This window comes from Dromiciops gliroides, chromosome 3 (genome assembly GCF_019393635.1).
Source record: "Dromiciops gliroides isolate mDroGli1 chromosome 3, mDroGli1.pri, whole genome shotgun sequence".
In the NCBI taxonomy this organism is placed as follows: Eukaryota; Metazoa; Chordata; class Mammalia; order Microbiotheria; family Microbiotheriidae; genus Dromiciops; species Dromiciops gliroides.
In genome coordinates, this window is record NC_057863.1 from 217,376,580 (window position 1) to 217,664,937 (window position 288,358).

The window sequence follows — 288,358 nt, forward strand, 5'->3', positions numbered from 1 at the left end:
AATATTCCTTTGGGATTGTCTTGGATCACTGTATTGCTGAGAATAGTTAAGTCATTCACAATTCTTCATAGGACAATATTGCTGTCTCTGTGCACAACATTCTCCTGGTTCTTCTCACTTCCCTATACATCAGTTCATACAAGTCTTTCTAGCCCTTTCTGTAGTTATCCTGCTTGCCATTTCTTTTTTTTTTTTTTGCGGGGCAATGGGGGTTAAGTGACTTGCCCAGGGTCACACAGCTAGTAAGTGTCAAGTGTCTGAGGCCGGATTTGAACTCAGGTACTCCTGAATCCAGGGCCAGTGCTTTATCCACTGCGCCACCTAGCCACCCCCCCTGCTTGCCATTTCTTATAGCACAATAATATTCCATCACCATCATATACCACCTTGTTTAGCCATTCCCCAACTGATGGGCATTCCTTTGATTTTCAATTCTTAGCCACCACAAAAAGAGCTGCTATACATATTAAAAACTTTGATTTTAAAAATAAGTTTTATTGATAGCATTTGTTTTTTTTTCCTATCACCAGCTTCCCCTGGTATCCCTCTTCCTGACTCTTCCAGAGAGCCATCTGAGATGATAAATAGTATTTTAAAAGAAATATTGTTTAATCTGTCAAGATCCATATTCTCACTCTTTCCCCATCCCCCTCATAATTGAGAAAACAAGAAAATCAATTATAAACATCTAGAGTGAATCAAAACAAATCTCCACATTGACCCTGTCCAAAAAAAAAAAAGCTGATTCAGCATTCTTCGCTCTTCATCTCTTTATCAAGAGGTGGGTAGCATGTTTCATTATTTATCCTCTGAAATCGTGGTTAGTTATTATGCTGATAAGAATTCAGCACAATAATATTCTATCACATATATAGTTCAGCCATTCTCCATTTTGGGAGGACTCCTTCAGATTACCATCCTTTGCCACCTCAAAAAGAGCTCTATTTTTGTATACCCTTGTTTGTTTTGCTTAGGATTCATGTTTCCCTTAACCCCCTCCCCCCCATTTTCCTTTTGTTTTTTGTTTGTTTTTTTGCTGGGGCAATGAGGGTTAAGTGACTTGCCCAGAGTCATACAACTAGTAAGTGTCAAGTGTCTGAGGCCAAATTTGAACTCAGGTCCTCCTGAATCCATACGCTACCTAGCTGCCCCCCCATTTTCCTTTTGAGTGAAATAGGTTTTTGTATTCAATTGTGTGAATGTGTAACTTCTTTTGATGAGTCCAGATGTTAGATTCAAGCATCAGTCAAATCTCCCCCACCCTCTCATTGTTTAAGCATACACTCTATGTAACATAATCTTCCCTAACCTCCTATAATGCATTCTTCTCTTTTCTTTCCATTCTTTTTTTTTTTTTTATTTAGGCAATTGGGGTTAAGTGACTCGCCCAAGGTCATACAGCTAGTAAGTGTTAAGTGTCTGAGGTCGGATTTGTACTCCTGACTCCAGGGTTGGTGCTCTATCCACTGAGCCACCTAGCTGCCCCTCTTTCCATTCTTTTAAGACCATCCAGACATAAGAGACTACACCCAGGCCTTGTCTAATTGGATCCCTGATGATAGGATCCAGAGGGGATACATGTATCATCTCATATTTGAATGTGAGTTTATCTCTCTGTTCAGTCCTTTACAGTTGTTCATTTATGTTTACCATATGCTTCTCTCCACTCTTGTATTTGGACTTTGGAACCTATCTCATCTCAATGCCCCAGTATAGGTCTGGGACCTCCCTTTGTGCTGATGTGCAGCTTCTCCCTAAGCATTGGAAGTACTCTGCCCACGGGGTGTTCTTGCTGTAACCGTCCCCAGTTTGAGAAATGAGGGAGAAACACCTAGGAATTGGCAGGTAACCACCACTTAGTATCTGGAAAGACCGAATATCAAAAGAAAGGATGCAGTGATAGCAACAGGGAGGAGGTCTGGAAATGACAGTGGGGAGCAGGGAATGCAATTATTCTTCCAGTCTCAGCATGATGAGAGAAGGTGGAAAAAAAGATGCATTCTGTAGTGGATGGGGAGTTAATATACTTTGCCTAAGAGTCAGGTTTTCTTGATTATAAGATGGAAGGGGTGTAAAAGGAAGAAATCTAGTAAGAACAGCAGCTTGTTAACAAAAGGATGGAGGATTCCATAGGGCATAAGGGAAAGGATGGGCAGAACAGTTTAGGGACTAAGGGACAGTGTGACCAGTTTAGATGCTTTAGTAGTTTCCAAGGAAACACCAAGTGTTAATAATAAATTGTCTAGTTAGTTCAATCCACTAAAACATGACCAAGTAATTGCAGGTCATAGGTTTAATCTCTCAGTGGACCATTATAGTTAGCTTTTCTTAGGTCTCTAAGTCACAGACAACTACCTTGCAAGTGAGTGGCCACTGTTCACAAGCTAAGTGTGTATGGGAAGGCATAAAATGATTACCACTAATGAGAGGGGGCAGCTAGGTAGAGCAGTGGATAGAGCACCGGCCCTGGAGTCAGGAGTACCTGGGTTCAAATCTGGCCTTAGACACTTAATACTTGCTAGCTGTGTGACCCTGGGCAAGTCACTTAACCCCAATTGCCTCACTTAAAAACAAAACAAAAAAATAAAATCACTAATGAGAGGAAGAAAACTCAAAAGCAAACAGCCTGCAAACATCAGAATATTCATATACTCATTATGGGTCAATAATATCACCTTTGTATGGAGAAAATTGTTAAGATGTAACTCACTGAGACCAGCATGGTTTAATACTTTGTACTGGTATCCCCAGCACCTAGCACAGCGTCTTACACATAATCAGGGCTTGTTGATAAATTACACGTTAATGACATACTTCATTTTACTGACGATTACAATTTAAATTGTTTTGTCTCAAGTCAGAATCTTCCATTTTTGTGAATCTACATATTTCATAACTTTGAAATATTTAGGACATTAGTTTGGAAAAAGGGCACTTAGAAACCAAAGAAAACACAACTCATCTTCCCACTAAAATCAGGATTTATTCAGGATAAAGTGCATCAAAAATTTGCAATTAGGTAAGTCACCTGGATGTACTGAATGATCGCTATGCTGAGTAAATTTTTTAAAAGAAACATTACAAATAGCAATACTTGAATGAATCCCTGAGTCAGATCATTAATGATTTATAATGGTTTTATAAGAAATTGACAGATTTTAAAGTATATATAATACATGCTTTAAAAGCTTCCATTAATGATATATTTTATCTGCTGTCATTTATCTTGATCTTACAAGCTTTAGTAACAAATTATGGATTATCTATCATTTTAGGCTTTCCCTTGATTCAGGCTGTGAAACTATCTACTCATGAAGTAACTTACCTTATTCCTCATAATAAAATTATTGGCAATAATTAAATCTTTATTAATTTTTAAAATAACCCCCCCAAACCCTGCCAAAATGAAAATGTAATACCCAGTTATACTGTATCATTCCTTAATATTTTAAGGTTTCCTCTTATCAAAAGCAACCCCCCCAAAACAAAGACCCACCACAAATTCCATATCAATACTCATATCTAAAAATATAAGAGAAAATTGAAGCCAATTTTATAACTAAAAGTGGCTACACTAATTAGGTAAACAATTTTGAAAGTCATAGATAACTTGTAACTAATTTTTTTTTTACAAACTGCTTAGATTCCTTAAAACAATGCTTTAAATTTGAGAATTGGTGATCCTCAAAATATTCATTTCCAAAGAGCATAAGGAAAAACCCCAGTGAATAAAAATATAGTGACTGCAAGATAGCTTGATAAATGCTTCATTTTCATCTTAAAGTTATTGAGACTTTAAAAAAATCTCAAAAACCGTAATTTAGGGTTTCTATTTTTGGAATGAAGAGGGAAAACTTGACATTTAGGTCCAAATTTGCCAAGAGTACCAGCCCTATCTACAGATTTGTTCCATGCTGTGAGCACTTGTAACCCATAATACAAACAGCTACCGTCAATAGTTTAGTATTTAAATATACCTGCCAAAACCAGCTTAAATCATTTTATACTACTGAACACTAAATAGTTTCTGCCTTTGTTAATATTTTTTCTTGGTCATATGTATTCGTATTGCATCAAATGTTGTCACGCTAGCACTCAGATTTCAAACAATCTCTATCTGAATCACAGGAGGCAACTAGAAAAAAAGTGGGAAAAATGTTTCATGCCGCTGAAAAATAGCTAACCCCTTATTTCCATAAGTATGCTGCTACCCTTAAAACCTATTGACTTAGAATTGTGCAAAAAACAAAATTTACTGATTTAACAATTGATTATCTGTTCCTTTCTTTTTGAAATCTACAATTCTTTCTATATTATACTTGATGGACAAAGGTGCAGAGAAGCTATTGATAAAGACTAGAAGCAACAATATGACTTTTCCAAGTGAGAAAGAGACCACCAAAAAACCAAATAAGAAAAGCAGTGAAGCCTGAAGCTATTTGGGGACAGGGATATGAACAAATAGTCCCTATATCCACAACAGCTCTAACAAAGATGTTAAAAGTTTCAGTTGTCCAGCAAATTTACTTATCTACAAATGTTCATTTCCTGACAAGGCTAGAAAAATGAGGTACAGATGCACTGATAGACTGTTCTTTAAATTCATTTCTGATTTTTAATATTTATAAAGATTTTTACAGGACAATTCATAACCAAGTTATGTTTTTGAATTCAATAACCAACCATATCACACATAAAATATTTATTAAAATTGTGGCATGGTGGTTCTATTGCTATTTTAGGTCTCTTTCTTTTTCTCTTCAATCCAAGCTCACTGGCTCATTTTACCACCACCACCCCCTCACCCCCCAAATCCCTGTATCTTTGTTTTCTACATTGGAAACCAAACAGCTCTATCAATAGGCAGACATTTCTTACCTTTCTTTGCTTCTGTATTTACTACCCATCACCACCCCAAAGTCTCGCATCAATAAAAGGTCTTCAGGAAATTCCCTTTCTCTGAACCTTTGTGCCTTCAAAGGAATCCCATCATAGACTAAAAAGGTCTTGAAAACAGCATCAGTTGTTCCATGTGATTCATGCATACCTTTAGAAAATTTAGACCCAGAGGGGTTAGGTTTGGTCTTGACTGGTAATTTACAGCTTATCAGCACAGAGGCATCAGGATGACACACTAAGAATTTCTTTGAAAATACGGATGTGTTAAGGGACAAATGTCTGCCAGACCTGAGTTGTCTATGGAGCACTTCTCTTCTTATTAAAAAACTGTTACCTATTAGCACCACCCTCATCTTAGGAAATAAAGGCCTGCAATGAAATATAAAGGCTTCAGAACATACCAAATGTTCTGGCAGTTGTCTGTTACAGAAAATTAGAACTGTCCCTTTAAAAAATGTCTGCACTAGCTCTATTTAGCAGGATGCAGCTAGCAATGGTTAAGATTCTAGTATGTATCTATCAAATACATTTTATACATACAAAACTCTTTAATTAATATGCATGAAGCTAAAGTATTTATACATGTCAGCTCTGCTTAAACAAGAAAAAATAAACATAAATTTAAATATCTGAGTATCATTAATACAAAAAGGCTTGAAAGTCCACAAGATCTGAAATGATAGTGGCACTTTAACTTTAAAAAAAAATCATTTAAATTATGTGTCGTTAAAAAAAAGTGAACCTGTCCTCATTTAAAAAAAAAGAAGCCCATACTATAATAATGTTTTTCTAATTACAAACTACAAACAATGCCAGGGTTGAGCTATTAAAAATCAACATGAAGTAAAGTTTTTGGCTTCTAGGTAGGTTTTCTGAAAGTACTTACCAAAAGAAGCTACTCCCATACAGTAATTCTGAAATGTTTCCTCTAAGTTCTTTGGCATGATTTGGTCATTCAGGAGATAATAATTAAAGAGAATTAAGTATTTTAATGCATATGTACAGAGAACTTTCAGTGATAAAAGTACAAATATGAAGAAATTTTATAAAACTCTGCATAAAGAATAAATTAATGACGTCCCACTTTCAACCTCAGAGGATGTATTCAAAAATCTTACTTCATTTTCTGCTATATTTACATCAATATAGCCTATAAATGGGACTCCTAAAGTTATATATTCAAACAAGCCATTGTTATGTGAAACATACGTTTGTGATTGATTATTAGGAATAAACTACATTCAATTTTAGACGAAGAAATAATGCTGGTTGTTTCCCTATATATACACTGATCTTGAATATGCTGTTATATACTCTTGTTTCTCCATATTTGGGGGAGTCCAGATTGCTAATAGAATTCCATGTCAGTGTGTGGAACATTTAAAGATTATATTGTATTCCAAAAATTAGTTAATTTCCTTCTTGAAGCATTTCTTCAATTTCCTTATCCCAGTTTTCATCCCGCTTCTCTGATTCTGTCACCACTTCATATTCCTGAAGTTCCTGCTGTAGTTCTTTTTCCCAATCTGCAGATTCTTCTGTCAGAAACAAAATTAAGATCAAAGCATAGAAACAGAGAATTTTCAAATAAAGAAATACAAGCAGTCAATAGCCATATTTTTAAAAAAAGTTTCATATCACTAATAGTAAGAAAAATACATTAAAACAAATCTAAACTTCTACTTCATACTCATCATATTGGTAAAGACGACAAAAAGAAAACCAGAAATGGTTAGTGTGATTATGTGAGGACATGCACACCTTTTTTTTGGTAGTAAAGAACTGGAAACAAAATAAGTGCCATCTACCGAGTAATGCCTAATTACAGTACACAAGTCTGGAAGGGAAACTTGTCAAAGACCTCAGAGATCTGACCAAAGTAGCAAAGACTGATAATGAAGCACTCTCCCCATATACTGACAAAGAAGAGCTAGACTAGAGGTAGAAAAATGAGGCAACCATCCTTAGACGTGACCAATGAATTGATTTGTTTCCCTTAACACTCTGTGTGTGTGTGTGTGTGTGTGTGTGTGTGTGTGTGTGTGTGTGTGTGTGTGTGTGTATAAAAATTTGTTTTAAGGGTAGGCAGCTACTTAAAGATATTTTACAAAAGAACATTAATAGGGGCAGCTAGGTGGCGCAGTGGATAGAGCACCAGCCCTGGAGGCAGGAGGACCTGAGTTCAAATTTGACCTCAGACACTTAACACTTACTAGCTGTGTGACCCTGGGCAAATGACTTAACCCCAATTGCCTCATGAACACACACACACACACACACACACACACACACACACACACACACAGAACATTAATAGATAATTTTTAAAAGGCATAGAAGAAAACAAAAAGTAAAATTGAAACAAATACAGCAATTTTATTATTACCTGGTTAAATTATATATACAGATTTCTTATTGAATCCGTTTTCTTGTTCTTTGTGTGTTGATGAAATTTGTATATTGACAAACTCAGAATTAAAAGAAAAATAATATCCTATTGGAAATAACGCTGAATCAACCAGTAATTATTCATGCTCAGCTTTATATCTATGACCATTAAAAAAAAACAAACCCAAATTGTTCTCAGGAGACATCTATTATACTTTCCCACTTCATTACTATGGATATGTGTCAGGACAGATTAATTTTATTATTAAAATGTTTTTGTGAGCCTAACACTAAATAAAACAAGTATTTTTATATAAATAGTAAAAAAAAGATTGCACATTAAACTGCAAATCTCTTATGTGCAGCTTGTTTTCCTTTTAAAGAATAAATTCAATGCATAACCTTTTTTTTTTTTTTAAGTGAGGCAACTGGGGTTAAGTGACTGCCCAGGGTCACACAGCCAGTAAGCCTTAAGTCTCCGAGGCCAGATTTGAACTCAGGCACTCCTAACTCTAGGGCTGGTGCTCTATCCACTGAGCCACCTAGCTGCCCCTGCATAACTTCCAAAGTTGTCCTGCTTGAGTCTTTCTAGCTTTCCGAGCATTAAAAAAAAAAATGCTTTTATTACACTTTTTTGGGCTATCCCATCCCTAGCTCCCTCTCTTAGTCAACCCAGCTTCCAAATGAAAACAAAACCAAATAAATCCCTTATAACAAATATCCACATAGAAGACACAGGTGAAACCACAGAGGAGAAACACTAAGGAAATATGTATGCAGAGAGGAAAAAAATATAAAAACTTATAACCACATTTAAGGTTATAACATATCAAAATACAGAATCAAAATGTGTGCGGGGAGGAGTGCACATGCTGGGGCATGCTAAATTCATAAACAGACTTTTTACACTGCGCTTGGCTAATTTAGTTTAGTTTTTTTTAAAAGCGGATATAAAAAATAACGGAGGTTAATTAAATAGGACTCATGCTTCAAAACAATTAACTTCCTGAAACCCTGTAAGTGAGATGAAAGGGTTTGGATTCTCTAAGATCAATACTGACAATGGTAAAATATGCTGTATTTCAGTGGTAGGAGATATGAATTTTTATGTTCTTTTCATATGCCTCAATATTTTATTATTAATCACTATATTTTCCTTAAGTATGAAAAATAGAAAAATTTGTGGAACAAACTTTTTTGGAGAAAAAATGCAACTCTTTTACAAATTATTGTTTTAAGAGAATGGAATTTAGATCTCAAATGTCAACCAAACTGTGCTTTTAAAAACAATTATTTAGCTCCCTAAATAGAAATCTATGTATTTATTTATTTATTCCACAGCAATGGGGGTTAAGTGACTTGCTCAGGGTCACACAGCTAGTAAGTGCCAAAAGTCTGAGGCCAAATTTGAACTCAGGTCCTCCTGAATCCAGGATCAGTGCTCTATCCACTGTGCCACCTAGCTGCCTCCCCACAATCAATGCTTATTGGGCACCAACTATGTGCCAGGCACCATGAACACAAAGACAAAAACAAAACTATCTGTGCCCTCCTGGAAAAAAAAAAACCCAACAGTAGCACATGTGAGCAAATGCAACAGATACACAAAATACAAACAAAGTAATATTTTTGTGGGATTGGGAGGCCAGGCCTCACAAAGAGGCAGGGATACCATAAGGGGTTGAGGTGAGGAGGGACATCCGTTTTTTCGAACACCACCTCCTCCTGGTGTGGCAACAAATAAGCCTCTCTCTTCTCTTCTGTACTTTTTGAGGTAAAGAGAACTTTGCCATTTCCTGACTCAATGCTTTACCTATATTCCATGGCTAGGTTAAAAGGCACCAATAAGCTTTGTGTATAGTTTTTTTTTTTAGGTTATACATGTGCAATCATGTTGAACGTTTCTACACTAGTCACATTTGAAAGAACAGAACAAGAGGAAAAACTCAAACAAATACAATGAAAACAGTATGCTTCAATCTGCATTCAGATTCCATAGTTCTTTTTCTGGATGTGGAGAGCATTTTCCAACATGTGTCTTTATGTTTGTTTGGGGTTTTTTTTGCGGGGCAATGGGGGTTAAGTGACTTGCCCGAGGTCACACAGCTAGTAAGTGTCAAGTGTCTGAGACCAGATTTGAACTCAGGTCCTCCTGAATCCAGGGCTAGTGCTTTATCCACTGCGCCACCTAGCTGCCCCTCCGGATTGCTTCTTTCAGTAAGATGTAAGCTCCTGGACGGTACACACTGTCTTTCTTTTTGCTTCTATTCATACTCCCAGCACTTAGTGTAGTGTCTGGCACATACTAAGAACTTGATAAATGCTGTATCTACCTACCTTTTTACAATCCACCTTATAGCTCATGATGCAAAATCAGGCATTAATGTTATTTTTTAATCTTTCAAATGGTTATACAACTCATTTTAAAAAACTAATTCTTCTTACCTTCTAATACAGTTATTTCCTCTTCCTTTTTGTCAAGTACTAACTGTTCCATTTCCTTTCTCAGATCTTCCTGATTAAAGTTACAAGCATCAAAGGCATCACTAACAAATTCAGATACACCAGGGCTAGTTGATATCTCTTCCTCATCCTGAAATTCAATTGAGTTTTTATAAATTTTTCTGAAATTAACTGTAAACATTCTATGATTTTATTTAGTCAGTTAGCGATATATTTATTCTATTTTTTTCACCATTTGTTGCAAAGGAAAATGCTCATATTCTTTTTTCCTAGCACAAACCTTATCATTCTCACCCTTTGAACACTAAACATTTACACACACACACACACACACACACATTAAATCTAGAATTAGCAATAGCAGTAAACTGTCCTTTGCCTCAACTGCAATGTCTCTGATTACTCAAGCACTAAATTCCTCCACTTTTAACAGAGATATATGACCCAACATCATAACTACTTTTAAACAGTATTTGAGTTAAGTAGACAAGTTTATTTCAATTCCATACTTCAACTCCTAAGTACAATATAAAAATCACATTACCTCTTGAGGTTTAAGTTGAGGTTTAATTGCAACAGGTGGTGTTTTAGGTCGTACTGCTTCTATGAAGTGAGAATAAAAAAAGACAATAATTGCTGGATTAATTTTAAGTAATTCTAACTATAATTTCCACAAATGGATTGCTGCATCATAAAATTCTGTAACTTTACATTATTAGTGTAATTTTCTATTATTACATTTATCTGCCACTCAAAGAATGAATTGCTACTTAATAAGGCTAGGTTTCAGATGAACTCTTTTCCCTCTAGATAAATATAAGCTATTATTTTATTTCTCAAAATATAGTTATAAAGATTTTTAAGGCTGTTCAATCCTACTGTTCTTTATGTCCAAAGTCAAGTCAAATCCACAACGAAGAAAGACAAAAACAACGTCCCCATTCTCAAAGAGTTCCGGTTCCAATGGGGGAGAGAGTCCATAATTAACTAGGTACATATAAGATATAGAAAGAATAAAAAGAAGATAGCATGAGAAAGAAGGTACTAGCAGCTGGAAGGGCCGGGAACAACCTCCTGCAGAAGGTGGGATATGAGCTGAGCCTTAGAAGTACACCAGGGAAGCTAAGAGTCAGATGTGAGGCAGGACAGTGCTTCAGGTATGTGGGATAGGTGGCACAAAGGCAGAGAGAAAGAAGATGGAAGTGCAGTAAGCAAGATAAAAAAAAGCCAGATTTGCTAGATTACAGTATGCATAAGGAGGAGTCGATTAAGATGAATGGAAAGGGAGAAAATGAGCAGGTTATGAAGAGTTTTAAATACCAAACGGGAGTTTATTTTTGATCCTGAAGCTAACAGGGAGTCACTGGAGTTTCTGAAGGGGTAATGAAGGAGTGTGGACTGGTTTGGACCAATTAAAAGGCTACTGCAATATTCCTGGGGAGAGAGGGAGTGAGGGTGGTGGCTGTGTGAAGAGAGAAAGCATCATATTTATTCATCTATCTATCTATCTATCTATCTATCTATCTATCTATCTATCTATCTATCTGTCTGTCTGTCTGTCTGTCTGTCTGTCTGTCTGTCTGTCTGTCTGTCTGTCTGTCCATCTATTCATTCATTCATTTTTCAGGCAATGAGGGTTAAGTGACTTGCTCAGGGTCACACAGCTAGCAAGCGTCATGTGTCTGAGGCCAGATTTGAACTCAGGTCCTCCTGAATCCAGAGCTGGTGATTTACCCACTGAGCCACCTAGCTGCCCAAGAAAGTAACATACAATATGGCAAAGGATTGGATCAATGGAAGGACTGAGGTGAGGTTCAGGGGGAAAGACAAACTCTTGTGCTTGAGACACCCATTGGACATCCATTTCAAGATGTCCAAAAAGCAGATGAAAACATGAAATGCTGGTTCAGGAGAAAGATGAGGGGTTGGGTCTAGAGATCTGGGCACCATCTACATAGAAATGATAACAGATTCCATGGCATCTGATGAGATCCCCAAGAAAATAATCAATTCAATGTCCATAGTAAAACATAAACTTCAAAAGCTAATATGCAACTTAAAAAGGTATGACTGTAGTATAAATAAAATATCCATCACACAATAAGTACATACACACACACATCTCACTTGTTCATGAGGTCACTGTTCTGAACAATAACTGAGTAGTGTCATAATATGAAAGATTACATTGTTTAATTTCATCGTACCTAGAACAAATAAAATTGAAATTGAATCAAAACTAAATTTGTGTTAAAGAATAGACATCTATCTATATTTGGCAATATCCATAGCAAACTTGAAAAAAAAATTTGCTGTGGAAGTTAGGTATAAAGAAAAGGAGATAGTCATTGTGGAGGAGAGAAGGTATTCAAAAAGGGGAAGAATTAACATAAAGCAAATGGTGAGAGAACAGGAAGAAAAATGTAGGAAAAGGAAAGGAGGACTGGGGAAATAATGGAGCAGCTATGACCTAGAAGTGAAGAAACTGGGAAACTAAAGAAAAAAAATCCTAGAAATAAAAATTGCTTCTAGAAAACTTTTAAAAACACCCAACTTAAAAAAAAAACACCCAACTTAACATCTGATCTATATCAAGCTAACAGGTTAGAAGTCTCAAAGACTTGTGTAAGAAAATATAAAAAATTATTTTTACAGAGGGAAGTGCTCTTTTTTTACCTGTCAGCTGTGAATCGCCTTCTCTGCCACTGTTCTTCTCTTCCTTTCCCACGGCTTGCTGCTGGGCTGCCAGTGCAGTCAGCTGTGCAGACTGTTTAATCAGGGAGACACGATAAAAATAATTCCTCCAGAACACTTCTTCTTTTACACTGAAGACAAATATGAAAAGACATCCTTTTCATTTTTTGGAATTAAAAAAAGTAACAAATAGCAAAAGATGAACAGTGTCAGCAAATAAAAAGCAATCTCTTAATGTTAGCACCAGAACCACTCCCAAATTACAGCTGGACATTATCTTAGAAAACATAGGGGAGGGGCAGCTAGGTGGTGCAGTGGATAAAGCACCAGCCCTCAATTCAAATCCAGCCTCAGGCACTTGACAAGTACTAGCTGTGTGACCCTGGGCAAGTCACTTAACCCTCACAGCCTCACAAAAAATAAAGAAAAAGAGAAAAAAGAGAAAAAGAAAAGAAAATATAGGAGAGGGGCAGCTAGGTGGTGCAGTAGATAAAGCACCAGCCCTGGATTCAGGAGGATCTCAGTTCAAATCCAGCCTCAGGCACTTGACAAGTACTAGCTGTGTGACCCTGGGCAAGTCACTTAACCCTCAGTGCCCCACAAAAAAAGAAAGAAAAAGAAAAGGTTATGAGATCTTAATAATAATCTGAGCTCCACCTTTTAAGTCCTTGTACCACGAAAACTGTAAGCTCCTTGAGGGCAGGGCTGTCTTTGTTATTTGTATCCAGTGCTTAACACTGTGCCTGGGACACAGCAGGTGTTTACTGAATTGCATGAAGATACCAGAATTCAATAATTCAATAAATTCAGGTGTGTGTATCTATCTATCTATCTATCTATCTATCTATCTATCTATCTATCTATCTATCTATCTATCTATCTATCTATCCACTTGTAATTCACATAGTTCCACTATAGTAAGTTGAACATTCCAGGAATTCAATGTGTATTGGATATTTTTTTATTTACATCAAGTTTGCACAGAAACATTCAGCACTGAATCCCTACTGCCAAAGGACCATAGTTTACAAAGGGATGATGAGATAGGAATAAAGGGGATATTGTCCCGATTCTGTCATTGTTTTTGAGATCTTGAGAAATCAACTTTAGCCTTAAAAACAAAACATCATTTCCTATCTATAAAATGAGTTTAGTGATCATTTACTCATTTCCTCTTAAAAAAATTATTGTGAAAATTAACACAATAGGACAATCTGCTCACCTTGAAAGCAATGTAATTACCTACTTGTAGATATCATTACATTACAAAATGCAGTTATTCTCCAACTTATACAATAAGTTTGTTTCCAAGTCCAATTTTTGAAACTAGAAAAACAATCTCAAATAAATCAACAAACAAGCATTTAACTTCCTACTCTGTATCAGGTGCCTCAAGCAACAGGCTGAGGGTCAAAGCTGGACCTATGCCCAGTCAAACATCAAGACCCACTGGCAAGGGTGAGGTCTCTTTTTCTCATCCTCCTTCCAGATATTAGCCCTCACTGAACCTGGCTTTCCTCGGAGGACACCACACCCCCCATTCATCCTCATTAGTCCTGGCTAAACCTTTCACAGCTCAGGACACAATGGTATTCCTTTTTATTCCCACTGCCACTTTCAGACTTTCTCTTTTCCACTATAAAGTTCTTTTGAAGCCACAGCATGACTATGGTATATTGGCTCGTAGGTAATTTCCCCTCTTTTCTCTGGGACTATCTGGCTCACTGTCTTCCTCTCCTCTCCAACTTGTGACCTTTTACCAGGGCACTTCAACATTCATACTGATTTTCCCTTCCACTTCCTCAGTTTTCTTAAATCCTATAACCTGCTCCTTGACTCCACCTCAGCCATACAACGAGATGCTCATGCAGTCCATCTTTCCATTACCCACAAGTGCTCCGCTTTCTTAATGAGCAACTATGACACACACACCTGGCTATAATCACCCAGCATCACATCTCTCCTAGGCCTCCCCTCTCCTAAACCTATTCTTGGTCTTCAATGAGGACAACCCCTTCATGCTTCAGTGCTTTCTCAGGGTAGTAGTTCTACTCTGACTTCTCTCTTCACTTGACCCTGAAGTTGGCCATTTCAACTCTACACTGACCTCTGCTCTAAAATCCCCCATCCTCTTGCCAAATCTCTACCCTAGATTACTATCATGTCTTTTCTACCTCTACTCCTGAGTTATCTAAACAGAGCTGAAGGAAATCCTACAACTAACTGTACAGTGCTGAGTACATTAGAAATTCCTCTTAGCCAGCTTCAACTGGGCCTTTGGTACCCTAAACCTCTTTTCTCCTCAAGCATCTCATGTCTCTTCCTCCACAGTGTTCCTTAGCTGAGGATATCACTTCTTACTTTTTGGAAAGTACCAAGGCTATTCAAAGGCTATTCAATAAGAATTCCCTTTTCTCCTGTTCTCATTTCAAAAACCAGACAGCATCACCTACTCTCCTCCCTCCCTCCCCCCCAGGTCTCTGACAATTAAGTAAGCCCTACTCCTTAGCAAGGACAACTTCTCCTCCTGTACTTTTCCCATTCCCTCACATATTTTCTGAAGACTACAACTTCAATCATCTCCCCTCTCCCTAAACTTCAACTCTTCCCTATCTACTAATTCCTTACCTACTTCCTTCAAACATGCACAACTCTCCCCCACCCTTAACAAAACCTTTAATAGATTCTGTAATCCTTGTTATCGTCCTGTATCTCAGCCAAACTACTAGAAAAAGCTATCTTCATTTCTTGCAGCTATTCTGACTTCTTTCTACTTCATCACTCAACTGCTATCTTTAAAGTTACCCATGATCTCTCTTAATTGCCCGATCAAATGTTCTTTTCTCAATCCCCATCCTTCTCAATGTATCTGCTGTATTTGATACTGCTGACCACCTTGATCCTCCAGGATACTCTCTTCCCTGAATTTCATGACAATATTCTTTTTCCTGTTTCTTATCTTACCCAACTGATGGTTCCTTCTCCATCTCCTTTGCTGGCTTATCATTCAAGTCAGACACTGTAAGTGTGGGTGTTCAGCAAGGTTCTGTACTAGGCTTTCTCTAGGTTACCTCATCAGTTTCCAAGAGTTTAACTATCATCTCTATGCAGACAACTCACAAATGGATACATTCTGCCTTAGTCGTGTTCCTGAGTTTCAGTACCCCAATATTAATTGTCTACGGACATTTCAAACAGGATATCCCAGAGACATCTTGAATTTAACTCATTATCTTTTCCTCCATACCTTTCCCTGCTCCAAACTTCACTATTTTTGTCTAAAGCACCAAAATCCATCCAGTCTCTCAGCTTCATAACCTCCGTATTAATCCTGGACTCCGCACATCCCCATCTAACATATCCAAAGCAGTAGCCAAATTTTGCTGTTTCTGTCTCCACAATATCTTTCACATCTGATCCCTTACCTCTTCTCATATAGTGACCATATTAGTTCAGCCCTTCATTACCTCCACCCTAGACTATTCCAACAGTCTAATTGGGCTTCCTGACTCAGTCCATCCAACAAACTACTACCACAGTAATTCCCCTTCAGTGCAGATCTGACCATGTCACTGCTCTATCCAGTAAACTCCAATGGCTCCCTACTGCTTCTTTCCAGATTCACTGGACACTATTCTCCTCCTGCACTCTGCAATGTAATCAAACTGGCATCCTCACTGTCACTTATGTTACACACCCCATCTTCTATCTCTGAATCTTTGCACTTGCTGTTCCCCATACCTGGAATGGGCTCTGTCCTCACCTCACTTTCTTCAAGATGAAGTTCAACACCATCCTCTTCTTGCCCAAACTGTATTTGTCTACTTTTTCTATGTATTCCGTTTATGCTTACTATAGGTACTTACTGAATCCCTCATTTTAATGTAAGTTCCCCATGAAAATGAATTATTTTTTTGCCTTGTATATGTATCCCCAGCACTTAGCACAGTGCCTGGCATATGGTAGGCATATGATGTCTGACTGATAAAAAGTTAAATGATGTCTACCCACAAGAATTTTTCTTTTTTTCAGGGAAGACATCTACACATCAAGGTAAGTATGTGAGGTGGAAGTGCTTGGGGATAGGGGATTTTGTGCAAAGGCACAGAGACAGCAGAGGAAATGTCATGTGTGAAGGTTAGATTGGCTGGACTAAAGAGTGCATGAATGAGAGTCATAAACCTGGAAAGGTTAAGTTGGAGCTAGATGGTGAAGGGCTTTAAATGCCAAACAGAACAGTTTATAATTGATCTTAAAAGTTTCATAGTACATGCTATACATCTGTGACAAGAGGCAAAATATTAACTGTGAATGCAATTTTATATTGCATTAGTAGAAATACAATGTCTGTGTAACTCATAAATGTTTATTCCACAATTATTTGATAATTATGGCTGAAGAAGTGTGATAAACACTGGGCCAAAAATGAAACCCTTCACAATCTAGCTCCCATTTGCCTTCCTAGCCTCATTTTTTGTTACTCCCTTTCACATAATGTCAGTTCTAGCCAAACTGGGCAATGTGATGTTCCTCAGGCCCCAGCTTCTTAAACTGTGGGTCACAACCAATCCCTTATGGGGTATGGTAATCAAATGTAGGGGTTATGAAAAATTTGGCAACAGTAAAAGGTTATGTATACCTATTATATATGCCTATATACCTGGGGTTACATAAAAATTTCTTGGGCAAAAAGAGGTTGTGAGTGGAAAAAATTTAAGAAGCCCTGCCCCATGTGTATAACTTTTATCAAATTGCCTGCCTTCTCAATGAGGGGGCAGGGGAGCATTTGGAATTCAAAATTGTAAAAAAAATACCCCAAGGTTAAAATTGTTTTCATATGTAATTGTGGGAAAATAAAATATTAAAATGTTAAAAATAAAAAATATTCAAACACGCCTTTGCACCTGTGCCCCCCCTCCCCCAACGTGGAATATACTCCTCATTCCTCAACTCCAGCTCCTTTCAAAACATTCTGGGGCTATTTCAAAACAAAGCTCTTCCTGATCAACACAGCTGATATGTTCCTTTCCTTTTTTGGGGGGTGGGGCAGGCAATGAGGGTTAAGTGACTTGCCCAGGGTCACACAGTTGGTAAGTGTCAAGTGTCTGAGGTCACATTTGAACTCAGGTCCTCTTGAATCAGGGCTGGTGCTTCATCCACTGTGCCACCTAGCTGCCCCCACTCCTTTCCTTCTGAAACCACTCTTTATATACTTTGTTGTATTCCTTCCCATTAGAATCTAAACTTCTTTTAAAGCTTATCTTTGTATCTCCTATACCTAGCACAGTGCCTTCTATGGACAATTTAGATGTGGTCCCTGCCTGCATGGAGTTTCCAGTCACTGAGAGGTAATGACTTCTGCCATACTCTGTGTTTCCCAGACGACTTCTAGAATATTTCCTTCAGTTCTGGGCACCATATTTTAAGAGGGATACTAGCAAACAAGAACATCTCCGGGGAATAAACTCGAAAAACTTGATAACCACCATGTATGAGGCACATTTTATAATTCAATTCAATAAACACTATTAGGTACCAATTACAATGCACTGCAAAGCAATGAGAAACTAGGAGTGGTTTGCTTGAATACCTGATAAAAAAGGGGAAACAGTCTCACTTCTGCCATTAAGTAGTGACAGAATTCCAAACTATCTCCATAGGTCTCTGTTTTCTTATTTATAAAATGAAGACCTTGAACTAGGTAATCCCTAAAGGTCACCGTAGCACAAAAATTCGGATTGTCACATTCAAATGAATACATAAGTGCTCATTTGGCAATTCAAGGCAGTATTAAATAATAAGAGTCATTCGAGTATAATTTAAAAAACAGACAAGTTATGATGTTTAAGTAAGTACATATGCTGCTTACTGTTTAGGAACAAGGTCAAATCTCATTCTGTTCAGCAGTTCATCTTCTTGAAGCATTACCATAGCAACAGGATACATTTGATCAAAGTCAAAATTAAACTGAACACCTACTGGAGGATCTCGAAGGAAGTTTCTTTTGTCCTTTAATTAATAGAAAGACAATATGAAAGATAAAATTAATATAAAACAATATTTGACTAACACAAATATTTAATTTAGCCAGAATCTCAGCCTTTGCTTAAGCTAACTGTACAAAGGAAAAATTGACATAAAAAGCACCTAATCCTGTTAGAAAATTAATTCTTTTTTTTTTTTGAGAGGCAATGGGGGTTAAGTGACTTGCCCAGAGTCACACAGCTACTAAGTGTTAAGTGTCTGAGGCTGGCTTTGAACTTGGGTCCTCCAGAATCCAGGGCCGGTGCTTTATCCACTGAGCTACCTAGCTGCCCCTGAAAATTAATTCTTAATAAATGGGGGAAGCCTTCTTATGTTTTGTCAAATCTTTTCATGTTTCACAACTTATACAATATAAATGATTATTGTACCATCATTTAGTTTAAGAATGTTTCAAAAACAGTTCTATTGTATAAATGTTTAAGATGAAGCTACTTGCCTCAGTTTAGTTATACAAAGTCTTAGGACTGTTTTTTTGTTTTGTTTTTTGCTTTTTTTGTGCAGGGCAATGAGGGTTAAGTAACTTTCCCAGGGTCACACAGCTAGTAAGTGTCAAGCGTCTGAGGCTGGATTTGAACTCAGGTCCTCCTAAATCCAGGGCCGGTGTCTTATTCACTGCACCACCTAGCTGCCCCACTTAGGGCTGTTTTAAACAATTAAGCTATTAATGTTTCAAACTGCACTAAGACTTGTCAGGTACCTTATAGGAAAAAATGCAATGGATTTTCTCCTTAATAGTCTTCTTTCCCTCTTTTAAATTATTTGTGCACAGTAAAAAGCAGCCTAGGAGTGACATGGACAATCTTATACCATCTTACATTTATCATCACTGAACTCATCTACTATGAATCAGTCATACCAAAAAACCATGCAAACACTAACAATTTTATGAGAATTCTTTTTCATTTTTGTTGAAATTTGCTAAGCTATCTTGTGTAATTATATTTTTATGAAAAGATAGTTGATACTATATGTGTGTGTGTGTGTATTTATTTACAGCGCAATAAGGGTTAAGTGTCTTGCGCAGGGTCACACAGCTAGTTAAGTGTCAAGCGTCTCAGGCTGGATTTGAACTCAGGTCTTCCTGAATCCAGGGCTGGTGCTTTATCCACTGTACCACCTAGCTGCCCACCCCCAAAATACATATTAAGAGAACTCTACTCCCCAAATTAATAAAAGGGAATATAACCTTTAAAAAATGAAACATCAAATTCAACATACTTAAAATAAGGACTTATCAATGTCACCCTTTAGAAGCAAAGCCATTAAATGTGAACCTGTAAATTCTGTTAAATTCATGTTCATTTCAATTTCAACAAGCTTCAGTTTTGTGGGTTTTTTTTGTTTTTGTTTTTTGGGTGGGGGGGCAATGAGAGTTAAGTGACTTGCCCAGGGTCAGACAGCTAGTAAGTGTCAAGTGTCTGAGGCCAGATTTGAACTCAGGTCCTCCTGAATCCAGGGTATTTAATGCTTTATCCACTGCTCCACCTAGCTACCCCCTAAGCTTCAGTTTTGCAGAAGTTTAGTTAATGCAGAATCTAAGTTTCAATTTGGTTATAGCTATATCAAAGATCAGCCCTAACTGGGCAATCAGCATTGCACAGAAACTCTTTGGAGGAAGCTGGTGGAACAGCAGATAAACTGCTGAGTCTGGAGCTAGGAAGCCTGAGTTCAAATTCAGCCCCAGAAACTTACTAGCTATCTGACTGAGGGAAGTCCCATCACCTTGGTTTACAAGTTTCCTCAACTGTAAAATGGAGATAATAGCATCTAACTCTCAGAGCCGTTGAGAGGATCAAACTAGCTATTTGTAAAAAGTACCTAGAATGGTGCCTGACACATAGTAGGTGCTACATAAATGCTAAGTCCCTCCCTTTTATCTCCTATCCACTCTCTATTACATCTCCTAAAAAAGTTTGTTCTAACCTTCTCTGCAATGCCCCAACACCACCCTAATGCCCATCTCTGCATGCTGCAACAGGACTAGCCTCTTCCTTTACCAAGAAAGCTGAGACCATCTATCACAAGCTCTCTTATCAAGTCTTTCACACTTCAAAGCCTGTCTTCACCTTATCTCCTAGCCTGTTGTCTTAGAGTATAAGGTTTCCCTTCTATTTTATCAGCACTATCCCCCCTCTATCAGAGTCCTTATTCCCATCCCCTCCCATCTCTTTCTGGAGATTTCTCCATTGGGCATTCTTTTCTCCTGGAAGACTATTATATACTCCATCCTTCTGTTCTACTTATAAAAATGCTTAGGTCTTCACACTGCTTAGATATCATTCCCTTGGAATGCCCATCAATAGGGGAATGGCTAAACAAACTGTGGTATATGAATGTAATGGAATACTATTGTGCTGTGTAACAATTGGAGTGCCGCCACCTGCTGGAGAGTTACTGGAAGAAAGCTCCACCATGAGGAGAAGGCAAGCCACGTGGTCAGTTCCTTGGTGTCAGGAAGTGAGGTTACTCATGGGTACAGTCTATCAAAGCTACCAGCCAATCAACTTGAGGAGCCTCCCATTTCTGGGAGGAGAACACGAAGTAGGAAGCAGATGCTGGTAAAAGGGTTCTTCCTCTTTGGGTTCAAGACATTGGCTTAGTGGCAGGACTTCACGTGGGAGGTTAGGTAGGCTAGGATTTCCATGCTATAAGAAATCTGTTCTCAATTTTTCTCTCTCTTTACTATCTTATATCTTTTAATAAAACCTTAAAAGCCTAAACTCTTGGTGAATTTATCAGTGATTTTAGCCAGTTTCCCCCCAAAACTGGGGGTGGGACACATTAGAACCCACACTTAGATTTTTTTTTTTTTGGTGAGGCAGTTGGGGTTAAATGACTTGCCCAGAGTCACACAGCTAGTAAGTGTTAAGTGTCTGAGGCCAGATTTGAACTCAGGTTCTCCTGAATCCAGGGCCGGTGCTCTAACCACTGCGCCACCTAGTTGCCCCAACATTTAGATTTTTAAACAACACAGCTTTAAGAAACGATGAGCAGGAGGAGTTCAGAGAAACCTGGAAGGATTCATATGAATTGATGCTGACTGAGAGGAGCAGAACCAGGAGAACATTGTACACAGTAACAGCAACATTGTGTAATGAATGATGAGGATAGACTTGGCTCTTCTCAGCAGTGCAATGATCCAAAACAGTTTCAATGAACTTGTGTGTAACGATTGGAATGACGGCACCTGCTGGATACTTACTGTAGAAGAGTTCTGCCCATGAAGCGAAGGTCTTTGAGGGCAAGACCAGGAGTCTTTTCTTTGGGAGGAAGTGACGCGGACTAGTGGGAGGAGGAAGGAAGAGACTGGCGCTGACTCTGGGGCTCTTTTCCTCTGGACTCTGGCGGAGAAGGGAGCTAGAAATGTGCTCTCCCTTTAATAGATAGGAATCTAGGCCTTTCTCTCTCTCTTTACCAAATTCTTATTCTCCTTAATAAATGCTTAAAAGTCTAACTCTTGCTAAAGCTTATAATTTATTGGCAACCACTCATTGGATATTTTAGACAGACTAGCTAGAATTTTAGCCCTTAACAGATGGCTGACCACGAAGAGGAAAGCTGAACCTCACTTCTGATCTTCCGGTTGGGTAAGAAATTTCCCCCACCCTTTAAACTGCTAAGTACTGGCGCACTGGCTGTGTTTTCCCTTTAAATTTTTTCGAATGGACCTTTTAAACTCCCTAATTACCCTATTTTTGATTTTAGTCTGTTTAACCAGACAAATGGGAGATAAGATCATGTTAATGCTTTGTTTTTGTGGATTTTCTATTTTTCTTTTTATTTTTGTTAAAAGAGCCAGCAACTTACTCACACAAGGAAATATCTCTCCCTCTCCCAACCATGCTTTTTCAGAGAAACCTGAAGAGATTCCTGCAGCTTTTCCCAGTTCCAACACTAATTGTTGCTCTAATTTTGCATGCCTAGAGGCAATGACCCACCCTCTTGAAGCTTTTAATCCCCTAGCACTTGGAGGCAAAGTGGGGGAAGAGGAATCCAGGCCTGAGTTCAAAATCAAGTCTGATTCAAATTGCTCTGGTCCCTCCCCTCCTCTCCAGACCCCACCCTCTACTCCTCCTATGGCCAAGCCCATTGCTTCCCCTGCCTGGGAAGTCCAGAGATCTGATGCGCATGCTCAACTTTTTCTACCTGCATTTGCAGCTTCAGGCTCAGCCCTTCCCCGGCCTGGCTGTGCTTTTGAGACAATCTTAGAAAACTCTTTAAATTCCAGATATGCTCGTTTTGTTCATAATTTTGCTAACCTGCTTTTGTCTTTAATTAGTAATCTTATAAAGCATTTGTATGGTGAAAAGACTGACAGACAATATAGAGGGGTTAAAGAAGAAAAACTTAAGCTGAATAAGAATGACAATCAACATAGTTCAAGACTCTGCCTCTTTTGCCATGGAAGGGTATATATTTTACAGAAATGTAGAAGTAAGCAGCAAGGTATTGATATGAGTATTGGGGATTTTAGATATCGGAATCAAAGGTGTTCTGAATTCACTCAGAGTATTAATATCAGTTCAGAGGTTACATAGGATTTCTATGCTATTACATATACATTTTGAAATTAATGGTATGGGTTTATTTTCATAGAGATTTTCATGCTTTTGAGATTGTGTTTTATATTTAGTTTTTAAAACAAGGAGAATATTTGTAAAAGCTTTTTATAGTCATGTGATCAAGTTTATATTTTATAATACTCTTATTAATATTAAGTTCACATTCATTTAGACTTCCTTAGTTTGGATTTCACTGTCTTTTATTGTTCCACGTGTATTTTCTTCTATTCATTCATCTATCTAATTTTGAAACATGGTTTTGATTTCATAATACAATGTTAATTCTAGGAGTATTGTGCTCCCATATTCTGAGTTGTTTGTTTTTGTTATTTTTTCTCAACTGATTATTTGATCAAACTCTTTAAAGCATTTCCCTGGCAAATTGTTTGCCATGGCAAGTGTAAATTGATTCTAGAAGTATTATTTTTGATAAGCATATTCCAAAAAAAAAGAGAGGAACATTTGTAAAAGTTTTCTATTTTCAAAAAAAAAAAAAGTTCTTTGAGATTCTGTTGTGCTTTAACTTGTATTTAAGTATGTTCTGATTTTTCACAAAAGTAATTGTATACTAAGTAAAAAAAGGGTATTATTTGAAATTGTTGCATAATTATATATTATATTTTGAGTCAAGATGTATTCACATTTTTTGCAATCATTTATTATCCTCAATTTTAAATCCATATGAGACTTGGATTATGGGAACTTATCATTTAAGACATTAATTGCCTTTATTCTGAGTTATCAGATGCCAGTTGGCCAAGATGCCATCCAATCACAAGAGGAATACATGCAAGAGCAGACACTGAACTGTCACATGAGGGGAGACATGCATGAAGTCAAGGTATGGCCGAGGGAACGGCTTTTGACAAATGTTGAGGTTGGATTCTCTTGGTTTAATATTTTATTCTCTTTTTCCCCACAATATTGTACAGATGGCTGGAAGTATTCATCCCACCCATCTCACTTCTACACCTGGCTTCTATGCTCCCTCCTATATGCCTGATGCCATGGACATCTCAATCCCATGCATCTGATTAAGTCTGACTCAGTTTCTTCCAATATGTTCGGTGGCATGGACATATATTCCATCCACCTATTTTAAGCCTGGCATACTGTATGGGCAGTACATATTGCTCAAGTGTGGGAATGCTCATATCCCATCATTTCTCTGTTCTTTTATGGTAACCCCCATAATTATCTCAGGTGTCATGATAAATACAGTGTTGAATTTGGCCTTGACACCTGTTACCAATTATATTAGATTTTTAAATTTCTCATAATGGCATGAGGATAATTAGGCAGATGATGCAAAAAATGATGAAACAAAGATAAAAATTATTTTAAAAAATTAATATCACAGCAATTGTCTTCTCAATTACCCTCCATAAGGGGGGGACTATAGTAATATTATAATTTTAAAGAATGGTTCAATTTTTGTTTTATTATATGTTTCATGTGTAACAACTAAGATTCTGAATTCCCTTAGACATGTTTTTGAAAACTTTCATTGTTTGATTTGATTATTGACAAAGCTATTTTAAAGTTGTGTTAAGCTCAATTTTGTAGGAAATTTCCTGGCTGATTACCAGCATCCACACATCAACCCCTGAAAAGACTTCCATTCCACGACTACACCTAGAGGACATCTGAGAAAAGACTTTCAGAGACTTTAAATGAACAGTTTTGATTTGTTGTTTTTTTTCTCTTTCTGTTATAATATACACCATCTGTAACATGTATTCTCTGCAGAGGCCCTCCCTTTGCAAGACTAATGTCAAAGCGTCGGTTCATGAGGACAAAAAAAAAAATCGCCCCTCTGGACAAAACTTTCCTCTCTTCCTTTTCTATATTGTTGTTCACATATTATTAGTTAGCAATAGTTATTATATTGTTTTTACTGTTCCATCAAGGAAACATTTTGTTTCTTGAGGAACAACAGGGGGGACTGTAACGATTGGAATGACGGCACCTGCTGGATACTTACTGTAGAAGAGTTCTGCCCATGAAGCGAAGGTCTTTGAGGGCAAGACCAGGAGTCTTTTCTTTGGGAGGAAGTGACGCGGACTAGTGGGAGGAGGAAGGAAGAGACTGGCGCTGACTCTGGGGCTCTTTTCCTCTGGACTCTGGCGGAGAAGGGAGCTAGAAATGTGCTCTCCCTTTAATAGATAGGAATCTAGGCCTTTCTCTCTCTCTTTACCAAATTCTTATTCTCCTTAATAAATGCTTAAAAGTCTAACTCTTGCTAAAGCTTATAATTTATTGGCAACCACTCATTGGATATTTTAGACAGACTAGCTAGAATTTTAGCCCTTAACATGTGATAGAAAATATTCTCAACATCCAGAGAAAAGAACTGTCAATTATGAATGCAGATTGAATCATACTGCTTCTACTTTTGGACTGGATTTTTTTGTTTAAGGTTTTTCCTTTGTGCTCTGATTGTTCTTTCCCAAGATGACTAATGTAGAAATATGTTTGATATGACTATACATATACAACCTATATCAGACTGCTTTCTGTCTTGGGGAGGAGGGAGGGAATGGAGTGGGGGAGAAAAGAAAAATTTGGAACTAAAAATCCAGTGTAAACAAATGTTGAAAACTATCCTTATATGTAATATGTAACTGGAAAATAATAAAAGAAAATAAAAGAAATCATTCCCTTGGAGAATCTGAAAGCAATCTGGGGGAAATTAGACTTCAAATGACATCTCACATCACATACCACAATAAGTTCCAAATGGCTACATGACAGATATAAAATGTCATATCATAAACAAATTATAAGAGTAGAGAAGGCAATACTATTTTTCAAAATTACGGACAGGGAAAGAGTTCTTGATCAAACGAGGGATAGAGAGGATCACAGCATGTAAAATAGAGAATTTTAATTATATAAAACTGAAAAACTTTTGAATGAACAAGATTGATGAAGTCAAAATAAGAAGAGAGAGATAGTTAATGCAAATGATCAGATGCTTAAAACTTTTTTGTTTCTCCTCAAACCTTCCATAGTTCCCTCCCTCCCCATCCTCTTGGCTGAGAACCTTGCCTCATATTTACAGGGGAAAAAAAAATGAGGCCATTACTACTACTACTACTACTACTACTCTCCTATCACTCCTATCTATACCTTCTGCCACTATTTACTCCTTCACCCTTGTCTGACAAAAGAAGCTGGCCTTACTCCTCCCATTTCTTTCAACAGAATGCCTCCTGTCATCCTCTCTCACTTATTTTCAATCTCTCCCAGTCTACTGGTTCATTCTCACTTCCTATTAACATATGCTCACCTCCCTCAGCCTAAAAAACTCTCACTTGTTCCTACTATCCCTGCTATTGTCTCTACTACCTTTTGTGCGTACACTCCTTGAAAAAGCCATTTACAGTAAGTGCTTCCACTTTCTCGTCTCTCTCTTCTGAGCTTATCATTTTACCCAAACTGCTCTTCCCCACTTTTCTGGGAGTTCTTCCCTAATGTATAGGACCTCTGACTCACCAGCCTAACTCAATGCCTTCATTTCCCCTCAAAAGTAGGCAGTCATCTAAGGCTTTGCTCTAGGCTCTCCTCTTTTTCTCCACCTGAATATCTAAAGTCTTCATCCTTTCCCTAAAATCAGTCCCTTCTCCAAACTTCCCAATCATTAAGTACCACAATCCTCCCACTTATCTGGATTTGTACATTTGCAATTCTCTTTGTCTCTTCCCTTTCCTTCACCTCTTGTACCCAATCAGCGGTCCTGTTGATTCTACCTGGAAGACATTTCTTTTCTGTTACAAATATGGCCAACCCCGAAGTCCAGGCTAACACTATCTCATCTGCATTATCATATTACCATCTTAACTGGGTTCCCAGTGTCTTGTTTCTCATTAAGACAAAGTGGTCAAAAGAATCTTCCTAAAGAAGGCCACTGGTGTGATGTTGTTACTCCCCTTTTCGAAAACCTTTAATGATTCCCAGTCATCTCCAGGATAAAATAAAATTTCCTTAATCTGCGCTTGTGGCCCTCTACAACCTGGCTCCAACTTCCCTTTCTAGTATTTTGCCACTGAAGTTTGTTTTTTTTTTTTTTTGGTGAGGCAATTGGGGTTAAGTGACTTGCCCAGGGTCACACAGCTAGTAAGTGTTAAGTGTCTGAGGCCGGATTTGAACTCTGGTACTCCTGAATCCAGGGCCAGTGCTCTATCCACTGCGCCACCTAGCTGCCCCTGCTCCATTTTAAAAATGGAAATGTTCAAATCAATCAAAAACCTAATGGGTAAACAGTAGTAAAAATTAAATTGTAAAATCAAGATGTAGTTTTACACTTGAGTTATGATACTTGCTTTATATTATACTGCATCTTGAAAGATAAGGAATTCATTTAGAACTGGAGAAAAGTTTGTATCACTGAAGTTTTGTTACACTTTCTCATGTTACAGCTATATTTTGCCATCTTATACCTCTCTCCCCCTTGGATCCATTTTCTTTTAATACAATGGTGGTGTTGGTGTGGGGGGGTATATCAGGGAACTAGACTTGTGGTTTCATTGGTATAGAAAACTGGAGGTGAAGAAACTTTCCTCTATTAATGCATATTTGCACCTGCCTTTCAAATGATAGTTTTAAGAATTACTTGACTGATGAGCAGGCAGACTTCAGAAAAACCTGTACATGAACTGATACTGACTGAGTGAAGTGAGCAGAACCAAAGAGAACACTATACACAGTAATAGCAACACCGTATGATGATCAACTGTGATAGACTTAGCTCTTCTTAACAATATAATGATCCAAGACAATTCCAAAAGATTCATGGTAAAAAATGTTCTCCACATTTGGAAAAAGAATTATGGAGTCTAGATGCAGACTGAAGCATACTATCTTCACTTTATTTGTTGTTGTTTTTTTTTCCTTTTCGGTGGTTTTTCCTTTTTATTCTGATTCTTCTTTCACAACATGACTAACGTGGAAATATGTTTAACGTGATTGTACATATACAATCTATATCATATTTCTTGTTCTCATGGGGGAGAGGGAGGGAAGGGAAGGAGGGAGAAAAATCGGAACTCAAAATCTTAGAAAAACAAATGTTGAAGACTATCTTTACATGTATTTAGGGAAAAACATAAAATATTAAGTAAAAAAATAACTTGAGCCACTGATGGGTGAAGTAACCAGTCCAGGGATTATAGCCAGGTCAACTCCTAAGTGTCTGATGGAAGATGCCTGGACCTTCCTGACTACACAGCCAATATTTCCAACAACTATCCACTATACTGATGTCTCTCATTTCTTCAAATAATACCTAGGAGAAATCTTATATAACTTAAAAGTTGGAAGAAATTATTGTCTACACTTTGGATACCACAGAATGCTTAGTCAATACATGGAGAGAAAAAAGTTTGTTGAATTAGAACTGTATATGATCATACTTGTGGTAGGTGATCACTCATGTTTTTTTCAACAAGAAACTTACTGCAGATAAGGCCAATATTTGTTGCTGAATTGTTTCTTCTTCATTACTGTCAACCCATGGAGGCACTGCTGCTTCTACAAGGTAGAAAAAATGGTCATGAAGAGAAGTAAATTATATTGATTTAAAAAATAAAGAATTAAGAAAACGTCAATACACCCAGTAAAACATCAACCTATTACTGTTTTCTAATTGTAAACAACTTTAAATTTCATTAAATCCACTGTATGTGAATCTGAAGAGGACATACTACACTTGACTTACAGGAAAGAGCAGTGAAGATGCTGAAAGAGCAAGGACTGTGAGGAGTTTTGAGAAATGTGAACTAAACAAAGAAATAGCCAATGAGAAAAAACTGAACTGAGCAAAAAAAAATTAAAGATGCTTCTTTGGTTACATCTTTCCCTGGAATGTGTTTGTCAGCAGAACACCAGGCATTTTACTTGGACTACATGAGTACCAGAGCTCCCAGCTACCTGTGAGGCATACAGAGGGATCCCCAAAACACCCAATTTATGAATCATCCATCTTCCCCAATATGTACCCTTTAGAAGATGAGCTTTTCCTGCAAAATACAATGGTAGAGGGGCAGCTAGGTGGTGCAGTGGATAGAGCCCTGGATTCAGGAGTACCTGAGTTCAAATCTAGCCTTAGACACTTAACACTTACTGACTGTGTGACCCTGGGCAAGTCACTTAATCCCAAGTGCCTCACAAAAAAACCCAAAACAAAACACAATGGTAGATATCTTCATTCAGGACATCCAAGAAGAGGTAGAATTCAATCTATTTCAGTCTCATTGCAGCTAAAAATATGCCATTAGTGGCAACTGGTCAAAATATTAACTATAGGGTTGTTGTTCTAAAGTTTGCTATTGATAAATTGGCTATATTTTATACTGTCTTTCCTTGGTGCAAAAAATAAACTAGTTTTGATTTAGCACCACCAAGTGGTAAAATTCCATTGTCACTTTATAAAGGAATATAAGAATGTAAACTATATTTACTGTAGTATGGGGTTATAAAGGGACATTATCATCTAGCCAAAATAAAGCTATTTCTAGGCAGGAATGTGCCTTAAACTTTTGTTATTCAAATTATATATGCTGAGAGGCAAAAGAAAACTAGAATAAGTAACTTTTAAATAATCGTTCTTACCCAGAAAATGAGTTTTTAAAATAGAAAAATTAATATTCTATTAAGTAATATATAATATCATACCTGACTTTTTTGTTTGTTGCTCTTGCACAAATTTTTTTTGTTCCTTCTGAAAATCTCCTATAATGGTCTGTAAAAAAATTTAAAAGCATGTTATCTTTAAAATAGTCAAACTACACTTAACTAGATTAAAGCACACATAACATGATTTTTCAATCAAGAAAGTAGACGAAAAAATGAATCTTTTCCTTCCAAAATAGAATAAAAAGTATACAGTATTTTTTAAGCTTGAGAATACTATTTTGAGGATTTATCTTCCTCTGTGTATAAATGAAATTAGCTGAGTATTATCTATCTATATGTGACTTTTTTAAAGAGTTTAAAAAGCACTTTTCTTATATCTTTATGAAGTAAGCGGTACAAGTATTACTATTTTACAGATGAGGAAACTGGAACTCTAAGAAGTTGAGTGACTATACAATATATCTAGTAGGCAATGTTGCTCAAACTCAAACCTAGGTCTTCTGACTTCAAACACTGTGTGATTTCCACTATAACACATTGATTCACATATAGTATTGTGGGGGGTAAAAATCTCAGTATAAAACAAAATTCCTAAAACTTTAGACAATATCCTACTTGTTTCAAATAATGCGGAAAAATTTCCAATTTGGAATTGATTACACTGGACTATGACTTCAAGTACCAAAGAAACACGTTATCTGATTATGCACAGAGATGAATATATAGTTTGAAATCTTAAATAACATTAAACAACTAAATCATAAAATTTTAAATAAAAAAATAACCAAACTTTAAAATGATGGCTGGAATTATTTAGTGGTTAGTTTTTATTTTAAATAATTTTGTACAAATGAAACAAAAAAAACCCCCAAGGATCTCAGCATTAAACAAAAACAAAATCAGAATATGTGGACTATTTTATTCTGGATAAAAAAAACAAAACAAACAACAAAATGACATAGAATAATTCAGATACCGATAAATTTCATGGGGTTCTACTTTCAAAAAATATTTTAAAAGTACCTTATCAATGATATCATCTATTTTCCCTTCTTCTACTGACTTCTTTATTGTTTGTGCTGTTTCAGCAACTGATTCAGTTATCTTTTTTGTAGCAGCAGTGGCAAAATTAAACAGGTAATCTGCCAATAATAAAAAATAAATAAGCTTTAGTCTGTTCTCCATTCAAGTACAATACTTACTATATTAATAACAACATGACTTTTCCTCTCAAAAGAAAACTTGTAAGCATCTAAATTTCTGAGACATTATTGTTGATTAGGGAAGATATTTCTATAAGGTAAACAAACTATTATATTGCTACTATGTGCAAGGAACTACACTAGCCAATGGGAATACTGACAGAAACTGAAGTGCCTGCCCCCAAGAAACATATTCTCCAGGAAAGATACAAAATGTATATAAATAAACAAATGCAAACTATATGCATATTATTTTTTAAAGTATTTTATTAAACATATACAATCACATTAAACATATTTCTACATTAGTCATCTTGTGAAAGAAGAATTGGAAAAAAAGGGGGAAAAACAGTCCAAAAGTAGAAACAGTATGGTTCAATCTGCATTCATAATTCACAGTTCTTTTTTCTGGATATTGAGAACATTTTCTATCATGAGTTCTTTGAAACTGTTTTGGATCATTGCACTGCTGAGAAGAGCCAAGTCTGTCTCCATTGTTCATCACACAATGTTGCTGTTCCTCTCAGTGCATATTACTTTCAAGAAAAAGAGTGCTAATAACTACATTGGGACACATCTTATCTAGGAGGACAACTAAGTTGTGCTTTGAATAAAGGTAAGGCTTCGCAGAGACTGAGGGGAGAAGGGAGGAAATTTCATACAGAGGCTTTAGGGTTTTTTTTTGGAGGAGTGGGGCAATGAGGGTTAAGTGACTTTTCCAGGGTCACACAGCTAGGTAAGTGTCAAGTGTCTGAGGCCAGATTTGAATTCAGGTCCTCCTGAATTCATGGCTGGTGCTTTATCCACTGTGCCATTTAGCTGCCCCTATACAGAGGCTTTAAATGCAAGTTGAGGCATTTCTATCTTTACTCTTAATTTTTTTTTTTTTTAGTGAGGCAATTGGGGTTAAGTGACTTGCCCAGGGTCACACAGCTAGTAAGTGTTAAGTGTCTGAGGCCGGATTTGAACCCAGGTACTCCTGACTCCAGGGCCGGTGTTCTATCCACTGCGCCACCTAACTGCCCCTCTATCTTTACTCTTAAGGCCGCTAAAGATTTTTGAGCATGTCCTCAAGAAATTTCAATACCCAATGAGAAATGTCAGAGGTCAAGTAAGGTAAAAGGAACAGAATTGTTCCCTCCTTATCCTAATAAACAAAAGTCTTGAAACCTAAAAGCAAAAGACAGAATGGCCCCAAAGACAAAACTTGGAATCCAAGACCAGAGGAAAAGGAAAGTATGCTCAAAAGCTTATAAGTTATCAAAGCAGACAACCTATGTAATTTTTTTTTAAATCAAAAAAATTGCCTGTGAAAGTCAGAAAACTGACTGGTTAGAACAAAATTCAAAAGTAATTCTAACTAAAAGAAAGGGGATAAATGACAAAGCATGCAGCTGAAGCAACTCCAACCAGACTGGTGAAGACAACATGAAAATGAATATATACAAAGCAAGCTTTATACAGGAAAAATGGGAAGTAATAATTAAAAGAGGGAAGGCAGTAGAATTAAAGAGAGTTTGGGAAAGGGTTCCGGAAAAGGATGGGGCTTTAGTTAGGACTTAGCATTCTAGGGAAAGGGGACAATCAAAGAACATACCCAGAGGCAAGAAATGGAGTATATAGTTTGAGGATTAGCCAGGATTGAGGATTGTCCCTAAATCAGAGAATCTGGTGGGGAGAAATGTGTAAGACTGGAAAGGTAGGAGGGGCTAGGTTATGAAAAGCTTTGAATGGCAAGCAGAGCACTTTGTATTTAATCCTGAAGGCGATAGCGAGCACCAGAATTTATCCAATAGGGGAGTAACATGGTTAGACCTGTTTTAGGAAAATTCCTTTTAGTGAATGAATAGAGGATGGATTGTTGTGGGAAGAGACATGAGGGCGGCAGACGGGTCAGCGAGCTTTTGCAGTAGTCTAAGTATGTGGTGATGAGGGCCTGCGCCAGAGTGGTAGCAGTGTCAGAGAAGAGACTGTGGACATTTAGGAGAGATGCTGCAGAAGTGAAATTGACAGGCCTTGGCAACTGCTTGGATATTGGGGGGGGGGGGGAATGAGAAACAGTGAGCAGCCAAAGATAACTTAGAAACTGAGAGAATGGTGCTGGCCCTCTACTACTTAGTAATAGGGAAGGTGGGGAAGAGGGGGACGGTTTAGGGGAAAGATGAATTGTTTTAGACATGTTAAGCTTAAGATGTTACTGCACTTCATTTGAGATGTTTAAAAGGAAGTTGGAGATAGGAGATCAGCTGAGAGGTTGGAACAGGATAGGTAGATTTGAGAATCATTAGCATAGAGATGGTAATTAAATCCATGGGGTCTGATGAGATCACCAAATGAACAATAGAGAGAGAGAAGAGAAGAGGGCCCAGGACAGAACACTGAGGGACACCTATAGTTAGATGTGTCCCTGTAATCATCTCTATTATATTGCAGGTAGCATGATGTAATGAAAAGAACAGATTTGAAGGCCTTGGTTTGGAAACCCAATTCTGCCACTAAGTACACAGTTGTGACAAAAAGTGCTTTTTAAACTAAATACTCGTATATAAATGCAAGTTGTCATTGTCATCGTCATCATCATCACCATTACCACCACCATCATTTTAATGTCCTTGTGGGCAAAGACTGCATCTTATTTACATCTTTATTTCTTCTGGGATAGCACACTGTATATAAGTGCTTAAATTTTGCTGCTGAGGGGCAGCTAGATGGCGCAGTGGATAGAACACCGACCCTAGAGTCAGGAGATCCTGAGTTCAGGACCAGCCTCAGACACTTAACACTTACTAGCTGTGTGACCCTAGGCAAGTCACTTGGCCCCAATTGCCTCACAAAAAAAGAAAAAAAAAGTTGCTGCTGAAATACAAAATTTTCTAAAAGTGAAAATATTTTCCCCTTCTACAAGGGCTATCACGGAGTAGGAGCTCACTAGGAAGGAAGGTAAGGAGCAGATCAGCACAGGGTTTCTCTTTCTTACATCGAATTATTTTATAAGCTGGGGAATGTCTATATATTTATCTAATTCTATCACAAAATTAAAAAGAAAAACAAATTACCACATGTCATGAATTACATCACCAGCTCAATTATTACAGGAATATTATCGAAAACATGCAAAACAGTTTTAAAAGATCAAGGAAAATATCAATAGAAGTGACTGCTCAGTACATCTAAGAAAACTGGTTAAGCAAGGTGACACTTTGTTTCAGTTGCATAACCCTCTTTATCAGAGATAAAGTACTTCTTAAAAGTAGAAAATACAATCATTTACAAGCCTTTTTTCTATTTACTTTCTTTGGTTCCCATTCAAATATTCTAAATACTTCCGTTGGTTGAAATTAAAAGATATCTTTGTGAGTGATATAAAGAGAGATAAGAGCCAGGTTATCCTTGGTCTTTCTACAAGTTTATATAGACAGAGATAAATGCCTATTTTTCTAAAAGTGCAAAGAGTTCATTAGATCAACAGTATAATACATCTAGGAAAGGAAAATGATCCTGGGATAGGCGAGGGCGGGGACGGGGAAGAGACACACGAACAGAAACAACTGAGCAGTAAGTTTTTGAATGTCTGACATGAGATGAGCTGTGAGGAATACATACTGAGTTCATATTAAATATACATTTAAAAATGATTCTAAATATAAAACCAAAAGAATGTGTACTTTTATATAAAATTGATTAAACTAAGTTTGCTTACTATAAATTATGAAGCATGACACAGATAAAGGGGGTTTTAAAGTTTACTGTGGTATAACTACTTTCACTATCTCCCAGTGTAGCTAAAGAGCTGAATCTGTAATTTAGCAAATCTTGGAACTTCATAATCTCAGATTAATCAAAATTATTATGAGTGACCCAAAGGGCAATGCAGAAATGTATCCATGGTTGGGATTACATAGAATACAGCATATTCCTAATTTTATGCACATGAAGCACCATAAAAAAAAAGATCACTGAAAAAAAACAAAGAGTATAGCAGGAAATGAGATGGGTCAAGGATAAAAGATGAGCAGCCCAGGGCAGCTAGGTGGCACAGTGGATAGAGCACTGGCCCTGGAGTCAGGAGTACCTGAGTTCAAATCCAGCCTCAGACACTTAACACTTACTAGCTGTGTGACCCTGGGCAAGTCACTTAACCCCAATTGCCTCACAAAAAACAAAAAACAAACAAACAAAAAAGTATTAAAAAAAAAGATGAGCAGCCCAAAGTCTTTGTTCTTTGAAATGGGGGTGGGGTGGGAAAGTTTGAGGACCTACTTACTGTATCCAATGTACTGGAGAGCACCAATATCCTGGAGGATTAACGGGAATGTATAGAAATGAATGTACGAATAAGCACTTATCAAGCACTTACTAGGTGCAAAATTTTGCACTAAATAGTGGGGACAAATAAAAATAGAAAAGCAGACAACTCCTGATTTCAAGGAGCTTGAATTTTTTTTTTGTGGGGCAGTGGGGGTTAAGTGACTTGCCCAGGGTCACACAGCTAGTAAGTGTCAAGTGTCTGAGGCCGGATTTGAACTCAGGTACTACTGAATCCAGGGCCAGTGCTTTATCCACCGAGCCACCTAGCTGCCCCTCAAGGATCTTGAATTCTAATGGAAAGGTCCTATGGTCTTTAGGGTACAGACTGTAGGACCTATAGAGGGTAATGCAACTTCTTTAATGTCAACTGCATTGATAAGACCATGTCCATTTCTAACTATGACCACTTGCCAATGCCAAAGACTCTAGGGGGGGCGAAAACCTTCCTTTATGGTTCTTAGTAGTTTCTGAGTAGTAGTTCTTTAGTGGTTGTGGAGGAGGATAAAGCACCAGCCATGGATTCAGGAGGATCTGAGTTCAAATTTGACCTCAGACACTTGACACGTACTAGCTGTGTGACCCTGGGCAACTCACTTAACCCCCACTGCCCCCCCCATATGTATTCTATGCATTTTAGATTTGCACTTGTAGCTGTAGTCTATTCTATATAATTATGGAGTTGGACCTGAACTTCTCTAGAACAGTGATTTCATGGGTAGGGATCTCCTAGTAAGAAACTCTCTCCACCAATGCAGACTAGCAGTTCATGGAGCACCGAGATGTTGACTGATTTGTCCAGTGTCACACTGCCAGTGTTACTGGTCAATGACAAGATTTGAAAATGAGTATCCCTGGTTTCTACTCTGGGTCTCTATCCTCTATGGCGTAAGCTTCTTAAACTGTGGGTCTCGACCCCATATGGGGTTGGGAAAATTTGGCAACAGTAAAAGACTGGGCAAAAAGGGGTCAAGAGTGGAAAAAGTTTAAGAAGTCCTGCTCTATGCTATGCTGCACTCAATAAGTATTTTTTCAGTTTTTAATGAATTTTACAACAAATCAAGTCTCACAGTGTTTAACTCTCATATACATTTTCCTTCTGTCCACTTATACAGCCACAACTCCAGTTCAGCCCCTTATTTCCTTTCGGCTGCACTATTACAAGAGCCTTTTAATCTGCCTCGCTGGCCCGAGGCCCTTCCTGCTCCAAACCAACCTTCACCAGATGCCAACCTGATTTTACTAAAACATTGGTGTGACCACATCATCCTTCTGCTCAATGAGCTCTGAGATGAAATATAAAGCCCTCTCTCTGTTTGGCATTGAAAACTTTTAATAACCTGGCCCTTTTTGCCTTTCCAGTCTTCTTATGCTTTGGCCTACTCCATATATTCTGGGATACAGCTAGATGGACTACGTGTTCTTCTAACATGACACTCCACTCCCTGTCCTTCTGCCTTTGCCCTGGCTATCCCCATGGAAAGCTCTGCCTCCTCACCACTTCTCTAGTTTCCCTGGCCAGACTCAGTTCAAGCCCCACCTTTTGCAGGAAGCCTTTTCTGGTGTGCCAAGGTGTCAGTGCCTTCTGTCTCAGATTACCTTCCATCCATCTACTCTGGACATCTTGCATGTACTTAGTTGTCTGCATGTTGTATTCTGCATTAGACCCTGAGCTCCTTAATAGGGATTTTTTTTCTCCTTTCGTTGTATCATATACAGTGCCTGACATATAGTAAATGTTTATTGACTGAATCAAATCTTCAAATATTTGAAATAGAAATCAAAGGTAATACCTAATGAGGTAGTAGAATTGCGAAAGAATTTTTATTTAACTTTTAAGGAAAGCTTGTTAAGTCCCACATATACTAACTGTGACTTGACATGTCACTTCACCTCTAAGTACCATAGATACTCTCATAAGATTATAATTTGCAGAAAAAGTGTTAATTTGCATTGATAAAGTATAGATGTGAGTACTTCTTTCCTACTGCTAAGCATTGCTCATGAGACTGTCTGACAAAATAACAATTATGGGCAACCTATACCAATAAAATTACACATTTGGTATCTATCCCCATACTTACTACATATTAAAACACAAAGATTTAAAAAAACCTGAGGATCTAGTGGAGTGGACAAAAAAATTATGAGAGAAACCAATTTTTATTTCTCATATAAAACTATACTGTCTGAAATGTTATAAGTATTAATCTGACTGGCAGATATCTTGTTTCTCTAATTTGAGGTGCTCCCTGAGGGCAGAAACTCTATCTTTTACAAGCCTCCAGGCTACTTAAGGATCAGGTGCTTGAGAAACAATTTCTTAAAGAACCTTTGTAACACATAAAAAAATTAAAGGATTAAAACCTATTAGAGCTCATAATTAAAATATAAATATGTATGCAATAGGTTTTTTAATCTTTCTGTTGCAAGTTCTACTCATCTTAATCAATGAAGAAAAAGGACACTTTTCTCTCTCTCTCTCTTTTTTTTTTTTGTGGGGCAACGGGGGTTAAGTGACTTGCCCAGGGTCACACAGCTAGTAAGTGTCAAGTGTCTGAGGCTGGATTTGAATTCAGGTCCTCTGGAATCCAGGGCCGGTGCTTTATCCACTGCAACACCTAGCTGCCCCCGAAAAAGGCCACTTTTTCATTCTAGCATAACTTTGACAACTGAATCACCAAAATAAGGCAGCCAGGAACAAACAGGATATTGATGGCCAGCTACAGCACTGTCTTTTATTATCTTACCAGACATGAGCAATGCTTAGCTATAGAAAAGATAAGAAACTTCAAGATAATATTGTGAGAAAATGATTAACCGAAGCAAAACCCACCAATAAATATAACCAGAATCTGGCACTACTATCTACTCCACCAAGTTCTTGTTAACATGTCTCCTTCCAGAACTCCAAATGTGTAAATTATTGGGGAAAAATCCATTTAATTTCAGCGAAACAGAACCCAACCCTAATTTCCTGGCTCTCTCTAACTTAAAAAGATCTGTGCTTAAAAGAACATATAAAAGTCTAGAAAGTAGTTCGTCATCATCAAAACATATGGAGATATATTCACTGGTAACAAATGAAGGTCTTTTGATATTTTATAGAAATAAACACCAGACAGAAAGAGAACAGTGCACTTATGATGAAGATGGTTTTTAGAAATGGGTTTCGGGGGCGGCTCAGTGGCGCAGTGGATAAAGCACCGGCCCTGGATTCAGGAGTACCTGAGTTCAAATCCGGCCTCAGACACTTGACACTTACTAGCTGTGTGACCCTGGGCAAGTCACTTAACCCCCATTGCCCCGCAAAAAAAAACAAAAACAAACAAACAAACAAACAAAAAAAAGAAATGGGTTTCAAGGTCTTTTTAAAAGACTGTACAAGCCAGCCTACTTAAATAAAGCCTGCTTGGCTTTTTAAAAGGTCTTCTTTAATTTACTTCCACTCCCCTATCCAACTTCATATTCTACAGGTGAACAACCCAAACTCTGATCAAGTCAGAACCATTTCCTCCTGGTCTTCTGTATTTTACCTGTGTGGGGGCGGGGTTGAAGGGGGAAATCATCTAGGAATCACTCACCTGGAGTGTCTTTTCACCACCCTGCAAGCTAGGTGGGACCCCCACCCCCACCCCCCCGCGCCAAAGCCCCACCTGGAACGCTCTCTCTCCCCATCCTTTAAGGCTGTATTCGGGTCCTACACTTTCTCCCGCTGCTCCAAGTCACACGCCAACCTTTCCACTCTCCCACCTGCACTTAAGATACCGTACCGCAGTTTAGCCCATAACTGTTTCATAAATGTTCATATATCCGGTGCCTAGTCCAGGGTATTTGAGCAAACTTTAAATAACTTTTAAGCAAAATCCGCCCCAGTAGGGAAGAATTGGGGTGGGGGGGAAGGGCTGGGAGTTAGTGGGCTTCCCCTCCAGAGTCAGCAATTTCAAGTCCCGCCCCGCTTCAAGGGAACACACCCCCTCCCCTCCTCCACGCAGAGGATATAGTAGGTGCTTAATAAATGCTTTTCTTTCTCTTTTTTTCTTTCTTTGCTTCCTTTCGCTCTCGGTAGGGACGTAGCCTGGGATCGGGAAGGGGGGAGTGGCAGCGACGTATCTCACAGGGAGGTGACAGATAGGAGGTGGCCCTATCCCGCCCCTACGGCCCCGTGCCCCGTCCTCCCTCCTTCCCTCCCCCCGCCCCACTTTCCCGGCTCTGGGAGATGCGGGATACTCACTGCCGAGGCCTTTGGCCTGGTGGAGAAGAGGCTCCTCGTCCCCTTCCCGCAGCTCCTCCGGCGGCAGCTCGGGCTCACTCCCCGCCGCCGCCGCCTCTTCGGGGCTACCCCCGGCCGGAGGGTCGCCCCCTGCCGACGTCTGTTCCAAGCCAAACCAGCTGCCCAGACCCCGTAACATCCCGCCCGCCCGGCCTCAGCCGGCTGCTGTGAGCCGGGTCACCAGGGTCTGCTAGTAGTCGTCGTCGTCGCCGTCGCTGCCGCCTCCGGGTTCAACTCTCCAGTGTTTTTGAGTCCGCCGGAAGCCGTTCGGACTCAGATCACATGAGTGACTGCTCTTTCCAGCCCGACTCCTCTCTATGGTCACACCTTGCCACGCGTCATTTCCGGCGTGGCCGGCGTTGTGGGCGTTCACTTCGGGCTGGCTTGCGGATTGGTGGATGTCAATAAACTTTACTCTAGAATTTAGGCACATACGCAGGAATGACCTCCCGCGGCCCCGTCATTGGCCACTCCCTTGCTCTGGTCATCCCAGAGTTACGGACACCATAGTAAACAAAATATGCGTTGCCGTGGAGAAACTTAACTGTCGACAGGAGGGGAGACATGAAAAATGTACAAATAGATACATAGAGGTCCTATTATCAGGATAACATTTGAGAAAAATAAATAAATACGTACGTACGTACAAACATACGTACATACACAAATAAATAAATAAAGGCTCAATTAGGAGCAATCGCTAAGTGCTTCTGCAGGCTCTTCCCAGGAATGGTAATGATGATAAGAACAGTAAAATCATATTTATATAGCGCTACGCACTGTGTTAAGCGCTTTACAATTAATGATAGCTAACATTTTTGTAGCACTTACTATGTATCAGGCACTGTGCTAAGCACTTTATAATTATTATCTCATTTTCATCCTCAAAACAAGCCTGGGAGGTAGGTGCTATTGTTACCCCCATTTTACAGATGATGAAACAGGCAGACAGCGGTTGAAGTGATTTCCCCAGGGTCACATCACTAGTGAGTGAGGTCAAATTTGAATTGAAGACTTCTGACACCAAGCCCAATAACCGCTTCAGTACCTAGTTCCTTAAGCAGGAAGTAAAAGAGGCCAATCATGTAACACAACACATGGACAGTGGGTGTTCCATCAGAACACACAATGTCAAAAGACCTCCTTTGCAAGAATTAGGGAAGGACAAGTGTCTCAGGATGAGAAGAGGAAAGAGGAAAATGCTCTTAATCTTTTTGTGTGTCGATTTCTCCGGCAGTCTGATGAAGCCTATGCACCCTCTTTTTTGGAATGTCTTTAAAGGCATGAAACAAATACTTAGGAAATCATTTACATAAAAATAAAGGTGTAATTAATTTTCACCTGTTTAAATTTATGGACACCCTGAAATCAATGCACGGGCTCCTTAGAAATCCATGGACTACAGGTTCAGAACCCCTGTGATAGAGGGAGTACTCACATTGATAAAATCTAAGATCTATTAACCTGTAAATTAATGAAACAATCAATATAGGAGAAATAAGGTCTTAATCTGCACAGAGGAAGTATAGCTCGTGGTATTGCAAAGCAAGATGCTAAGAATATCCAAAGATGGGGGACTGAGGACAGGGTTTATATGGGGTAACAGAATAAGGGAACAATATAAATGAACCTTTAACAAAGGGAACTATAGAACTGCTCTTGAGTTAAGTATAGAAGCTACTTAACTCTAAATAGAAACTACTCCATGTAAATGGACTCTTTTACCTGATAACCTAAAGTCTAGGGAGTAAGGTGGGAAATCTTTTGGAGGGGATAGTTTGTTTGGGGGAGATGAGTAAATCAATCTAGAGTCTGGAATTGACAAACATTGGTCAGCCCCAGGCAATTCATTGGCCTGGGAATGGGGAGTAGGTGGGGATCAGTCAGTTCTCAGTAGATTGCAGTTATCAGATCCATCCTTTTTGTATAAGAGGTGGATTGGGGAAGTCCCAGACCAAATTGGGGAATTTTCAAAACAGACAAACAAAAGCCCCCAACAACAAGCATAACAGAATGTGAAGTTCTTAAGGTTATTTTTTTGCCTCTCATCAAACTAAATAAATTTCTCAATTCATCCCATTGGATTATAAAGTTAAAGCAATTGATGGGACACAAGGAATTTGATTGGCTAACAATATAGAAAACATCCCTTATAGTGTAGATAAAAAGTAAATTAACCTTACACTGAGACAGAATATTCAAGGGAGTCTTGCAGGGTGGAGAAAGAATTTCTTTCCTCTCCACATTCCATCAAAGGGGCTACTAGAGTAAGACTTTAAATCCAAATCTCTGGGGCTTTCCTTGAATGGGTAAAAATAAGCCTCAACCCAAGCATCTGTGGCTCATTGTTTACGTTTTGATGGTTTAAAATTAGTGTAAATAGAAACTGTTTCTGTTCTGGAAAGAAATTCTGAAAGTTCTTCCATTCCCAGATTGATATTTTTGTGATGGTAGATTGGGCATCTTTTGCCTTAATTCTTACCTAGCCCTTAGTCATTGGAGGGAGTGGCCTCAGGAAATATGAGATTTGGTTAAGACCTAATGTGAGGGGCAGCTAGGTGGCACAGTGGATAGAGCACCAGCCCTGGAGTCAGGAGAACCTGAGTTCTCCTGACTGAAAGCTCGAACTAAGGATTTCAGTTGTGGGAATTTATTTTGATTTGGGGACCCAGCCTTTGGGCTGAGATTAAAAAGCCTTAGGCCTTTAGGGGTTTTTTTCTGTGTAGAGGGGCTGGTGCCCCTCCCCCTCAGCTTCAGCTAAGCCAAAAAGCCCCAGCTCCCTCTGCCCTGAGGGGATCTACCCCAGAGATCAGGGGCTCAGGCAGGCCAGGCCCTAGTGCAGCTCCTGCGGAGGTCCCAGGCGCACAGCAGGGGGCATGGGCCCCTCGAGCCCCCGCCTGGCCACAGCCATAGCACGCAGGTGGATTAGCTTGGTGTGAACGGGGGTGCAGGGAGCCTGAGGTTTGAGGGGAGAAAAGGAACATATATACAGGGGAGAAGACGGTGAAGGGGGAGGCCAGAAGATTGGAAGAACAGAAGGGATACCGGAGGATAGAGAAAGGGAGAAAGATAGGTTGGAGAAATTGAGGAAGGGCTACGATACAGAGATGCTAGAGACGCCAGGGGGTTGGCAACAGAGGTGAGGACTCTAAGGGGCTTTTCAGGAGGGTCGACAAAGCGAAAGGGCTTGGAGTTTGAAGAAAGGAGTGGAGCAGTAAAAGAGAAGTAGGGGAGCTGGAGTGAAGGAGAAAAAGAGTGAAAGTTGGAGAAAGCTAGAGCATGCCCTAAGGCAAGAGGCTGCAAAAGCCCTTAAGCAGACAGGTAGTATAATTTATATTTTTTCCAATATTAGATTAGATATAGTTACAATTTTAATTTTAAACAGTTTAGCCAGAAGCTGGAGGCTGCAGGATTATGTCCAACCAACAATGAGCTCAGCAGAAAGCAGTTTTTGGCTTCAGAACAAGAAGCAAAGGAAGGACATCACAAAAGGCCATCAGGAGCTCTGGGGTTTTGGAGTTGAATTGCCTAATTTACACATATTCCTCATGTTTGGTTCCCTTTATACTTGATCTCTATATTTGCTGACTTCCCAATAAGTAAATATGTGCCCTGAGTTTTAGGGGAAATGCTCTAAAGGAAATCTTTTTCCTATGCTCCAATAATCCCCTTACTCTGAGCTGTGTCCTCTGGCTTCCTGTTCAATCGTAAACAGGTCAGTTGGGACTCATGAGTTATGTTTTAGGATTGCAGAACCAAAGAGTACCTTGAACCTGGAGTTGTCATCATCTAAGCGATAACTACAAATTTATGGAGAACTGACTGATCCCCACCTATTCCCCATTCCCAGACCAATGAATTGCCAGGGGCTAACCAATCTTTGTCAATTCCAGTCTCTTGATTGACTTGTGGATCTCCCCTAAGAAAATATCCCCTCCCAATGATTCCCCACCTTACTCCCCGGACTTTATGTTGTTATGTAAAAGGATCCACTTACATTAAGTAGTTTCTATTTAAAGTTAAGCAGCATCTATACTTAACTCAGGAACAACTCTACTGTTTCTTTTGCCAAAGGTTCATTAGTTCCCTTTTGTTCTGTTACCCCATAAAAACCGTGTTCTCGGTTCCCATCTTTGGGTATTTTTGGTATTTCTAGCTTTTTACTTTGTGATACCACTAGCCATAGTTCCTCTGCCCCGATTAGATTAAAGACCTTATTTTCTCCTATATTGATTGTTTCCTTAATTTACAGGTTAACATAAGGAAGTTAACCTGGGAGTTGGAATTGGGGATTAGCCCAAAGGGGTCTTACATATTTGAGAGTAGAAACTTGAAATCTCATTTTTTTGTCCTATGAGCATTTTAATGATTCTTCATATTGTTTAATAGGCGGAAGTGGATTCCATTCCTACGCATCTCCATTTGTTTTCTTTTTTTTTGTTTTTTGTTTTTTGCAGGGCAATGGGGTTAAATGATTTGCCCAGGGTCACACAGCAAGTCAAGTGTCTGAGGTCCGATTCAGGTCTTCCTGAATCCAGGGCCAGTGCTTTATCCACTGTGCCACCTAGCTGCCCCCTCCATTTGTTTTCTAAGAGAGACTCTACCCCATTTGGTGAGGGCTGTGCTTCCTAGACTCCCTTGCAGACTCTATACCACAAAAAAATATTAATGGTAAAGAGGAAAGCTTCTGAAAGAAGGATGGAGTCATTTAATGAGGGATTGATCTTTACATATCCTTTGAATACCTTTCAACCCAAGCACAGTTCTTAGATCTCATTAATATAATGAGCATTCAGTAAATACTTGTTTAATGAATCAATGAAAAAACATTCCCTAACTCCCACACCCTATAGCCAAAGTACTTCCTAGTATTTAATTTTGACTTCCTTTTTTGGGGGCTGGGCAGCTCCCTGCCAAAATGGATAGAGCTCCTGGCCTCTAGTTAGCCAGACTTCAGTTCAAAGAGGCCTCAGACACTTACTAGCTGTGTGACCCTAGGTGAGTCACTTAACCCTGTTTGCCTCAGTTTCCTCATCTGTAAAATTAGCTGGAAAAGGAACTGGCAAAACCACTAATCTTTGCCAAGAAAACCTCAAATGGAGTTGAAAAGAGTCAGGCACAATTGAACAACAACAAAAACCCCTTTTTTGCATGTCTTTTGATGAGGAAAATTACAATACTATTTGTGTGTGTGTGTGTGTGTTTAACCTCTTCCATTAAGCATTCTCTAGGCTTAAAGTGTTCTCTCATTCCTTAAGTTTTCTTAGAGCAATTTATATGTACCTCTACTTTGAACCTATTACATTTAACTTGGCATTAAACTTACTTTTGCATAAAAGTTATGTTTTATCTACTCCAGCTCTTCAAATTGATTATAAACTCTTTGAGGATAGGGTCTGTGTCTTTTTCATCTGTGTACTCCCAAACACCTGCTCCTAATACCTTGAAAAAAAAAATCCATCAATAAATGTTTGTTGAATAGACAAAATCCCTTCCATCTGATGATTTCAAATTACTTTCACAAGAATACAACTCAGCAGTTTCCACAGGAATACTCTTTTGGGCATCAAACTTCTCATCTGTAAGAGGAAGTTAGACTCCGTAACCTTCGAGATTCCTTCTAGCTCTCAACCTTTAATCCTATGGATGATTGGTTTTACTCTTATGGAGAAGGCTGAATGGTCAAAGAAAAATGGCAAACATGACAAGGAGAGGAATCACAAGGGCCATTCATTTAGGTTTATTGATAACATTTTGTTTTTACATCACATTAGATTCTGAAAATATTCTTCCCTCCTTCCTAATCAATCTGATCTGCCTGTGTAACAAAGATTAAGATAGAATAAAATATTAAAAGAATAACCAGTTCACCATAACTAATCAGCATTGGACAGGAAATGCAACATTCCATAATTTAGAATTCTCCACCTCTTCAAAGGAGGCCTCCTTTTTCAGTTTCAGAGTAGAGAGTTAAAAAAATGTTTTTAAAATTCTGAACTAAACAAAACAAAACAAAAAACAAAAACAAAAAGGGTAGCTAGGTAGCCCAGTGGATAGAGCACTGGCCCTGGGATTCAGGAGTACCTGAGTTCAAATCCAGCCTCAGACACTTGGCACTTACTAGCTGTGTGACCTTGGGCAAGTCACAACCCTAATTTTCCAAACCAAAACCAAAACCAAACCAAAACCAAAAAATTCTGAACTAAAAAAGGGCATTCCTATGCACACAGAACATAAAAAGAAGCTTCTAAATGAAATCTTAAACCTCTATTTCCTACTGCTTGCTTTTTTTTTTTTTTGGTGAGGCAATTGGGGTTAAGTGACTTGCCCAAGGTCACACAGCTAGTAAGTGTTAAGTGTCTGGGGCCAGATTTGAACTCAGGTCCTCCTGAATCCAGGGCCAGTGCCCCCTACTGCTTGCTTTTGCAATTAGAGGGACCAGGCTAGTAATTGACTGGGAAATTTGCTTGGTTCTTAGCAGAATTCTTTTTTGTTTTGTTTTGTTTTGTTTTTTTAATAAGGCAATTGGGGTTAAGTGACTTGACCAGGGTCACACAGCTAGTAAGTGTTAAGTGTCTGAGGTCGGATTTGAACTCAGGTCCTCCTGAATCCAGGGTCAGTGCTCTATCCACTGTGACATCTAGCTGCCCCCTTAGCAGAATTCTTAAATTCTGGCCTAGTAAAATACAGGATGTTCCAAACGTCTTGGTGCAGTTTTCATATTGGTTTTTTGTTTTTGCAGGGGAGTAGGGGTTAAGTGACTTGCCCAGGGTCACACAGCTAGTAAGCGTTAAGTATCTGAGGTCGGGTTTGAACTCAGGTACTCCTGAATCCAGGGCCAGTGCTCTATCTACTGTGCCACCTAGCTGCCCCTTGGTGCAGATTTAAACTATTTAAGCTTAGTGTAGTTTAAGCTATAAAGCTTAGAAATACACAAAGATTTTAGGGACATTATATACATATGTGTCTGTATATTGATACATAGTGTACATATTGTATATATTGATGTATAGTGTGTATATATTGAAATAGCTATCTATATCTACATATCAGTATATACACACATACAAATATATGTGTATTGTACACATATATCTTAATATTGGTATATATCTACATTATATGTGTATATGTTGATAAATAGCTTGTACATATTGCTATATATTGTGCATATGTCTATATATCAATATATCCAGATATATACAAATATGTATATGCCAGTCTATATAAATGTATTTGTTGTTATTCAGTCATGTCTGACTCTGTGACTGTTTTTATCTATATATATATTCATACACTATATATGTGTGTTTATATTAATATATAGTGCATCTATTGTATGTGCTGATATACAATATGTATACTATATCAACATATACTCATAGATATATCTACATTATATATAGTGTTATATTGATATTGTATGTTAATGTGCATATATTGATATAAATATATACATATGAACATATGTATATTATGTATATATCTATATATAGATACATCACATGTGTATTGATATAATAAGTATATATTGATATATCAATACATATTAATATACCAGTATAAACAACCATATATACAAATATGCATACATACACACTCTGCTGTGCAATCAACACCTTACTTTCAAAATTGTACTGCGGATAGGAGCTGACTACTGATTTTTCTTTTGTTCTCTTTGGTGAATCAAACCCAAAATGCTAGTGGTCCGTGTGTGTGTGTGTGTGTGTGTGTGTGTGTGTGTGTAGGGGGTGGCATCATTATTGCTAACTTCACATTAAGAGCTAGGAGAAAACTCTTGCAACCAGAATTATGTAAGCATAGTTGAGTAAAGGAATGCACACAGCGGTCATCCGTGGAGTTACTTTTTTTTTTTTTTGTAAACCACGAAAGCTTTATTAAAAACAAGGCACAGCACGGCGGATTCCTTGGGCTGCCGGATAAACAAGGGTCATCACAAAGCGGGCGGGGTGGAAAAGGACCGCGTAGTAGCAAATCCAGGAGATCCAAGCGGAGGAACCGGGGGTCTGGGTTAGCCGGGGCTCTGGATTCGGGGCGCCCTCTCGCGGGGTAACCGCATCACTACCCCTGCTAACCGTGGCCTCCCGGGCCAGAGCTCAGAGACTGCGCCACAGACAGGTGAGCTGATAAGATACTGGGGGGCGGGGCGGGCTGGGGGGGAGGAGCTTGCGGCTGCCGCCCCCGCCCTCGCTCCTCCACCTCCACGGCTCCCAGCTCAGGTAATGCCTTTCCTTGCATGTGCGGGTCCGGGGTCCTCCACTGCTGCCCGCGCCGGGCCCCGCGAACGCCCCAGGCTCCCCGTTCTCTTTCTCGGCTCCTGGGGACGGATGCGTGCCTTGGGGACTGGGCAGGACTCCCTCCTCCTCCCCCCTCCGCCCCCCACCCCTGGGCCTTTGCTTTAGATCTCCGCACACCTCCCCTCCTTGCTTCCTTCCTTCCTTCCCTCTCTCCCTCTTCTGCAGTGCAAGAGTGAAGCACTACGAAGAGGAGTAGAGGTCCCGAGCCCTGGAACAAGAGTTCATGCGTGGCCCAGCTGCGGGCCCCGAACTCCGGGACTGTGCGCTCCGAACCCTCCCTCGGGACGGCCTCCTTTGTCTTGGCCCCTTGGTGGTGGCTTCCTCTCCCCCCGCCAGATCTTCTAGCGCTTGACCTTTCTCCGCATTTTCCGGCAAGAGTTAAGTTCTCTAACGCTCGGGAACCACTGACCCGCAGCCCGGGAAGCATTTTGCAAGCTTCTCTCAAACATATTTTTTACAGTGGGGGTGGGGCAAGGAGGAGGGCAATGAGCTCAGGAAGGTGCAATCTGGGGTGGGGGGACCCGATAGATTGATGTCTTGTAAGGAAGCACATCAGCCTCCCCCCCCCCCCCCCCGCACCTGCTTCTTCTAAGTAAAGCTCTCTTCTGCTTGTCTTTCCCCAGGCTCCACCCGCTTGCATAATGGTAAAGAGAAAAAGGTTAATTACCTGCAACCGCTGCCTTTGCTCCCCCCCCCCAAACATCTACCCTCTTGGGGACTGCTTCCCCTATGGAGCAGTGAATGGAAGGGCTGGCTGTGGCCCTTCGCTTTAGTTCCTGCTGATTGATTAAGCTATCCCCTCAGCCTAGAGAAAAGTTTGATGGTTTGGTGTTTTGTGGTGTTTTTTTTAAACAGAGCCCATAAAGAATGAAAGATTTGGGTTCATTTTGTTCTTTTGGAATGTTTTAGAATGTCTAAAAGTCTTAAAATTACTCAAATAATAATGGTTGACAGACATCATGTCTGAAGCGTCTTGTTATGATCGGAGGGACTGAAGCCTCAGAAAATGAAGGGGAAGTCTTAGCCTCTCTTAAACGAGAACTGTTCTCCTGGTGAAGCTTAGCTACAGAAATTTTAGGATTGCTACACCACCGGCAAAACTTGCTTAAGGCAAGAGTATGAAGGACTTCGCGGGACTGTGCTGTGTGTTTGTTTGGACAAACAACTGGCCTTCAAGCATAGTTTTATATGGGATTAGATTTCATTTCAAAATTATCCTCTTTCCAATAATAACAAAGTTCATGGTAATAAAATGCTTTAATGTTTCAAAAATACTTGTCTCAGAGAGGAGCCTGTGAAATGGGTAGTGGGAAGAAGCTAGATTTGTATCTCTAACTGGCTTACACTTTAAAGGCAGACTTGTTCAAGTATGTATTTTTAAAGGCCAATTTTGATTTATTAGCCATTAACTATTTGTTGGGACAAGTCAGTTTGGGAATGAGATGAACTCAGAACTTGGTATCTTTTTTTTTTAATGATTGTGAGATTTAAAATTGGTCGTCTCCTCCCCAAAAGGGTGGTCCTTCAAAAACTGGCGTCTTTCAGTTATCCTAACCGACTGTTAAAAACTTTCATATTTTTTTTCCACATGATAAACATTTTTATTTATAGTTTTGGGTTCCAATTTTTATCCTTTCCCGTCCTCTCCTTCCCCCCCCCAGGTGGCAAACAATCATATATGGATTATACATGTATGATTATGTAAAACATTACCACATTTGTTATTTTGTACAAGAAAACTTGATTAAAAGAAAAAAAGTGAAAGAAAGTGAAAAATAGAATGCTGTTACATCAACATCAGTTCTTTCTTTGGAGGTGGATATTATGTTTCATCACCAGTCCTTTGGGATTGTCTTGAATCATTGTATTGTTGAGAATAGTCAAGTCATTCACAGTTCTTCATCAAACTATATTGCTGTCTCTGTGCACAATGTTCTCTTGGTTCTGCTCACTTTATACTACATCATTTCATACATGTCTTTCCAGGCCTTTCTGAAGTCATCCTGCTTGTCATTTCTTATAGCACAATAATATTCCAGCACCATCATATACCACAGTTTCTTTAGCCATTCCCCAACTGATGGGCATTCCTTTGATTTCCAATTCTTAGCCACCACAAAAAGAGCTGCTATAAATATTTTTGTACAAATAGTTCTTTTTCTCTTTTTGGGCATGTCTTTGGGATATAAACCTAGCAGTGGTATTGCTGGATCAAAGGGTATGCACAGTTCTGTAGCCCTTTGGACATAGTTCCAAATTGCTCTCCAGAATGGTTGGATCTTTTCACAGCTCCACCAACAATGGATTAGTGTCCCAGCTTTCCCTCATCCCCTCCAACATCCAATAAGAACTTGGTATCTCATTAACCAGTCCAGGAGTCTCTAAAATACAAAAGGACCATGTCTCTCCTAGGCTTAGAAGAGAGAGAGGAGACATTGACATTATCAAGAGGAGACATTGACATTCTCAAGAGAATAGATCCATGGTGAAATGGGCAAATGGGATGGGCAATGGATCCAGTAGTATGAAGAAACTGTGATCATGATGACCACCTCAAGCTTAAGATTCTAGAAATATTATCACAATAATAGCTTACATTCATAAAATGCTTTGTAAAGCACTTTCCTCACTGGGAAGTGGATTGCAAATATTATCTTCCCCCCCCCCCATGAGATTTGGAGAGATTAAATGATTTATCCTTTAAAAAATTAAATGTTGGGGCAGCTAGGTAGTGCAGTGGATAGAGTGAGGAGGACCTGAGTTGAAATCTGGCCTCAGACACTTAACACTTACTAGCTATGTGACCCTAGGCAAGCCACTTAACCCCAATTGCCTCACTAAAAAAAACCAAAAACCAAACCAAAACAAAAATGTTTTGTTGAAGCTTTAAAAAAAACATACCTCTCCAATGACTCCTCTTCTTCCCCACCCAGCCCCCCTCAAAAAAGTATAGTTAAAAAAGAGAAATACTTTGGACTCAAACTGGAAAATTACAAAGAATTTGCTATATCTGAATTTTAAAGGCACCCACTTCTACTATAGGAGTTACAAACATTTGAAAAATAATATTTACTGTCCTCTCCATCATGCATATATTACAAATGTGTAATAAAACGGCACCTTTGAGTTAAAGCTTGACTTGGAAAGCAAAAGAAGGAAACACATTGGATATGTTGATAGCCAAGTCTTACCAGATAGTTCCCAAAATGAAGGGAGGTGTGTGTGGAGGGGGGCAGGAAGAGAAGAGAGTACCTTTCCCACATTTACTATACCACAAAATCTTATGATTTCCCCCCCCCCTTTCTTACTGGCTACCTAAATATGACAGGCCAGAATCAAGTGTCCTGAATAAAAGAGGGCAGGTTCTTTAATTTTCTGGGATTTTTTGTTTTGTTTGTTTACAAAGCATGGTTATATTATGAGTGGGGATGAATAGAATTTCTCCAAGAAAATAGATAGGCATCCTTGCCTGTATAGAATCTTTATCACTTTCTGCTATTGAAAGCAAAAGTTAGTAGAAAGCCTGGAAAATAGGGTCTTTTCCAAATGTGTATAACTCGGACAATAGAAGGGGGTGTTTTTGAAATTTAGGTGTAGCTGTTTTTACTTCTTTAGTTTGACTCAAAGTATGAAAATATAAAACATTCTTCCTATGCTGTGGTAACTTCTTTTTTTTGGTCTTTCTTTCAGATTCCTGATCTGGGCACTGGCCTCTGGCCATTGGGTTGCCAATGAAGTATATACTGGTCACTGGCGGGGTCATCTCCGGTATTGGAAAAGGGATCATTGCGAGCAGCATTGGTACCATTCTAAAATCATGTGGCCTCCGGGTGACTGCTATCAAAATTGATCCCTATATTAACATTGATGCTGGAACCTTTTCGCCCTATGAACATGGTATAGTAGAGAATACAGTTTTGTTGCTGTTTAATATGCCACAAATCACCTTTTTTTTTTTTTAGGGATTTTGGTAAATTTTTTCTGGAGAAAATAAAAAATCTGAATGAGGGAGCTATATTAGGACAGCCTAGCACCCCTTCTTTTGGATTTGTTGTTGTTTAGTCATTTCAGTCCTGTCTGACTCTTTGTGACCTTATTTGGGGTTTTCTTGGCAAAGATACCAGAGTGGTTTGCCATTTCTTTCTCCACGTTATTTTACAGATGAGGAAACTGAGGCAATTGGGATTAAGTGACTTGCCTAAGGCACACAGCTAAGTGTCTGAAGCCCGATTTGAACTCAGGAAGATGAGTCTTCCTTACTCCAGGCCCAGCACTCCATCCACTGTCCCACCTGGCTGCCCCATTCTTTTAGGTTAGGCTTGCTCAGTTTACTGGCTTCTTATGTTGTGGCCTCAGCCAGTTATTTAAGAAAACAGAACTGACTGGTAGCCTGAAAATTTTGACTGAGCTCTTATTTGTTCTCAGAAAATGGCTCTTAACTTGGAAGCCATTAAAAAAAATGGACCTATGATTTTATTAGTATGGGACATTCCTTCTATCACTTGAAGATCAGCAGATGCCCTGTAAACAGTACAGTCTTAGAGTTACCTGGTATAATGAGAGGCTGAGCCCATGGTCAGAAGGAGGGTTGGAATTCAGATTTTCTTGGTTCAGGTTAATTCTCTAGTCTACAGCGTCTCTCAATATACCTCCTTGTGACTGGGGACTGCTTCATTTGTTGTATTTATATCTTTATCACCTAGCATAGTGCCTGAGGAGACTTAATAAATGATTGTAGATTTGATTTAAAATTTCCTAAATTGGTACCAAAAGTTGTTTGTAAAGAGGCTTTTAAACTGTTAGTTGAACTACTTCATGGGTTTCTCCTTGACCACCTTGTTGGGTCACTTGTCAGATGAGGTATTTTATTTTCCTCCTAATTACATGTAAATACAGTTTTCAACATACATTTAAAAAATTGCATTCCAAATTCTCTCCCTCCCCACTCCCCTCATTGAGAAGGTAAGCAATTTTTTTTTGTTTGTTTGTTTGATAAGATAAGCAATTTGATAGAGGTTATCCATGTGCAGTCGTGCAAAACATATTTCCATATTGGTCATGTTGTAAAAGAAAACATATACCAAAATAAAAACCCAAGAAAAATAAAGGAAGTAAGAAAGTAAGCTTTAATCTATGTTCCAACTCCATCAGTTCTCTCTCTGGAGATGGATAGCATTTTTCATTATAAGTTCCCTCAGAGTTGTCTTGGTTCATTGTATTGTTGAGAATAGCTAGGTCATTCACACTTGATCATCTTACAATATTGCTGTTACTGTACAGTGGTCTCCTGGTTCTACTCATTTTATTTTACATCAATTCATATAAGTCTTTCCAGGTTTTTCTGAGAGCATCTGGCTCATTATTTCCCTTTTTTTCAGGGCAATGAGGGTTAAGTGACTTGCCCACATAGCTAGTAAGTGTCAGGTGTCTGAGGTTGGATTTGAACTCAGGTCCTCCTGAATCTAGGGTCTGTGCTTTATCCACTGTGCCACCTAGCTGCCCCCTGGCTCATTATTTCTTTCTTTTTTTTTTTTTAGTGAGGCAATTGGGGTTAAGTGACTTGCCTAGGGTCACACAGCTAGTAAGTGTTAAGTGTCTGAGGCCGGATTTGAACTCAGGTACTCCTGACTCCAGGGCCGGTGCTCTATCCACTGTGCCATCTAGCTGCCCCTCATTATTTCTTATAACACAAATAGTATTCCATCACAATCACATACCACAACTTGTTCTGCCATTCCCCAATAGATTGTAATTCCCATAATTTTGAATTCTTTGCCACTAGAAAAGAGCTGCTATAAATATTTCTGTACATATAGGTCTTTTTCCTTTTTGTTTTTTTTCTTGAGGTAATTTCAAACCAATTTTACTAATAACCTATGTTTTAGGAAAATCACTTTGGCAGCTGTATGGAGGATAGATTGAAGTGGGGAGAGAATGGAGGCAAGGAGGCCAACAGACTATTACAATAATCCAGACAAGAGGGGATGAGGAGCTGAACCACATAGCGAGGTGGCTATCTAAGTGGTGAGGAGAGGATGTGTGTAAAAGATGTTATGGAGATAGAGATGACAAGATCTGGCAATTGATTGAATATGTGGGGTGAGTGAGAAGTAAATGATAAGATCTGGGTCACTAGAAAGTTGGTGGTGCTCTCAGTACTGGTAGGGAACTTTGGAAGAGGAGTGAGTTTTGAGGGAAAGATGATGAGTTCTACTTTAGACCTATTTGAAATATCTAATACGTATTTAGGAATATGGGATGAGACCACAAGGGAGAGTCTAAGGATAGAGATCTGGGAGTCATCTGTGTAGTGATGGACCTATGGACCCAATCCATGGGATGTGATGGGGCCATTGTAGAGAGAAAAGAAGAGCAGGCCACAGTTAGCAATGTTGATGATGAATGAGTCTCCAGCAAAGGAGACTGAGAAGATGATGTCAGCTAGGTAGGAGGAGAATATGGAGAGAGCATTGTTGTTGTTCAGACTTTCATTCTGACTCTTTGTGAGGCCACGGAGCAGAGCATGTTGGGCCCTTCTTTACTTCCTATCTCTCAAAATCTGTCCAATTTCACCGTTGTTGTTTCCATGATACTATTTCTCCATCCCATCCTCTGCCCTCCCCTTTGCCTTTTGCCTTCAATCTTTCCCAACATCAGGGTTTTTCTCAGTGAGTCCTGTCTTCTCATTATGTAGCCAAAGTACAGGAGAAAGTACAGTCACAAAAACTCAAAGAAGAGATAGTGTCTAGGAGAAGAGGGTGATCAATAGTGTTAAGTGCCATGAAGAAGTCAAGAAAAATGAGGATGGAGAAGAGACCATTACATTTAGCAGTTGAGAGAACATTGGTAAGAGAACCATTTAAATTCAGTGGTAAGGTTGGAAGCTAGATTTCTGAGTGCTTAAAAGAGTAAAAGGAGAATAAATGGAGGCGCAGAACATAGATAGCTTTTTTTTTCTTTTCTTTTTTTTTTTTTTACTGGGGGCAATGAAGGTTAAGTGACTTGCCCAGGGTCATACAGCTAGTAAGTGTCAAGTGTCTGAGGCCAGATTTGAACTCCGGTTCTCCTGAATCCAGGGCCACTGCTTTATAGATTGCACCACCTAGCTGCCCCCTCATAGACAGCTTTTTCAAAGATTTTGGCTGATAAAGGAGAAGAAATATAGGACATAACTAGTGAGGGTGGTGAGATTTAGTGAGGTTGTTTTTTTAGGGATTGGGGAGATGTAGGTATGTTTGTAGTTGGCAAAGAAGGAGCTGGTGATCAAGAAAAGATTAGAGAGAGGGAATGATATTGGGCACAATCTTGTAGAGATGACAGAATTTGTTCAGTACAGATTTTGAAAATAATTTCTCTTAACATGCTTTTAAAATAATGTTAACACTGGGGCAGCTGGGTGGCTCAGTGGATGGAGCACTGGCCCTGGAGTCAGGAGTACCTGAGTTCGGATCCGGCCTCGGACACTTGACACTTACTAGCTGTGTGACCCTGGGCAAGTCACTTAACTCCAATTGCCTCACTTAAAAAAAAATAATAATGTTAACACTAAGTCACAAAAGCAGTTGTTCCTATACTTTTTGGAGTTCCTTTCAAGGTCCCAACCACTTTCTTTAGATCCAGAAAAGTACTTTGTGTTTTGAAAATTCACCTCCCCCACACACCCCCTTTTTTGGAAGGCTATCAGGGTTAAGTGATTTGCCCAGGGTTACTAAGTATCTGAGGCCCGGATTTGAATTTAGATCCTTTGGTCCTCTATCCCCTGTGCTACATAGCTGCCCCTGAAAATTCGGTTATATAATGAGATGAGTTCAAAGAAAACCTAATTTCACTATATCCCTAAAATAATTGACACTGAGGTGTCACAAGATTAGGGCACATGGCTTATGCTGAGAACTTGGAGACACAAGAAAAATTGCTGCCAGAGGAAGTGTTCAAGATAGCAGGACTTTCACTTCTTTCTGCAATCCTGGGTTAATGGATTAAAATGAATTTTAAGCAGGAAGTAAATCAACTCTGTGTTAAGCACGGACAATTATAATCATGAGTTCTTTCAATTTGCCTCTTTTTTTCTTTCTTTCTTTCTTTTTTTTTTTTGCAGCTTCAGAATAAGGGAGGGCTACCAGACAGAAAGAATTCTTATGAAAATTATCGTGAGATATAAAAGAGAGACTGAATTGAATTCTCTAGGCAATTGGATATTTTTCACCATGATTTCTGGCATTGACAATCGAGGCTTCTTATTGAGTTTGGAATTGTCAGTGAGATGTTTAATTCTTCTAAAGCTTTAGAAATGCTGACCCATAATGAGGATGGCCCATGTTTAGCAAGTATAATGGAGACCCAGAGACATTTCTCCTCAATTAGTGGCATTGCTTCCAGTTATGCTAAAAGAACGTCTCTCTTTCCTATTATCTTTCTAAAAATTGAAGCTTTATTCAAGCTAGTCTAATTCAAAATTTGGTCCTGGCAATTTCAAAGCAGAGGAGACTGGTGCTCTGAAGCAAATTATTACCCTTTTTAAGTCTTTTGTGAAATGTGATGAGTTTGGAAGAGCAAAATCCTAAGGAGGAAGAATTTTAAATAAACAGATTCAAAAGATAATAGCAGCCTTCTTCAAGAGGACTATAATGCATTTCCCTTAAAAAAAAAACCCAAACTAACCTCTTTTATTAAAAAATAATTAATTTTATAAGCATTTATCTCTCCCTTCTACTGCCCCCAACATGAAGCAACTTTTTTTTTTTTTAAGTGAGGCAATTGGGGTTAAGTGACTTGCCCAGGGTCACACAGCTAGTAAGTGTTAAGTGTCTGAGGTCAGATTTGAACTCAGGTACTCCTGACTCCAGGGCCGGTGCTCTATCCACTGCGCCATCCAGCTGCCACCGCAACTTTTAAAAAAGAAAAAAACAACAACTTTATAACAAATAAGCAGCAAAACAAACTCACATACTAGTCATGTTTAAAAACATATGTCTTCTTCTACCTGTAAAGTCCCTCACCTCCCTGGCAGGGGGTAGGCTGCATGTTTCATCATCAGTCCTCTGGGGATGGTGGTTTATCATTGCATTGATCAACGTTCCAAAGTCTTTCTCTATACTGTTGATAATCTATACATTGTTCTTTTAGTTCTTCTCATTTCACTAGACATCAATTTCTTGAAGCCTTTCCTGTTTTCTCTGAAACTGTTCATTTTGTTATGGGGGAAATAGGTGGGGGTTTGGGATAAGAGTTAGGGTAGGGATTTGGGGTCCTTAGGAATTCCTCTTTAAAGAATCACACCATCTTGTACACAAATCCAACAGAATAAGATAATAGTTTATTTAGGGGCTAGGGAAGGGAAACCAAAAGAGAAATCCTTGGACTTCTCATGGGGGGGAGGTATAGCGCAGAGGCATAACTCTGAGATACCTATCTCCTCGAGCAGGAGACAGGCAGATACTTTTGTTTTTTTCAGGATAATAAGGGTTAAGTGACTTGCCCAGGGTTACACAGCTAGTAAGTGTCAAGTGTCTGAGGCTAGATTTGATTGAACTCAGGTACTCAGAATCCAGGGCCAGTGCTTTATCCACTACACCACCCAGCTGGGGGAGTTGGGTGAAGGGTGGCTGATGATCTCTCAAGCCATCTCTCTCCTCCTCAGGCCATAAAGGCAGCAGCCACACCTAGTCTTATCTCCCCAGGGGTGGGGGAGACTGGAATAAAGGGTGGTGGTCCTGGAACTAGCTCAGTCTGGATCTGGTGCCACTTATCTCTTTAGGTGTGTTTGTCCTTTGGTTTAGTATCTCAAGGAGAAGGTTCTTTGATGTACCCCAGAAAACTTCTGGGGTGCTAGGCCTATAACATTTTCTTGTTTTGCATAACTATGTATGTATAACCCTATGTCTAATCGCTTGCCTTCTCAATGGTGGGGGGAGGGGAGAGAAGAGAGAATTTGAAACTCAAAATATGAAAAAAGAATGTTAAAAATGGTTTTTATATGTAATTGGGAAAAAAACACCATTAAATGAAAAAAAAGAGAAACTGTTCATTTCTTAGGACACAGTAATATTCCATTCTTATGTCATTTGTCTAACTAGTTCCCAGTAAGAGAAGAGGGAGGACGCCCTCTTAGTTTCCATTTTTTTTTTTTTTTGCTATTATCAAAAGAGCCGGCATTTCTCCTTTTTACTAGAGATTTTTATTAAAATTAATTGATGATTAAAGAGAGATTCTTTAAAATGCTTTTTGGACTCTAGGTTGTTTTTAGTGAAATAAAATAGATATATGTACCTATACATGTATTAAGAAGGACATGCACACATGCACACACATATATATTCCATAAAAATATACATGAAAACTCTACTTTTATACTTCATTGTATAGCCTAGGGCTTCTTAAACTTTTTCCACTCATGAATCCTTTTTGCCTGAGAAATATTTATGTGACCCTGGGCATATAGGTATATAAAATAGGTATATATAACCTTTGACTGTTGCCAAATTTTTATTGACCCCCCCTTTAATTTCATGACCCCCAATGGGGTTGAGACCCACAGTTTAATAAGCTAGGATATAGTAGACATGACCCTCGGTCTTTGAACCTCTCAGCAAGACAAGGTTTGGCTGAAAAGTCTTTGAGAATGGACAGATGATGAACAGTAAGGTCCATAATCCCAAGACCAGACTAAGTTAAAAGGATCATCATCAGCTTAAATGAATTTTTTAGCTATAGCATCTCATTAGGGTGGGTAGCCAGGTGCCGTGCCAGGAGTTGGGAAGATTAATTTTCCTAAGTTTAAATCTAATCTCACTCAGACAATGACTAGCTGTGTGACCGTGGGCAAGTCACTTCACCCTGTTTGCCTCAGTTTCCTCATCTTCAAAATGAGCTGGAGAAGGAAATGGCAAGCCACCCCAGTATCTTGGAAACCAAAATGGGATCAGGAAGAGTTAGATGCAACTGAAACGATTGAACTCATTTCATTGGGTAGAAGAAGAATCCCATCTTCTACAAGAAGCTTTTCCTGATACTCTTTAATGTGATCGCTTTCCCTCTATTAATTACAACCATTTTAATCATATATATGTATATATATGTGTATATATCTGTCCAGATCTGTTTTTTCTATCTATCTTGTTTGCACATAGTTGTTTTCATGTTGTCTCTTCCATTAGACTGTAAGCTTTTTGAGAGCAGGTACTACTCTCATTTGACTGTAACAGTGCCTTGCACAAACGTAGGCACTTACTAAGTACTTAATGACTCATTGATAGAGTTCCCTATATCATTGAAATTGCAGGTCCAGTCTTTATCCTTATCCATATTGAAGTATGATAGAAAGTTTTCATATTTATTAGGATACTAAAACTATTTTTTTGTTGTTGTTGAATAATTTTTCTGTCATGTCTGATTCTTCATGACCCCATTTGTGGTTTTCTTGGCAAAGATACTGGGGTGGTTTGCCATTTCCTTCTCCAGCTCATTTTACAGATGAGGAAACTGAGGCAAACAGGGTTAAGTGACTTGCCCAGGGTCACACAGCTAGTAAGTGTCTGAGGCTAGATTTGAATTTAGGAATATGGGTTTTCATGACTTGTATCACCTATCTGGATGAAACTGTTTTTAAAAAACCTCAAACATTGTTTTGATCTTTTTTCTAGGTGAGGTGTTTGTATTAAATGATGGTGGAGAAGTTGATCTAGACTTGGGAAATTATGAAAGGTTCTTGGATATTAACCTTTATAAAGATAACAATATCACTACTGGAAAGATCTATCAACATGTAATCAATAAAGAGAGGCATGGAGATTACTTGGGGAAAACAGTACAAGGTATGCCCATGAATCTTTTAGAACTGTTTCAGTTTTAAAAAATGAAGACTCTGACTTTCTTTGGTCTGTATACATTTTTTTTTTTTGTGAGGCAATTGGGGTTAAGTGACTTGCCCAGGGTCACAAAGCTAGTAAGTGTCAAGTGTCTGAGTCCGGATTTGAACTCAAGTCCTCCTGAATCGAGGGCCAGTGCTCTATCCACTGTACCATCTAGCTGCCCCTGTATAAATTTTAAAAATATAAAATAGCATGTCCACAAATCATGAACATGTGAAAATAGGAAACAGCTGTTTTATTTTCCTCTTATTAAACTTTATCATTTCTACTTAAAAAAGCTTTGATGTCTTATTCTAATGTGCCCTGAATGTGAAAATTCAATATCTAAGTTATTTGTTGATGAATTTGAATTTTTAGAATTGGATCTAAGGTCTCTGGTGAGTATATTTAATTAGAAAAGAGGCATTGAAGGAAATAAATCATGATGAGCACATCTTAATTTCATTTATATGCAGTAAAGAAAAATTATAATGTTAATTTTAGCTATGAGGTTTTTTAAAAGTTACTATAATTAAACATCTAATTTGTTTTATATAAGAAAAAACATCCTGTCATCCTTCATTTAGTGAAGGGAAGTTCTAGCGTCAGAACTGTAACTAGGCTAACTTGTAAGTCCTCATATCCATGTTGTTTGGACAGCTAAAAAGACACTCAGTAGCAGTAATGAATAATTTTACATTTGTTTTTTCTAGTTGTTCCTCATATTACCGATGCTGTTCAGGAATGGGTGATGAATCAGGCCAAAATTCCTGTGGATGGTCATAAAGAAGAACCCCAAATATGTGTCATAGAGGCAAGTATGGCGTGTTTGTATCAGTCCTCATGATATGCTTTGCTCAGTGAGCAGCCTTCTGTTGTGTGTGTGTGTGTGTGTGTATGTGTGCGTGTGCATGCATGCATGCTCCTTGTCTAAATGTAGACTTTTAAATCAGCTGTAGCTCCTTATGTATAAGTGATGTCTAGTGGCTATAAGTGGTACCTAGAGTCAGGAAGACCTGAGTTCAAATTTGGCCTTGGGACACTTACTAGGTATATGATCCTGGGCAAGTCATTTAACATGTAGGCCTCAGTTTCCCTCTCTGTAAAATGTGGAGATAATAACAGCAGCTACCTCTCAGGGTTGTTGTGAGGATCAAATGAAATAATGTTTATAAAGTACTTTGCAAACCTTAAGCTCTGTGTAAATACTACCTATTCTTATTATTAATGAAATCATTTGGATGCTAGTGTTTACTCTTTCCATAAGTGTAATATCAGATATCTCAGTGGCTTTTAACTTTCAATAATCTTTCTTCCTTTCTATATAGTCTTGTGTACAGGCCTCTGTAACTCCAGTCCATGCTGAAGGAAGCTAACCTGAGCCATCCATTCACATTTATATGTATAGCAATTTCAGGAAGTATTGTAAAGAACAGAATCCCTGATTCACTAAGTATGTTAAAACCTAATGTTGGGAGCAGCTAGGTGGCACCATGGATAAAGCACCGGCCTTGGATACAGGAGGACCTGAGTTCAAATCTGGCTTCAGACACTTGACACTTACCTTGTGACCCTGGGCAAGTCACTTAACCCTTATTGCCCCGCAAAAACAAAACAAAACAAAACAAAACCCTAATGTAAATGCACTCTACAATAATAATAAGATCTAGCATTTATATAGTGCTTTTACAATTACTAAGTCACTTTATCATCACAACAATTCTAGGAGGCTATATTGATCTCCATTTTACAGATGAGGAAACTGAGACAAACTGAGGTTAAATGATTAACCCAGGGTCACATAGCTAGTAAGTATCTGAGCCTGAAGTTGAAGTCAGTTCTCCTTGACTCCAGGTCCAGTGCTCTATTTGATGAGCCACGTAGACGTCTTATATGCCATTTTGTATCTGCCTCTCTCCTGACACTTTCCTCTACCTTGCTCTCTCTCACTTGACAATGGGAGAAGGTTGATGGGTCCTGAACCTTTCCTTCCAGGGGATCTGATTACCAGTGTAGCAGCGATAGTATATTTAACATCAAGTGACTGAAATTCTATATTTGTTTTGTTGTTGTTTTGTGGGGTTTTTTGGGGGGCAGGGCAATGAGGGTTAAGTAACTTGCCCAGGTTCACACAACTAGTTAAGTGTCAAGTGTCTGAGGCTGGATTTGAACTCAGGTCCTCCTGAATCCAAGGCCAGTGCTTTATCCACTACACCACCTAGCGGCCCCCTGAAATTCTATATTTGTAATGGTTTTGTTGTTGTTGTTTCAGTTGTGTCCAATTTTTGTGACCGTATTTGGGGTTTTCTTGGAAAAGATACTGGAGTGGTTTGCCATTTCCTTCTCCAGCTCATATTACAGATGAGGAAACTGAGGCAAGCAGGGTGAAGTGACTTGCCCAGGGTCACATAGCTAGTAAATGTCTGAGGCTAGATTTGAACTTTTTAGAAAGATGAGTCTTTCTGACTTCAGGCCTGGCACTCTATCCACTGTACCACCTGCCTGACCCTGGAATGATTTACTAAAACTTAATCAGGGCAGCTAGGTGGTTCAGTGGATAGAGCACTGGCCCTGGGGTCAGGGGGACCTGAGTTCAAGTCCGGCCTTCGACACTTGACACTTAATAGCAGTGTGACCCTGGATGAGTCACTTAACCCCAATTGACTTGCAAAAAAACCAAAGCAAAACTTGCAAACAAACCAAAACTTAATCAGAGAAACTTGGTTGGGTGGAACATGGCAAGTGTCTGACATCTTTTTTGGCTATTGAGGTGGTATGGAATTTTCATGTTTATTACTATTTTCAACTCAGCCCTTCCTGACCTCTCCAAAGGAAACTAAAGTGACCAGAGTGTCTTCTCTAGAGACTAGTAAATGGCAAAATACTCATAATACATTCACCTACATACAACTTTGTTTTTACCTTCTCAAGGGAAATTCTCTATTGATCTGTGGCAAGTGAATGTATGCCCCTCTCCCAAGGTATGCAAAAATTATTGTTGGTTGGTCAGTTGTGATATTGTGACTCCTTCTCCCACAGGCCTTTGATGATGAACTGGCCTGTCTTTGGGAGGTAGCTATTATTGGCTTGGTCTTAGCACAGTCAAAGTGGGACAGGTCTTAAACACCCCTTCCCTCTATTACCATAATGCTTGCATTTAGGATCATGGGATTGATAGCTAGAAGGGAGGGTAGCACAAAGAGGACCAGACCTGGTGTCAAGGGACCTGGGTTCAAGTCTTAACTCTAGTACTTAACTTGCTATTAGAGTGTGGGCTTTAGTTTTCTGATCTGAAAAATGAAGATTTTGGACTTGGAGATTTCCAGGGTCCCTTTGGGTACCCTAAAACTATGGTCTCAAATGATCTAGTACAACTCTCTCATCTTACAGGTGGACAGACTGAGGTTTCGCTTCAAAGTGAAGTAACCTACCTGAGGTCACACCAGTAGAAAATATTTTGTTTGTTTGTTTTTGGTTTTTTGTGGGGCAGTGGGGGTTAAGTGACTTGCCCAGGGTCACACAGCTAGTAAGTGTCAAGTGTCTGAAGCCACATTTGAACTCAGGTCCTCCTGAATCCAGGGCCAGTGCTTTATCCACTGTGCCACCTAGCTGCTCCCTAAACAATTGCAAGATTACTTTTTTTTTTTTTTTGCTTTTTGCGGGGCAATGGAGGTTAAGTGACCTGCCCAGGGTCCCTGGGCAGGTCACTTAACCCTCATTGCCTTAAGAAAAAAAAAAAGAAAAAGAAAGTATGTTGAGCATCTATTTTCTTTTTGGAGAGCCAATGGTTAAGCATTTCCCAGCATGCTGCTGAGGTCCGGTGATCTTCCCATCAGATCACCTTAACTCCTTTACACTAACATGATGCATTCTATGAATATTTGAGTTGTGATTACACTTGAAATGCCATTTCTCAAAGACAGTGTGTTTGAGATATGTGTGTGTGTGTGTGTGTGTGTGTGTGTGTATACACACATACATATATATATACCATCTGTTTATTTAGATGGGGCTATTTAGATAAATAGCTGATGGTAGGAAGTAAATTATTATTCCCATTTTTCAGAGGAGGAAACTGAGGTACCAAGAGGTCACATGATTTGCCTATGATCACATAGATAGGAAGTGTCTCCTCCTGACTCCATGTCTAGGCCTCTACTTGGTATCCCACTGCAACCCTAGCTGATGAGGAGCGCTCTCTCTCTCTCTCCCTCTCTCTTTCTCAATGTATTTATATCTATTTCTCATTTATCTACCCATCAAGAGATCTCTATATCTATTGATAGATCTGCTATCAATTGATCTATCATTGATCTATCATCTCTCAGTCAATCCACCATCTATTTATCTTACCATCTATCTTTAGGTATCGATGAAAGATAGATAGTTATCTCCTCATCAGCTAGGGTAGCAGTGGGATAACAAGTAGAGGTCTAGACATGAAGTCATTAGATGAGCTTAAAAATCTGAATGCAGTTAAATAATTAGTACAGATTTTGTTTTCCTGACCTGTGGGGGTGGGTTGGGTTGAAGAATTGAGGATTTAGAAGTATACTATTAATAACACTGAAAGATTCTTGGTAGGAACACTAGACTTGACTTTATCCCCATGTTTACAATGAAAATTTTCTAGTTGGTTGACAGGATGTATGCAATTCCATTCTTGGCCACAGGAGTGCAGAAGCAGATAGGTTTTAAAAGTCTAGTTTCAGAATCTGATGCCTGAGATACCACTGTTAGCTATGTGGAGAATGTATCTGTTTTGATTTTTGAATTCAGGGAGTATCCCCCTGAAACATATTTTTTTTAATCCATTAGGTTTTTAATTGGGAATGTTGTGCTCCAATCAATTGATAGGGTATCTTTTTGTGGTTGAAAATTATGTTCCTAGGGATTTCCATGATGTAGTTTATATTAATTTATTATTCATTTAGAACTTCAGTTGTTTTTTTGAAGCTGGGTTCTCCCGTCTCCTTATGTCCATGAATTCAAATCTGGCCCTAGATATTTATTAGCTGTATAATAATTAAGTTGCTTAACCCTGTTTGCCTCCATTCCTCATGTATAAAAGGAGCTGGAGAAAGAAATGGCAAACCACTCCAGTATCTTTGCCAAGAAAACCCCAAATGGGGTCACGAAGAGTTTGAAATGATCAGACAACTTTCTATCTCACCTAAGTTGGAAGTGCTTTAGCCATCAATGGGCATGGAGACTTTGACCTGCTCCAGTTCAGATTTGGGTCAGTTTGCTCCTCAGAATTCCTGAGCTCAGGTGATCCAGTCGCCTCAGCCTCCCAGGTGATAGGGATATGCCACCATACCTGACTGAAAACTTAAAAAAATTATCCATACTGGCATTAAAATAATGACATTTTGTCCTTAAAAATACAATTGTAGAATGTAATTTATTTTAATTCAGTGGCAGTCAATAAAAAATGTTATGAAAACATTTTGTTCATTGCTGGTATTTTGAAAAAAGATATAATTTCACAACTGCTTTTTTCAAATCAATTTCACTTCATGTGGCTTGCAGTTTTGGCTATAGTTAGTAGCAGGAATATCCAGTGGCATGTCTCATCATGCCTTCTCTGATCTGATTAATGCCTTTTCAGCAGTCCTCTCAAACTTGGATGAGAAGATATGGGGGTGGTGTTATTATCATTATTTTTTTGAAGTACAGTTATAGCAAGAGTACCTGGTGGCAAGAACACTTGGATCTGAATTGTAGTTCTGCTATTCACTACCTGTATGAGTCTGAGCAAGTCCCTTACTTTTCTAGTTCTCAGTTTACCTTATCTGTAAAATTTAGGAATTAGATTAGGTGAAACTCTTGGTCCGTTCTAGCTCTAAATACTATATGTATTTATGGTATGATTTATGTGTAGGTAAGAAGAGAATTTTATTTTAACTTCATATTTTAGTAGTAGCTTATTTAGAATTGATCTTTGGTCTGGTAATTGAGTCATAATTAGAGTGATAGTGACACTTCTTTTAATAGAATTTTTTTTTTTAATTTTGGAATGCAATATTCCTTTTTTGTTTTTGTTTTTGTTTTTTTTGCAGGGCAATGGGGATTAAGTGACTTGCCCAGGGTCACACAGCTGGTAAGTGTCAAGTGTCTGAGGCCGGATTTGAACTCAGGTCCTCCTGAATCCAGGGCCGGTGCTTTATCCACTGCACCACCTAGCTGCCCCTGCACAGTTCTTATTCTCAAGGAATTTGACCTTTTTATAGGGGAGAGGGAACAAGATATAAACACAAACAAATATTTATAACAGAATATGGTTGTATGTTATTAGGGTAAGATAAATTATTAGTACCTTTGCAAAAACAACATGTGATCATTGTTAGCTTGCATTGTCAGGGGCAGTTTTCAATTCTGGTATCAACCCCTACCTGATTCCCCCAAAGCATTTCCTTGTATAAAGTAGTACAGAAGGGGTTAGCTAGGTGGCACAGTAGATAAAGCACCTGCCTGAGATTCAGGAGTACCTGAGTTCAAATTTGGCCTCAGACACTTGACACTTACTAGCTGTGTGACCTTTGGCAAGTCACTTAACCCTCATTGCCCCACCAAATAAAATAAAATAAAATAAAATAAAGTACAGAAAAAAATAACTGAATACATGACTCTGTTGTATGAAATTTGCCTTTAAAAATATATTTTATCACTATATCATATAATAAGATATTATAAAAATATAAAGTAACTATTAATATTAGTATAATATAAAATATATGAAACATATTTAAAAAATAAGTATACACACATACACACATATATAAAATTAATATTCTACTTTCAAAACTATCTTGCTTGTCTATCCCTATTTCAGAACTTCCTTCTGTTCTCTTTTTTTCCTTCCCATTTTTTTTTTGCAGGGTAGTAAGGGTTAAGTGACTTGCCCAGGGTCACACAGCTAATAAGTGTCAAGTGTCTGAGGCCGGATTTGAACTCAGGTCCTCCTGAATCCAGGGCTGGTGCTTTATCTACTGTGCCACCTAGCTGCCCCTCCCATTTTCTTTTAAATGTTTTAGTGACCCCTCCTTTCTTGTCCTTTTTTGAAGGGGGGTAAAACTATGGATAGCCCCCCTTCCCCTCCTAACCTCCTCCCTTCAACTGAAAAACAATAGGAAAAAATACCACCCTTGTAACAAATAAGCATAGTCAAACAAAACCAAATCCCACATTGGCCATGTCTGAAAATGTATGTATGGGGGGCAGCTAGGTGGTGCAGTACATAAAGCATCGGCCCTGGATTCAGGAGGACCTGAGTTTAAATCCGGCCTCAAACACTTGACACTTCCTAGCTGTGTGACCCTGGGCAAGTCACTTAACCCTCATTGCCCTACCAAAAAAAAAAAGAAAAAAAGAAAATGTATGTATGTATCATTCTCCACCTTGAATTCATCATATCTCTATTAGGCGGTGAATAGCTTACTTTATCGTTAGTGGAGGAGGTAAAGTTTGAAAAGGCCTTGAAATGATAGTGTAGGGGGCAGCTAGGTGGCACAGTGGATAGAACACCAGCCCTGGAGTCAGGAGGACCTGAGTTCAAATCCAGCCCCAGATACTTAACACTTACTAGCTGTGTGACCCTAGGCAAGTCACTTAACCCCAATTGCTCACCCCGACGCACACACAAAGAAATGATAGTGTAGGATTTTGATATAAAAGGGGAAGGGGAAGGTTAGATTTAGTTTCAGAAATGGAAATGAGCAAGGTTTGTTCCAGTGAGTAAACAAGGCTGGCTATAGTTTATGCTCAGGAGGAATAGGCAAAAAGTCAGATTACTGGCAGATTGTAGACTTCAAAAGAAAATACCAGGTTAAAGAGTTTGGACTTTATCTAGTAGACAATGGGGAGCCTTGGAAGGCTTTTTTTTTTTTTTAAAGCCAGTGAGTAACATGATAAAACTGATATTTTAGAAAGCCTACTTTGGCAGCACCAGGGAATGGTTTTGAGGGGACAGAGCCGGGAGGCAGAACACCTAGTTTGCTGTGGTAATCCAGGTGTGATGTGATGAAGATCTAGAGTTAGGGACAGGAATGTAAGACTAGTGGAGGAAGACCTGATGACTTGGCATGCCTACTTATGGAAAGAGAGTGAGAAGTGTTAACATTGAGAGAGAGCAAAAGTCTCTCTCTCTCTGGTGAATGAATTCAGGTTTTTTTCTGGTGAGGCCATTGGGGTTAAGTGACTTGCCCAGGTTCACATAGCTAGTATTTGTTGTGTCTGAGGCTGGATTTGAACTCAGGTCCTCCTGAATCCAAGGCCGGTGCTCTATCCACTGTACCACCTAGCTGCCCATGAATTCAGTTTTAAACATACCAAATTTGAGGTGATCACAGTAGATACATAGGTAGGGGTGTGTTAGAACAACCACTGTTTTCAGTGTATTAACACCTCAGAAATTAGTATCCTATTGCTGTTCAATTCATAATGCCTAATGTATACACGGCACTGTATTAGATGTGCTGGTTACAAAGACAAAAAAATCAGCCTCTGTCCTTAAGAACTTTATTTTTTTGGGGGGGGGTGGGGAGGAGAGGATAATATGTAAATAGATATGTAAATGAAAGACAATTTGAGAAGGGGGCCTGCTAACAAGAAGGGAGATTCAATAAAGGCCTCCCCTAGGAGATAGCATCTAGGCTGGGCTGGGAAGGAGAAGCTAAGGGTTCTAAGAAGTATAGATGAGACAGGAAGTAAGTACATTCTAGGGATTTTAGAAAGCTTAATTTGGCAGTAACAGGAAATGATTTTGAGGGGGAGAACGGCTGGAGGCAGAGCACCTAGTTGAGATATCCCTGTAGTAATCCAGGTGATTGAAGCTTTGACCTGGAGTAGGGACAGGTATATGAGACTCGTGAAGGAATACCTTATGACTTAACATGCTTAGTTATGGAAAGAGGATGAGAAGGATAAGATGACTCCATGATAGATGACTGTAAGGATTATGGTACATGGTGGTGGGAACTGAATGCTAGTTTCAGAGAATAGCAAATAGACCAGTTTGGCAAGAAGATAGATAGAGGGAGTGAAAAAGGAGGACTATGACATAAGTTGGAGGCAGAATGTATAAGGCCTTTAAAAATTTAAAATGCCAGGATGAGAAGTTTATATTTTATCTTAGAGGCAATAGGGACATGATGAATGACTACTTCTGGTACTGACAGACCTGAACATATTTTTTGAACTTAATTTAAGGAAAATATATTAAATATTCTCTAATAGATTTGGCCAACTACATTTAATTTTTTGGCAATGTTGCTAGAATTCCCCAGTGCCTCAAATATTTTTACTGTTGCTGTATCTGCTAGTATCCACCATCATCTGGTTCAGTTTCTTCCTTATCATTATCCCTGGACTCTTTCTATTTCCCTATGTATTCTAGCTCTTCCCTTTAAATCCACTCCAATTTATCTCTCCTCTCCAGCTCCCATCTCTTCTCCTTAACTGCCGTTTCCTCTGGTCTAATCTCTAGCCTTTTTATTTATCTTTCTTATACTTGAGTCCTTTTTTACCCCATCACCTGCCTGGTCTGATTTTTATCCTTTTTGCCTGTTTCTATACTCCTTCTTAAAAACATGTAGCACTCAGTCACAAAAAATAAGAATCATTTCTGTGGTCAATAGCACTACACAGAATAGGATATTTTTTTGTCATTTCTTTGCTATTGGATTATCAAATATTAACTTTTTATTTTTGTTTTCCCAGCTGGGAGGCACCATTGGAGACATCGAAGGCATGCCATTTGTTGAAGCGTTCAGACAATTCCAGTTTAAGGCAAAAAGAGAGAACTTCTGTAATATCCATGTTAGCCTTGTCCCACAGGTAAGCTTTTGAGCAGTGTCTTGTTGTGGATGGAGAGTCAGGAAGACCTGGGTTCAGATACTACCACAATCACTTATTAGCTTTGTGACTGTGGCCAAATCACAAACTATCTGAGCCTCAGTTTACCCATTGGTAAAATGAGTGACTAATAGTAGCATGTACCTCATAGGGTTGTGAGATTCAAGTTAGAAGGTGCATGTAAAGGATGAATAATGGTAACAAACTTGGCTCTTCTCAGCAGTGCAACGATCCAAAACAGTTTCAAAGAACTCATGATAGAAACTCTTCTTAACATCCAGAAAAAAACAAACCTGTGAATTATGAATGCAGATTGAACCATACTATTTCTACTTTTGGACTGTTTTTTTTCCTTCTTTTTTGAGGTTTTTCCCTTGTGCTCTGATTCTTCTTTCACAAGATGACTAATGTAGAAATATGTATAATGTGATTGTACATATACAACCTAATAAACAAACAAAAAAACCCAAAACAAAACAAAAAAGAGGGTGCATATAAAGAGCTTTGCAGACCTTCAAGTGCTATACAAATTTGAGGTATTGTTATTATTATTAAATTTTAAAATGTTTTTGTGGGATTTTATCCTTTGCCTGTATGGAAGATTTAAAAATTAGGCCAAAGCTGTTGATGCAAGCTATTTACACATATTATAAATTTATTTACAAAACAAATCAAGAAGCCAGTTTTAGCTGCAGATAAATGTCACTTCTTTGCAACACAAATATTTCACTTTAGTAGATTTATTTTTCTTATGCAGGTCCATGGAAAATTTTCATTTGTTTACCAATGATAGTAAAATATGTAAGTTTAAAAAGATGATTCTATCTTTTCTTTTTCTTTTTCTTTTTTTTTCTGGGGAGGGGGCAGGGCAATGGGGGTTAAGTGACTTCCCCAGGGTCACACAGCTGGTAAGTGTCAAGTGTCTGAGGCCAGATTTGAACTCAGGTCCTCCTGAATCCAGGGCTGGCGCTTTATCCACTGGGCCACCTAGCTGCCCCAATTCTGTCTTTTCTTTGCATTCTACTTCTGCTTTTTAGTACTTGGCTTCAAAGCTATTCACCTCTCCCCCTCAACCTGTCTCTGGGGTCTGTGATAAGACTTCAGAGGGTGGGTAGAAGGGGACCTGATAGAAAATTTGATGTTATTTTTATTGTCCTGTCATGAAGCCTGGATCAGGAAGCCTTAGATAATTCAAATTTACTTTTCTTGAAAAGTTATTTAAAACCTTTAGTTATATTGACCAGAGATAACCAACTTAACAGACTCTACTTCTGTCCTAAGTTATAGAATGGAAAAGTAATTATGCTAAACATGAATGGAGGCTGTGATTATACAGGTAAAAGAAATGGATAGTTGAGGTATTATTACTTAGTTAAATCAGATCTCTTAAGAGCTGATGTAGAAGTATTTCATTCTCCCCTGATTTTCCTTTTTCAATCTGGAGAGTTATGGGGTGCTTAAATTAGTTGTCTGTGGTGATCCAATTCACTGATGTTTGTCCAGATTTCCACTTGACTTGACCTCGGTGGACATGATTATTGTATGTATTTCTTTATTCTTTGTCTTGGACATGGCCATACTACATGGTTGAAATTTCAGCCTTTAACTTTTCTCTTTCAGCCCAGTGCTACTGGAGAACAGAAAACTAAACCGACACAAAATAGTGTTCGGGCATTGAGAGGCTTAGGATTGTCTCCTGACCTGGTAAGGTTTTGGGGTTTTTTTGAATTAAAAAAAAAATCTGAATTTAAACACAAAACAAGAAAAGTCCAAAAATCAAAATAGCATTTCTACCTACATAACAGAACACCCAAAGAGTATTTGATAAGAAATATCCATTTTCCCCATCAAAAAAGGAAATATGTATTTTATACCACCAGCTTTTTAAAAAAAAGTATAATAAATTCTACACATTACTTTTAAAACTGCCCTACTTGTCTCTGTTTTTTTAAAACTTTTTTTCTGTGCATTTAAAAATGATTTTTTGGGGGGATCACTATTGCTAACTTCCTCTCTCCTCCTCCAAATCCCAATTAAAAACTGGAAGAGGAAAAAAACTCTCATAATAAACAAGCAGAGTCAAACAAGATTCATTCCTCCCTCGCTGCCTTGCAGGGGCCACATCCAAAAATGTAGACTCTTTTTGCACCTTGAGTCTATCACCTTTATGTCAGGAAGGACATAACATAACTCATCAGAGGTCCTCAGGACACATGGTTTGTTATTGAACTGAGCAGAGTTCTTAAATTCCTCAAAGGTGTTTTTCCTTTTCGGGGCTGTTGTCTGCCCTGCTAAGTTGGTAAGAATGTGTAGAGAGGGTTTAATTTTTATAGCACCTTTCACCCAGATTGCTTAACTAGGACAACAGTACAAAAAGCTTACTCACATTTGCACGCTTGGGGCAGGATAGTAGGGGAAAGCATGGCATCAGGAGTCAGAAAACCTGGGGTTTAGCTCCCTCAGCTTTGCTACTGATGAATTATTTGATCTTGAGCAAGTCTCTCCATCTCCATGGGCCTTAGTGGCTTCATATAGAGTTAAGAGACTGGAATAGATGAGGTCCTTTTTAGTTGTAAAACAGATTTCAAAGCTAAACACCTCCTGTGTTTGGAAGCCAGGAAGGATGGTATAGTTCCCACTTCTCTGCTAAGCATTTACATTTTCTTTGTATCATAGATGTCAAGCTAGGTGGGACCTGAGAGGTCCTTTGGACCAGTCACCTCATTGAACAGATGGAGAAACAGAGAGGTGAAGTAATTTGCACAAGGTCACACAGGTACAAAGTATCAGAGCTGGGATTTGAACCTGAATCTTCTGACTCTAAATTCAGCAGTTTCTGCTTTAATATACTACCTTTCCATTCTTCCACCTCTAGTGCTATATTACTATATGGCATTATATAATGTTATATTATATCACATGATATAGCATATGATATATTATAAAAATTGTATCATATAACATACAATTATGTATAATATAGAAACAAACATATAGACACAATAAATATAATATATAAATATATTTAACACAAATATTTAACATTTATTATAGTATTAATATTAATATAGGATATAAATATAATATGGAAAATAAACACATAAATAAATGATTATATGTAATATAGAAAATATAATTTATTTCATAATATAACATGTCATCATGTGACATTAACTATTATTATTTGTGGGGCAGTGAGGGTTAAGTGACTTGCCCAGGGTCACACAGCTAGTAAGTGTCAAGTGTCTTCCTCAGACACTTGAATTTGAACTCAGGTCCTCCTGAATCCAGGGCTAGTGCTTTATCCACTGTGTCATCTAGCTGCCCCAGTTAGCTATTATTTTTAATTTCATCGTTATTATCTGGTGATAATTATTTTGGTGATAGTTTAATAGTAGGGCAGTTACATAGACCTATCATCTGAGAACTGAGTCTCTCATGATGAATGTGGGGGATCTCCCTCAGTATAGTAACCCTGTTTTTGTATTTCTGAAGGAATTACTTAGTACCTCTCACTGCTCAGATTTTATTTCTGGTTTAAACTACAATGCCTCAAGATAATGAGTAATCTAAATCTATTATCTCTTAAAGATAATAGTCTTTATCTCATCTTTAGTTTAATGAAGCAATGTTTAGATGTTCTGTTTTTTGAACTATTTTTTAATTACAATTTTTTCCTATTATAAGAATTATTTTTCTCCTCCTGCCCCCCCCCAACAAAAGAAAAACAAAACCCTTGTAACACAGACGCACAGTCAAGCAAAACAAATTCCCACATTGACCATGTCCAAAAACTCATATGCCTTTCTGCTTATTAAGTCTGTTACCTCTCTGTCAGGTGATCATCATGGGTCCTCTGAAATGATGGCTGGTGATTGCTGTTGATCAAGGTTATCATAATGGGTTAGGGTTATGTCATAGTTTATATATCATATAATTATATATTATATAACACACATATCTGAGTTATTTTGAAATTCAGGGCCTCATCCACAGATTTGGTGCTGTGTTAAGTAGAACATTGTATTTAGAGTCAGAAATCCTTGGTTTCAGTCCTGATTTAACTCCTAAGTGTGTGACCTTAGAAGAGTCACTTTATCTGGAACCTCAGTTTCCTCATTTGTAAAATGGGGATCATAAACCCTCGCACTACCAGCTCATAGGATTTTTTTTTTTTAATGAGGATCAGATGAGATAATGGATATAAAGGTTTTTTTCCTCCCATAAAATTAATGGGCTATATAAATGTCAACTACTATTAATGCATTTGTTCATGATGAGTTGGACCAACTGCAAAGTCTCTTACAGAAAAGATCATGTGCCTTTCTAGGTCATGAAGTGAATGATTAATTTCTGTAGCATCACATTTTATCTTCTTAGTCTCCTGGTGACTGATTTGTACCTCATTGACTTTGATACAGATTGTGTGCAGAAGTTCAAAGCCCATTGAGATGGCCGTAAAGGAAAAGATATCCATGTTTTGTCATGTGGAACCTGAGCAGGTTGGTTCTGCCCTCTGGATTTCATTGCTCCCATATTCTATTCTCTTGCCAATATGATACCACTCTCAATGTACTGCGGGATGTTTTCACAGCCTTTTACCAACAAGACAAATGAAGGCTTTAGGGAATTCATAATACTGCTTGCTCTCCCTCCCTCCCTCCCTCCTTCCCCCCTCTTTCTCTCCCGTCCCCTCTCCCCCCTCTCTCCTATCCTCTCCCCTTCCCTCTGCCCCCCTCCTTCTCTCCCTCTCCCCCCCCTTCCTAGATGGAGTAGAAGTTACATTGCCTAATGCATCACCTTCTGGTTATAGCCAGAAATAAATGATGGGATTTCTAATCCTATAATGTAATAAATCTTGATTTAAGGTCAGGGCAAACATCTTGCTTTATGGTTCAGTGCCCAGGCATCTTGAAACCATAAACCAGACCATATCTTTTCCCCCTACCTCTTGCAGAAGATATATGAAGACAAGAAAACCCAAGGTTATGCAGCATAAAATCCAAGGAAAGACCTGTGAAATAAAGCACCCTTCTCTTCACTGGGCTAAGAGAGGGTTAAATTAATTTTGTGAGAGTTTACCTCTTAGTCTCTATTTCTGTGATTGATTACTGGGTTAGGGATGGTACTGTGAACCCTCTGTACCTCATCCTTCCCCCCCCTCCCCGACCCCCCTGCCCCAAGCTATATACTCCAAGTTGCCTTTTCTCTGGTCAGTAACTTCTATGGGAGGAAAAGCAAGCAAGCAACCAAAAACATCTTTCCCCCACCAGGAGTTAATTCATACTCTCATCCCTAGAGATCTAGACTTTTTAGTTGCAGCTAGGTGGCACTGTGTATCCGGTGAGCACAGGACTTGGCATTAAGAAGATCTGAGTTTACAGTCCAGCCTCAGATCCTCACTAGCTGTGTAACTCTGGGCAAGTCACTTAACCTCTGTCTGCCTCAGTTTCCTCAACTATAAAGTGGTATCCAGAATAACACCTACATCTAAGAGTTGTTGTGTGGATCAAATGAGATGATACTTGTAAAACATTTAGCTCAGTACCTTGTAAGTACTTAAGTACTCTTCCTTTCCTTTTCTTTCTTCCTTCTCCTCTTTCCCTCCCTCCCTCCTTCCTTCCCTCTTTCTTCCTTCTTCCCCTCTTTCCCTCCCATCTTTTTTTCTCCCTTTCTCCTTTTTCCCTTCCTTCCTTTCCTAACTATTGTAGGTTTGAGGGACCTTCCAGATAACCATTAATAAAGTATGTGATAGTATCAGTTGTTTTTGTAATCTTAACTTCTATTTCCTAAACCAACCTTTCTTGTCTGCAGTTGTGGAACAATAAATTCCCTTCCCTTCCCTTCCCTTCCCTAGGGGTCTGAATGTCCCAAATTCCCTTCCCTTATTTCTGTCAGAGCCTGGATTTAAATTCCTCTTCTGCCACATACTGTCTTTATAACCTTGGGCAAATCACTCAACCTCCCTTGGCCTCAGTTGGCTCATCTGTAAGATGAGAGATTAGATTCAATTGCCTGTTAGATTTTTTTTCCATTTCAAAAATAATCTATGATCCTTTTGTTTTTGTTTTTTGTTTTTTTGTTTTTGGTGGGGCAATGAGGGTTAAGTGACTTGCCCAGGATCACACAGCTAGTAAGTGTCAAGTGTCTGAGTCTGGATTTGAACTCAGGTCCTCCTGAATTCAGGCCCAGTGCTTTATCCACTGTGCCACCTAGCTGCCCCAATAATCTATGATCCTAATCCCAGGCCACACACTGAGGACAGGGAATCATGTGAGGTATCACTAGTTCTCTTTTGCCAGTGTCTGAGCAGTACTTTACCCCTTCCCTCCCCCTTTTTTTTTGGCTGGGCATGAGGGTTAAGTGACTTGCCCAGGGTCATACAGCTGGTAAGTGTCAAGTGTTTGAGGCTGGATTTGAACTCAGGTCCTTCTGAATCCAGGGCCAGTGCATTATCTACTGCACCACCTAGCCTTTGCCTTTGGAATGTCTTCTTTGTCCCTATTACACTACAATTCACCGCTCAGAGACAACAACAAACATATTTTTGATGTTCCTAACACCACTTTTGGTCATGTCATCTTATGGGTGACTGCCCGAATTATAAGACTAAGAGCATTAAACTGGGAATCAGAAGAGCCGGCTTCTGACACTGGCTTTGTTTAACCCTTAGAATCTGTCTGACCATTGGTAAGTCCATTAATCTCTTTGATCTTCACTTTCCTCACATATGAAATGGGGACAATAATAGCTAAAAATCATTACATACTTTAAGGCTTGTAAAGTTGATTTATACATTTTACCTCATTTGATACTCACAGCAACCCTGTGAGGGCGGTATTATTATTATTATTCCCATTTTTCAAGTGAGGGAACTGAGAAGTAGAGAGATTAAGTGACTTCCTTGGGGTCAAATAGCTAGTAAGTTTCTGAGGTGGGATTTGAACTCAGGTCTTCCTGGCTTTTGATCTAATACTCTGGCCATTGTATAGCTTCATGAGCTATCTCAAGAGTTGTGAGGAAAGTGCTTTGTAAATCTTGAAGTGATGTATAAAATGTGAGTTGTTAACTTGTGTTATTATTGTTTGATCTGATTATGTGGATGTTTTCTTCTTCTGCAAGTCTGCCTCAGTGACTCTTCTAAAAGTGATCATTTCTTAACTTTTTTGTCCTTCTCCCTGCCTTGTTAGTTCATCAGTGACCATGCATTGAGCTTTTTTTGGTTGAGGGATTTAGGTCGGTCATAATGCAGAACTAACTGATGATTAGAGTGTGGTCAACACTGGAGGGCAAGAGTGAGAGTCATTGGAAGACTTTGACCTGCCACAAATACCTTCAGACCCCCCCCCCCCCCCACCAACCCGCCCCTTTGGCCTTCTCCAGCACACTCCCTGCACCTCAAGATTCTAAATCTCCTTATTGCTTTAGAATTCTCTGTCAAGTAGTTGGCTACTTTTGCATATGTCAAGAAGTTCAAGGGAATATCTTGGGTAATTAGTATATGTGGTATATTTTATTAATTCTTCCTTATTAGTATTCTGGATAATTAATTCTGGAAAGCTTTGTACCACTCCTTTTTTCTCTTATGATTTATTAAAAATTTTTTATTATTCTGAACTCCATAGATGCCAACAAACGTGAACATTTCCATATACAAAAAATAGGAAAAAAATGCCATGTGAAACCACAAATCTTATTATATACAGCTTTTTTAAAAGTGAAAATAATTTAATATAATCTCAGAGTCTCAGGAACTGAAAGGGTTTTCAAAAGCCATCTAACCCTACTTCTAGGTGAACAGGCATGCCTTGTACAACATACTCAACAAAACCAGCTCTCAATGTCAACCCCAGTGGTTGTGTCTCTAGAGTCTGATGAAAACCTTGATGAGGATACCTGTTTGCATTCACACCCTGGACTCTTATAAGCCCTTCTTCCTGGTTGGGAGGTTCTGCGACTGGGTTCATGGTGCTTTTTTTTTTTTTAAAGTGTGTACTCTAATAAAATTGTTAGTTCCAAAGCATTCACTCTGTTGTCCTATGAACAGAAGTCTTCCCTGGTCCTTTTAATTACTTCTGTGAATTTTATTTAAATGCTTCATTGCTGCTCATTTCTTTCTTCCTTTCTTTTTGGCAGGAGATCACTGTGATTAGTTCCATTCTAGGTTTTCTAAGTTTAGGGAATAGTAATGAGTAAAGGCCCCAGAGGTGAGAAAACACATGACCTGTTTGTTAGCAGTGTCATCCAATCTGGGAGTAATATCAGCTACCATCAATAAAGGGGAAGAGGTTAGAGAGGTAAGAGAATCAGGAGAATTTGGCATCTTTGAAGTTAAGAGAACGGATAGTATTCAGAAGGTTATTTGTCAAGAGTTGAATCCATACAAGAGAAGAAGGCGAATGATGTAGGAGGCTGTCATTTGTTATAAGTCGTAGTTGGGTGGTTAGGGACTTGTGAGGAAAATATTTGCAATACTCACACTGTGGGTAACAAAATGGCAAATCAGAGAAAGATTGTAAGGCATCATTAAAGACCTAGCTTATGTTACATACCATAAATCAGATGAAATGTGTGTATGTGTGTGTATGTGTGTGTGTGTGTGTGTGTGTGTGTGTGTGTGTGTGTGTGTGAGAGAGAGAGAGAGAGAGACTATCAGGAAGTTCAGTAAAATTGAGTTGGAGTGGGCATGAATTGAATATTAGGGGGTAGATCCCACAACATGGGGAGTGACAGAAGGTTTGAAAGGTAGATTTTAGGATAGTAAATAATAAAACTTATTGTTTTTACTATTTTGCTTCTTCTAGAGGTAAATTGATTTTCATGTATTTTTAAAATAATGCCTGAAAATCTTGCATTAGTTGGCACAGTTATTTGATTATAGAATTTTGTGATTCTGATGAAATCTAGTTGACAGTAGGTTTGGCAGTGATATTTTGACTAGAAAAGACAAACATTAAAATGACATGCAGTGGTTTTGAGCTACCAAGTTGTCAAACATCTGAACAGGTTAAGATCCTTTTGACCGATACATTTTCCCCAACCCATAAATGTGTCACATACATTTGCCACATGCTAAACAATTTCTACCTTTTCAGGAAAATATTAAGGGGCTATACTTTCTTCTATATGCTTAGATGCCAATGGAGAGGCATATGATACCTTGTATAGGAAAATGTTACTACTTTGGTAAAATTGGTTTCATCAATGTTCGGGGCATAGGGGTGTGTTTGTCTTCTTTGAGAAAGAATTGCAGTTCTCTGCTTTCTCATTTTGTGTGATTCTCATCTACATTATTCTTAAAGTCTTCCTTAGAGAATCCTAGTGTGTTGGAGGCTTTCTACTATCAGTGTGCCCTATGATATGCCCAGCCATTGTTTCGAATTCTCACAATATGCTTAATCTGCTTCCTTTTTCTCATACCTTCAGGCATATACTTAGCAATGCTTTAATTTTAATTTTTAAATTTGGAACTTAAAACACCAAAAAAAGAGAACATTTCATTCTTTATATAAATATACTCAGAAGAATGCAAAAAGGATTCTATATGAAACTATGAATTTCTATTTCATACTTGCTTTTTGTTTTTTTTTGGGCGGGGCAATTGGGGTTAAGTGACTTGCCCAGGGTCACACAGCTAGTAAGTGTCAAGTGTCAGAGGCCGGATTTGAACTCAGGCCTCCTCAATCCAGGACCGGTGCTTTATCCACTGCACCACCTAGCTGCCCCCGATAGTTACATATTAATCCATGAATCTTTAATAATAATAATAGCTAGCATTTCTATAGCACTTACTATGTCCTAGGCACTTTACTAAATGCTTTACAGTTATTTTCCCATTTAATCCTCACGACAACCCTGGGAGGTAGGTGCTATATTATTAATTATTGTTTCATTGCGTACACTTTGTTTTGTTTTGTTTTTGCAGGGCAATGGGGGCTAAGTGACTTGCCCAGGGTCACACAGCTAGTAAATGTCAAGTGTCTGAGGCCAGATTTGAACTTGGGTCCTCCTGAATCCAGGGCTGGTGCTTTATCCACTGCATTGCATACACTTTTAAAAAACTGTATATTAATTTTAACATGGTAGTAACAACATTACCTTGGTTGTCTGTGTCTCTCTCTGACCTTCTTTCGGTTATCTTCTGTATATTTCATTAATGCCTTCTGGCAAATGAGTTATCACTCACAACATCTGACCCTGCTTCTGGGCACTGTGTTTTTCCCCATGGCCTTTGTTGGGTCAGCTGTACCTTTAATTCTTGTAGGATTATGGTATTCCATAATTTGCCACCAACAGTAGGAACTTGTTGATAGTAAAGATGAGTTTCTGGATAGCAAACAGGAATTAGTGAAAAGATTATCTAGTTTCCCAAATTCCCAAATAATCTGGTTTGGCCTCTTCTTTCTTCTATTTAGTTTTGGGGTTCAACTGTGTAGCCCTGTATAGCCCATGTTGAGGGTATCCATATTGATGGATTTAAGAATTATGGTAGCTATTGATGTTAAGATTTTCCCCCAATAGCAGTCTCAGCTCTTGCCCATTTCATGATATGTTTTATAAGCCTAAAACACAAAACTGAAAGGAAGAAGAAAAATGTTCTCTTAGATCCTCTGCTCTTCTTTGTCTTCCATCACACCTATTCTCTTCTGGTTCTCCTATCTGATTGCTTCTTCTGGGTCTTTTTTTGCTGGACCATCATCTGTCTTCCTGCCTTTAAGTGGAAGTTGCTCAAAACTCTGTCTTGGCCCATCTTCTGTCTCTGTCTCAGAGTTCTCAAAGGGTCTACTGTAGCACCATTAATATGTTGTGTGTGTCACTAGATATTCCTCAAATGGTATGGAACTTACACTTGAAATCATACCTTCATGCAATGCAGCCATGGTTCATGCCATGATTCTTCACAATGACAAATACTATGTCATATGCAAAAGAATTTGAAAAACATCACTTTGTACTTTCTTCTTTGGTGATTTCATCTACTTCTCCTGGGTTTAATTAGCATCTCTATATAGATGATTCCTTATAATAATAATTCACATTTACATAAGGTTTTAAGGTTTGTAAAGCACTTTCCTATAACAGCTTTATGAAGATGGTATTCAAGTGATTTCTTTTCCTGGGGTCACAGTGCTAGTAAGGGTCATAGGCAGAATTTGAAACCTGCCCTCTATTGATTCCAAGTTCAGCATTCTTTCTCTTATATTATGCTATTACTTAATTTCTCTCTTGAACTACAAATGTTTGTGAAATATCTACCTTGGTGCCCTTCTAATACCTCTATTTAAACACATCCCAAACTGAATTCATCATCTCCTCTTATATGTTATCTTTTGTCTTCATCACTTCTCCGTTTATATACTCACATGTATATGTATGTGTGTATGCATGTATATTTAAGTAACCATTCATGCTAGTTTAGGCCTTTGTTACTTCTGTCTTAGACTGTTGCATTTAATCTCTTCTAATTTGATTTCTTTGTTCCTCTGTCTGCCAAAATCTGCTTCCTAAGGCAGACATGTGACCACGTCATTCTCCTCTGTAAGCTTCCCATGGCTTCTGTTGCCTCTAAGATCTAAAATAAAACTAAACCTCACCTCAAATTTAAGATGCTTCACAATTTATCTCCAACCCAGCTTTCCAACCTCTAGTAAAAACTTAAATTGTTTTATTATGCATTGCGTTTTTTAAAAAAAATTATTTATTTAGAATTTTCCCCACATTACATTTAAAAAAATTGTAACATCGATTTTTAAAACTTTGTGTTCCAAATTCCCTTCCTTCCTCCATAACCCCTCTTAAGAACTCAAGCAATTCAGTATAAGTTATGCATGTGCAGTCATGTAAAACATAGCATACAAATAAACTTTAGAAAAAGGAACTAACAACAACAAAATATACGTCCATCTGTATTCAGATACTATCAGTTCTTTCTCTGTAGATGGATTATATTTTTCTTTTTTTTTTCTGAGTATAATGTTAAGAATATTATTTATCACTGATGAGACCCAGAATATTAGATGTTGCAAAGATAGCATTTTTTTTTTTTTGGTGAGGCAATTGGGGTTAAGTGACTTGCCCAGGGTCACACAGCTAGTGAAGTGTCAAGTGTCTGAGGCTGGATTTGAACTCAGTTCCTCCTGACTCCAGGGCCCGTGCTCTATCCACTGCGCCACCTACCTGCCCCCCCTCCCCATAGCATTTTTAATACTGGAATTATTAGCTCTGTTAACCTGTAATAACTGATTTTTTTTTTTTTTTTGCTGAGAGGCAATTGGGGTTAAAAATTTTAATGGCATCTGCTGGATAAAATAGTCACTCCCGTCTCGTGTAAAGTAACGGTACTTTCAGTGGTTTCAGAAAGCTCCACAGCCAAAAAATGCCCACAAATATCTTATTTCTGTGGAAACTACAAACAGGATTGCATTTTTCATAAGTCCTTCACAGTTGTCTTGGATCATGATGCATTTTGTTTTTATATTATATTATATTATATTGACATTACATTTCTTTTCTCATTATTTATTTATTAAGTCTACAGGCATTTATTTAGTCTTTACTATAAGTCAGAAACTGTGGATACAAAGAAAGGCAAAAACATGGTTCCTGCCCTCCTGGAGTTCACATTTTAAAAAATCTTAATAGTATTTAATTTTTTTCCAATTACATGTACAGATAGTTTTCAACATTTATTTTTGTAAGATTTTGAGTCCCCAATTTTTTTTCCTCCCTCCCTCCCCCTCTTCCCTAAGACTGCCTGCAATCTGATATAGTATACATTACATTTCAGTACCCCCACCTGGTAACAAAGGAAAACAATTGTGCAAAAACATTGTGCAGTGAGTACATCTGACATTATGTACAATATTCCAGTAGTCCCCTCACAGTCCCCTGCCTCTCTACTATGAGGGAGGAGGTATGTATTATTATCTGTTCTTTGAGTCATTTATTGTTTTTTGTAGTTATTCAATTTGACTTCCTTTTATTGATCTTTTCATTTACATTGTTGTTATCGTGGTTTTGCTTATTTAGATCTGTACCAGCTCCTAGGAATCTCCTTATGATTCTTGGCAATTCAGAATTTCTTACTGCATGATGATATTCCATTACATTCACATACCGTATTTGCTTGCATGTTTTTTGCCATTCCAGAATTGATAGGAGCCCTACTTTGTTTTCAGTTCTTTGCTACCACAGAGTGATATCATATCTGGCTATAGATGTTTGGGGATTTTTTTTTTTAACTTCCTTGGCTTACATGCCTAGCAGTGAGATTACTAGGTCAAAAGATATGGGACAGTTGACAGTTTCATCACTCTTCCTCCCCACCCATAATTCCAAATTGTTTTACAGAACAGTTAGACAATTCACATATCCACCAACAATAGCCTGTCATCCCCTAACCATTCCAACACTGACTGATGATGCCATTTTTGGTCATCTTTTCCAATTTGCATGGTATGCAGTAAAACTTAAGTTGTTTAAATTTGCCCTTTTCTTACTTTTAGTGATTTAGATCATATTTCATGAAGGTTATAGTTTATAATTCTTTTGAACCATTTATATCCTTTGATTACTTATCTATTGGGTTCTTGCTGTCATATGTTTGTGTCAATTCCTATATGTTTTTTTGTTTGTTTTTCTGTTTGCTTTTTTTTTTTTTTTTGGCAGGGCAATGAGGGCTAAGTGACTTGCCCAGGGTCACACAGCTAGTGTCAAGTGTCTGAGGCTGGATTTGAACTCAGGTCCTCCCGAATCCAGGGCTGGTGCTCTATCCACTCCTCCACCTAGCTGCCCCTATTCCTATATGTTTTAAGAATTCAGAACATTATCAATATTATTTGATGCAAATTTGTTTCCCACTACCATTTCTTCCCTAATTCTATCTTTATTGGTTTTATTAATTTAAAATCTTTTAAATTTTATGTAGTAAAAAAAAAATATATATATATATATATCTCATATCTTTTATGATATACTCCATTCCTTATTAGGAATTCTGCCCTAGCCATAGTTGTAAAAGGTAAAACTCTTGTTCTTTTCTAAAAAAAATTTTTTTGATGTGTCCTTTATAGTCAGGTCACAACTATTTTGGGTTTTTTTGTTTGTTTTTGTTTTTTTGTGGGGCAATGAGGGTTAAGTTACTTGTCCAGGGTTACACAGCTAAGTAAGTGTCAAGCATCTGAGGCTAGATTTGCACTTAGGTCTTCCCAAATTCAGGGGCGGTGCTTTATCCACTGTGCCACTTAGCTGCCACAGGTCACAACTATTTTGAGCTTATTCTACATATATCTCTATCTCTATATCTACATCTATATTTATATCTGTATCTACATGTACATTTTAATTTCTATCTCTGTCTATGTCTAGATCTAACCATGTTGCCACCTATCTACATTTATGTATATTTATTTGTCTACAATTATATTTATATAGATATATAAAACTATGTATTTAGAGCATCTCTCTCTGTCTCTCTATCTATCTAGAGCATTTAGATGTTTATTATATACCAGTAACACTGCTAATTACAAACAAGATAGATCAAACCCTCAAGGAACTTACATTCTAATGGGGGAAGACTACATAAAAGCAAGTGAAGCTGGAAAATGTATGGTTTGGAGATGGTTTTCTAGAAATAAGTCTTTTATCTGGGCAAGATAAAACAAAAGCTTACTTGTTAGAGCTCAAGGTGGTTCCACTGGTGGAATACAAGTTTCCAAAGAGGAGATGGGAATGATGGCCAGATAGAATGGTATAAACCTAATTTCTGCCAATCTGCTTTCCAGTTGTCATTGCAATTCTTATGTAAATATAGACCCAACACTGGCGTAGGGTAGTTTATTTCTTCCTTTCATCCTTCCTTCCTTTCTTTCTTCAGTCAGGATTAAGTGACTTGCCCAGGGTCACATAGCTAGTAAGTATCTGAGTCCAGATTTGAACTCAGGTCTTCTTGATTCCAGGGCTGGTGCTCTATCCATTGTGCCACCTAGCTGCTCCTAGAGCATCCTTTTGCACTAAGGGGACTAAGCTTTAGGTTCACTTAATTCAGTCTTAGCGGAACCTGGGCTGTAAAGAGAGGGGTTATATTACCTCCCACCCCCATTTTCTTTGGTTCTTTTTATTTTCTGGGACAATTAGGGTTAAATGACTTGCCCAGGGTCATACAGCTAGAATGTGTCAAGTGTCTGAGGCCAAATTTGAACTCAGGTCCTTCTGAATTCAGGGCTGGTGCTTTATCCACTGCGTCATCTAGCTGCCCCTTTCTTTGGTTCTTTATGCCCTCCTTCCCCAGAATCCCAGGGAAAATCACTTCGACAAAGCCTAAGTGTGGTTCACATAGAGGATGTCAGACCCTTCTAGAAAGGTACTATGTGTACAAAATAGATCAGATATAGGATGACTCTATTTCTTCCACCCAAAGGCATGAAAAAGACTCATAAGTATCCCCTGGCAAAAACTTAAAATATGACATAAAAACCCCCCATAACTCCTCGTATACTTTCTGGGTAGGTGGATACTTAAAATCTGAAAACCTGAAACGTTTTGGGAGCCTGCTGTGCCACCTTCACCTTAGTTCTTTGCTATTTCAGCAACTTCCTGGAGGTCCTTATCTTCTGGAAATCCAGGGTGTGACTTGGGCTCATCCCATGCATCTCTTCTGAGAAGCATAGCTGTAGCTGCAGGGACTTACAGGGGTTCCTGCTGGCTAGTTTCCCAGGTTTCTCATCGAGACCTCTTGAATCTGCAATGTTTCTGTCCAAGGGGCACTTTCTAGCCTTAGTTTATATTATACTCTTCACATAGTACATTCCAGTTCGGCTGGAGTAACTGCCGTTCCCCATGACAAACAAATTTCATTTTTAATTTTAATTTTTTTTTTTTTTTAGTGAGGCAATTGGAGTTAAGTGACTTGCCCAGGGTCACACAGCTAGTAAGTGTTAAGTGTCTGAGGCCAGATTTGAACTCAGGTACTCCTGACTCCAGGGCCGGCGCCACCTAGCTGCCCCCAACAAATTTCATTTTAATGCATTTGTATATTTTCTTTTCTTCCCCTTCCCCACCCTTTCCCCATTCCTGGATTGTATTCCTTTCCTTATTTGTTCCTTTCAGAATCCTTATGTGCCCTGTCAGTGTTTGGACCAAATGCCACCTTCCATGAATCTTTTCCTGATCTTTCCCCCCACCCCCCCAAATTTTTTCTCCTCAAATTAGAGTTCAAAGTAAGTGGTATGCTCTTGTATATGTTGTATCTGTCTCCTCTTTCTCAGTAAAGCATCAGCTCCTTCTAGGGCGTATCATTTTTGTCTTTGTATCTCTAGCCAAATGCCTTTGACAGTTGATAATTTAGTAAGTGTTCATCTAATTGAATTAAAAAAAATTTTTTTTCTGTATAACCTTCATTTTTTAATATCTCTCTTTTCTTTCCCCTTTTAAAAAAAGAAAGGAAGGTTGGGGGGAAAAGCAATTCAGCAAAACTAAGCAGGACATCAAATACACGTAACAGTTAACATTAAAAAAATAAACAAAACCCTAGAACAGAATTTGAAAACCTCATAACAGAGATATATGGATTAAATGTTCCTTAAATTTCCTTTTGCTTCTGAATTCCATGATCCTACATACTTCATGATACTGATTTGCTTGATAACCATCTTCCATACAATATTTTTTTCCTTGGTTTATTTTTTTAATTAGCAAGCATTTAAAAAATTAATCTATATTCCCACTACATGCAGACATAGATTAATTAAATTAAAATAAATTAGTCTATATGTCCACCCCATTCCTATTGAGCAAAAAAAAATTAAGTCCTCAATTTGCAGCTGTACAGTTTAGCCAGACAAAATCCCACCTTAACCACATTTGAAAATGTTCTTTTCTGCATTGCAAGTTCACCACCTCTGTTAGAAAGCGAGTGGTATGTTTCATCTTCACTCTTTCGGACTCATGGTTTATCACTGTGTTGATCAGAATTCTTTGTAATGTTGTCATTGTAAAAATTGTTTTAGTTCTGCTCACTTTGTTCTATGTTGGGTCATAAAGGTCTTCTCAATTTCTTCTGAAATTGCCCACTTAGTCACTTATGACACAGTGCTATTCTATTACATTTGATCTGTTTAGCTATTCCCCAGCAGGAGGACCCCTCCCCCCTTTGTCTTCAATTTTTGCTCCTCACCCCCTTCTCGGTCTCCAGTATTTTTTGTCTCCCGTGAAAAGAGCCACCATGAATCTTTTTGTACAATTAGATCCTTTCCCTCTTTCTTTGATTTCCTTGGGGGTATCGGCCCAGTAGGCACAGTTTGGTGACTTTCTGAGTATAGTTCCAAATACTTTCGGGAAAGGTTGTATCATTTTACAGTGTTACCAATAACGTACTAATGTCCCTGCTTTCTCACAGCTCCCCTGACAGTTTTTCTCTTTTGTTATCTTTGTCAATCTGATAGGTATGAGGGGAAAATGTCAGATTGCTTCAGTTTGCATTTCTCTCATGTCCCCTTCATCATTTCTTACAGCACAATAGTGTCCACTTTTTCTACCCACAAAACTGCTATCTTAGAAGTAGCTGGGCTCTTGCATTAGCTTTCGGTCGCCCTATCTCAAGTGACATTAGATCCCTTGGGTGGGACAATGAGGGTCAAGTGACTTACCCAGGGATACACAGCTAGTAAGTGTTCAAGTGTCTGAGGCTTAATTTAAACTCAGGTCCTCCCGAATCCAGGGCCAGTGCTTTATCCACTGTGCCACCTAACTGCCCCTTGACTTTCTTTCTATCTCCAGCATTTAGTACAAGCCCTGGCACATGGTAAGCACTAAATAAAAGCTGACTGACACTTCTCCGTTACCTGATACAGAAAGAGCTTAATAGATGCTTTATTGAATCAAATCGAATGAGGAGATAGGTTTTTAGCAGGATTTTTGAAAGATGGGAGAAATTAGTGATAGGAAATACAGACACAGAGAGACAGAGAGAGACAGAGCATGCCAACAGAATTGTTTGGCTTTGTAGGAATCCTAACCTTTTCACTTCTAGCATGACCCTGGGCAAATTATTTAACCTCTTTCAGCCTCAGTTTTCTCAATTGTAAAATGAGGGTTGTACTAGGTAAAGATTCCTTTCAGATATATAGTCTGTGCTGCTGTGTTACCAGATATTATTAAAGTTAGTGGCTTAACAGTCCAGACAAGTGACATTTTTATATTCAGTTTTGCTCTCATTAAGGAAGCAAGAATATTGAGGTCATATATGTAAGGTTCTTTGCAAATGGCAAGGTACTACAGAAATGCCATTTGTTATTGTTAATACTATAATTATATAATATCTAATTGCAATTGTAATCTTCTTGACTCTTTTTCATTCCTGAGCTGACAAATGTCATGGGAGTATGGTAAAGTTTCACATTACAGTCTGTCCTGTCAAAGTAAGATGTGTTTTCATAATTTAACAGGTGATATTCATCCATGATGTTTCTTCCACTTACCGGGTTCCTGTCCTTTTGGAAGATCAAGGTATTGTCAAGTATTTTAAAGAGAGGTTGGACCTGCCTATTGATGACCATGCAAGTGATTTGCTTTTCAAATGGAAAAATATGGCTGACAGGTATGGTAATGAGGTCACCAAGATAGGATAAAAGCAAAATCTTTTTAGAATACTAGTGTGTGGAAGAATAATGATTTGATCTGAAGTCTATCTTAGCATTTCCTAGCCAGCGGGGCTCTTGGGTCTTTGAAATTATTACCCAGGGGCCTACAAATCTGTAAGCTACAAAATAGTATTTGTTAAATGACACAGTATAAGTGAGAAGCAAATTTACCTTCTGGAGACTGAATAAATAAATACTTGGCATATTTTGAATTGGACCTGTGATTTCATTGGTATGTGGAACTTCCTGGTGAAGCAATGCCTTCTAACAAAATAACAGCAATAGTGTAAGATGATCTACTGTGAATGAATTGGTTATTTTCAGCAATGCAATGATACAAGATAACTCTGAAAGACTTTTGAAAATTGTAGTCCATCTACAGAGAAAGAACTGATTGTATCTGATTGAAGCATAATTTTTTTTGATAGCTCTTTAATCTGAAGTTTTATTTTTGTCTGTTTTCTTTCACAACCTGGCTAATGTGGAGATGTTTTGCATGACTACTCATGTATAACTTATATTGAATTGCTTGAGTTCTTGGAGGGGTGGGGTGGGGTGGGGAGGGAGGGAGGAAGAGAAGTTGGATCAGTTTTTTTAAAAATTGATGTCAAAATTTGTTTTTACATGTAATTTTGAAAAAAAATTCTAAATAAATTTTTTTTTTTGGTGAGGCAATTGGGGTTAAGTGACTTGCCCAGGGTCATACAGCTAGTAAGTGTCAAGTGTCTGAGGTTGGATTTGAACTCAGGTCCTCCTGAATCCAGGGCCAGTGCTCTATCCACTGCGCCACCTAGCTGCCCCTAAATAATTTTTTTTAAAAAGAAGAAGAAATGCCTTCTACTAATGCAAATCAGCACTGGCTCTGCAACTTTATTGTTTTTTTAGAATTACTTGGAGGTCTGAGTGGCTAAGGTATACACAATCAATTCTAGGCAGTGTCAGGCAGAATAGGAGTTAAACCCAGGTTTTCTTGACTGAGGCTACTCAGCCTTTCATATGTGCCTTGCACATATAAATATAAATAAATAAGGGTGATAGATAGTGGGGAAAAATTGAGTGAAGGTTTTTTTGAGGATGGGGGAGATATAGAATTGTTTGCAGGCTTCCTGAGTGCTGATACATCTCTATATCAATATCTTTATAAAGATATAGAGATCTATAGAGTTTGATATCTATTGCTCTTTTGACCTATTGACCTACTGACCTATCTACCTATCTACCTGCCTGCTTATCTTTCTATTTATATTTATAGAGATTAAGATAGAGAAATAGAAATCTATATCCATCTCTATAGATCTCTCTCTGTATCAATATAGGTACCTGTTCAGATATCTCTATTTCTATAGATCTCTATATTTTTCTACTTCTTTCTCTATGTCTTTCTCAGGGTTTACATATATACATATGCATGTATGTATGTATATGTATATATATGTCTATATTTGTCTATATGTGTGTATATATGCACATATATGTTGATTCCATATTCAGCCCTATCTCCACACATCCATGCTGTGCCAAGAGGTTAAATGATTTTTTTCTTGGTAGCACAGTCAACCTGTGTAAGAGGCAGGTCTTGAATCTAGGACTTCCTTACTTCGGAGCTGCTCATTTTATGTACAATGTCTCTCACATGATGACTTTTTTAAAATATAAATTTATTCAGAATTTTCCCCAAGTTACATGTAAAAACAAATTTTCATATTGGTTTTTAAAAACTTTTTGCTCCAAATTCTCTTCCTCCCTCCCTAAGAAATCAAGCAATTCTCCAAAAAAATAGAAAAAAGAAAAAAAGAAATCAAGCAATTCATTATAAGTTATACATGTGCAGTATTGCAAAACATCTCCACCTTAGTCAGGTTGTGCAAGAAAACAGACAAAATAACTTTAGAAAGAGGAACTAACAAAAAAAATATACTTCAATCTGTATTCAGATACCATCAGTTTTTTCTCTGTATTTGGATTGCATTTTTCATAAGTCCTTCTGCTAACATCTTGCTCATCGTTTCTTTCACAATTACTATTGCTAACTGTATTACCCTCTATTCTATTCCCTCCCCTTGATATTTACTCTAAAAGTGTTTTGCTTTTTTACTGCCCCCAATCTGCCCTCCCTTTCTTCATCTCTCCCCGCTTTATCCCTTTCCCCTCCCACTTTCCCTCAGGGCAAAATATACCCACTTGATTGTGCATGTTATTCCCTCTTTGAGCCAATTTTGATGAGAATAAGGCTCACTCACTCCCCCACTCCTTCCCCATCTTCCCCTCTACTCCATAAGCTTTTTCTTGTTTCTCTTATGTGAGCTACTTTATCCCATTCTACCTCTCCCTTTCCCTTTTTTCCAGTGCATTCCTCTCACCCCTTAATTTTATTCACATGATGACTTTTTAAAAATGTATGTTGGTATATGACCTATATCTGATTGCTCACTGCCTCAGGGAAGGGGGAGAGGAGGGAGGGAAGGAGGGCTAAAAGTTGGAACTCAAAATTTTAAAATAAAAATGTTTATTAAAAAAAAAGCTATTCTGCTAACACATTTATGATATAGTGATTATAATTTGCTATTATAAATATCCCTCTATTTTCTGATACTTAGCCTCAGAACCCATTGGATATTGATTTGTGATTGATATCTATTTTATTAGTGTTTAGCATATGTGATTCTAATAAATTTCCTGAAAATTAAAAAAAACAAACCACATACGTAGGGATCATTGTAGTTAATAATGTACAAATTCATTTGGTAAAAATGTTACTAAATATTCATAGTGACTTTTTGCTATTATGTATCTTTTCAATCAGTGTATATACTAATAAAATAGCTGTTAATTACAGAGGGAAGAGTGTGAAATTGTTTCATGTGAAAAGAGCTCTTATACTTGAAAGCGGTTAGCCTGATGCAATGGAAAGAGAAATAAATTTGTATTCGGAAAATGATCCTAGGGGCAGCTAGGTGGCGCAGTGGATAGAGCACTGGCCCTGGATTCAGGAAGACCTGAGTTCAAATTCGGCCTCAGATACTTACTAGCTGTGTGACCCTGGGCAAGTCACTTAACCCTCATTGGCCTGCAAAAAAAAAAAAAAGAAAAAAGAAAAGAAAAAAAGAAAATGATCATAAACTGAATCTGGGTTTTGCCACTTTTTAACAGTGTGACTGCAGACGTTATCTATATTAATGTTCTTTCACTTTAAGTCTGTGAGCCAAGGAAACTTTGCTCTCTCTGTATTTAGAATAAATTTTATTTATAATAGAGTTCTGTTGTTCTTTTTGAGGATTTCTGGTACTTAGGATTTTTCCAAGCTTATGCAGAGATAAATTTGAAGGGAATTTAGCTTCAAAAGGTGTTTTGAAAAGCTGCATTCTTTCTCTGTCTTTGTGAACTCTGAAATTTCTTTATCTGATTATAATCTATTGTCCTTCCACTTTGCTCTCTGCCTTGCAACCCCATACTTTTTTTCATAAAAGTATTTTATTATTTTCCAGTTACATGTAGAGATAGTTTTCAACATTTGTTTTTATAAGATTTCTACTTTCAAATTTTTCTCCTTCCCTCCCCCCCTCCCATCTCCCCAAGACAGCAAGCAATCTGATATAGCCCATTGTTCTGTTGTTTCAGTTTTCCTTACTTGTCAGTGACATTCAAAACAATTATGACTTGGGCATTACTAATACAATGTATTACACACACCTCCTTGTGAGCTTCTCCTCCTCCCCCTCCCCCCAGCCTTTTAACCTACCTGTAATATTTATGTGAAAGAATTCTCTCCTATGCCACATAAAGAATTGTGATGGACAGTCTGGGCTGGTGGAGGGAGGCTACAGATTCTTTTTTCCACCGAAGAAAAGGCTAATGGTGCCACAGACTTAATACCAGACTGTCCTTTAATATTTGACTTTGCATAGAGTTCCAGACACGAACAGCTTTTAAAATAGCAACTTTTAATGTCAAAGCGATATGGGAAATCTTTCTAGACTATCTGCCTTGTGAATTAAAAAAAAATTTTCTTGTGATATTGCTTTTCATATTCTGAATAATACCCCAGTCCATTAGTGTATCTGTTGAACATGACACCCTGTCTCTTGTCTTTGTGTCTTTTCATTGGTTAGCCCCCATGCCTGGAGGCCTCTTACCCTTCCTCTTTATCTCTTGGCATCCTGTAAGATTTAGTTAAAATCCTAACTTCTGCTGGAGGCCTTTCTAACCCTTACCCAAACCCCAACATATACTATTTTGTTTTTGGCGGGGCAATGGGGGTTAAGTGACTTGCCCAGGGTCACACAGCTAGTAAGTGTCAAGTGTCTGAGGCCGGATTTGAACTCAGGTCCTCCTGAATCCAGGGCCAGTGCTTTATCCACTGTGCCACCTAGCCACCCCAAAATAACTGATGAATCCAAATGAAGATTGTTTTTTTGTTTTGTTTTGTTTTGTTTTGTTTTGCAAAGCAATGAGGGTTAAGCGACTTGCCCAGGGTCACACAGCTAGTAAGTGTCAAGTGTCTGAGGCCGGATTTGAACTCAGGTCCTCCTGAATCCAGGGCCAGTGCTTTATTCACTGCGCCACCTAGCCACCCCAAAATAACTGATGAATCCAAATGAAGATTGTTTTTTTGTTTTGTTTTGTTTTGTTTTGCAAAGCAATGAGGGTTAAGCGACTTGCCCAGGGTCACACAGCTAGTGTCAAGTGTCTGAGGCTGGATTTGAATTCAGGTCCTCCTGAATCCAAGGCCAGTGCTTTATCCACTGTGCCACCTAGCTGCCCCCCCCCTTTTTTTTTTTAACGATTTTTATTTTATTTTACTTTTTTTTTTTTTTTTGGCCAGGCAATGGGGGTTAAGTGACTTGCCCAGGGTCACACAGCTAGTAAGTGTCAAGTGTCTGAGGCTGGATTTGAACTCAGGTACTCCTGAATCCAGGGCCGGTGCTTTATTCACTGTGCCACCTAGCTGCCCCCCCAACATATACTATTAACATCTTTTCTCAGAGATTGTTGTTGTAGAGTCGTTTCAGTCATGTCTGACTCTTTGTGACACTATTTGGTGCTTTCTTGGCAAAGATACTGGAGTAGTCTGTCATTTCCTTTTCCAGGTCATTTTACAGATGAGGAAACTGAGGTAAACAGGATTAAATTAATTTCCCACGGTCATCCAGCTAGTAAGTGTCTCAGGTCAGATTTGAACTCAGGTCCTCCTGATTCCAGGGCCAGCACTCTATATGGCCTATGCTACCCAAATGGGATCACAAGAGTCAGATGTGACTGAAACAACTGAACAACAAAAGCTATATTGTTCAAACCCTGAAAACAGTCATATGCAAATGAGGTTCTATCTTGACTTGGAGCTTTTCTCAAATAGGGACAATTTTCTTTCAGATCCTTAGAAATGTCTCAAGCTGTTTTTCTTGCACAAATGTCCTTTTCCTCATTCTATCAGGTTTTAATTTTGCACACCTCTCCTTTCTTCCAAACATTGCTCACATATCCCATCTCCAGGATTTGTTTATGGTTTTGATATTTCCTGACTGATTCGAGGTGCTTTAGAAATAGAATTTTAAGTTTAAGAATCTTATTTTAAGGGTGAGGCTTAACTACTGTGATTGATTAAAAATTGTGCTTTGCAACTAGACAGAGTCTAGCCGGTGTTATAATTTGTTATTTGGTGTGATTTACATATCGTGACATTGCAAATAATTTGAAAAATTTTTTTGTTAGGTATGAAAGATTACAGAAAACGTGCTCCATAGCCCTGGTTGGCAAATATACCAAACTTAGTGACTGCTATGCATCAGTATTTAAAGCCTTAGAACACTCTGCTTTGGCGATTAATCATAAATTGGATTTAATGGTGAGACTTGTTTTTCCAGAATATTTCAATGATTAAAATCAATGTTCATACATGAAGAAGCTAAATTAAAGTATGCTTTCTAGAATTAAGCTTTGCATGTACCTATGAGTACAAATTTAAAACTATTTTTTGGATGTAGTAGAGCTGATAGGTCTTTTTTGTTTTTTAATTTGAATGAACAAAACAAACTTTCAATAAAAAGTGCTGTTTGCCACTAAGTTGGAGAAATAAAATGTAACTCTATTATTAATAGTTGTAAACTACTCTTGAAATTCTTGCATCTTTATTGCAAGGCATTATTGAATCCTATATTGTGTATCTTGTTATATTTTGTTTACTCTGTGTGAGTTTTTAGAAGTAGCATTCCAATTTAAAGGCACATTTGAAAATAAATTCTCAAATGTAATTCCTGGAGGAGGATCTGAGCTATTGCTCAATTAACTGTTTTTCAAATGGACATCAGTAAAGTCCATCATGACTAAAGTCCATAATGAAGAGTATAGTAAGAGATCATGAACATGAAAAAATAAAGAGATAGCATAATCATGACTAACATTTATATGGCCCTTACTGTGTGCTGGGCACTGTGCTAAGCGCTTTAGAATTATTTTCTCATTTGATCTTTGTGGCAACCCTGGGAGGTAGGGGCTGTTGTTATTCCCATTTTATAGATGAGGAAACTGGGGCAAACAGAGATTAAGTGACTTGCCCGGGCTCACACAGCTAGTTGTTTGTCCTTCATTCTCTTTTTAAAATTTATTTATTTATTTATTTTTTAGTGAGGCAATTGGGGTTAAGTGACTTGCCCAGGGTCACACAGCTAGTAAGTGTTAAGAGTCTGAGGCCGGATTTGAACTTAGGTCCTCCTGACTCCAGGGCCAGTGCTCCATCCACTGCGCCACCTAGCTGCCCCTGTCCTTTATTCTCAAAGAGGACCCTGACATCTAGGTGATGTCATGACTTGCACTGAATTGGATTTAAGTGAGGCAGGGCTGTGCAAGGTCACCAACCTCACTCTCTCCTCCAGAGCCATCTGGGTCCAGTGCCAAGATATGCATCAGGATGACTGGAGATGGCCCCAGATGTTTAAGGCAATTGGGGTTAAGTGACTTGCCCAGGGTCATACAGCTAGTAAGTGTCTGAGGTTATATTTGAACTCATGTTCTCCTGACTACCAGGGCCAGTGCTCTATTTACTGCACCACTTAGCTGTCCCACACAGCTACTAAATGTTTGAACAAAGGGGAAGATGAGGAAAGAGTACAGGTATGCAAGAAACTAGATAGATTCCTTCATATTTATATATAATATATAATAATCCACATGGGTGTGCATGTTTGTGCATATATATATATATATATATATGTATGCACAAAGAGGAACACACACAGAAGGTGTATATGTATACATGTGTTTGTGTGTATGTACCTGTGTATCTGTATGCACTGAATACATACACACAAAATGCACATATACATGTACACAACATGCACATACACATATGCATACATACACATATACACATACATGCATACACAATACATACATACATGCCATGTACCAAATGGCAAGGGCTGGGTAGAATATTTTAACATTTGATCAGACCTCAAGAATTCCTTATTTTGAATTTTATTTAGATCAGGTTCTCTTGCTGCATCAATTTATGGGTGTAGTGATTTGTATTTTGTTCCACACAGCAGGTTTTTAGGGCTTAGACTTCTTTTACATCTCTCTTTGCTGATCAATTTATATTTATTGGAAACATCATGATGTAATGGAAAGAAAAATGATCTGGAAGTCAGGAAACCTGAGTTTAATCCTGGCTATGACACTAATCAGTTGTGTTAATTGGATCTCAGTTTCCTCTTCTATAGAAAACCAGGAATTTGGACTTTGATCCTCTATAAGGCTTCTTGAAAGTTTACCCATGCTAATTCTAATTTCATCCCAAATCATCAGCACCCCCTCTTCCCTTAATCCCTTCTCTGGGCCATTGCCTTTACTCTATTAAAATGGAAGCCCATTTAAGATCATAGTCCAACAAAGATATAAAACCAGTGTTTTTGTTCAAGGGTGACACCTCCATGAATAGGTTGGATTAGTACTGGAGATAAATGGGATTTTATTTAATAGATTTCATTGCACCTAGATTGGTCTTTCGTCTGGAATGTGATATTGCTTGCTATGTACTAATTAAATTGAGATTTCTTTATAAATTTGAAAAGTGAGACTGTGATAATATTTTATAGAGGAATTATCCCAGGACTATTTTAAGTACTAGAATCTCTTTGTGTATCTATCTTCAAAAGAGCTTTATGTGCAATTTTAAAGAACCTTTTGGTTGTATATAGCTAGTTTTATGATATTTGAAGTTCATGTTTTCCAGTATTTCTTTTTATTTATTTTTTGGATAGAGGATGAGCTGATTATGTTGGCTATCTCCTTTTGTGAAGCCTTTCCTGATTTTCTACTCTCCCAACACCTGCCCCCTTATACCCCATTACCAAATGCTTCCTTCCCAGAGCTTGCCTTGTGTTTACTTTATATCTACTTATAATACAAATTTGTTGTTTCTCAGCACAGAATATAAATTCCTTGAAGGTAGGGAGGGGCTGTTTAATTTTTGTCTTTGTATCCCTAATGTCTAACATGATGCTCAGCACATAGTAGGTGCTTACTACATGCTTGTTGATTTATTTTTCAGTATGTAGATTCTACTGATCTAGAGCAGTCTTCTGAGGTTGAGAACCCTGTGAGATTCCATGAAGCCTGGCAGAAGCTGTGCAAAGCAGAGTGAGTACCCATGATACCGTAGACCATAGATACTAGGGAGGATCTCTTTATTCCAATTCTATAACAGTCAGATCTCTTACACCTCGTACAGTTTTTGTGTGTTTCAAAATATGGTCACCAAATCCTGTGTGTAAACATGATGGGAATTGGTTGGTGTAAGGGAGAAGGGAAGGAATGAGTAATGCTTTGACTTCAAAATTGTATTGTAGAATTGTATGGGGGGCAGCTAGGTGGCGCAGTGGATAAAGCACTTGCCTTGGATTCAGGAAGACCTGAGTTCAAATTTGGCCTCAGACACTTAACACTTACTAGCTGTGTGACCGTGGGCAAGTTACTTAACCCTCATTGCTCTGCCAAAAAGACAACCCCCCCCAAAACAAACCAAACCAAACCAAAACAGAATTGTACATTGAAAGCTTTGACCTCCAGGGGGTGGTGGTGGTGATGGGCATATTTTGTTTCTGTATAAGTGGGTGATAAGAATATTTGATATCTCAGATTACAAGGTTGTTTGATAATATTTGTTTTATTTTTAATTCACGTTTTATAGTCTACTGCCCTCACCATCATTTACCTGAGGCTTTGCTTTTCCATAAGACTGATCCATCATTTTCATATGTTAGTTTGGGAACCACCCAGGTAGAATTATTTTATAGTATTGCATGTAATCTATAAACATTCCATCTATCATAATCCAATGGAAATTTGAAGTCTTTGGTAGCCATTAATCTTCTCAGATGCTTTAGTTGATTTCAAGTGTGCACTTGAATTTAATAGCTCATGGCATCATTTTATAATGCCTTTGGGGGTGGGGGGCAGGGAATAATCTGCTTGGAGCAGAGTGTGAACCAAGATTTATCTTTTTCTTGAATTAAGTCCCCTCAGTTATTATGCAGTTCATGTACCACATGGGAACAAAAAAGACCAGAAAGTATTCATTAGTTTTTTGTTATTACCAAATTGATTACCAAATAGTGGTTCATTTTGGGGAAGATTTCAAGAAGAGAAGTTGTGACAGCCAATTCATAAATGATTGTTGGATTGTTGAATTCACCTCAGGTCACATACCTATTTCAGGCAAGGTAACCTTGCTGAGAACATCTTTCACTGCATGAGTAAAATTGAAATGAAGCTATTGCTGCCATTCACAAGTGGTGTCGAACATTACCAGATGTTACAAAATAATTAGAATTATGCACTACTGTGCTTTGGTTTTTCAAAAACTAATTCATGTTTCAAAATTCAGGTATGGGTAATGGTGCTTGTTCTTGAGATTTGACTTGCCATTCTCTAGGAGTGGTGCTGGTATATGAAAGAAATGATGGGCACTTAACCTCGAAACTTCTTGTGCTTGTTTACAGTGGTATTCTAGTACCAGGAGGCTTTGGCTATAGGGGCACAGAGGGAAAACTCCGGGCCATTTCTTGGGCAAGAACAAAGAAAATACCTTTCCTTGGTAAGACTCAGCTCATACGATTAACAATATGGTGACGACATTTACCTCATTTTTGAGAAATAGTAGGGCTGGAATTTGGTCTTTATCTGGGTTTGTTTTTTTTCTTTTTTTTTTGTGAGGCAATTGGGGTTAAGTGACTTGCCCAGGGTCACACAGCCAGTAAGTCTCAAGTGTATGAGGCTGTATTTGAACTCAGGTACTCCTGACTCCAGGGCCAGTACACTATCTACTGTGCCACCTAGTTGCCCCCTTTATCTGGGTTTGAAAATATATGTTTCAATTTGGAGAAATGGGATGGAGAGAGCAGTTTCATTTACTCTATTTAGGTAAGTGAGGAGGTTTTTTAACCTTCCCTCCTTCTCCCCCTCCTCTCCCTCCTCCCCCTCCTCGTCCTTCTCCTCTTCCTCCCCTTCTCCCTTCCCCTTCCCTTTTCTTCATCCCTTCCCTCTAATATTGTTTAGAGAAACTGTAATTTGTGTTAGTAGCCGAAGGTTTCATCCTAATGGAATTATGGTTCTTTAAGTGAGAGGCTACATATATCTGTGTTTCAGTGTTATGATTAGGAAGGAATCGGGGAAAGGAATAAGCATTTACTAAATACTTACTATATGCTAGGCAGTGGACTAAGCACTTACAGGTATACAGGTATCTCATTGGATCAGTAGAAGGCAGGTATGTTTGTAGTTATGTTTGTGGTTCTTCATATTCAGTGATGATTTATTCTTCATTGTTCTACAGGAATTTGTTTAGGGATGCAGTTGGCAGTGGTGGAATTTGCCAGGAACTGCCTTGGTTGGAAAGGTGAGTCTAGGGCTCCCCCAAGGACTCACTTAAATCAATTCTTTCATTAAAAAGCCTCAGATGAACAAAACCCCCAACTCATCTTATTTAAGGTATTTTCAAGGGAAATTGGTGAAATAAGTTTTACTGAAACTGTTTCCTTTTTAATACCTAGATGCAGACTCTACCGAATTTGTACCAAATACCAGCATTCCTGTTGTAAGTGACTTTATTTTTTCGCTGATTTTGATGATTTTATATCCTTAGTTTTTCTTAACTGTATAAAGGTTAGATTTAATTTTAAGTCAAGTTTTGTCACAGCTGATTTGTGAAATATGCACAGTTTTCTATTTTTTTTAAAAGTTATTTTATAATTGTTTTCGGTTTCTCACTTTTCCACCCCCCCTCCCCAGTTGAACAGCAACAAAAAAAGGGAAAATAGAACCTTCGTTAAAAAAAAAAAAGCACAACAAGAACATGATGGAGCAAAGCAAATTCCCACATTGGCCATATCCAAAAACGAATGTGTCTTTTTGCATCTTGAGTCCATCGCCTTTTTGGTGTGGTCTAGCAGTTTTTAAGGTCTATATGCCTAAGCAGTGAAATTTATGTATATTATCCTAGATCAATCATTTTAAGTCCAATATATTCTATATTGTCCAATTCTTAGGAATTCTTCAAGGCTCAGTCCAAATGTCTCCTCTTCCATGCATCTTTCCCTCATCTATTCCCACTACCACTGCCATCTTCCTCATGTGCAGCTAGAAACATTGACCCTTTTATGAGCTTTCTTGGTACTTTATATTATTTTTGGGTCCCCAGAGCCTAGCTGGGAAAAGGGGAGGAGAATAAACATAGTGTCAGTTTCCTGAGGGCAAGAACTGTCTTTTTTTTTTTTTTTGATTTTTTTTTTTTTAGTGAGGCAATTGGGGTTAAGTGACTTGCCCAAGGTCACACAGCTAGTAAGTGTTGAGTGTCTGAGGCCAGATTTGAACTCAGGTACTCCTGACTCCAGGGCCAGTGCTCTATCCATTGCGCCACCTAGCTGCCCCAAGAACTGTCTTTTGCCTCTTTATCTCCCTAGTGCTTAGCATAGTTCCTGGCACATAGTAGGTTCTTAATAAATGTTTATTGGTTGATTGATTGTTATAGTGACTATGTACCAGGCATTGTTCACTTTACAAATATTATCTCATTTTGTACTCATAACAGCCCTGGGAAGTAGATGCTGTTATTAACACCATTTTTACAATTGAGGAAATTTTGAGGTAAACAGAGGTTACAGCTCATAAATGTCTGAAGCTAGATTTGTCTTCAGGTCATCCACACTCTGGACTCATTGCTCTAGTCTACTGTGCCACTTAGCATTTAATAAATATGTGACTATTGGAGTATTGAATCTGAAATCTAAAGAATTCAGACCAGCAAACAGATTTCAAAACGTGTACTCTTTACAAGATACTGGGAGACATCAATTTGTTAATCAATGAACCAATCAACATTTATTAATTGCTTACTGTGTCAGGCACTGTGCTAATTGCAGGGGATACAGAAAGAGACAAAAGACAGTCCTTGGCCTCAAGGAGCTTATAATTTAGATATATTCCTGCTCTAAGGAAATTATATACTTGTATTTTTGTGTACATGTCATAAGGGCAAAAGGAGGGGTCAAAACAAAGCTCTGACAAATAGTAAAGGAGAGAGAACTTTCAGTTGGGGAGATTAAGGAAGGTTTCATGGAAGAGAAGAGCATCTGATCTCAGCTCTGGAGACCAGTGTCTTTCTGGTGAGGGAAGAACAGCTTTCATGAATTCCAGGAGAAGGGAGACGGCAAAATATCTGCTCAGGAGATAACCAGTAGTCTTTTTTGGTATATGGCCTACATGGAGATGACAAAGGGGAGTAATGTGAAATTAAGGACATAGAATTTGAACCTGGAGAGGTTTCAGGCATATTGTTGTTGTTTGTCCTTTGTTCTTGAAGAGGACCATGACATTGGGGTGATGTCATGACTTGTAGCGCATTGTATTTAAATGAGGGAGACCTGTGCAAGGTCATCAACCTCATTGTCTCTTCCAGAGCCATCTGGGTCCAGTGGCAACTGGAGATGCCCCCCATGTTTGAGGTAATTGGGGTTAAGTGACTTGCCCAGGCTCACACAGCTAGTTAGTGGCTGAGGTGAGATTTGAACTCAGGTCCTCCCAACTTCAGGGCCAGTGCTCTATCCACTGTGCCACCTAGCTGACCCTTTCAGCCATATTATGGCATGCCTTAACTACAAGTCTAAGGAGTTTGTACTGTAACGATTGGAATGACGCCACCTGCTGGAGACTTACTGTAGAAGAGTTCTGCCCATGAAGCGAAGGTCTTTGAGGGCAAGACTGAGCGCCAGTCTCTTCCTTCCTCCTCCCACTAGCCCGCGTCACTTCCTGACGCCCAGTCTTGCCCTCAAAGACCTTCGCTTCATGGGCAGAACTCTTCTACAGTAAGTCTCCAGCAGGTGGCGTCATTCCAATCATTACAGTACTTTATCCTATAGGCAGTGGACAGATACTAAAGTTTTTTGATCAGGGTAACTTATGTGAACAGGGAATTGGAGAGCGAAGGGACTGGAATCAGGAAGATCAGGAATAATGATAATAATGATAATAATAATAATAGTGGTGGTGGTGGTGATAGTGGTAGTGGTAGTGGTAGTAGTGGTGGTAGTGGTAGTAGTGGTAGTAGTAGTAGTAGTAATAGTAGTAGTGGTGGTGGTGGTAGTGGTAGTACAGGTAGTAAGATATTATTACAATCCAAAAGAAAGTCAAAGTGTATCTGAATTAGGGCAGAACTGGCAGGAATTGGCAGCTCTTTGGATATAGAGAATTAGGGAAAACCAGAAAAGTGATTGGGACCAAGTTGTTCAGTTGTTTTTCCAATCATGTCCAATTCTTTGTGACCCTATTTTGGTATTTTTCTTGGCAATGATACTGGAGTGGTTTGCTGTTTCTTTCTCCAGCTCATTTTACAGACAAGAAAACTGAGGCAATCAGGGTTAAGTGACTTGCCCAGGGTTACACAGCTAGTAAGTGAGGCTGGATTTGAACTCAGGAAGATGAGTCTTCCTGATTCCGAGTCCAGTGCTCTATCTACCATGCTACCAAAGCATCTAATAAAGCAGATGGTTTTTTTAAGTTACAGGTATTAGAAATGTTGATACTAATTAGGAGTCTGTGATGACTTCTCATTTACATGAGAAATGCTCCTTGATGTGAATTTGGAAGTAGTTGTAACAGGCTAATAACTGCATGTGTGTTGTTTTTTTCCCCCCTTAAATAAGATTATGACTGTGGAGTAGAAAAGTAACTTTGCCAGTAGAGGTCACTGTTACATAGCTATAGCAACCTCAGACCTTTCTTAAGTGATTCTTTGTGCTTCATACATTTTTCTTCAGAACTAACTTGTTTCAAAGGGTCCACTAAAGCCAGAGGTAGTAAAATGCTGGAAATCCTGACTTGCAGTCAGCCAGCTGGCCAAAGAAAGTTATCCACGTCTTCAACCTCAGTGTTTGAGTCAGTGATGAGGGAAAGGGATGAGGCTGCCAAGTTAATATTCTAAGTCCAACAAATGAGACTTGGTATATAAAGAAATGACTGATAGAAGGATCTCCACCCACGAGATTCAATGCTGTTGTTAAAGACTGTTTCATTGACAATAAATGTTCATTGCATTGAACCTCTTGACCCTCCTTTAGGGCAGCTCTTGGGTATTATAGCCTTCAAAGAAACCAAAAGACAAAGTACAGAGTAACTATATCTTGTCTAGATTGCCTTAGATAAAATTGAAAAAGGAGTAGGAAAAAGGGATTAGACTTTTCTTTAGATAAGGATGAAAGGTTTGGTCTAAAAGCCTTTTTACTTTTCTCCTTTACTCAAGAAATGTATTGAATAACATTTTTTTTCATTGATTAGTATTCTCCTTTTCCCTTGACTTTCTCCCCCCTCCTCTTTACTTCTCCCTGCCTCTCTCTTTCCTTTTCTGTGGTTTCTCTATCTCCCTTTCTTCCTTCATTCTTTTTCTTTTTTCAATCTCTTTTTCTCCTTTTACCTCTTTTTCTTTCTCTCCTTCCCTTTTCCTTTCCCTCTTCTCTCCCTCTCCTTCCCTCTTCCTCCTCTCCTTTTCTCTCTTTCTCTCCCTCTTTCCCTCACTTCTCTTTTCCTTTGTCTTCTTACATCTCCCTCTCTCCCTCCTCTTTCCCCTCTTTATCCATTTTCCCCAGCAGAGCTAGTTGGTTGGGAAATAAAGGCATCCAATGCTTCTACAGCAAATTAATTTTCCTGCTCTCTTTCAAAGTCTTTTTCCTCTACTCATTCAGACTACATATGGCTTGGAAATTGATGCAGCTATTTTGTATTCTGCCCAGATAAATCAAGTCATTGATAAATACTGTCCTTTTTCTTTCTACTTGCCATATCCAGATTGTTTCCCTGGGAGTCAGAGGACCTGGGTTCAAATATTGCCTCTGGCATTACCCATGTGACCTGGGCTAAGACTCTTTGTTTTGTTTTGTTTTGTTTTGATGAGGCAATTGGGGTTAAGTGACTTGCCCAGGGTCACACAGCAAGTAAGTGTCAAGTGTCTGAGGCTGGATTTGAACTCAGGTCCTCCTGAATCCAGGGCCAGTGCTCTATCCACTGTGCCACCTAGCTACCGTTGGGCTAAGACTCTTAACTTAGGTAGACCTCATTCTCCTCCTCTGTAAAATAAGGGAGTTTGGGCAGATGACCTCTGGGGTTCCCTCCAGCCCTAAACAGATGGTAATAAGGCCTTAGTCAAATGATCGAGTCACTACAATGCACTCAGTGCTCTTTTTCTGTGTAGTTGGTGAGAGAGAATTTCACTTTTTGTAACCTTCATTTATTTGAACTGCAGCATGATGCTGAAAAATCACTTGTGGAAGAGGGAACTGATTTTCTAAAAGGAGGGAAAAAAATCAGCAAATATTCAAAGCCATGGCATTCTTTAGCAGACATTTGGAGACAGCCTGAGATCGTAGGCTTTGACATACTAATGCCAGTTTTAGTCATTTTTCTTGTCTATCACTTTCTTGCCACAGTGCCTTCAAGGTTAGATTTAATTTTAAGTCAAGTTTTGTCACAGCTGATTTGTGAAATATGCACAGATGAACAAGTTAGAGGACGAAGTGAGAGAATAAAAAATAGCATTATAATTAGCATTGAAAAGGATCATAAAGATCATCTAGTCCACTCATTTCCTCTTCCTGTTTTACAGAGGAGGATACTGAGGTGCAGAGGTAAAGTGACTTGCCCAGATTCCCGTAGGTAGTAAATACCTAAGGTGAGATGCGAATCCAGGACTTTTGACACCACATCAGGCTCTCTTCACCCTATCATATTGCCTCCTTTGTCATCCATCACTTGATGCTTGTTTTAAGACAAAGCTCTATTTTGAATGTCTGTAATTAAAAAAAAGAAGCCACTTGGTTGAAATAAAGGAAAAAAGAAAAGAAAGAATAAGAACTAAGAATAAGAAAAGAAAGAATAAGAGGCTAGTTAATTACAGATTTTGATCAAGTGTATCTATCCATGCCACGGTATTTTTAGCCACTTCAGGAAAAAAAGTTGAGGTTTATAACCAAGTATCATATCCTGAGGCATATCATAACCTTTTAGAAAAAGTTCATTATTTTAAAAGGTAGAACTTATCCTCATGGAAGCAATAGTTGAAATCCTGAGAAGAGAAAGACTAAACCTGGGGATATGTATTTGTAAGGTTTGTTAAGAGAAAGGTCAGAAGGGCAGAAGGGGTAGAAAGTAGAATTGAGAGGCCAAGAGAACTTGTTGGAGGCTAATTGGCATGTCTGTTGCAGAGTTTAAAAGGTGCCTTAGTGTTTTTATATCTAATGATTCATAATAAATATTTTTTTTCCTACAAAAATTGTGTTGATTTTGTTGACTAAAAATCATTTGCAGTAATCAGCGTAAAGGACATACGGTTTAATGCTTAGGTCCAAAATGAATTGGACAGACTACAAGTGTTGTAAAAGTTCTGAGAAGGGCATCATGACTTATGTGGAAACTTCAATAAAAAGGAAAAAAAAAGGCTCTTTTTCCCTTGTTTGTTATAGTAACCATATTCTCTTCTCCAGACTTCCTTATTGCTGTTAAGAACTCCACCCAGGCTTGCAACCTTGGTGTCATCCTTGACTCCTCACTTTACCTCACTCCTCATAATTGATCAGTTGCCAAGTCCTTTCCATTTTACCTTTATAGCATATCTTAAATGCACTGCCTCTCCTCTGATACTGCCGCCATCTTGGTATAGACCCTTATATGCCTGGACTATTATAACAGCCTGATGGCTTGTCTGTGTGCCACAGGTCTCTCCCTCTGCCAGTCCAGCTTCTACCCTTCTATCAAAGTGATTTTCCTAAAGCATAAATCTTACCTCTACTCAGTAAGCCCCAGTGGCTCCTTGTCACCTCCAGGATCAAATATAAAACCTTCTCTTTTGGCATTCAAAACCCTTCATAATGTGATCTCCCTACCTTTCCAGTCTTCTTACATTTAACCCCCAAGTCTTCTATCGAGTAGCACTGGCTTTCATGCCATTCTTCCCACTGGACTCCATCTCCCAACCTTGGCCTTTTTTTTTTTTTTTTTGGTGAGGCAATTGGGGTTAAGTGACTTGCCTAGGGTCACACAGCTAGTACGTGTCAAGTGTCTGAGGTTGGATTTGAACTCAGGTCCTCCTGAATCCAGGGCCAGTGCTCTATCCACTGCACCACCTAGCTGTCCCCATACCCTGGGCATTTTCACTGGCTCTCTACTATTCCTGGAATGTTCTTCCTCCTCCTCTCCACCTCCTGGCTTCTCTCAAGTCCCAGCTAAAATCCTACCTCTTATAGGAAGTCCTTCCTGATCCTTCTTAATTCTAGTACTTTCCCTCTGTTAATTATATCTAATTTATCCTATATATAACTTGTTTGTGTGTAGTTTTTTCCATGCTTCTTCCCCTGTTAGACTGTAAGCTCCTTGAGAGCAAGGACTATCTTTTATCTTTTTTTGTATCCCCAGCACTTAGCATAGTGCCTGACACATAGTAGGTACCTAATAAATGTTTATTGACTGACTGACCAGAGCACCGGAAAAAGATGAGGACTGGATATGTAGATTTGGAAGTATCGAGAAGATTCCATGGCAACTGAAGAGGCATTGAGGAAGAATGTACGGGGCAACAGGAAGAGACCCAAACAAAGCCTTGCAGTATTCTCACATGTAAGGGTGGGGCATGCGTGGTGATCCTGTAAAGGGGAGAGAATTCATTATCCATTTGACAGATAGAAAGGAAAATCACAACAAAGCAATGTTGTGAAAGCCTGCAGAGGATAGGGTATCCAAAAGGATGCTGCTATTCTCTTATGTTGCAATCCTGTTGCCTTTGGACTTTAAAGGGGAGGAAGGTTAAATAGTTCCATTGGTAAATATGTGCTCTAAAAACATGATACTCTTTGTACTAATTAGACTTTGAAAGGATAATCAGTTGGGTCCTTATGTTGGTTTAACCATTTCTTGGTTTTAATTTTTACTTTGTCAATATGGAAGAGAATTCTCTTGAATTTTCTCTTCGAGCTTAACACCTTTGGCTCTCTAATTAGGAACTTTCCATAAGAGCACTCAGTGTCATAATGAATCATAGCTTTTAATTTATAGAGCCTGATTATTCATTGCATACTGGATCAGTCATGATATTCCTCATCAGAATATTGTTTATCTTAAAGTTCACTTGTAGTGTGTTTATTTCATCGGTTGGCCCATATTATTTATGGTTAAAGGGATCTATCCTTGACTCTTGTCAAGTATGTCATCATGTTAAGGTCTGTAGCTGGGTAGATTCTGCTTATTACCCTGAAAGGCCTTTTATTAATCACCCTTGATTAGGAGAATACAGGTGATGGACTTTATCTAGAACAGAGGTTCTTTTTTTTTTTTTTTTTTTGAGGCAGTTGGGGTTAAGTGACTTTCCCAGGGTCACACAGCTAGTAAGTGTCAAGTGTCTGAGGCTGGATTTGAACTCAGGTACTCCTGACTTCAGGGCCAGTGCTCTATCCACTGCACCACCTAGCTGCCCCTAGAACAGAGGTTTTAACCTGAAATCCACAGACCTCCCCATCCCCAAATGGGTGTATAGATAGATTTCAGGGGGACTCTGAACTTAGATGGGAAAAAAAAATTACATTTCTACTTCAATATAATTGGTTTTCTTTGTAATCCAGTGTATTATATTTTTTGGATTTAAAAACATTATGCTGGGGCAGACTGCCTGAGGGTGCTTGCTCACTCTCTGTCTGTCTGTCTGTCTCTGTCTCTCTGTCCCTCCTCTCCTCTTCCTGTCTTCTCTTTCTGTCTCTGTCTCTGTCTCTGTCTCTGTCTCTCTCTCTCTCACACACACACACACACACACACACACACACACACACACCCCAACCCTTTAGTTGGAAACCAAATAGGGAACTAATTTTTGGGGTGAATTTAGATTGTACAGTGACCTCTGGAGACAAGCTCCACCCTACCTCTACATCCTATTGTATACTGTAAATTTCAAGCCTTTCCCACTTATCGTGCAAGAGAAAAATCATTGCTGTGTATTATGACTCTTTTGGATGTATTCCATGTAGAAGTGAAAATCAAAATGCTAATACATACTAAACAGCACTGAGTCAAGGACACTTGGATAGATAGATTGCTCTGTCTGACTTATTAGTTTTACTTTCTGTTTTATTTAGGAGCCTTATTTAAACTCGGAATGTATTTCCCTGGGGATTTTTTTTATCGTTGGAAACCCTGGGTTTAAGGAATACATTCAAGTGGCTCATGGAAAAGGACACTGATTAAGGGGTTCTATGGCAGGTTATTTCTTAAAGGTGTACAGTGTGATATGAAAATTCCGAGGGTCTTCCCCTCCCAGGTTGATTCTTTTCTGAAGGCAAACCAGGCCATCTTTTGAGTTAATTCTTACCTGGCCTTTAATCACCTAATGGATATTGTTTCAGACAAACTGAGACCTGGGAAAAACCTTAGCTTAAAAGGCCAAGATTTCCTACTGCATCTTTTGTTATCTCCAGTCATCCTGACCCATGTCTTGCGACTGGACTCCAATGACTGTGGAGGAGAGAGAGGCTGAAACCTCACTTAAATCCAATTCACTTGCAAGTCAAGACATCACCCTCCTGATGTCCTTGGTCCTCTTTGAGAATGAAGGATAAATGACAGTGTGATATGAGATCATTAAAAACTTATTGTAGCACCTCATTTTCCAGGTGAGGAAACTGAGGTATAGCAAGGAAGTGACTTACTCAATGTCATACAGCAAAGTAGACTGAGAACGGTGCCTAGAACCTAGTTTTGCTACCTCCCAGGCCAGGACCCTTGCCTCTACACCAGAGGCTTTTCAATCATGGACCCCTCTGGCAGTCTGGTGAAACTAAAGGTTCCCATCCTTTTTTTTTTTAACCCCCAATCTTAATAGTATTTTATTTTTTTCCAGTTACATGTAGAGATAATTTTCAATGTTCATTTTTATAAGATTCCTAGTTTCAAATTTTTCTCCCTACCTTCCTTCCCTCCCCCCTCCCCAAGACAGAAAGCAATCTGATATAGGTTATATTTGTACAACCAAGGATCCCTTTTTAGAATAATGTTTTTAAATGCATAAAATGAAATATATTGAACTGCAAAGCTAACCAACCGAATGGAAATAAAAATGTAAATTTTTTTCTCATCCAAGTTTATGGGACCCGTATGAAATCAATCAGACTTGGGGGGGTGGAGCCCATGGACCCATTTTAAGAACTCCTTCTCTACATCAAGCTGCCTTCTTCTATGCCCCCATAAAGTTGAAGAACACATTTGCAAAGTGAAGAATATTTAGGAAAACCTTTATTAATAATACATCGATTTCATAACTAGGACCATACAATGCTGAAGAATAAAAACTTGTGCTTCATGGTAGCTGCTCAGAGATTTTATGACTCATGGCAAGAGTAGAGCAAGCATGCTCCTTGCTTGTCCCCCAGGCGGATATCTCATGGGCCTATCTTTTTTATCAGGATCTGGAATTCTTCAAAACTGACTTCGCCATCGCCATTCTTGTCCAGTTCTTTAAAGAGGTCATCCAGACTGGTTGGCCCCTGGTTTAAGAGAAATCATGGGTGGGGGAGAGGAAGAGAGAGAAGGTGGGTCAGTTACTGTTGTTATTTCCACTAGTAAGAAAAGGGAAAGTGGTTGGCTCTGTTTTCTTGGAAAGGCTGCAAATATATCCATCGAGGGGAAATTCTGGTTGTATTTTAGGAGTGAGGAAACTGATGTCAGTAGAGAGTATGGCATGATGGAGAGAGAGTTGAACTTGATGTTAGGAACATTTGAATTCAAACCCAACTTTAGATATTTACTACCTGGGTGCTCCTAGGCAAGTCACCTAACCTGAATAATCTATAAAATGGGGGTAATAATTGTGAAGAGTAAATGAAATACGGGGCAGCTAGGTGGCGCAGTGGATAGAGCACCAGCCCTGGAGTCAGGAGTACCTGAGTTCAAATCCGACCTCAGACACTTAACACTTACTAGCTGTGTGACCCTGGGCAAGTCACTTAACCCCAATTGTCTCACTTAAAAAAAAAAAAGAGTAAATGAAATAATGTCTATAATCATATATATCCATATACATCCATCTCTCTCTCCCTCTCTCCCTCCCTCCCTCCTCTCCCTCCCTCCCTTCCCTCCCTATCTAGTGCTTTGTAAACCTTAAAGCATTATGTATGGATGGGAACTGCCTTTAATTATATTACTTCATCATCATCAAATTGTTGATATCTCAGGCATAGGCATCCCTCTATCCTAGACCCCGTAGACTCGATCTAGGCTTTAGAAATCTCAATAACCCATGAAGTTCAAATAGGTCCTAGGAAATATATAATACCTGGCTGCCAAATGAGCAAGCTGCTTCTACTTCTCTGTGCAAGAATATAAGAATCATGGGTCTAGATATGGAAAGGACCTAAGAGACCATCTAATCCAACCCCCTCATTTTACCAATGAGGAAACTGAGGCCCAGTTAAGTGACTTGTCCAAGGTCACACAGTAAGTGACCAAGCTAAGATTTGAATCCAGGTCTTCTGACATTAAATCCAGCATTCTTCCTACTTTACCATGTTGCCACTGCTTCCTAATAAAGATTACATCTCAGATTTGTTTATTTCTTAAGTTTTACAATGTTTACAGACTGTGATGTTTAAAATCTAATTGCTATGTCTCAAGATCTAATGTGTGGTCGCCTTAAATTAGAAGCATATAGCACCAATCTTTGGGCATTAAGTATTTATTAAAGTATATTAGGGGTTAGTAAAAAGAACATGTGGAGTTCAGAAGGAAAGACCCTAGCTCCCTGCACCTGCTGTTCCTACCATGATCTCCAACCGAGAGAGGGATCCCCCGTACTTCCTGAGCAGAAGCTCCCTGCGTGGTCCCCACACACAGCTCCAAGCCAATTGGTTGGTAGCATTGATTGACATGACTTACAGGCAGTTCTATGAATAGAGGTAACGGTTCTCTGAATAAATGTAACTTCCAGATGCTAGTCAGGGCGGCGCTGCCCTGGTTCTCACAATGTCTTTCTCAGAGGTGGGGTGGCATTCTGATTCTCATACAGACTGAAGTTTATAAGGACCATTGAAATTCTTTTTTTTTTTTTTTGTGGGGTTATGGGGGTTAAGTGACTTGCCCAGGGTCACACAGCTAGTGTCAAGTGTCTGAGGCCAGATTTGAATTCAGGTCCTCCTGAATCCAGGGCCAGTGCTCTCTCCACTGTGCCACCTAACTGCCCCCTGACCGTTGAAATTCTTAAAGACTATTTACTAAGTTATAGTAAAATTACAATCTGGGTTCATGAAGGGAGTGCACTTTGGATCCTTGAAACATTAAAGTTTCAAAAAAAAAGAGACTTCCTTTCCTCATAGCAACCCTTTGAGGTAAATAGTCCAAGGATTATTATCTCCTCTTTGTAACTGTGGGAACTGAGGCTTCAGAGAGGTCGCAAAGCCAATAAGTGGATATGAGAGAAAGCACTAATGTGGGTTTTGTGACTCCAAGTCCGATGTCATGCTCAAGGAAAGAGATTGAAATTATTTTGTTTTTATTCTCATGGTAGCTTCAGATGAGAACAGTGAGATGCAGGCAGAAACCTGGTCATTAAGTGAGAAATCTTGGCAATGTACCACAGTTACAAAAGTAAAGCATAAATACTATTCTGCTTTTGATATATGGGCACAAAATATGTGCTTCTGTGTTGAAGTTTATGCTAAACATAAATGAGACTGTAATTCATCCATTCATCATGGTGAACTACAGACTAAGGTATGTGCTTGTTTTAAGTGAGTAGATGAATGGGTAGGCCCAGTTAAATATTATTTGGAAAATAGATCTTTAAAAGAACTTTGGAGTATTTCCTTTCTCTGAGTCTTTAAAATATGCTCAAATGAGTTGTCTAGATTATTATTGTTTATTTTTCTTATGCTTATTTTAAAATTTCTTAGTACTAAATTAAAATACTTTTTTTTAAAAAGCAAAATTTTATTTTTCTTAAACTGATTTCTGTTGCTAATACCTTATCCTTCTCAATGGCCTTTTGTATCTTATCTATTAAGAAAATGTCAGATTTTAATATGACAGTTCTGCTTGGCCCCACACTCCAAAGGGCAGAAATAGGAGCAATAGGTTGGAGTTGTAGGAAGGTAGAATTTGCCTGAACATAGAATTATAGATTAGAGTCAGAGGGCATCTCAGAGGTCATGTAGTTCAACCTCTTCATTTTTTTCAGATGGAGAACCACAACCCAATAAGGGGGAGTGACTTGTTCCAAAATCACACAGGTAGAAGGTAGCAGAAATAGGATTGGGACTTAGTTAGTTTGTCTCCAAACTTAGCAGTCTTTTCATTGTTCAACATTGCTTCTTAGGGGGAAAAATATCTTAGCAGTTAGAGTTGGGGCAACTAGGTGGCACAATGGAATCAGGAGGATCTGAGTTCAAATCCAGCCTCAGATACTTACTAGCTCTGTAATCCTGGGCAAATCACTTAACCCCAATTTACTTGAAAACAACTACAAAAAACAATTAGGGTTGTCTAAAAATAGAATGAGGTGCCTCTAGAGTCAGAGGTAGGTGTGGGATAGTGAAATAGTAAGTGGTTAATTGTTAGGGATATTGTTTTGGGGTCTTTTCATTCTTTGGATAAGAAATGGGTTAAATGGCTTCAAGTAACAGCAATAACAATAACAATAACTAATATTTATTCAGTACTTTTAAGTTTGTGAAGTATTTTTCTAATATTATCATACTTAAAAACAAGCCTGGGAGATTTGATGAATGGGAAATATTATGATGAAACTTAGGCTGAGATAAGATAATGACTTACTCAGGGCCATACAGCTAGTAAAGTGAAAATAATAGCTAATGTACATTGAATACTTAAGGTTTGCAGTGTTTTACAAATATTATCTCATTTTATACTTCTAGCAACCCTGGGAGATATGGTGAATGGGAGGTAGTATCATAAAACTTAGGCTGAGATAAAAAAAAATAACTTACCCAGGGTCATACAACTAATAAAGTGATGGAGGCAGGGTTTGAGTTGAGTTCTTTCTGACTCCAAGCTACTCTATCGACTATGCAACTTAACTATCCTAGCACTGAAAAGCTATAATTTGGGGGCGGGGGGGCGGGGCAATGAGGGTTAAGTGACTTGCCCAGGATCACACAGTTAGTAAGTGTCAAATGTCTCAGGCCAGATTTGAATTCAGGTCCGCCTGAATCCAGGGCCAGTGCTTTATTCACTGTGCCACCTAGTTGCTCCTGAAAAGCTATAATTTTAAGATAAGTTGATCCTTTGAGCATTTGAGGGATGGAGAGGTTAGGAAGGGGGAGAAAGAAGGAGAAAGAAAGAAGTTTCCCTCTAAGGCATCCCATTGAAAATAAGTGTTTCTGAATAAAACCTAGGAAGTAAGGCAACTTTTTATAAAATAAATCATTGGGAGGCAGGATTGGATTCTAAGGTAATAGAATTCTGCAGGTCAAATAGCCTAATATTTCTTTTCTGGAGGAAGGAGGCTTTAAAACAAGCAAATGGAGTACAGAGACTCATCCTCTCTGCCCTCAAGGAAAATGTAGATGTATTTTTATTTGGACAGTTTTAAGGTAGTTCCAGACTGAGATGTTATGGCAAAAGAAAATCACTTCTTTCCAGAAATTGTCTAGAAATCAGCTGTTGCCCTTTTTAAATGAATCCTTTTGAATAAAACGGGTGCCCCCGAACAACAACATAAAAAATAGTCTTGTCGGTGGAGATTTAGAGGTTTAACTTTGTTTCTTCAATTAGGGGAACCCAGGGAGAAAAGCATAATGTGGGAACTTGACCATGTAGATTTATTATATGGATTTTTTTCTTTTTCTTCTTAGTGGGGAGGGGGAAATGGAGGGGAAAGAAAATAAATGCTTGTTAATTGCATATCATTTCATAGTATCTTTATACTATTTGCAAAGTCACTTGGAAATACAGAACAAACTAAACTGTCACTGTTAGCTCTCAGCTTGGCTGCCCTTCTCTAATCCACTGCTAGACCTTAGCAGTGGCTGTCCCCAAGATAATAGCAGACTTCACTCAGTGGGATTGAATCTGGTAAGCTCAAGTATCCTCTGGGAGCTTACTTTGTGTTTCACCTCTTTTTTGGGGGGTGGTAGTGGTGGTAGTGATGGTAATCAGAGTTAAGTGATTTGCCAAGGGTCACACAGATAGCAAGTGTCTGAGTCTGGATTTGAACTCAGGTCTTCCTGTCTCCAGGCCCATTGCTCTATCCATTCCACCACCTAGTGGGCCCATGTTTTACCCATTACACTTATTGTCATATTATATCTAGTTCTTCTCTTTCAACCTCATTCTCACCCATGGACACATATACCCATCACAAAGCTAGATGGGGCCACTGAAATTCACTCACCTTCAATAAATGTGGAAATTCTGCATTGATTAGCTGTTTCAGTTCATCCTTACACAGTTGGTCAGGATCACCCTGCTTAGCTGCATATTTTTCAAAAATTTTTTTGAGTTCTTCAGGGGACTTTTTCAATTCACTCATTTTGTTTCCTGTAAATTTAGAGGAAAATGAATTCATTGAAAAAAAAAAGCCAGAGTAAAGCCTTCTATGGAAGGAGTCAAGTTAAAGAGCCAGGCACATCAATCGATGCAAAACTTTGCACAGGTATTTTAAAATTCTGGTCCCTAAATGTGCTCCAGACCCATAATTTCATTGTTCCAAGGAACATCTGGCAAAGCAACCAATGCATATTAGCCATTGCTCTACCAATTTTTAATCTTAGAGAGTTTTTTAGAGGCAGAGAGGAGGGCTAAGTACTTTTCCAGGTTTATACAGATATGTATCAGAAGTGGGATTTGAACCTTGGCTCCAAGGCCAGCTCTCTTTTCATTGTACTACACTGCCTCTTAATTCTTTTTTTTTTTTTTTTTAGTGAGGCAATTGGGGTTAAGTGACTTGCCCATGGTCACACAGCTAGTAAGTGTTAAGTGTCTGAGGCCGGATTTGAACTCAGGTACTCCTGACTTCAGGGCCGGTGCTCTATCCACTGTGCCACCTAGCTGCCCCTGCCTCTTAATTCTTAATGCTTTTATGGGGCCAGGTAGGACTGATGAGAAAGAGGCAAGAAAGAGAAGTGAGAGAGATGGGAGGGAAGATACATATGGTATAATGGGGTGATAGGCTCATGAGCAACACTTAGCTGATAAACTTCAGTGTCATCCCTGATTTTCAATGTTCCTTCATAGAGGAAGGTGGAGAGGGATCTGAGGCCGAGAAAACAAGTTAGTAATCATTACCCATGAGCCTTTTTGTATAGGAGTTGCTGGGTCTTCCAGAAATTGGTCCAAACCATTCCATTATTAGTAACTGGTAACATCCTTCTCTTTTAATGTAGCACATGTGAGTTATTCAGCATGCACCTTTGAAGGTGCATCTGAGAAAAGCAACTAACCTCTAAGCTAGTAGGGATACTGATAGATAGAAAATATTTACCCTTTAGCCAGTTGAGAAAAAGAGTATATTTCAATCCATCATAGGAATGAACTCATTCCTCACCCAATTAATTTGTATTCTTATTCTGAACTTCACCAGCTTCAAATAAATTGGGCATTTACATATATACAATAGAATAGAAAAAGATGATTGTACAGGAAATTACAGGTTTTCTTTTGTTGAAGTTTGCTTTTCATTTAAAATCTGTTGACCCATAGTTCTCAAATCAGTCCTTGCCTGGTTCTCTTTCTTACTTTCCTTCTGGAATGAACCCATTCTTCTAAGGAAAATGTATCACTAACGTGAGTAGTAGGAATTTTAGATTGGATTAACATCGGACTTACCTGGTCTACCTTGCAACAGCACAGTAGGAGGAGTCCAAGGAGAGTGTGAAGAACTAAGGAGGCTCCCTCGACTTTTTATAGTATTTACAGACACACGCCACCCTGATTATGAAATTTTCCTTTTGTTTGCCATTTACCATTTAAAGGTAATAATTAATGGTTTTGGAAACCTAAGTTCAAGACCTGTGTGAACTCAAAAGATAATTTTATAATTAAGGGCAATATACAATTAAGAGCCGCCTCATCATATTGCCTAATGGTCCAGAGTCCCAAGAGTAGGCTTGATATTTTTTTTCTTGTCTATTTTCCCTCCTGAATTCTAGTGCTTGTCTTATTTTGTATTATGAAAAGTTTGACTAAATAAGGTAATAAAATTAAATCTAATTAAGCATGGATTGACCTTTGGAATATAATCTTTACATTTCTCTCTCTTCTTGCCTTAACCTCAGAGAATGCTTAGCTTTATCATTAAAGAGTAGCTTATGTATTGGCTCCTCTACAAGTTCTTTTCTGATTTTCTGTCCATATTAGTTTTCTCTCTGCCTTTTTTTTTTTTTAAATGAGGCAATTGGGGTTAAGTGACTTGCCCAGAGTCGCACAGCTAGTAAGTGTTAAGTGTCTGAGGTCAGATTTGAACTCAGGTACTCCTGACTCCAGAGCCGGTGTTCTATCCACTGCACCAACTAGCTGCCCCTCTCTCTGCCTTTTGAAGTTACTTTGTATTATTGTAAATGAATGAGAAGTACCTTGAAGACTCTGGAATTAAAATCAGGAGGATTTGGGTTCAAATCTTGCCTAGGGGGCAGCTAGGTGGCACAGTGGATAGAGCACTGGCCCTGGATTCAGGAGGACCTGAGTTCAAAACCCAGCCTCAGACACTTCACACCTACTAGCTGTGTGACCTTAAGCAAGTCACTTAACCCCAATTGCCTCACCCCCCCCCCCAAAAAAAAAATCTTGCCTAGGGTACTTACTAGTTATGTCGGTCAATAAACATCTATTATGTACTTGACAGGTACTATGCTAAGCATAGCCCTTGCTCTCAAGGAGCTCACAATCTAATGGAGATGACATAATCAATTGTGTACAAATAAAGTTATATACAGGATAAATTGGAAAAAAAAAATCAACTGAATGAATCTTCAAACATGATTGGCTGTTTTCTTGGTGAAGAAAAGAAACATCTCCCAAATCAGTTCTTTGAAGGGAAATGGGGAAAATAACTCCATTTTCAACTAAAAAAAATTGTTATCACTATATTTCATTTTTTTACATTGCCTCAATCTTAATATTCAACTTCTTGGTTACTTGTATATATGATTTTTAGATTCTTTGGTGAACAGTTTTCTTCTCTCTCTATCTCTCCCCTTCCTCCCAGAATACACTTTATGGATTATCCCTAAAGCTTTTTGAAAATAAACCTTATAAATGAACTGCTGTTCATCTAGAAGTAATATGATCTAGGGAGCTTCTAGGGTTTTCCCAGGGAAACTGAATTTTCTTTTATTGGAGTATCATTCTGTAGGGGAATAAGTACCTTCCAGGGTCATTTTTCTCCTGTTGACTCTAAGTTGTCCCAGAGGACCTTTTGAGGTTTCTGGAGTGTTCCTCTTCATCCTTTCTTTGGTATTGTAAATACCCACCATCGTAGAACTTACTTCTATATAAGTCCTTATAGAACAAGATAGGAAATCAGTGGGGACTTGATAACAGACTTTTCCTTATGGGATCTTTGCCTCTCTGCTTACCATCTCATTGTTTTATTCATGTTTGCTAAATAACTTGGTATGGAACACATGCCAACTGTATGTAGGGATAAGAAGGGGAATTTGGTCTTAGTTTTAAAAATATGTCCTAATTATAACTGGGGAAGGGGATTGGCCCTGTGACTTCATTGACATAGAGCACTCCTAGATGAGGAAACTATTTCCACCAATGTGCAACAGCGTCTTTTTGCCATCTTATGCTTGGACAGTTGCCTAGACTACGGAGAAGTTAAGTAAATTGCTTGGGATCACACAGTGAGAACATGTCAGAGAGATGACTTGGACCGGGTCTTACTAGCTTTGTGGCCATCTTTGATCCACTACTTCATTCTTGTTTTTTAGTCATTTTTTCAGTCATGCCCTACTCTTTGTGACCCCAATTGAGGTTGTCTTGGCAAAGATACTAGAATAGTTTGCCATTTCCTTCCCACCAGAGTAGTTTGCTTATTTTACATATGAAGAAACTGAAGCAAACAAGGTTAAGTGACTTACCCAGGGTCACACAGCTGGTAAGTGTCTGAGGTCAGATTTGAACTCAGGAAGCTGAGTCTTTCTGACTCCAGAACAGACACTCCATCCACTGTGCCACCTTGCTGCCCCACTACTTACTGGGGGTGAACATTTATATGGGTGTCATTTATACAATGCTTTTAAATTTGTATGAAATGAAGTACATACATTTCCTCACCACAGCCCTATGAGTTAGGTACTATAGATATTCTTGTCCCTTTTTTACAGATATTCAAACTGAGGCTCTGGAAGTGTGACTTTACTTTGGTAAATGTCTAATGTTCAATATAACTGTTCAGTACAGAAACCCAGGGATTCCTGACTCCAAGTTCAGTCCTTTTTTTTTTTCACCATGCCATGTAGATCAGTGGTATTAAACTTAGATAGAAATGGTTGCCACTAAACTGTACATAAGAATTCCTGTCATGTTGACCTAAACAATTGTACATTAATATTATCTATGTTTTGTTGTAGTTTTATTTGTTTTGCTAAATATTTCCTAATTACTTTTTTTTTGGCGGAGCAATGGGGGTTAAGTGACTTGCCCAGGGTCACACAGCTAGTAAGTGTCAAGTGTCTGAGGTCAGATTTGAATTCAGGTCCTCCTGAATCCAGGGCCAGTGCTTTATCCACTGCACCACCTAGCTGCCCCTCCTAATTACATTTTAATCTGGTTTGGGCCTCACTCCGTGTGTTTGATACCTCTTATGTGGACAACAAATATTCTGACTTTGCCTTGAAATTTTAATTAAGATTCACCCTCCCATTACAGCAAGATGGTCAAATACTTCTGGATATTTTTATAGTAGTGGGGTATGCTAGAGGCCTGTTCTTTTTAAATGAAAGGAACTTAAAAGAAATCCATTAACTAACGTTAAATAACATCTTCTCTCCCATTGCCTTCCTCTAAAAGTTTATACATGCTGGTGTTTGATCACATAGGACAGCTAGGTGGTGTTTAATCCTGTTTGTCTCAGTTTCCTCATCTGTAAAATGATCTGGAGAAGGAAATGGCAAACCACTTCAGTGTCTTTGCTAAGAAATCCCCAAGTGGGTTAACAAAGAGTCAGAAATGACTAATCAACAATAGAATTTTACCTGGAAGCCCCTCACCTGTAGACAGGTAGGTGGCACAGTTGATAGAGTGCTGGGTCTGGAGACAGGAAGACTCATCTTCTCGAGTTCAAATACTGGCTCAGACATTTACTAGTGTGTGACTCTGGGTAAGTCACTTAACCCTGTTTGCCTCAATTTCTTCATCTGTAAAATGAGCTAGAGAAGGAAATGACAAACCACTCTAGCATCTTTACCAAGAAAACCTCAAATGGGATCATGAAATGTCAGACATGGCTGAAAAATGACTGAACAACAACACACTTAGAATAATATTGTCATATCCAGAGAATTGTTTCCATGAATTGTATTAGAAGGATTAGTTATTACCAATGATATTGTCAGTATTAGTTACCAGTCATGTAAACAGTACTTTTCTTTCAGGAACAAATACCTGGTAAAGATGGTTGTAATTTTGCCTAGAAGAAATCTATCTATCTCTGTCTCTATCTTTGTCATCATCTATATCTACATATCTGTACCTGTCTATATGTAAATGTATGTATATGTATATCTTTATTTTTTTGGGGGGTATTTCTAAGTATACATATATCTGGCATTCTTATGTAAACTCATCACTTTAAGAAACCTTGGTCGTCAGTGAATGCATGCTAACAAAATTTGTTAGTCAGTTTTAAAAAACTTAGGGCCAGTTAAATTCTCCCTTTTCCATTTGTAATATTACCATCTCATTTTCTTTCCAATCACTTCTATTTTTTCCCTTAGGAGGAAATTCTAGTAGAATATAGGCTTCTGGAGATCAAGGACTTTATTTTTCCTTTGGCTTTGTAACATCTAGTGCCTAATATAATTCCTAGCACATAGTAGGTACTTCATAAATGCTTTGTGGATCGAGTGAAAGGTGGAATTTTCAGCAGGGCAAATACTATAGGTTTCAAACCAGGGCTCACTAAATTAGTCCCCTGGACCAGTTTAAGATGAATAAGATGAGATACTTGTAATCCATTCAACAGTTAATAAAAAGGGATTTATTTAGCTATAGCAAGGGAAGGATTTTCAACAAGAATATGTAGAGGATACCGAATTGATTTAGCTAAGTGCAGCTTCCTTGCTTCTGAGTTGCCCTTGGTAGTCAGCAGCTTACACATCAGGGAGTAGCCGGAGCTCCTTGTAGCTTTTTGTTCTCAGGCAACCAGGAAGCAATGGTCTGAGCCTCTAGTTCCCTGAGCCAATTAAGTCTCAAGGAGTAGCTTTCTCCCCCCGCCACCATTAAAATATTAATTATTTATTTTTAACATTCATTTTTTTAAAACTGAGTTCAGGGGCGGCTAGGTGGTGCGGTGGATAAAGCACCGGCCCTGGATTCAGGAGTTCCTGAGTTCAAATCCAGACTCAGACACTTAACACTTACTGGCTGTGTGACCCTGGGCAAGTCACTTAACCCCATTGCCCCGTAAAAAAAAAAAACACCAAAAAACCCAAACCAAACCAAACCAAACCAAAAAAAAACTGAGTTCAGAATTTTCTTCATCCCTTTAGTCCCTCCCCAACCCCAATGAGAAGGCAAGCAATATGACATTAATTATACATGTGAAATCACGTGACATTTCCATATAAGCCATGTTACAAAAAAAACCCAAGAAAAATAAAGTTGGAAATTATACTTCAATTTGTACTCAGTTTATCAGTTTATCTACCTCTAGAGAGAGGTAGAAAGCATTTTTCATTATGACTCCTTTGGAATTGTGTTGGATCATTGTCTTGGTCAGAGTAGCTAAGTCTTTCAAAGTTGATCATCATTATAATATTGTTACTGTATACAGTGCTCATCAAGGAATACCTTTTAAGGAAAGAGAGCTAGCCCAACCCACATGGGCGATGGAAGCTCTACAGGGAATATAGTCAATCAATTATCAATCAATAAACATTTATTAAGTGTTTATTTACCCAGTGACAGGCACTGTGTTAAGCACTGGAATACAGAAAAAAACAGAAGAGCTGGTTCTCACCTCTAAATTTAGTTGGATTTTTTTTTGGGGGGGGGTGGTTTGGAGATGGACAGTAGACCTTCATTTTCATTGTTTTTGGTGTGGAGCTTCTACTACTACTGCAGATCTGTGTTTGCCTTGCGAATTCCCTTGGGCCACTGAGAAGATTGATGATTTGCCCATATGCATATAGCCAATATGTGTCATAGGCAACACTTGAACATAGGTCTTCCCAACTCAAAGACCAGCTCTCATTTCTAAACTCTTGGGACTATATAAGATTTGTTAAAAGACTCATTAAAGAATAATAACATAAGTGTCCACAAAAGTCCACCTTCAGGGCTTCATCATATACAGAGGGGACTCTGAGTTTTTATTTGTTTGTTTTTTTTTTTTTTAGTGAGGCAGTTGGGGTTAAGTGACTTGCCCAGGGTCACACAGCTAGTAAGTGTAACGTGTCTGAGGCCGGATTTGAACTCAGGTACTCCTGACTCCAGGGCCGGTGCTCTATCCACTGCACCACCTAGCTGCCCCTGCTCTGGGTTTTTAAACCTGTGCTAGCTCAGCACAAGCTCTGGTGGAAAGACTTTGGTTCTGCACCTGATGATGGTCTGTAAACCTGTTGTCCAAAAACCAGGCTAGCTAGCCCAAAGAGGCCCATGCCCAGCATGCCAAGGAGCAGTGGGTAGATTTTTCTGGTGACAGGACACCGCCCCCCCCCCCATGCTCCTAAGATATTAAAGGTTTAAAGGTTTCTGATATGTTTCAAAGAAGAGAGAAACCCTATTGGGGAAATTACAGGTTAATGAGGTATTAGAAACAATAGGATTGGGCAGCTAGGTGGCGCAGTGGATAGAGCACCGGCCCTGGATTCCGGAGAACCTGAGTTCAAATCTGGCCTCAGACACTTAACACTAACTAGCTGTGTGACCCTGGGCAAGTCACTTAACCCCAATTGCCCCGCAAAAAAAAAAAAAAAGAAAGAAAGAAAAAAAAAGAAATAATAGGATCACAGGACGTTAGGGACCCTGCACTCTTCTTTTATAAGATCTAGAAATTTTGAGTGACATATCGAAGTTCACACAGGTTGTCAGTGATTGGCAGATCTAGAGTTCAAATTCAGGTCCTCTGGCTCCAATTTTCCTTGTATTGCCACGTGTTGTCTCTTTAGTATACAATAAAGAACAAAAATGGAGGTAATTAGATGCCAGGACATGTGTAGTTTGCTAGAGGTTTTATGAAGGAAGTGGGACTTTAGCCTAGGCCTTGAGAAAAATAGCATTTAGATAAGAAGAATGAAGGTAAATGGTGGGAACTGGGGTAACATTACTTTATTAGTGAAAGCAATGAGGTAGGCTTAAACTCAGCGTGTATAGGGGATGGTGAAGATATTAGCTTAGAGTTTAGAAAGGAGGAGGAGGAGGTGTGGTGCCGAGGTATAGAATGTAATGTTCTTGAGGGCAGGGACTGTGTCTTTTTGGGTTTTTTTTGCCTTAGTGTCTTAAAGTTTTGAAGTACCTGCATAAACTTGGTGCTTAATAAATACTTGTTGATTCATTGATTTGCTGGTAGATAAGATGGGATCAGATGATGGAGGGGCCTTTAATGCCAAAATGGAGAATTTAGACTTCATCCCATTCAGTTCAATAAGCCTTCATTAGCCTTCTCTATGCCAGCCTCTGTGCTGCTTGATGGGGACACAAGACAAAATTAAAGCTGTTTCTTCCCTCAGGGAGCTTACATTCTACTGGTATCTCTTGAACCATTAGAATAGGAAAGTGACATGATTAATGTGAAATAGTATTGAATGGCTTAATGCTGGTTCACATTTAAATATTGGGCTTGTATCAGTATTTAATAGGTTGGGTGATAGGTATAAATATGGTTGTTTCTTTTGTTTGTTTTTTGCGGGGCAGTGGGGGTTAAGTGACTTGTCCAGGGTCACACAGCTAGTAAGTGTCAAGTGTCTGAGTCTGGATTTGAACTCAGGTCCTCCTGAATCCAGGGCCGGTGCTTTATCTGCTGCACCACCTAGCTGCCCCCGGAATAAATATGTTTTTAAAAATAATCAAGTAGAAAGGCCAAGGCTAAGAGGGCTTGACCTCAGAGAGTTAGAAAGCAAAGTGGTAGGTGGATTCTAAGGTCAAACTTCCCAAGCATTCAGATTCTCATTTCTCTAAAGCATACAAAGTTATGTAGTTTAGAGAATGAAGGCAAGGACCAGTGAACCAAGCCATCTAGCAATAAAGAAAGCTTATTAAAAAATTTTCACCTTCCATATGCAAAGAGTCATTCAGGAATCTATGATAAGAGAATTTAGTTTCCTTTAGACTTTGCTTAAAGCAGTTAGGTCATAGTAAATAACTTGAACCCATTGCACTCTTCTTAGGCAGTAAATTAGGGGGACTTGCAGAAAGCAGTGGTAAAGGTTAATGAGGGTTATTTAGCCTTTATATGGAATTTTACATCTGCTAAAGCTGTAAAGCCATTTATATTAGTTACTCATTGATCCATTTTCCTTTTCCTACTATATGTGGCTTAGTTCCAAGAGAAGGTGATCCTACCCTAGGGATCAGATTAAGCTTACTTTATAGCTAAAATCAGTTTCCAGGAAGGAGGTTGTGGGAGCCAAGTGTTTTCTATGAATGTGGAGGGTGTAAAAGCAAGGCGTTTCTGTTTTAGATTTAGGTTGTTCCTCATGGGAATTTATGGATAGAATTCAAGCACAATTGAGAGTATTTTCTCAGTCTTTTCCAATGAAGAACTTTTTTTTTTTTTTTGAGATGGTACATGACACTTTCTTCCATCTCAAATTCATTCATTCATTCAATAAACATTTACTAAATACCTACTATGTGCCAAGCATTGTGCTAAGTGCTGGGGATACAAAAGAGGCAAAAGACAGCTCCTGCCCTCAAGGAGTTTATAATCTTGAGTTCTTTACAAAGTAGGAAAAGGGGGTGGCTAGGTGGCGCTGGATTCAGGAGTACCTGAGTTCAAATCCGGCCTCAGACACTTGACACTTACTAGCTGTGTGACTCTGGGCAAGTCACTTAACCCCCATTGCCCTGCAAAAACAAAAACAAAAACAAAAACAAAACAAAAACAAAGTAGGAAAAGGAGCAAAATTATATTTCTATTTGGAAAAGCCTATCTCAACAGACTTGTTTATAAAGAGAAATAGTAGTTTTGCCTATAAAATAAATTATGATTTAACTTATAAATATAAATTTATTAAATTTAAATATAAATATGTGTCAAATAATAGTTCTTTGCTTATAAAGAGAAACAAACATAATTAACAAGTCTTACCAAATTGTCCTCCATGAGTTGACCCAATGTGTGCAAGCCACTATGTATATGTGATACACACATATTTATATCTATTATAAGTAATATCTACCTAATATATCAAATATATGAACAGGAGAATTCAGAGTGCTAGACTTAGGAAGACCCGAATTCATATCCTGCCTCAGATACTTAGTAGCTACGTGACCCCAGCCAAGTAATTTAACCCTGTTTGCCTCAGTTTCCTCATGTGCTGTGGAGATAACAATTGTACCTCACTCAACAAGTTATTGGAAGGATTAAATGCAATCCTTAAAAAACTACCTAAAAATCAGCTTCAATGAAACACACATCATTCTTATTAACAATAATCTGGCACTTATTATGAATGATAATCAAGTGCTAAATCAAGCTAAAAATTAAGTCACTTTCCTGATTTTCTTTATCTTTTCAAGCACGTACTTCATAGAACATATCCAAACAGTTACCTGTTCTTCTGCTTGTGCTTTTCCTTCAATTCCCTGGCCTCACGTTCACTTCTTTTAGAGAATTCAGTCGAAGTTGGGACATCTCCAGCCTCCTCTTTGCCTTGTCTTCATTTTCTCAAATCTTTATTACTGGAGCAGCTATTTTTGATCAAAGGACCATTGGTGCAATTTGGTACTCCTCCCCATGCCCTCATTTCAAAAGAGAATTCAATTTATTTGCTCTTTGAAAGGCAGTGGGCTGAGTGAATCAATACTGTAGTATAAAGGCCCAGCTAATAGGCTCCTTTTTAAAAGTTTGGGAATCCTATCAGCACCCCAAGTAGCTTTACTAAACTTGTAAAAGGAGTCTGCCAGGAAAAGTCCCCAAGGCCAATCTGTTTAGCCATTCAGAATAAGGCAAAAATTCCCCATAGAATTTTCTGGCAATATGGCTTTATTTTTCCTTATTCTTACTAGCAATATGGCTTTCTGACTGTAGTACTATACTTTGCACAAGTGAATGTTATATTTATTTGCAAGCTATTGAAGACACAGGAACTGTCTTCTTAGGAGCAAAATAGACAAACCACGGCATAGTTAAATCGATAGATGTGAGAATTGCAAGCTAAAACTGGCTACTTAGGCTTGTCTTTATGGACATAGAGTTCCAAACTAAGCGTTAGGGGATTTTTTGGTCTTGTGTATTTATAGTGGGTAGAGCTGCCTTATCTGAAGTTTCCTAGAAAATACTTGAATTTCTTAGCTGCTATTAATTGCTTGATTAAATATGATTGGGATGAGATGCATGGGGGCATTAGCCACTCCATAAACTAGTTATACAAAAGGTTGAGCTGCTAATAACTACTGAAAGGCCAAGAGAGTTAGAAAGAAAGGTCAAGGCTGAGAGAACTGAATGAAAGAATTAACTTCAGAGTCAGTTACTTTATTTGGCCGGAAAGTTTTATTGATCTTTTTTTTTTTTTAATTAACGAAGAGTGCTGCTTTATGCCTGGGAATGCAAGGTTCAGTGGCCGTAAGAATTTGGGGAGCCATTGATGAGAGCAGTAGAATATCCCCTCTGAGTGGAGTATGTGTAGGGTTGGGGGAAAGCCTTTTCCTTGAGGAAATTATAAGGTTTGAAGGCCCCCATGGAGCAATAAATAAAACCCCCAAAAGGGTATTTTTTTAAAACAGAGAAACCAGAATAAATAATTAGAATGTTGATATTCAGTCATTTTTGGTCATGTCTGATGATTCTTTGTGACCCCAATTAGGGTTTTCTTGGCAAAGATACTGGAGTGATTTGGCATTTCTTTCTCCGGCTCATTTTATAAATGAGGAAACTGAGGCAAAAAGGGTTAAATGACTTGCCCAGGGCTACACAGCTAGTAAGTGTCTGAAGCCAGATTTGAACTCAGGAAAATAAGTCTTCTTGATTCCGGGGCCCTGCACTCTATCCACCCATGCCACCTGGCTGCCAAAAAAACCAACAATAAATCTAAAAATAATTAGAATAAGAGTCTCTTTATCTAAACCATACCTCTTCAATTACTACTGTCTAACATTTAGTATGGTACCTTGTGCTCAGAGCATCCTAACTGATGTCTGTTGACTTATTTTGTTTGGCTCATATTAATGTGTTTGCATTAATTTGTAAGTTTCTAGTGGTTATGGAATTGATTCAGAAACCTGTTGGGTATAATAGGCAGAATGTAGTCCAAGGTAATAAAAATTTCCCTAATGAATCCTCAAAATTGTTCAAGTAATTCAATAGTTCTGTCTTCGAAAGTCTGTTTCTAAGCGCAAAGATAGATTTGGTTACTTTTGCTTTTAAAGCAAATGGTTCTCCCAGTGGCTGTTGTGTTCTTTGTGTGTAAAAAAGAGGCATCGTCCAGTGTCCATGCCTCACAGGACCAGTTGATAGAACTTTTTCCTAGTAAGAGGAAGGCAGTGAGACTAGGAAGAAAGGGAGAGTGAAAATGATATAAGCGGGGCAGCTAGGTGGCGCAGTGGATAGAGCACCGGCCCTGGAGTCAGGTGGACCTGAGTTCAAATCTGGCCTCAGACACTTAACACTTAACTAGCTGTGTGACCCTAGGCAAGTCACTTAACCCCAATTGCCTCACCAAAAAAAAAAAAAAAGAAAGAAAGAAAGAAAGAAAATGATATAAGCAACAATATAGTGAGAATAGCTTGGAGTGAAAATGCAGTCCAGATGTACAATGCCAACAATCAAGTACTTTAAGGGAAGTCACAAATCTGAGAAAGAGAAATAACTTTAGAAAAGATGATGAATTGGATAAAATGAGAAAGAGAGAGCAAACAACAGGTAGGCTGCTTGATATGGTAATATAAGGAACAGTTTAGGATGATAGTATATTATTATTTATATGGTAATATAATAAACAGTTTAGGATGATAATTATATTATAGGTATGGTAATATAATGAACAATTTAGGATAATATACAGGGTGGGCCAAAAGTCATGAAGGGGTCTGTGTTTTAATAACTTTTTAAAAATCATTTTTTCTTTATTTCCTATATATACTATATATGATGCTATGGTATTGTAAATTAAAAACAAAAATAAAGGAATTATTAAATATTGAAACCCCTTTGTGACTTTGTGATTAACTGACTTTTGGACTACCATGTACTATTATTAATGTGGTAATAAAATAAATGATTTAGGATGATAATGTAATATTAGTAATTTAGTGATATAATTAGTGAATTAGGATAATGTAATATTATTGATAGGGTAATATAATGAACAATTTAGGATGATAGTGTAATATTATTGATATCATAATATGAGCAATTTAGGGTGATAGTGTAATATTATTGATTTGGTAATACAATGAATAATTTAGAATGATAGTATAATATTATTGATATACTTATATAATAAACAATTCAAGATGTAATCTAGTATTATTGATATGGTAACATAATAAATAATTTAGGATGATAAAAGTTGAAAGAGACCATAGAAGTTATCTAGTCCAACAGTATCAAACTCAAATGGATCCCTGTGGGATACATTGACTTAGAAAATCACAAGTTAACATGATCTAGGTTGTATTGTATTTTTATTTATTTTGTTAAACATTTCCCAATTGCATTTTAATCTGGTCCCCTTAGCTGAGGTCCTGAGAGGTCAAGGTTACACAAGCAGCAGTGGCAGAGAATACAGAATCCCGTGAGGAACTTCATGTCATTTATTTAACCCAGGTCCTCTGACTTCAAGTCTGGTGTTCTTTTCACTGCAAACATGAAGGGGAAATTGAGCAGTAGAATATAGGAACACTTGGGACAGATTCTACTGCCTGAAAATCTCAAAATAAGAACATTTGCTAGTTAACTATTTTATCACATGATATATAGAGCAATCTCCATAAAAAGTCCTATTCTGATGATGTGTTCTTGTGGAGGTCAACTAAATTTCTTTCTTTAAAAAAGTATTTTATTGATGCCTTTTGTCATAATACCACAGCCATTTTAAAATCCCTCCCCTTCAGATTGGACCCTCCCTTGTGACAAAGAAAAACAAGCAAAACATCTGATGCCCAGAGTATGTCTGACTGTGTACAAAACATTCTGTCCAAAAACCTTGGTTCTTAAAGGTTACATACCAGCAGTGCTGAAGCTTTTGTCAAATCCCTAATGAATACAGGATTCGGTGAGGAACTACATGTCTTTTATCCAAAAACTAGCCTAGTAAAGTTTAGAGAGGCTCATTATCCCTTTAGAAGATAAATATTTTTTGGCCATAGCACTTCTTTTCTCTTTCTTTCTTTCTTTCTTTCTTTCTTTCTTTCTTTCTTTCTTTCTTTCTTTCTTTCTTTCTTTCTTTCTTTCTTTCTTTCTTTCTTTCTTTCTTTCTTTTTCAGGGCAATGAGGGTTAAGTGACTTGCCCAGGGTCACACAACTAGTAAGTGTCAAATGTCTGAAGCTGGATTTGAACTCATGTCCTCCTGAATTCAGGACCGGTGTTTTATCCACTACACTAGCTAGCTGCCCCTGGCCATAGCACTTCTTTTTTTGAGGGGGGTGGGGGCATAGCACTTCTAACAAATGTCTGCTAAGTGATAGAAAAATCAACGTCTGTATTAGCAGAAGTTTTGCCCATAGAGATGAAACATCATTGATTATGAGTAAAGATTGTCAGAAATATAGAAAGGAAATCATGTAAAGTGAAGAAAGTAGATCTGAGAGAACTATGTATACACACAATGGCTATTTTAAAATTAAATTTAAAAAATTTAAATTATCAAACATTTTTTCTCCTCTTTCTTCTCTCCCACTGAAAGATGAAAAAGAAAACCAGAACTTTTGTAATGAATGTGCATCATCAAACAAATGAAATATCCTTATTGGCCCTGTCCAAAATACATGTCATATTTTGCATATTTGGTCCCTTTCTTCTCTCTCAGTTGGTGGGAGGCATTCTTCAATCATTGGTTCTCTGAAGTCACTGGAGGTCATTATTTTTTTTAACACTTTTATTTTTTCCATTTACATGTAAAGACAATTTTTAACATCCATTTAAAAATACATTTATAGGGGCGGCTAGGTGGCGCAGTGGATAAAGCACTGGCCCTGGATTCAGGAGTACCTGAGTTCAAATCCGGCCTCAGACACTTGACACTTACTAGCTGTGTGATCCTGGGCAAGTCACTTAACCCCCATTGCCCCACAAAAAACCCCCCCAAAACCCAACATTTATTTTATTTTTAATTTTTGGACTGAAACAAGCATTTCCATAACATAATATAATAAAAAATGATCACACATGAAACTACAAATCTATTATATACAACTTGCTATTGCTTTTAAAGATATAATAATGTTATCACATAAACATCTTTTCCCCTCCTCCTCCACCTCTTTAGAGATGGCTACCATAAGACACAATATGTGTGTGTATATATATATATATATATATATATATATATATATATATATATATATATATATATATGTTTAAAATCATTCTATGTATCTATTTATCAGTTCTTTGGATGTAGATAGCCTCTTCCTTCCTTAATATTTGTTTTATTTTTAAATTTTGAGTTCCAAATTTTCTCTCTCCCTCCCCTCCGTCCTCCCTACGATAGTAATCAATTTTATGTAGGTTAATATATATGTTCAATCATGTAAGATATGTTTCCATATTAGTCATGTTGTAGAAGAAGAAACAAATAGTCATTGTTCTAATGACTGTGACTATATATATATATTTCCCTTTTAGTGAGGCAATGGGGGTTAAGTGACTTGACCAGGGTCACACAGCTAGTAAGTGTCAAGTGTCTGAGGCTGGATTTGAACTCAGGTCCTCATGAATCCAGGGCTGGGTGCTCTATCCACTGTGCCACCTAGCTGCCCCCATGACAGTGACTGTATTAATGAAGTACATGTATTCAGAAGGAAATGGATGAGTATGCAAGGAGCCATAGAGTGACTGATAGAAAAGTTGTTGGTTATTATTTTAAAAATTTTAAGTATTATATATTGGTTTTAGTTTATGTGCTAAGTTGAAAAAAAATAAAACAGGAAAACCTTTTATTTGGAAAATTTTATATTACTTCCTTTTAAAAAAAATTCTTTATAAAACCACAATTAAATTTTTTTTCCTTAAGGTGATTGATATGCCTGAGCATCACCCTGGAGAAATGGGAGGAACAATGAGGCTCGGAAAAAGAACAACAGTTTTCAAAACAGAAGACTCTATTTTGAGTAAGTTTTCATAGGTCCTTTTAATATCTTGAAAGACGACTGCCTCTGCTACTAATTATGTTGTTATACATTTACTAAGATCATCACTCTGGGTTTTTGGCTCCTCTTCTCTCCGTTTAACTCCTATTCAGTTGTTTGTCAAGCCCTAGCTCAAGTCTCATCTTTTCTAGGAAGCTTCCCTCAATTCCCCCAACCCTTACTTGTCCCTGAATTTTTTGGATTCTCATAGATTTTATACCCCATTCAGCTATAGATCATAGAGCCAGAGTTGGGCAGGACCTCAGAGATCAATCTAGTCCATCCTCTTTATTTTACATATGAGGAAGCCATTTGCCCAAGGTTACTGAGGCACTAAACATCAACAGAGTTAGCATTTGAACCTAAGTTTTTGTGCTTCTTCATGTGATATAGTTTACCCCATTCTAACTCTCCCTTGCCTCTTTTCCCAGTGTAATCCTCTTTCTCACCCCTTAATTTTAAAAAAATCATCCCACGAAAGTCATCTTATACCTGCACTCTTCGTGTATGAAGAGTATTTTTTTAAAGATGAAAAAAAGAGGAAAAAAATCAATATATCTGATCAATACATAGAAAAAGCCTGAAAATATGTGTAATAGACAACATTGGTAGACCTTTCATCTCTGCAAAGGGATGAAATGGAAGTCAGAAAACTTGCTCATGACTAAGTTGCAGATGAATACTGTTCTGAATTTTTAAAAGGGTGGAGATGAAAGTTTACTGTATGGCTTTTGTCATGGTTGGCCCTGAGCACAAGATAGAGGATTATTGAGAAAGTATAGAATAACTTGTGAATAGAAATCCTGAAGGGAGAGACAAGTGAAGTCATACGAAAGCTAAAGGACTCTCATAGAACAACTAACAGTTAGTTTAGAAATTACTCTTTTTTTTTTCTTTTTTCGGGTCAATGAGGGTTAAGTGACTTGTCCAGGGTCACACAGCTAGTAAGTGTCAAGTGTCTGAGGCCAGATTTGAACCCAGGTCCTCCTGAATCCAGAGCCAGTGCTCTATCCACTGGGCCACCTAGCTGCCCCTTTTATTTATTTATTTTTTTTACGTATGAGAAATTGCTCTTGATAACAATGAGAAGAAGCCAAGTTTTATTTATACGTGGTTAACTCCAAAAAGTACAGAAATCTAGAAAGTAAAATAAGCTTGTCTAAAGTACTGACAGATTTTTGTGATCTTTAAATTTTTTGAACCTAAGTTTTATTTATGTGAGGCTAAGTCCCAAAGGCATAGAAATCCTATCTTGAAAAAAAAAATGAGCATATGCTTTTCTAACCTCCATCCCTCCCTGGGTATTTATGAGGAAAAACCTTTGTGGGAATTGTTGCTGTTGTTATTATTTGTATTATTTGGTGTGGGCTATGGATGCTAGTAGGAAAAGAATAATAGGGGAAATTTTCAAGATAGAGTTAGGAGTTGAAGGATAAATGGGATTTTTTTTTTGGATGGGGCAGTGACGGTTAAATGACTTGCCCAGGGTCACACAGCTAGTTAAGTGTCAAGTGTCTGAGAATGGATTAGAATTCAGGTCCTCCTGAATCCAGGGCCAGCACTTTATCCACTGCGCCACCTAGCTCTCCTGATAAATGGGATTTTGATTGAGCAGATAAGACTATTTTCACTAAAACCTTCCTTCTGTACCTCATTGGGGTTTAGAGGTAATCTTAAAATGATCTTCCTTTTTTTTTGCTATGTGAAAGAGCCCACTATTTGAGGGAATATCATATTCTCAAAGGCTACAGCATTGGAATGTGAGGCTCTGTCAAGCTTGAATCTTGGCTTAGCTGTAAACTGAATGTCTGTTATCTGAGGATCAGCTTTACTAAGTTCAGAGATGCTTATCATGGTTGGCTTGGCCAGTGGTATGGTGACTTATTTTGGTCATATGAGTTCTGGCAGCTGGGTGGCCCAGTAGATAAATCACTGGCCTTGGAATCATCTTCATGAATTCAAATCTGGCCTCAGACACTTATTAGCTGTGTGACCCTGGGCAAGTCATTTAATCCTATTTGCCTCAGTTTCCTCATCTGTAAAAATTAGGTAGAGAAGGAAATGGCAGACTACTCCAGTATCTTTGCCAAGAAAATCCTAAAATGGGGTCAGGAAGAGTCAGACATGACTGATACAACTCAACAACAACAATAAATATAGCTCTATGGAGAAAAAGACCGTCTACTAAGTCATGGGATGGTTGTTTTGTGGAGGGAATCAGTCAGTCAACAAACATTTATTAAGTTCCTACTCTTTGCCAGGTTCTGAAATCAGTGCTGAGGAGATAAAGACAAATGCTAAATAGTTTGTTTGGTTATTCATTTGTTTGTCCATTTATTCAGTTGTAACATTTATTTTTTAAAATGTTGAGTTCCATGGGGCAGCTAGGTGGCGCAGTGGATAAAGTACTGGCCCTGGATTCAAGAGTACCTGAGTTCAAATCTGGCCCTCAGACACATGACACTTACTAGCTGTGTGACCTTGGGCAAGTCATTTAACCCTCATTGCCCCACCAAAATAAAATAAAATAAAATAAAATAAAATAAAATAAAATAAAATAAAATATTGAGTTCCAAATTCTCCCTCCAGCCCCTCCCCTACTAATAGCAAGCAATTTGATACCCATTATACATGTGAAATCATGCAAAACATATTTCTATGTTAGCCATATTGCCCTCCATAATCAAGAAAAAAATAAAGAGGGGCAGCTAGGTGGCGCAGTGGATAAAGCACGGGTCCTGGATTCAGGAGTACCTGAGTTCAAATTCGGCCTCAGACACTTAACACTTACTAGCTGTGTGACCCTGGGCAACTCACTTAATCCCCATTGCCCCGCAAAAAAGAAAAAAGAAAAAAATAAAGTAAAAAAAAGCAAGCTTTCATCTGCACTCAGAGTTCACCCATTCTCTCTTTGGAGTTCGATGACATTTTTCTCCATGGTTCCTTTGGGAACATCTTGGATCATGGTCTAGATCAGAGTAGTTAAGTCTTTCACAGTTGATCATCCTTACAATATTGCTATTACTGTGTAATTACTGTTCATCAGGTTCTGCTCACTTTCAGTTTTGCATTAGTTCATATAAGAAAGAACCTACCTTTTAACAAGGTAGAACACATGTACATACAAGATTCATACAAAATGACACAAGATAACATCAGAGGGGAGGCTGCTGGCATCTGAGGAAAGGTCTCTGGCAAAGGGTGTTGCTTGAATTGAATCTTCAAGGAAACCAGAAGAACCCAAATGATATTGGTTAAACCTAGCAAATCTTTTTTGTGTCTGTATACATAAATCATGTCATATTCTAGTTAGTTTGGGTATGTTTTACAGACTGCCAAGACTTATGAGTCACTGTAATCTCTCTGTGATATTTTTATGACATTTACTTCCCTAAATGAACCCCAAACTTATTTTGTACTGTTAGTCTCTGGTGCATATACAGTTTTTCCCACAAAAAAATCCATAAAGTAAAGAAATCAGTGCAGCAACGAGATCACATTTAAAAAAATTATTTTATATTGCTCCCCAGTGTCTAGAATAATTTTCTGTATACAGTGATAAATACTCTAGGCTGATGGGTAGAATTAAATCTATATAGTTCAGTATTTTTTCTGAGCTATCAGCCACACCTTTTTTTTTTTTAGAAGCAGTAAACACTGTTAAGACATAGTATGTATGTGATCCTCCAGACTCCTCTTATAGTCATATCTCTGATGAATACCTCAGCTCCTAGAGTTTAGCATATGTTATTCTCCTTTATTAAGTAAAATGAGTTTCTCATCAGGAAATGCTTTAAGATTCTAAAAGTGCTTATTCTCTGTTAGAGAATAATAACTTACATTTATATCATGCTTTATAGTTCAAAGTGCTTTATGTAAATTATCTAGCTTGAGGATTATAGTAAATTGCTTACATTTACATGATATTTGTGTGAGTTTTACAAATTGCTTTCTTGGAGTAACTTTGAATGGGAGGCAATTTAACCAAGGCTCAGAGATCACTCTGCCAGGAGGTTTATAGATCATAGGATTCAGAACCAATAGGGACATTAGCAATCATCTCATTTTACCAGTTGTCAGTGATGTCATTTTGAGTTATTTTTCAGTTGTTTCTGACTCTTTGTGACCCAGTTTTGGGTTTTCTTGGCAAAGTTACTGGAGTGCTTTGCCATTTCCTTCTCTAGCTCATTTTTTACAGATAAGGAAACTGAGGCAAACAGGGCTAAATGACTTGCCCAGGGTCACATAGCTTGTAAGTGTCTGAGGCTGAATTTGAACTCAAGAAGAGGAGTCTTCCTGATTCCAGGCTGGGCACTCTATCCACTGTGCCACCTTAGCTGCCCCTGGTGATGTCAGTGGTTTGTATTGCCCTTCTCCCCTTCCCCCTGTATCATGTTGGCTCCTATAATATTCATCTTCTCTTTGTTCAGGGAAACTCTATGGGGATGTTGGTAGTGTAGAAGAACGACACAGACATCGGTATGAGGTAAGGCGTCATTGATGTTCATTGGTCATGGAAAGTGAGTGCTTGCTTTAGCTATGGCTAAGAGCCTCAGAGCTGGCCCCTAGAAACTCAGGGAGGAAAATGATCTTCCTTTTTTTTTTTTTTTTTTGGCTATGTGAAGGAGTCCACTATTTGAGGGAATATCATATTCTCTTCTGATTCTCCTCCTTTCTCTCTGACTACTCCTTCTCAGTCTCTTGCTGGATCATCAGCCATCTCATGTTCATTAACCTAACCTTGGGCGTGTGGGGCACCTTTTTCATTTTCCTTTTTACTGTTTTACTTGATGATCTCATCAATTACTATGAAGTCAAAGATTGTATTTATGCTAATGATTCTCCGATCTACTTATCTAGCTCCAACCTCTTTGTTGACCTTCAGTCTTGCATTTCCAATTGCCTGTTGACATCTTGAACTGGGTGGCTTGTAGATGTCTTAAATTCAACATGTCCAAAATTTCTCATTATCTTTTCCCCCTAAAACCTCCCCATTTCCAAACTTCCTTATTATTATAGAGGGTACCTCTATCCTTTGAATTGCCCCAGTTCACAATTTAACTATCATCCTTGACTCCTCGCTCTCTCTCACCTCCCCCATATCCAATCAGTTGCTAAGTCCTGTTTATTTTACCTTCATAACATATCTTGTATTCTCCCCCTCTGACATTGCCACCCCATTGGTTGTGAGTCCTCATCACATCACGCTTGGGCTATTGTAATAGCCTATTGGTTAGTCAGCCTACTTCGGTCTATCCTCTAACCATCTGGTTAAGTGATCTTTTTCTTTCCTTCCTTCCTTCCTTCCTTCCTTCCTTCCTTCCTTCCTTCCTTCCTTCCTTCCTTCCTTCCTTCCTTCCAATCATCTGCTTTTTAGTAGTAAATATTTCAGTAGGCTTTATGGGTTTGCAAATGCAGCTGTTTGGATTTCACTAAACTTTTGAGATGTAAACTAGGTCTGAATTCTGAAATGCATTGTAAGAGTTTTTTCAACTATAGTAAGAATTTCTTTTTTTTTTAAAGTGATAAACATTTTTATTTATAGTTTTGGGTTCCAATTTTTATCCCTTGTTCCCTCCCTCCCTTCCCCCTTCTCTGAGTTGGTAAGCAATCAGAATAGGTTATACATGTATGATTATGTAAAAAATTACCATATTAGCCATTTGATATAAGAAAACTTGAATAAAAGAAAAAAAAATGAAAGAATGTGAAAAATAGCGTGCTTCAGTCTGTGTTCCATCAATATCAGTTCTTTCTTTGGAGGTGAATAATTTGTTTCATCAATAGTCCTTTGGGATTTTCTTGGATCATTGTATTGCTGAGAACAGTTAAGTCATTCATTCTTCAAACAATATTATTGTTAATGTGCACAACATTCTCCTGGTTTTTCTCATTTCACTATACATCAGTTCATACAAGTCTTTCCTGGCCTTTCCAAAATCATTCTGCTTGTATAGCACAATAGTTTTCTAAATTATCTTTCTTTAAAAAAATTTTTTTTGGGAGGCAATTGGAGTTAAGTGACCTGCCCAGAGTCACATAGCTAATAAGTGTCTGAGGTCATATTTGAACTCAGGTCCTCCTGACTTAAGGGCCTATGCTCTCTCCACTCTTACCACCTAGCCGCCCTTAAATAATCTTTCTAAAGCATAGGTCTTACCATGTCTGTCACTCTTCTATTCAGTAAACTCCAGTGGCTTCCTGTTACTTCCAAGATCTATTGTAAAATCTCCTATCTGGCATTGAAACCTGGTGCTCTCTGCCTTTCCAGTCTTCTTGTGCCTCCCCAAGTCCTCTGTGCTCCAGTGATACTGTCTTCCTTGCTGTCCCTACAACAAGATACTCTGTCTCCCAACTCTGGACATTATCTCTGGCTGTTCCCTTGCCTGGAATTCTGTCCTTCCGCAGCTCTTTCTGATTTCCCTGTCTTCAAGTCTCAGTTAAAAATCCCACCTTCTATGGAAAGCCTTCCTGATTCCTCTAATTTCAAATACCTTCCCCAGGTTGATTATTTCCAGTTTATCCTGTTTATAGCTTGTATATACATAGCTGTTTCTATGTTGTCTCCTTCATTAGACTGCCCTCCTTGACAACAGGGGCTATATTTGCTTTTTTTTTTCTTTTTGCGGGGCAGTAGGGATTAAGTGACTTGCCCAGGGTCTCACAGCTAGTAAGTGTCAAGTGAGGATGGATTTGAACTCAGGTCCTCCTGAATCCAGGACCGGTGCTTTATCCACTGCGCCACCTAGTTGCCCCCTATTATTTGCTTTTCTTTGTATTTCTAATGTTTAGAACAGTGTCTGGCACATAGTAGGTGCTTAATAAATGTTTATTTTAAAAACATTTATTATTATTATTGTCTATATACAATATAGACAAAATAAAAATATGTTATAAATTAATACATCATCATATTTAATTATATAATTAATTAATATAATTGATGATGATGATGGTGGTGACAATGGTGATGAAGAGGAAAGACTACTTTTGTCTCAGAGTAGAGAGTAAAAGAACAGACAGTTTAGAAGTTGGGACAATTCCCTTCCTCCCATTCTTTACCAGAAATAAATTCTACAAGAGTGTGTATGTGTGTTTTGTAAATATGTACATAACCTGTTGACATTAGTATATCGACTGTTTCTGAGTTAAGTATACCTGTACCTTTACCTTTTAGGTAAACATCATGACTCACTTTTCCATCCTTAGTCCCCTACCTTGATGAGTTCATATGGTTTAGAACTAAAAAGGACCCGAGAGGTCATTTATTCCAAATCCTCTTGTTTTAAAGATGGAAAGCAAAGAGAGGAAAGTGATTTGCCCAAAGTCACATAGGTAAATGCAAAACCAGGATTTGAACAGAGGTGAATAAATCCAGTCATTTTCCTATTATAACATGCTGACTTTTAATTTCACAGGGTTTTTTTTTTTGGAGGGGAGAGGGAAGCATGGCAGCAGGGGGTTGGGGCGTGGGGGGGATGGGAGGGGGTATTTGGGGGGTGGAATCTGATTATGCTCATGATTACACTGTCTATTAAGTGCTAAATACCTATCAGTGGAGGGTGTGTCATTTCAGGAGTCACTTGAGGGAAATAGGTCATTAATTTAGTTTTCAAGCTAGAAGGTAAAAATCTAGATATGACCAAGGCTAACTGGCTCCTGATGCTATGATGCTACCTGAGTCATTGGAGTTCTTTTTCTTCCCCCAGGTTAACCCAGAATTAATCCAGCAATTTGAAGAGAAAGGTTTGAAGTTTGTAGGTCGAGATGTTGAAGGAGAAAGAATGGAGATCATTGAATTGGCAAGTAAGTAGGCTTTGTAAGTTTTGAAATGCCCCCTCGCCCCTCTCTCTCCTCTTTCTGTCTCTGTTTCTCCTCTCTCTGCTGTCTCTTCTTTTTCTCTCTGCTTTTCCCCTCACCCCCAGCCTCACAAAACTTTTACCTTATGTTTTTATATCATGCTCATTTCTATCTAATTCTATACTTTTCATCCCCTGTCCTCCTCCTGCCTCCCCCCCTCCGCCCCTGCCCCATTAAGCTTTTTCTTGTAAGAAAGAAAAAGACTTGAGCAAAGCCAATTGACACAGCTACCATGGTTGACATTATATATATATATGTATATATATATATATATCTGTGTGTATCTATGTATATCTATCTATCTATCTACAGTGTTCCATCTATCTACTGAGAGTAGCAAAGTGTGTTTCCTTCTTAGTGCCTCAAGACTGAGATGATTCATTGAAGTTGCTCTGAGTTCAATTTTTTTAGTGTTGTTATCACTTGCATTATTGTTTTTAGTCATTAGTCTCTTGGTTCTGCTTTTTTTGGGGGGGGGCAATGAGGGTTAAGTGACTTGCCCAGGGTCACACAGCTAGTAAGTGTCAAGTGTCTGAGGCTGGATTTGAACTCAGGTCCTCCTGAATCCGCAGCCGGTGCTTTATCCACTGCCCCACCTAGCTGCCCTCTGGTTCTGCTTTCTTTACTTTGTATCACTTTGTCCAGTTCTTTCCATGTTCCCCTGATTGCAAAAATATCCCATTAAATCCATATATTAACATTTGTTCAGCTATTCCCTTATTGATGCACACTCATTTTGCTTGCAGTTTTTATCTACGTAAAGAGAGGATGCTAATAATAATATTTTGTTATCTGTAAAATCTCTATTATTGAGCTCCTTGGAATAGTGGGATTGCTGGGTGAAAGGCTATGAATCGTTTAGTGACATTACTTCCATATTCTGAGTTGGCATCTGCTAGGTGCCAGGTGCTGTGATAGGCACTGGGTATACAAATACAAAAAATGCAATAATTCCTGCATTTAAGGAGCTAACGTTCTATTGGTGAAGTCACTGCATATATAGAAAATATGCTAAATAAATATAAGATGTTTAAATACAAGGTATCAGTAGGAGAAGGCAACTAGCAGTTGGTGGATTGGGCTTGGTGAAGAAGGTGATGCTTGAGCTGGATCTTGAAGGAAGTGAGAGATTCTATGTGGCCCAGGTGAGGAGGGCATGTCCATGCTTGCCAGAAGACCAGTGCAAAGGCACAGAGGTAGCAGCTGTAGGGTCAAGAGATGAAAAGCAAAGAAAGCCAATTTTGTTAGACCATAGAGTGTGGGAATCGGGAGTAATATATAATATATAATGAGGCTGGAAAAGATAGGTCAGGACCAAGTTCTAAAGGCCTTTAAAAGCCAAATAGAGGAAGTTAAATTTTATCCAAAGGGCAATATGGGCTTTTGAGTGGGGTGGGCGGAAGCTAGGCAGTGCAGGAAATAGAGCACCAGTCCTAGAGTTAGGAGTTCAAATTTGGCCTCAGACACTTTTAGCTGTGTGACCCTAGGCAAATCATTTAACCCTGACTGCCTCCCCCTTCCCCCCCCCCAAAAAAAAAATCCAAAGGGAAATATAGAACAACTAGAGTTTGAATAGGGGAGTTATGTGTTCAGGTTCAATGCTTCGGGAAAATCACTTTGGCAGTTGTGTGGAAGATGGATTGGGTTGGGGAGAGTCTTAATGGAAATGGGGAGATCAATTAGGAGGCAGTTGTAGTAGGGAAATGATTAGGTCCTGAACTAAGGCAGTAACTGTGAGTAGAGAGAAGGAGGAAGAGAATTATTGTAGAGGTAGAAACAGCAAGATCTGCCAACTGATTGGATATGTGGGGTGAGAGAATGAGAATTCAAGGATAAAGTCAAAGTTATGAACCATGGAGAGTGAAAGGCTGGTGGTACTCTTGACACAATTAGGAAAGTGTGAGAGTGGGAAGGATTTAAGGAGGTTTTTCTTTCCTTTCCTGTTATATAAAAATCAGTTTTATTCTTTAAAAAAATTTTTATTAGGCAATCAGCAACAAACATGAACATTTCCACCTACAATGAAAGCCAGAAAACAGAATTGTTTCTAAAACTCTTTCTATTTTATATGCCTTGAATTTAAAAATATATATTAAATTTAATGGAGTTTTATTAACAGTGCCCTTTGTGTCTCCTTCTGAACTTCCTTCTCTCTTCTGTGTATTTTTGAAATATTTTATTGATTCTTTTTCATTCTTTTTTTTTTTTTTTTTTGGTGAGGCAATTGGGGTTAAGTGACTTGCCCAGGGTCACACAGCTAGTAAGTGTTAAGTGTCTGAGGTCAGATTTGAACTCAGGTCCTCCTGACTCCAGGGCCGGTGCTCTATCCACTGCAGCACCTAGCTACCACCATTATTTTTTAATATCACTGCCACTCTCTTCTCTACCCCCAAATAAAAACCCCTCCTTGAAAACAATAAGTATGGTTAAACAAACATTTATGTGATATCAGTCAGGTCTGGAAAATGCATGTGCTCTTTTGTACTTATTGCCCATCACTTATCCATCTAGATGTGGAAGGTGTACTTCATCATTGTGTAAATAGTTAGTTCCCGTTTTCTATTCACATCACAGTTCTCTGCATTTCATACCAGTCTTACCAGGTTTCTCTGAAACCATCTCTTCTATAATTTCTGATGCACTTATACATTTCTGTTGCATTCATCTACCATCGTTTGTTCAATCTTTCCATAATTGATGGGCATCCACTTTGTTTCCAGCTCTTTGCTAAAACAAAGAGTGTTTCTGGAAATGGTTTGGTATGTATAGGTTCTTTCCCTCTTTCTTTGGTCTTTTTTTTTAAAGCATATATGCCTAATAATGGTATCACTGCGTCAAAGGGTATGCATAGTTTAGTGACTTTTGGGATATAGTTCTAGAAGACCTTTGTCTAATGGTTAAAACAATTCTAGTAAGTGTCAAGTGTCTGAGGCCGGATTTGAACTCAGGTTTTCCTGAATCCAGGGCCAGTGCTTTATCCACTGTGCCATCTAGCTGCCCCTAGAATTTCTGTTATTTTAGTTTGCATTTCTTTTATTATTAGTAATTTGGAGCATTTTTTCATAGTGTTGTTGATAGCTTGCTTTTTTCTTTTGAGGATGAATGACTAAATAAAACATTTAAGTGCTTACTTATGTTCAAGGCAATATGCTAAAGTGAGACAAAACTCCCTGCTCTCAAGAAACTCACATTTTAATGGGAGGGACAACACATATGGAAGTTTTCAACCGTAAGTCAGATAGAAAAGTCCTGTGGCCCTTAGATTTTACCAGCAAAGTAGATTTTAATGCCTCTTTAGTATCATTTCCCCTGAAAAAGTTTTATTACTTTCTGATGTTGAGAATTGTTTGTTCATATCTTTTCACCATTTATCTATTGGGGAATATCTCTTACTCTTATATATTTGAATCAATCCCTTATGCATTTTGGCTATCATATCTTTATCAGAGAAACTTGGCATATTTTCTCTCAGGTAAATGTTTCCCTTTTAATTATAATTGCATTGCTTCTCAGTTTTATAGAAGCAGAAATATCCATTTGATCTTCAGTGTGATCATCTCTCTTCCATAGTTGGTTAAGAAGTCTTTCCTTATCCATAGTTGTGAAAGGTATCTCCTTCCATTATCCTCCAATTTGTTATTCCCTTTATATTTAGGTCTTTTTTTAATTTTAAGATTATTATGGCATATGGTGTGATATGTTGATCAAAGCTTAATTTGTTGCAGACTATTTTCCAAATTTTCTAGCACTTTTGTCAAATAGTGAGTCCCTACCCAAGTGGTTGGTGGTATTGGGTTAATTGAATAATACACTACTATGTTCTGTTAATTCTGGATATCATATACCTCATCTATTCTCTTTATCAAATCTTCCATCTTTTAACTACTACCAAATAATTTTGATGGTTACCCCTTTGTGTAGCATAGTTTGATGTGTGGTACTGCCAGCAGGTCTCCTTCATTCCCATGTGTTTTTCATGATTTCCTTTGAGATTCTTGACCTTTTGTTCTTCCAGATGAATTTTGCTATTATTTTATCTAGTTCTGTAATGCTTTGGTACTTTGACTATTTTGGCACTGCATCTAGAAATTTCAATTAGGTAGTGTTGTTATTTTTATTCTACTAGCTGAAGTCAACCTTGAACAACAGATTCATTTCCAATTTTTTGTCTTCCTTTATTTCTTTAAAGAGTATTTAGTTTTGCATTCTTCTGAGTCTTGGTGAGCTTATGGACTAATAGAGTTCTTATTTATTTATTGGCGAGGCAATTGGGGTTAAGTGACTTGCCCAGGGTCACACAGCTAGTAAGTGTTAAGTGTCTGAGGCCGGATTTGAACTCAGGTCCTCCTGACTCCAGGGCTGGTGCTCTATCCACTGCACCACATAGTTGCCCCCCCCCCTTTTTAAACCTATTACTATCATGAGATATACCTTTATTGCTTTTTGGGGGGAGAGGGGCAATGAGGGTTAAGTGATTTGCCCAAGGTCACACAACTAGTAAGTGTCAAGTGTCTGAGGCCCGATTTGAACTCAGGTCCTCCTGAATCCAGGGCTGGTGCTTTATCCACTGCGCCACCTAGCTGCCCCCTCTTACTTATTTTCTAATAATTTTGAATGGAATTTCTTTTTCTATCTGCTCAGTTTTGTTGGTAGTATACAGAAAAGTTGGTTATTTTTGTGGGTGTATTTATAAACTGCTACTTTACAGAAGATATTCTTTTTATTAAATTTTTAGTTGAATCTCTAGGGATCTCCAAGTAGACTATGATATCTGCAAAAAATGATAACTTTGTTTCTTCTTTATCATTTCTTTCTCCCTTAATTTCTTTTTCTTGTGTTATTGCTATAGCTAGGGCCCCTAGTGGATAGAGGGCTAGGCCTGGAGTCAGGAAGGTCTGAGTTCAGAATCATCTTCAGACACTTAGTAGCTAGTAGTTTGCCTTAGTTCCTCATCTGTAAAGTGAGCTAGAGAAGGAAATTGCAAACCACTTCAGTATCTTTGCCGAGAATACCCCAAATGGGGTCACAAAGAGTTAGACACAACTGAAACAACTAAACAACAACAACAATTGCTATGGCTAGCATTTCTAGAATCATATAATCTAACAATAGCTAACATTTATATAAGGCTGTAAAGTTTGTGAAACACTTTATATATATATATTATTTCATTTGATAACAATGATATCAAATCAGTGATTACAGTGTAGCCAAGCAGAACAGGTCTCCTGATTTTGATAGCTCTTCAAGGACTAGTTATCATTATTATTATTATTTTTTTGTTTGTTTGTTTGTTTTGCTGGGCAATGGGGGTTAAGTGACTTGCCCAGGGTCACACAGCTAGTAAGTGTCAAGTGTCTGAGGCCGGATTTGAACTCAGGTCCTCCTGAATCCAGGGCTGGTGCTTTATCCACTGCGCCACCTAGCTGCCCCCTATCATTATTATTAATAGAGATAATTGATAGTTTTCTATTAAATTCTCTGTATAATAAAGTGTGCTTATTTAAAATAGGGAGATAATAGGTCAGTGTTGTTCTCAATGCTTCTTTAGTTTTAGCAACAGTATCTAGGCAGTTAGGTGTTGCAGTAGATAGAGCACTGGGCCTGAAGTCAGGAAGTCTCATCTTCCTGAGTTCAAATGTGGCCTGATACATGCTAGCTCTGTGACCTGGGCAAGTCACTTCACACTGTTTGCCTTAGTTTCCTCACTATAAAATGAGCTGGAGAAGGAAATGGCAAATCACTCCATTATCTTTATCAAGAAAACTCCAGATGGGGTTATGAAAAGTCAGACATGACTGAGACGACTGAACAACAAGGTGGTGCAGTAGATTGAGTGATGGCCCTAGAGTCAGGAGGATCAGAATTCAAATCCTCCCTTAGACACTTACTAGCTGTGTGACCCTGGGCAAGTCAATTAACCCTGTATGTCCCAGTTTCCTCATCTGTAAAATGCAGATAATAGTTTCACCTTCCTTCCAGGGTTGTTATGATGAGCTCTTGGGAAGTCTTTAGCAAATCATAAAGATCTCATTTATGTAAAGATGGTGATTAGACCTCAGGAACTGATAAAGTGACTAAATGAGAGAGCGAGCCTACAGAGATGTTAGAAGAAGGGCTGGGGCAGCTAGGTTGTACAGTGGCTAAAGCACCGGCCCTGGATTCAGGAGGACCTGAGTTCAAATCTGGCATCAGACATTTGACACTTACTAGCTGTATGACCCTGGGCAAGTCACTTAACCCCCATTGCCCCGCAAAAAAATAAGAAAAAAGAAAAAAAAAAGAAGAGGGGCTAAGACAGAGCTTTGGGGTATAATTGTGGGTGATGACAAGATCAAAGGTGGGTATAGCTGAGGTAGAATGTAAGAATAGGTCATAGGGGTTGAGTAGGTTGAAGAAGTGAGAGGTTAATTGTTGAAGTTCCCTGGTATAAAGGCTGGTGTTGGGGTGGGGAGAAAGATTGTGATTCAGGCGCTTTACTCATTGAGAAAGGAGGGGGAACAGCAACATACTGGTAAATATTGAACAGGTGCCTCTCGGGGGAAAAAAAACAAAAAAATATGCAGGGCACACTTTTAAATTTAATCCGTATTGGGGCAGCTAGGTGGCACAGTGGATAGAGCACCGGCCCTGGAGTCAGGAGGACCTGAGTTCAAATCCGGCCTCAGACACTTAACACTTACTAGCTGTGTGACCCTGAGCAAGTCACTTAACCCCAATTGCCTCACTAAAAAAAAAAGAAAAAAAAAAAGAAATTTAATCTGTATTGTTGACATTTTCTCCATTGCTTTTTAAAATCTAGACAATCAACAAAATAATAAATTAGACCCTGATTTGTAGCATTTTTTTTTGATATCCACAGGCTGCTAGGTGGCATAGTGGATAGAGAGCTGGGCCTGGAGTCTAGAAGGCTGAGTTCAGTCATAGCCTCCAAAACTTACTAGCTGTGTGACCTTGGGCAAGTCACTTAACCTCTTTTAAACTCCATTTCCTCATCTGTAAAATGAGGATAATAATAGTATTCACCTGCCACAGTTGTTGTGAGGGTCAGATGAGGCAATATTTGTAGTGATTAGCACAGTGCCTGCCACATGGTAGGTACTGTATGGTGATGGTGATAATGATAAAGATGTAGCAGCAGCAGCAGCCAGGTGACATTGTGGAGAGAGTACTGGGCCTGGAGTCAGGAAAAGCCTTTTTTTTGGGTTAAAATCTGGCTTCAAGACACTAGCTGTGTGACCCTGGGCAAGTCACTCAACCTTGTTTGCCTCAGTTTCCTCATCTATAAAAATGAACTGGAGAAGGAAATGGCAAACCACTCCCATATCTTTGCCAAGTGAACCCCAAATGGGGTCATAAAGAGACGGACACAATTGAAAAACAATTGAACAACAAAAATATTTTAAGTGATGGCAGTAGGGGGAGAGCCTAAAAGTGGCAAAAGGTAATGTTCTGATATGTATTTTAGGACCACTGAGTGTGAGAGAAGGTAAAATCAATACTGACAAGGATGGGGAGGGATGCAGTAACATCTGGGAAAGCCAGGTCTCTGTGAGTGTCAGAGGATGGAGGGAAGATGAGAAGAGGAGGTCTAAGATGAAAGGAATCTGTTGGTTATGGAGCAGGAGTTCCAGAGGGACACAGTGGAAAGGTGAGTGGTTTAGAGTGGGATAGGGAATTTGTAGGTTGAGATAGGTAGGAATGAAAGGCTGGGCAGTAGGAGTTGAAGAGGAGGAGGATTCAGTACCACTGAGATTGGGAGGATAAGGGGTGGGAGTTTGCTAACCATTGGGGAAATAAGTCTAGTATAAGAGAAAAGACTGGAAGAGTTGTGAGTCCTCTTAAATAAAAGAATAGATTCATTTTTAGTTCAAAGTTGAATTCCTGGTGGTTTTAACTGCCCAAGAATTTTCCTTGTCCTTTTCATATTTCTTCTTAATCACATAGTAATTCAAATGAGAAAGTATGAATTGAGTGGCAGTACTATACTCAAAAGGAAGATGTGTGAAGAATATGCATCGCTCAGTTGGTTTTTTTTTTCCATCTACTTCTATCAAAAATTTTTGTGGTTTTCATTTCTTCCCTTGGTTATGGCTGGAATACACTTCCTGTAGCATTGTACTAATTTGGACCTTCAGTGTTTACATTTAAGTCGTGTTTTTACCAGGATTTAAAAAAAATCATAAATGCATCAGGGAAACATAAAAATCCCAATTCACTTACTTAATTCTGTAAATTTAACCAATTCTCAGTAGGTGATTATATTCAGTTTTAAGGTAAAGAAAAACCCTGCAGACTACAATTGAAGAATTCACTTATCCTTCTAGAAAGATTGACAAAGCACTAATTTTCTCAAAGCTACTTCTGTTGGGATTTACCTTTCCTTTCTAAAAGGTATCAGAAACACTTAAAGTCAGACTTGGCCTTTGTTTCAGCTTGATGTGTGACTTAAATACCACCTGAAAGAATGCCTTGTGGGAGGTGGGCCTGCCGTAATTTTTTGGGCTCCATATTTGGTCTTTTGTAAGAAGCTCCTTGAGTCTGGGTCCCATGATGGCTCAGCCATACCATGGCAGATGATATATAGGAGGTGTTTTAAAGTGTTGAAAATCCTTCATCATAGTAAAAGGCAAGTTAGTCATACATTTTTCATCCCCAGAAACCCTTTCTTGGCAAGCCTAGATTTTTTTGTGCATCAGACTAGCACAAACATATTTGACTTCCAAAAGATTCTTTTCTGATAAAGCTTAACTGTAAGCTTCAAAGCATCTGAAATGTTGATCTTTTGCATTCTTGAATATTTGGTTTGAAATGAGTGATCTTTTTCTGTTTTATTTTTTTTATTACCTCCTGCCTTTCCCCCTCTGGAGTATAGCATACTAAAAGTATTATCCTTGCCTCAAATTTTTAGTTCTCTTTAGTTTCAAGTGAAAAAAAGGTTTAGACTTTAGTTTAAAGGATAAGATGATACATATTTCATGTACTCTCCAACTGAGTGGTGTAGAAGTCTTAAAAACTTAATTAAAAACTCTACAGGCACATTAAAAGAAATAGAAATTATAAGCTGATTGTTTTTGATGAGCTAATTACACTGTTGTGGTGTTTGGACTCTCATTTTCAATGACATGACCAGTCCTCATTCTTTTGAGATCACTGAGAAAGTCTTTTAGACTGAAATGTCATGTAGTTTTATTTTAATATATGTTGATTGCATAGTACAGTATGAGACAATAATGGATAATACTGTGGGAATTGAAGACACTGGCTCCTATCCTTGAACTTACAGTCCAGTTGGAAATAATACTTAAAGTGACTAGGGAAAGATATTAGTGAAAATAGCTAACATTTGTATTAGAACTTTAAGGTTTATAAAGTGCTTTATACACATTGTCATTCTTGATCCTTACAGGGTTTTGTTTTGTTTTTGAGGGGGGGAAATAATATAGGTATAATTTGTTGTTGTTCAATTGTTTCAGTTGTGTCTGACTCATCATGACCCCATTTTGGGTTTTCTTGGCAAAGATATTGGAGTGGTATAATTATCTCCATTTTAATTTTATAGATGAAGAAACTGAGTCTAAGAGAAGTTAGGTGACCTGCTCATGGTTGTAGAGCTAGTAAGTGAGACAGGTTGGATGTCTCTTCTAATTCCAAATTCAGCATTAAAAACTAATTATTTGGGTTTTTTTTTTGTATTGGACCTATAATTTCACCAGTGTTTGGAAATTTCTCTACCAATGAAGATCAGGTCTTATTCTGAAACATGTAGTCTTTTTTCCCCTTTAATATAGTTTTTATTGTTTTCTAGTTACACATAGAGATAGTTTTCATTTGTTTTTATAAGATTTCTAGTTTCAAATTTTTCTTCCTCCCTTCTCCCCAAGACAACAAGCAATCTGATATGTTATATATGTACAATCACATTAAACATATTTCTGAATTAGTCATGCTGTGAAAGAAGAATCAGAGCAAAAGGGAAAAACCTCAAAAAACAAAAAAAAGTAGAAATAATATGATACAATCTGTACCTAGATTCCACAGTTCTTTTTTTCTGGATTTGGAGAGCATTTTCCATCATGAAGCCTTTGAAACTATCTTAGACCATTGTGTTGCTGAGAAGAGTCAAGTCTATCACAGCTGATCAACACACAGTGTTGTTGATACTGTGTACAGTGTTCTCCTGGTTCTGCTCATCTCACTCAGCATCAATTCATGTAAGTCCTTCCAGGTTTCTCTGAAATCTGCCTGCTCATCATTTCTTCACATTGATTTTTTTTAAAGCTTTGTGTTCTAAATTTTCTTCCTTCCTTCCTCCTCAACCCTCCCTATGGAATCAAGCAATTCAATATAAATCATACAAAACATGTAGTCTTTAAAAAAATTTTTATTCATTTATTTTTTAACATTCTTTTATTTTTAAATTTTGAGTTTCATATTCTCTCCCTCCCTCCTACCTCCCCTATTTACTGAGAAGGCGAGCAACAGCATATTAGTTATACATGTGAAATCCTGCAAAACATTATTCTATATTTGCTATGTTTTTTAAATGCAAGAAAAATAAAGTGAGAAAATTATACTTCATTTTTCACTCAGAGTTCATTAATTCTCTTTCTGGAGGTGGATAACATTTTTTTCATCATGAGTCCTTTGGAATTGTCTTAGACAATTTTATTGATCAGAGCAGTAAATCTTTCACAGTTGATCGTCATTCAACATTACTATTACTGTTCATAGTGATCTCCAGGTCCTACTCACTTCACTTTCCATCAGTTCATATAAGTCTTGAATGTTTTTCTGAAACCTGCCCCCTCATCATTTCTTATAGAAAAGTAGTATTCCATCACAATTATATACCACAACTTGTTCAGCTATTTCCCAATTGATGGGCAACCCCTCAATTTCCAATTCTTCACCACAAAAAGAGCTACTATGAATATTTTGGTAAATATAGATCCTTTTCCTTTTCCTTTGATCTCTTTGGCATATAGACATAGTTCTGATATTGGTTATGGTATGCATGGTTTTATAATCCTTTGGGCCTAGTTCCTAATTGTTTTCCAGAATGGAGACCAGTTCACTATTCCACCAGCAGTTCATTAGTGCACCTATTTTTCCTCATCCCCTCCAGGATTTGTCATATCTGAAAGGAGTAAAGTACTACCTTATAAATTGTTTTAATTTCCTTTTCTCTAATCAATAGTGATTTAGAGTATTTTTTTTCACATGAATATAGGTAGCTGTGATTTCTTCTTCTGAAAACGCCCTGTTCATATCCTTTGACAAGTTGTCAATTGGGGAATGGCTCTTATTTTTATCAATTTGATTCAGTTCTATTTTCAGTATATATTTGAGAAATAAGGTCTTTATCAGAGAAACTTGCTATTAATTTTTTTTATCATCCTATGGTACATTTTAGCAAAATGTAGTTTTCCTGATTATCTCTTTTAATTAGGTCTGTTTTTGCTTTTGTTTTGTCTGAGATCACGATTATTATCCCTGCCTTTTTTGTTGTTATTGTTCATCTGAAGCATTTTAGATTCTGGACCAGACCTTTATTCTAACTCTCTGAGTGTGTTTTTATGTTTCAAGTATGTGTCTTGTAAACAACATTTTTGGATTCTGATTTCTAATCCATTCTGCTATTTGCTTCCTTTTTATGGGTGAGCTCATCAGTTATGATTAGTAGCTATATTTTTCCCTCCATCCCATTTTCTTCCTTTTCTTCCTCTCTTGCTCTCTCTCTTTTTTTCTCTTTTTTTGTGGGGCAATGAGTATTGTGACTTTCCCAGGGTCCCACAGCTAGTAAATGTCAAGTGTTTGAGGCCGGATTTGAACTCAGGTCCTCCTGAATCCAGGGCCTGTGCTCTATCCACTGTGCCACCTAGCTGCCCAATGTCATATCAGACCAATATGAGCTTAGAACGCTCTACCACAGGTTGAGTACAAATAGTCCTTGTGAACCTTTAGGATGGATTCTGTAAATTTGCTCATCTTGTGTTTCTTTTGAGCTATTTCAATTCTGCTTTGCTCATAGAGCACAGAACCTTCTTTGATGTGGGCACACCACGCTGGTTGGTCCTTTGCCAGAGTCTCCCATGTCACTTACTCAATTCCAAAGTTCTTCAGCGAGACCTTGAGAGTGTCCTTGTATCAATTCTTCTACCATGAGTGTTTGCCACAGATGCTCAAGGCAAGGCCAGTTCTCTATACGTTGCATTACAACAACATAGTAAAAACAGAAACTCTAAAGCATTCCTTCCATAAATCTGGGCTGTACTCTCCTGCAAATACAGTGTCTGTGGGAAATCTAGGTAGGCACAGAATTCAAGGATCCACATGTGGGGACCACATATGACCAAGTTAACTCACCACTGCTGAAGTCTTTTCTTCTTCCATTGAGCCCTCTGTGGCCAGACTAGACTTGCTCCTTATTGGACATGGCATTTTTGCTGAATGAACTCCCTGGGCTTACTCCTCAGCAGGTGCTCCTGTTTTAAAAAGACTGCATGAATTTGTCAAACACATTTAAAGGAAAGCCAGCATATTGGTGTTTGGTAAGAAAATTTTAAAAGTTTAAGCCTCCACCTCCAAAATAAAATATTAAATCCTCTGATGTTGAAAGCCCTTCATCACAGCACCCACTCCTACCCTTCTAGTCTTCTTACATCTTATTTCCCAACACATACTCTTTGATTCACTAACACTGACCCTCCTGGCTGTTTCATGAACAAGACACTCTCATCTCTCAGCTTTGGAAATTTCCTTTAGGTCTTCCCCATATCTGGAATGCTTTCCCACCTTTTCTCTACCTACTGGCTTCCCTGACTTCTTCTATTTATTTATTTTTTTGGTGAGGCAGTTGGGGTTAAGTGACTTGCCCAGGGTCACACAGCTAGTAAGTGTCAAGTGTCTGAGGCTGAATTTGAACTCAGGTCCTTTGGAATCCAGGACCGGTGCTTTATCCACTGGGCCACCTAGCTGCTCCCTTAGAAATCACTTCTTTTAAAAACTGAACTCAAACACAAGATACCAGCATTTTCAGGTGAAAGCAGAGTAGATAAATGAGGATTGTACATGAAGATATAAATGTCTTTCATGAAGCTTGCTTTTCCTTTTAAGTAAAAAATAAATTCAATACATCACTTTCAAAAAAAGCCCCAACTCAAATCCCACCTTCTCCCAGAAGCCTTTCCTGATACCTCTTCCTGCTGTTGATTATTTCCAGTGTATTCCATATATGGCTTGTTTGTCTGCAGCTGTTTGTATGTTGTCTCCCCCATTACACCGTGAGCTCCTGAAGAATAGAGACTGTTTTTTTGCCTTTCTTTGTATTGCTAATACTTAGCACAGTGCCTGGCATGTAGTATGGACTTAACAAATGTTTATTGACTGGCTGACAAATTGATACTTCCATAGGAAATATTATGGGTCAAGCTGTGAGACTTCTCTACCTAGAGGCAGCTAGGGGGCACAATGGATAGAGTGCTGTGTCTGGAGTCAGTAAGAACTGATTTAAAATTTGGCCTAAGATTCTTACTAGCTATATGACCCTGAGCAAGTCAGTTAATCTCTGTGTGCCTCAGTTTCCTCATCCATAAAACAGGGATAATAATAGTACCTACCTCCCAGGGCAGTTGTGAGGATCAAATCAAATAATTTGTAAAGGAACATGGTAGGTGCTTAATGAATGCTTATTTCCTTTCCCTCCTTTGCATCAACTCTGCTTTCCCATCTGGTAATAGGGAGAGACCAGCTTGCCAGATGTTCCTGTCCCATAGTGATAGAAACATGGTGTTTAGAGTTTCTCTAAGCATTCATTCTCATCCCAACTATAGCCTCTTCAGTTTTTCTGATTACATTGTCAACACATTTTATATATATATGTATAAAATATGCTTTTGTCTGTTGTCTGCCTTCCATGGTGACTTCTAAATTGGTACCCTAGAACCCAGGTTCTTAATCTAGTTTTCTTGCACTTAAAAAAAATATTTTGAGAACAATTACAGTTATATATTGGCTTCTTTTGCAATCCTTGTGTAGTATTTTAATTTCTGCATTTAAAAATATTAATTTGAGAGTCCATAGGCTTCACCAGATTGCCAAAGGGTCTATGACATGAAAAAAGTTAAGAACCCATTTTGAAGCACAGTAACAATATTGTAATGATGATCAACTGTGAAAGACTTAGATGCTCTGATCAAGACAGTGATCCAAGACAATTTCAAAGGGCTCATGAGGAAAAGTGCTATGCACCTCCAGAGAGAGAGCTGATGAACTCTGAGTGCAGATTGAAGCATATTTTCCTTCCTTCCTTCCTTCCTTCCTTCCTTCCTTCCTTCCTTCCTTCCTTCCTTCCTTCCTTCCTTCCTTCCTTCCTTCCTTCCTTCCTTCCTTCCTTCCTTCCTTCCTTCCTTCCTTCCTTTCCTTCTTTCCTTCTTCCTTCCTTCCTTTCTTTTTTCCTTCTTTCCTTTCTCCTTCCTTCCTTCCTTCTTGCAACATTGCTACTACAGAAATATGTTTTGTATGACTTCACATGTATAATGGGTATCATGCTGCTTGCCTTTTCAAGGGGTAAGGAAGGGACTGAGGGGAAAGAGGGAATTTTGAACTCTTAAAAAAGAATGTTAAAAAATTAATAAGCAATAAAGAAAATAAATCTTTTAAAAAAGAACCCTTGTCTTAGAACATTCAGTTTTTTCTGAAGACTTAAATCAGTTTTATTTGATAATTTCACCTATGATAAACCCTTAAAGGGCTGTTTTGAGGATCAGATGAGATAATACATGAAACTGCTTTGCAAACCTTTGAGTACTATATAAATGCTAATTATTAATAATAATAATTATGGGGCAGCTAGATGGCGCAGTGGATAGAGCACCGGCTCTGGAGTCAGGAGTACCTGAGTTCAAATCCGGCCTCAGACACTTAACACTTACTAGCTGTGTGACCCTGGGCAAGTCACTTAACCCCAATTGCCTCACTAAAAAAACCAAAACAAACAAACAAACAAACAAAATAATAATAATTACAACATTTTTATTTGTCCAGAACTGGGATTTCATCTGCATACAGAGTCCAGTGGTGAGGAAAAGTCCTCCTGCCAGTGCAAATTAGCAACTGACCTGCTGCTTAGTCTTGGAGAGCTGCTAGGGGCACTAAGAGGTTAAGTAACTTGCTAAGGGTTACACAGCCAGTGTGTGTTAGAGGTAGGAGCAGAAGCTAGGTCTTCTTGATTCTAAAGCTGGCTCCCTCTCCTCTCCCTCTCACACTGCTTCTCTTGAACCTTACTTGTAGGATAAATATCATCACCATTTGTCAATCAGTCAGTTAAGAGCCTGTCTGGAAGCAGGAGCACATTGTATACAGTAACAACAACATTGTAATGATGTAAACATGATGATGGTGCAAAGATTTCTTAGGTGACTGCTACGTCTTGTGCCCCTGTCCCTCAGAAGAACCCTCCCTTGTAGATAGATAAAAACAGTCCAAATCAACATATTGGCCTTATCTGAAAGTATATGTTTTATTCTATGCCTGTAGTCTCCTGCTTCTCTGCCTTTTCTTTCTTTTCTATGCTTCCGTCCACTCATTTGCCCTGATGGGTTTAGTTCTGATCTCTATGCAGATGACTCATATATGCACATACACACATAGGTATGTGCATGTACACATACAAATGAAACAGGCAAACATACATGTGCACATGTCTTTATCGCTGTACACATATGCGTGTCTATGTAGACATATGTATAGATATATGTATATGCAATTCCTTTTTTGGAATGCCAGTCCTCTGTCACTAACTACCTATTGGATCATTCAGATGGGGTGTCTTATTGGCATATCAAAGCCAACATGTCCAAAATGGAGTCCATTGTTTTCTGTTCCTCCCCTCAGCACACTCATCATCCCTTTTCCAAGCTTCCCTATTACTTTTTTTTTTTTTAGGGAGGCAATTGGGGTTAAGTGACTTGCCCAGGGTCACACAGCTAGAAAGTGTTAAGTGTCTGAGGCCGGATTTGAACTCAGGTCCTCCTGACTCCAGGGCCAGTGCTCTATCCACTGCGCCATCTAGCTGCCCCCTCCCTACTACTTTCAATGGCATCATCATGGTCCCAGTGACCCAGGTTTACATCCTCTGCACCATCTTCAGCAACTCTCTCTCATGCATTCTGTGTTTCTGAACCATTGCCAGATCTCGTCCTTTCTGCCTCCTTTACACCTCTGTGTGTAGGTTCCCATCTCTTTAGTCACACAACCTCCGCCCTGGTTCAGGTTCTTATCACCTCCTGCCTGCTCCCAGTTGGTCTCCCTGACTCAGATCTTTTCTGATTCCAATTCATTCTCTACACAGCTGTCAAAATGATTTTACTACAGTGTCAGTCTAACCATGTGACCACTCCTCCCTCTATCAACGAACTCCAATGATTTCCTATTGCCTCTAGAATAAGATGTAAACTCTTTTGTGCATTTAGTAAAGTTATTTACAACCTGACCCCAACCCCACTTTATAGTGTCATTATATAGAACTCCCCTTCCCACATTCTGGGAAGGTAGGTGGTATGCAGTGGTTAGAGTGCAGTGCCTGGAGGACTTGTTTTCCTAAATTCCAATCTGGCCACAGACACTTACTAGTGGTGTGACCCTGGGAAACCCTTTTTGCCTGAGTTTCCTCATATGTAAAATGACCTAGAGAAGGAAATGGCAAACCTCTCCAGTATCTTTGGCAAGAAAAGCCCAACTGGGGTCACGAAAGAGTCAGTCACAACTGAAAACAACTATATATCCAGAAATCACATATTCTACAGTCTAGCCAAACTGGCTTTCTTGGCTGAGTTCCTCATACATGATAGCTAACAGTGATATAGTGCTTACTATGTGTCAGGTACTGTGCTAAGCACTTTACAGTGAATAATAATAATTAACTAATGATAACTAACATTTCCATAGTGCTTACTATGTGCAAGCTCTTTACAGTTATCATCTCAATGGATCCTTATCACAACCCTGGGAGGTAGGTAGTCTTATCATCTCAGTTTTACAGATGAAGAAGCTGAAGCAAATAGCAGTTAAGCGACTTGCCTAGGATCACATAGCTAGTAAGTGTTGGAAGTCAGATTTGAACTCGGGTCTACCTGACTCCACACCCAGCACTCTATCCACTGTGTCACCTAACTGCCCCTGTACCCCCACAACACTCCATCTTCAATCTTCCATACCCCATCTCCATACCATTGCATTAGCTATATTCCTTATGCCTGGAATTCACTCCCTCCTCATAGAATCTCTTTCATCCATTAAGACCCAGCTTAAGCTCGCTTTCTGTGTGAGGCCTTTCCTGATCCTTAACAACCACTAGTGTCCTCCCTTCTTCAACTTCCTTTTACTTATCTATCTATACTTATATTGTCTCTCTCCCCAACCCCAGAGCAGAATGGAACCCTAGTGCCTAGCAGTGTTCCCGGCATATAGTTGGTGCTTTATAAAAGCTTGTCGATTGGTTCCCTGGAGTCAGGAGACGTTTTTTCAGCATCAGCCCTCTGGTGTCCTGATTGGCTACTTCTTTGACCAGAAATCTGAAGATGAGCTTTGCTTGTTAGCTGACATTTCAGCAAATAGATGTAGTTCTTGATTTTGGATCTTGCAGAGCAGGCCAGTGATCGGCGCTATCACCATTGCTTGGGAGAGATGCAGGGGCATTGATTTAAGCTAATCCTTCCTGTAGGTTTTCTTAATTAGAGGTTCAATTTTATTTTAATATCCTCAGTTTATTGCTTTTATCAAAAGTATCTACCTATAGAGGTTTTTTAGATTTCATATGAATTGGAAAGGAACTCAGAGCAACAGTGAGACACTGCAGTTTTTTTAAGGTAGACTAGGAATGATATTTATTTTCATTAAAGAAAAATCCCCAGGAGTCTTTTGAGCTTCTGTTCCACACAGACATAGGCTAAGCATTTTATAAAAATCATTTGCCACATGTCACAATAGTGCTAAAAGGGAATAGGCATTGGGTCTAATATGAGGGTTCAATTCAAAACAAATAAGCAGAAAACATTATTTCAGAGGGTTTTTTTTTCCAGGAACATCATCAAAACCACCCTCTCCTTTCTTTATTCTCTTTTCTCATCACAATGGTATCAGGGGAAATCATTGGATAAATTTGTCTCCGAAATTGCCGTGAGTAAACAGAACAGTGGCCCATTTATTCAGACAGCCTATCTCTGGCTGTGATGAGACAGATTGTACTAATCTTCCATAAAACAGTACCCATGACATTATTACTTTGTGATTCTTTCATGTAGCAACCCATTACTAGATGCTGAAATTTAAGGTTTGTAGCATATAAGGAAAAAAAAAATCTCTTAGTTGTTTCCCCAACTAAAGTTAGAATCTGCTTTGTGAGTGTTGGGTTAATTTTACCTTGGATTCCATAGACAACTCCCCCCCACCCCCGTCTGGAGATGTGATTTCATCAATTCGGGGAGTCCCTGGTGTTGAAGGTCCCGCTAATAATGCGGATTGGCAAGTTGTCAACAATTTATGGATTTAGAGAGTCCCCTACATATTAGAGGAAACGTCTCCTAAGATTTTACATTCATTCAGTGGATACCAATGAAACTCTGGCTGTTTGTTAGGTGGCTCCCACCACTCCCAGTTTCACATGCTATGACTAGCAAACCTTTCTTTGAAGATACTAAACTTTAGCTACAAGGAATGTCCCACTTTTTATAACTATGATGATTTGTGAGAGAGATGAGGAAGAGCAAGAGGGGATCAGGAAAAAGAAAGAGGGAAACAGGGATGCCTATCAACTGGGGAATGGCTTAACTAGTTATAGAATAGGATTGTGATGGAATATGATTGTGCTGTAAGAAATGAGGAGCAGGATGTTTTCAGAAAAAACATGGAAAGACTTGCATGAAATAATGAAATATGAAATGAACAGAACCAAGAGAACATTGTATATAGTAACAGCAATATTGTTCGAAGAATAATTATGAATGACTAAGCTATTCTGAGTATTATAAATACTCAAATCAATTGCAAAGGACCTATGAAGGAAGATGCTATCCATCTCCAGAGAAAGAACTGATAAATGAATTGTACATAGTATGGTTTTATATAAATATGTATATGTGTGTAATATATGTACATATATGTATTCATATCTATATAAAATGGTGGTCTTCTAGTGTGGGGTAGGGAGGGAGGAAGGGAGACAATTCAGAACTTAAAATGTAACAAAAAATAAATCTAATTTAATTTTTAAAAAGGAAAGGGGGAAACAAGGTATGGAGGAGATAATGTTTTACTTTAAATCTCTTATAGCAGGGCATTTATTTTCTGATTGGAAGGCAGGTTTCTTTCTAAAAAAAAAAGACAGAAAAAGGACAAAGACAAAAAGTAGCTTTATAAAACTGTATAATAGTGATTATTGACTTTTAGTGTTGAAAAGGTTTCAATGTGTTCTACATACATGATCTCATCTGAGCTTCTCAATAATCCTATGAAGTAGGTACTACAAATATCCCCATTTTATAGATGAGGAAACTGAGGTTCAGAAATGAAATGATTTGCCTCTGTTTACCCAGCCAGTAACTGTCAGAGATGGGATTTAAACCCAGGTCTTCCTGACTCCAGTGCCAATACTCCACTTTGCCACAATACCTTGTCTACATGATCATAGTTATTAAAACTGAAATAAAAGTTTTTTTATTATTTTTTTAAAAATCGTTAAATAAAGTCTTGCTAATCATGCCATATAAATAAGGGAGTGGCAGAAACTACTTAACAGAATAGATAAGAGTGCTCCACTGGTACTGACAGAAGAAGCTCTCTTTTACATCAGGAAATTCCTCTGTGGAGGATCTATGGAATACCGTGAATTAGAATCGCACAGGATGAGAAGAAATGGATGGCTTGTAATCCACATGATAGAGTACTCACTCCAAATGTGAAAATGAAAGAATCATGTACCAGGTTGGAGAGTTTGGAGATTATGGAGCCAGAGGGCTTTATAGAAGTTAAGAGTCCAACCCATCGTGATAATTCTTTTTTTTTTTTTTAGTGAAGCAATTGGAGTTAAGTGACTTGCCCAAGGTCACACAGCTAGTAAGTGTTAAGTGTCTGAGGCCGGATTTGAACTCAGATCCTCCTGACTCCAGGGCCGGTGCTCTATCCGCTGTGCCACCTAGCTGCCCCCCCTCCCCCATCGTGATAATTCTTAAGGAGCTTCAAGGGGAGGGAACAAAATCAGCTATCACCTTGCTGTGTTAGAGTCTAGCTGTTATGGGCCTGGGTATCTCATTTGAATGGCCCTGGGTACCCCAGAAATTTTGTGGGTTAAATCAAAAGAACCTTCTCCTTGAGAAACTAAACCAAAGAACAGACATACCTTTTTTTATTCTAATTGGATTTGTGTGCAAGAGCATGTAATTCTTTAAAGAGGAATTCCTATGGACCCCTATCCCAAACCTCCATCTATTTCCCCCATAACATAGCTAAGCCTTTTAAGTTCAGCACCATATTGGATAAACTCAAATCTTGTCCCAAAGTTAGGAGCTGGTCAAGAAACTTAGTTTGAGTAAATGCCTTAAGGGATTCCTTAGTATGAGGAGTGGTCTGGCCTTTGTCTGAAGGCCATGACAATTTAGTGGAAATGGTGGTAAGCCCAACCATAAAGTTCGTCTGAAAAATGAGAAACCAGAATCCAACTGCCTTTCTGTTCTTCTGGCTTTCATTCAACACACTGCAGCACTTGTAGTGTGTTTTGACACTTTGCTTCCTTGGTTCTGTGTGCTGTTTTATCGCTTGAAATATTATCTAGAAAAATGGTTTTACTCAAATATATTAAATAAAATGGTGGTTGTTCCCTTGCTGGAGGGGAAAAACTTTAATTTAGTTTTAACATTTGCCTGAGCCTTAAATGTATTCTAATTCTTTTCATTTCAGATCATCCTTATTTTGTTGCTGTCCAGTTCCATCCTGAATTTTCTTCTAGGCCAATGAAACCTTCTCCTCCATACCTGGGTCTATTGCTTGCAGCAACTGGTACACTCAGTGCCTATCTGCAACAAGGCTGCAAACTGTCCCCAAGGTAACTTTTTTTTTTTTAGTGTTTACAGCAGTGAAACAATTGCTATTTCATTTCTAGAGCTTTCCCCACCTAATACATATAGAACAGTCAGGAAAGATTTGGTTTATTTTAGTGGAAGAGACTAATATTAACAAGTTAAAGGGCTCCTCCAAAGCACCCATCATGGCACAGAGGTGATTTTATATATACATATACACACACACACACATATATGTATATGTATATATACACACACATTTTTTTCTTTCATATTTCCATATTAGCCACTTTTTTTAAAAGGAAGAAAAAGAAAGGTCGACTACATTCTTGAAGGCTATGACTAGAACACAAGTTCTGACAGATTCTCATAAGATGGAGTACAAACTTAATGATGATGTTTATTTTATAGAGAGGCTCAGTAACTCACAGTGACCTTTTAAAAATGTGTGTATGTGTATTATTTGTAGTTCTAGTATGGTACCTTACACATAGTACATAATAAATATTTACTAAATAAATATCAGGATCTAGCTAGTTAGGAGCAGATGGATTACAGTCTGTGTTGGTGATGCCCACATCAACAAAATGACAGGTCCTTGAAATATTACTACCATAGTATTTATAGCTTTTACCAGATTAATTTTTAGGCTTGTCATTATGAAGTTATTTTCTTCTTCAGAATGACAAAAGGTGGGAAGTCAGTTGAAGGGTTTGTGGAAAGAGAGGAATATTTAATGCATTGGTTGTGGAGCTGTGAATTAGTACAATTATTATGGAAAGCAACATGCAAATGAAGAAACTAAAATGTCCATGCCGTTTGACCTAGAGATTCCACTGCTAGGTCCCCAGGGAGGTCATTGATAAAATGAAAGACTTCATATACACCCAGATATTTATAGCCACCCTTTTTTGTGGTCACCAAGAATTGGACACCAAGTAGATTTGTATAGATTGGGAAATGACTAATGAGTTGTGGTAGTTGACAAATAGCTACAGAGAAGAGGTAGAACTCATTTTGCTTCTGTTTTCATTGTCAAAGGGATTGACAATGTCAATGTCAAATGGGATTTCAATGTCAAAGGGATTGACAAATAGAGAGTTGATACCCATAATAATGAATCTTTATCCAATTTGCAAATGATGTCAAAGGGATCAGTAACACTCTGAATTCTAGCATCTAGATCCAAAAAGATCCTGACAGGCTATAACACTGGACAAAATCTAATTAATTGAATATAATGGATCATTGTGCTGATGAATATGATTAATACAGAAACCCGTGGGAAGACTTATGAGCTGATACAAAGTGAAGGGGGCAGAGCCAAGAAAACAATATACATACTGGCTACAGCACTGTAAAAGGAAATTATTTGGGTTTTTTTTTGTTTGTTTGTTTGTTTTTAGTGAGGCAATTGGGGTTAAGTGACTTGCCCAGGGCCACATGGCTAGTAAGTATTATGTGTCTGAGGCCGGATTTGAACTCAGGTCCTTCTGACTCCAGGGCCGGTGCTCTATCCACTGTGCCACCTAGCTGCCCAAAAGGAAATTATTTGCATCATGTTTTTCATAATTTAAGAATGAGAGGGAAGTAAGGACCAGTCTCTAAATCAGTGTCTTCTGGGTGTGTGTCATTGGAGAATCCTTGTACTCTGTTCCTGTTTTCCTTTGAAAATGCTACATTAGCATTATTCATCTCACCGCTTACGAAGGAGGGCGACTCACCTTAGTTGGGATACTCAAAATAGCTAGGATATTGAATAAGAGACATGGATTTCAGTGCTCATAGCATCACAGAATTTCCCATCTGAGAGGATGTTCAGTGGATCCCTAGTCTAAGACCTGAAACAGGTTCCTCCTTTAACATAGTCATCCAGTGCTTATGAAACCTTTGTTTGAAGATCTTCATGACAGGGAGCCTACTACCTCCTGAGGCAGCCCAGTCATATTAGGGTACCTATACTGGTAAGGAGGTTTTTTTTGTTTTGTTTTTACTGACATCAAGCCTTAGATCCATCCCTTTGCTCCCACCATTGTTCCTGGTTCTACATATTGCACCCTCCCTCCATCTGATAGTCCACATACTTGAAGACATTCTTCCTGGAGAGTTCTCTAGGTTAAACATTATGAATTCTTTCAACTGATCCTCATATGGTATGAATTCAAGGCCCTTCACTGTCCTAGTATCCCTCCTTTCTAACACATGATGTCCACAACTAAGTGAGGGTTTCAGAGGTGCTCCTACTAGAGCAGAGGACAGCAGAATTATCACCTCCTTGTTCCTTCTGGATGGGCCTCTATTAATTCAGCTTTGTCATGCTGTTCACTCACACTGAACTTGTAATCTACCAGACTCCTCCACTCCTTTTTTAGATGAATTGTCTGGTTGTACTCCTCTTATGCTTTTTTTTTTTTAAAGCCAAGTATAAGACTTTGAATTTTTCCCTACTAAAAATTCAGTTAATTAGATTTTGCCCAGTGTTATAGCCTCTCCAGGATCCTTTCTGGAATCCAAAGTGTTAGTGGTTCCACCCAGGTTGATGTCATTTGTAAATTGCGTAATAAGCATGCCATTATTCATTATTATGGGTATCAACTGCCTATTTGTCCTTTCCAGTCCCAAAGTCAATCCCTTTGACAATGAAAACAGAAGCAAAATGAGTTTTACTTGCTCTCTTTAGTCATTTGTCATCATCTTATCTACTCTAGACAGCGGTCCAACCCCTTCTTTGAATCTCCTCTTTACCCTATTATTACTTTTTTAAAAAGTCCCAGTCCATTTGTTGTCTTTAGGTTTTTTTTACCAGCATCTCAGATTCATCAAATCCTGAAGTTTAGTATTCCTGACACTGTTTTTATAGGACCATGTTTATAATACATCTACAACAGACATAACAAAAATATGTGTATATATGTGTATGTGTATACGAACTGTTATAATAAACATGTATATATAATTATCTCATTTATAATTAATGTAAATATATGCTGTATAAGCATATATTAATATAATAATGTAAATATAGGCTATATAAGCATAGAACAAGCATCTATTATTAATAGTAATTATTCATTACTAATATACTAATATATGATATGATATTATATAACATAATGTTACCTATGTCAGAGAGTTGTTGTGAGGATGAAATTAGATGATAAATGTAAAGTGATTCACAACCTTTAAAATGCTATATAAATGTTAGCTGTGGTGATGATGATGATGTCACACATGCCATCTTCTGTTATCTTTCCTTGTTTTAATCTCCTGTAGATGGCAATTTATAATCTAAGTTGGTTGATGAGTTTTCTGTGCTTTCACTTTAGTCCCTTTAGACAACTCTCCTTTTGCATCAGAATTGTTTCTTTGTACTTAACAATTTCATTTTTGAGAGCTTACTGTGCCCCTGGATTGGAATTCTTTGGTGGGATTTTAGTTCATGAGATTCTTTGTGTCCTTCCTCAGAAATGCTTTGCAATTGTTTTCTTAAAACCTAGGGAACATGCCAGCCTGTTCTCAGATTTCTTCTTTTTTGTCAAAAAACTGAAGGAGAAAGTGTTCCCTTTCCTCATCACTTCCACCACAATAACCAGCTCCTCCCTGTGAGAGGTGAGAATCAGGTCAAGAATAAAGTTTTCCTTTGCTGGTTCCTCTACTTTTTGAAGGAAGATTATCATGAAAGCAAATCAAGAAATTAGTAACTGTGTACAGCTTTTGACAGCATGAAAACTTCAGCAGATACCAGACGAGCAGATAACTGAAGTCTTTTTTCACTGTTGTAGCATGCTTCTGGGTTAGGTTTGTGATCTGTTTCCTGAACTCCTTATTCTCCTTCTGTCTAAGTGGTCTGTTGTATACTCTGATGACAATATAACTTCTGTTTCTAGCCATATTAGTCTTTAACAAAATACTCTTCTTCGCATGAATATTATCTTCTAAATATAAAATGCTGCCTTTCCCCCTCATTCACTTTTACTTATTTGTTTTCTTTTGAATAAGGTATGTACCCTTTCAGAGCCATATTCTAATCTAATACAATAAGCATTTATTTAGTCCCTACTTTGTGCATGGCACTATGATGGGAACTGGGAATACAAAGACAAAATAGAAAATAGTCCCTGGTCTCAGGGGATGTACATTGTTCAGGGCCATTGGTCTCATTCTAGGAAGCTTCAATGATTCCACTGAGGTCAAATTTACTCCTCTGTGTTAGGCTCTGTATTTCATTTTGTTTGTTAACTCTTCACTGCTTGGGGAGGGAGAGCTGGGAATAAGTATCTATATAGTGCCTACTATGTTTCAGGTACTGTGCTAAGTGATTTATTTTTTAACAAATATCTCATGCGATCCTCACAACAACCCTGGGAGGTGGGTGCTATTATCCCAATCTTACAGTGGAGGAAACTGAGGCAAACAGAGGTTATGTGACTTGCCAGGATCACACAGCTAGTAAGTGTCTGGGACTAGGTTTGATCTCAGGTATTCCTGACTCAAAACTCAACTTGGCCCACACGAATGTCCTCTAAAAGAAATTAAGGGATTGAGCAGGAGCTAGTTGCACATTCCCTGAATCATAACCAGGTGTTTGATTATAATAGCTAGCCTTTATATAGCACTTTTTGGGGGGGGGGGTGAGGGCATTGAGAGTTAAGTGACTTGCCCAGGGTCACACAGCTAGTAAGTGTCAGGTGTCTGAGGCCAGACTTGAAATCAGGTCCTCCTGAATCCAGGGCTGGTGCTTTATCCACTGCACCACCTTAGCTGCCCTCTATATAGCACTTTTAAGATTTACAAGGCACTTCACAAATTCTATGCCATTTTATTCCCACAACAATCCTAGGAAGGAGGTGCTATTTCAGACATATACAAATAAAAGAGGCTCATAGGGGGCAGCTAGGTGGCGCAGGGGATAGAGCACTGGCCCTGAATTCAGGAGGACCTGAGTTCAAATCCAGCCTTAGACACTTGACACTAGCTGTGTGACCCTGGGCAAGTCACTTAACCCCAATTGCCTTACCAAAAAAAAAAAAAAAAAAGAGGCTCATAGGCCTTTAGCCTCTCCTTTCTTTAATTGCTATCAGCTGTTTTACATATTTTGCATATTACCAGACTCATATATGGTGTGGATTATGTAGAGCAAACCATTTCCTCATTTAAGAAATTGAGAATTGGTTCAAGGTTTAAAGATAATTATCATGATTTACTTTCGTTTTTTTTTTTTTTTTTAAAAGATTTCCTTATAAAAACCCTGTTGGGGGGGCAGCTAGGTGGCGCAATGGATAAGGCACTAGCCTTGGATTCAGGAGGACCTGAGTTCAAACCCAGCCTCAGATACTTACTAGCTGTGTGACCCTGGGCAAGTCACTTAAACCCCATTGCCCTGCAAAACAAAAACAAAAACAAAAACAAAAACAAAAACAAAAACAAAAACAAAAAACCCTGTTGGAAGAGGTAGGGAAAGTATGATTCCTCTACTGCAGATGAAGAAACTGAGGCTAAGAGAGGCAGAGGAAAACCTAGCCTTCCTGACTCCCAGGCTCCTGTGCTTTCACAGAGAGATGCTGTAGAATTGTATTTGCTAAGAGCACAGTGGCTTCAGCAGCAGACTGGGAATTATAATGTGGCTCTGCCATTGACCTCACACTGTTTGACATTGTGCAAATGGCTTGTTCCCTGCATGCCTCACATTCTCCTATGTAAAATAAGGTAAGAGAACTAACTTGCTTTGTAGGTTAGCTTGGAGGAATAATTCATAAAAAAACAATCATCTAGTAATTTGCAAGTACAAAGTCATATAGAACTGTTAAGTCTTAAATGACTATGGTGTGGCCGTGTGTGGGCTGTGTCACTGTATTAGGCTTCTCTACACTGACAGGCAGGGGAAACCCAACAGTCTCTGCCTAAGCCCCAGGTGGAATTCTCAGAAAATCAGTTGCTTGCTGAAGCTTCCATATAGAAACTCATGGGAGCACCAGGCAAACAAATTATTCTTTAGAACTTAGCTCAAAGACTCTGCCTTGCATATAGTGCAGGTAATGTCCAGTAAATGTGCTGGGTTCATGGATAAGAGTTCTTCCTCTGGATTTTTTTGTTTGATTAAGGGAAGCCTTAGGCAAAAGGAGGGGCAGCTAGGTGGCAGTGGATGGAATCAGGCCTGGGACTGGAATCAGGAAGACTCATCTTCATGAGTTCAAATCTAGCCTCAGGGGGGGCAGTTAGATGGCGCAGTGGATAAAGGACAGGCCCTGGATTCAGGAGGACCTGAGTTCAAATCCAGCCTCAGACACTTGACACTTACTAGCTGTGTGACCCTGGGCAAGTCACTTAACCACAATTGCCCTACAAAAAACCCCCCAAAAAAGACAAAAACAAAACAAATCTAGCCGCAGACACTAGCTGTGTGACCCTAGGCAAATCACTTAACCCTGTTTGCCTCGGTTTTCTCATCTGTAAAATGAGCCGGAGAAGGAAAAGGCAAACCACTTCAATATCTTTGCTAAGAAAACACCATGACAGTTTTAAAATTCATGACTTTGGAAGACAAGCATCTCATGTCAAGGGTCTGGTGTGTTATGGTCCATAGGGTCACAAAAAGTTGGACATGATTGAATGATTCAATAACAACTAGCCATAATATGAGGCAGCACTTACAACAGAATAGTAATGTTTGCAAAACATTTTTAGATAGATTATTTAATTTGATCTATTGTTTAACCCACTGTACTGAGTTGTTCAAATAAGAACTTTACTGTTTTTTCTTTTTTGAGAATATAATGCTTGGAAGTGATTGGCTGTCATATCTAAGAGCTATATAGCATTATGCTTGCTAGTTCCTGAGATGAAAGGAATTTGGAGGGACCGTTCTCTCCTCCATTCTTTGTCTGGAGTACTAGATTAATTTTATAGTTTCGGTGACTGGTGCCATTAAAATGAGCTGGGATGATATCATGTACTTATATCTCTAAAACATTTTTATCGATAGCTTTTGTTTTTGCATCACCTTTATTTCCAAATGCATTTCTCCCCCCTACCCTATGAGAGACCCATCCCATGTAACAAAGAATAAAAAAGGAAGATTAAAAAACATTTCAGCAAAACTCATCAACGTGTCCACCAATTCTTATGATGTATGGCGTGTTCCACAAGCATAGTCCTCCACCTCTGCAGAGAAGTGAGAGAGGTGTGTTTTTTCATCCTTTCTTTTGGGCCAACTTGGTGGGGCTGGAGTTTCTAATAAACAATATCACAGTCTGTGACTTAACCTGAAACAAAGGTAGAAATAGAATTATGGTCCTGAGATGAATGACTTCCCTAGAATGGAGATCTGGCGATTCTCTGCCATATTCTGGGATGTTCTGGCAGTTTGATATCTTTAAGCTATGAACAAGGGAAGGCAGTAACTTTAGCTAAATACATTTGAGCCTGGAGGCTCTGAATTCTGCCTGAAGAAAATCTTGTTGCTCAGTGCCTGAAAAGCTTATAGACAAAAGAATGTCTTGGGGGTAGGAAGCTGATTAGCTGAATGTCCAACTCTTCATTTATTTACAGAATGATTGCAGCTTAGAAGACTCATTTTAGTTAGTTCAAAGCCAGTCATCTGGGGGCTCTTCTAAAGGTATATTAAATCCCAGTAAGATAATCTTAAACTAATATTTCTAGACACTTGGTTTTTTTCCATTTGTGCAACATATGGCTGACAAACTGAAGCAATATAATTAGTCAAGGAAAGGCTTTAGTGTTCAGACCATTGAGAAACTGGATTCAGACATTTGATAGCATGATCTTTTTTCCGTTTAATTTTGTTTATGTAAATAAACATTTTTTAACATTATTAAAAAAAACTTTTTTTGAGTTCCATAATTTCTCTCCCTCCCTCCTATATTCTCTCTTCCTCCCTACCTCTCTTCCTCTTTCCTTGGGAAGGCAAGCAATTTGATATAGATTATACATATGATGATCCTTTGTACCACTTTCATTGACCCTCAACATAAGTGGCACAGTGTATAGAACAATGTACTTGGAAGTCCAGAATCCCAATCTAGCCCTAGCTATAGGACCCTGGACAAGTCACTTAACCTCTGTCTACCTCAGTTTCTTCATTTGCAAAATGGAGAAAATAATGGCACCAACTCCCAGAATTGTGAGGATCAAATGAAATAACCTTCGTAAAGTGCTTTGCAAACCTTAAAGTACTGTATGATATTAGATATCGGCATTGTCTTCTCTAAAGGATAATTTGAGGCAGTTAGGTGGTATAGTTGGATAGAGCACAGAACTGATAGTGAGGAAAACCAAGGTTCAAATGATGTAAGTCACTAAATCTCAGCCTCAGTTTCCTCATCTGTAAAATGGGAATTATAGCAGCCATAATATTTCTCTCATGTGGTTGTTGTGACGATCAAATATGATAATGTATGCAAAGTGTTTTCCAAGCGCCAAAGCACTCCAGAAACATTAGTTGTTACAAACACAGAGTGCATGGTGGAGTGAGAGTGTTAACTTAATTATTCCTACTGACACCAGTTCATATCATTGCAAACCACTTTACTATATCACCACATTTGCATTTCTCAAATTCCTTTTTGGTGGTGAAGTGGACAGAATGGAATGTGGCAGATGGAAATAGATTATTGAAAGGTTTTGTATTATGGGGCTCTTGCCCATGGTATGATGATGTCACTCTAAAGATTCATGGGCAGAGGTAATTCCCATCCTTCCCTGGAGACTCAAACCAAAGGAATGGAAGCAGGAGGAAAGGAATGACCCAAGAGCCAAACCCATTCATTTTCTGGGAAAGCATTTTGAAAATTAAAAAGAAAATGGGAGATGGACTACAGAAATGACTGGTATTGACTGTAATGATTTTATCCAGAAATTAAATAGTTATAAGTTAATTTCAACAATAAGGAGACCAAAAAGAGCCCAGAAAGCACCGTAGTCAGCAAACATCTGTCTTACTTTCCAAGCAGAAAAGATTACTGTCAAAGAAAACAGTCGGCTGGAATATAAACTTTTCTGTAAAATCTTTACAAAGAAGGATGAGGGGCAATTATGAGCAGTATTATCTCATAAAGCAGAGAGAAACAGTGGAAGTTAAAATCAATTTAAAGAAAATGTGGCAAGATATTCAACTATGCAAAAATCACCCCTAAGGGTGGTTAAAGATGAAAATGAAAAGAGGATTACAAACAGAAAAAAAATAGAAAAGATTTGCAAAAAAGCCACCCAAAACCCCAAAACAATTTGACAAACTTTTCTCCGTCAAGGATAGTTGAACCACCATACTTGGGTCCTAAAATCATAGTCCCTGGTATGTTTTTGGAGAGATAGAAATGGTATTAAAGCAAAAAATAGCATGAGAGGCATAGATGGGAAAAGCAACTGAATTTAACCAAATATATAGAGAGGAGAATCATCTTGAAGAAAATTCAATTGTGAGGGCATTGAAAGACAAATAAATAAATTATCTGATGGAGGGGAAGATACCCAAAGTGTGGAAAAAATCTGAGACCTTAATAACGCCAGAGAAAAGAGTCAAGAGGACATCATTAACTTTCCCATTTATACAAAAATGTATATTAAAGTTAACTCCATTTAATGAGGGCAGCAGTAAGGAGCAAGCAGGTTTTCCCAAATGATATTCAGCAGTGGACCACATATTTACCATCTTCCACTGAACCAAAATGATGTCATGAATACAACGTCCCATTATGCTTTTTTTTGTTGGTAGTGCTTACAAGATTTTGTATAGCAAGGCGTCTTCTACGTATGCATTATTCACAGCTCCTTGAAGGATAAAACAAAAATAACCCTATTCAGTAACTCTGATAATAAACATCAGCTGAGGAAGATGTATGTTGACCAGAGGTATTCTGAACAGTGAGAGAGGTGATTTAGTACAGAATACAGGTTGGGGAAGGCTTCCCTGTGGATTGTGAGGTCTTCCAGATGTTCCTATTTGAAAATAACATTGTGCTAATAGAATTAAGCCCCAAGACACCGCAAAACCTCCTGGAAGAAATCTATACTCACTGAAAAGGGTTTGAACTATGCATGCACATGCTAAAGAGCAAATGGATACTGAAGGTCATGCATCTGAACATGCATTTGAATAGAAACCCTAGGGAGCGTTATGTATATATAGGGCAGACGGTACAGGTGAACCATGAGCTGGACCCAGAATTGAATAGCAGAAGGAGAGAGGACTGTATTGCTTTTAGGAATTTGCAAATTTCTCTTACTGACTCCCAAATTTCCTATGAAAATAAAGCCCCAGTTTCCTTTTTTTCCCCCTTAGGATTTCGTTTTGGTTTTATACTATTTTATTTTTTCTAATTACATGTAAAGACAAATTTTAACATTCATCTAAAAATGTCAAGTTCCAAATTTTCTCCCTTCTTCCACCTCCTCTCTTCCCAAGATAGTAAACAATTTTATATAGGTCATATATGAGCAATCATGTAGAACATATTTCCATATTAGTCATGTTGTGAAACAAGAAACAGACCAAAAGGCAAAAACCATGAAAAATATTAAAAAAGTGAAGATAGTATCCTTCGATCTGCATTCAGACACCATCAGTTCTCTCTCTGGATGTGAATAACATTTTCCCTCATGAGTCCTTTGGAATTGTCTTGGATCACCATTTTTCTAATAGAATCATTTTGCTGGTATTGCTTTATGTGCTATATATGAGGCCTGGAATGTTACTGCCTCCCAACAACTAAAGGTGAGTAACCCCCAGAGGGCAATAGAGTTGCACATGGTGGGTGTGATCTGGCTAAGAAAGATAGCTCTGCACTTTAAGAATTCTATAGAACAAGAGCAAAGGATGTCATTGAGAAGTTGTACAACAGAGAGGGAAGATGGGATAGTTACGTGGTAAGAAGAAGGATCGACAGGGGGCCAGCCAGAGTGCTTCATTATTGTCTTCTTGATGTAGAGAGAACCAAGGAGAGCCTTCAGCACGTTGGGTGGACCTCCCGTGGTAAGACTTTGTGAGAACCTGAATGGGAATCACATAGGATCGGGGCAGCTAAGTGGCACAGTGGATAAAAGCACCAGCCCTGGATTCAGGAGTACCTGAGTTCAAATCCGGCCTCAGCCACTTGACACTTACTAGCTGTGTGACCCTGGGCAAGTCACTTAACCCCTATTGTCCTGCAAAACAAAAGAGTTAGAAATCTTAAAAAAATAAAAAGTTAGGAATCATATAGGATCTACAGGCAGGGTTAGATTACAATTGATGGAAGAGGTAAAGAAGGGGTTAACAGACAAATCCAGGAAGTCCAAATTAGGATAGGGCCTCTCCTGTACCTCCCTAAGGTGGAGATTATTATAATTAGACTGATAATCAATTTATCCATACTATAAATATAACTGTCTTCTCTTTCCCTATTCAAGAGACACCTTTCTCCTTTGGGAGGTCTCCCTGTGGTCATTCACATTATTGCAATAAAACTTGGGAAACTGAGTCTTGTAATTCTTTGGGGTGTCTCACGATCAATTTGATCAACTTAATTCCATTCCACATCACAATCACTATTGTTAGAGGAAGTTCCTGAATCACTGAGAAAGGCAGAGCCTTTTGAGAGCTGAGAATATGGAAAAAACAAGCATATACGTCATAACTCTGATAAACAAGCCAGGTTCTGGATTGTTTACATATTTGGATGTATGTTGATTCTACTATCTCTAAAGATACTGCTTCTATTTCTTGGGCAGTTGGGTAGTGTAGTAGGCCTGTCACAGGAGGACCTGAGTTCAGATCTTTGCCTCAGACATCTACTAACTCTGTGACCCCTGGGCAAGTCATATCCTCTGCCTTCCGCAGTTTCCTCTTCTGTAAAATAAGGGTAATAATAGCACCTATTTCCCCAGGGTTGTTGTGAGGATAAAAATGAAATCCTATTTGGAAAGTGTTTGAAAACCTTAAAGTGCTATGTAAATGCTGCTGGCCGTCATCATCACCACCACCACCACCATCATCTTCGTCATCGTCATTGTCGTCATCATTATCATCGTCGTCATTGTCACTGTCGTCATCATTATCATTGTCGTCGTCATCCTCCTCTTCCTTCTCCTCCTCCTCCTCATCCCTGTTATCGGGAGCTATAGTAGAATCAGCCATGCACTGATTTAGATAGCTACTTTTTCCACTAGGAGGGGAGAATTTTGGTCTTCAGCTAGCTTTTCCTAGATCAGCTCTACTTGAAGCACTCCCCCCGCCCAATATAAAATAGAACCACTAAAAGATATTTATTTGATTGATATTCTTTTTTTTTTTTTTAGTGAGGCAGTTGGGGTTAAGTGACTTGCCCAGGGTCACACAGCTAGTAAGTGTGTGTTAAGTATCTGAGACTGGATTTGAACTCAGGTACTCCTGACTCCAGGGCCAGTGCTCTATCCACTGTGCCACCTAGCTGCTCCTTGATTGATATTCTAATTGTTGATTTTATCATCTATATTGATCTCTTGATCTTGTGTCTCCACCTACCACTTGTTACCAAGTGCTCAGAAGAGCATCCTTTTATTCCCAAATCAATATGGCTCTGGTTTTGCCTTATAAGTTCAGTTTTCCCACTTCTCTAAGAATTCTATTAAGTTGCTTGATCTAAAGGAGAAAGCCTTTTTTAAAACATAACAGGATTTTTATTATTTCTCAGTTACATGTAAAGATAGTTTTCAACATTTGTTTTTATAAGATTTTGAGTTTCAAATTTTTCTCCCTCCCTCCCTTTCCTCCCGCCTGCTCAATACAGAAAGCAATCTGATATCGGTTATATAGAGAAAGCCTTTTTAAAGTACAAAAGTCCATTAAGGAAGAGTTTTCTTATTTTTCAATTCAAGTCTTCCATTTCTTGTTTCCCTTGCATATTCTAACAGGGGACTCAAAACCTCACTCTATCCCTCTTCTACTATGCTGCACCTTCTAATTTCTTTTTCTTTTTCTTTTTTTTTTTTTTTTTTTTGCGGGGCAATGAGGGTTAAGTGACTTGCCCAGGGTCACACAGCTAGTAAGTGTCAAGTGTCTGAGGCCACATTTGAACTCAGGTCCCTCCTGAATCCACGGCTGGTGCTTTATCCACTGTGCCACCTAGCTGCCTCTGTAGCTTTTAATTTCTTTTCTTTTTTTTTTTTTTTTTTAGTGAGGCAATTGGGGTTAAGTGACGTGCTCAGGATCACACAGCTAGTAAGTGTTAAGTGTCTGAGGCTGGATTTGAACCCAGGTACTCCTGACTCCAGGACTGGTGCTCGATCCACTGTGCCATCTAGCTGCCCCTGTAGCTTTTAATTTCTGACAGAATTTTGTTGTGATGGTGCTTCCATTTCCTTCTTGCTTTTCTGATATTGATGGCTTTCTTTTCCCCCTTCTAAACTACGTTTCTTGTTTCCTAGCTTTGAAATAACAAGGAATTCCCATATGCCCTTAAAAAAAAAACTTTCTACTTCCATTATGGCTACTTGACTGGGCCTTAAGCCATACTTAGCTTCTTTTTTCCCAACTGAAAATTTTTATATATTTTTTCCAATGACAAATTTTAACTTTTTAAAAAGAATCTTGAGTTCCAAATTCTCTCCCTCCCTTCTCCCCCCCCCCAGAAGGCAGGCAATTTGATAGAGATTATACATGTGATGTCATGCAAAGCATATTTCCATATTAACCATATTGTGAAAGAAAAGACAGGCGCCCCCTCCCCCCCAAAAAAAACCCACCAAAAAAACAAAGTATGCTTTGATCTGCATTGAGATTCCATCAGTTCTTTCTCTGGAAGTTGAGAGCATTTTTCATCATAAGCCCTTTGGAATTGTCTTCGATCATTATATTGCTGAGAATAGTTGTTATTCACATTTGATCATCATATAATGTTGCTGTTCCTACTTAGCTTCTTTTCAAATAGCTTCTCATTTCGTATTTGTTTGTTCCGAAGCTTGTAGGTGGGCAAAACTGGAAACTAAGTAAGATGTGGGTGGAACTGCTCTCTGGCACTTCCTAATTGTCAGAATAGAGGACACAGTTCCAAATCAATTAACCTCTATTTAAGATGCTCCTAGATACATTATGGCCTAGAAATAAAATTGTCATCTGGAAAAGTACTAACCAGCAACAATTAAAGTTAAATTATGTTAAGTGTTTACTAAAGAAAATATATTTCTTTGGGGAGGAAGCTTGAAGGATCACTGGATTTGGAATCAAAGGACTATGATTAGAATCCTAGCCCTGCTGTGTGACCTTTGGGCAAATCCACCTCTCTGGCCTTCAGTTTCCTCATCTGTAAGATAATGTGATTGGGTTAGATGACCTCTGCCATCCCTTCCAGCTATGATTCTGATGACATAGTACAGTAAGAGAGGCAACGTGGTTTCCATGGATAGAGCACTAGACTTGGAGTTAAGAAGACCTGAGTTCAAAACCTGATTTAGACACTGGTTGTGTGACCCTGGGCAAGTCTCTTCACTTTTCTTTGTCTCAGCTTTCTCAACAGTAAAATTGGGAGGGGGCAGGCATTGGACTTGATGGCCTTTAAAGTCCCTTTGAGGCCTAAGTCTACTTTAAGGAGGCCAGTGTCTGTCCAATCTTTCTATTTTCTATAGGGAGCTTTCTTTGCATTTAACCCAGTGCTGTTGCTTAGAGAAATTCTTCTGTTCCCCTTCTGAGAGTTGATCTTTTTTTGCCATCAGCTTTCGTATTCATCTCAAAATCACCACAGCACATCCCTTGAGCTCATGAATGCTTGAGTATGATGCCATGAACCATAATCTATTATTAAATCTATTATTAAATCTGTTCATGAGAGGGCCAATAATGGAATTGGAGAGAATCAGTCCTAGCAGTTTTTCTTCCCTTTTCATCAGCAACTTAGAATACTGATGGGAATTTTCATTGCAGTGGTGGCTTTATTTTGACCACACCTTGGAACATCCTCAGAGTGCAGCTCAGCACCTTTTACAGAGCTATACCTGAGGAGATCGTTGGGATATGCCTACCCAGAAACCCTCTGAACTGAAAAAAGCAAATGTTCTGAGATAGCAGCTGTCCTGGATTGCCTGCTGTCTGCAGGGATAAGGATTCCCCTTCATTCCCATGGTCAGAATCATGCCTATTGTAGTTTGGGACTAGAATGAAGCCTAAAAAATATTGAGGAATGATTCTGTGCTTCCTTGACCAGAAGGCCAACAGTGGAGAATAAATGTATGATGTTAATGGCAGTAACTTTTAGTCTACCTGCATTATTCAGCAGTCCCAAATACTCAAGTCTGGAAGTGTTTTCTTTCAATGAAATTCTTTGTCCACATTTCTCAAGTGATTGTTATGATGCTGCTTGTCCCTAGGCCACCTTTAAGGTTTTTTATGTATTGACCCAGATAATTATTGTTTTGTTATTTGAGTGGTTATGTTTACAGCAAAATTGGAATGGGAATTGATATATTAATTAAACATTCTCTTGTTGTTATCAGGTATTTTTAAAACATTTGCCCAAGTGATTTTATTAGACTTTGTTTAAAATTGACAAGCAGTTGTCATAATGGATAGAAGCCAGGGGCTAGGTGGCATAGTGGATAGAACACCATTCCTGGAGTCAGCAGGACCTGAGTTCAAATCTGGCCTCAGACACTTGCTAGCTATGTGACCCTGGGCAAGTCACTTAACCTCAATTGCCTCAAAAAAAAAAAAAGATGGATAGAAGCCAGTATCAAAGACCTGGGTTCAGCTCTCACCTATGACACATACTGTTTGTGTGACCATGGGCTTTACCTCCCAGTACTCTAGGTAGCTCTCTAAGATAGTACTCCCTCCACCAGTACCCAAGCCATAGCCAGTTGACTTATATCTTGTTACTTACTGGACTTTGATGGCTCTGGAAGAGAAGGTCAGGCTGATGACTTTTCAGATACCTTTTTTTTTTTTGGGTGAGGCAATTGGGGTTAAGTGATTTGCCCAGGGTCACACAGCTAGTGAGTTTTAAGTGTCTGAGGCTGGATTTGAACTCAGGTCCTCCTGACTCCAGGGCCAGTGCTCTATCCACTGTGCCACCTTGCTGCCCCCAGGCTGATGACTTTTCACAACTCTGTCTCACTTAAATCCAATTCACACAAAAGTCAAGACATAACCTTCATGATGTCTTTGGTCCTCTTCAGGAATGAAGGACAAACAACAACAAGACAAGATTATAAATTATAGAAATGGTGCCTGACCTGCATTGGTAAAGGGTACTCCCTCATCTGTGAATTTCCCATGCTTAGAGTTACAGACAGTTCCTATACCTCGATGAAAATTAAATAGATATATGCAACTTTTGACTTATAATATTAAATAACTAACACTGATATTTAGAAAGAAAAGCTTTGTTGTACAATTATAGGTTAAAGTATATTCCTCCTCCCAAATCAAATTTCTTTGTATTGTTTGCACCTGGGTACTAGCATCAGAAGGGAATAAATCATACCATTGAATGTTTTGCATTTAATAATTGCCCTTGACTGTATTCTGCAATTTTCGATTAAGTGCAAAACTCTTTTAGAGCATACTAAGCTGTTATTTCATTGCTTTTATATTTTATGGCTTCCAGGGGCACATTCAGAAAGAAGTAAGTACAGCAATAATAATGCTTTGGAGAAAACTTTTATGTGCATGGTAGCAAGCTGTAAACATGCTTATTCACATTAACAATGCTTTGATATGCAGTATGGTAGTAGGACAGTTGGTGCATGCTGGGAATTCTAATGAATGCTTTTTTCACCTGTGTATAAGCTTAAGGCCAACCCTCTCTTCAGTCAACCAATGTGTAATGGTCTAATTGCCACCATCAGGCAGCACAAAAATTTTGTACAAAATAGTACTCTTGTAATTCTCCAACCTTATGCTTTTTCCTGCCCTCTTGGTAAAGATAAATATTTTCCCATATTGTTCTGACATTTCGCCTCCATCATACAACCTTTAGGATTATAATAGCTGAATTTGATAGTCATAAACTAATTCCCTCTTCCATTTGTAGGATTGCCTTACTTAAATCACTGTTATAAATATCCCACAGGCTGGATTAGTCCCTTTGTGCTGCCACAGGTGGGTTAGACTTTGCCTTCAGAGAAGAAATGGAGCAAGGAACACCATATCTTCTTTTCTGTGGTCATTCTGCTTTATTTCCAAAGCATGTGCATGTATGGGAGAAACTTGCTCTGGGTTAAGGATTCATTTGACAGGTGACCTTGCTTTTTCTTTTTTAAGGGAAGCATATACACTAATGACCCATACCATTTGGGATATTTAGCTCCTAAATCTTTTTCCCCTAGTTGCTGGTCTGTATTACTTTGCTTCTTGGTGGGAGTTTCTCTCTTATGGGATTAAGACTGAGCCAGATACAAAAATCTCTTCCTGGCAGGGTCCAGGTAGTAGAACAGTAGGATTTGTGTTTGTCTTAGGGGAATGATGTTTCCATCGCCTGGCATATTTAAAACCCAGCATGAGGAATGTTGAGTCAACCTCAAAGTTAGGTAGAATTGGGTTGAGTCTCATTTAAGGTACTTTTTGTCTCCACGATCCTGGGAAATTGCTGACCTCAGTGCCTCAGGCAAGTGCTCTAAGTTATCAGTTGCTGAGAGGGTACTGATCCTCATTGATAAAGTAAGTTTCCGCATCCCTGATTAAACTCAGCAAACACTTACTAAGCACCTACTGATGTGTATTTTGGCTTAACATACAGAGAGATGGGTTTGCACTCCTGAAGACCTGGGTTCCAATTGTGCTTCAATCATAGCTGAGCTGTGTGACTGTGGATGAGTTTTTTTTTAACTTCCCGAGTCTCATTTTCCTCATTTGTAAAATGGGAGTAATAATAATTGTAAGGGTTACATGACTGTTGGGAAGATCACCTGAAATAACATACATAAAGGGCCTTGCAAGCCGTAAAGTGCCTATAAATAAGAGATGTCATCACAACACTGTTGTTTCTAATGTTGCTATAAGGCACTGTGCTTTTTTCTAACAAGATGGAAAACAATATGGTCCTTGCCTTCAGGGGACTTACAGTCAAGTAAGGGTGGTAAGACATTTATTTATACAAATAACAATAGACAGGGGAAGTGCAAATAACTGACTCCAGGTATTTACTGGACTGTCACATAGAAGGATTAAATTTATTCTTCTTATATACAGTTAAATGGGTGAAGGCAGCAAAGAAAGCAATTTTAGCTGGATACAAGGAAAATTCTTTTAACAATTAAAGATGTCCAGAAGGTAATTAGTCAATTAGTATTCATTAAGCACCTCCTCTGGTGCCAGACACCAGATGATTGCTGTGGACACAAAGAAAGACCATTTCTAATCTAGAATAGCTCATAAACGAACGAGGAAGACAACATACAAAACAGCTACGTACAAACAATCTATAGTCGGGAGAAACTGGGAACTATGTCAGAGGGAAAGCATTAAGAATCCAGAGGACATGGGAAGGCTTTTGAAAGAAGGCGCAATTTTAGTTGAGACAAAGTAAGGAGGGGAGGGATGGAAGGTGAGTAGGGAGAACCCTCCAGAAGTGGGGAGCAGCCAGTGACAACCTAGTGAGTTGGGAGATAGAATGTTGGGTATGAGGAATAGCAAGGAGAGCAATACCACTGGATTATAGTGGCTTTCCCCTTCTTTCAGGTTTTTGGTTGGAATCTCTCAATTGGGCATCATACTAAGACCTAAGGATACAAACATAAAAATGACACATCTTCCCCTCTTTCCATTAGACTGCAAGTCCCTTGAGGGCAGAGTTTAACGTGTATGCATAGAAGTATATATGGAATGAATACAATGTGGTTATTGGTTATTGAAATAGCTGTGTAAGTGTAGAAGAAGGGACAGCTGGAGAAACATTGTGGATAGAGAAGTGACATGAGATTTAGCAAATGATTGGATATGTGGGGTTAGTGAGAGGGAGGAGTGAAGGATAACACCGAGGTTTCATACCTAGGTTAATGGGGAGATGGTGGTGCCCTTGATGGTCATAGGAAAGGAAGTTTAGAAGAAGAGTAGGTTTGGTTGGAAAGATAAGTTTTCTTTTGGATATACTGAGTTTTCTAGACCTACTTTGGATTTATTCTTAAGCATTTTTCTTTTCTAATAACTCCAATTTAACTCAACAAATAATTGTTTGATTGATGAACCTTCTAAGTAAGTTTAGTGTCTTTTCCACCCTCACCCCTCATTTCCCTACAATGGTTAGGAGTACCCACAATTTCCAAACAGCAACAAAAATTGCCCTATTCAAATATCTTCAAGAAACCTGCTCTAGGGTTCAGAACTCTAGGCGATCAGTTCGTGTCATTCATTTGTTCATTCAGTGTTCAACAAGCATTTAAGTGTTCATAATGTACAATGGCTGGGCTAAGTTTTAGGGATGAAAAGGCAAAGAAAAAATCAAATCTCATTAAATGGCAAAAAATAAAGGAAAAATAATTTTCAAAAAGTTATTAAAACATCATGAGTAAGTCAATACAAAGATCTGTGCATAGTAGAAGCTGGGAGAGCATTAACAAATGGAAAAGGAAAGCCAGAAAGGCTTTCAGTAGGAAGTAGCATTGGAGCTGAATCTTCAAGAAAACTAGAGATGCTAAATTAGAATATGGCATCTTTAAGCAGATATATCAAATTATTCTTCTTCCTCCTCCCCCACCCTAATGTTGGCCCTGGTATTTGCCAGTTCTAGTGGGAAGACAGAATATGAACAGTTTTTCTGCTAATTAGAATCAGCATGTGGTCAGCACCTTACCTTGCGTTTCTAGGACTTAGCAAAGCAAGACTTTGAAAGTGTGTGGGTTTTTTTTTTTTTTTAAACAGGCATGGCCACATTTCTACTTCTCTAGTTAGGTAAGTAGCTACAGTAATAAGATCACTGAACTATATGCTGTGTCCTTTTTAGCCAAAGAGGGAGGCTGAAAGAGTAGAAGTGTAAGCAATTGCAGTGAATTGAAAGAAATCTCATTATATACCATTGATTCTTCCTGCTGCTCCAATGTCATGAGCTCATTTAGCAATTCCAGTCTAACCTATTTCTATCAGGGATATGAGCAAATTCAAGGGCTCTTTCCTTCCACATGGAACAAATGACATTCTCAAGTTTCAATGAAATTTAGGATTTTAGCGTTACTAAAGTGAATAGAGTTCATAATTGGATTGCTTATTATTGAGCCATAAAGAAATGAGGAAATGGACAGTTTCAGAGGAAACCAGAAAAACCTTTATGAACCGGTGCAGAGCCCAGTGAGCAGAACTAGGGGAACAATTTACGCAGTGATAACAACATTATACAAAATACAACTTTGAAAGACTTTGTTTAGAACTCTGAGCGACAAAATGATAAGCCAGGAGTCCAAAAGAGTGAAGATGAAACACACCCCTCCCCTCCTGAGGGAGGGGGGAAGAACTTAAAAAGCAGAAAGAGACATACATTTTTGGAAATGTGAATGTGGGAATTTGTTTTGTTCAGACTATGTAGCTCTATATCAAGCGATTTGGAGGATTATTTTGAGGTTTTTGTTTTGTTTTTGTTGTTGTTGTTGTTTTGCAGGGCAATGAGGGTTAAGTGACTTGCCCAGGGTCACACAGCTAGGAAGTGTCAAGTGTCTGAGGCCGCATTTGAACTCAGGTACTCCTGAATCCAGGACCGGTGCTTTATCCACAGCGCCACCTAGCTGCCCCTTGAATTTTGTTTTGTTCAATGGGAGACAAGGCTAGGAGATGGGAGGGAAAGAGTAATAAAATAAATCCTTGTTGCTTGAAATTTTTTTTTTTAATTTTATAATGAAAGAAAGCACTTCTCAATGAAAAAAATCACTCCTTTAGCAAATAACAGAAGGTATTTGAAGGGGTGGGGTGGGGGAGTAAATGGGGAAATAGCTTTAGTTTAAAGATTTAGATGCAGGGTCATAAACCAGTTTTTTAAATTATTAAAATTTAAATTAAAACAGTGCAAATATGTTCAATTGATGACTTCCAATTTGAGAAACAAGCAAGGGGTTCTGTTTTCTTTTAGCAAAAATGAGGTTTTTGGGGGGCAGCTAGGTGGCGCAGTGGATAAAGCACCAGCCCTGGAGTCAGGAGGACCTGAGTTCAAATCTGGCCTCAGACACTTGACACTTACTAGCTGTGTGACCCTGGGCAAGTCACTTAACCCCCATTGCCCCACAAAAAAAAAATAGGTCTTTGTACATTGTGGACTAGTCATTATGAGAAACCATTGCAACCAAGTATTGATAGCTGGTTGTGTTAGCTTTTGAGATTAAGTAGTGAAGGTCCTTGGGGTTATGATTAGAATGGTTTCAGATCACTTTTTCTTTCTGTTCAGTGACAGCTACAGTGATCTTAGCGATGATAGCCTTCCAGAAAGGAAGAATTCTGAAATGGAAGCAAATTGAAACTCCTTTGTGATTCCTCATAACAGAAGGGACCCAAGCAGGTAAGATGAAATTCTCCGCCTCTTCCTCTTTTTAATCTCACTGTTCTGTGGAATTTAGTGTAAAATTCATGGTGAGCCTCAGCTTGGGGTTACATTTCCTCTGTGCTTTCCTAGTCCTTTAGTATCTTAAACAGGCTGAAAAATCAAGGGCCACTGAGTATACTGTTGTGGGTGCTACCATCCTTCTAGTCACCCAGATTTAAAATCTAGGTGTCTTCCTTGACTCCCCCTATGCAAACTATCACCAAGTCCTATTGATTCTACATTCACAACATCTTTTATATGTGCACACTGTCTCCTTCCTCCCCCTTCTCTCTAATTACACTGTTCCAACCCTGGCGTAAGCCTTCATCACCTCACACCCAGACAAAAGCAATAGCCTTCTGGTTTATCTCCCTGCCCCAAATTTCTTTCCACTCCAATTCATTCTCCATTCAGGCATCTAAGTAATCATCCTAAAATATAGGTCTGACCATGTCACTTCTTTTTTTCAATAAAATCTAATGGCTCCAAGATCAAATATAAAACTCTTTGATTGGCTTTTAAAGCCCTTTATAACCTAGCCCCTTCCCACCTTTTCAATCTTGTTATACCTTACCCCATCCTCCACATACTCCAGGATCCAGTTCCTTACTGTTCCTGGAACAAAGCATCTCTCAGCTCCATTCTTCTTCTTCTTCTGTTTTTTTTTTTTTTTTTGGTGAGGCAATTGGAGTTAAGTGACTTGCCCAGGCTCACACAGCTAGTGAGTGTCAAATGTCTGAGACTGGATTTGAACTCAGGTCCTCCTGAATCCAGGGTCGGTGCTTTTTCCACAGCGCCACCTAGGTGCCCCATGCTCCATCCTTTTTTTTTTTTTTAGTGAGGCAATTGGGGTTAAGTGACTTGCCCAGGGTCACACAGCTAGTAAGTGTTAAGTGTCTGAGGTCGTATTTGAACTCAGGTACTCCTGACTCCAGGGCCGGTGCTCTATCCACTGCGCCACCTAGCTGCCCCGCTCCATTCATTTTTTTACTGACTGTCTCCCATCCCTAGAATTCTCTTTCTCCTTAACTCTTGCCTGCTGGCTTCCCTGGCTTCCTTCAAGCCTCACCAATAATTCTGCCTTCTACAAGGAGCTTTCCCGATCTCTCTTAATACTAGTACTTGCCTTCTGTAATCACTCTGTGTCCCATATCTATCTTGTTTGCTCATAGTTGTTTACACGTTGTCTTAGCCATTAGATTGTTTGCTTCTTGAGGGCAGGGAATATTTTTGCCTTTCTTTTTTATCCTTAGCACTTAGCACAATGTCTGGTGCTTAGTAGTTGCTTGATATATGTTTGTTGACTTATAGCTGCTCCAGGGACAGATGAAGGAATATACTGTGAAATATTTGTTCTTTAGAATTAACTATAGGTTTACTGTTTGGGGAAAAGAATTGATGGGTATTGCTAATGATTGCCTACATTGTTTTTCTTCTTTAATCTCTTGTACCCAGGGAGAATTTACATAATGTCCTTAAAAATTCTTAATATTTCTATCATATTCCTTGATTCATTTCTGTTTATTTTTGTTCTTTATTTTACTAACACAAGATAAAATGAGGATTGTTCATGAGATTATAATGAAACTGTATATACAGTTATCTTCCTTCCTTCCTTCCTTCCTTCCTTCCTTCCTTCCTTCCTTCCTTCCTTCCTTCCTTCCTTCCTTCCTTCCTTCCTTCCTTCCTTCCTTCCTTCCTTCCTTCCTTCCTTCCTTCCTTCCTTCCTTCCTTCCTTCCTTCCTTCCTTCCTTCCTTCCTTCCTTTCTTTCTTTCTTTCTTTCTTTCTTTCTTTCTTTCCCCGTCACTTTCAAATCTGTCCTCAGGTACTCCTGAATCCAGGGCTGGTGCTTTATCCACTGCGCCACCTAGCTGCCCAACCACATTTTATTTTGTGGAAGTATGATTTTTTTTTTGGTGGAGGTTAAAGAAGTTTCAACAAACTTGCAGGTAAATTACTAAGGCAGGTTTTTTTTTTGTTCCTGAGGCTTTAATTTATTTTATTGGAGAGTCTAGCAGGCAGAGTAATTTTATTAACTTTAAGCTCTGAGGCAAGATGCTAATAATTGTGATATCCCTGTAGGGGTTAAGGTAGGCATGGAAATGGATGAACAGTAGCCTTTTAGCAAGGAAAAATGTCCCAGAACGCGTGTCTTCAGGGTCTTAGTAGAGACCTTTTGACTACTAAAGAAAGAGTTAGTCTCATATCACTAATCCACATTTCAATGAGGGGAAAGACGGAAATAATCTACCAAGAGAAAGGAGAAGCGTTTTCATACAAGTCCTCATTTACAAAGACTCAAAGGGATAGATGATATTAAATGCTGAGTGATGAATAGCCGTCAATCTTAAAAAACTGTGAAACTTATAATTGTATCTCTTTCTCTTTTTTTTTAGCCTACAGATCTTTTGAAATCAATTGAAGGAGCTGCTGGGATGAAACAGACACAACATACAAACCTTTTACTACTCCTTTTCCCACCAGTAAAATCCTTTCACTGCTTTTAACAAATAGATTTAAGATTTAAAGCTATAGTAGTAATCTAATTCTAGTTACAAACTTCTAATTAAAAAAAAAGGAAGAAAAAAAGAAAAAGAGGATTTTTCCCCCCTTCTCTTACAAAGGCAGTTGTTGGGTCCAATTGCCTTATCTGAGGGAAAATAAAATTCCTTCATGCAAATGTGTTGGGCTTTATTTATTTATTTATTTTGGGGTGGGGGGTGGAGGGGGGGAGAAATCCTATTTACCATGATGAAAAAAAGGTTCATGAAAGCTGAACAATGGCTCATGTTAATTGAACCCCATAAGACAAATTCTCTTGAAAAGGCAAGTAGGCACAATATACTGTAACTCATTTTAAGACCAAAATCTTAGGCTTTTTATCTAGCAAAACATGCCTTCAGATTTGAATAGCCCCTGAGCTTGCTTATATCTTTCATCTTGTTTAGTATTCTTTTCCATTAACATGCAGATTAAGCATTCATCAACTCTATTATAGCTCCTGATTTCTACTATTGATTATGCAAGGGAAGATTTAGGGTGTTCTGTGGGTGTGGGTGTGGGTGTGTGTGTATATTTTTCCCCCTTGAGAGCAGAATTTATTGATTCAGTTGCTGAGTAATTTGGGGGGGAGTAAAATAATATTTCCACGTAATGTTGCCAGACACCAAGCATTATATGAAGGCACCCAACTGTAAATTTCTCACCATTTTATAAGATTAAAAAAGAACTAACCAACTGGATTATCATCGTGACTGTCAACAAAATGTCAAGGAAATGGAAGGGCTTCCCTGTGAAAATGGAAACTCAAGCACCAAAATACTCTATCCTGAAAGATAAGCCTGAGGTTGAAGGTTGGACTTGGACTGTGAATAGAGAAATTCAAGGAAAAGTAGAGAGGCTAATTTGAAATGAGAAAGGAGTTTTAAGTGAGTTTTCAGTTTAAAGGATCAGAACTCGGAGGTGAGAAAAGAGCTATAGCCATGAGTATTTCAAAGGTGAACCTCAGTATCAAATTGAGAGCAATCTCAGTTGTTGCTCGGTTGCTATCTTCTTTTTTCTTTTTCTTCTGAAGACCTCTTGGTGTGGAAGCCAGTGAAAGCCAATAGGGTGGAATGGTTTTGCTCACTCAGCATTCTGTGACTTCATATAAATGACAGGGGGAAACTTATAGATCACTGGTGCAGAAACTGTGGAGTTCTTAAATTAATGACCTAATAGACCACAATTGCCTAAGAGATTGGCCAGGGAGGAGTTAAATCTTTTGGGTAAACTGACTAGAAAGGGGCTAATGGGTGCTGTAATATTGACATGGCTGCAGAAATGGCCAATCATTTCCTTTTGCCAGTTTGAATAAGGTCGTAAATCAAACCGATGTCTCCCTTGGCCAGGTAGGTGTTCTACTTCTATTTTACGGATGGAATTTAACTCATTGCCATCTTTAACCATTTCATACCACATTTCATAGAAATATAGATTTCCAGAATGGGAAGAGACTTTTGATCTCTAACTCCAACATTTTATGGAAAAATTAAGAACAGTTTGATGAAAGAAACCAATTCATTTTTTTGAATCACACTGTCTTAAAAATGTGGTCAAATTTCTCACTGATGTTTGTTTTCCATGGAGTTTTGTCCTAGTGACAAAGCTATTAGCTTATTAGTGAAAGAATCAGCAATTTTATATTATTTAAATATCTTTTCAGTATATTACACAAATAAAGAATTGTTTTAGAATTATACAACACTTTCTCTGATTGCTTTCTCTAGGGGAAAAAAATCAAGCCCTGCTTTAATACTAGAGGAGTAGTTGTCTGTGTGAGATTATCTTCTAATAATAGTGGTTGTTTTCCACATGGAAGACTTTTTACCCTTTGCTAAATGGTTTAGGAGAGCTGAGCTAGAAGCAAGACCAGTGACCTGGTGGTGGTACTCCTACTTGCAGGGCTCTTGGGGTTTACTTGCCCTTTGGTGACAGTTGGTCAGCAGTTGGTGATGGTGGTGATTGGTGAGGAAAGTGGGCTCCTTTACAGTAATTGCTCCCTTCACTAATAGTTGTTGGATCTAAGTTGGAGCAAGGGCTGATGGTCTAGTGGGCATTGCTATTTCCATGATTCTTGGGTTCAAATTCCTGGGCTATCTCTATGAGGATCTGAGGGGATGTGATAGTCAAGGTGGTGAAGGTGGTTTGACTTCTCTGGCACATGCCACCATCTTTTTCTCCCTCAGGGTGCCTCGCTGCTTCAGCTAGGTTGCCTTGCCTGCCCCATAAATGATGGTTAGTCATCAGTTGGTAGGATGGCTGGCCCTTTTCCCACAGGAATTGCTTCCTTGATGACGACTTGTTTAAAGGATGCATCAGCTAAAAATGCTGCACTAGGGTGGAGGGTATAGTTTATAAATTAAAAAGCCACTCCACTATTCCTCAATGGGCTTACCTTCTCATTTATTATACAGTGAATGTAGGGTTTAATATGTCTGAGAAAACATAGGTAAATTTCTTATCATTGTCCTCATCAACATCATTATAATCATTGCTAGCAGTTACATAACTTTTTTTTTTTTTTTTAGTGAGGCAATTGGGGTTAAGTGACTTGCCCAGGGTCACACAGCTAGTAAGTGTTAAGTGTCTGAGGCCGGATTTAGTTACATAACATTTTAAAGTTTGTAGAACAAATTACAAATATCTCATTTTATCCTCACAACGACTCTGGGATGTAGATGCATTTAGTATCGTTTTACTGATGAGGAAACTGAGGTAGACAAATGTTAAATGACTTGTCCAGGATCACACAGTTAGTATCTGAGACCACATTTGAACTCAGCTCTTCCAGACTCTAGCTCAGCACTCTTACCACTTGACACCTAGCTGCCATTGATGAACTTGTCAGATCCAGAATATAGTGGAAATGGGGTTAGAATTTGGCCTCAAACACACTTTCATGGTGGTGAAGGGATTGTTCTAAGGCTGCACTGATTAGATTGCACACTCTATGAGCAATGCAGCATGGAGTATATCTAAATAGCCTTATCACCAACTCACTTGTATCAAACAGCTAAGCCTCCCTACTTTGGAGAGGGGGCAAAGTACAGCACTCAAGCTGTCAAGGAATGGAAAATGCTGACCACACATTGTTCCTACACAATACCCTCCAACAGGGCAGCCCACAGGAAGGAGAGATGGCAGAACACCCACGTAAGGGAAATTCCAAGGAAGGTACATAGAAACATCTATCTTGAGCATCCAGTCCAACTCTCTCATGTTGCAATTGAGTTAACTGAAGTCCAAGCAGATTTAAGTGACGTGGACAAAGTCACATAGGTAGCAAATGTCAATAGAAGTGATGTGAACCCAGGTCCTCTGACCTTAGGGTCACTGCTTCCCTTGAACAACCCCAAGTTTACTGGATCTGATCTGGGCTCCAATCTATAAGTAACTAATTTAATCTGCCCCAAGAGTGTGTCCAGGAAAACAGTATGACAGAAACTAGGTATAGGCCAACATCTCACACCTTATACTAAAATACGGTCAAAATGGGTACATGATTTATACATAAAGGGTGATACCATAATCGAATTAAGAAAGTATGGAATTGTTTATCTGTCAGATTTATGGGCAGAGGGAGAATTTAGAACCAAAGAAGATATAGAGAGTAAAACAAAATGTAAAATAGATCATTTGGATTATATAAAATTTAAAAGTTTTTGTACAAACAAAACTAATATAACCAAGATTACAAGAGAAGCAGAAAACTGGGAAAGAATTTTTGAAACAAATATCTCTGATAAAGGCCTCATTTCTCAAATATATGAAGAACTGAGTCAAGTTTATAAAAAAATGAGGCATTCCTCAATTGATAAATGATCAAAATGAACAGTTTTCAGACAAAGAAATCAAAGCTATCTATAATCATATGAAAAATGCTTTAGATCACTGTTGATCAAAGAAATGCAAATTAGAACAACTCTGAGGTATCACCTCATACCTATCAGAGTGGCAAATGTAACAAAACTGGAAAATATTGGTTGTTGGAGGGGATGTGGGAAAGCTGGAATGTTAATCTGATGTTGGTGGAGTTGTGAAAAGATCCAACCATTCTGGAGAGCAATTTGAAACTATGCCCAAAGGGCTATAGAATTGTGCATACCCTTTGATCCAATAGTACCACTGCTAGGTTTATATCCCAAAGACATCCCCCAAAAGAGAAAAAGACCTATTTGTACAAAAATATTTATAGCAGCTCTTTTTTGTGGTGGCTAAGAATTGGAAATCAAAGGAATACCCATTAATTGGGGTATGGTATATGGCAAGCTGTGGTATATGATGGTAATGGAATATTATTGTTCTATAAGAAATGACAAGTAGGATGACTTCAGAAAGGCTTGGAAAGACTTGTATGATCTTATTTTTAGAGAACAGAAGAGAACAGAACCAAGAGAACATTGTGCACAGAGACAGCAATATTGTTTGATGAGTAACTGTGAAAGACAACTATTCTCAACAATTCTAAAGAACCATAGATGAACCATACTATCCACCTCCAAAAAAAGAACTGATATTGATGGGACACAGACTGAAGTGTGCTATTTTTCACTTTTTTTCATTTTTCCTCTTTTATTCAAGTTTTCTTATACAAAATGATTAATCTGGTAATGTTTTACATAATCATACATGTATAACATATCTGATTGCTTACTGCCTCAGGGAGGGGGGAGGAGATGGAGGGAAGGAGAAATAAAAATTGGAACTCCAAAGTATAAATAAAAATGTTTATTACTATAAAAAAAGAGTGTGTCCAGCCTCACTATGCATCATGTAAAGTAACAATCCTTTTCTTCTCCTTAATAGCTAATAATAATAACAAACAATAATTTTAAACATTTTATTTTGTTTTCAATTCATGGAACAAAATAAATATTTCCATAACACATACAGTAAAAAAGATGATTGCACATGAAACTGCAAATCTACCATGTACAATTTGCTATTCTCTCCAAAGATACAACAAATTTATCATGTAAACTCTTCCCTCCCCTTCCTCTTGATAATTACCATTAGACACAAATAGGTATATATACATACATATATATAAAATTATTTCATACATACTTCTATTTATCAGTTCATTCTCTGGAGGCAGACAGCATCTCTCTTCATATGTCCTTTAGTTTTTCATTTGTGTTTTTATAATAGTCAAAATGACTTAATCGCTCAAAGTTGTTATTAAAACAATATTGCTGTTCCTGTATACAATATTCTCTTGATCATGCTCTTTTTGCTCTTCACCATTTCATGTAATTCTTTCCATGCTTTTCTAAGGTCACTGAGCTCATCATTTCTTATTCTATCACAACCATGCTCCATAACTTGTTTGTCAATTCCCCAATTGATGGGGATCCCTGAATTTCCAGTTCTTTCCATCACAAAGAGAGCTGTTATAAATATCGCATTCACATTGAAAGTTATGATTACTATTTGTGAATTTCCCTCCATTTTATTTTTACTCGCTATTTTCTTTCTCAACCTCTCTTTTATATATATATATATATATTTTTTTTTTTAGTGAGGCAATTGGGGTTAAGTGACTTGCCCAGGGTCACACAGCTAGTAAGTGTTGTGTCTGAGGCCGGATTTGAACTCAGGTACTCCTGACTCCAGGGCCGGTGCTCTATCTACTGCGTCACCTAGCTGCTCCCTCTTTTATTATATTTTGAATAGCTAACATTTACATAGCATGTTGTTGTTGGTATCTTGGTAGTACAATGGATAGAGCACTGGGCTTGAAGTCAGGAAGACTCATCTTCTTGAATTTAAATTTGGCCTCAGACACTAACTAGCTGTGTGACCCTGGGCAAGTCACTTAACCCTGTTTGCCTCAGTTCCTCATCTTACTGTGTGCCAGATATTTTGCTAAGTGCTTTAAAATTATTTCATTGTATCATCTCAGCAACCCTTCTATTATGATCTCCATTTTAGAGATGAGGAAAATCTGAGTAAGTCCATATTTGAACTCAGGTCTTTCTGACTCCAGGCCTACTGTTCTTTTCGTGGTGGCTAAGAATTGGAAATCAAAGGAATACCCATCAATTGGGGAATGGCTAAGCAAGCTGTGGTATATGATGGTGATGGAATATTATTGTTCTATAAGAAATGACAAGTAGGATGACTTCAGAAAGGCCTGGAAAGACTTGTATGATCTTATGTTTAGAGAACAGAAGAGAACAGAACCAAGAGAACATTGTGCACAGAGACAGCAATATTGTTTGATGAAGAACTATGAAAGACAACTATTCTCAACAATTCCAAAGAACCATAGATGAAACATACTATCTACCTCCAAAGAAAACTAATATTGATGGAACACAGACTGAAGCGTCTGTCCCACATGTACTTCACAAGTACAATAGATCTAAATCTTTGATTTTATGATCTTCTCAAAGTCAGGTCCTTCAATCCTATTCTTTCTCCTTTTCCTTCTCTGGGTGGGTAGCTATGATATGCCCTCTCTATGTACTTGCAAGGGACTGATAATTTGTTGTTGTTGAGTCATTTCAGTCCAACTCTTCATGACCCCATTTGGGGTTTTGTTGACAAAAATACTGGAGTGATTTGCCATTTCCTTCTCCAGCTCATTTTACAGCTGAGGAAACTAAGGCAAACAAGGTGAAGTGACTTGCCCAGGGTCACACAGCTAGTAGGTGTCTGAGGGCATGTTTGAACTCAGGTCTTCCTGACTCCCAGGACCAGCAATCTAGCCATTGAGTCACCTAGCTGCCTCTGAATCAGGGCTTCTTAAAGGTTTTCCACTTGCGATCCCTTTTCACCTAAGAAATTTTTATGACCCCAGGTATGTAGGCATATAAAATAGGTATACATACCTTTTGCTGTTGCCAAATTTTTCACCAGCTCCACATTCAGTTATGTGACCCCCACATGGGGTTGCAATCCACATTTTAAGAAGCTTTGCTCTGAATTATAGTACTTTTGGGGCAGCTAGGTGGTACAGTGGATAAAGCACCAGTCCTAGAGTCAGAAGGACCTGAGTTCAAGTGTTGTTTCATATACTTACTAGCTGTGTGACCTTGGGCAAGTCACTTAACTCCTATTGCCTCCAGAAAATAAAAAAAAATTAAAGTATTTTCTTTAGAGAAATAGCATGGCACAGCAAATGCAGTATCTGTTGTGCAATCTAGAAGACCAAGCTTTATTTAAGTCCTACCTCCCATGACTCTGGGCAAGTCATTTGACTTGGATCCCTTGAAAATTCTTTAAGATTCTAAGTTAGGAATGAGTTGCTGATCTACATTAGTAAAAGGAGTTTCCAAATCAGCAGTTCCCTACAACAATGAAATCATAGGTCTGGACCAAACTTTTTTTCCTTTGACAAAAATTAAAATATTAAAACATAGCCAACCCCCCCCCAAACAAACAAACAAACAAAATAGCCAAATGTACAAATGTGAAATAACATTTGCTTGTATAAAAGGATTCTTGTATGGACTTCCTTGGTTCCTAACTATTTTTATCCCCATATTAATTATGTTAAATTACTTGGCACTACCTTATCTAACGTAAGACTTAATAGAAGCCCCCCGGGGGACTTTAAACAGGTGTAAGCCTCAATGTTAATATTCAACGGATATCCAGCTAATGGAGTTTAAATGTCAGTTATCAGAAACAAACCACAAGTGAGGAGCAATAACTCTGTGAAGCACCCTTGTTTAAATGACATTTAGCTTAATTGAGAAATGAGAACCAGTTGTTTGGAATGCTGCGTGAGGTTTGCTTTAGTATTGTGGAGGAATTACTTTATAAGAGGAGGATATATGTATATGTATAAGTATGTATGTATATATGTACATACATGCATATATGTATACACACACACACAAATTTTTTCCTGTGCCGTACCTAGTTGTCAGATACCCCATGAATGTGGAGAGCCCCATGGCACACAGAAACCATCCTAGCGGGTTAACAATAGTTAACATCTTTAACAATAATTAAACTCATATAAGCTGGTGATTCTGGTGAGGAAGAACATAACATGTATTGACTGGTTTATAAAAGATTATAACATTAATTTTTGGGGGAGGCAGTCATGGTTAAGTGACTTGCCCAGGGTCACACAGCTAATTTGAACTTGGGTTTCCCTGACTCTAGGGCTGGTACTCTATCTACTGCACCACCCTATAACATAAAATCTTAACCCGCTTCTTATGGATGGCAAACTTGGAAACTGGAAGAGGCATACACAAACCTTGAGATTTTTTTTTTCTTTCTTTTTTTTTAATTAATAAAGTATTTTATTTTTTTCCCATTACATGTAAAGATAGTTCTTAACTTTAGTTTATACAAGCTTTCCAATTTCAGATTTTTCTCCCTCCCTCCCCTCCCTCCCACCTCCCTAGACAGCAGGTAATCTGATATAGGTTTTATATATATATATACACACATACATACATAATAACATTAATCCTATTTCTGCATTAGTCATGTTATAAGAGAAAAATCAGAGCAATGATGAAAAACCTCAAAATAGAAAAAACAACAGCACCAAAAACAAAAGAAATAGTATGGTTCATTCAGCATCTATACTCCGCAGTTCTTTTTTTTTTTTTCTTGGATTTGGAGATCCTCTTCTATCATGAACTCTGCTGGAACTCTGCTGTACCATTGCATTGGTGAGAAGAATATAGTCCATCACAGTAGATCAACACGATGTTGATGATACTGTGTACAATGTTCTTCTGGTTCTGCTTATCTCACTCATCATCAGCCCATGCAAGACCCTCCAGGTTCCTCTGAACTCCTCCTGCTCATCATTTCTTACAGCACAATAGTATTCCATTGTATTCATATACCACAACTTGTCCAACTATTCCCCAATGGATGGGCACCCCCTCAACTTCCAATTCCTTGCTACCACATAAAAGCAGCTATAAATATTTTTGTACATATGGGTCCCTTTCCCCTCTCCATGATTTCCTTGGGGAAAAGACCCAATAGTGGTATTGCTGGATCAAAGGGCATGGAAAGCTTTATCGCCCTTTGGGCGTAATTCCAAATTGCTCTCCAGAATGGTTGGATCAGTTCACAGCTCCATCAACAATGCATTAGTGTTCCAATTTTCCCACACCTTCTCCAACATTTATTATTTTAATTTTTTGTTATTTTAGCCAATCTGATAGGTGTCAGGTGGTACCTCAGAGTTGTTTTAATTTGCATCTCTCTAATCATTAGAGATTAGAGCATTTTTTCATATGGGAATAGATAGCTTTGGTTTCTTCCTCAGAAAACTGCCTGTTCATATCCTTTGACCATTTCTCAATTGGGGAATGACTTGGATTCTTATAAATTTGATTTAGTTCCCTATATATTTTAGAAATGAGGCCTTTATCAGAAGTACTGGCCGCAAAAATTGTTCCCCAGCTTTCTGCCTCCTTTCTAATTTTGGATGCATTGCTTCTGTTTGTACAAAATTTTTTTAATTTAATGTAATCAAAATCATCCATTTTGCATTTTATAATATACTCTATCTCTTGTTTGGTCATAAGCTGTTTTCCTTTCCAAAGATCTGATAGGTAGACTATTCCTTTCTCTCCTAATTTACCTATGGTATCACCTCTTATGTCTAAATTGTGTATCCATTTTGACCTTATTTTAGTATAAGGTGTAAGATGTTGGTCTATGCCTAATTTCTGCCATACTATCCTCCAGTTTTCCCAGCAGTTTTTGTCAAATACTGAGTTCCTATCCCAGAAGCTGGAGTCTTTGGGTTTATCAAACACTACATTACTAGTGTCATTTACTACTGCATTTCCTGTGCCTAGCCTATTCCATTGATCTACCACTCTATTTTTTAGCCAGTACAAGATAGTTTTGATGACTGCTGCTTTATAGTAAAGTTCCAGGCTTGGTACCGCTAACTCACCTTCCTATGAATTTTTTTTCATTATTTCCCTGGATATTCTTGATTTTTTGTTTTTCCAGATGAATTGTTATCATTTTTTCTAGCTCTATAAAATAATTTTTAGGTAGTCTGATTGGTATGGCACTGAATAAGTAAATTAATTTAGGCAGTATTGTCATTTTTACTATATCAGCTCTGCCTATCCATGAGCAATTGATATCTTTCCAATTATTTAGATCTGATTTGATTTGTGTGAATAGTGTTTGGTAGTTGTGTTCATAGAGTTCCTGGGTTTGTCTTGGCAAGTAGACTCCCAAGTATTTTATATTATCTACTGTTACTTTAAATGGACTTTCTCTTTCTATCTCTTGCTGCTGGACTTTGTTGGTCATGTATAGAAATGCTGATGATTTATGTGGATTTATTTTATGTCCTGCTACTTTGCTAAAGTTGTTAATTGTTTCAAGTAATTTTTGAGTTGATTCTCTAGGATTCTTGAAGTATACCATCATATCATCTCCGAAGAGTGATAGTTTTGTTTCCTCCTTGCTTATTCTAATTCCTTTAATTCCTTTCTCTTCTCTGATTGCTAAAGCTACCATTTCTAGGACAATATTAAATAATAGGGGTGATAATGGACATCCCTGTTTCACCCCTGATCTTATTGGGAAGGCTTCTAATTTATCTCTATTGCATATAATACTTGCTGATGGTTTTAGGTAGATACTGTTTATTATTTTAAGGAGAACTCCACCTATTCCTAAACTCTCTAGTGTTTTTATTAGGAATGGATGCTGTATTTTGTCAAAAGCTTTCTCTGCATCTATTGAGATAATCATATGATTTTGGTTGGTTTTCTTATTGATGTGGTTGATCATGTTAATAGTTTTCCTAACGTTGAACCAGCCCTGCATTCCTGGTATAAATCCCACCTGGTCATATTGTATTATCCTGGTGATCACTTGCTGTAATCTCCTTGCTAATATCTTATTTAAGATTTTAGCATCAATATTCATTAGGGAAATTGGTCTATAATTTTCTTTCTCTGTTTTTTCTTTGCCTGGTTTTGGTATCACCACCATATTTGTGTCATAAAACGAATTTGGTAGAACTCCTTCTTCACCTATTTTTCCAAATAATTTGTATAATATTGGAATTAATTGTTCTTTAAATGTTTAGTAAAATTCACCGGTAAACCCATCTGGCCCTGGGGATTTTTTCTTAGGGAGTTCATTAATGGCTTGTTCAATTTCTTTTTCTAATATGGGTTTATTTAAGGATTTTATTTCCTCTTCAGTTAATCTGGGCAGTTTGTATTTTTGTAAATATTCATCCATTTCATTTAGATTGTCAAATTTATTGGCATACAGTTGGGCAAAATAATTCCTAATTATTGATTTAATTTCCACTTCATTGGTGGTAACATCACCCTTTTCATTTTTTTTGTTTTTTTTGGTGGGGCAATGAGGGTTAAGTGACTTGCCCAGGGTCACATAGCTAGTAAGGGTCAAGTGTCTGAGGCCGGATTTGAACTCAGGTACTCTTGAATCCAGGGCCAGTGCTTTATCCACTGTGCCACCTAGCTGCCCCACCCTCTTAGTTTTATTGATTAATTCTATAGTTTTTTTGCTTCCAGTCTTATTAATTTCTCCTTTAATTTTCAGGATCTCTAGTTTAGTATCTAATCGGGGATTTCTAATTTGTTCTTTTTCTAGCTTTTTAAGTTGCATGCCCAATTCATTAATCTCCTCTTTCTCTTTTTTATTCATGTAAGCATTTAGAGCTATAAATTTTCCCCTAAGTACTGCTTTGGCTTCATCCCATAGATTTTGGTATGTTGTCTTATTATTGTCATTCTCTTGGATATAGTTATTGATTGTTTCTATGATTTGTTGTTTGGCCCATTCATTCTTTAGAATGAAATTATTTAGTTTCCAATTGATTTTCATTCTACTTTTCCCTGGCTCTTTCTTACATGTAATTTTTATTGCATCATGATCTGAAAAGGATGTATTTACTATTTCTGCCTTTCTACATTTGACTATGATGTTTTTGTGCCCTAATACATGGTCAATTTTTGAAAATGTGCTATGTACTGCTGAAAAAAAGGTATATTCCTTTCTATCCCCATTCAGTTTTCTCCAGACATCTATCATGTCTAACTTTTCTAGTAATCTATTCACCTCTTTCACTTCTTTCTTATTTATTTTTCGGCTAGATTTATCTAATTCTGAGAGGGGGAGATTCAGATCCCCCACTGGTATAGTATTACTGTCTAATTCCTCTTGTAACTCATTTAACTTCTCCTCTAAGAATATGGATGCTATACCACTTGGCACATACATATTTAATATTGATATTACTTCATTATCTATAGTACCTTTTAGCAAGATGTAATTTCCTTCTTTATCTCTTTTAATGAGATCTATTTTTGCCTGCACTTTTTCTGAGATAAGGATTGCTACCCCTGCTTTTTTTACTTTAGCTGAAGCATAATATATTCTGCTCCAGCCTTTTACCTTTACTCTGTGTGTATCTCTCTGCTTCAAATGTTTCTTGTAAACAGCATATTGTAGGATTCTGGTTTTTAATCCATTCTGCAATTTGCTTCCATTTTATAGCAGAGTTTATCCCATTCACATTCACAGTTATTATTACTGTCTATTCCCCTCCATTCTATTTACCCCTTTGTACTTTTCCCCGCTTCTTTCACCCTATTCCTCCTCACTGATGTTTTACTTCTTACCCCTGCCTCCCCCAATCTGCCCTCCCTTTTTATCATCCCCCTCTCTTTTCTTTACCCTTTTCTCCCTTGCTTTTGTCCTCCCTTCTTTCAGTCCCCCCTTTCCCTTCCCCTTTTGCTTCTCTAAAGAATGAGCTGAGTTTCTTTATCCCAATGAACGTATATGTTGTTCCCTCTTTGAATCAAATCTAATGAGACAATGTTCACCCCTCCTTTCTTTCCCTCTATTGTAATAGATTTTTTTTCACCTCTTCATGATAGAATTCACCCCATTCCACTTCCCCTTTCCTCTCCTCCCCATAGACTCCCTTTTTAACACCTTAGTTTTCTTTGTATCATCACATCAAAGACAATTTATATTTATACCCTCTGTGTAAAGTCCTTCTCTCTGCCCAAATACATTTACAGTTCTTAAGAGTTATAAATATTATCCTCCCATGTAGGGATATAAACAGTTTAACCTATTGAGTAACCTTTTTTTTTCCCCTCTGTTTACCTTTTTAAACTTCTCTTGAGTCTTGTATGTTAAGATTGAATTTTCTATTCAGTTCTGGTCTTTTCATCAGGAATGATTGAAAGTCCCCAATGTCATTAAATGTCCATCTTTTCCCCTGAAAGAGAATGCACATTTTTTATGGGCAATAGATTCTTGGCCACAATCCAAGCTCCTTTGCCTTCTGGAATATCATATTCCAAGCCTTGTGGTCCTTTAATGTTGAAGCTGCCAGGTCCTGAGCAATCCTGACTGTGGCTCCATGATATTTAAATTGCTTCTTTCTGGCTGCTTGGAGTATTTTCTCCTTCACCTGATAATTCTGGAATTTGGCTACAATATTCCTTGGAGTTTTCCTTTTGGGGTCTCTTTCAGGAGGTGATCGGTGGATTCTTTCAATGATGATTTTATCCTCTGATTCTATGATATCAGGGCAGTTCTCCTTAATAATTTCCTGGAATATGGTGTCTAGATTCTTTTTCTGGTCATGGCTTTCAGGCAGTCCAATGATTCTCAAATTGTCTCTCCTGGATCTGTTTTCCAGATCAGTTGTCGTTCCAATGAGGTATTTCACATTTTCTTCTATTTTTTCATTCTTTTGATTCTGCTTGACTGATTCCTGGTGTCTCATGGATTCCTTATCTTCCAACTGTCCAATTTTAATTTTTAAGGCATTGTTTTCTTCAGTGAGATTATGCACCTTTTTTTCTATTTGGCCAAATGAATTTTTTAAGGCATTGTTTTCTTCAATGAGATTATGCACCTTTTTTTCCATTTGGCCAAATGAATTTTTCAAGGCATTGTTTTCTTCTGTGAAATGATGCACTTTTTTTTCCCATTTGGCCAGATGAATTTTTTAAGGAATTGTTTTCTGCAGTCAATCTTTGTGCTTCCTTTTCCAAGCTGCTGATTCTTTTTTCATAGTTTTCTTGTTTTGCTTTCATTTCTCTCCCCATTTTTTCTTCTACCTCTCTCAATTGATTTTCGTTTGTTTGTTTTTTTTAAGTGAGGCAATTGGGGTTAAGTGACTTGCCCAGGGTCACATAGCTAGTAAGTGTTAAGTGTCTGAGGCTGAATTTGAACTCAGGTACTCCTGACTCCAGGGCCAGTGCTCTATCCACTGTACCACCTAGCTGCCCCTCTCTCAATTGATTTTTGAAATCCTTTTTGAGCTCTTCCAGGAAGGCTTTTTGTTCTTGAGACCAATTCACCTTCCCTCGGGAGGCTTCACATGTAGGCAATTTGAGGGTATTGTCCTCATCTGAGTTTGTGTTGGCTTCTTCCCTATTGATACAGAAGCTCTCAATGGAGAGGGCTCTTTTTTGCTTCTTACTCATTTTTGCAGCTTATTTATTTATTTTTTAAGTTGAGGTCTGCTCTGGGGGCACCAGGGTCCCTGTTTTGGGCTTCTTGTGCAGGGGTATAGGTGCTGTGTGACCGGATTTTTACTCTGAGGCCTTTATAGTGTGTGCAGTTCACCCCCCTGCACTTCCTGTCTAAGCGCGCTGTGTCTGTTTGCCTGGTCGCGCCTATCCTGTTCGTGGCCCTACCGCTGGCAACTTGCCCTCTCGGCTGGTGCAGGTAGGTTTTTCCACTGTCCTTCTTGGCCACCAGATTTTTGAGTCAGGCTCCAGGGGCCTCAGTTGTTTGGCTGTGGCCCGCAGCTCCTACTGACTTGCACCGACCCCCTTGGCGCTGGGCTGCTGCCCTGCGCTGGGCTTCCCTTTTGCCTGAGTCAGACCGACCTTTTCCTGAAGTCTTCTAAATTATCTCTGGTTGGAAGACTGTGTCTCTCTGTCTCTTTGCAGGTTCTGTAGTTTCAGAATCCATCCAGAGGCTTGATTTAATGTTCTTTTTGAGGGAACAGGAGAGCTCAGGCAGCTTGCTGTTTCCTCTCTGCCATCTTGGCTCCACCTTCAAACCTTGAGATTTTGAAAGACTACTGTAAACATTTGGACTTAAAAAATCTCAAGGAGAAACCTTTGCAGTCCCAAATTCTGTTTTTGAGGTGTTTTCTAGTAAAGTACAATAGTCCTTTGTGAGTCTTCTAATTTTCCTTAATAGTCTGTTATAGGACTGATAACATTGAAACAATGCATGCAAAAAAATCCAACAGTCTTATGTTAAATTCTTTATTTAGCAAAAGCATTAATAAAAGCATAGTATCTAAAATAATAGAGGTGGTTGAGGAGAATTACCAGAATCAGTTGATAGCTGGAAATCTGATGATGGGGACTGGTTGAAGCCTGGAGAAGAGAAAATTGTGTTTGTGTGTGTGTGTGTGTGTGTGTGTGTGTGTGTGTGTGTACACTTATATGATAATTCTGTTTAGATATTTGAAGGGCTACCACATGGAAGAAGGATTAGAATTTTGCCCCAAAAGGAAGAGTTAGAAGCTATGTGTGACAACAATTTTGCTACCCATATTCATTTTAATCAATATTTATTCAGTTCATTGTGATTTGATGGATATCAGTGATTGTATTAGTGAATTAAGCAAAATAGAATTAAGAGTTAAGATAATTATGTTGTTAATATTACTATAATAAGAGTTATAGTTGATTAATTCATCATGTATTGATGATTATATTAATTGTATTTGGTTCCTCAGATAGATTTATGCTGTTAGCTAAGAATGTAATAAGAATGTAATTACTATGCTAACCTTCCCTCCCCCCTGCCCCCCAACCATTTGGCTCATAAATAAGGATCATTTGTTTCTCCACACTTAAGAATCATTTCTACTCACTTCCTAGTACCCTTTGCTTCAAAAGCACAACTTCTTTGGATCCTAGCATACTATTGGTCAAACACTAGTGTTTGATGGCTTTTGGAAGACCCTAGACCTTGATGACAGGGTCTTATGAAGTCTGTAAGGCTCTGAGATGTTGTTGACAGGGTCTTAAAACCTTTGGAAAACCTGTGCTCAGATGACTTAAGATTGACAGCCTTTGGTTGATGACCTGTAGTTAATAACCTAGGAAAGGCCTGTTGATAAAGTGATTGTGATTGATGGACATTGCCCTTAGCCAATCATAAGATTTCCCCACTTCTGGAATTGTACCACCTCATTCCATTTGGGGTACTCCCTCAATGACTATAAAAGTAATTTTTCCTCAATCAGAGAAGTCCCTGACCATAAGGAAGATCTTGGATCTAATTAATTAGGGACCACTGATGGCCCTAATAAATAGAATATACTCGAGAGTTCTGTCTCAGTGACTTTTGTTATAGATTGGAATTTTATGGCCCACAAATGATTGGAAGTTACAGGGAGGCAGATTTTGGTTCATTGTCCAGGAGTACATTGTATGCAGTAACGGCAACATTGTGTGATGATCAACTGTGAAAGACTTAGCTGTTCTCAGCAATACAATGATGCAAGACAATCCAAAAGACTAATGATGGAAAATGCTCCCTTCATTCAGAAAAAGAACTATGGAGTCTGAATGCAGATTGAACCATACTATTTTCACTTTTTTGGTTTTTTCTTTCTTTCTTGTGGTTTTCCCCTATTGTTCTGAGTCTTCATTTACAACATGACTAATGTGGAAATATGTTTAACGTGATTGTAATGTATAACCTATATCAGATTGCTTGCTGGCTTCAGGAGCAGGGGAGGGAGGGAAGGGAGGAAGGGAGAAAAAATTGGGACTCAAAATCATACAAAATTGAATGTTGAAAACTATCTTTACATGTAATTGGTTCAATGTAAGGAAAGATTTCCTAACAATTAGAGAAGTCAAAATGGGCAATAAGTAATGGGTAGCCTTGGGATAAAATGGGCTCTAGAACCTAAATAACTACCTGATTGGAATATGGAAGAGGGGATTCATGTTAAAGGTAGCCTAGATGATTTCTGAGGTATCGTCAAATTTTCAACTTCTTTGATTCTATCATCTATGAATTAATTCAAACCCTTCTTGAACTGGGTTTTCCACAAAGCTATTGATAGCTTTCGGCTTAGTAGTCATTTAATAAATGCTTGTTAATTTGATTATACCTCCCCCCCCCCAGTAATGAGTTCATTACCTCCCTCCCTCCCTCTCTCCTTCCTTCCCTCCCTCCCTCCTTTCCTCTCCTTCCCTCCTTCTCTCTCTCCCCACACATACATAGCTTTTAAGCTCTGAGCCCCTAGCCAGGGAAGCATTCTAGCAAAACTTGTGTGTGTGTGTCACACACACACACACACACACACACACACCTCCTTCCAAGTTGCTCTCTTATGGTCCCTTTCCACTTTATTTTAGCAATAAATTAATTGCTTCAATCTAGAACATTCTATGACTCTATGATGTTGAAGTTAAAGAAGAAATAAAGCACATCCATCAGATTGAAAAATTGCCCCCTCCCAAGAAGAAAATGTCAAATGTTGGAGAAGCTGTGGGAAAAGTCACTTTGATGCATTGTTGGTAGTTTTGAATTGGTCCAGATATTCTGGAAAGCAATTTGGAACTATGTCCAAAAAGTTACTAATCAGTAAGTCGATAAGCATTTATTACACACCTACTATGTGCAGGTACTATGTTATCTGGGGATACAAAAAAAGAGCCAAAGATAGTCCTTGCCCTTAAGGAGCTCACAAATGTTAAGGTGGAGGCAACAAGCAAGCAAACAAATTAACACCCTAAACTACATTTGCTATTTCATCTAATTGCAATACAAACTAAAGAAGATTTAGTTTCCCAATTAATTGATGTCAAAGGTTGTCTTCAAACATATGGGAAATTCTGCCTCCAACTGCATATTCTGTACATGTGACTATTCAAAGCTGCCATGTCCAGATGAGAAATATGTATAATTCTTCCTATTCCAATTGAATAATCACCAGAAAAATATATTAAACTTTTCTCAAATACATTCAGGCCCTTAACTTCCTTCTTGTTTATATTTTGGCTAGATTTGTCTAAGATTGAAAAAGGAATATTGAAGTCTCTTGTTATATTTTTTTGCTGTTCATTTCTCCCTGTAATTATATTAACTTTTCCTTAAAGAACTTAAATGCTATGCCATTTGGTGCATGAATCTCGAATATTCATGTTATTTCATTGTCTATGGTGCCTTTAAACAGAATGTGGCTTCACTAGTTATCTCTTTAAATTATATGTTTTTACCATTGCCTTGCTTAAGATCACATTTGTTACCTGTTTTTTTGAGTTTTCTAGAACATAATAAATTCTGAGTCTGCCCCTTAATTTAACTTTGTGTAACTATATTTTGAATCTGTTTCTTGTAATCACATACAGGCAATGGTGTGTTTGAATTGTCTCTTGAAAGCCAATGGTCAAATTTTCAGGAAGTTTTTGAGTTGATTGCTAAATACACCCAGTGTACAGTTCAATCAGCTCATGATTGGTAATGTTATTTGTTGGTTTAATAGAAGTGGTGTCGACCACAGCAGAGTATGGTATTTTTAATATGCTATTATCTACTAAATGATGGTGGTTTAATAATGAATATTTGAAAGCAAATTTAATTATATTTTGCTCTAGTGGTGCTAATATGTTTCTGGGAAGAAAGTCGAGAGTAGTCATGAAGTTGTTAGAAAATCTTCCTATAATTGTCAATTTAAATCATTGATTACAATTACCACTTGTCAATTCAATATCTGGAATAAAACAAGTTTATAAATTAAAAATACTTCCAGATAAAATTTATTCTATTTATAACCAATGTAATAAAAAATCAATCTGAGTGGCTAAAGAACTTGAAATTGAGATTATTAAAATTGGTCGGGTACTAGAACTGAGATGGGAAACATGTGATTTATGAGTTGCTACTGCTGTTTGGCACACATATCCTGAATTATATATACATTTTTTCTCTTTCTTACTCTGGTTGGGCAAAGAGATGAACTAATATTAATTTCTTGCAAGACCTTGTTTTAATGATTGACACTTTTGAAGAATTTTCATTACTTTTGACTGCATTGTAGTCAAGTTCAGCTAATATCCAGAAAGCACAAAAATTAATCAAATGTACCATAAGAGCTATGGGAACTTTAAAAATTGGAATTGGAAGGCATGAATCTCAAGTTGAAGGTCTGATTAAGCCAGATAAGTTTAAAGATATTCCATTTAACAAAAATAATATATTTAATGCTCTTCCTAGGAATATCTTATTAGAAAACAGAATTCAATACATAAACATGTCTTTTATTGGACAGAAACAACAAAGAAAGCATTTTAAATCATTTTGACTTATTAGAATCATTTACTTTGCTTGATAAAGAACTGACTTCACCATGGATAGCTGGTGAAAAAGTTATATCATTTAAGGGAAACTTTAAAGCATGAGATTGATTTTTTAAAAATAATTTTCAGGATTTTATAGATAATAATGTAGACTCAAACAATGTTTCAATCCTTGCAACTATACAAAAAGCTAAAATGATAGTTATCACTATTACAATCAATAGTGCTGAGGTTGAAAGAGGTTTTGATTTAATGAATATTATTTGTATGAGGATGAGAAATAGTTAACAATAGATGACAGATTTCATGACAAATTTACTGGGAAAAGGATGAGCAGACTGGGGTGCAATCATTAGTCAGATCATGGTTGAATTGCAACTGTAGATTGGTTACTGATAGTCTGGCATAAATCAACAGAAGCAACTGGCTGTATGAAATTTACAACATAGGGTATTATACATTTTATCATTATTTGTAAATTGTGTGCTATATATCTCATGCAATAATATGAATAATAACCTTCTGTACATATATATATGTATATAAGTATACTCACCCATAATTCCCTCCTAAGATGTTTCTCTTAACTCCAGTGTTTACATTTTGAACTTTCTACTTCTCTGCTTTTCATGAGGGATTCTTGGAAATGTTCTATTCCATTAAAGGACCATATTTTCCCTGTAGAATTATACTCAATTTCTCAGGGCAAATTATTTTTGGTTGTGAGCCTTCTTCTGTGTTTTGGAATATCATAACCCAAGATTTTCTTTCTTTTCTTATAGTTTCATCATAGTTTGGCATAGAGGCAGCTGGTAGCACAGTTGATAGAGCCTGGCCTAGAGTTAGGAAGACCTGAGTTCAAATTTGTCTCTGATATTTACTTACTCTTTGTTTGCTTTAGTTTCCTCACCTGTAAAATGGGAATGATAACAATAGTGCCTACCTTGAGGAGTTCTTGTGAGAATAAAATGAGACAATACTCGTAAAAAAACCCACTTAGTATAGCACCTAGTATATACTATATGTTATATAAATGCTTACTACCTTACTCTTCCCTGGTCTTGTCTGATCATAATTGTGCTTAGTACTTGAACTCTTTCTTTTTGATTATTTGCAATATTATTTTCTTTGACTTAGGTTTTTTTTAAGTTTTTTTTTTCTTTTTTCGTTCTTTCTTTTTTTTTGTGGGGCAATGAGGGTTAAGTGACTTGCCCAGTTTCACACAGCTAGTAAGTGTCAAGTGTCTGAGGCTGGATTTGAACTCAGGTCCTCCTGAATCCAGGACCAGTGCTTTATCCACTGTACTACCTAGCTGCCCCATATTGCCCTCTTACACGTGTCTTTCCTTTTCCTTTACCATTAGATTATATGTCTCTTGAGATCAGGTCTATGAAATATCTTTATATTTACAGGGCCTACAAAGTACCTCTTGTGTAGAGTATTTAATAATATTTGTTAGTGTAGTTAATGAAAAATTGATTGCAATTACCTAAATTTTAGGGTTTTAAGGTTGCTGTTGGAATGCCTGAGATAGGCTTGTTTTAATGCTTAATAATTTAGAAAATAGGGTAATTATCCAATTAAATCACTCAATAAACTAAGCATTCTAAACAGTATGTTTTTGAATAGGGAAACTCTTCCTGCTGTGAGAATTACTGAAAATACTAGATTTATGGATTTAGGTTGGAGAAAAGGAAAAAATAAATTTAGTCAATTTTAGAAGTATAATTCAAGCACTATTAAAAAACAACTCCTTAATAGATTAAAATATAATTTTCCCTTTTCTAAATGTTCTCTTCCAGTCTTATGTCTTTACAATTTTATCATATTCCTGATTTAGATGCTGCCACAGAAATGCAGGGATGAGGTCTGGAAAAGCACATATAAAGTTATCACAGTGTTATTGACACACTCAAACACAATCACACTCAAGCTCAATCATTCAACCCCAGGTCTTCCATTTTCCTATGTAGAGACTACTAGAGGCTCAGGGCTTTTCTAGTGGCATATCGACATTTGCAAAAGTTTTGTCATCAGAGTCCCAAATGCTGAGCTTTGGCATTAAGTTCTAATCTTGTTGGTTGGACTCAAACTGGGTTGCTTCCCTCCAGACAATTATTATTTCTCTTTTGTTTTTGTTTTTTTTTTATTTTTGCAGGCAATGAGGGTTAAGTGGCTTGCCCAGGGTCATACAGCTAGTAAGTATTAAGTGTCTGAGGCCAGATTTGAACTCAGGTCCTCCTGAATCCAGGGCCAGTGCTTTATCTACTGTACCACCTGGCTGCCCCCAACAATTATTATTTTTCAATCACATCCATACTTCAAAGGATAATAGATAGAGAGCTAGAAGGGACCTTAAAGGAGATTGGGTCCAACACATTTTAGAGATGAAGAAACAAAAGTTTTGCTCAAGGGGTGGGGCACAAAATCCTTTGTGATCCAATGGGAATGTTTGAATCACCTAAATTCTGTACCTGTAACAACCCCACATAAACATCTATCTCATTAACAACACACTGCTTTGAAACTAGGTATAGATCAACATCTCACACTGTATACTAAAATAAGGTCAAAATGGGTACATGATTTACACATAAAGATTGAAACTATAAGCAAATTAAAAGAACATAGAATAGTTTATCTGTCAGATTTATGGACAGGGGAAGAATTTAGGACCAAAGAAGAATGTAAAATTGGTAATTCTGATTATATAAAATTGAAAAACTTTTGCATGAACAAAACCAAAATTATAAGGAAAGCAGAAAACTGGGAAAGAATTTTTGCAACAAGTATCACTGATAAGGGCTTCATTTCTCAAATATATAGAGAACTGAGTCAAATTTATACAAATACAAGGCATTCCCCAATTGGCAAATGGTCAAAGGATATGAACAGGCAGTTTTCAGACAAAGAAATCAAAGCTACCTATAATTATATGAAAGAATACTCGAAATCCACCCCCCCCTTTTTTTTGGTGAGGCAATTGGGGTTAAGGGACTTGCCCAGGGTCACACAGCTAGTAAGTGTCAAGTGTCTGAGGCCGGATTTGAACTCAAGTCCTCCTGAATCCAGGGCTGGTGCTTTATCCATTTTGCCACCTAGCTGCCCCATGTTCATTTGATTTTAAACTCTCCACTGGGGTGTAGGGGGTGGGGGTGGGGCTACTTCTCGGCTCCACTCCTGTTCCCAGCTTCAGAGGGTCCCGGGTGTTTTGGTTTGAGAGAGGGCAGGTTTTAATCTCATCTGGCCTGTTCTCAGGTCCAGAGATAACCTCAGGCCTACTTACTAAGCCACCAATCAGCAAAACTTTCTGTGGTGTGGTTTTTAGCTTCCCATGAGCCTGCCTGCTCCCCTCCCCGACCTGGCCCTTCAGCCGCTCAGGATTTCTTCCTGGTTGCCTGCTGGGGTGGGACAGTTGAATCCTTCCCCCCAGTCCACTGGTACCCCTGCACTTACCCCCCCAGGCCAGCCGTTCAGCCCGATGCTTGGTTCCAGAAGATGCCAGTGCTGCAGCCGATTCAGAGGCACTGGGGCAAATTCCTCCAGCAGGTGTCTGGTTTGTCAGCCCGATTACAGGGTTAGGCTTTATTTGTGGCCCAGCATGGCCCCCTGAAATCTATCTATAGCTGTAGAAAACTCTCAGCCCAAATTTTTGTGTGTTTTTCTGCTCCAAGGGTTCTTTTATTGCTATTTTTGGGGTGATTGTATCAGGAGCCCTCTGTTTAATGTCTTTCCTCCACCATCTTGGCTCTGCCCCCCTTCCCCCTTATTTCTTAGAAACTCGCTCATCATGTGAATTCTCTTAGGGACAGACTCATTCTTATTTCCATGGTTATTGTCATATAATATTTTTTTGTTTTGTTTTGTTTTTTGGTGAGGCAATTGGGGTTGTGATTTGCCCAGGGTCACACAGCTAGTAAGTGTTAAGTGTCTGAGGCCAGATTTGAACTCAGGTCCTCCTGACTCTAGGGTAGGTGCTCTATCCACTGGGCCACCTAGATGCCCTTTATTGTCATATAATATCGAAGCTGGAAGGTACTTTAGAGTCCGTTTATTCCAACTAGAGATCTAAGGTCTGGACATATGAAGTGATTTGTTCTAGGTCATATGGAGGAGAAGGCTACAGTGGAGAGGTTATGGTTTGTATCAGTAGAGGGAGGTTATACATTGATGCAATCACATATCCACCAGAGCAAGAGCTCTAAGTGGTTTCTATAGCAATACTCAGCACTACAATAGCAAGAAGTGGATTGTAGGTGCATGAAGGCTATGCCAATGATTCATAAGCTTTGACAGGACCTATCATGCTGGAAAGGCTTCAGCTTTGCTCCTGGTGATGGGGGCAACCTCATTTTAGCACATTTGAAGTAGGACAACCCAGTACCCACAGAAAAGAGACATAGGATCAAAGTCACATAGCAGAATGTGAGTAGAATGTGAGTTCCTTGGTTTACTTATCTATCAACTATATGTCTGTTTGTCCATCTATCACCCCTCTCCCCCCCAGTCCTTGATTTGTTGTGGTAGAGGAGCTTGTGTAATTTAAAAGAAACTATGATCTGTGCCATTCAGGATTACCTAGGATGGACAGGTCATAGTGGGGCATTCTAACAAAAGATGATCCACTAGAGAAGGAAATGGCAAACCACTCTGGTCTCTCTCTCTCTCTCTCTCTCTCTTTGAAGGGGATGAGGGTTAAGTAACTTGCCCAAGGTCACACAGCTAGTAAGTGTCAAGTGTCTGAGGCCGGATTTGAACTCAGATCCTCTGAATCCAGGGCCGGTGCTTTAACCACTATTCCACCTTGCTGCCCCCCTCTCCAGTATCTTTGCAAATAAAACTCCATGGACAATGCTAACATGATAAAACAGATGACACTGGAAGATGAGCCCCTCAGGTCAGATTTTATATTCTTGGGCTCAAAGATCACTGTAGATGGTGATTGCAGCCATGAAATAAAAAGATGCTTGCTCCTTGGATGGAAAGCTGTGACAAATCTGGAGGCATGCCAAATAGAAGAGATGTTACCTTGCCCACAAAGGTCTGTGCATTCAAAGCTATGATCTTTCCAGTAGTGTGAGAGTTGGAATATAAGGAAAGCTGAACACTGAAGAATTGGTGTTTTTTAATTCTGAGGCTGGAAAAGACTTTTGAGACTCCCTTGGACAGCAAGGAGATCAACTCAGTCAATACTTAAAGAAATTAATTCAGGCTATTAAATGGAAGATCAAATACTGAATCTGAAACTTAAATACTTTGGCCACACGATGAGAAGACGGGACTCATTGGAAAAGACCCTGATGTTGGGAAAGACCAAAGGCAAAAGGAAGAGAGAACAGCAGTGGATGAGATGGATGGATAGTGTTATGGATCAATGAACATGAACTTAGACTTCAAGAGATAGTGGAGGTGGGGCAGCTAGGTGGTGCAGTGGATAAAGCACCAGCCCTGGATTCAGGAGTACCTGAGTTCAAATTATTCTTCAGACAGTTGACACTTACTAGCTGTGTGATCCTGGGCAAGTCACTTAACCCCCATTGTCCTGCAAAAAAAGTAAAAAAGAGATAGTGGAGGACAGAAGGGTATGCTATGGTACATGGTGTCATGAAGAGTCAGACACAACTGAACAATTAAACAATAACATTTATCATCCATCTATCTATCAATCTCTTTTTTATCTTTCTATCCATCCATCTTTCTGTTAATTCATCCATTTTTTTCATTCATTCACTTATTGATTGAGCGATTTTTGTCTTTAAAGCTTCAGCATCTTGCACATTTTTGGGGGTGGGTGGGGAGGGAAAGTCTAGACTCTAGAACCAGAGATTCTTAACCTGGGGTCAACTTGATAATGGTTGCTATTCTTGTTTTTGGTCAGGTGTTTTTAAATCGTGTTCAACTCTTCATGACTCCATTTGGGATTTTCTTGGTAAGGATCCTGGAGTGCTTTGCCATTTCCTTCTCCAGTTCCTTTTACAGATGAAGAACTGAGGTAAAGAAGGTTAAGTCACTTGCCCAGGGTCATACAGCTAGTAAGAATCTGATGCCAGATTTGAACTCAGGAAGATCAGTCTTTTTGACTCCAGGCCCAGCACTCTATCTACTGAGCTACCTAGTTTCTTGGGTCAATGACACAAGGAAATGATATGATTTTTCATTGTATAGTGAGCTCCTAGTAAGAAAATTCTATTTACCAGTGTTGATAAGCAACTTATCTGCTACATATACTCTTTTTTTTTGTGGTGAGGCAATTGGGGTTACGTTACTTGCCCAGGGTCACACAGCTAGTAAGTGTCAAGTGTCTGAAGCCGGATTTGAACTCAGGTCCTCTTGAATCTAGGGCTGGTGCTCTATCCACTGCAGCACCTAGCTGCCTCCACATATATTCTTTAAAAATAATAATAAACATTTTATTTAAAGCTTTGAGTTCTAAATTCTATCCTTCTTTCCTCCCTCCTCTCCCCCCTCCCTGAGGTGGTAAGCAATCAGACATAGGTTACACATGTGCAGTTATACAACATATACTTTTCAAGGTTTCCTGGAGGAGACAAAAAGTTAAGTGATTATTTTAGTGTCACATAGCATGTATTAGAGCATGTAATAAATATCCTGCCTTGCATATGTGATATTTGCCAAACTGAATTGAATTATATTCTCTCCTTCCTTGACACAAAATGTAAGAAATTTTCCTTTCAAAATCAGCAGGTATACTTCCTCTAAGAAACCACTCCAATGGTTCAAGAACTAAGGCACCTGTTGCTCCCCAGTCAGTAGCAGGTAGGTAGATGTTTAACAACCAACTCTGAAAAGCATGATACATTTTTAAAGGTTGCACTGCAGTATAGTAACATTTCCACTATCACTTTATTAAATCTAGATAATCAGCAAAACAATAAAGAAAGCCCTGATTTGTAGCATTTGTTGATTCTCTAGGCATAAATGCTTGCACTGAAAATTTAGCAGTTTACTCTTGGAGCTCATTTAAGCTGGCTACAACACACCTCTGTCCCCAATTTATGTTCCCTGCTAGGTAGGACTATTCAGATTACATCAAATGGGGACAGTGTCTCTCAGGAGCAACTAAAATCTCATGCAAATGTTCTAAGTCAACTTGTCATAGGGAAAAAAGAGCTGAGTACAGATCAGACCTAGCTGGGCTACATAAAAGTAGAATTTTTTTTTTTTTTAGTGAGGCAATTGGGGTTAAGTGACTTGCCCAGGGTCACACAGCTAGTAAGTGTTAAGTGTCTTAGGCTGGATTTGAACTCAGATACTCCTGACTCCAGGGCCGGTACTCTATCCACTGCGCCACCTAGCTGCCCCCAAAGTGGAATATTTTGCAGAATATGGTTTTGACACTCATATCTTTACATAAGTAACGATGGAGTTCTGTGATATTTAGTAACAGAAGTAAACACTGTTGTTTTTCAGTTGTATCTAACTCTTCATGACCCTATTGACCATAATGTCCATAGGATTTTCTTGGCAAAGATACTGGAATGGTTTGCCATTTCCTTCTCCAGTGGATTAAGGCAAACAGAAGTTAAGTGACTTGCCCAGGGTCACACAGCTAGTAAGCATCTGAGGCTAAATTTGAACTCGGGTTTTCCTGACTCTAGGGCCGATGCTCTATCCACAGAGCCACCTACCTGCTTATACATTACTGGATGTATTATTCCATTTAGTATTTTAGCTGTTGCACAGTCAGATTGTTTTGTGAATAATCAGAGCAGTGTTTTCCTGTGAATATTTCCTCTCACATCACTAATGTATTTCTGGACTATAAATTAGAATAGGGATGTTTCTGGGATGACTCAGCCATCTGAGTGACAAAAACCTGGAAAAGTTAGTTCATGGAAGTATGTTTCTTTCTTTTCTTTTTGGTAAGGCAATTGGGATTAAGTTACTTGCCCAGGGTCACACAGCTAGTGTCAAGTGTCTGAGGCCGGATATGAACTCAGGTACTTCTGAATCTAGGGCTGGTGCTTTATCCACTGAGCCACCTAGCTGCCCCTCACCCTTGCCTCTTAAAATGCCTTTTGAGAGACTAGAGGTGGCATGTGCCAGGCAGGTCAAATCGTCACCCATTGCCTAACTACCATTTTTCTTTAGACCGTGATGGAAACAGCCCAGGATCCTGAGCCCAAGAGCTTTGGCAGTATCAATTCCTCCCAAACCATCAGACCTGCTTCCATCCTAGCACCCACGGTCATTATTAAGGGCAAAGTTAATTTTGGAGGAGGGACATACCTTCCTTATCACCACCAGGGACAACTGTTGACCAATTGCCATCAACAGGAAGATAGGCATGGGAACCCTAAAATTTGTAGCATCCCCAGACTACCAGTCCTATTTCCTGCTAGCCCTCATAGTCATTACCAAGGGAAGCAATTGCTGTGGAGGAGTTAGCCATCCCCACCAATGGTGAACCAACCAACTGCCATAACACCAGGCAGGGAACAAGGTGCACTGAGGGAGAGACAGGAGGCAGCATGTGCCAACCCAACCAAACCATTACCATCACCTTGATCACCGTCTCCTTTCAGGCTCTAAGAGAGATGGATCAATATTCTCAACCAAAGAGCCTTGGAAATGGATTGTTTCCAGCCCAATGTCCTCAGCCATCATCCTGGGAAGTTATCTCCTTCTGGTGCCACAGTCAGAGCGACTGAAGACCCAGAAGAGAGAGTTCTTGCCACCAAAGTCAAAAGGTTCAGCATCAGAAACTGATATGATTTATCCATGGAAATGCCATTAAAAAAGAATGATTAAAATCTGCCTAAGGACCATGGAACTTTCCCATCTGACTTGGAGCTGCAATATTTGCTCCCCAATTAGAATGGGAGCTCCTTGAGAACAGGAATTATCTTGCTTTTCTACTTGTACCCCCAGCATCTGGCACAGTGCTTTGAACATACCAAGACTCAATAAATGCTTCATTCATTCGTTTCTTTAATTAGAATCCTTCACTGCCTTCAATGCTCAGTGCAGGAGCTACCTACGACTAGAAGCATGTTTCAAGTCCCCTAGTTAAGAGTGTTTTCTTCTTCTATTTATATCACATTTATTTCTTTGCTCAAAAGTGGTGTCCACTCCCTTGACAATCCCCCTCACCCCTGTAGAAAATAAGTTCTTTGAAGGAAGGGACCTATTCCCCCTTGGTTTTGGCATTTGGTGTCTAGTTCAGTGCCCTGAACATAGTAGGCACTTAAATTGTTGTTGAATTGGATTGATAGAATTTCTTTCTTTAAGCCAATTTTTGCTTATTCAAAATCTCCAAATACTTGGGATTGCATTGCTGAAGGTGAATGCTCATTTTATAGAATTAGTGTAAGTGAACATGGGTTTACTTTTTATACTGATCCACTAGGACATGCAGGCTTAACTGGAGGCCCCTTAGGTTCTTTCAAAAAAATCTTTTCACAACTGTATTCAATATGATAGGTTTCTTTTGTAATTCTATGTGTTTTATTTTATGCATTTAAAATGTTCTGAAAAGGGGTTCATAGACTTTGCACAACTGTCCAAAGGGTCTTTTACCCACATGCAGAATTGGGTATGTCACCCCAACTCTAGTGGCTCCCTATTACCTCAAGGATCAAATGTATAATCTTTTGTTTGGCCTTCAAAATCTCCCCCCTTTCCAGTCTTGCATGCTCCTGCATCCCCTATATAGTCTACAAGTCATGTCTCAATGTCTTTGGTATTTCTCCAATAAGACATGCCATACCCTAGTTGCCTCCCATACCTCGAATATTCTCCCTTCTTTTCTCTGCCTCATGGCTTCTTTGGTTTCCTTGAAGTCCCAGCTAAAATCTCACCTTCTACAAGACACTTTTCCTCAATTCTAGTGCCTTCTCTCTATTATCTCCAGTTTACCTTGTATATATTTTGTTTGTATAAACAAGTGGTTTGCATGCTGACTCCTCCATTGAACTTTGAGCTCCTTGACAGCAGGGACTATCTTTTGCCTTTCTTTGTACCCAGTGATTAGCACAGTGTCCACCACAAAGTAGGTGTTTAATGAATGCTTATTGAATGACCAACTCAAGGACCTTACAATCTACTGTATGTGTTGCACTACCTTGTGGTGACTTTTCTTCTCAATCTTTATGTCTTAGTGCAGGGCCCTTTACTTTTTATCACTGAGGATTTCCAAAATCATCATCTCATAGTAATGACATGTAATTGTAAAAGGGTATTTTCCAGGGTCTCATAAAATCCATTTGAATAGTAAGGTACCTCCATCAAATCCAGGTGATCCATATATTCATATTAACAGGTCTATCAAGCAAGCTGTGCCCTGAGCTTGGCATAACAACAGTCCTTTGTACTCACCCTTTGGATGAACTCTGCTGCAGCTAAATCACAGAATTGGCTTAAATCAGCCCCACGTGGTCCCTGAGCTTGGACAAGCACCCACAGGAACCACATTCCAGTCATGAAGTCCTGAGTGGATTTTTTTGTCACTATGCAAACTTGTCACATTGTTGATGTTATATTTTACAGCTCCTGTTATACCTCAGTGCTCCATTCCTTGTCTTGCTACCTCTCTATATATCAAGGCTTATTCTCATTCCATGGGTCTCCTTGGTCCTAAATGAGGCCCCCAGCCATGTGTCTAGTTTTCATCCTCCAATGGAATTAAGAAGGGTTTTTTCCTATAGCCCCTATGAGCTCTTTGGTATTTTATTTTATTTTTCAGAGTTGACAGTTGATGCAAAGCTTTTTGCTATAACCTCTGTGGGGTCTTTGGTAATTTATTTTTCAGAGTTTTCATTTGGTAAAGGATTCCTGACCCAAATGAGGAAAGCATTTGGAGAATGGGTTTAGGATTTTGGGAAATTTTCTAGAAAGAAAGATGAAAATATATCTGATTATCTGAATAAATTATGTCATCAGCTTAGACTTCCAAATTCTTGTTTTTGTATTCAGTTACAGACATGATGCTCTTTGCCAAAGGGCCCTCATTAAAGATGATGGATTAAATCCCAGACTTGAAAAACCAGTTGATTATGAGAAAGCAAAGAATACAATACCAGCTCAATCATCATCATTATCATTAATCCTAAGCATCTAGCAGTTGCTCACTAAATAATTGTTGTTTGATTGATGGTTAAATAGCATTTCATAAGTGCCCATCATTTCATGGCATGAAGAGATATTGGTTTAGCTTAGTCGAGAGTCCAGCTTTCAGAATCTGTGTCCTCCCTGCTGGCAATCACATCACAGTGAATTTTCAATTACACCTCACTTCTCTCTGGGGGAGCTCACGATGCTTATAAGGTTTCATTAATCTGCACCATAGCTCTGTGAAGTAGATTGATCTTCCCACCCTCATTTGATGTTTGACTATGAGTAATCCAGTTAAGTTCCTATGTGATTTAATTTTTTTCATACATAAAATGAGAGTAGCCTTCATAAAGATAGACTAGACACCAACAGAACATTTAGGACAGCCACCAAACACATCCTAAGAAGATATTTGTTTGATCCCATTCTTCAACACTTCCTCTAGCCCTCTAGGTGACTCATCCTCACACCTGTGAGGCTATTTCTTACTATTGTCTGAATGCTACGTTGGCATCACCTGAAGGAACTGGGAATGCTTAGAGAAGAAAAGATTTTTTTGGGGGAAGGCCAAGATAGCTGTCTTCAAGTATGGGAAAGGCTGGGGCTGGAGAGACAAGATTTCTCCTTGGCCCCCAGAGGGCAAAACTAGGAACAATGAGTGGAAGGCTTACCATCATAAATATTAGATCTTTTAAAAATTAGAGCTATTCAAAGTAGAGTGGTCTGCTGCAGCGGGTTGTGGGTCTCAAGCAAAGGATGCATTACCACTTATTGAGTAGAATGCAGAGGAGAGTGTTATTTAGGCATGGGTACAGGCTAGATAGCCTCTGAGGTTTCTTCCAGCTCCGAGATTCTGTGAAATCTATCCTGTTAGATGCTGGGTGCAGTTAATTTTTTTGTCTTTTCTCTTGATTCAGTATCACTTAAATGCTTCAAAAGACTCATGATTTCATAGTATAGGCTCTCCTACTGACAATCTCTTTCTCTCTCATCTTCTCTCCCTCCCTCCCTTCTTTCCTCTTTCCCTCCTTCCCTCTTTCCCTCTTTCCCAACTTCTTCCTTCCTTCCTTCCTTCCTTCCTTCCTTCCTTCCTTCCTTCCTTCCTTCCTTCCTTCCTTCCTTCCTTCCTTCCTTCCTTCCTTCCTTCCTTCCTTCCTTCCTTCTTCTTTTCTTTCTTTCTTTTCTTTTCTTTCTTTCTTTCTTTCTTTCTTTCTTTCTTTCTTCTTTCTTTCTTCTTTCTTTCTTTCTTCTTCTTCTTTCTTTCTTTCTTTCTTTCTTTCTTCTCTGTCTCTCTATCTCTGTCACTCTTCCCTCTTCCCTCCTTTCTCCATTTTTCCATACCTCCCCTCCCCTCCCCTCCTCTCCCCTCCCCACCCCCTCCCCTCCCCTCCCCTCCCCTCCCCTCCCCTCCCCTCCCCTCCCCTCCCCTCCCCTCCCCTCCCCTCCCCTCCCCTCCTCTCCTCTCCCCTCCCCTCCTCTCCTCTCCTCTCCTCTCCTCTCCTCTCCTCTCCTTTCCCCTCCCCTTCCCTTTCTTTCTCAGATGATTTCATGGTCAAAAAATAATAACAGGGGGTAGCTAGTTGGTGCAGTGGATAAAGCACCAGCCCTGGATTCAGGAGTACCTGAGTTAAAATCCAGCCCCAGACACTTGACACTTACTAGCTATGTGACCTTGGGCAAGTCACTTAACCCTTATTGCCCCCCACAAAAAATAACACAGCTAGCATTTATAGAATACTTTAAGGTTTGCAAAGCACTTTATATGTATTATCTTGTTTTAGCCTCAAAATAATCATAAGAGGTAGGCACTATTATTATCGCCATTTTACAGATGAGGAAACTGAGGCAGCCAGAGGTTAAGTGACCTGCCCACAGTCACATATCCAGTAAGTGACTGAGGCTGGATTTGAACTCAGGTCTTTCAGATTCCAGGCTACTAACCACGCTTCTATGTTGAATGATCTGATTCCCTATTTGTAGGACTAGTGTACTGGTTTCCCTGTTTAATTTTCATATTTTAAGAATAAATATTGAAGGGTTCAGGAAAGGTGATGTTTATTTTTTTAATAGAGGTCAAAACTATAAAGATGTACACAATATTTGATTTTATTTGGAAAAGGCATTGCTTTCATCATTAATATTGCTATAGAATTAAGTGGGATATTAAGTGAAATTAAATTACTTTTGCAGATCAGCCTGCTGGTTTATAAATCATGTAGGATGATGATTTTTAAAAAAAAAATCATTCTGTTCAAAGCTAAGAAATCTGAATCAAATCCCACCTTATAAATACTGTTTCCCTTTTGTACTAATGGGTTTTTCCTTTGCTTCTACTGATCAATAAGAATTTGGTTTTGAGTTAAAGTGGAATGTGATAAAACAGCCTGTTAATTAAGCTGTCAAAATGGTGGAAAGCTACAGTGGAATTAAACTTTATTCATCACCTCTTGGAGCAATAATAATCAGATCTCACTTGCGTTTCCAGTTCCTGCCAACATATTTATTATTTACTTTTCCTGCTCAGTGCTCATTAGGTTTTAAGGATCCTTCAGAAATAATTCTTAGAGTGTATAAAAGGCAGAGCCAGACGGTGTCTGGTAAGCTGTTCTGTACAGGGCAGCTAGGTGGCCCTAGGATAGAGTGGCAGGCCTGCAGTCAGGGAAACTGAGTTCGAATCTGGCCTCCCATACTTACTAGCTGTGTGACCCTGGGCAAGACACTTAATCATGTTTGCCTCAGTTTCTTCATCTGTAAAATGTATTGGAGAAGGAAATGGCAAATCATTCCAGTATCTTTGCCAAGGAAACCCTGAATGAGGTTATGAAGAATTTGTCATGAGTGAACAACAAGTTGTTCTGTATCTTTTAAAAACAATATTTGAATGGTTTGAGTAGGATCTAATTAAGATAGAGTTGAGGGCCCTAGTAGACTTCAAACCGATGATGAATCTGCATAGTAAAGTTATTGTACAAAAAATAAATTAAAAAAGTATACACTGTATATATGTGTCAGCATGGGAATTTTACCCAAAGGAACTAGGAGGTAGCTCCCATAAGGTACTCAGTTCTGGTTAGACCCCTGTTAGAGGATGAATAGTAAGGTGCCACAGAAAATGGGTTTAAATTATAGGAAGAATGTTTCAGGTGAGATATAAAAAGACTACCCTTGATTGTGAATAGTTTCTATCTGTAAGGGGCTAAAATTCTAGCTAGACTGTCTAAAAATCTAATAAGTGGTCACCATAAATTATAAACTTTAACAAGAGTTTAGACTTTTAAGTATTTATTTATTTATTTAGTGAGGCAGTTGGGGTTAAGTGACTTGCCCAGGGTCACACAGCTAGTAAGTGTTAAGTGTCTGAGGCCGGATTTGAACTCAGGTACTCCTGACTCCAGGGCTGGTGCTCTATTCACTGCACCACCTAGCTGCCCCGTTAAGTATTTATTAAGGAGCATAAGAATTTGGTGAGGAGAGAGAAAGAGGCCAAGATTCCTTCATCTATCTCAGCTCCACTCAAACCAAGGTCCCAGGCGAAAGAGAGAGGGCTCACTCCTTCCCCCTCCCAGAAGCCTCTTCTCCAACAGGAAACAGGGCCGTCCACACACACAGAGCTCCAATCTAATTGGCTGGTAGCTTTGATCGACAGTACCCATGAGCAAACATCACTTCCTGATGCCAAGGCCTCATGGCTATGTCCTCAGGCCAGAGCTCACAAAATGCTCCTCCCAGCAGGGATAGTTATTCCAACTCTCACAATTGGTTAGGCAAAGGAACTGAGGAAATTTATAGGATACTCTCTGACTTCCATAAGTCTTTAAGCTGGAGTTCCTTCTAGAACACCTTTTCTTGGCTCCCCCTTTCCCTCTCCCAGTTTCATGGCTCTCTCTCTCTCTCTCTCTCTCTCTCTCTCTCTCTCTCTCTCTGTTTCCCTTCCCCCCTCTTTCTACTTCCCTCCTTCCCATTTCTTTTTTTCTCTTTATCTCTTTCCCTTTTTCTGCTTCTAAACACACACATATGTGCACACACAAACAGGTTTTTGCATTTTTAGAGATCCTTTTGAGAATTCAAAATTCACCTATTTTAGATTTCTTAGATTCTTCTTAAGCCTTCTTGATCTGAGAGTCCAGTATGTAAGGTGTTTTCTTCAGAGATTTTATTTCTGATGTGACTTGTTTCTTCCTTTTCCCAGGATCATTGCAAAACATTTCTGTCATAAATTTGACTGGAGATTTCCTGTGATGTCTGGAACTGTGAATGGGGAAACATCATCTTTTTAGACAAATTCTGCCTTCTAAAACAATTTTAGTCAAAATAAGGTTAGGATGATCATCACCAGGCACCTGACAAGAGAGGACTTTCCATCCTCCCTATCTCTGGCTGGAGCTAGATGTATGGAAAGGAATGCATTTCTGTGACCCAGTGAGGTTGGCTGAGTTAACATGAGGCAGTGGGAGCATCCTGTCTGGGACCATGTAGGACATCAATGTCAGCCAGGTTGGGGCACAAATGTCTATGTAAGCATCCTGGAAATAGATTGCGTTCAAAGTATTCTCTCCCTGTGTTTGCATTTTGGCTTCCAGATCTTGTCTATATTCCTCAGCTTTGCACTCTAATAGGGAATGGATTCACTGACTATCAGTACCCTGCAGTTATTCTAGTAACAGACTGGCTCTTTAGTTATCTTATGCCATTTTGAGACTTTGAACCTTCCTCTTCTCTACTGTGGAAGTTATTGGCACATGCTACTCTTTACTTGGAATACAACATATAAGTTTTGTTGTTAAGCAAATAGTGGGTTATCAAAAATAGAGGTATATTTATCAACAGAGACAATACATAGATTTTTTTTTTTGTGAGGCAATTAGGGTTAAGTGGCTTGTCCAGGGTCACACAGATAGTAAGTGTTAAGTGTCTGAGGCTGGATTTGAACTCAGGTCCTCCTGACTCCAGGGCCGGTGCTTTATCCACTGCACCACCTAGCTGCCTCCAACACATACACTTTTATATTCAGAAAATATTAAATCTTATGCAATGAGAATGACCTGGCGTGTCCCTGATTAATTTGATGAGATATTCAATCAACTTTATAAGATTTTGGAATTGTGGAATTCTGAAGGGAGAGAAAGACTCTGGGAAGATGCTAAATTGTAAAGGAGCCAAGCCAGCACTCCTGGGACACCAGCCACAGTGTATTTCTGTCCCTAGCTTGTTCCACTAGAGACTTTGTAGAATTTCCCCTTGACGTGATATCTGGAGCTTTCCTATCTTTCAGCCGAGCTGAGATATCACACTCACAGTAGGAGAGCTCTTTCAGTCTATTTTCTGGTATATTCTCATCTCTTATACCTTCTCTGATTTTTGTTTGCTAGAGACTTGGATAAACGGGCTTATTTGCTATTTTCTACATATGTTCATTGTGGAACTGGCATTTGGTGGGAAGGGAGTCAAGCCTTGGATATATAGCTTGGGGACACTCCTTTCCCATTAAGGGCTAGGGCTAACGAACACAGCTTGCACTTAAAAATGATTGCTTCCTGGATAACAATATTTAGGGTGCTGAAGAGATATGATTCTAGTCTGGTATCTCCCTTTTTGATGGGAGCAGAGTGGCCAAACCTCCAGCACAGATCTCCTGTTTCCTATCCTGGCAAGAATCAAATTCTTCTTTGGATAAGGGTGGATGGAAGAGAATCTAGAGTTATCTATTCATGTCTCCCATTAAGCCACATCTAGATAGGTCGATGTGGACACACATAACCCTATTTGGGCAAAACACAATGACATACACCAGCTCTTGCATACATTGTTACTATACCCCAGCAATAATCCCTAAACTCCCTGTCCTTATAGGTTCAGTTCCTGCCCCACTACTCCCCATTCTTTTTTTCTTGTGGGGCAATGAGGGTTAAGTGACTTGCCCAGAGTCACACAGCTAGCAAGTATCAAGTGTATGAGGCTGGATTTGAACTTAAGTCCTCCTGAATCCAAGGCTAGTGCTTTATCCACTGTGTCACCTAGCTGCCCCTACTACTCCCCATTCTTAATCAGAGTGATTCCAGTTCATCGTCACTGTTTTTTTTCCTATGGAAATAACTTTCACCTAATGGCATTTCACCTAAATTTTTTTTGTGTGTGGAGTCAATTTGGGATATTATTGTTATTATTCATATGCATACTTAAATATAGACAGTGCATAGGAAATAATAATAATAATAGCTCAGATTTACATAGTGCTTTAAAGGCCCCAGAATGGAAGAGGTGGAGGAGAGTAGGTTAGATTCTATTTTCAGAACTGAACACTGCTTTTAATGATCCCAAGGTGCTCCTTGATTACAAAGCCCATCTTAACCCCAATAGTCTTCTGGTAATGTTATTACTGGACTGTATGGAGAGCAAAACTGTGAACACTGAAAAATCAAAATTAAAAGTTACCCAAAGAGCAATGAAAAAAACCACTGTGCAAATAAAGCAACAACATCTTACCTACTCTGACTTGCGTGTGAAAAATGGTTTAAAAAACCCCATCATTTATGGTATATTTGAGTGGGAAAGGAGATCTGTGAATGATATATTGAGAACAAGGGGACAAATCAGGTGTTGTTATTAAGAATTGTAATAATAAAAATAATAATATGATGATGATAATTCTAGCAGTATTGCAACTGGTCTTAGGGTACTGGGGTACTGGGGTACTGCATCCTCTCCTCTAGTAAGAGGCCTCTTTTCTCTAAACCTATTGGAGTTTAGTCTTGGGGCACCCTGAGTACATGAAAGAAAGGCCAGACACATTTTACTGGACTCTTTGACTCTTTATATCGCCATCCTGATTCTATTCCTGGAAAAAAATATTTAAAGTGGAAAATTTGGCTCATGTCTAGCATCTTCCCAAAGAGAGAATCAGTGGAAAGCTACTCAGTGTCCAATATGAATCAGAAATAGGACAGCTATTTATTTCTTCCACACAAAAGAAATGCTAAACAAAATGATTCATAAGTGCACATTGGCAGAGACACAAATAGGATCCAGTAATTTATAACTACTGTTATACTGGGAGTTGAGATATTAAACTATCAAAAAATGAAGAATGGGGCAGCTAGATGGCGCAGTGGATAGAGCACCGGCCCTGGAGTCAGGAGTACCTGAGTTCAAATCCGGCCTCAGACACTTAACACTTACTAGCTGTGTGACCCTAGGCAAGTCACTTAACCCCAATTGCCTCACTAAAAAAAAAAAAAAAGAAGAAGAATTTTGTAGGATTGTTAAATTGGTATTTCAAATTTTATCTCATCTCTGCACTATTCAAACAATTCTCTCAAGATCCATGTCTTTTGGTAAGTCAGGTCAAGGATTAAAAACCTCTCTGTGTTAATATTATTCTCTCTATGCAGATATTCCTCTTGTTGTGAGTCATTTCTGATCAAGGGACTTCTTGAATTCACAAGACCACATACAAGAAGGACATATCGTGTTACTATGTGCAGAAAAGAAAACAGAGTAGAAAAAAAATCAGTCCAGGACCCTTAGATCCAGGCTTAGGTCACCTAACTGACCTCTTGTTTTAGCAGCCATGTGCTGGCAGATTAATTGCTGTTGAGGTGGGGGGAAGGGCATTTATTATTCCTTCCACCTCCCTTCAAGGGAGGGAAAAGTAAAGAGAGAGAGAGAGAGAGAGAGAGAGAGAGAGAGAGAGAGAGAGAGAGAGAGAGAGAGAGAGAGAGAGAGAGAAAGAGAGAGAGAAGCCATCTTTCCTTTTCTTTTGGGGGTTAAGTGACTTGTCCAGGGTCACACATCTAGTAAGTGTCAAGTGTCTGAGACTGAATTTGAACTCAGGTCCTCCTGAATTTAGGACTGGAGCTTTATCCACTGCACCACCTAACTCCCCCCATCTTTCCTTTTCAAACTGATGCAACCCGTCCCCAATGCTTTCATGGGCCTAAAGAATCAAGAAAGGGAATTTCAAGTGCCGGTTCTTCAGTGCTGAGGCAGCACATAAAGTCACCTCAAAACAAGCAAGGCGGGCAGCTAGGTGGTGCAGTGGATAAAGCACTGGCCCTGGATTCAGGAGGACCTGAGTTCAAATCTGGCCTCAGACATTTGACACTTACTAGCTGTGTGACCCTAGGCAAGTCACTTAACCCTCATTGCCCCAACCCCCCCCCCCCCAAAAAAAAAAGAGAAAGAAAGAAAGAAAGAAAGAAAGAAAGAAAACAAGCAAGGCAATTTTGTGTATGCTCTGGGCTTCATCCCTTGTTTTACATTATTCTTACAGCTATGAAGTACTTTTAATTTATAGCATTCATTTAATCCTTACAATAGCTATGGAGATAGGCAATCTTCATTATTATCACGATTTTATAGAAGAGGAAATTGAGGCTTAGAGAAGTTCAGATTGTGAGTACCCTCCTAATAAGTATTCGAGATGGGATTTAAAGCTGGTTCTTTCCCAGCCCCACGTCCAATATTGTTTCTATTATACCACACTGACTCTCAAGTACTGCACTGTCCTCTACAAAATAGTTAAGAATCCAGGGGATGGCTCCTAGAACATTAGATTCTCCATAGAAAGTTTATAGAAGAAACATAGACAAGGATTGTAGAAGGTTAGAAAGTATGCATGGGGGGGCGGCTAGGTGGCGCAGTGGATAGAGCACCAGCCCTGGAGTCAGGAGTGCCTGAGTTCAAATCTGGCCTCAGACACTTAACACTTCCTAGCTGTGTGACCCTGGGCAAGTCACTTAAACCCCATTGCCCCGCCAAAAAAAAAAAAAAAGTATGCATGGGTTACTATCTGTATTACTGAAAGACATGCCAATGAGATGGTTGCTTGTCCTTTGTTTTTGAAGAGGATCAATGACATCACATGGTGATGACTTGACTTACTCATGAATTGTATTTAAGTGGGGTAGAGCTGCACAAAGTTGTCAGCCTCCCTCTCCCTTCCAGAATCATTGAAGTTGAGTGGCAAGACAAAAATCAAGATGACTGGGGATGGCTCAGGATGCAGTGGATGACCCAGGATGCAGTGGATGACCTTGGTATCTTTGATGTCTGACCAAGCTCTAAGTGCTCCAAAGAGCCTTTGGGATTCCCCTGTCTTTCCTTCTCAAGGCCATATGACACCCCCCCCCCCCAAATGAACTAGAGCCTTTTCCATTTTTTTCCCATTATAGGTGCAAGGAGTAAACTTTCTGATCTGGGCTAGGAGCATAAACTCCAAGGGAATTGATGAGATCTGCGGAGTCTAGGAATCTAGGCTGGGTGTTGCTGCTAGCCCAGGAGCAATGAGCAAGGATCTGGGACTCCAGACTAGCAGAAGCTGACAGTGATGCCATCTTTGGAAGTAAACTTGGTGGGACCAATACTATGTAGGAACTGAACTAAATTATGACTAATCTGCTTCAAGACACTGAGTTGGAATAGGGAAGTATTATGCCCTCTACTCCCTAGATGTTAGAGGAAATGTTTGTTCATATGCTTTATCTGTGATTTGAAAATTCGCCAAGTAACTAGGTAGTACAGTGACTAGAATGTTGGGCCTGGAGTCAGGAAGACTCATTTTTTTGACTCCAAATCTGGTCTCAGACACTTGCTAGCTGTGTGACAGTGGGCAAGTCACTTAACCCTGTTTACCCCAGTTCCTTGTCTCTAAAATGAGCCGGAGAAAGAAATGGCAAACCACTCTAACATCTCTACCAAGAAAACCCCAAATGGGGCCGTGAAGAGTCAGACATGACTGAAAATGACTGAACAACAAACATATTTCTCAGTAAAAACCAACTTATGCTTAAATGGAACTGAAGTTCTAGTCATTGGCTCTTAAAAATGGAGGGGGGGGGATATATGTGAAGCTTAAAAATCTAAATGTGATGTCTAAAAATCTAATGTGTGGTCGCCTTAAATTAGAAGCTTTAGTACCAGTCTTTGGGCATTAAGCATTTATTAAAGTATATTAGGGGTCAGCCAAGAAAGAGAGAGATAAAGCTGCCTTCACCCAGCTATCTAAGAGAGAGAATGTCCTCAGTTCCACCGGAAACCCCCTGTCGAATCAGAAGAGGGCAGTCCACACACACAGCTCCAAGCTAATTGGCTGGTCCATTGATTGACATGATGTACAGGCAGTAGACATAACTTCAGGACGCCAATCTGACCTTTGAAATCTCAGAAAGGTCACCTCATGCTTTCTCCTCAGGGCGGAGCTACCCTGGTTCTCACAATGTCTTTCTCTGCAGGGTGGTGGTGTTCTGATTCTCACATATAGCTGGTGCAGGTTTGAGCAAAGAGAACCCCAAGAGGGAGATATGATAGAATGGCCTTAGCAGAGTTGAAACTTTATAATGTGTAGTTTGAAAACAGGTCCTGAGGTTCTTAACAATTGGAATAGTAAGAAAGTGCCTGTTTGTATCAATGACTACTTTTATTGTTTTATTATTATTATTTGCTGCCAGAGCATGTTTGTGTTGGGAACTGTTTCAAATGGCTGTCTTCACAGGGTTCTCCAGCTACCGATAGTCCATGTGGTTTTCGAGTGGGTGGGAAGAATTTCTGTGCATAAAAGCCAGAGGGAGGTCAAAATGAAGTTGTTCTAATTACTGATTAATCTACTAATAAAGGCTTTAAAAGCAGCAGCATGAGGCCAACTCAATGCTATGGTTACCTCGGTGATAAACTTTCTGTAGAAACAGTTTAAGAATATAACTCCCACTAGGGAGTCAAGGGTCTCCTGAGAAAATGCCAAGTTGTCAGAAATGAAGAACTGGTTTGTTGGAATGAAAGAAAGAAAACCTTTATTTATTAGGATGGAGGCATCTTTGTAGAGTTGAGAAACCATTGGTTCTAGAGTTGGGACCTTAGTTCAAATCCCACCCCTCTTGTTTACTATTGGTACTATTCGCTAGGCATCTCTTCCCGCCCTACCCCGCACCCCCCCCCCCCCCCAACAAAATAGCCATGTAGAGCAAGAAATTTCATGATTAGTCCTTTAGCACAGGAAGGCTCCTAGACTGTCCCTCACTTTCATTGCCTCTTGGATAATTCTTCTTTTTTTTTTTTTTGGTGGGGCAATGGGGTTTAAGTGACTTGCCCAGGGTCACACAGCTAGGAAGTGTTAAGTGTCTGAGGCCAGATTTGAACTCAGGCACTCCTGAATCCAGGGCCGGTGCTCTATCCACTGTGCCACCTAGCTGCCCCTTGGATAATTCTTAAATGTATTGCCAAGGCTCAAGCCATCACTTCAATGCTTTTTACTCACACTCTCCACTCTCATGGGAATGAAGCCACGGTGTGAACACACTTCCACAGAATGTGCATTCTACAGATGAAAGTGAAGAGTGAGTAAATACACTCTCATGGAAGTAATTGCTTCTCCTTCCATGCTGCTGCATTTAATAACTCTCAGACCTGCTTCTAAGTTCTCAAAAGGAAATCTACCAGTGCTCTGACCATTTCCTGATTTTCATAACCAACCAACCAACCAACCAACCAATCGCTCGATTAGCAAGCATTTATTAAACACCTAATAGTCTACCATAACCTACCCTCTGTTCTAGGATCAAGGAATTCAGAAACAAAATTGAAACTATTGGCCTCATGGAGCTCCCAAGGCTACCTTGGATAGGACTACATGTAATGATACATACAAATATGCAGAAGAAATACAAAGTGACACTAACAGAAGATGACACCTGAGCTGAGCTTTGAAGGAAACAGGATTCTAAGAGTTCTTACCTCAGATTTGCAATTACTTGTTGCTCATTATATCCTGTAGCATTCAGAAGATAGGCAAATATTCTTGCAGAGGCCAACAAGCTACTTCTGTTTTCCTCTCAATACCATAGCAACCCAAGCTCCCAACACTGTGCCTCTTGAACATGTTGCACCCAGAAATAAACACAAAATACTCTCAAGTGTGTTCTGAGTTGTTGGAGTGGTACCTCCTTCATTCTGAATATAAAGTAGCCTAATATCACATTACCTTTTTTGGTTTTCACATCATGTTGACTCATATTGAGTTTATAAGTCATTACATTTTTTTGTCTTTTCCATATAAATATATCTGTGTGTAATAGTAACAATAATGATTAATAGCTGACATTTATATAGCACTTTACATATGTTAGCTCATTTGATCTAATAACCCTGTGAGATAGGTGCTACTATTATCTTCATTGTATAGACAGGGAAACTGAATGTGAGGAATATCACTCTTCCAGTAACTTCTGGAACTCAGCGTTGGTGATCAAAGGCTGATTTATTGTCATTCTCATGAGAATGGGCTACCCCTTGTCCAGCTGGTGGGTGACCAAACATGGAGGCTCGCTGGCCAGTTTTTATCTCCTCTCATCCCTAACGGGAAATGGCCCCTCCCTTTTTCAAGGGTTACAATCTACACACAAGAACTGGCTAATCTGGGATGCAGTATTCCCACCCCTCTGCATGACTTTTCCCATGAGAAAAATCTCTCTATGGACTCTCCCAATCTCAATACGCTTTCCCAGGCTCTTAATTAGCCCATAAATTAACCCTCACCTGTGGATGCATTTTCCCAGATGGTTCTAATTAGCCTTTGAATTGATTCATACTGAGAGGAGACAACCCATCCCCCAATTCCTCACACTGAGGCACTGAGTGGTTAAGTGACTTGCCCAGGGTCACCCTGCTAGTAAGTGTGTGAGGCAGGATTCAAACTCAGATTGACTCCTGACTTCAAGTCCAGTGCTCTGTCCATCTAGCCACCTAGAACATACGCAATGGGCAGGACTGACTCAGGCCAATACCCTTTTAGTTTCATTTAGGTATCAGAATGAAATGAGATACTTGAAGGTCATTCAATAATTAACAAAAGAAGTATAACTTAGAAAGGATATTCAACAAGAATACTATAACACTTAGCTGGGGTAGATGTGACCCTCCCAATGCCTCCATAGAGAAACCTTCTGGTCAGTAGGATAGTGTTCGGTGAATCACGCAGTCTTGAGCCATCTGTTGTTCGCCAAGTAGACCCCAAGTCCATGTGGGTTGGCCTTTTTATACTCTTAGGTATCCAGCAAATGGGAATGCAGGTGGCACAGTGGATCGAGTAATGGGTTGAGAGTCAGGAAGACCTGAGTTAAAATATAGCCTCAGACACTGGCTGTGTGACTCTCAGCAAGTCACCTAATTCTGTTTGCCTTAGCTTCCTCATCTGAAAAATGAGCTGGAGAAGGAAATGGCAAACTGATCCATTATCTTTGCCCAGAAAACCCCAAATAGAGTCATAAAGAGTCAGACATGACCAAAATGACTGAACAACAACAACAATCCAGCAAGTCACACCAAAATGATCATTAACCATCAGGAAACTAAGTCAAGGTAATTGTAGCTTGAAGCCACAGCTCCCTAGGTCAGTTAAATCCCAGGAATAGCTTTGTTGCCTTTCAGAAAAAACCTCATCTAACCCATAGGGGTGTGTGTGTGTGTGTGTGTGTGTGTGTGTGTGTGTGTGTGTGTGTGTGTGTGTGTGTATAAAGGAATCCTGGTACACTATGGCCCTCTTACACCTATGGTTCCCCAATCTCTTCTTGTGTATTTTTATTTTTTGGGGAGGGACAATGAGGGTTAAGTGACTTGCCCAGGGTAACACAGCTAGTAAGTGTCAAGTGTCTGAGGCTGGATTTGAACTCAAGTCCTCCTGAATCCAGGGCTGGTGCTTTATCTACTGTACCACCGAGCTGCTCCTGGTGTAGATATTTTTTAAACTAACTATAGGACTTAAAAATATATTTAAAAAAAAATTTTTTTTTGGTGAGGCAATTGGGGTTAAGTGACTTGCCCAGGGTCACACAGCTAGTAAGTATTAAGTGTCTGAGGCTGGATTTGAACTCAGATACTCCTGACTCCAGGGCCGGTGCTCTATCCACTGCACCATCTAGCTGCCCCAGGACTTAAAAATATTATTCAATTGAATATTCTTAGAATCAGGTTTTCTGTTCCATAGCTGGAACAGTAACCATTTTCCTCAGCATATAATATGCCATTTGAAAATGTAATAATCATGCCATATGTAACTCCATTCAATTTAATTTTGACATCAATTAAAAAAAAACCTTTGTGTTCCAAATTTTCTTCCTCCCTCCCCCTGCCAAGAATTCAAGCAATTATAATAATAATAATAATAATAATAATAAGTTATATATGAGCAATCATGCAAAACATTTCCACATTAGCCAGGTTGTGAAAGAAAACAGACAAAAACAAAACTTCATATAAAGGAACTAACAAAAAAAATTATGCTTCAATCTGTATTCAGATACTATCAGTTCTCTCTCTGTAGATGGACTGCATTTTTCATAAGACCTTCAGAGTTGTCTTGGATCATTGCATTGTTGAAAATAACTAAGTGATTCACAGCAGATCACCTCACAATATTGCTGTTATTTTGTATGTAATACATTTCACTTTGCATTAGCTCATGCAGGTCCTCCCAGGTCTTTCTGATAGCATTAAGCTTATCATTTTTTTAATAGTAAACTACATTTATATAGTACCTTATACCTGACAAAGAATTTTCTTCACAATAGCCCAGCAAAGTAAGTACCATACATTTTGTCATTGAAATCATCAATCAATCATCATCCATCAATCCTCATAGTCCTCCTCAATCAATCCTTATCTTCATCATTCAATCCTGCTCCTCATCAATCAATCCTCATCTTCCTACAATCATCAATCCACCCATCCATCCATCCATCCATCCATCCATCCATCCATCCATCCATCCATCCATCCATCCATCCATCCATCCATCCATCCATCAATCATCATCTTACATTACTCTTGCCTCTGCTTCAAAATTTTTTTCAGTTACTATTGCTGTTTCCCTCCATCCTATTCCTTCCCCATGATATATACTCTATTTTCTATCTTCTTTTACTCTATCCATCCTCAAAAGTGTTTTGCTTCTGATTGCTCCCTCCCCTACTCTGCCCTCCCTTCTTTCACCCCTCCTTCCTTATCCCCTTCCCCTCCTGCTTTCCTGAAGTGTTAGATAGATTACTCTGCCCAATTGAGTGGGTATGTTATTCCCTCCTTGAGCCAATTCTGATAAGAGTAAGGTCTTTGAGCCAATTCTGATGAGTGTAAGATTCATTCACTCCCCCACTCCTCCTCATCTCTCCCCCACTCCATAAGCCCTTTCCTGCTTCTTTCATGTGAGATTTCACTCCATTCTACCTCTCCCTTTACAACTTCCGCAGTACAATCCTCTCCCCTTCAATTTTACTCTAAAGATGTCATCATGGGGCAGCTAGGTGACACAGTAGACAAAGCACTCACTCTGAACCCAGGAGGACCTGAGTCCAAATCCAGCCTCAGACACAAGACACTCACCAACTCTGCATTCCCCAGGCATGCCACCCAACCCAACCCCCCTCCCCAAGATAAACAAAAAATAAATGTTTTACAGATATCATCCCTTCACCTGTTCCCTGTTTAAATTTATTCCTATATTCTGCCCTAATACTGAGAAAGTTCTTATAAGTTAGAAGTATCATCTTCCCATGTAGGAATATAAGCAGTTTAACCTCTTAACATCCCTCATGATTTCTTTTTCCTGTTTACCTTTTTATTCTTCTCTAGGGTCTTGTATTTGAAAGTCAAATTTTCTATTCAGTTCAGGTCTTTTCATCACAAATACCTAAAAGTCCTCTTTTTTATTGAAGTCCCATTTTTCCCCCTGAAAAGTTATACTCAGTTTTGGTGGGTAGGTGATTCTTGGTTGTAATCCCAATTCCTTTGCCCTCTGGAATATCATATTCCATGCCCTCCTATCCTTTAATGTAGAAGCTGCTAGATCTTGCACTATCCTGACTGTGACTCCACAGTACTTAAATTGTTTCTTTATGGCTGTTTGCAATATTTTCTCCTTGACCTGGGAGCTCTGGAATTTGACTATAATATTCCTGGAAGTTTCATTTTGGGATCTCTTTCAAGAGGTGATTGGTGGAGTCTTTCAATTTCTATATTACCTTCTATTTCTAGAAAAACAGGGCAATTTCCCCTGACAATCTCTTGGAAGATGATGACTAAGCTCTTATTTTGGTCATGGTTTTCAGGTAGTCCAATAATTTTCAAATTATTTCTCCTGGATCTATTTTCCAGGTCAGCTGTTTTTGAAGATATTTCACATTGCCTTTTTTTTCCCCCCAATTCATTTGGCTTTGCTTTATTTTGTCTTGGTTTCTCATAAAGTCACTAGCTTCCATTTGTTCAATCCTAATTCTTAGGTAATTATTTTCTTCAGAGAGCTTTTCCATTTGGCTTTTTAAGTTGCTAACTTTTTTCTCATTACCTTCCTGCATCACTCTCATTTTTTCCTCTACCTCTCTTACTTTATCTTCAAAGTCTTTTTCGAGTGCCTCTATGGCCTGAGACCAATTCATATTTTTCTTGGAAGCTTTGGATGTAGGAGCCCTGACATTGCTATCCTCTTCTGAGGGTGCACCTCAATCTTCCTTCTCACTAAAGAAACTTTCTATGGTCCACATCTTTTTTTGCCTGTTCATCCTACCTGCTTATTTCTTGACTTTTAATTTCTTCTTAAAATGGGGCACTGCTTTCAGGCTGCACTGTCCTAAGCTTCAGGGTATCCAAGGTGGTACAATTTAAGGAATGGCAGGTTCTTCACTTGTCTGGCCTGTGCTTGGGTCTGTAAATAACCCCAAGCCAACTTGCTCTTCAACCAGGGAACAAAATTTTTATTTTGCTGGGTGGAAAGCTCTGGCAAGCCTACACCCCTCTCCAACCTGGGCCTACCACTGAAGATTGCTTCCTGGCTCCCAGCAGCTGGGGAAGAACTACAGAATTCTGCCTCAGCTCCAGCAGAGACCCCTGAAGTGTCCCCATGGCTAACCGCTCAGCCCTCTCACCAGACTGTGAGCTTAGTCCACAAGATGCTGGTGCTGCAGCTGATTCAGAGGCTCTGGAGGTAAATTTCTCTGGCACAGCCTGCCTGGGGCTGGATCTGTGTTTGCGCAAAGCAGGGTTGGGCTCCACTCCTACCCTGGTTCAGCAGACCCCTCTTGCTGAACTTCTAAGCCATCTTTGGCTGGAAAATGGTCTTAGCCCATCCTTTTGAGGGTTCTTCTGCTCTGGGAATTGTCTTATGGCATTATTTGGAGTTTTTTGGAGTGATTCTGTCAGGAGCTCCGAACACTTACTTCCTTTCCTCCACCATCTTGGCTTCCCATTCAATTTAATTTTACAAATATCTATTGAGTGCCTACTTATTCAAGGCACTGTGCTAAATGTTTAAGGAACTACAAAGTTTAGACAAAACATGATCTTTGTCCATGTGGAATTTATGATCTAATAGAAAAGTAGATATATACAAATTACTAAAGTACAAAATAATATATGAAAAATGAATCAAATAGGTACAAGTAAAGTGTATATGGGGTCCAATTTAGGGATGGGGGGCAGCTAGGTGGCGCAGTGGATAAAGCACTGGCCTTGGATTCAGGAGTACCCGAGTTCTAATCCAGCCTCAGACACTTGACACTTAACTAGCTGTGTGACCCTGGGCAAGTCACTTAATCCTCACTGCCCTGCAAAAATTAAAAACAAAAAAACAAAAACCAATTTAGGGATGGGAGGGTGGCAATGTTATTACTTACTAGGGAGATCAGGAAAGATTTCCAGGAGTAGATCACTTTTGAGTTGGGCAGTGAGCAAACCAGTAGTGGCAATGGTAGGAATTGCAGGCATGGGAAATAAATTGAACAGTCATGAAGCAGAATGGGATAACTTGGGACACATTTTGGACATGTAATAGTACAGGCTAAAGTTAGTCCAGTTTGCCTGGAGTATAAGGTCTATGTAGGAGACTATTCTAATAATCTAGGTGGGGAACAATGAGAGTCTATACTAGGTTCATATAAATGGGAATAGGGTAGAGGGAATAGATAATCTACTAGAGATGTTGGGGAGCTAGAATCAAAGTGATTTGGTAACATTGCAATTGTGATGTGAGATGAGGGGAAAGATTCAGAACTTTCCTGAAAGCATTGAACACAGAGAACTTGATAAATGATGGCATTGCTGATATAAATTAGGAGGAGCAGGGTGTTTGTTTTTTAAACAAAACAAAAGCATGCTCAGTTTCAAGGATTTTGAGATGCTGGTGGGGCATGTAGGTGGCTGGATATGGGTCTGGAGTTTGGTGGAGTTTGGTGGAGAGTTTACTGTTACACTCTTTCCTGGGATAAAATAGTTAAGTAGAAAGAGGTTAGAAATGTTGGAAACTACAGGGCCAACAGTGAAATCCAATAGCATTCCACTAAAGAGCTCTTTTTAGATGAACCTTTACCCATTAATTAACTCCTGAATTGACTTGTTCAACCAGTTGATTGAATATATGAAACCTGTCAAGTCCTATTTAGCTTGCTCCAACATACAGCATTAGAAGCCCCTTAATTGTCTGCAACATCTTTTTAAAAAAAAATGTTTTTCATACCTTCTCTTGTTACATCACCTACATTTTTCAAATCATCCCTTTCCCCTGTCCTGTAACATCCCTTGTAATAAAAAGAAAGAAGAGGAAAGAAAAAGTTTAGGAAAATGTAAAGAATTTATTGTTATTTGAGGTTTTTATGCTTCAGTGTGCATTGGCCTGGGACTCCGCAAACCACACGGTGCTCCACCCACTGGTTGTAGCCATTGCCAGGGCTCTGGCACCTCACATCATCACCACTTGCTCACGCCTACATGGGCCTGGCAAAATTATGATTGGAAGCCTAGTGAGGGCAGTCATGTGACTGTCAGAACGGCCATCCCATTGGCTGGGACTGTGTGGGGTGTTTCTAGGTTTGGGGGAGGAGAATTGGGCATTCTAGGTGGAAGCTGGTCACCAGAGCCCTGGCAACAGGCTACAACCAGTGGGTGGAACACCGTGCAGTTTGCAGAGCCCTGGGCCAGTGCGTGCTGAGGCATAAAAACCTCAAATAACAATTAATTCTTTACAAAAACAAATCAGCATATTGTTAAGTTTGATATCTGTAGTGTTCCACACACTTCTGCAAAGAAGGGAGGTGCTTTCTTATATCTCTTTTTTGAGACTGTTTGGATCATTATAATTTCATCATATGCAATTTAATAATTGTGTTGTTGTTATTCTTTCCATTTCTCATTTTTCTAGCCATTATGTTTATTGCTTCCCTGATTCTGTTCACCTTGCTTTGTACCAATTCATATGTCTCCATATGGTTTACTCTATTTTTCACTTTTATTTTTTTGTGGCTTTCCTTCTTTCTTTTAAAAAAATAGTATTTTTTTTCTAATTATGTGTAAAGAGACTTTTAACTAATTTTCAATAAATTTTTGAATTCCAAATTTATCCCTCCCTTACCTCTCCCCTCCCTAAAATGGTAAACAGTTTTATGTAGTTTATGTATGGTTTCACTCTATTCTTGATCTTCATGGTTTCTTACTGTAGAGAACAGTAGAATAGTATTCCAATACATTCATGAACCACTTGTTTAGCCTTTCACCATTCTGTTTTTAATCCTTTGCTATAACAAAAGTATTGCTATAAATACTTTGGTGTATATTTAGACTTTCTTTTATCATTCACTTCTTGGGGCTATATGCAGCATCTTTTCAATCTCTTTGCTTTGATATAGTGAGAAGTGATGATGACAACTCAGATATGGTGCTTGCCCACAAATTGCTTAAATGCAACTGAGATAAATGTAGTCCCATTATCAGAAAATATAGTGTCTGGCAACCTGTGTGTGACAAATAGGTAGTACTGATTTGTGATTGTTGTAATAGAGGTTAGAGGTGGATCTTGGAGCCATTTCAAGGACTCTGAAACAATCAAGAATTTATTTTTCTGGAATAGACTCGTAAAATCAATATGAATTCTTCCCCAAGGCTTTTTAGTTATTGCCCATGGAAAAATAGGTTCTTGTTTGAGAGGGAGGGTAGTGTAAGAGAGGAGATAGCCTCAAGCAAACAAATATATCTGACTAAATAAAATGAAAAAGGGCAAGACAGTGATTTGGGTCTGGATTGGAAGAAGAGGGAGGGAAGACTGAAATTAGATTGTGCTTTTTTTTTTTAACTTTTAAAGGAGGATAGTGGAATTTGGAAGAAGATAAATATTTTCAAACAGGATTTGAAGTAGAAAATAAATGACAATCACAACTGTGATTATGAGTGGAATGAACTTGCCCATAAAACAGAGAAGGGTGGCAGAACGGATCAGAAAATAAAACCCAATGACTTATTGTTAGAAACACACTTAAAACACAAAGGTTCATACAGAGTTAAAATGAAAGGTTAAAGTAGACTTTATTGCACTTCAGCAGAATCCTAAAAAAGGAATGTCAATCATGATCTAAGATGAGGTAATGGTAAAAATAGATTAAGGGAGACAAGTAAGAATAACTAACACATGTTCATAGATACTGAAACTATTTCATTGTTAAATATATATGCACCGACTGACATCGTATCCAAGTACTTAAAAGAAAAATTAGTGGAATTACAGAAGACCTAGATGGAAAGTCAATAATTGTTGGAGACTTTAACATTTATTTTTCAGAATTATACAATATGGGGGGCAACTAGGTGGCGCAGTGGATAAAGCACCGGCCCTGGATTCAGGAGGACCTGAGTTCAAATCCGGCCTCAGACACTTGACGCTTACTAGCTGTGTGACCCTGGGCAAGTCACTTAACCCCGACTGCCTTGCCAAAAAACAAAAAAAACACCCAAAAAACCAAACCAGAATTATATACATATAATAGAAAGGTAAACAAGAAAGAAGTAAAGGCTTTGAATAGACAATTAGAGATGATACATCTTTAGCAATTACTGAGTAGGAAACTTAAAGTTTGTGCCTATCTTTCAGTATTCCATGAAATTTTTGTAGAAATTTATGAGCTAGTAGTTGTTGTTGTTGTTTGTCCATTCTCAAAGAGCACCAATGACATCAGGAGGGTGATGTCTTGACTTGCAAGTGACTTGGATTTAAGTGAGGCTGTGCAAAGTCATCAGCCTCATTCTCTCCTCCAGAATCATCAGAGTCCAATGGGTCAGGATGACTGGTGATGGCCTAGGATGCAGTGGGAGACCTAGGCCTTTTTTTTTTTTTTTTTGGTGAGGCAGTTGGGGTTAAGTGACTTGCCCAGGGTCACACAGCTAGTAAGTGATAAGTGTCTGAGGCCGGATTTGAACTCAGGTCCTCCTGAATCCAGGGCTGGTGCTTTATCCACTGTGCCACCTAGCTGCCCCTAGGCCTTTTTAAGACAAGGTCTTTCCCAGGTTTTAGTTTATCCCAAGCAACACCCATTCAGTGATTTAAGGTTACATAAGAATTGAGGCAGAAGATGGCCTAGTTTGCCTACTCAAACAACAATAACAACAACAACAACAGTGAATAGTCTGGGAGGGTAAGGCCTTCAGAGTTTCTGGCCAGAACAAAAGCATTTGCTATTTACACTCACACCGAGCCATCAAAACCCAAACAATGAGCAAGTAAGGCTTGGGCTTGAGGCTTGGGACCTATTATTGGCCAACAAAGTCTCCTACTGTATCTGGGGACATCTTCAGTCATCCTGATCAGTGTCCAGTGGCAAGATGACTCTGGAGGAGAGAGTGAGGCTGATGACTTTGCTTCACTTAAATCTAATTTACATGCAAGTCAAGACATCACCTTCATGATGTCATTGGTCCTCTTTGAGAATGAAGGACAAATAACAATTTGTGAATAGTAGCAACTGGTCTACTGGGGATCCAACTGGCTAGTTCCAGTTGGGCAATGCTACTCCTTCCTTCCTTCCTTCCTTCCTTCCTTCCTTCCTTCCTTCCTTCCTTCCTTCCTTCCTTCCTTCCTTCCTTCCTTCCTTCCTTCCTTCCTTCCTTCCTTCCTTCCTTCCTTCCTTCCTTCCTCTGTCCACATGGGAAATCATACACTTACATGTGGGTGCTCTGTCCAAAGACATATAAATTTCTTGAAATAGAGGTCTGGAACACCAGGCTGATAAAGCCCATTGGGATACAAATGGAGCTATCTGATTATGCTTTCAACTGAAATCACTTTGGCTCTCACTGATTGGCCAATAATTGGTGCCAGCCCAAGACTCACTTGGTCGTTGTTTGATTTTGATGGCTCAGAGTGAGTATAAATAGAAATTGTTTCTGTTCTCACCAGAAACCATGAGGGTTTTCCCTTCCCAGATTTGGTATGTAAGTTAAATTAGTTGTTAGGGTGAACTTTAAGTAGGTATATAATCAAAAGAGAGAAGGAAACATTGAACAGATTGAGCATGTAACTAAAAAACATACATGACAACACCCTGAAAAATCAGCAAATTAATAATTGCCAAACAAGTATGAAGATAGGCATCCTAACAATCCAAGAAAAGGTAAAATTGAAAACAAAAGTGATATGGGTCTGGGGTAACTCTCCTTGAGAAGCTATGCTATCAGGACCACACACCTAACAAGTAAGGGAGATAAGCCTATTAGGTGTGGCTTCTGCCTTATCAGAGCCAGGGGACAGAAGGCAGGGCCACCCTCTCTCTTCAAGCCTTTCCCCACCCCAAAGGAAACTTTCCATAGTCAGGTGGTCACCTCATCCATCCCCCCCACCATCTGTCCTCTATAAAAGCTTTTGCCTTTCTTCTGTTCAAGGAAAAACGTGTCTCAGAGAATCATATGGTCTCTAAGCCACTTTCTCCCTTCAAGGGAAGTCTTCGACTTCCTTCTTGGTCACTTTCTCTAGTATGCAAATAAAAGACTATTTTATTCTAATTGGATTGTGTTGGAGAGGGTGTATTTCTTTAAAGAGGAATACCTAAGGACCCCCACCACCTATTTCCCATGACAAAAGGAACAGTGAAACTATAAATAGAACTAAATGGATCAATTAAATAGACACGTACATATATTGGAGAGACAAAGAGACAGAAAGAGACAGAGACAGAAAGAGAGGATAAGGGGATTAAATTATTGTAATCAAATTATCACTGTTAGCTAAGATGATCTATTGTCTGTTCTTCACTTCCCCCTTCCCCCAAACCATCTTCATCTCTGTGCTTTTGCTTTGGCCGTCTCCAATGTCTGGGCATGTACTTCTCTTTGTTTCTGCCTCCTAGAATCCCTTACTTCTTTTAAGACTCAAGTTATGCACCACCCCACCCCCTTTTCTGTAGGATGGCTTTCCTGACCTCCTTCCAACTACTAATGCTATCTCTCTCCCCTTTCCTTGTATTTATCTTGTTTATACTAGTATATATAAATTTTTTTCTCCACCTTCCCTCCTAAGATTTGCTTCAACTGTATTCCACAATCCTTAGAAAACAGGATTTATTTAATATTTTGTTTTTTGTATTTGTAGCTTGTGAGAATTGGAATGATACCCCCTGCTGGGAGGGACCTTGTGAGCTCTGGCCTGAAAACAAAGTATGTGACTTGGCATCCATGTGTGACTTAGCGTCTGGAAGTTGCCACCTGTTAGTTGCGTCAATCAGTGCTACCAACCAATTAGCTTGGAGCTGTGTGTGTGTGGACGGCTCTGTTTCCTGTTTCACAGGAGGCTTCTGGGGGAAGGAGGGAGGAGCAAAGCCCTTTTGGTTTCTGACTTGGGGTTGGTGGCAGAGGCAGGAGGGACAGGAAGAATAAGGATACTTTATCCATGTGTTTCTCTTTAATAACTTCTAATCTACTTTAATAAATACTTAATGCCCAGAGATTGGTGCTATACGTTTTCTAATTTAAGACAACCACTCATTAGATTTTAGACATCACAGCTAGAATTTTAGGCCCTTACAAGCTCCTAGCACAGTTCCTAGCATCTGGTAGATGCTTAATACATTCTTATTGCTCTATTGGTTGAAAAATGAGGGGAAAAAATGAGAAAAAATAACAGCAACAACAAAAGGGAAAAATGAGAAGAAATTCACATCAGGAGAGGAAAAATTTTTTTTTTGAAATCAGAGACTACTACAACTTCAACCCAATTAGTGCAAACAATCATTCCTCTGAAGTGGTCACATTATTTGAATTTGCACTGTGTGGAACCAATGACCATATTTCACATAATTATAAGTCTGAATAGTGTGATTTTGAATTCTTGTAACCATTTTAGCAGATTCATTATTTGCACAAATCTGGATCTAGCTGTATTTATTAATTCAGTAAGTATCTATTATATGCATACTACTCTGAAGACATTATGTTAGGTACTACAAATATACAGATAACAATGAAATAGCCTTTACCCTTAAGAAATACACCTTCTCTGAGGAGAAACAATATATTCACAGAAAGTCAATACAAGATACAGTGCTAGCAAATACAAAGTAATTTGCAGGAGATGCTGGAATATTGTGCTTTGGGAATGGCAAGCTGGTCAATTTGGCTGGAACATAGAATGTGTGAGTGAGTCAATCAAATTGCATTAAAAAAAAGTGCTTGCTAAATGCTAGGAATACAAAGAAAGGCAAAACCTGCCTCTGTTCTCAAAGGGCTCAGGGTCTAATGGGGGAGACAACATACAAATGGCTATGGACGAACAAAATCTATACAGGATAAATTGGGGGGCAGGTTCAGAAGAAAATAAGGACAAAGAGGGCTTCTTGAAGGGGAAGAAATGTGTGAGAGGAAAACAATTTTAAATCACTATGGAAAGAGAGGTTGGAGATGAATTATGAAGGGTTTAAATGTGAAAGTTTTTATTTTATCCTAGAGATCCATTTGCGACCAATGGAAACTTGTTGAGCAGAGGAGTTAGTTTTCCAGACCTGTGCTTTAGAAATGCTACTTTGGAAAATGTGGGGAGGACGATTGGAGAAGGGAGACACTATAGGCAGGGGGACAAATTATAACCTATTACCCACCAGCAAAGTAAAAATGTAAATGAAATGGATATATGTACATATATGCACATATGTATATATGTCTAATATCCATATTAACTTTGATGTGTAAAAAGTTCAAGATACATAGTTTCTGGGTAATTAATCATTTTATTAATCATGTTAGTGGATAATTAACAAAAGAGGTCAGTGGCATTTCAAATGCCAAAGAACCTCCATGGAACTTACTCAGGGCTTATATGTCCTTGAAAGAGTGAATGTTCCTGAGGGTGTCAATCAACTCTAATTGGTTAACAATTAATGAGAAGAATGTGTTATAATGGGAGGTGGGCTTATTCAAACAAGAGCTGGGGGATGGGACTCTGATCACTCAGACAAAGAGATTTATCCTTTATCCAGACGACCCTGCCTAGGGCAATATAGACAAAAGGGGATCTACCTCTACTCAGACCTGGCTAACTAAAACAAAATGGAACAGATTTCACCTTTGTGAAATAGAACCTCTTTGTAAGGCTTTTGTAGTTGGGGAGTGGGGCACAACTCCACCTAGATAAAATAGTCTACTTGGGGTAAATATTTGGGTAAGGTCAGAGATCTTCCCAATAATTTGTTATTTAATAATCATTTCTCTCATAACTAAACAGAAAACAGAAAATCTAAATGATCTGATCTCGGAAAGAGAGACTGAATAAGCCATAAATGAATTCCCAAAAGAAAAAAAAACCCTCTAGGTCTGTATGAATTAACATATGAATTCTAGTAAAAATTCAAGAAGAATCAACTCATGATATAGAAGCTATTTATAAAAATAGTGAAAAAAGGATTTTTTTTAAACCACTCTTTGTTTATGAGACACATAGAATCCAGACACCCAAACTAGGGAGAGAAAAGAGTGTGATGGAAAAATACAGACTAATATAGCTAATGAATATTAATGTAAATATATTTTTTAAACACATCAGCAAAGAAGCTACAGCAACATATTTTTTCACTCTAACTAAATTGTATTTAGTACTGAAACACAATGATGATTCAATATTCGAACAATTATAGGGGGAATAGGAACCTGGCATGTGATTTTGCTGATATAGGAAACTCCCAGATAAAGAAACATCTTCTACCAGAGCAGGCCAGGCCCTAGACCTCAGTGCAGAAATCATAGTCTACCTTAGAGAGGGATGGGCAAAATTCCGGAGATAGCTATTCTCTGTTTATTCACATCTATCTCAGTGAGACACATTTAGACAACCTATATGAACATGTATGGCACACATGTTGTACTAACATTCAGCCAGTATTGATATATGGCAATAAATCATGGAATACACTGTCTTTGGAGAATTAAAAATGAGTATTGCACAGAGGGCAAAAGCGCGGCATACAGTAGTCAGTATTTTGATTGGGTTGCAATATACTAAATAACCAGCTCTAAAGAAGACTGGGAGTGAAGTACATAATCAAGGAATTTTATGATAGGAAGAGATGACAGATTGCTCCTGTGACAGGAAGGAGAGATAAGTGGACAGTCTATTGGTACTCTCAAAATTTTAGCAGAAAACACAGAAGGCCTTGAGCATGTTGGGAGGTGAACTTAGGGAAGTCCTATTCAAAAGTTGCACAGGATGTGCAGACATGAATGAATTGTGACCTGCATCATTGGAAAGAACTTTCAAATTGCTGAGATCACAGATTCATTTGGATATTTGAGTATGATGTTTTGCTTGGAAAACCCCAAAAATGGAATAAAAAGATTAACTAAAACAATTAATAGCTTTAATAGAGTAGCAGGATCCAAATAAATGAACAGGATCATCAATTTTTCTGCATATTACTAACAAAAAATGGGAGGAATCATTTAAAAAATACCATTTAACAAGAACTTCTGGGAAACTCAATCAACTCCAAATGGATAGAGGACTTAAATACAAACGATCATATCATTAAAAAAAATGAGAGGGGAATAGAAGGAAGTGCCTTTCTGATCTACAATTAGAATTCTTAAGCAAGAGAAGAACTGAAGCCCATTTTGTATTTTTTGTTGTTTTCTGGGTTGCTATAGCCAATAAATTCAAAACAAATGATTATCAAGCGTCCCATCTACTGTTAATACACATCTCTACATTTATTTAGGATGATCCTTATTGAATGTGCAATTGCAACTGCAATTCTGTTGCTTACTGCAACTTTGGACAAGTCACATCTTCTCTGTGCCCCAGTTCCTCATATGTCAAATGGGTTGGGATAGATGATTTTTAACTCAGGTTACATGATATCTCTTCCATTTCTAGATTTATGATCTGATAGTATAACTTCTCAGAGGTAATGCTGTGTTTATATAGCCTTCAAAAACCCAGCTATATCTCCCTACTATGACAAGGCATTAAGGTAAAGCCTTAGAAAAGATTATAAGAGAGATGCAAGTGATAATTTCACTTACATAAAATTGGAAAATTCTTCAATAAATAAATTCAGTTCTGTTAGAATAAGAGTGGAAGCTCTGATTTGGGGGAAAAAACCTTTGCACTAAATATATCTGATAAAAGTTCAATCTCTAAGATATATAGGTATAAGATTATTTGTGCATGTATGTCCACATGAATTTTATAAATGTAGTATGAGAAAATTATTAATAATTAATAGCTTGGGGGACCCAGTGACCCCCTTCTTTCTTAGTGCTTTATCCTGCTTCCTCCCTGCCCCCACACACTCAAAGGTAATTTCTTGAGAGATTCCATCAGATCTCCTCATCTGGGTCAAGTTCAAACCAAACTTACAAAAGAGTCTTTGGTGGAGACACATCCTTTTGCTGAGATAGTTGAAGGACTTTGGCTGGCACAACCATACCTAGATTGGAAACTATTTTGGGCGAGGGGTCTTACATTCTTTCTCCGATTTCATCTTACCAAGACTTGAGTGATCTGAGTCACGTATCCCTAGACTTCATTTTAAAATAACCCACCTCCAATCAGGTCAGCCTTTTAGATTTGATTGTTGTTAACCAATAAGATTTAATTGCTATGTGATAGACCTCCTATAGTTGGAAGGCTACAATGAACTCTGACCCCACTGCCATTAGGGGTTTTGGTCTGAGAGAGATGGCCAATATACCTCCTTTTATTAATAACCCAATGGCCACTATCTTTACATGTAATGGAAAAAATAAAATATCTCATTAAAAAAATAACCCAATGGCCTATTTATAAAATGATTAAATTACCCAGAAACTATGTCTCTTATATTTTTAATCATCACAGTGGCTTGCAGGGGAATATTAATATAATATCTCAGTGCTTTACACATAGTAAATGCTTAACAAATCCTCCCTTCCCTCCTTCCTTCTTTCTTTCCTCCCTCATTTCCTCTCTCTCTTCCTCTCTCCTTCCTTTCTTCTTTCCTTCCTTCATCCCTCCCTCCCTCCCTCCCTCCTTCCTTCCTTCCTTCCTTCCTTCCTTCCTTCCTTCCTTCCTTCCTTCCTTCCTTCCTTCCTTCCTTCCTTCCTTCCTTCCTTCCTTCCTTCCTTCCTTCCTTCCTTCCTTCCTTCCTTCCTTCCATCAAATCTTGCTCCCCCCTCTCTAAGGAAGTCTGCTTTAAGGGGATCAGGATAAAGTTCATGAAGCTGGCTGCTTTATTCTCCAGTTTCTGTGAGGGGTACTAGACTAGAATTATACCTATCTGCCCACCTAAATATTTCTGGTATATGGGCATGATTTTAAAATTCAAAACAAGAAGCCACTTCCCTAGTCACTAGCCCATATTTTACACACAGCAATTTTACTCCTTTCCACCAGATGCTGATTAAATAAATGACTAGCCCAAATAGTAAATACCAAGTAAATTCATTTATCTAAGCAAACAGAAATCTGAGATACTATACAAATTAGAATATTACAGAAAGTACAGAGAATGAATTATTTCTCCTGCTGGGATTGAGATGAGATTTTAACTCAACAGAGAGAAGCTCCATTTTCACTCAGAGGGGAATCCCCCAAAGTCTCTAGGGAGGAAAACTAGAAATCAGGGATTTCTGAAGGAACTAGCTTCCCCTACAGGTTGGTAATTTCAAAAGTCTTTGTCTTTTCCTCTTTCTGCATTTTTGAACTCAGTCCTCAAGAGACTCTGGTACTATACATATCTTCTTTCAAAGAAAATGTCTCTTTTCTCCAAATCTTTTTGTATTTACTTCACCTTGCTCCCCATATAGGCACAAATCACATTGTTTTCAGCATTCTTCCAACCAATTCAGAGTCACATCTCCACATAAGAAACATGTAAAATACCTCAGTCTTGGGACAAGTTACATTCAGAATAAACACACACCACATGCAACTGAGAGTTTTTCCCCTAAAATAGTCAAAGAATTTGCACACTTTTCAAAACAAATGTATACTATCATAATCCATGATGAGAAATGGTTCAAATCACTAATAAGAGAAATCCCCAAATTTCAATATTTCACTTTACAACTTTCAAATTGGTGAAGATGATAAAAGATAGAAATTGTCAATGTTGTGGGAAGATAGGTTCACTAATAGAATTCTGATCGATCTTTGAAATGGTTTTGGAATACAATTTGAAATTACCCAAGAAAAACAATTAGCCTATTTGCATTATATGATCTAGTAGTGGCTTTACTGCCTGGCATATATATATATATATATATATATATATATATATATATATATATATATATATATATATATATATATATATATATATATATATATATATATATATATATATATATATATATATATATATATATATATATATATATACACACACACACACATATATATATACACACACATTTTTTTTTTTGTAGGGCAATGGGGGTTAAGTGACTTGCCCAGGATTACACAGCTAGTAAGTGTCAAATGTTTGAGGCTGGATTTGAACTCAGGTCCTCCTGAATCCAGGGCCAGCGCTTTATCCACTGCACCACCTAGCTGCCCTGGTTTTACAGCTGGGCATATATCCTGAGTTGTTTGAAGGGAGAAAAGTAGAGTCTCATATATCAAAGTATTCTTAGCAGTACTTTGTGTTAGCAAAAGGCTGGAAACAAAGTTATAGTTCATCATTTGGGGAAATGCTGAACAAGTTGTGGTATATAAATATGAGGAAATATTACAACATAAGAAACAGTACAAGGAATTCAGAGATATATGAGAAGACACATGAAGAGGTAGAGTGAATAGAGTAAAAGAGAACAATATATGCAATGACTACAATAATATGGAGGAAAACAACATGTGATGACAGTTGTACTGATAGTATTACGAATAAACAGTATTGGTGCTAGAGAAGAGATACCAAAACAAACTTTTTCCTCTCACTGGAGAGATAGGGATCTATGTTACTTGGTTATTTTACTTAACTGTTTTTCTTCATTACTGTATCTATATCTGTATCTGTATCTGTATCTGTATCTGTGTCTGTGTCTGTGTCTGTGTCTGTGTCTGTGTCTATTTCTGTCTATGTCTATATTGATATTGATATCTATATCTCTATATACACAGATATACATATGTATATATATATATATATATATATACATGTATGTTTTTTATAAGTGAGTGCTGAGCAGGGTGCCACATGTTATACTACTTGACCAATGTCTTTTTGAAGACTGTTTTATGAAGTATAAATAACAATAATATTTAATTTAGAATACTTTGGCTTATCTCCTGGTCTTGCTATTTACTAACCACATGACCTTGGGCAAATCACTGAACTTCTCCAAGACTCAGTTTCCTCATCTAGAAATTAGGATTTACACATGTACTACAACTTACAACATTGCTGTGAAGAAAGAGCTTTCTTTGTAAGCTATAAAGTGCTATTTAAATGTTAATAAATTGTTATTATATTCAAAACAAATGGAATCTCTGATCATAGAAATCATTTTCTGATGAATATTGTTAACTCATCTGTATCTTATAATGTTAGAAAAATTGTGTTGAGCATGGGAGGTTTAGTGACTTGCCAAGGATCAAGCAGATTAATGGTGCAATGGATAGTGCTGGAATCAGGAAGACTTGAGTCTTCCTGAGTTCAAATCTGATGTTAGATACTTATTAGCTGTGTGAATTTGGAAAAGTCACTTAGCCCTGTTTACATTAGTTCCTCATCTGTAAAATGAGCAGGAGAAGAAAATGGCAAACCACCACAGTATCTTTGCCAAGAAACCCCAAAATTGGGGGTCACAAAGAGTTGGACACAACTGAAACAACTGAGCAACAACACTTGAGTTCAGGTCTTCCTGACATTAAGCTCAGTTTTCTTTCTGCTCCACCACATCACTTCTCTATTAGTTTAAATAGCTGCATCAATTCACTGGCTTCTAGCCAGTCGTAACTTCTAGCCAGTGCTTTCAAATGAACCATGTGGCTTGCATGCAGTGTGATAAGATGACAAGATGACTGACTTTTGGAATAAAAATGGTTTTCGTAAAAAAGTTTCCTTTATGAGCACAAAACTTATGTTGATGGCTTATGAATGACATTAATTCCTTGGGCAGTTTCTCTTCTAGTCACTTCTATCATACTTTCCTCAAGCCAATCTGAGATTCAATTAGTTTTTAATTTGATCATTTGGATGGTGTGGGTCAAAGAAGTCTTTTGGTCTTCAAATATTCAACACAAGTGATGCTAATTAATCAGGGATCTATATTGTTAGAAAGCTCAAGGGTACTAGCACCTGATAGTGTTCTTTCAAACTTGTTTACGACTGTATTCTTTAGCTCTGAGCAAAAGACTTTGAGGATACCCATATAGTATCATAGACCTAGAGCTGGAAAGCACTTTAAAGGCTGTCTAGTTCAACACTTCATTTTACACATGAGAAAACTGAGGCCCAGAAAGTTTGTTTAAGGGACTTATCAAAGGTCATATAGGTAATAAATGACAGAGATAGATTTGGAAACCATGACTAAATCTAGTGTTCTTTTCACAATACCTTTCTTCTTCTAAATAAGGATGTATGATTATTCTTCAAAAATAATTTTCCAAGCAGTTTATGGTAACTAAAAAATTGTAAAGGAATGTCCACAGAGATAAGACTAGGTCTCCTTGATTCCTGAAATGACCGTAAAGGCATCTTTGCCATTTTGTGTCCAGTTCTGTTCTGTAGCTGATATTACTCTTGAGTAGCAAGTAATGCCCTCTGTCATGTTGGGAAAAATCCAGTTCCAGTGCCACAAGGAACATCAATGACAAGGAACAATGGCTTTTATTTGTTATAATGTGTTAGCACCAATGAGTGAGCCAATGATTTTTTATATTCTGGAAAGTGTCTTTATTCAGGTAAATCAAACAAATCAAAACACTATGGAATGCCTTTTTCTAGTAGGCAAAGATATAATTACTTCTGTGGAAGAAAAACTAGTAGAAACAGAATAGTGTGATGTTTAAAATCTAATGTGTGATCGCCTTATCTGCCCTCCCTGCCCCCCAAACCCCACCCCGTGTGTGTGTGTGTGTGTGTGTGTGTGTGTGTGTGTGTGTAGAACTAGGTAAGTTTACTAATAAATTCGGCAACAACTTAGGCTTTTAAGTACTTATTAAAGTATACTAGGGTTTAGCAAAGAGAGAGAGAGAAAGCCACCTTCACCTAGCTATCTACACTTCCAAAGAGAACACGTGAAGTTCTGAAAGTTAGGAGATCTGCCTACTCTGCCTGTCCCTGCCAGCACATGCCTGTTCCTGAATGAAAGAGAGCAATCTTCAGTCCATTCCAGTGGAAGCTTCCTGTGGGACCAGAAGAGGGGTGGTCCCCACACACAGCTCCAAGCTAATTGGCTGGTCCATTGATTGACATGACTTACAGGAGGTCTATGAATAGATGTAACTTCTGGAGGCCAGGCAGCTTCCAAACACTCAACCCTAGTCAAGTGCTTTCTTTTCAGGGGGGCATTGCCCTGGTTCTCACAATGTCTTTCTCAGCAGGAGGTGGCACCCTGATTCTTACAATAGTTACTGGAAGGTATAAAGAATCTGCTTTGTTTTTGGAGTGTGTGTGTGTGTGTGTGTGTGTAAGTATTGTAGCTTGTATATATCTTGTCTTGGGTCTGGTGAATACTTGTAGCATTGATGTTACAGCTTAATAAAGTCACATTAGACTTAGATTGGACTTTATATTTTCTTATCCTTTTTTCCCCACTTGGGCATTTGATGGCATATTCAAAAGATGAAGTCTATCTTGGTGTCTTTTTTGAGATTATCTTCAAAATATCTTGTTTGTACATAGTACACATTGTCTTCCTCATTAGAATGTGAACTCTTTGAGGGGTAAAGAATATTTTTACCTTTTTTTGTATCCCCAGCACTTAGCACAGTGCTTGGCACTTGACAGTCAGCACTTGATAAAATGCTTGTTGACTTGACTTTCTATCAGCTCATCCTCTGTAGATTCCATGGTCATCTTCCTTAAAGCCTCAATTCTGATACCATCTCTTACATGATATATCCCTAATCTCTTCCAGTAAAAGTAATTTTAAATATTGCATCACTTTGATTGGACTTGTACTTTGTACACTTCTTTCTGTGATAATTTAATAAAATTCAATGCACATTTATTAAATACCTACTATGGACTAGTTGTCTGAGATAGTGCTCTGAGGCAGAGCAGGTGCTATTCTATACTGATAGGGGGCATATGTTTGTTGAAAGTTTCCTACATCAAGTTTGCCTTGAATTTCCACTTGTATGTGGGTCAGATGTCTGCAATCAATGTTCTAAAAGAGATAGTTACTGGGGGCAGCTAGGTGGCGCAGTGGATAAAGCACTGGCCTTGGATTCAGGAGTACCTGAGTTCAAATCCAGCCTCAGACACTTGACACTTACTAGCCGTGTGACCCTGGGCAAGTCACTTAACCCCCATTTTCCACCAAAACCAAACCAAAACAGCTAGGTAAAAAAAGAGATAGTTACTGAGTTAAGTCTTACTGACAGGTAGGTTTTGAGGCTGCTTTTTTTGGGAAGCATGATGATTGGAAGTCAAAGTAGATTGATTAGGGAAAGGCAGTATTGCCATCTAGTGCTATCTACAGCCTGAGAGGAGGGAAACCTCTTAGGGGCTTGACTGCATTACCTTTTATTGTGGTCTTTTATTTGAGAGGCAGAAAAAAATGGTGAAAAGACAGGTTTTGTATTTACTTTTCTGTGAGCTGTGCCAAATGGAAAAGAGGTGTGCCTTTGTTAAGAACTGATTTGAGAAAACAAAATACCCTGCTATTTGAAGAGCTGGCTGGGGAGAGGCTGTATGACCCCTATGATCACCTGTAGCTTAAGAGGGATGTTGTAGCTCTGACAGTATGTTCTCCAGGTTCAGGATTTCAAGAAATATTGACATAGCCTTACACTAAGTTGATATAACTACATGGGTTAGGTTTGTTTGTTTTTTACTTGACATAATCATGGGGCTGCAGAGTGGAACTAAGTTACTTGGGAAGTGCTTAAGGGAAATGCTGAAAGAGCTTAATATCCTCTCAATCTTCCAAGAGTATCTTTGTGATAAAAGAAGTTGACACTGCTTCAGTGACCATATGAGTAGCAGAGAGGTCACTTTGCCCAGGGAATAGCTAGCAAAGTAGTTTTTCTGAACAGATTCCCTAAAGAGATCTTTGTAAGTTGAGCCAGGTACATGGGTTTCCCTACTCATGTGCCTCACTGTAAAATTTCTGTAAGTGTGAATCTACTCTCTCCCATAGACATTTCCTAAATATTTAATGTTTAGGAGTCAATAGAGTTATTGTGAATGATTTTTTTTTGTAAATGGAAGGTATACTGGTAGACAAGTAGCAGCAGTGTAAACCTCCCTCTCCCCAAACTAGGGTAACCTCTTGGATCCTGAGAGATTGAGTCATGGCTATGATGTCCCCTCTGGGGGACATCACTCTGACATATTGAAGTGGATGCAAATGGAGATGAGTGAACTAGTCCTAGCCCAGAAAGAAAGAGAGTGCCCAGAGAGAGTGCCTGCAGGCCCTAACTATGGGTGTTACTTCAGTGCCTGATTAATAATTCACTGATAACTACTGCAGAACCTCACATCAACATCAGGCTTTACTATAGGAATAAATGGGTTATCCCACTGGCATGTATAACTGAACTAAGGACAACATTTTTTATTAGATATTTAAGCTCTTAAATATTTTCCCTTAGAACATGGTGTTTCCTTAGAACATTGTAGTTTAAGGGCATTGATGGATAGGATGCCATGCATTTCCCATATCCAGATAGCTTTGTTGGCAAGAGCTCCCTACCTACATCCTATGGACTAGGCATTCCATTTGATAAACAGTGCATCTATGAGCAAGAAGCTGTCTGTCCTAAGGGCTGGGCACACAAAGACAAGAGACAAAATGGTACCTGCTCTCAAGGAACACATTATTGGGGGAAATTATATGTATTATGATAAGCAAACATGAAATAATTTTTCCATAGGGCCAGCTAGGTGACACAGTGGATAGAATCAAGGCTTAGAGTCAGGAATATCTGAGTTCAATTCTGGCCTCAGACACTTACAAGCTGTGTGACTCTGGGCAAATGACTTACTCTTGTTTGTTTCAGGTTCCTTATTTGTAAAATGAGCAGGAGAAGAAAATGGTAAACTATCCCAGTATCTCTGCCAAGAAAATCCCTAAAAGGGGTCATAAAGAGTTGAAGACGACTAATCGACTAGATAACAACTTTTCCCTGTCAAGTTTGGCTCAGGCAGGAGGGTTTCACTGTGAACACACAATCAGGCAGTTTTGCCAGGTTATTTTATGACATTTCCAAATTGTAGTGTTGAGACAGATGGCGCAGCTTTCCAATATAAATAGTATGTTCTCCAGGTTCAGGATTTCAAAGACTATTGATAAACCCTTCCACTAAATTATACTAACTACGTGGGTTTTTAAAAGAGCTTTACAAACAAATTTAGTGGACATACTTGCTGATATAAGTAGGGTACAGGATGGCAGGGTACATCCTCTTTCATTGTCATTCTGGGGCCCTTGCTTTGACCTGATTTAGGGAAATGAAGCCATAGCAATTCATTGCCAAAATCCAAGTAACCAACTGGCTCCAGGCTGCTTGCTGACTGATTCTGGCTGGCATGCATATGTTAGGGGATGTGTGGTTTTAAACTAAAATAGATGAAGGTAATTGGGTACTAGAATTTAGGGTGTGCAAATTCCAGCCCCCTTTAAATAGACCAGTCGTGAGTAGGTCAGATTGGGTTAAAAGTAGGGGTTAGTAGAATTCCTTTGGAGACAAGGGCTGCTTTATGGATATTCATCAGTCACTTTCACGGTCTCTAATGTCCTTCCTCATAATGAAGAGGACTGATCTAACCAGCTTACATCAAGTAGCAATTCCTTCACTACAAAGGCTATCCAACATCAAAAAAACTTATGAAAAATGATAGAACAGTGGGCTTGGAGTCAAGAAGACCTGAGTAAAAATTCAGCCTCAGACACCTACTAACTTGGGACCCTTGGCAAGTCACTTAACCTCAGTTTGTCTCAGTTTCCTCATCTGTAAAATGGGGATAATAATAGCACCTAATTCACAGACATGTTGTGAGGATCAAACAATATCATAATTGTAAAGCATTTGGCACAGTGCCTGGTACATAGCAAATGCTATATAAATGTTAACTATTACTATTAAATTAATCAGTCTAAAGATTATTCATGTTTTTGATGAAGGGTACATTGAAAGATCTTATTAGGGTACAAATCCAGATGACAGAAACTGTCAAGAAGACAACATTTTCAGGGTCCTCTTTTTTGTTTGCTTCAAAATGGATACAGATTCACAAAATATGTAGCACCAAAGGATATGTTTTACCTTCTGTGTCATTTTCCTGGTGCCCACTCCTTTTCTTGGGATGGGGTCTCATGGTTTGTAATACGTGGAGCATTGAACCTGGAGTCAGAAGGCATTGAGTTTGACTCTGCCCTTGGAAACTCATTAGCTCTGTGATCCTAGACAAATCACTTAACTCCTCCAAACCTGTAAATTGGGGATAATAATAGCAACTGCCTCATGGGATCAAATGAGATAATGCTTTTCAAGACTTAAGGTGTGGGGGCAGCTAGGTGGTGTAGTGGATAAAGCACTGGCCCTAGATTTAGGAGGACCTGAGTTCAAATCCGGCTTCAGACACTTGACACTAGCTGTGTGACCCTGGGCAAGTCACTTAACTCTCATTGCCCTGTGTGTGTGTGGGAAGACTTAAGGTATCATGCAAATGAGAACTCATTATTGGGGAAATTAAGCTTCCATCTAAGATTCTAGAGGGCAGAAATATTGTCTAGTACACCGTTCAAAAACAGAACACCAGAGTGCTTAGTTCAATTCTGTTAAGATTTATTAAGTGCCTCCCATGTGCCAAGCATTGCACTGGGGATCCAAAGGCCAAAATGGAACCACCCTTGTCCTCAAGGAGTTTATATTCTTCCTTAAGAAGTCCTTTCATTCATGGTAATGATAGGATGTCTGCCAGGAAGGAGCTCAGTTTTTGAAATAGTGTTTTGTTCCTGTGTTCAAGTGTTTATTTGTGGATGAAGAAGAGACATTTTCCAATATATTCTCTGAGAGAAGGTAGGAATATTCTACAGTTATCACCTCAGGGAAACAATTTTTTTTTCTGAAAACTGTCACATAATTATGGCCCAGCTATTGCAAGTGGCAATGTTGGAGTGTCAGCAGTATGTACACTTTGTACACATTGAGTGTACAAAGACATCAACGTGATAAAAAGCCCCTTTTTCCTTCTTTTCTTTTTACTTATTTGGAGAAGATGGAGGTCAAGTCATGGCTGCATAAGGGGAAAATTCGAGTTTAATACATTTTGGGGCTCTCTGTTTTCCAGATAATTGACCAAATGATTAATCCTATTTGCCAACAATGATTTCTTTGATATTTAAGGCTAAGCTAGGAAGTCATAAGATCACGGAACTTCAGCTGGGAGGGACCTTAGACACCATCCGGTTCAATCCTTTCATTTTACAGATGAAGAAACTGAGGCCTAGGGAGATGATGTGACTTGCTAAGAGGTAGTAAGAGACAGAAGTGAGGTTTGAACTCAGAGCCAGTTTCTCTTTCCACTAACCATGCTGCCATTTTGGAAAACTCTGTGAATGCCCTCTGTTGGTAGATTAAACTTTATTCTTTAAATAAACATTTTAATTAGTGGTCACATGTCAAGGAATACCTAAATACTTAAAGGCATGAAAGAAGCCAATGCTCCAAATCCAATTTCATTTCACGAAGCAGAGATTTCACAATATTTGATAGTAAGCAAGGGTAGTTATTGCTTTTTATTATGCCAGAAATAGTTTTATAGCAATGTCTCCTATTGGGCCAAATGTAGGCTGTTTTGTTGTTGTTGTTGTTGTTGAAGCAATTGGGGTTAAATGACTTGCCCAGGGTCACACAGGTAGTAAGTGTCAAGTGTCTGAGACTGGATTTGAACTCAGATCCTCCTGAATCCAGGGCCGGTACTCTATCCACTGTGCCACCTAGCTGCCCCATGGCTGTTGTTTTTAACCAGATCATCTCATATAAAACTTGACTGTAGCCTATCGCTGTGCTTCAATTGGTGTCTGTCCACCCCTTCTCTAAGCTTTCCTGGTAAATGCAGGAGAATCATATGTAAATTTTCTATTGGGCCCCGCTGGTCTCCCTTTTCCCAGACTTCCCTTTTTTTTTTTTGGCCAAAGAGCAACAGTCTGAATTTGCTAACAGTATTTTCTATCTGCTGCTACAGTTCCTTGTTGTTTTTGGCATACATTAAATGTCTGCTATGTGCCTGGCACTGTGCTAAGTGCCTTACAAATATCATTTATTTCATCTGATCCTCACAACAACCCTGTGCCACTATCACCATTTTACAGCTGAAGAAATTGAAATAGACAAAAGCTAAGTGACTCACTTAAGGTCACACAGCTAGTAAGTGTCTGAGGTCAGAATTGAACTCACATTTTTCTGACTCCAAGACTACTACTCTACCCACTATCCCATCTAACTGCCTTTATCCAGGTTCCCAAGGAGTCTACAATCAATTACATAAAAGGAAGCTAAAAGGGGAAAGGAAGGCCACCAGAGGGTACCCAGTAGGAATGGGGAATGATGTTCTGTGGAATTGAAACCTAGTAAAGCTACTGATGGAAAATTGTTTGGTTATTTTTTTCAGTTGTGTCTGACTCTTCATAACCCCATTTGGGGTTTTCTTTTTCTTTTTGGAGCAATGAGGGTTAAGTGACTTGCCCAGGGTCACACAGCTAGTAAGTGCCAAGTGTCTGAGGCTGGATTTGAACTCAGGTCCTCCTGAATCCAGGGCCGGTGCTTTATCCACTGTGCCACCTAGCTGCCCCACATTTGGGGTTTTCTTGGCAAAGATACCGGAGTGGTTTGTCATTTCCTTCTCTGGTTTGTTTGATATATGAGGAAGCTGAGGCAAATAGGGTTAATTGACTTGGCCAGGATCACGCAACTAGTAAGTGTTGGAGACCAGATTTAAACTCAGGAAGATGAGTCTTCCTCACTCTGATGGAAACAGGATTATTTGGAATGTTTTGAAAGTTCTGAGTCTTTGGGAGGAGTATAGTATTTTACCCTCCAGTCCTCTGATCAGAGTGGAGAGGAGGCTGAAGGAATTGAGGAAGTATTAACCTTTTGGTAAGAAGGGTTCTTAACATTTTTTTTTTTTTGTGAGTGTCTGTCACCAATATTTTGACAGTCATTCTGGTGGTCTATGGGTCTCTCCCCAGAATAATATTTTAAATGGTTAAACAAAATACAATGGGATTACAGAGAAAACATATATATATATATATATATATATATATATATATATATATATATATATATATATATATATATATATATAACAACCCTTGTACTATGACACTATGGTACATAACTCAAAGAGAGATTGCCCTAATTTTCAGCTAATAATAACCATTGAGGCAAAAAGCTCTGGAAAGAAGAAAAAAACCCCATCATAAAAAGATAATTGTATAACTTGGCTGCACACATTGGCTTTACATGGTAGATATTATCATGAGTTCATTTGAATGTACCTGATGGAGTTTTTTTGGCTCCTGGAAGTCCAGCCTTCCCTATTAAACAGCTTAATGAAGTAGATGATTTTCCTAAGACCAGTATAACCCTTTTCCTTCAGGGCATCACATTCCTTTTTAGGGAAGAGAAAAACAGTCACAGAAAGTCAGTTTCTTGTACTTTCCTTAACAGAACAGGTTCAGTGTGGTCTTTTTTGAAAGGCAGAAAGGGAAGGCAGGGAAAAACCTGAGGGGGATGTTAAGTTTTCTGTGAAATGGGCAAAGATTTCTGAAAATTCCTTTGAATTTTTATTGGACAATGAAAGGAAGACAACTGTGCCTGTTTGATGGAAGCAGAAGAATATAACATTCTTCAGAAAATTCTATCTTTTCAAGAGACCATATTCATTGCCTATCTGGTAGATAAAAAGAGAGTAAGGAAAGATTTCTATCATGTAGGGGCCTTCAGAGCTAAAAAGTGTTTTCTGATTAAATTTTTGTAGTAGGAATTCCAAAGTTATTAGGTCCTAATCATTTCTGGGAGATCTTGGTTCTCTTGGAGGGAAAACCTACAGGGAACATAAGAGGGAAAGGGTAGCTATTTCAGCCCAGTAATTAAGCCTAGAAAAACTTTATGTTAATGACCATTCCCCCTTTATCTCCATTTTTTCTTTTGGTCAATTTCTCTCTCTGGTGCTAGACAAGCAGGGAAAATTCTAGTTCCTCATCAAACTTTGCAAAAACACATTTTGTGTGTGTTTCTATGATGAAAGTGGATTTTATAGAACTTTGAATGGTAGATATAGAATAAGAGGTGATCTGAAATATATCTGGCTGGCCTTGGAGTCAAGAAGACCTGCCTCTGACAAGGATCATAGGGTCCAGAACAAGAATAAATCCAAAAGGCTATTGGGTCCAACCTCATAGTTTTACAGATAAGGATCCTAGGAGAGATTCAGTGACTTGTCCAAGGTCACAAAGGTAGAGAACGTCAAAGCTGGAATTTGGAACCAGATCCTTTGAGTTCAGTTCCTGGACTTGTTTCATAGCACCATGCTGGCTTCTTAGAAATGTGTCTGTGGACAAGTCATTTAACCTCTTACTGTCCTAGGCAAATCTCTAAAAGAATAACTTTCAGGCAATGGTAGACGGCGTTTCCATGCTCAGGAGTTCTCTACACTAATAAAATCATAAGGTTGGACCCTCAAAACTCTGCCCAAAAGAAAAGAAGAGTATATTAGAGTCAGAAATCATCTTATATAACCTTGGTCCAATTTTATAGTTGAGGAAACTGAGATTCAAAGAAGTTATGACAGAACTACAGACATAGCACACATCAACACTAATCCATACACACTGACACATATAGAAACACACACACATATTAATTATGTTGAGGGTTGGCTATTGAAATGGAGAATAGTAGGGCAGCTAGGTGACTCAGTCAAGAGTGCCAGGTTTGAAGTCAGGAAATCTCATCTTCTTGAGTTCAAATCTGGCCTCAGACACTTACTAGCTGTGTGATCCTGGGCAAGTCACTTAATTTCTGTTTGCCTCAGTTTCTTCATCTGTAAAAATGAGCTGGAGAAAGAATTGTCAAACCACTTCAGTATCTTTGCCAAGAAGATCCCAAATGGGGTCACAAAGAATCAGACATGACTGAAAATGACCGAAAAACAAAAGGTTATAGTTTAGTCAGAAACTGTCATTGAATTCTTGGAATCCACAGTACCTACAAGCAAGTATATAACTTTATTGGGCAAAAGGGAAAAAAGAAAATCCTTTGGGGACTGATTTCCGATTTTGCCATCAATCCGCAACATTTTCCATGAGTTGCTAGAGGTAGCATGGGAAAAATAAATGAGATTAGAGCACAGTTATAGGCCATACTTGAGTTTTGCAGAAGGCTGGATTTATTTATTTATTTTGGTGAAGATAGCTCAGATTTATATCACTAGGTTATAATTTAATTGAATGTAAATAAAGGCAGTGACTAATGTTGTTTGTTATCAAACATTGCAAAAGCATCTATTTCTTGTGATAAAACTGGGTTCGATACACGTTCCCCTCTTGATCTTTTAGGCGGTTAGGTGCCTACTCCTAGCTGCAGCAACTGACATGAGCATTTCACACGTGTGTGTCAGTACACCTAAATTTAACACTATACCAGGTCCATGAAAGGTGAGATCTTGAAAAGAAAATATATTTGATTGGGATTCAAGAGACCTGAGTCCTCAACTCTACTATTAACTAATTGTGTGATCCTGAATAGTTCATTTGATTTTTCTCAGACTCAATTTCCTATTCCATTTTTAGACAGTTCTAAATGCTAATATATTTTTCTTTATATTGAACCAAAATCAACTGCCTTCATTTCTACTCATTATTCCCAATTCTAGATCTGGGGCTAAGAAAAAAAAAAAAGTAAAGTTTTTCTTTTATTTCTCCAGGGCCACATGATTAGCAAATGTCAGAAAAGGCATTTCAACCTAGATCATCCTGACTCCATGTCTGGTGATCTATCTACTATGTAACGCTGCCTTTACTCCAGGAGGTCACACCAAAGGAATAGATACAAAAAAAAATCATACAATTGATTCTGCTTCTTTGTGACTAAAAACAATTGGTAAAGGGGCAGCTAGGTGGTACAGTGGATAAAGCACTGTCCCTGGATTCAGGAGTACCTGAGTTCAAATCCGGCCTCAGACACTTAACACTTACTAGCTCTGTGACCCTGGGCAAGTCACTTAACCCTCATTGCCCTGCAAAACAAAACAAAACAAAAAAATTGGTAAATCCAAAGAAACAATTAACATTTTTCTTCTGTAAATATTGTGGGGGAAAATGAAATCACTTTTTTTTCTGTTGTACATAAAATCCTGTTAGCTAATGTAGTTTAGAGCAACATTTGACCTTGAAATGAAAAAAAAATTCTCAAATCAATATCATCATGGAAATGATTTATATCTAATATGTGGCCAATACTTTAGCCCTTACTATTTGTGGAACTCTGCTAAGTATTTGAAGAAACACAATGATAAATAAGATATAATTCCTACCTTCATGGATTTTCCTGCCTAGTAGGATCCAAAATTTAACCCCAAATTTAAAATAGGTTACTGTTCCACGCCTGCAATGAACTCAGAATGCATTCTTACCTGTTGAAATATTTTTCTTCATTCAAGTAAGGCCCAGTCACATCATTCCTTTAAAGAGTGTGGGTTGATGGGGGCAGCTAGGTGGCACAGTGGACAAAGCACTGGCCCTGGATTCAGGAGGACCTGAATTCAAATCCAACCTCAGACACTTTACACTTACTAGCTGTGTGACCCTGGGCAAGTCACTTAACCCTCATTGCTCTGGAAAAAAACACAACAGTGTGGGATTGTAGAGTGGGTTGAAGAAGGAAGGACAACCGTTTATAAGCCCTATGTCAAATACTTAATACATTACCTTGTAACTCTCTAAAGTGTTTATCATCTTGTACTCTTCATGAATTGAAAAAGAACAATGCAAAGCCAAGTCAAAGTATCTTTAAGGCAAAGTGAATTGGATAACAAAATCCTGGCCTTTAACCTTAAGAAGCCTCAAGGCCTCCAAAGCTACTCTGAGATCTGAGCTATGAGGACATTGGTATATGCAAAGATTGAAAAACTGCCACTGGATATGGGAATGTTTGTGCCAAGTGTACATATTTCCCACCAGCAGTAAGGTGGGTTGTGTGGTGGCTGCTGTGTGATTAGCCATCAGGGACCTATTCTGTGAGGTCTTGTTTTGTTTTTTGTTTTTTTTTTGCAGGGCAATGATGGTTAAGTGACTTGCCCAGGGTCACACAGCTAGTAAGTGTCAAGTGTCTGAGGCCTGATTTGAAATCAGGTCCTCCTGAATCCAGGGCTGGTGCTTTATCCATTGCGCCACCTAGGTGCCCCTCTGTGAGGTCTTAAAGGCAGTTAAGCTCATGCTTACAAACTATTGACAACTGAGAAAGCAGAGATCTAACAGTAAAAATGATGAATTATTTTCTTCAGCATATGGACTCTAAATGGGTCTTATGAAAAGAAATGCATTCCCCCAACTTTTTGTATTTTATCTGTCTAAGGAATTTTGTTCACATGTTAATTGCCACTTCTAGAGATGGGGAAGGTATAGTAAATAGATTAGATACTTAATTGGGCTTAGCAATTTTCTATGTTATAATTTCATTGCTTTAAATGTATTTGGGATTTACAAACCAGACCTTCACATTAATTTAAATCCTGGATGTAATGAATTAACTTTTCATCCTTGGAATAGAGTTATCCAGACTGTGAAACTTCCCTATATAATTGGCCAATGCCTAGAGATAATTGAATGATGAAATAATACTGACAGAAATATAATTGCCTCTAGACTCATAATTAAATTAAAATTTTCTGATGTCTTTAAGTATAGCTTTTCTATAAATAAGCTTAAAGCATTTGTTCAATGATCATTTTATTGGCTGAAGTCCCAATAAGCCATCTTGCCTTTTCACTGAAGCAAATAATGTTTGCTTCAATGTTTTGTATCATCTCTCCCACTTTGAAAGTTCTTCTTTCTCTGTTTTTTTTTTTCCTGGATAGTTTGGAGGTCATTTTAGTTCAGTGTTTATATATCTTCATATTCATTGGTATATATTCATCTCCCTATCCTCTTCTTTGGATCTCACTATCAAATGTAACAACAACCTACCTCTAATTATCTTGTGGAAGAGTTGAAAAGTGTTGGATTGATATCAGTATGAAAATGTATAACTGATGACATGTAAATTTTTTTTCTCCAACCAGGAATGAGTCAAACTACCAAATAGTTTTTGATCCTGTAGGTTCTGGGAATTTCCTCTGAGCTCCCAATCCACGATCTATCCCAGGGAACAGTCACATTAAGGATTGTTGGGGAACTATAGATAGTCTGAGAAGTGGGATTGGCAGCAAATAACCTGTTAAGCTATGCCAGCAAATTTCATGTATGGCTAAACTTTATTTAAATTTGCTCTAATAAGTTGTACTTATTCTTTAATGTATCTAGAATGCCTTTCTGATTTAGTTTCTTAGTAAAAAGAAATTTTTTTTAAGGGAAATCAGGGTTAAGTGACTTGCCCGGGGTTATATAGCTAGTTAAGTGTCTGAGGCTAGATTTGAACTCAGGTCTTCCTGACTTTAAGTAAAATTTGCTTTTACAAACCCCTTATCTCTGTTCTTTCCTTTCTATCTTCATAGCTCCATTCTAATGAAGTTCTCATTACCTCCCACCTAAATAACTATAATCTCCTCTTAACCTTTCTCCCTACCTCTGCATACCACTGCCATGTTGAACTTTCTTATGCTCCTATATAATCATGTCTGGACCACCCCCCTCCTTCTCTACTACTAACAGTCAGCCAATAGACACAATTAGGTCCTCTCTCCCTAATTGCAGTAAGATGTCATCATGTATGCATCCTTATAGGAAGCACAGGCACTTAATAAGCTATATAATTTTAAGGAGAAGAGACAGGCAGAATGTGACAAAGGTGATATATGGTACAGAGTGCTGGACCAATCACAGATTTATCCTCTCCAAGCTAAATATTTGCATTCAGCAGAATCAGTGGCTCCAAGGCGAGATGACTATCAGGATATTCAATATTAACAGGGTAGAGCATTTCTCCATGGATGAAAAATTTATTGCTGACCTGGAGGGAAAACTGAATCAGCACATAATCAGTAACAGTGGAGGAGAAGAGGAGTGGGCAGCTTTCAGAGACTTGGTGTGCAACACCACATTTGCTCATCTGGGCCAGAACACCAGAATTGGTTTGATGAAAATGATGAGGGAATTCAGAAACTGCTAAATGAGAAATGAGAACTCCATAGGGTTTATCAGCAAGATAGCTTATTCATTTCCAAGAAGGCATTGTTTAATTGCATCAAAAGCAAAGTGCAAGTGAAGCTTAGAGAGATGCAGGATTCTTGGCTCAGGAAGAAGGCAGATGTTATTCAATTCTATGTTGGGACCAATCATCCCAAGTGCTTCTATGATGCCCTAAAGATTATTTATGGTCCAAAGACCTTTGGTGCATTTTAACTACTCAGCACTGATGGAGCCACCCTGATCAAGTGACAAGGATGCGATCCTGGAGAGATGGGCTAAACATTTCCATAGTGTTCTCAACAGACGATCATCAACCAGTGCTGAAGCCACTGAGCACATGCCTCAGGTTGTAATCAGTTCCTCTATATCCAAACTTCCAGCTGAAGAAGAGGTTCTGAGGACCATTAATCTCCTCTAAAGTGGCAAATCACCTAGTGCTGATTCCATCCCAGCAGAGATCTACAAGGCAGGATGTCTGTTGCTTATAAAGATGCCGACTAAAATCTTTTGGATTATATGGCAAGAGGAGGCTGTTCCCTAGGAGATGAAGGATGTTTCCACTGTCCATTTCTATAAAGGAAAAAGGACCAGGCTGTCCTGGGATGACCACAGGGGGATCTCTCTCCTTGTTATTGTAGGTAAGATCCTTGCCAATGTTCTCCGTAATCAGCTAATTAATCTGGAAGATCTATCTGGAGGATGATCACCTGCCTGGGAGTAAGTATGGCTTTAGAAAGGGCCACAGAATGGTCAATATGATGTTTGTCGCCTGATAACTCCAGGAGAAATGCCAGGAACAGAACAGAGGTCTTTATGCAATGTTGTCTATGTGACCAAGGCCTTTGATACTGTCAGTTGTAAGATGGCATTGGGCTCTATGAATGAAGCAGTCACAGTAGCTCAAAAGAAATGTGAGATATGCAGATTTAGAGATTCCACTCCAAATATTAACATGGATTATTTGTGTCTGACTTGTGGTAGAGCATTCTGAGCTCATATTGGTCTGATCAACCACAGTCAGACACACTGTACCTTGATTCCAACATAGTGCTGTCATTTTGGTCCTCCCTGACAATGAAGGATAATAAGCAACCAACCAAGGTGAGGGCATGTGGATGATCATGGTGAATTTGGGTTGCCTGGAGAAGTCTGTCAGCATTAAATGCCGGCTTCATGATGGCATGCTTGCACAGATTTGGATAAAGGGTAATGTTCTCATGCTTTCCCAGTCACCAGTGGAAGGAAGCAGGATCGTGTATTTGCTCCCATGCTCTTCAGCATTTTCCTTGATGCTGTCATATGCCTTCAATGAGGATGAAAATGACATCAAAGTCAGCTACTGCACTGATGGTAAATTATTTAACTTGAAAAGGTTACAAGCCAAGACTAAAATGGAGGGAGAGTTGGTGCATGGCTTTTTATTCGCAGATGATTGTGCACTTAGCACAATCATCATAACTGTGCAGCCTCTGAGCTAAGATGCAACAGTGAATGGATTGATTCTCTGCTATATGTGTTAATTTTGACCTGAAAATGAACACTAAGAAAACAGAGGTCTTCCACTAGCCAACACTGAACTGTTCATATGTAGAATCATTGGTCTACAGCAAATGCAGAAATTTTAAATGCTGTGGATAAGTTCACTTACTTTGGCAATATACTTTCTAGCTATTTACACATAGATGATGAGGTTGATGCACATATTACTAGAGCTAGGTCAGCCTTTGGGAGGCTCCAAAAGAAAGTGTGGGAGAAAAGATGTATCAGGCTACACACCAGATTGAAGGTCTATAAGACTACACTGTTATATACCTATGTAACCTGGACAGTCTACTAGCACCACACCAGAAAACCAAACTGCTTCCACTTTAATTGAACAATAAACCTGGCAAGATAAGGTACCAGACACTGAGATCCTCTTTAGAACTGAACTACCAGCATTCAAACTCTTTTGCAGATTGTGCAACTCTGATGTTCTGGCTCCATAGTTTGAATGCCAAATGCACACTTAACCAAAAGGTTATTTTATGGAGAACTCACACAAGCACTTACATAGTGGTCAGAAGAAGCAGTTAGGGAAAATCTCAAGGTATCTCTTGAGACTTTCTATAGCTGGCTCAGCATCTGAAAGCTTTTATCTTTCTAGCCAATCTGTAAGGGGACGGGGTTTAAAAATCCCCCATGTTCCTTAAACCCTATGTGGGCCAATCTGTAAGGGCCTGCCCCCTCCCTAACTGCTTCTCCCAGACCAACAAGAAACAAGATTAAAACCTCTCCTTTCAATTAAATAACAAAAACAGGGTTTATTTATAAGAATAAACTTAGAGATAAGGATAAAGAATAAGTAGGATATACAACCTGTAACCTCAGCTGCTTTGCCTTTAACTTTCTCTATCCCCCTGTCTCTCACTCTGTGGGTGTGGCTGGCCACTGCCACCACCACCTGTGCTCACACCTCTGAGCTGTGTCTCCTTCTCTGGTTGCTCCCCTCTGCTCTACATCTCATTGTCTCCTCCCAGTCACTCCGTTGCCCCCTTCTTCCTTCTACCAACCCCCCTCACTCGGTCCTGCCTTCTCCTATGCTCTAATTCTGGTCATCCTCCTTGCATCTCCTACCGACACCCTTCACTCCAGCTTGCCTCCTTTCTCGGTTGCTCCCCTCTCTACCTTTCTTCCTTCTACCAACTGACCCCCAACTGCTTTACATCTGGTCCTTAAAAAACCCTTCTCTCACAGGAACCATGGGCCAGAGGGAGCTGGTGCATGGGGTTTTTTGTGCATATCCTTGCTGGGCAGAGGAAGCTGTGCATATCTCTGCTGAGTGGAGGAGGCTTGGGCACAATGCCCCGAGGCTTGTGTTTCGGGGGTGGGGGCAGGGAGCTGGGTATGATGCCCCTGAGGTGGGCGTCTCCAAATCAATTCTTACACTCTGAAGAACTTTAATATTGATTGTGAGACATGAGAAATACTGGCATAGGACTGTCTGCCATGGCGTGCCTATATCAAAGAAGGTGCTGTACTCCATGAGCAAAGCAGAATTGTAGAAGCACAAAGGAAATTAGAGATGTGCAAATTTAGAGCCACTTCCACTCTAAATGTTCTAATGAACTTGTGGCTATGGTAGTGCCTTCCAAACTTATATTGGACTGATCAGCCACAGCTGAACATAATGTGCCCTGACTCCAATAGTGTGTTGTCATTGGTCTTCTTTGAAAACACAGGACAAACAACAACTACCTTGGATTCTAGAATACTCTGAAGCTCTGTGCTTTTAACACTATGACATGAACCCCCATTGGTATAATTCCACTAACAGTCAGCCAGTAGACACAATTAGCTCCTAGCAAAGGAGATGGCTAAAAATAGTAGTGATAAACCATTTTCTAATGAATTTAGTTTTTTTGTTTTGTTTTTGATGAGGCAATTGGGCTTAAGTGACTTGCCTAGGGTCACACAGCTAGTAATTGTTAAGTGTCTGAGGCTGGATTTGAACTCAGGTCCTCCTGAATCCAGGGCTGGTGCTCTATCCACTATGCCACCTAGCTGCCCCTCTAATGAATTTAGGATACATTTTCACAAATACACATGGTGCCTGTGAGAAGAGTGAGCACAAATTTAGAGTACAATAATTGTGATGCAAATGTTTAGTAAACATATATGGTCAACATCTACTTCTTGGACTGGATTCCACCATCATCATGCTCCCTGGAAACTTTGCATCCTTCAAGATTTCATCAGCTTTGATACTCACACCTCTTCAGTATCCTCAGTATTCATTAACCCTGTGACTGGAAGACTGGAGGGCAGAGCAAAGAACTCTCCCAAAGCTTCCATTTAAAGAAGGCTCATAGACCAATCAAATCTTCATTTTCTACCAGTTATACTCCTTTGACTATACCCACCATGCTCCTGAACCAGAAATCTTTTCTCTTCCTCTTTAGCTTTCTTTTGTGTGTTGTCTCCCCCCATTAGATTGTAAGCTCCTTGAAGGCAGGGACTGTCTTTTTCTTATTTGTATACCCTGTGCTCCTCAGAATGCTTGGCACATAGTAGGCATTTCATAAATGTTTACTGACCAAATGACTTCTCTGATACTGCTGGACTTTGAATCTCTTTCCCTTATAGTAGAGTCCTCACAACCCTCCTCCTCCCCCCATCCCCCAACCAACATATAGTGTTCAGGATTTGTTCTCTCTTGAGTACACAGACTATTTTCTTCTTTGCTGTCTGGCATCACACACTTTCTTTTTTTTTCCTTCTTTTTTTTGATAGGGCAATGAGGGTTAAGTGACTTGCCCAGGGTCACACAGCTAGTAAGTGTTAAGTGTCTGAGGCTGGATTTGAACTCAGGTACTCCTGAATCCAGGGCTGGTGCTTTATCCACTGCGCCACCTAGCTTCCCCCCCCCATCCTAGTCATTCTTGAGAAATCTGTGTTTAATACTAATTTATGCTCCATGGGACATTGTTTCTGTCTTTCTTCACACAGTTTGAAGAATTACTTCCTTTGTAGTACAGGAACTAAACTAAAATGAATTGAAGGTTTTCTTTTAAAAATTTTATTTTTGTTATGAACTTGACAAGCATCAACAAACAACAATGTATGAAATGTTTCATTTGTTGATGTTTATTTAGTTCCTATCAAAACAAAAATAGGGATTGTGTGTGAAATTGTGAGTTTCTGTTATGTACCCTTTGTCTCTTTCCTTTCCCCATTCCATTACTGCATATAACCTAGCATTAAAAAAAATCCAGTTTAAGAGGGTAGTTGCAACATTGTCCTCATCCATGTCTTCTGAACTTTCCTTTGTTCTCTTCTGTTTTTGTTTAATGAGTCACAGCTTCTAATTTCCTACTTTTCTTCCCTTTTTTGTATTACTATCAATTCTTCTCCCTTCCTCTTCCCTCAGAAGGGAAAAAAAAGCCCTTACCTTGTAACAAGTATAGCCACAGAGAATTAATCCACACATCTGTGGTGTCCGAAAAGGAATGTTCCATTCCTTCTGCATTTCTAAGTCGTTACTTCCCTGTGAAGAGGTGGCAATTTGTGTTTAGTCTTCTGTTATTATTTATTGTCATATCTGGATGAGAGAAAATTACAAAAATAATGAGTGTATAAAAACCATGACACTACAGATATTAAATATCAAAATTGGTGGAATGTAGCCAAAGCAGCACTCAGAAACAAATTTATGGCATTTAATGCCTATGTTAATATAAAAAGAAACAGAACTATTAATCATTTTATTCATCATAGCATCCTCTTCTAGTTCCTGCAGTAGTCATTGTTTTCCCTTTCTGTCATCTTTGACAATTAGATTGGTATGAGATAAAATCTCAGTACAGATTTAATTTGCATTTCTCTGATTATTTGCAATTTGGAGCATTATTTTATTTTGTAGTGATTAACTTATCTTTCTTCCTTGAAAACTGCCTGTTCACCTCCTTTGGCCATTTATCTGTTGGGGACTGACCCTTATATATTTACATAAATTTTCTTTATGTCACATATGTGAGATCTTTATCAGAGAAACTTACTGCAAATTTCCCCCAGTTAATTGTTTTCTTTTTAATTTTTACTGCATTGGTTTTTTGTTCAGGAAAAATGTCAATTTTATATAATTAAAATCATTAATTTTATCTTCTGTGATCCTCTCTATCCTATTTGGTCAATAACTCTTCATCCATCCATACTTATGAGTTATCTCCTTCACTGCTTTTTAAATTTATGATGTTGCTTTTTATATTTACGTTATGAATTCAGTTGGAACTTATCATGGTATGTAGTGTAAAATGATGGTCTAAGTCTAATTTCTTTCAGATAGTTTCCCCAGAAGTTGTTTAATACTTATTCCTTAATCTTAGTACTTAAAGCCCTTGGGTTTTTTGAATTTTGTTGTTGTTGCCCACCTGTTTTTCAATTGTACCTGACTCTTCATGACCCCATTTGGGTTATTTGTTTTTGTTTTTTGGCAAAGATACTGGAGTACTTTGCCTTTTTTTTTTCTCCAGTTCATTTTATAGATGAATAAACTGAGGCATACAGGGTTAAGTGACTTGCCCAAGGTTACACAGCTAGGAAATGTCTGAGGCTAGATTTGAACTCAAAAAGATGAGTATTCCTGACTCCAAGCCCGCTGTGACACCTAGCTGCCCTAGGTGGATTTTTGAATACTATATTCCTGTATTCCTTTGTTTCTGGGTCTTATGTATATAATTTGTCCCACTGATCTACTTATCTATTTTAAAACATTTTCTATTTTTACTAATTTTCTATTTTAAAACTATACAATAGCGTTAATTATTTGTTTATAGAATAGTTTGAGATCTGGTATTGCTTTGACCCCTTCTTTCCCACTTTTTTTTTTTTCCAAATGGCCTTTGTCCTTTGATATTCTTGAGCTTTCGTTTCTCTGTATGAATGTTATTTTTTCTCCTTTATTCCCACAAAATACCCTTTTGGCAGTTTGATTGGTATGGCATTGCATCAGTATATCGATTTAGGTTGTATTGTCATTTAAAGCATATTGACATGTCCCAAACATGAGCAATTAATAACACCTCAAATGTTTGGGTCTGTTTTTACTTCTGTAAAGTTTTTCCATAGCTGTATTCATATCACTGCTACATATGTCTTGGTAGATGAACTACTAGCTATCTTATACATTCTGTAGTAACTTTTTTTAAACAAAAGATAAAAGGTGACATTTTATTGACAGCTAAAATTTTTTTTGGTTTAACTGACTTTGTTTGAATCATTAGTCTTTCTATCATTTCCTGTTGGGTTTTGGTAATACACCAAAAAGCTGATGAATTTTGTGGGTTTATTTTATATCTTGCTACTTGACACAAATTGTTAATTATTTCAGTTATTTTTTAGGTCACTTTTTAGTTCCCTACGTAAACTATGAGCAAAAAGTGATAATTAAGTTTTCACTTCTGTTTATTTTCCTAGCTTATTTTTTCTTATCTTATTGCTGTGGCTGGTACTTCTTTTTTTTTTTTTTTTGCAGGGCAATGAGGGTTAAGTGACTTGCCCAGGGTCACACAGCTAGTAAGTGTCAAGTGTCTGAGGCCAGATTTGAACTCAAGTACTCCTGAATCCAGGGCCAGTGCTTTATCTACTTCTCCACCTAGCTGCCCCCTGGCTGGTACTTCTAAAACTTTTTCAAATAACAATCACAATGGGACTTCTTGCCTTTTCCCTAATCTTATTGGAAAGATCTCTGGCATTTCCATATTACAGATATAACTAACTATTGATTTTAGAGAGATGTAATTCACCATATTAAGGAATCATCCATTTATTCCTGTTCTTGTGAATGTTTTAAATAATGAGCCAATATTTGTCAAAGGTCTTTTGGCTTTTTTATGCAATCATGTGATTTGTCTTAGTTTGTTGCTTTTTTAGTTTTCTTCCCAATTCATCGATATTTTCTTTCTTTTGCTCATGAAAATGTTTAGATATATAATTTATAATTTCTAAAACAAGGACTGCTTTGGCTGCATACCAAAAGTTATCCTATGTTGTCTCATTGTTCTTTTAGTTAATGAAATTATCTATTATTTATATGATTTATGATAAAATTATTTAATCTCCATTTAAGTTTGAATTCTTTTTCAAAGGACCTTTGCTGATTATAGTTTTTATTATGCTATGAGCAACATAGCATGTATTTAATAATTCTTGTTTTCTATGTTTGTGACATTTTTATGTCATAGCTCATTATCTTTTTTTCCCTCTGGCACTGAGATCATGATTCATATTACTGCTATTTTAAAAAATGAATTTGCTTGACAATTAGTTCTGCTTCTTATTTTAACTTTGTGTTTTTTAATATTTTGTATCTTGTGAACTTTATATCTTGTGCCTTTATATTTTATATTTTGTGATCTTTATATTGAGTCTATTTCTTGTAAACAACACATTGTTGGATTCTACTTTATATGTTCTACCACCCTACTTCTTTTCATGGGTGAATCCTTTTCATTAATTTTGCTATTATGATTGTTAATTGCTTATTTTCCTCCAGCATTGTCTTTTTCTCTTTTTCCTCTCTGATCTTTCCCTTCTCTTTACAAAGAAGAAGGGGGTAGAGTAAGAGAAAGAGCAACACTAATAATCTATAATTGAAGTGCTCCTCTGACCTTCCTCTTTTCACTAAACCTAGATACCACTCTCTAGGTTTTACACTCCCCCCACCCCTTCATCATCTTTATGATCAGGTCTCAGAAACTGAAGTTTATTTTTCTTGTGACTATTTTCTCCATGACTATACTATCTCTGTATACTTTTTCTTTTCTCTGTCCTTACCTGTATCTGTGTTGAGTTAATTGTATTTCTACACTAAGTCCAGTGTGTGTGTGTGTGTGTGTGTGTGTGTGTCTGTGTGTATTGAGCCCTTGTTTAGTGGGTTCAGATAAGAATGAGGTCATGAGATGCTTGCTCCCCACACCCTTTCCTCTATGTTTTTATACTATTCTCACAGGTCCCATTTATTTGAAGCAGTAAGTTCCTTCCTCCTTCTTCCTCATTTCTTACCTAATGTCTTCATGGTCATTGGAACAAATTGTTGTCATCTACCCATTCCACTGGTCCTAAGGAAATCTTTCATGTTTTTCCTTCAGAGATCTTATTCCATTTATAATTTCACTTTTTAACTCTTGCTTTACTTCATGCAGCTACTATTTTTTATAAGGTAGGGAAAACCAACCCATCTCAGTTATAATAAAATTTTTGGGCAGATACAACCCATATAAAATATTTATATCATATATGCATAGATGAACTCATACCTTCTTTGGCAAATTAATTAATATTGTATACCTGGAAACAAAAAGGGGTTACATGCTTTAAAGTATTGCTACTTGAATTGCCACCTTGATTTGAAATCAAACTTCATTGGGTCTTTTTATTCAAAATAATCTAGTAAATATTTAAACTCTCAGTTTTTGAGGTATTCTGCCCTGTACTTTGACTGAAAACAGATTAACATGTCTGGGTCAAATGACTTAACTAGTGTTACAATAATTGGGATATCACCTTAAAATTGAAATTAATAAATTCTAAAGAAAAGAAGTTTGGCTTGGATCAAAAATATCACACTGTATAATGTGTTTGAGGGCAAGAATTCACTCACTTCTGTATTTGTATCCAAAGTACCCTGCACATAGTAACTGCTTAATAAATACCTGTTGATTGATATACATCATATAGCCACTATCTACTATTAAATAGGTTCACTCACAAAGTTAGAAAGACAGGTATACGGGCGGCTAGGTGGCGCAGTGGATAGAGCACCGGCCCTGGATTCAGGAGTACCTGAGTTCAAATCCAGCCTCAGACACTTGACACTTACTACCTATGTGACCCTGGGCAAGTCACTTAACCCCAATTGCCTCACTGAAAAAAAAATAATTAAAAAAAAAAAGAAAGACAGGTATAACAGAAAAATAGATATCCTAACTCTAAAGAATCATTTTATTATAATGGTAGAAAAGTCACATACATGTATTACATGAACATTTTTTACTATGACAATAATATCATATAGTTTTTTATGACCTTGGTCTTTCTTGCCTTTGTAAAGAGCCATGTTTATTGGTGAATTTTACAACATTGAATCAGACTCTGGGAGCATCACCAGTGGCCTTACCATTATGAGCAAATCCAGTAACCAGAACTTCATCTTTTTCTTTAATAAAGTTCAAGTAACCTTCACTGGAAACAAAACCAGTGATTCCCCTCCTCCCCTTTCCCTTGCCTCAGCCCCTTTTAATTAGCTGGGTTCTGACACACTTCTGGAGGCAGAAGTAGGCTGCTTGGCTTCCACGTCAACTTTCCCCAAGACAATCCCCTTTGTATAGGATACTCCTAAGAATGGGTTGGCTTTCAGGGTTGTGCTCAAATGGGATTTCTTGTGCTGTTTGTCAAACTTTTTTTGTCTCTTCTGTGGCTCTGGAGCCTTCTAGTTGTATGAAGAAATTGGCACTTAACCATGCTTTGGCCTAAAGTGAAAAGCTCTTCTAGCCATACTTAGAGTCTTTGTGGTCAAGCCTTTTGTTCCCCTGAGACTCATAATTATTGTGGAGTTATTCTCTTCTTCGTTTACCTCTTGGGAGTCCTTTGATATATAATATTTCTTTATTGTGTTCTGTATTTTCTTCTGTTAACTCATATCTCTAGTTTTAGCTTCTATTTTGGGACTTTGTGCCAGGGCCAGCTTTTCCTTTCTTGTACACCTTTGTATCAGTAGTCAAGCCATGTTTAATCCTGTCCTTGATTTTCTGGGTTCCTGACACAGACTGCTTCCTTCCCTGGTGCATCTGTGCTTAGAGGCCTGGTAAACTTTTTTTTTTTTTGGGTGAGGCAATTGGGGTTAAGTGACAAGGTCACACAGCTAGTAAGTGTCAAGTGTCTGAAGCTGGATTTGAACTCAGGTCCTCCTGACTCCAGGGCTGGTGCTCTATCCACTGAGCCATCTAGCTACCCCTCCTGGTAAGCTTTTATGTCCTTGGTCAGAGATCTGCATTTTTCCAATCCCAGTCAAGGTCTTGGGATCTTCCAGCCTCCTTGGGGGTGTCCTTTGTCAGGGTGTTGCCGAAGACTTCAGGCATTTTAACCTGAGCTAGTCCTGGCTTCCCAGACTAGACCTCTCTTCCTGTGCCCATTGTGTTTTGCCTTTTCTTTGTGAAGTACTGACTTTGTTTTTTTGTTTTGTTTTTATTTTTTTGCAGGGCAATGGGGGTTAAGTGACTTGCCCAGGGTCACACAGCTAGTAAGTGTCAAGTGTCTGAGGCCGAATTTGAACTCAGGTACTCCTGAATCCAGGGCCGGTGCTTTACCACTGCGCCATCTAGCTGCCCCCGTGAAGTACTGACTTTGGTGAGTTACCTTATTATTGCTTCTTTTTGGATTTCTTTTTCATTATTCAATTTGCTTTCCTTTCTCCCTCCCATTTTTGCATTTTCCCCTGAGAGAACAGGGATTTTCTGTGACTTCCTTTGGTTCCATCTTAACTGGAAATACAATCTCAGTTTTTCTAGGTAAGGGTTTTATAGATTCTCTCTTACAGCATATTAAAATAATTCTTGGAAGCAGAGTATAGTTGCCAAAATAATATCCTTAATTTTTTTTTCAAATTTCTAGAATGTCAGTAATCCTGAGATTTCTGTTTCTTAACCTGTCCTTTGGGTCTATTGATTATATGTTGTATAATTTTCTCAATAGTTGAGTTATTTCTTGATTTTGTTTTCTACATTGCCTCCAATCTTGTTTTCTTCTCTAATATGTCTGTTGGTTGTTTCTATTGATTTTTCACTGAGGTTTCTATTACATTTTCTATATGGGTGATTTTTGGTCATTATTTCCTTCTCATCTTTTTTTCCTTTTAAATTACCTTTAAATCTGGCTTTAATGTCTCCTGTGGTATTTTAATGTCCACAAGCTCTTCCATTACTTTTTCTTGTGATTTTGTTACCTGTGGTACTTTTCCTTTAAATTCTTTTAATGTATCTATCTATTTGAGAATTTCTATAGGATTCCTTATGGCTTTTTTAAAAAATCCATTTATGCTGTTCCGGTACTATGGCTATTCCAGTTGTTCCTGTATATTTTGAAAATTGTACTGACGTTCTTTCCCACTTTGCCCATTTTCTTTTCTGGTAAAATTTGTATTACATTATGTAATTTTGAAGCTCTTTCTCTTCTCTTTGGTGTGTTTACTATTTTTAGGGGAAGGTGAAGAATTTGGATCAACCTCTCACACTTCCATCTTAATTGGTAAACATGGCACTTTATTTTTAAATGAGAGTTATAGTGATATATGAAGAAATGAAGAAATAATATTCAAATATCAGATGAATTCAGAATTATCCTGTGTCATATCCCATAAGGAGCATAGGACTCTAAGGGCCACCTTGAAATAATAATTGTACTAGCAATCTTATATTACATCATGTAATCTATTAATGGAATATTTTGTGTAATGGTTTGTTATTTATAAGTATTTTATAAGTTGGAACATATAAAACTGTTGTTCAGTCATTTCAGTTACGTTCAACTCTTTGTGACCCCATTTGAGATTTTCTTGGCAAAGATACTGGAGTGGTTTGCCTTTTTCAGCTCATTTTTCAAATGGGGAAACTGAGGCAAACAGGGTTTATTTTCAATGCAATTATATTATATAGTTGTATTTTAGTATATTTATGTAAATATTTTATGGAATAGTTTAAAACATAAATATTATGTGATGTAGGATTATGTAATCAACTTAAATATTTTCAAGTAATACAAATAGTACAGATTAATAATACAAAATAATAACTGCATTACTTACCCATGAAGTAAGTAGCAAAAGTATAATTTCCCTCATTTGAGTGATGAGAAAACTGAAGGACAGAGAGGTAAAATAATTTGCCCAAGCTTGGAATAAAAATAAAATTAAATAATAAAAATAAATTCAATTAAATTTATTAAAAAATAAAACAAGGCATGTGCTCCTTTAAAATGATAGAGGAAGGGGCGGCTAGGTGGCACAGTGGATAGAGCACCGGTCCTGGATTCAGGAGTTCCTGAGTTCAAATCCGGCCTCAGACACTTGACACTTACTAGCTGTGTGACCCTGGGCAAGTCACTTAACCCCATTGCCCTGTAAAAAAAAAAAAGATGATAGAGGAAGTCTCCTCCCCAGAAGGTTCTGCTACATCAAAGAAGAGAGAGTTGGAGTCTGATTCCAGGAGGAGGTGGCTAAGATAGAAGAAGAGAGTTTCTGAAATAGGGATATAAAAGGCACCAGTGCATACTACTAGTCTCCAGAGAAGTGCTCAGTGAGCATTATGTATTTGCAACCTCAGTCCATACCTTGATCCTGCTTATTGTTGATTCTTCATTGCTTTGGGACAGAGATTGAGTTTGTAAATGAAAATTCCCTGGTCAGCAATCCTTCCTCAGTTTCCCTTCATTCCCCCTCCCTTTCTATCTCTTCCTTTCCCCTCCCCCTCCCCTCTCCAATCTTTTGGTAATGGCCTATTTAACTGCCTCAGGCATGACCAGTTAAATCTGCTAAAGGCTCCCAACTATTTGGGTGCTCTATGACAGGAAAGCACCATTCTTATATCTAGTTACTGAAAGATTGTTTCCTTTTAATTTTGTACTGAAATTCGATTGAAATCATTGGAATATGATTGTATAATGACTTTAAAAAAAATTTTTTTTTTTTGGGCTGGGCAATGAGGGTTAAGTGACTTGCCCAGGGTCACACAGCTAGTAAGTGTCAAGTGTCTGAGGTCAGATTTGAACTCAGGTCCTCTTGAATCCAGGGCCAGTGCTTTATCTACTGCACCACCTAGCTGCCCCCATGACTTTTAATAAAATGGCCATTGCATTGTACATGTTGATTAAAACGTACTAGAATTATTTCTCTCCCCATGGGCAAAAAAACCTCAATGCAGAGTTCCAGTTAGCCTCAATGGAGCAAGCCAGTCTCTTCCACTGGTATTGGGATTTATGGGTGAAAGGAATAAAGAGTCTATTTAAAATGGAATTTGAAGACACATTTTTTTTTCCCGTTGTCAAATTTCTCATTGCTTTGTGGAATCTTGGCATTTTGGAAAGAGCATTGGAATTGAGCTCATCTTGACTTAACAATTTAGCTTTATGAACTAGGAACATCACATTACTTCTCTGACCTTTATTTTCATTTATGAAATAGTAACATTTCCTTCCTTCCTTCCTTCCTTGAGTGGTGCATAGAACAGCTACTCAGGGGTCCAATTCCTCTATCGATTGGCCTGGGAACTTTGAACAGCTCCACTTCTCATCTAGATGGCTTTGCTCCTCCTCCTCCTTCTTCTTCTTTTTTTTTTTTTTTTTGGTTTGTGAGGCAATTGGGGTTAAGTGACTTGCCCAGGGTCATACAGCTTTAAGTGTTAAGTGTCTGAGGCCGGATTTGAACTCAGGTACTCCTGACTCCAGGGCCGGTGCTCTATCCACTGTGCCACCTAGCTGCCCCCGCTTTTCCCCTTCTTAAGCAACCTGGTGGCTTCCTCCTCCTGAGGGCTCACCATATTGGTACAGTTACAAGATCCACTTTAGCCCTACCGTAGCTCAGAACTCTCAAGTGTAGGAATTTTACCAGACTCAGCCTCCCTACTAGCATGGATGATAGGCATACGTGCATCACCACAGGCCCACTTTCAGATTTTAAACAGTTGTCTTCTAAAGAAATGTGAGCTTTAAAAAAACCCAAACACACCCAAATAAAACAAAATACCCACCACTAGGCCATAAGTTTCATAAGAATAGGGAATATCTTATCCATGTTTGTGTAGTCTATCATTTGTACAGATCAGACCTCAATAAACACTGAATTGAATTGAATCAGTAAGAAGAAATAGATGGGGGGCAGCTAGATGGCGCAGTGGATAGAGCACCGGCCCTGGAGTCAGGAGTACCTGAGTTCAAATCCGGCCTCAGACACTTAACACTTACTAGCTGTGTGACCCTGGGCAAGTCATTTAACCCCAATTGCCTCACTAAAAGAAAAAAAAAAAGAAAAAATAGATGGACACCTATAGTTACTAAGTTCTTTAAAAATGGACTCCTTATTCTGTAGTAGGGGGACCAAATTTTAGGGGGAAAAAAATCAATGAACATTTTTCCTTGATGAGTCTATGTGCAAAAATAGAGCACAAAGGAAATCCCTACCAGGTTTTATTGTTGGGGGAAATTTTGTTAGCAGCAAGCATCATAAATAAGAACAATCTTTTATTATGTATGCTCCATTTGTTCTTCATATGGTTTTTCTCTGTTATCCAAGTGCTCAGGCTTAAGATGTAAAAAAAATGCTAGAAATTTGGACATAATTTAAATTATATTAGAAATGACTCTTGGTTAGAATGTAGAAAACTAGTGAGATTTAATATATGACTTGGAAAAAAAGACCAGATGGTAAAAGACTGCCAGAGAAGTAGGAAGGAAATCTTTCTAGGAATGAGAAGAAATAGCAGAGAACAGGAGGAAGACACCAAGTAAGTACCATCTGGTAATGATGTGGCAGAAAGTACATCTCAATACATATTATCAGTGCTGTAGCGTATAGAACATTGGAGTCCAAAGATCTAGGTACCATGGTCTACTATTTCCTAACTTTTACTCTTGGGCAAGCCACTTAACCTATTAAGGTTCAGTTTCCTTTCTGTAAAATGGGGATATTGGGGCTGCCTCTTCCAGGTTGGGTTAGCATAAGGATCATGCCTGATAATGAAAAAAAAAAAGTGATTTGTAAGGTACAAAGCACTGTGCCTGTGGTAGCTGTTAACTTTTTTTGGGGGGGGGTCAATGAGGGTTAAGTGATTTGTCCAGGGTCACATAGCTAGTAAATGTCAAGTGTCTGAGCCAAATTTGAACTAAGTCCTCTTGAATCCAAGGCTGGCGCTTTATCCATTGCGCCACCTAGCTGCCCCTGATAGCCATTAACTTTTGCTTGCTCAGTCAATCATCAGTTCCATTACCAGATTCATCAGCTTTTTCTTAGTTTTCACCTTCCTTGAACAATCTGAGTTGTTCAGTCACTTCAGTTGGGTTTTACTTGTGACCGTTGAATTCTCTGTAACACCTTCTCCTCGATGGTCTCTACTCTTGGCTTCTGGGAATACTAACTACAATCTACTGAAGCTTCTCTCTGATTGTCTTTGCATTTATAACAATTTGAGGTGGGGTGGGAGTAGTTAGTGGGATCAGGGAGAACCTCAGGAAATAGATGAGCTTTGAGGGGAACTAGGGATTTCAAGAAGAAAAATGAGGAAGGGGCTCAGTGTGGGCATAGGAGACCCTGTGCAAAGACATGAAGAAGAGAGATGGAATGTTATATTGCTCTGTCAATCAATAAATGTTTATTACTATGTGCCAGGCACTGTGCTAAGAACTGGGGACAAATAAAGAGACAAAAGACAGTTCTTGGGGCAGATAGATGGCACAGTGGATAAAGGACTGGCCCTGGATTCAGGAAGACCTGAATTAAAATCTGGCCTCAGACACTTGACACCTACTAGCTGTGTGACCCTGGGCAAATGATGGAGCTTACAAGCAAAGAAAAATAAGAGATGGAAGACAGTGGATTTAAGAGGGGTTGGAGAAGGCTTTATGTAGAAGGTGGGATTTTAGCTGGGATTTAAAGGGTCAGTTGTCAGAGTAGAGCAGGGAGAATGTTCCAGGCATGGGGGACAGTCAGAAAATTCTGGGAGTGAAGACATGGAATGTCTTTTCTGTGGAACAAACAGGAGGTCAGTGTCACTGGATCGAAGAGTACATGTCAGGGAATAAGGTATAAGAACATAAAAGTAGGCCAGTTTGACAGGACTATAGAATGAACAAAAAGGAATTGTGAATTGGAGCCAAATGATAAGGGTTTGGAATGCCAAACAGGAGGTGGTTTTATTTTTTAATACTAGCGACAATAGGAGCCCCCAAAACTTTTTGATCAGAATAATGACCCATGCTTTAGGAATATCAGTTTGTGAAGGATGGCTTGGAGAAGGGAGAAACTGGAAGCAGGGGGACCAATTAAGAGACTATTTCAGGAATCCAGGCAAGAGGTGAGGAGGGCCTGAACTAGGCCAGTGGGCATATTAGTGGAGAGTAGGGGATGCTTGGGAGAGATATTATGGAAGTAGAATTGACAGAACTCAGAAAGTTATTGGCTGTAGGGAATGAGGGAGAGTGAAGAGTTGATCATAATGCCAATGTGGTGAACCTGTGTGACTGGAAGGATAGTGGTTCTCTTGACAAAAATAAGTAAATTCATAAGAGGATTGGGTTTTGGAGGAAAGATAATGAGCTCTCTTTTGGACATGTTGAGTTTGAGATGTCTATGGGATATCCCTGACAGAGGTTTGGATTATACCCCATTTAGGATACAGGACATGAATGATGATTCAGCAAAAGAAACTAAAAAAGGGTGGGCTATACAGGTAGGAGAACCAAGATATCCCTATCGCTCTTCTCCAAGTAGCATCTCATGCTCTGTACCACCTTTTCTCCCCTCTACCCTCAAGCAAACGCATGTCTTCTCTTTTCGACTTTCTCATCTGATCAGTGAATCTGAATGAGAATTGAGGGGTTACTCTCTCAGAGAACACACACACTTAAAATTTTCTAAATATATTTTTAATGAGTAAATTTTAATAGAGGCTTGCTGGAGACAATGTCAATCCTACAGAGTGATTCTATGGTGGGAATGTGGGATCCTCCAATCAGACTGCATAGTGGACTGCCCTAAGAATAAGTAAAGGGGACAGAGCCAGTATCAGAGGGAATGGAAGCTGATTTAAGCAGTCACATTTCTGGGTGTAGTTGGGAAATGAGTGACAAGAGAGGAGACTGCCAAGGACCACAGCTGAAAGGAATGGCCCGAATAAAAAATTTCACTTTGGCAAAAGGGGAGGAATAATAGATTAGAGAAATGCTCTGAAGGCAGAATAGAAAGCACACACTGTATGAAATGAGATTGACACAGAGTAGGGAAGAAAAAGAGCTAGAGGTCAGGGAGAATTATGACATCTTCTAACTCTTTTGAAAAACCATCCATCACCATGATGACTTTAGGGGAGGTGCCCTGCAGAATGTTGACTCTTTCAGGGAACATTATCTGAATTAATAATACCTTACATTTGCATAGCACTTTATACTTTTCAAAACCTTTGCTATTCATTATCTCAGTTGATCATGATAAGTTGGACAAGTTCTGGAAGAGGTTGGTAAAGGGCCTTGAGTTCCTGCCATATGATAATTGGCAGAAAGACTGGGGTTGTTAAGCCTGGAGGAGAGAAGACTTGTAGGTGAGCTAGGGGGGACCTGACAGCTGGGTTCAAGTATGTGAAATGCTGCCACATGGAATAGAGATGTGTTTGTTCTCTTTGGCCCAAGATGAAGAACCAGAAAAAATGGGAAGCAAATTTAGGGCTAATGTCAAGAAAATCTTGCAACAATTAGACATATATAAAAAAAGGATGGGCTCTCTCAGGAGGTCCTAGGTTCTTTGTCTTTGGGGCTCTTCAAACAGAGGCTAGATGGCTGCTTATTGTATATATTGTAACTGGGAAGCTTTTTTCAGGTAAGAGCCTAATTACAATGGCTATAGAAACCTGTTCCAGCTCTAAAATTACATGGTTCTATGTTTCTTAAAGGCAACTAGGAGGCACAGTGGATGGACTGTTGGGCTTGGAATCAGGAAGGCTCATTTTCATGAGTTCAAATACAGCCTCAGATATTTACTAGTTGAGTGACCCCGGGCTAGTCATTTGTTTTTGTTTTTGTTTTTTAGTGAGGCAATTAGGGTTAAGTGACTTGTCCAGGGTCACACAGCTAGTAAGTGTCAAGTGTCTGAGGCCGGATTTGAACTCAGGTCCCCCTGAATCCAGGGCTGGTGCTCTATCCACTGCGCCACCTAGCTGCCCCACCGGGCAAGTCATTTAATCCTGTTTGCCTCAGTTTCCTCATCTGTAAAATGAGCTGGAGAAGGAAATGGCAAACCACTCCAGTATCTTTGCCAAGAAAATCGCAAAATGGGGTCATGGAGAGTTGGACATGACTGAAAACAACTGAACTATTACAACCAAATGCTCTTTAAAATAATCTGTGCAGTAGGTAGGATAGATTTGAGAGTAAGAACAGTCTTGCTCACGCAGGATTACAGGATTATAGCACTGCAGTTTAGAAGTTTCCTCTAGAGTTGAGGAAAATGAGACCTAGAGAAATTAAATGACTTGCCCAATGTTACACAGGTTTGAGGCCCCTGGTTATTGACCTGAATTTTAGCTATTTTTTGCTCACTCTGTGCTAAACTCAGTTAATTCTAGGCCATTGAAAGACAGCGAGTACTAGGGCAGTGGATGTGTGGAGTAATGTCCATGTGGAACAAAGGCCTCACTGGCTTCATTTCAGATATGTGCTTGTCTATCTGTTATTGTTCAGTTGTATCTGACTCTTCATGACCCCATCTGGGGTTTTCTTGGCAAAGACACAGGAGTGGGTTGCCATTTCCTTCTCCAGCTCACTTTACAGATGAGGAAAGTGAGGCAAACAGGGTTAAGTGACTTATTTTATTTTATTCTTTTTAGTGAGGCAATTGGGGTTAAGTGACTTGCCCAGGGTCACACAGCTAGTAAGTGTTAAGAGTCTGAGGCTGGATTTGAACTCAGGTACTCCTGACTCCAGGGCCAGTGCTCTATCCACTGCGCCACCTACCTGCCCCTTAAGTGACTTTTCCAGAGTCACATAGCTAGTGTGTGAGTCCAGATTTGAACTCAGGAATGTGAGTCTTCTTGATTCTACACCCAGTGCTCTAAGTACTCTGCTTTGCTTGTCTATCTACATCATTGTTACTTTTAGTTTGCGAGCTCTCCTAGGACATCATCCTTATATGTTTATAGTAAATGTATATAGTATGTAGTACATATTTATCTATGATATTTGTATATAGTTTATACTTGTCTATAGTATACAGAACAAACCATATAGGAAGTTCTGAAGTTTTAATATTGAACTTATTTATCTTATTGGGTTAAGGAGTGGAAGAGAAGAGGGAAATAGGAAGGAATAAGAATGTATTAAGTACCTAATATGTGCCAGGAACTGTATTAAGCACTTTACAAATATTATTTCATTTGATCCTCACAACAATTCTGTGAAGTAAGTGCTCTTATTATCCCTGTTTTGTAGTCAAGGAAACTGAGGTAGGGGGAGGTCACGTGACTTGCCCAGGTCCACAACATTAGTAAATGTTTACAGTTGTATCTGAACTCAATTCTTCCTGATACCATGCCCAGCACTCTATTCCAGTGTATCACCTAGCGTATAAGATCAAATGTGTACGGCTGGGTGAGGTGAGTGTGTTATAATTTCAGACAATTTTAGAGTTGGAAGAAACTGAAGAGATTATCTTGTTCATCATTAATGCTGAAATTTTATAGATGAGAAACTGAAGCTCAGAACATTTAAATGACTTGTCTGTGGTTACAGAACTAGTGTAAGGGCCAAATTTAGTGTGGGGAGAGTTAATTGGGCAGATTGCTGTGATATTGGAGTAAGAAAGGAGATTAACAGCATCTTTTCAATAAACAAAACAGAGTTTATTAATGGGAACAAATTTAAAACACAAATGAGGTTAATAGAGCTAGGAGCAATGAGAAAGGGAATAGGGGAAGGAAAAAGATATGACCCACTCCAGATGATTAGAATCTAAATCTCTGGGGCTGCCTCCAGCCCAGCTAGCTCCAAAGTGCTAGCTTCACCTCAACAACACAAACTCACCACCACCCAGAATCCTCAGTTCCAAAGAGAACCAGCTGCACAGCGTCCCTCTCCTGTGCATGCCCAAAGTGAAAACTCTCCTCCCCAGCTTTTCCCAACCTCCCCCCCACCCAGGAAACAGGGCCATCCACACAAACAGCCCCAAGCTAATTGGCTGGCAGCCCTGATTGACAGAACTAACAAGCAGCTCTGCAGAAAGTTCCAGACACCAAAGACCACCTGACTTTTCCTCACTAGGCTTCTCATCATGGCGGGGCTTCTCTACAGTATCTCTCTAGCGAGGGTGATATTCCAATTCTCACATTAGTTACCTAAAAGGGGCAATTAGTTGGCTCGAAGATGGAGCACTGGGCCTAGAGTCAGGAAGACTTATCTTCCCAAGTTCAAATCTGGCTTCAGACCTGGGTAAGTCACTTAACCCTCACTGCCTCAGTTTCCTCATCTATAAAATGAGCTGGAGAAGAAAATGGCAAACTGTCCAAATATCTTTGCCAGGAGAATCTCAAATTGGGTCACAAAGAGTCAGACATGATTGAAATGACTGAACAGTTACATAAAGCCCTTAAGAATGGAAACCTATACTCCCATCCAGAACATAGTGTTAGTATTCAAGTTCATTAAACCCCATGCAGGCTGACCACTCAAAACTCAGCTTCTATATGACAGGAGAATTGGGTTCATTAAATAATAATAGTGAAAAAATATTCATTTATTCAAAAAATCTTTTGGAAACATTTATGATGTGGTAGGGGACATACAAAGAGAAATGAAATCCAACTCCTCAAAATGTCACCTACTTCCTTTATCCCTCCCTGCACTTGAAAATGGTCATTCTCACCTATCATCATCATCACTGGCATCATTGTCGTTGTCATCATCATCATCCAGATTTCCGTTTCATAAATTTTAGCATGCCCTTAATGAAGAATTCATACATGTAGCAGGATGAAGCTTATCCATGTGCTCTTTATGAAGAAAGGGTTAGACAAGCAAAAGAAGAGAGTAAAAAAGATGAGGGGGGAAAGGCAGTGTTTAATTTACCTGGCTGGGGAGAGTTATTTTTAAGACTTTTCAAAAGTATATTTATTTTAGCATGGAAAAATAGAAAATATAAATGTTAATATATTTTATAAAATTTAGTTCCTCTCTTTAGCTTTTTTGTTTGTTTGTTTTGGGTGGGGCAATGAGGGTTAAGTGACTTGCCCAGGGTCACACAGCTAGTAAGTGTCAGGTGTCTGAGGTCAGATTTGAACTCAGGTCCTCCTGAATCCAGGGCTGGTGCTTTATCCACTGTGCAATCTAGCTGACCCCTCTCTTTAGCTTTTAAAACCCCTCACAACCAGACCCCAACTTACCAGTGAAGCCTTCCCCCACTTCTAATGCTTTACAATCCTGCCAAATAGTCCTTTTCACTTTTCCTCATACCTGATCTTCCATCTCCTGTCTCCCTGTCTCTTCATTGGCAAACTGTCCCCTATTCCTGGAATATACCTTCTTTTCACCTCCACCGCATAGAATCTTTCTCTTATTTCAAGACATAGCCTCAAGCACCACCTTCTTTCTACATGAAACCTTCCTTGATTGCGCCTAAATGCACATATTATCCTCTCTCTCTCTATATATATATATACACACACATTACTTTTCCTCAGAGAATGTATGTTCCCTAAAAGTAGGGATTATTTCATTTTTTGTTTTGATGTTCCCAGAGCCTAGCATTGCCTGGGACAGTAGGCTTTTAATGCATGATTATTGATAGACAGATAGATATAGTCATAAAACTGGGAACTCTGTGTTCCAAACACCAAAACAACAGTTGGTGTTAGTATATGTACTGAAAAGTAGTACAACTGAATTTTTAAATCCTACAATCAATATTTTTTACTAATAAAAACAGGCATCCCCCCAAATAATGTACATGATGCTACCAAGGTTTTACTGTACACAAAAAAGCAAAGGGTAGGTTTTTTTTTTTTTAAAGGGACATGGTATAAGAAAATTCATTGGTGAAGGACCATCTCCTTTGACTGTGTTTATTTCTTTTTTTTTAATTAAAAATAATTTTTTTTTGGTGGGGCAATGAGGGTTAAGTGACTTGCTTAGGGTCACACAGCTAGTAAGTGTTAAGTGTCTGAGGCTGGATTTGAACTCAGGTACTCCTGAATCCAAGGCCAGTTTGTGCAACCTAGATGCCCCCTGTAAGTTTATTTCTAACAAACTCCTGAATTATAAATTAATAACTAGAATATTGGGTTGGGAGAGTCTTCACCTCTGACTTTACGGGGACTTTCTTTTGCCTCTGTCATTATGTAAATTGGTTGTAATAACATTTTACAATAGTTAAGAGTTTTCTAAGGTGTTAAACTGCTTTTTATGAAATTCTATGCATTGAAGAAATGTTGATATAATACAGGATGATTTGAATTAATGATGAAAAACCTTTTAACCCCCCTCCCCCCAAAAACAAATAGACAAATACATTAATGGCATAAAGAAAAATGAAGGATTTAGAGATGCCTGAGAAGTAACAGCAAGAGACATCAGAGGCCACGGATGGATATTCAGGACACAATATGGCGGAAGAGGACATAGCATGAATGCACAGGTGATTGTTTGAATGGATTAAAGGAATTTACAGATGGAATAATAGTTGAAGATGATATAACTTCTTCTGGACCAAAAAAACCCCTAAGTATCGGCAGAAGTGAACCTTAAAAAAGGCTGTCAACAAAACTGCCAGTTCCAATCCATTTAAACAAAGAAAGATGCACAGATTGCAGAGATGAACTTATAGGACCTAGGCTATCTTTGTCATGGTACGATAAACAGACTCTCCACATTGAAGGATGTTCAAATCTATCTATGGAGCTTTGCAGTTATTGAAGTCCCTATTTTTAAAGACTGAATATACTAGTCAAACATATTTAAAAGAAAGCTAGCATGTTAGTGTTTGGTAAGAAACATTTTAAAAGTTCAAGCTATTACTTCCAGGACTAAATATAAAAACTTCTGGCTGGCATTCAAAGCCCTTCATAGCCTAGCTCCTTACCTTTCTAGAATTCATATAACTTACTCTGCCATGTACACTTTGATCTGGTGACACTGGCCTTTTGGCTGTTCCATGAAGAAGACACTTCATCTCTCATTTCTGGCCTTTTTTTTCTGGTTGTCTCCCATGCCTGGGATGCTCTTCTTCCTCATTCATGTCTTTTGACTTCTCTGGTTTCCTTCAAATTTCAACTAAATTCCCAACTTTTGCAAGAAGCCTTCCCTATGGGATTTCCTCCAATTTATCCTGTATCTATTTCGTTTGTACCTAGTTATTTTTTCATGTTGTCTCCCCCATCAGACTGTAAACTTCTTGAGAGTAGGTAGTATTTCTTTCTATATCCAATGCTTAGTACAGTGATTGGCATGTATAAATACTTGTTGAGTTGAATTGGCTAAAGATAAAATTCAAATGATCCAAAACAATTTCAAAGAACTCATGATAGAAAATGTTCTCCACACCCAGAAAAAAGAATTGTGGATTCTGAATGCAGATTGAACCATACTGTTTCTACTTTTCTTTTCTTTTCTTTTTTGAGGTTTTTCCCTTGTGTTCTGCTTCTTCTTTCACAATATGACTAATGCAGAAATATGTTTAATGTGATTGTACATATATGACCAATACCAGATTGCTTTCTGTCTGGGGGAAGGGGAGAGGGAAAGGAGGGGGAGAAAAATTTGTAACTAAAAATCCTATGAAAACAAATGGAGAAAACTATCTTTACATGTAACTGGGAAATAATAAAATACTTTTATGATTAAAACAAACAAAACAAAAGAAAACAAAAAAGATAAAATTCAAAGTACCCTGAAATAAACCCTGTGGAATCCCAAGATGACATTTCACTCAAATTCTCCAATATTTCAATGGACCATTGATCAGAATAATCCCTCCAATGGTGCAGATCTCAGCCACTCCATGCCTGCCCATTCTGTGCAACTCTTGTCCCTTTGTTTCCTTTAGTTTGCTGAAGATGGTCCTATATTAGGGGAATAATACAGAAGAACACTCATCAATCAGCCAATTAACAAGCATTTGGTAAGTGCTGATTGTGTGCCATGCACCATGTTAGACTCTGGGAATAAAAAGACAAAAATGAAAGGTCTTTGCCCTTAAGGAACTTACATTCAATCAAGGGAAAAAGTATATACATAAATAGTTATATACAAAATAAATATAAGGTACATTTTTTTGAGGGGAAAGCAAAAGCCCATGGTGATCACTCATTATTAGAGAAAAGTAATTTTAAGTATGGAATCTAAAAATGGGTGGTATTTTCAGCCAATGTTTGTCAATATACTTATTTTTTCCCTTTAAAGGATTTCAAATTTTTAACATTCATTTAAAAAATCTGAGTTCCAAATTCTCTCCTTCTCTCTACCCCCTTCCCAACCCATTGAAAAGGTAAACAATATGATACTAACAGTATACTTCATCTGAAAATGTTTATGGTATCTCAATAGGATGATTGACAGGAACTTTTAGGACTTAGAATGATGCTTAAGAACAGTTTTGCCTCTTCCAATTATTTGTATTTTTCTTTCCCCTCTTTCTTTCTGAATGAAATCCCATTATTTTTCTAGTACTTGTTTACTAGAAGTCTCTCTTAATAGTATGTAAGAAAATCTTCAGTGGTTCCCCATTGCCTAAAGAATTTAACTCTATTTATCTTTTGCTACTTTCTCAAGGAAAGATAATAGATAATAATGGCACCTACCTCCAGGGTTGTTATGAGGACCAACTAAAGTAGTTGTAAAGTACTTTGCACAGTGCCTTTCATGTAGTAAGCACTATATAAATGTTTGTCCTTTCTTTCCTTCGTTCCTTCATTCCTTCCTTCTTTCCTTCCTTCTTTCCTCCCTCTTTCCCTTCCTCCCTCCCTCCATTCTTTTTTCTTTCTTTGTTTCTTTTCCTCCTTTATTTCCTCCTCTTCCTCCTTCTTTTCCTCTTCTTCATCCTCTATCTCTTCCTCTTCCTTCTCCTCCTTTCTTTCCAATCTGACTCCATCCTCCTTATTTAGGCTTTTCTCTTCCTAACGCTCTCCACAAAACCCACTTCAGTCAGTTTGGTTTTCTTACCTTCCTAAGTGTACTTTGCTCATTCTTACTTTCCTGCCCTTATATATTTCACATTCTAGACTGCTCAACTCACTTATCTTCCTGAGGTACCAAAATTTAATACATGTACTTCTTTGGTAGCTAGAAACAACTGAGCTATCAAGAATAATTAAGGGGGCAGCTAGGTGGTGCAGTGGATAGAGCACTGGCCCTGGAGTCAGGAGTACCTGAGTTCAAATCCAGCCTCAGAACATTGACACTTACTAGCTGTGTGACCCTGGGCAAGTCACTTAACCCCAATTGCCTCACCAAAAAAAAAAAAAAAACAAGAATAATTAGTCCAAATGGAAAGTTGCTAGATCATGTCTTTGAGCCATTTATAGTAACTAATTTAATTCCTTCTCTTGCCCAACTGAATTTATTGTAATTACTTCTTGAATTACTTTCACATCATGAATTACAACATCAATTCAAGAGCCCACCCAGGAATAAGAATTGCTAGTTTTAATTTTTATTACTCTCTTATGTCATTCCAAATCCTACTCATCCTCCAAATTTTCAGTTAATCCTTATTTGCTTTAGGAAGCTTTTGTCAATCACTCTAGTCCACAGGGATCTCCTCCCACTATGACCTTCCATAGATTGTTGTTGTTCACTGGAGTGGTTTTTCATTTCCTTCTCTAGAGTAACCCTATTTTATACATGAGGAAATTGAGGCAAATTGGGGTTAAATGAATTGTTCAGGGTCACACAGCTAGTATCTGAGGCTAGATTTGAACTGAGATCTTCCTGACTCTAAGCCTGGTGCTTGTTACCTAGCTGCCCAATAGATAGTATCCTTCATACATAGTACTAGCTATTTGCACCACTAAGTTTTGCCATTTTCTGGAGGTATGTTCTCTCTCTACAATGAGAGTCATATGCTCTTTGAGAACTATACCTCTTTCTGTAGTTGTTACAATGCTCAAGTAAGATCTTTTTTTCTCTTAGAACATTTCTAAAACAATGTAAACAGAGCAGAATATAGCAAAACAGTCACCTAGCAGTGTTATAAGGATCAAATGAGATAACAATTGTAAAGTGCCTGTCACTATATCAATGTTACCATTACTAAATGTTATTATTATTGTTATCCACAGAAGTGGTTACTATATCCATGGAGATTGCTTTCCAGAATTATGGCTTCTACAACTGTGCTATAAGCAGGACTGGTAATCTGGATAATTTTGCCATTCCTGGGCCTCTTGGGTTTGCCTACCTTGCAGTTGATGTTATTGGTGAGAAAGGTGAGTCCCTTCTCCACCTCTTTCTTCAATGATGGTGGCAGGAGTGGACTGGGAGCATGACTGCTGACTTGAAGTTATTGCATTACCAAGTCTTTTGGGTACCGAGTAGGAAATGTTAGGCTAAGTAAGTTTTTGAAGTCTATAGAACAATCTGAGAAGAGTGAGTGGGAACCCTTCACAAGGAAGAGCGGGGGAGATGAACAGGTGAGCAGATGACATGTGAAGAGAGAATGGGGTTGAAAAACCCATTAAGGGACACTAAATGATAATAATTCATATTTAGAAAGTTCTTTATGATTACATATTATATTACTTGAGTGACTTCTTCTGGTCTCTACAATATCCCTGAGGTATACTTACTGCTATGGTTATTGTTCTAGTCTTACATAAGAAGAAACTGAGGCTGAGAGCCCAAGATGTGGCCAATGTGTTATTTGTTCTGCTTTATTATGTTTATTATAACAAGGATGCGTTCTATGGGTGAGATCACTGGGAAGTGACAGATCTTTTTTTTTTTTTTGGTGAGGCAATTGGGGTTAAGTGACTTGCCCAGGGTCACACAGCTAGTAAGTATTAAGTGTCTGAGGCCGGATTTGAACTCAGGTACTCCTGATTCCAGGGCCGGTGCTCTATCCACTGCGCCATCTAGCTGCCCCTTTTATGGACTTTTTAATGTAACTTTCTATAGCTGTGGGCTTTGCTATTGGACTGGTGAACAATAGAAGGTATAAGAATAGTTTAACAGCTATTAAGTGTTAGAGATGTGATTTGAACCTGAGTCTCATGATTTTGAATTCAGATTTTCCCCCCTTGATATTGACACAGTGAAACAAAACAAAATAAGGGGCAGCTAGGTGGCACAGTGGATAGAGCACCGGCCCTGGATTCAGGACGACCTGAGTTCAAATCCAGTCTCAGCCACTTGACACTTACTAGCTGTGTGACCCTGGACAAATCACTTAACCCCAATTACCTTACCAAAAAAACAAACAAAAAAGCCCCCCAAACAAAACAAAACAAAACAACATCCCTCCCCCCAAACAGCAGCACCCATATATGTATGTAAATGCCTATGTGTATATATGTATGCCTATACATATGTACACACATATATGTAAATAAATAAAAATAAAAACAGATATCTGATTAATTTAATAAAAGGAGAAAGGAGACTGCTTTTAAATTAGGAATTTTGCAGGGGAGGCAGAACCACATATGGGGGGAAAAACATAAAAATATTTTACAGGTGTAATCTAAGCTGAAATCTGTAATGGCCCACAAGTTCCAGCAGGTGAAAATGAAGGATCCAACAATATTCAAGGACAGTTTCATAAAGTGAACTGGAAAATATGACCCAGCTGTGACTACACACCTGATTGGTGGAGACAAAGGTCAAAGCTCAGAGCTATCTTCTGCTTTGAATTTAGAACATCATCCTCCCTTGTTCCCTGCCCTCCCCCTCCCCCATCCATGGCTGGCATGTTGCCTTCATAAACTGAAGATGAGATAAGACTTACATTAAGTACTTGGAAAGCTGTCTTGGGGAAAAAATCATTCTGAATAAACCTTTCTGGTGGTAAACAGTTTTTCCAGAAATAGAAATCAATCCCAGATAAGAACTGATTAGTTTAATTGATACTTGACCCCACCAACACAGTTGTCAGGCATACATTTATTGGCTCAGACAATGCCTAGGAAACTTTAGAAAGGCCAAGGTTACCCACTGCATCCTGGGCCATTGCCAGTTGTCTTGACTTTTGTCTTGCCACTGGACTTTGATGACTATGGAGAAGAGCAAGAGGCTGAACAGCTCTGCCTCCCTTAAATAAAATTCGCATGTAAGTCAAGACATCATCATCATCATGTCATTGGTCCTCTTCAAGGATGAAGTCTGAACAACAAAAACAACAACTAGATAATCACACTCTCTACAGGTCACCAGTCCAATGGTAAACTCCACAGCTTTGGAAAAATAGCATTTCAACTTAAAAAAATTTTTTTCTAGAGTCTGAATTGAGGCGGTTAAAGTCACTAAATTGCTCACATTTCATTTGACATTTCAGAAGGCATAGGACACATGCAATCTTTCTGCATACTTTCAAAAGCTACTTTTTCCCAGTTACCCAGTGGGTGCCAATTTATTATGAATACTTAAAAATTTTTTTGGATGATCTTTTCTTTTTTTTAAGATCACAGTCACATCCCAGTGACCTTATCCATA

At 38.5% G+C, this 288,358-nt stretch overlaps 3 protein-coding genes across 8 annotated transcripts; 1 reads left to right on the top strand and 2 right to left on the bottom strand.

Annotated features, from left to right (window-relative positions):
- Positions 1–5,868: 5,868 nt before the first annotated feature.
- SYAP1 (synapse associated protein 1) lies at positions 5,869–39,770 on the bottom strand. The gene is made up of 9 exons (XM_043995165.1): positions 39,429–39,770; positions 30,711–30,829; positions 29,727–29,793; positions 28,510–28,583; positions 18,314–18,453; positions 12,427–12,575; positions 10,295–10,353; positions 9,733–9,880; positions 5,869–6,437 (listed from the first exon to the last, which is right to left on the bottom strand). Exons 1-9 carry the CDS (start codon positions 39,604–39,606, stop codon positions 6,310–6,312), a joined length of 1,062 nt encoding a protein of 353 aa, XP_043851100.1. The 5' UTR covers positions 39,607–39,770; the 3' UTR covers positions 5,869–6,309.
- A 7,506-nt stretch (positions 39,771–47,276) lies between these two features.
- CTPS2 (CTP synthase 2) lies at positions 47,277–183,448 on the top strand. 6 transcript variants are annotated; one of them, XM_043996463.1, is made up of 22 exons: positions 47,277–47,606; positions 47,951–48,162; positions 51,476–51,682; positions 59,428–59,598; positions 60,348–60,448; positions 69,355–69,471; positions 71,110–71,193; positions 73,911–73,991; positions 87,936–88,087; positions 93,840–93,972; positions 96,676–96,764; positions 98,126–98,220; positions 98,959–99,021; positions 99,176–99,219; positions 130,224–130,320; positions 134,769–134,824; positions 138,048–138,144; positions 159,154–159,298; positions 175,847–175,864; positions 179,098–179,127; positions 180,605–180,715; positions 183,137–183,448. In XM_043996463.1, exons 3-21 carry the CDS (start codon positions 51,517–51,519, stop codon positions 180,672–180,674), a joined length of 1,809 nt encoding a protein of 602 aa, XP_043852398.1. In that variant the 5' UTR covers positions 47,277–47,606; positions 47,951–48,162; positions 51,476–51,516; the 3' UTR covers positions 180,675–180,715; positions 183,137–183,448. The 6 variants fall into 6 exon arrangements, with proteins under 6 accessions (XP_043852398.1, XP_043852397.1, XP_043852402.1 ...); XM_043996465.1 differs by lacking the exon at positions 47,277–47,606 and adding an exon at positions 47,632–47,707; XM_043996462.1 differs by lacking the exon at positions 47,951–48,162.
- S100G (S100 calcium binding protein G) lies at positions 109,088–114,189 on the bottom strand. The gene is made up of 2 exons (XM_043991455.1): positions 114,052–114,189; positions 109,088–109,192 (listed from the first exon to the last, which is right to left on the bottom strand). Exons 1-2 carry the CDS (start codon positions 114,187–114,189, stop codon positions 109,088–109,090), a joined length of 243 nt encoding a protein of 80 aa, XP_043847390.1.
- Positions 183,449–288,358: the final 104,910 nt, after the last annotated feature.

Bases quoted from the DNA above. Each gene is read 5' to 3' on its own strand.
- SYAP1 (XM_043995165.1), bottom strand. From the start codon at position 39,606: ATGTTACGGGGTCTGGGCAGCTGGTTTGGCTTGGAACAGACGTCGGCA. The intron at 18,454-28,509 runs GTAAGTTTCTTG...TATTAATTAAAG, and splicing joins AAATATTGGCCTTATCTGCA to GACAAAAGAAACTTCCTTCG. The intron at 10,354-12,426 runs GTAAAAAAAGAG...CTCACTTCATAG, and splicing joins AGGCGATTCACAGCTGACAG to AAGCAGTACGACCTAAAACA.
- CTPS2 (XM_043996463.1), top strand. From the start codon at position 51,517: ATGAAGTATATACTGGTCACTGGCGGGGTCATCTCCGGTATTGGAAAA. The intron at 71,194-73,910 runs GTAAGGTTTTGG...ACTTTGATACAG, and splicing joins TAGGATTGTCTCCTGACCTG to ATTGTGTGCAGAAGTTCAAA. The intron at 96,765-98,125 runs GTGAGTACCCAT...GCTTGTTTACAG, and splicing joins CAGAAGCTGTGCAAAGCAGA to TGGTATTCTAGTACCAGGAG.
- S100G (XM_043991455.1), bottom strand. From the start codon at position 114,189: ATGAGTGAATTGAAAAAGTCCCCTGAAGAACTCAAAAAAATTTTTGAA. The intron at 109,193-114,051 runs GTGAGTGAATTT...CTCTTAAACCAG, and splicing joins AATTTCCACATTTATTGAAG to GGGCCAACCAGTCTGGATGA.